Consider the following 288358-nt stretch of genomic DNA (forward strand, 5'->3'; position numbering starts at 1 on the left):
GAAGGGAAAAAGAGAGAGGGTAAGGCAAATGCGGACACAGATAATTTAAGATGGGAAGTAACTAAATAGTCAAAGAAGAATGTGTAAATCCTCCAATCTGGCCCATCGAAAGATGGTATATTATTTTTCTTGGCGATATTCAAGTTTGTTGAGTAGCAATTAGCATTGTGGTCCTACATTTTGTTTTTCACGAATACACAGTTTTACCTTTAAAACTTGTATTTTAAGGTAAGGGCTCATTGTAATCCAAGCTTGCTCCTAACCTCAACGTACAGCTCAGGGTAGCCTGGAACTCTTCCTGATGCTCTTGCTCTACCCTCTCCGAGCAGGAATTTCAGGCACGCACCACCATATCTATTTTCATGTGGGACTGGAGCCTGCTTCTGGGACTCAGTGCATGACTGGTAATCTCTGCACCAACTTTCTATTTTTTCTGCCCCTTCTGTTTTATCCAGATAACATATTTTATAGGTGAAGGTCACAGTGTTCCCCAGCTGAAACTACCACATCTCTGGGTCAGTACTCAGTGAGAGAAAGAGCATTGAGCCCTATTATGAATTGAATTTGTTAATGAGAAATGCAAACATGGCAGACAATAATGTCACCTTTGTTCAAGAATTTTGACCCATTTCTCTTAAGTAACAACTCAGGTTCTAGAAACTTTTAAGTCTGGAATTATTTTACACTTTGGTGAATAGGCCAAACGATTACATTTTTTTTGTGTGTGTGCACGTTTTGGGAAACACATTACCATGCATGGAAATAACAAAGGCTAATAATCAAGGAAACTAATAAATATAATTGCTTAATGGTACTTCCTAGTCTGGTTTGCACTTCAGCATTCTGGTTAGTCACTTAAAACAGTTTCTTGACAAGACCACTTGTTAAGATTGGCCCACATACTATGGTTGTGATTAGGAGATCCTACTTAGGATAGAAAATGCAAGCATGGCAGAGATCAAATAATGAACACTCTTGGAGAGAAAAATATTCTGGCAATTGTAATACCAAAGCAGCCTAGAAACCATGTTCCATATTCATTTTCAACAAAATAGCATCAATAGCAACAATAACACCTAGAAAGGTTGAAGTTTTCCCACTCGCGTTGCTCTCAGCTTCTTTTGTTTAAACACTGGGAGAGCATTTTCAAAGCTGAAATGCAACTTTCATGAAAAGAAGTACGCTGGATCCTCTCTACAAGTCAAAAGCCTTTCAGATGAAGATGAATGGCTAGAAGCCATTAGAAAAAAATTACCGCAAACTTATGTGTGCCTAAGCCCTCCTACTTTGCATTTTGATTCATATTTAAAATATTGATTCCATCAAATGGAGGAACAGTTAGTGTCAGCTAGAAGATGATGGAGAAAATGAAGTCAAAGGGGAACAATGTAAACAGTGAATTTATTTATTTACCCTTAGGTGAGGGGGCCATATTTCACTGATATGGAACAGTTACTCAATTCATTTTATTAATTTAATCTTCCTAAAGTACTACTTCACACTCTGATGCAATTTCAGAGCAAACACATCAGTGTGTACTTGTTGAATTCATGGCTAACGATCCATGAATTTATAATCCAGAATGATTCATAATTGAGTGAACCACCTTATTTTACTCCCCTTTTACAGGAAAGGTTCACAATGAAAGACCAGAATGTTCGGAAAGAAATGTGAAAGTCTGCAAAGTTGAACCACAGTAAACGGTCATAATGTCTAGTGGAAATGAAATATTTGATGTCCATATTTAGGCTCTCACTCATTCATTATGTGGCCATGTAAGGAGTGTCAAATGTTGATGGGAATTTCAATTTGACCTGGCAAAAATGAAGTAAGCAACATACAGTATTTCATCCATTCTGTCCACTTTCACCATGAAAGATTGGCTCCTTAGTACTCTTTGTTCAATCCAATGTCACAGTCTTAAAAACAAATTTCTAAAGCACTTAAGAGGTTCTTCCAACAGCTGTATTTAGTAACAAATGACAGATATCTATTAATGCAAGTGTGTCTTATATAAAATATTTTAATGTGGATTTCTGGCGATAGGATATTCTTATTAATATCAGGTATAAATTGACACATCACAGGAGTTCTTTCAGATGAAAGATCCATTTAGTCTCATCTTCAAATTATGGATTGATACAATATTCTGCACCATAATGGCTCCAAAAGCATTGTTAGTATGATGTATTATTCATGTTTTCAGGTACCATTGTTTCACTTCACAGAAGAGTGCCTCCCCACTCTGAGTGGATCAGAAAATGAGCTGAAGACAATGGCACAACTATAGTCTTACTAGGTCACCAAGGTCATCAAGGCACCGTGTTCATACAGTACTGGACAATACACTCAAATTTGAGGAAGTGAAATCTTTCGGTTCTAAACCAGCTTCTCCCTGATGATAGCTCCGTTTGTTACTGCTTTATGAGTTGAAATATTCAATCCAGATAAGATTAAACACTGGCTAAACGTGGGTCATTTTTCTCACTAGGGATAAAACAAACCACACTTTGAAGATGGAGAATCAAAACTTAGGGTTAGATCTTAAATGTCCCTGAAATAGTCATCTATTGAAGACTTGGTTCCAAGTTTGTCAGTACTGAGAGTCACAGGTCACTGGAGGCAAGAGTTTCACTGGGGAGGGTGGGATCTCTGCACCCTTGAGTGCTTTTTTCTGCTTGCTGATCCCTGGGCATGGAGCTTGCAGCTCTATCTCCTATGTGCTTCCCCATGGCATATTGCTTCACCTCAGCCCAGAATCCACACACTGGAGCTTCTGAAACGATGAGGCCAGCTCAACCTGTGCCCTGTCCTACTTAGCTTTAACTGCAAAGCTGACACAGCCTAAAGTCACTGAGAAGGGAGTCTCATTTGAGAGACTTCCTTGATCAGATATGGGCATGTTTCAGGGAGATTGCCTTGTTTATTGATACAAGATCCAGCCCACTGTGGAGGACACCATGCCTGCACTGTATAAGGAAGCTTGATCTTCATATAACTTGATCTTCTTACGGGACTCCTACCAGTGGAAACAGGGGCTGTCTCTGACTCCTTTACTGGCTTTTGGGACCCTTCTACTACTCATACTGGGTTATCTTACCCAGCCTTAATACCAGGTGAGGTGTTTAGTCTTACTACAACCTGATATGCCATGTTTTGTCAATATCCATGGGAGGACTGCCCTTTCTGAATAGAAACAGTGGAGGAGTGGATTTGAGGGCAGTGGGGAGGTGAGGGGGCAAGGGATTAGAAGGAGAGGAGGGAGGGGAAACTGAGGTTGGGATGTAAAATAAATAAATAAATAAATAAATAAATAAATAAATAAAAGCCATACATGATCCCTAGAGCAGGTGAGTGAGCCACTGAGCAGCATTCCTCCATGGTTTCTGCTTTAGGTTCCCGCCTTAACTAATCTCAGTGACAAACTGACCTGGAAGTACAAGAGAAATAAACCCTGTCCTCACCTAAGTAGTTTTTAGTTGGGATGCTGTAGTATAGCACCAGAAAGGAAACCAGGTCATTTTCATATAAGCTGCTTATCTTGGGTGTTTGTCATAGTAACCAAAAGCTGAGTAACACACTAATTGCTGTGAAACTTGCTTCCTGGACTTTACTAAGCATCTAAAATTATGGTTGAAATTCGGATTCTGATTATACAAATCTGTGGGACCTGGGACTCTGCATTCCTTAACAAACTCCCTCCCCCCTCCCCACCCCAGGAGTGCCGCATTGGCTGCTGGTAGAGAGAGTTCAGGTACAAAGGACCACCCAATCCATGTCTTACTGTCTTACTGCATACTAACCACTTTATAAGACAGTCATAGTGAGAGAATTAAATAACAAAAAAATCATGTAAAGGGCTGTTTCGGTTTTTTTATTGCTGCATAACAAGCTACTTCATCTTCTGGCGGCCACTTTTGGAGATTAACTACCCTGTTTATTACCTCGTACTTAAGACCCAATAAATGTTTGTTTAAAACAGATCCTCGAGTGAGTGCTATTCACTGACTGAAGCCAATAATAGATCATTATCAAGGCCTCACAGGACTGTAGATTCAATTACTAGAAAGTTCTTCTGACTTTAACTGATAGTTGCTATCTCCTAATATGTTACATGGCTTCTTGTAAGAAGGCAGCAAACATGGGTTCAATCCTTTCTAGATGACAGCGTTGCTTGCACTGTATGACATGTGGTTATTTTGTTTGACTTTTTAAATTTAATTTCATTTTTTTTGAGCCAATTATCTTGCTTGGTTCAAGAATCAGAAAGCACTGCTACAAATGCTGGGATTGTTCCTCCCTACCTACGACTGTGAGCAGCTGAGTATCTGCTAGGAAACCCAGCCTCAGGCTGTCTCACCACTGCTAGGGGCACTTGGCTGTCTTCTGCCTACATCTTATTCCCAGCAATCTAACTCCACTCTGGTCCTAGTTTCTTCCTATATTTTCATTGTGTGCTTCCCTAAGCAAACATAAAAAATCCTTTTCTGCACAAACTGCCGCCCATTCAACTCCTACTGTCGCAGACCTTGCTTGCTGTTGTTTGTCCTAGTGATGAGCACTGAACCAGGGCTCCACTCACACTAAGTAAGCATAAGTAATTCACATCTCATCAATCTTATTCTTTTGCAGCTAAAGTTCTGAGGAAACTTTCAATGTAAGTAAACAGGGCCTGCCCTTCCTTAACATGGTACATGGTGCTCACTGGACAAACTCTTTGCTTCTCTCTTTGGTTTAACCTCTGCCTTTGCTATAACAACTTCCTGAATGATGACATTTCAACCTTTTAGTTACCTCTTCTGCCAAAAAACCAATCCTGGATATTCTAAGGATGTTTTACCCAATGTAAACAATTACCCCAGCACATATTTCTAGTACAACAAAGGGGAAGCATTCTCCTTGCTTGGATCAAGAATGGGATGCTGAAGTCAACCTGCTCTTGCTGTTACATCATAGGCTGATTGGTTCTGAACTGCACAGAGGACGTTTGCATCCTGTGTTTTTGTAATTGATTGATTTTAGCACAAGATCATAATCATACCTCTCAATGCCCATTATATCCACCTTGTTACTGCCGGCTCATTGTCCTCTCCACATCTACAGCAGTCATCAGTGTGTAATCACTGAAAATTTAATTCCATTACTGGACAAAGCCCTAAAATATACTCTGTGTATTTAATGTCATCTAGTTAACTACAGCATTATGAGTTAATTATCATTCTGAGAAGGTAAGTCATTTGCCAGGGTCATGTTGCTAGCAAGTGGTAGAGGGTCTTGTTCCTTCTCACCTCATCTTTCCTTCTCCTTTCCTGACCTCCCCCTTTCACCTTCTTCTTCCCTCCCTCTCATCGTCATCCCAGCACCCTCAGCCTATTCCCTCTCCCTTCTCTGCCCTCTCCCTCCTCCTCTCACTCTTCCTCCTTTATTTCCTCTTGCCTCAGTCTTGATGATACTTGCCACAGAATAAGATGTCATTCCCGAGTATCTGTCCCCTGCAGATAAAACAAGTGTCCTCATTTTGGGAGTTGCTAACATTATAGACTGTACGCCGAGGGCTGTGGTTGTAAATGGATTCCTACTGAGACTGGCCACTAGTTGTCATTCTTCAGTTATCAGCATTTAAAAGTCAATATGTTCCCAGGCATAGGTCAACTCATGCCTGTTAGCATAGCCCCTACAAGGCTGAGGCAGGAGGTTTGTCCTGAGGTAAAGGCCAGCCTGAGCAACTTAGTGAGTAAGAGGCCATACATCGTGAGATGCTATCTCAATGGAAAAAAGAATTTCCTAGGAGTATTCTGATACTCTCTTCTGTATCACCCACACGAATATCACCCACTGTTGACAGATGTTAAAACAATAATATAACAACAAAATCCAAGCCATTTCATGGATTGATTTTCCCTCCTGAGTCACACAAAGAAATAGAATTTGACTGACAAGACTTGCTGTGATAACTATTCTATCCCACGGGCCATATAAAATGTTCTGCTTTACAAGATACCCAAATTGCCATAGAAAACGGTCTGCCTTACAAGATGTTCAACTTGCCAATACCAGAAGGAGAGTCCCATGCTTTCCCCCACCCCACACCAGAAAGGAAAACATCTCATTCAGATGTCTCTTTTAGAATCTTATTTTAAAATGTATTTGGGGACATTAGGGCAGTATTCTCTCATTTCTGCCTCCCTAGATCTTCTCCCTAGATCCTCCATCATTCCCTATAGATTACACTAGTAGGACATAAATTACAAGTCCATGTGAGCTTTAGTCCAGTGTGGTTCAAGGAGCCTCATACCATCTGCATCCCACTCCTCTGGGCTTCCTACTTTCATCCTTCCACCTCAAAATAGAAAGATCAATTGTCAGTGGGACAGAAGATGTCCTGGCCTTTGCAAGTTGGCTCCCTTGTTGCCCTAGGTAGAGTGACTCATCCACTTATCTCTTACTCATTAGCTTCTTATTCAATCCTTTCACTGAAAGCTTCCTTGAAAAAGTTGCTTTTACATATTTGATATTAAGGCTTGGTGTTCTGGACATTACTCTGACACTCTGAATTATCCTTTCTTCAAGTTCCGTTTCCTCCTTCCTTCATTCCTTCCTTTTGTTTCTCACAAGCCATTCTTTTTAGCCTCATCACTTTATTTACTGTCTTCTAAGAATGTAAGGAATGGGAACGTTTCAATCCTTGAAGTATTTCTGACATTGCAATTTTATCTATTATTATGGAACCTTTTGAATCAAGTCCAGTGAATTTAAATTTTTACTAGGTTCTACGTAGGTGTGTGGTTTTTAAAAATTCCCCCTTAGGATTTGGGGAAAGTAACGTAAACTGGTAGAGAGTGAACAGCAAGATGAGTTCTTACAAGTCGTGCTCCCTTTTTCTGATTTCAACATTTGTGTCAAGGCAATACACACGCAGAGTCGAAACATATAATACTCTTTGATCCAGTTGTGCAGAGCCCAAAGGATATAAATTTGAAGCAGTCTAGGACAGTAGAAACACTAAAGTGTTTTTCTTTAAATAATGCAAATCTGCTCCAATTTTAGCATTTCACCAGAGACTGCTGGTAGACTCAGCAGTGTATGTCTGGTGCTACCGTACTAGAGCAGTCGTCCCTTTAATTCCATTGTCTGACATTTCATACTCTTGCCTGTGCATTGTCGGTGTTTGTTGTATTATTTTAACACCCTAATGTCCACTATTACACCTTGGTCTACACAGTTCTGGTTATTTCAAACATCACTCTCCTCCCACCGTATCTACTGCCTGTGGTAATAGAAACTGAAAACACCCTCATCTCCATACGCCATTCCCTCTCCTCTGTCTACCTCTGGGCCATCAAATACCATTATGCGTTTGTATGATGGCTCCTGCTTAAATTGGTATTTGAATAACCACTTTAAGGATAAAAAAATCTCAGACAGCCACTACTCTGGCTAACTAACAGGATTTTGTTTCCAGACTAATTTAAACCACAATGAGGATGTGAGAATATATAGTTTATCAAGTTAGTTTAATAATCTATGAAGAATTGTGGGAAAGAGGATGAAAACTCCTCAGAAAACTCAATACAGGATTGTAAAAAGTACTAGCCAATTTTTTTTTTTGCTTATGAGAGAGGAGGGGGGAGAGAATGAAATTAATATTAAATATTAAAAGGAAGCAGTTGCTCCTATGGACCACTAATACATTAGTCAATTAACTGAGGTATCTATCAACAGGTAAAGAAAATATGGACGTACCTTAGACATAATGATAATATAATCATAATAATATAATATAATTATAATAATATAATGATACTATCTTTTGTGACAAAGTAGATGAAACTGGGGGACTTAGTGTTAAATGTAATAAGCCATACATAAAAAGATACATCTTGCATTTTCCCCATGTGGAACCTAAAAACGTTGATTTCATAGAAGTAGAATGTAGACTTGTGGTTGAAAGAGACTAGGAAGATATAGAAAGAGTAATGTAGAGAACAGGTGGGTAGGAGCTAACTTAAAAGTTACAGACAGAATAAATTCTAACATTCGACATCTTAGCAAGATGTCTACAGTTTATAAGAAACTTCGTTATATGTTTTAACAAAGAACTACAAAAAAGATACTCAAAAGTTTAAAACACAGACATGAGCAATGTCTAAGAGATGGAAATGCCATTCATCCTGGCTTCATCATTATTCACTGCATACATGTATCAAATTATATTTCAGTACCCCATTCATATGTACAATTCAAATTTCTAAATATGACACATATGCTAAGTATGAAAACAAAGCTACTAAATTACAATTAAAGACAGAGGTAGATGGCTCAGCAACACTTTTGTCTGTAAATCTGATGAAGAACCCAAGTTCCCTCTAACTGCATCTCCTTCCAGCTGTGCAGACCACATACACTCGGGATGCTTCTTTGAAAAATCTAGAATGAGAATCTCTGAACTTGAATAGTTACCTTATGGGTTTAGAATAAGAATTAAAAAAACATTAGATCTATAAGATGAATATTCACATAATTTTGAGGAAGGGTTCCACACATTACTATCAGGATATGGCAGAGAAATCATCAAGAAATAGTAATAAAAGAATCCTCAGCCATAGCACTCAAAATAACTGAATCAGGCAATATGCTAACTACAGAATCACCACTCAGTATGTGCTTGCTAAAGTTAGCTGTTATTGCTCCTTAGATCATTCCTCGGGCTTATTCAAATATCCACCCTAACACTGAACTTGAGCTTGCATTCAAATCTTTATCCCAGGTCTATGTGTGATTAATAACTGTCATAATTACACCATTAGAAAATGTTATGCTTTGGTGATGCACCGGAATGGGCACAGAGCCTTTTGCATGGCAAGTAAGCCCTCTACCTGGCATGCACATTGTTAGCCTAGAGATAAACAACTTCTTAAGCAGAACACTCATGTTAGAAATGGTGCTTTCTGGCAGGCGCCGAGTGATTCAGGAGGACATTTATACACATTGCATATAGCAGATGTTTGAAAGACTATTTTTTCCAAGCGAATGTAGGATTATCTCCTAAAATCACATCCTTGACTAACTAAACAAGCAGAATTTTATGATTGTCTCAGTACCTTTGAGCCTCCAGCACTGACCGCAGCCAGAAAAAGCTACAAGCAAGTAGCATATCCTTGAAGTTCTTGATTTTCAACTAAATCTCTTGGCTGAGGAGTGGAGTAACTGCCACCATGAAAGATAAAAAGAACATACACAATTGAGTTTCATAGCACTAAACAATAAAAACCCCAGTTACTGCTATAACGTAACTGTGAGACGTTAAATGTCATCAGGAGAGTGCTTCGAGAAGTTACAGGTGTCGCACAAACCTAAGGAATCACTTGTCCTGTGTGTTTCTTGCCTCATGGTGGGTCATATGACTCCCATTTATGCATTTATAGAACAAGGGTGGGAAGGGGGAACAGGCATATTGAAGTCTTTAATTTTATTATCCTCTGATGATAGTTTCTTCATTTCCAGCATTTTCCCCCTAAAACAAAATTATTTTCCTTTATGGTTGATATTTCTTGGTGAAAATATACACATTTGATAAATGCCAGTTTCTTATGTAATATAATACTGTCAATGCAGAATTCTTACTTGGCTATATACTTACACACAGGTCGGCAATCTATATGTTCAGAGTGCCAGATACTAAATATTTTAGGGTTGGCAAGCCAAGATATAGTGTACTCGACAGTTCAAACAACTCTTGTCATGAACATTAATAGCCATTTTTATACTCTGTATTTAAATATGTAAAACCATTCTTGGCACGCAAACTTTATACAAACAGGTGGTGAGCCAGATTTGGCTGCTCCTTGGTGACCCCTGCTCTAGAGTATTGACCATCAAAAAAAGATAAGATTATAGAATTCTGGATGTTCATCAAAATGTGAATTCTACCCGTTTCTGTTGTAATGAAGTGATTCCGTGTGTGACAAGGAAGAGGACACAGTTTTAAAGTCACCTATACATCAACCACCCTCAGGCTTCATGTGCCACACTGAGAGTCTCTCAACTGATATCAACCCCCCAAATTCTATTCTTTTGTCTTTCAATTGAAAATACTCATTTCCATTTTTGAGTCAAACTAATGCCATGAACTTAACTAGGGCTTTATGCCTTCTATTGATACTGACACCATATATTAATAAATATCTTCATTTTGTACAAAATATAGGTTTAGTAAAGGAGAAAATATTTAACTTAGCATGAAACTAATATATTTTATGGAATAACATAAACATGTATTTATGTATTTTCTAAATCAGAAGTTTCATTCTCCTACAAAAAACACATTTAACTCAAAACTAAACACACACACACACACACACACACACACACACACACACACATATATATATATATATATATATATATATATATATATATATTCTTTCAGGCATACTAATTTGTCATTGAGCCCTAGTGAAGTGGTGGTTTGTCATTTTTTCTGAGTTATCTGTCCATCTGAACACTCCTGTATTTGAAGAATTTCTCATCTTGAGACACCTATGTCCTCTGTGGTAGAAATAGACAAACTTGCTTCTGATTGGCAGCTGTATGTTGGCTCTGTGATTTCATTGAAAGAAAGAGGCCACACATTCTGAGTTCCCCTTTTCATGGAGGTGAGAACAGAGAGGAGGGGATATTAAGGGAAGGGCCACTGGTTCATTCTGGCCGTGAACACTGATGCCAGCAGCAATAAGGGATATGGTCCAGGGGATAGAGATACAGCTCATTAAAACACTAGCTGAGCATATGAGAATCTGAGTTTCATCCATAGAACCTACTTGCATGTTTATAATTCTAGATCTAGAGAGGTAAGACAACAGAATTTCTGAGGCTTCCTTGGCCATCCAGGCAAGCAAAATCATGAAGTTCTGCATAAAAATGAGAGATGCTGCCCCAAATACAGTTTAGAGCAACCAAGGAAGCCACCCAAAATTGACCTCTAGTCTTTACACACCTGTACACAACTCTATCTATCTATCTATCTATCTATCTATCTATCTATCTATCTATCTATCTCTATCTACACACACAAATGCATACATACATATATACATATATACATATACATATACATATACATACATACATATATATATATATATATATATATATACATATATATACATTGAGAGAGAGAGAGGGAGAGAGAGACCATACTAAGTGTCTTTTCTCTAACTAATCATTTTGTGGCTGGGTGATGCTACTGTCTTTGCTGTCTCCAAACCTAATATTGTACCTTATTGTTTTGGAAAGAATTATAACTCCAAAAATGGATTCTGTGGGGATGGAGAGATGGTTCAGCAGGTAAGAGCATTGACTGCCCTTCCAGAGGACCCAGATTTGATCCCAGCACCTGCATGACAGCTCAGAACTGTCTGTAACTCCAGTTCCAGGGGAATCTGACACCTTCACATAGATATACATGCAGAAGAGACACCAATGCACATAAAATAAGAATAAATCTTAAAAATATAAAATAAATATAAAACATGGATTCTGTAATTCCAAACCAAATTGCCCATTAATGACCTTGCTTGAAAGTAGGATCTTTTCATCACACATCATCTTTTTTAATTTATTTATTTATTTTTGGTTTTTTGAGACAGAGTTTCTCTGTGTAATTTTGGAGCCTATCCTGGCACTCGCTCGGGAAACCAGGCTGGCCTCGAACTCACAGAGATCCACCTGCCTCTGTCTCTCAAGTGCTGGGATTAGAAGCATGAGCCACCAATGCCCGGCTTCATCCCACATCATCTTAAGGCAAGAATTCAGGATAAGTGATGATGGAGATTATGCTCCTGGGAAAAACCAGAGTATGGAGGGGAAATAAGACAGTGGCAGATTTGGAAGACACCAAGGATTTGATCAGCCTAGTGATGAAGTGGGTCCTGGGATTTCAGGTACACCTCATTTGTACCCACTGGAACAGGGTATTCACACTCCTAGTCTAAAGATGATCCGTGAGTGACACTCTACTAAATTGTCCTTACAACATTCTGGGCACTCTGAGTATGATGGGCAAACAGTAAGAGCAATCTTTGAGCAGACATATGAAGAAAGTGTCAGGTAGGAACCTTCAGAAAAACTCCCCGAGGAGTGGTGAGTGTGAGGGACACAAATGCAGCTAAGGAGATGTTGAGGGATCTGGATGAGGCATGAATTGTTTCTAGCACATTTGTACATAAACTTTCCTCCCATCAAAACCCGTTATTGAGATCAATAACTGACACACCTCTGAGGAGAAGAAAGTCATCTGTCTTTTTTAAACCTTAAAGTAATAGTTCAAAGTCATTCATCTTTGAACACATAGATGAATTCTTAAAATACTTCTGGAAAGCCCAATTTTTATAAAGTAAGTCATGTTTTAAATGCATTAATAGGAACCCAGTAATGAATGAAAAACTTGTGAAATACTTATTAGAGTGAAGATGCTATAAATAGTTAAACATATCAGTTTTGTCAATACATATCTCTAGTTTTTCTGTTACCGTCAACAAATCTGTTCCAAGTGTTTCTCAGTTAATGAAATGCTGTTGTTGGGACTCAGTAAACAATCCTAGATATGTTTCCTGGGTTGAAAGTTTCATGGGCCAGAGTCTATAGGATCTTTGGTTAAGTCACTTAATATCTCTGAGCCTTTACCCTTACTGTGACATATGCCAACCTCTATTTTTAAATCCTTTGTTTTTGGTGGTAACACCTTGCTCACTGATATTTTCAATATGCTTATTAGTTGTCTAGTCTGTTTTATTCGTAAGAATGGACAAGTTGTGTCGAGCAAGATATAATTCATTTGATGCTTTTTGTGAATGAAATTGGCCATGCAACTCTAACAGTATTAAGAAACACCGAGAATATAACATATGTAAGAAGTCACACAGGAATAACAAGTACTTGTAGAGGGATGGTGGTAGATTTCATCCTCTTAAAGACACAGGTAGGTTCTAGAATACTCTGAATCCACACACCTAATGGCTGACTGGCACCCATGTGCACAAATCAAGTCCTGTGCAGAGAGCTTGCCTGCTATAACAGAGATGAGCAGAATGTCTGGCTTGGTTAACAAATTTCACAGTGTAATTCAAGTAGTTGGCATTCTGAGAAGTAGGTCTGTGGGTGATGAATCCGGTTAATGTGAACTTTGTTTTTTAAGCCCCCCCTTTCAGGGCAAAAAGCCAAGTTTGTGATTCATCAGGGAAATAACCTGAACCCATGTCCACTCCCAGGAGAACCCAGATTGTGGATTAGCAAGGAACCAGCATCACTTTCTATCAAACATCTATTATGTTTCCAATATATTAAGCTCTGTAATCTTCTGTTGCTTAAGTCTCTTTAGCTAAAGCCACATGAGATTCACAGTGCTCAAAACTTCCAGTCAGATCTATAAAAACAATCACCTACTCTGACCACAAGTTTGAATTTAGGTAGGCGTTTTATGGACTAGCGATCTCCAAAGTAGAGCCAGAGGAATGTTCATATGTATTCTCTTGTTCACTGCTATCTGAAACGTGCCTATGGTAATTTAACTCTTAGTTTGAATGTATTCTTACTGGAGAGGAATGGCAGGAATGGCAACAGTTCTCCACTGACAAGTTCAGCCAAACATCACAGAAACAACTTGACTTTAAGTTTAGTTAATACATGATGCTGACAATTCATTGTTCTCACACCTCAGAAAGATTATATACTGTCTTCTCTGGGAGAGTTTAAAAAAATATTCATTATTTCTAGTGTTGCTCTCCTTTAGGCTTTTTGACCACCATGACATCATGAGAACCTTGTCTTGGTTTATCCATGCATGAATAGACAGGCTTTGTCATTTTAGAAAAGACATTTATTTTCTTTGTCATTTCTGGGGTTACAGAAATAGGAAAAGGAGGAGAGAAGGATAGAGGCAATGAAGGGAATAAGAAAAAGGTGAATGCATCTCAAATAAAGTACAGGCATATTTTAAAATTCTATCATGGGCTATGAGTGCTCAGTTCAAGCCTCTAGGCCAAGTACTAGGGAAATAAAGATAAAGTGGATACTAGTATCCAGCCACTAGAACAGATATCACATATTTGTGAACAGCTTAACACAACGTAAAGGATGATGAGGTTCCCCAATAAGGCAACAAATAGTGATTGAGACAACAGAACAGGGAAATGACCTCCAATAAGTCTGAGCCCTTAAGCCAGATAGGTGGCATGAATGTACTCATGCAAGGATGGTCCTGGAGATGGCCCTTTGTGGACACTTGAGACGGGAGTTTCTTCTCAGTTTCTCCTCTAAACCCTCTGCAAAATTCATCATGAAAATTCTCTGGATACCTATCTCCTATTGTTCAGCTCATTTCCTGCCTAATCTGGTTTTTCCCTCATTATTCCTTTCCATGATCCTTCAGAGAAAACCAGTGATACTTTTGCACTTATACAAACTTCACAGTGACTCTTGAATTCTAAGATATTGTTCTTCAAGAATACGACTTGCTCTCTTCTCCTTTTTCTAACATGACATCCCTCCAGGCTAATGCATTAGCATACTTGCACAGTGTGCATTTTTGCTGTCTTCATTATTATGGATTTCCATTTCTATCAATTCTCAAAGACTTACCCTTCCAAAGCCATAATCAAGACCTAGGCCTACACTATTATAACCCAAGAGCTGTGGAATCATCTTGGGAAACCTCTAAACAATATTTTTGGTCTAGTACAAACCCACTTTTAACCAAGACTCACACCTGAAGATACTTTAAGAAAAGACTCATATAGTCCATACCAAATTTTATTAATATGAAAGCCCTATTTCACTCATGTTGAATGAAAGCACAAAAGAGGATTTATACCGTGTATCATAGTCATAGTCTCCATTCTTCATGGTCTACATCTCTTCTTACTGACTACTGCATGGCTCCTTTCTTTGTAGACAAGAAATGATGCACTAAAATTTTTGGTAGTAAGTGATAGAAACTATGAAATCTTCATTTTGTAACAGAGTGGTAATTAGGAGAATAAATTGGGAGGTAAACATGGGGAGGGAAGAGGTAAGACAGTATTACTAATATCTTTATCTCCTAGAGTAGGTTATCAGTAATCACTGAAAACCATGAAATGACAGCTCAAATATATTGTTTGAAGATTTAAAGTCTTTCACAAGGCCAAAAAATCTAGTGAAAATAGGAAATAAAGCATATAGGTTGACAAATTGGAAATTTTCCATCTTGTCTATTCTGTATTATATATTCAGATTTGAAAAATGAGATACAGTAATGAGTTGTTTAATTTACCATTTGGAGACAATCCTTCTAAGAACTGCATAGAAATTCAGCAAGAGCAATTTCTTTTGCTGGAGAGAAAAAGGGGCACCAAGGAATACAATAGCCATCTGTGTTTTCATTATAAGCCCTCTGTCCCTGTCTGTCTGTCTGTCTGTCTGTCTGTCTGTCTGTCTGTCTATCTATCTATCTATCTATCTATCTATCTATCTATCTATCTATCTTATCTAATCTATCATCTATGTCCCTGTGAGTATTCATGAAAATTCAACAGTGATTTCTTTCTTTCTTTCTTTCTTTCTTTCTTTCTTTCTTTCTTTCTTTCTTTCTTTCTTGCCTTCTTTCTTTGTTTTTTGAGACAGAGTTTCTCTGTGTAACTCTTGTAGACCAGGCTGGCCTCAAACTCACAGAGATCTGTCTGCCTCTGCCTCCCAAGTGCTGGGATTAAAGGTGTGTGCCACCACCACCCAGCTTCAACACCAATTTTTTAAATTAGTAGATTTTATACTTTCTTTGGTAGAAGAATCCTATCTTAAAAAGCATATTTTTAAATTTTCACTAGAATGAAATGCATTTTAATGTTACATATAGATGTTAACTGACATAGGCCAGCTCAGACAGAGAGGTTCAAGTAGCAAATTGTGGAGAGTTAGCTTCAGGGGGAGAGTATATTTATGACATTTTTTCGGTGTAAATTAGATCATTTGAAAATATTTAGTGTCTAAATGACAGTACATGATTTGAGAATCAGTGTCCTAAATAGTCCCAGCAAGCTCCATCACAGCCCAAAATAGTCTCCACTCTGCTTCCACATCCCCATGGGTGGCAGACTGTTCCCTCCCTGTTTTCCCTCTTTGCTTTGCTCTCTATGGGCTTTGCTGACCTTGTGGGCAGCCCTTTCTCTCTTGTTTGTTTGTTCTCTTTTTTATCAAAGTTCAAGTCGTCTTTTTCTTAACACCCACACCACAGTGTCCCCGTATATTTTAAATTATGCGTCCAACTGAGTCAACAGTTTGCAAGTCCTTGCTTTTAATTCCAGAAGTAGCTCAGTGTACCATTTTCATATTTGTTACTAAAAGAATGAGCAAAAGAAGTAAAAAAAAAAAAGATTAGCAAAGATGTAAGTGGAGAAAGGCAAAAGCAGAGCCACATCTGAGAAGTTTTACATAAATAGATCTCCTGTCATTTCCCCCATTGTGTCCTTGATCCTTGATGGAACAGAGCCATCAGAACTCCTCAGAGTCCAGTTCAGTTCCAGGGCATGGTAAATTCGACAGAGACACTGAACCACACATGGGGTGACAAACTATCTCTCTGACCTGGATGCTCCTTTCTCACAGTGGGTAGCAATGGAAAAACTCAAATGTGAAGAATTCTGAAGATTATCTAAGCAAATCATTACCAGAAGTAGAGAGGCTAAGCAGACCTTTGGCAGGCATCTAAAAATAAAATAGGGTACTGGGAACATGTGTTTTATAACACACTGCAAAGTTCACACAACCTGAACACAGGGACTTTAGGGACACTACAGTGCATGCAGGCTCATGAGGACTCTGAAAGAATAGCCCCATTGGGAGACCTGCTAAGTCTTAGTATTAGAGAAGCAACATGGAAAACCATTATATCCCCAACTGATGGAACCACACACCTAAATCTGGGTACTAGATATGTAGAGGAGTGTCATAACTTTTTCCTTTCAGCTCTACAATGTCTCTGGGTAGTCTACATGATATCCATTTTCCTTCGATTTAATGTATGGCTATGGATTAACTTCGAGATGTTCAAAAGATGATGAGATTGCATTTTTGAGAACATGTCCCCACTGTATTTAACAGTGTGATTGTTTAACAAGCATACTTCTTTCCCAATAGCCTCTAAGCCCCCAAAGGTCAGGCACCATGGATATGTATGGTTATCACTCATCCACAGTGTCTAGCACAGGCCCTGGTACACCTAGGCTACACAGTGCATGTATAACATATAATCTATTGCTCTAGGATCTGGGATGAACAAACCACAATGAAATCAAGTGCAAGCAAAAAAAATGATGTAATCAAAGGGTTCAGTAAACACCAGATGTATGAGGCTGCTGCTGGCATATGGCACACAGTTTTACAGTAAACATTTTTTATAGGTAAAAGGTAGGTACTCTAAAATAATCATAGGATGCATAGTAAATACATAAGTCAGTAGCACGACTGTTGATCATCATTACCAAGCATTCCTTATGGTTTATAGATGCATGTGCTATTCTTGTGTCTAACTGGCAGTGCAATATGTTTCTTTGCACCAGCTTTCAGGTGACTGATATGGTGTGCTATGGTATTACAATGGCTTTAACATCATTAAGTGATAAAGCTACTCAGCCCCATTATTATGTTATAAGAGCATCACTGTGCATGTGATCACAGTCACACACTGGAGTAACTCAAGTGAAGAGTCACCTTTCTAAAGGATGATCCCTGACATGTACTATGGACTTTTCACCTGACTGTACAAGTCAGAGTACTGTCCTTAGAGGAAAGGTAATTTAGTAGAGCTCTGAAGCAAAGAGTTAAGTGTCCTAGGTCAATGAAAGACTGTAATCAGGGTGGGAGCATATATCAGGCAGAAGGAAAGGATCCCTGGGGGGTTTATGTAGGTAGAGAGGGACACTTTCAAATTCAGGGTGATATCTGGGAGGAATCAGGGCAGTAAAGTGGGGTCCAGTGAGCATGTTTTTCATTAACTCACCTGAGCTAAAAACTAAGCCAAGGTTTTAGGCTAATTTGCCAAAATATCATTATTTACATGTGGCATATTTACTAAAATGAATGAATGGAGTTAGCTCTCTGAATGAGTTAGTTCTCTAATTGAGTTGGTTCTCTGTGTCCAGAAGTTCAAAAGAAGTAACAAATTGATCTAATGAGATGTGTTTTACATAAGTTCTGTTCTGTCCATTTAGCACTAGACAAACACTCTGTCTGGTGTATGTGTTGGGGGCATTCCTCATAGCAGCTCTTTGGTTATTCTAACCACTTTTGATAAACCATCCCATGAAATGGTAAACCATGATTGCATTTTTCATGTAAATGAAAAACCTACCATTCAATAGCTACACTAACTATGCTTCATCACCTAATTTGACAAATCAAGGAGTTAGAGCCATGTGTAGTAGCTCACTCATATAATCCCAGCACTTGGAAGGCTGAGACAGGAGAATCCCAAGTTGAAAACTAATCAGATAAGGAGACCTTTTCTCAAATTAATAATAATGATGATGATGATAATCACACCACCTTGCCTTGAAAACACAGTATTCATAATACTGGTTTATGTGTCATTTTCAGATTTGGAATTTTGGATTATAATTTTCACTTTCAAAGTACAGGAACTTATAGGTGGAGAGTGTTTGCCACACAAACATGAGGACCTGAGTTCAATGTTTTCCTTGACCAGAACCCATGTAAAAAGTCAGGCAAAGTGTGTGATTATAATCTCAGGTCTGGGATGACAGGCAGGAGGATTGTGGGGTCACTAGCTAGTAACCTCAAAGCCAGGGAGAGAACCTGTCTCAGAAAAACATGGTGGAAAGCTCCTGAGGGATGATTCCCAAGGTTGATATCTTGTCTCTAAACACACACACTCAAATACACACACACACACACACACACACACACACACACACACACACACACACACACATACAGGCATAGGCACAAGCACATCCAGACACACGAACGCACGCACACTAATGCACAGAAACACATACACATAACAAGGGGATCCAATGTGACAGGCTGCTGGAGGTTCTTTATCTGAGACTCTGAAATCCTCCTTAGGGAAGTTAGAGCTAGGAAACATACAACCTAGAGGTCAGATTCCTTAATGTTTAAGGATCTGGGATTCTAATCTCTGTGCTACTTTTTATGGTTGGTTTAGAGAATATGCTTCATCCCTTTGTTTCTTCACAGGAAATTCTCATTATTATTGACTGATTTTAAGACAAAGTGAAGTTCTGTCCATAAATGTCCTAACCCAAAGATTGACTCTCCGAATCCCACTGTGACCTTAGGGCTAGCTCTTCATAGTAAATCACTGTAGCATGAGTTATTCCTCCCTGTCTGACCTGTCAATCTCATTATCAAAAGGAGGTGTTACCAGTGTGGATACGATAATTAGTCAGAAACCGACATCCATGTTGTTTCTAGTCAATTCTCTGAATAAAAACTCATACAGGCAAAAAAGAATCCTATTTCTTTTGGAATGTGGATGCTTGTGCCTTAGACATTTTATCAGACACCAGTGGGTTCTCAAGCCAAGTGCAAGTAAGCTGGGTCTAATCTGCTATGAGAATGTTTGAACAAAGCTTGGTGCTCCTCACAGATCACCACCTTTATTTTTTTCCACACCAGAATGCCTCTAGAACAAGGTGTTTATTGTCATGGGAATTTACTCACTAGACATTATTAAGTAGGGGGCCATCGCAAGACAATTGTTTTTCTGGAACAGGGAAACTGAGGATTCTCTTTTTAGCTGCCCCTAGACATTTCTTTTCATTGTGACCTTGGATTATTTAGCTATTATATACTGGAACATTTTATGCAAAGTGAGAAAAATGCCTCTTTTATGAGCAGGCTGTAAATTCCTAACTAACGCTTCAAGCACACACCTCTTCCCTTCATCTGAGAAAATTAAAGTCAATGAAAATATTTCATTATTAATAATCTAATTCCCTTTGGATCTTTGATTAATACCATTTTGATATGAGATTTCCAAAATTGGGTCATATTCTGTATAAATTTTTGAAGGCAGAAGCTATATACAAATAGATAAATTTGAGTTAAAACCAATTCTCTTTTCGGAAGATCTAAAATGGATGTAATACCTCTTGTATTAAAGATGAAGTAGCCGATTGCCATGTAGCCTATCTTTAGAACCACTTCTGCGTGGTGACTTTAAGCACTTTATTTTCATTAGTGGCGAGATAACTGTTTTCACAGTTTTTAAATTTTCAATAATGTGCAACACCAGGCAATCGTTTTGAAAATTTTATTATTCTTATTTTTATGTGTTTATGTGTGAGCCTGAGTTGATGTCTGTGTATCATGGCGGCCAGAAAAGATCAGAGTCCCTGAAACTGGAGTTACAGATGGTTATGAGCTGCCATGTGGGTGTTGGGAATCGAGCCCATGTCATCTGTAAGAGCATCTAGTGTTCTCAGCTATTTTGTCTGCAACCTGCAACAAATTATTGATTTTTCCCCCCAGTGTAAACAAAAATTACTTTGAAGTGTCTCTGCATGCATTGTCAAAACAGAGCACTTAGGAAATACTTTTGGGGTTTGGGAGGGTCTTGGTGAAGATTTTCATTCCTGAAACACTGATGTATATCAGGAAGTATTTCTTTTCCTACTCTCTTCCTCATTGGGCTCTGATCAAGCTTGATGTGAACAAGTCCATTCAGGAAATCTTACTGGATGTTCCCTTTTTGTGGGGTCCTAGTTGGTGCATTTAAACTTGCAGTCCATCTTTCTACCAAAGAAAAATATATAACTAACCTCTAATTCAGGCTGTGAAGGAAGGCTTTGAAAGCCTCAGAAAGCCTCAGAGTTCTACCACTGAACTCTGAGCTACCCTTCCCCTCCTGTGTTTCCCAGTTAACATGCGCACAGCTGTTCATGGCATGTAATCAACTGATTGTTACACAAGCATTTTCTAAAGCTATGACAATCTCAGATTTATGAGGTCAAGAAGTGCAGACTTAATCCATTCAATAGCTGCAATTTATCGTCTGATTATAATTGTATACACAAACAGACGAATGATTTAGATGACACAGTGTAAAGATGAAATCCGTTTATTTTAAAAGGGTTTCTAACCTTTAAAATATGTTGCCATGAACACCTTTCAATGTCCGCTTTTAACAACACAATTATTATTGTCTTATTGATCAGGGTTTTATTAGGGATTTGACACTTATATTTCATGCTAATCGAAAAAGGTGTAATTTTTCTGCACAATTTTAACAAGAATATGACTGTAATTAATTAGATCACTATTATGTTTTCAGTATCTTGAAAGAAGTGCTTAATTTATCACACATCTTCCACACATATGGGAACCTCTTTTAAAAAGACAAGGTGCATGATCCTACAGATGACAGGATATGACATGGGAACTATATTTATAGGTTCTGCCGCCATGCTGACCTGGCTTCACAGTGACAGCTCTCCTGGAATGAGAATGTACATTAGCAACTTAGCAAGTCTGGGTGGCACCCAACATGACCATCCTCTGGTCTAATAATGGTAATTAGTGGTCATTTCCTAATGCCTCCATAGATCAAGGAAACAACCTGCCGACAGGGCCAAAGTGGTTGGATTACATGGTAATATATATTTCACACTCCCAAGCCCCCTGGTTGCAAGTTTAACCAATGACTAACTGTTGTATTAATTTGCCTTGTCATCAATGACAGTTTTACTTAATACATTAGTAAATATAAACTTGATATGTGCTATAAAACCCATGTATGCACATACATGCATGTATCATATTTGCATTGGTTTTAAAAATAGTATGGATGATTATTTTTTGAGATAGGCTGGCCTCAAAGAAAGGGACTTCCTGTATAGCAAAGGATGATCTCCTCCTGCCACTGCTTCCTGAGTGCCAGGATTGGGTCAACACACCACATTTTATGTGTCACTGGGGATTGAACCCCAGGTGTCATGCACACAAGGTGCTCTCTGTGCCAGCAGACCTAGAGCACCAGATCTCTCTCTGTTTTGTCCAAAACTACTGGGGCTCTATTACTCAAGAAAATCAGACCTTTGCCCGCAGTGATGTTACTTGTTCCAATCAGAATTGTTCAGCTAATTTATATGAGATGCTAATAAAGTCTACTTTTGTCTTGTTCAATTTTTATATATTATTCAATAACAAACTTATTAAATCACATAAATCTCCACTGCACTTTCCATATTGCTTGCATATGTGAATTAAATTTCATTATATACTGCTATTCTATACCCATATCATTATGTAGTCTCTATTATATTAATCCATAAATTATAATTAATACATTGAAATTGACACATTTAGTATTCAGATACCTGGCTTCGTATTTTCTAAAAAAATTCTTACCTACCATAAAGTTTTATGTATTATGTCCGCATCCCAACTTTTCAATGGGACACTGGTTGATAATTGCAGTCTGTTAGAAAGTGTGGACTTAAGAAGTTAAATGAAGGAATTAAATATTTAAAAGAACTTACAAACATAAAATTCTATGCTGAACATTCTGTAGGATGGCTGGAAAGTGTATCATATATTACAAGATGGTGCATGAAGTAAAATCAATAGTTGAATTGGTACTGTGTTCTTCTGTAATTAAACAGTCAAGCCCACTTGCTTTTTTGTGTTATACTGTTTCAAATAGCACAACGCCAGCTGAAAGATACAAGCTAAGAGATTTTCTTCCTTCTTTGAAAGAATTCAATCAATATTATCATAATCAATATACCTTTATCTGCAATATAATGTCAGGAAGAAAACATTGCAGAAAAAGATGAGCCTTTCCTGGTCATTCATATAGAAGAGACAATGCTAACCTGTCCTCCCCCCGGGACACCAGAACCTTTAGGTTTCCACAGCACCCAAAGTGTTGCTCCAGTGTTAGGCATTAGTCATTGGAAATTTCTTTATTTCTTTATAGACAGAGTCTCTTGATGTAGCCCTGGCTGGCCTGGAACTTGCCGTATTGACCAGTCTGGCCTTTACTCAAAGAGATATACCTGCCTCTGCCTCCCAAGTGCTGGGATTAAAGGTGTGCCACCACTACCTAGCTTTTCACTATGAATTACTTGAGATTTTGGACATTCAAAAATCTTTTTCTTCTTGGACATTCAAAAACTTTTTCTTCTCATTTTGTCACTGTCTTTCTAGTTTTAAGCCTCTGTGCAAGTGAGCTTTAAAAATACTAGAAAAAGCTGAGCAGTAGTAACGCATGACTTTGATCCTATGACTCCAGAGGCAGAGGCAGGTAGATCTCTGTGAGTTCGAGACCAGCCTGGTCTACAGAGTGAGTTCCAGGACAGGCTCCAAAAGCTACACAGAGAAACCCTGTCTCCAAAAACCAAAAAGTAAAATTAGGAAAACACTCCTGGACTACAGGCTGTGTGAAATGTTGGCTGCTTCATTCACTTATGCAGTCAATGGTATTTTCTGACCATTAGACTAGCAGATATCAGATCATGTGCATATCAGATATTTACATTATGATTCATAACAGCAGCAAAATTACAGTTATGAAGTAGCAACAAAAATACTTTTGTGGTTGGGAGCAGGGGTCACCACACATGAAGAACTGTATTAAAGAGTTGCAGCACCAGGAAGGCCTAGCGCAGTTGAGAATCACTGTGCTAGGCCATTCTAAACATTTTCAACATATTCCTATTCTCGAATCTGTTGTAATTGGAGGAGGAGACATTAGCAGAGAAATACAGAACTGTGAAAGGTGGAGGCGTCATGATGGAACAGAACAGAAAGACCAGCCTGGAGAGCCACAGAGTGGCCATGCTGAAATTTATAGTCTGTGTATGGCTCATTGAGGAGATTCCACTGAGGTCAGGATGGAACTATTTGGTAACTGGGAGGATAGTGGTCCATGCCAAGGAAGAGCTGGTGCATGGAAAATGTGGACTCTTTTCTGGTGGGTATGAGGGTCATGTGCTGAGGTTTTAGACAAGGCAGGGAGGAAGAGGAGATGCGAAGACAGTGAGAGTAGGACAGTGAGACCACAATGGAAGAGCCCTGTCTTCCTACTCCGATTCGGAGGTGAGCTGTTGCAGTGGGCCATGCAGAAGACTTGAGCTCATCTAGCTGAGATTTAGGAGGATCAATTTGAGAGGATGCTGTCTGGGTGCAAGCTGTCAGGATATCTACAGGGAAATGATGGCAGCAGTCTAGAGGAGGAGAGAGTGCTCAAAACGGTATACCTGCATCAGCATTGACACACAACCTGGACTTAATATAGCAGGGTTCTTAATTGTTTACACATGCTGAAATGCTTTTCTTCTATAAAACTATTTTCATTTAAAGTAACTCTATTTTCATATTAGGATCTAATGGTGAAGAACAACTACCTTAAAAATCCCAATTCACTCAAAAAACTCAGTTCTCCCCCCATCAGATTCAAAGTAATCGTGCTCATATTATTCTTGCTTTATTATCTGAAAAGAACATCGCTGTGATTTAAATATTATTTACTGATTGTTTCCTTATTATATCTTATCCTTCATGCTCTTTGGAGAACTGAGATTATTTCAATAGATCTACAAGTAACCGTTTGTTTTTATGAATTTTGTCCCCTCCTTCACCAGACATTTCAAGTACATGCTAGGACTTGATTACTATACTTAAAAGATGGAGGGTAATATGCCTAGGTTGTAAATGAAACCACTTCCCTTTCTTTAGCATTTTATCCTGGTCCACCCAGGAAGGTTCCTTGGGTACCCTCTTGGTAGCAGGAGTCCTTTCAATCTCATACAAAGCATTTCTTGGGAATTCATATCTTGAAATAAATTATAACAGAAACCAATTTCTTCCCTTATTACCTCATACTGGAATCAAACACATTTATCACTCCATCATACAAAGGAAGAAGGCTCAGTATCAAGCCTGAGCCATGAGTATAGCTGCCAACTCCGTGGCAAGGCAGCTTAGGCATATGTCAGAGTTTCAGACCCCTCTCTATAACAGATAACCTTCCAACCAGATACAAAGCATAGCCTGAGAGTTCATGTCTTGAAGCAAATAGTGGCAGATAATAGAGCATTTTATAGTATCATGAAAACTCTTCCAATAAAGATTATAAAGGGAAAATGAAGAAGAAACACAATAGTATACATACACACATTCATGAAAGTAAGAAAGTAGGGACAGAAGGAAAAAAGAGAGAGAAAGAAAAAGACATGAAGCTAAAAAGAAAAAGAAAATAGTCCCCTTCCCTTTGTGGGAGCCTCCTGCATAATGGCAGCTAACCATTTTAATCATTGCCAATTTCTTCAATTCTCACCCAGGCTGATGGTGTCATCACCTACGATGAACTATGAAGCACAACTAGACTAAAATCAAACTGACTACCAGAGCGTCTACAGTTGAATTTCAGTGCTCTTTTCTTCCCACTGCTGTCGCTGTTTCTTGTAATAGCTTATGAAATAATTCTGTACAATTTTTGTCAGTCCCAAAACATTATTTCTAAAATGATACTAAGCTGTTTTTCAACACTTGACCATGTGGTAATGAAAACTGATTCTACCTAACATCTATCTAGGTAAGGTACAAAAAGTAAAACAATAAAAAGGGGATAAATGGAATTACATTGAAAATACAGTTTCCAGGTCCAGAGAGATGGCTCAGCAGGGAAGGATCCTTACTGCCTACTAGGAAAACCTGAGTTTTACTCCTAAAATGTCCGTGGTGGAAAGAGAGAAGCAGGTCCTCCATATGTGTTCTGTGGCTATGAGCAGCTACGTGCACCCCTCCCCAATAAATAAGTGCTGTTCAAAACCATGTTGAAGTGCAGTTTCTATGCATTTGAAAGACACTTTAATGGAAAATTAATTTATTTCCTTATCAAAAAACTAATGCTATTCTTTATAGAAGCAGAAAAACAAAGCAACAAATTCATATGGAAACACGAAGTACCTGAAATAGTTAAAACAACCCTGAACAAAATTAGAAAAGTTGAAGTCATAAAACACTCAATTTCATGACATGCTACAGAGTCCTAGTAACCAGACACCTGGCGTTGGCATAAAAGCAGCAAATGGACCAGGAGAAGAAGTGAGATCCCCCAAAAATGCCCAAACAGGTGCAGCCAGCTGATTTGCCACAGCATCAAGTACATACATGCAAAGAAGGACAGCTGCATTGCTAACCAGCTTGGGACAACTGACAGCCATGTGACTGTGGTACCAGGAAGATCAGACGGGCATGTGGAAGAGATAAAGAATTAACTGCAATTTCTCCCACCTTGAAAAATGGATGGAAGACTTAGATAAACATAAGACTGTAAATGCCAAGATTAATGGAGAAAAACAGACAGAAAATACGTCAAGACATTGGAGTCCACATTGGTCTTTTAGAGAGGACTGCAAATGCACAGTAAAACAAAAATGAAAAACTGGGATTATATTGAATTAAAAGTAGTATGCAAAGCACAGGAACCAGGCAATAGAGTAAGTTAGTGAAAATCTGCAGAATGGGAGAAAATATATGCCTCTCACTCACCTGACAGGGAGTCAATGTTTAGAATCTAGAAGGAATTTTCAAAATTCACTAACAAGACTATTCCAAATGAAAAAATGGATAAAAGACATAAAAGATAGTAAAGAGAAGAAATTAAAATGATAAACAAATTTATGCAAAAAAATTCTCAGTTAACCATTAGCAAAATTATTCATGTTAGGCTACCTAGTACCCCAAACACAAACAATTGCTATTGAGACTAGGGAAATGAGAACACTCTGAAGTGTTGATGGAAACAAATTAGTTCAGCCACTTAGAAGTACAGGATAGAGAATCCCCCCCAAAACAGATTTGCTGTGTGACTCAGCTATCTACCTCAATGTGTATGTTCAATGGAAATGTTCGATACTGTAGGGTTCACATATAACATCCAGCAATGGTCAATAGATACTAATAAAAAACTGTCATGTACACCGGAATATTATTTTGCAATAAAAAAGAATAGCCTAGTAATTTTAGTAAAAGAGATGGATCTGGAGATGAAAATACTAAGTAGAATAAGACACAAAAAATATACAACATTTTCTCTATTATATGCATATCTTCCACAAAGAGCTATCTATAGGCAACTGAAGAAAGGTGGAAGTCAGAAAGATGGTCTTTCCTGGGAAGACCATACCAATTGGTTACCCAGTACCAAATAGTCGGCCCTGAAAACATACATACAAGTTATATTACACAGACTGAACAGGATATATTTAGGAATATATGTGTATATGTATATATTCATGCAGTAAGAATTAGTAAAATTAAACGTCATGACTTTGAAGGAGAGTGGTGAGAGCTTGGAGGGAGAAAAGAAAATGGAAAAATGTAATTGAATTAAAATCTCAAAAAAAAAATTAAAAACCCAGTGGAATCTCAATAAAAAGCCTTAAACTCATTTTATTTGTATTGAAAGGGTGGTCCCAAGTTTATGCAACAGTCAAAATATCCAATAAAATATTGAAAACAAAGTTCTAGGTTGGGCCTGACTCTACTTCAAGTATTATTGTGAAGCTATATCAGTGAATGGGCTAATGGGATAGCGCAGCCCAGAAGCCAACCATGTACCTAATGTCAGCTCTATTTACTCTGAGCAGCACAGGCACATGACTGGACAAAGGACAGACTTTTTAACAGGTAGTACTGAGCAAATGGATACCCATGTGAAACAAATACAAACAAATCATAGATTTAAATGTGGATATATTACATGGCAATTGGTCATCTTAAGTTTGGTGGTAACTCCAGATACACTAATAAATAAATAGATAGATGATAGATAGATAGACAAATAGATAATTTAAAATAACTGAAAATGTGGCCCATGAAGGAAAATTTGATAAGGCGAATCTCATTAAAATATGAAATCTGGCCAGTCATAGTACTGCATGACTTTAATTCCAGCATTCAGGAGGCAGAGGCAGGTGGATACAGCCAAAGGTAAACAATAAAACCCTGTCTTTAAAACCCAAAATACAAAGAAAGAAAAAAAGAAAGAAAGAAAGAAAGAAAGGAAGGAAGGAAGGATGGAAGGAAGATGTGCTTTGCCAAAGACTGTTAGGAGAATAAAAGGAAAAACATCGTTCTTCAAGAAATCTTAGCTTCAGTCCTCTAAATAGCCATTCCTTGTCCACCTTTCTGTTGGAACTACCACCCTGTGACTAGTGAATAAAAACCTTTAGAACCTATTAACCTAGCAGCTCACTGGCTTTTACCAACCCCAAATCTAAGCATGTCATCAGACAGCATCTTAGACCTATAGAAAAACTTCTCTCACTTATATAACATTATCATTATCATTATTATTATTAAAACAACCTCTTTGATGCACCTGCCAATGTACTTTAAACTTGATTTATGAATTTTTTCTTTCTTCTGTAAATCTATAAAAATTCATAAAACTGCTTGCAGATTGGACCATGGAATTTGGGTAATAATAAATTTATGTTCTTGGACCATGGCCACTAAATTTGGCACTGGAATAAACTACCTTTTATTATCTTTAAAAATAAATAGGATGAAAAATTTAAAAATTCAAACAAAAATGGGCATTGGATCTGGAGGCACTTCACCAGAAATACAGACAGCTAATAAACACGAGCAAAGGTGTTCACCACTATGTACTGTTACAGAACTATAAGTGCAATGTCAAACCTATGAGAATAGCTAAAACCCCAAACAGTCAACACCAAAAGCTGGCAAGGACATAGGAATACACCCTTGCAAATGTGTTGCCATACAAAGTAGTTTTACATTCTTAACACCCCCTTGCTTTATGATCTAGCAAACACATTCTTTGGTACTTACCTTAATGTGATAGAAACATCCATGTGCAGCCCTGTCAAGTATGCTGACGATTTTTTTTTTGGAATTGAAAATAAATTAATGTGTACTAATAGTTGAAAGCATGAACTATGGCACATAGATATATACAATGGGATATTGTTCAGCAATAAAGGAAACGTGTGTGTAGAGGTCAGTTAAATGTGTAATTTTGAGCTAAAGGAAGCAATGTGAAAGACCACAGGCTCACTCCAACTATATAATATTCTTTAAAAGGTGTAACTACTGAAGCAGTAAAATTAATCAGTGGTGTCCAGGAGTTCTGGAAACAGGAGGAGGGTATGAAAAGGTAGAACACGGGTATGCTTAGGGCAGTGAAACTATTCTGCATGATGCCATACTTGGAGATACACTTCAATACAATTTTATCATATCTCTAAGACGAAGAGCAGTGATCCTCATGCAAACTACAGATTTTAGTTAATAATAATATGTCAATATTGGCTACATTGCTACAACCTGAAAATATGTGGAAATTTCCAGTATATCTGATAAAGTTTTCCTAAAACAGTCTTAAAAACATGGCCCATTAGTTAAAAGAGCTTTAGAATATGAGTAAAGGCCACAGATTAGAAACATGGGGTATATATTTGATAGCATATGTATTTGACAAAAAATAGCATCTGCATATATAAAGAACTCCTGAAGCTATCAAAAGATAAACTCCTTGATAAACACTGAGCAAACGATTTTCAGTTTCCTCACAAGAGAAAACAGAATAATGGCCACAGACCCAATACAAATATTCACAAGCTAATACTTCATACTAACTGAAAAGTCTAACAAATCATTTTTGTGCAAATTGCTGGTGGGAATGTCGAGTGACAAATTTCATTGCTTGGCTGCTCACTGCTACTTTTTTTAGCCAGTGACCAATTCCCATAGTTTGCAATGAAACATACATGCACAGTTATGCGACTCTTGATTGGATCATTGTTAGTAACAGAGTTGAAACCGAGCCTCAGATTAGTGAGTAGATCAACATGCTGCTGTATACCCACACAACCTGACACCTCCTGAGGATACAAGATAAACTATTATACATACAAAATATAGAAATCATGCCCTTAAGCCCAAAGAAATGAGAATCTAAAGAATACATATGTGATCTGCTTGGGTTTCAGTCATTCAGTATGACTGAAACCCAACAGAATTAAAGGTTTAAGAGAAACTGCTTACAAAGAAGCATGAGGAAAATTTTCTCTATCTACTATTTTGCTTTCCAAATTTCAAAACTGATATTTGAAACCTCAATTTTGTTGTGTTAATCATAACTCAACAGAAATGCCCAGCCGTGGATTCCAATGTTCCTTTTTATAAAATCTGGGCAGACTCTGTTAAAACAAAACAAAACAAAACAATAAGCTACTTTGAGTTAGAGATGGAATATTTTATTCACAATCCTATTACTTTTTAGAGAGTTTTAAACTGAGATTTACTCTGAATATTCCCAAAGAAAACCATGATCTATTTCAAGTATCAGGTGAAGAGCTGTATAAACCAAAAGTGTTTAGCTGATCTTGTTGCATCCCAAACTAGACAGAAAGATAAGCTTCTGTAACTAATATTGTCATACTCTTACTAATATCATCATCTCAGAAATTTAAACTCATACACACTTCATTGAGAGATCCATTTTCTCCAATAAGAAACACTGAAATTTAAAGTTTGACTTTGTTCTCATCCAAATTATTTTTATGTTTAACAAATTAAATATAATTACATCATTTCACCCTTCCCTCTCCTCTCTCAAACTTCTCTCATATGCCCCCATTCTCTCTCAAATTCATAGAATCTTAAAATGTATGTCACATACATACATATTTGCACATAAAATTATAAATACAATCTTCTGAGTCCATTTGATGGTGCTTGTATGCTGACCACTTGGTATAGGATAACCAACATTTGAGCATTTCCCTGAGAAAGTCTAATTCTCCCTCTTTAGTCTTTAGTTGCTATAGTTATTTATATAGGACTGGGGGCCCTTGAGACTTCCCCCTACTATGTTAGCATGACCTTGGGGTTGTCACTGTTTGGGTCTTATTTAGACAGCCGTGTTGTTGATATTATCATGGCTTAAAGATTCCATACATTTCTGTAAATATTTGTTTCTGTTGGAGTTCTGCATAGTGAGTCTCTGGCTCTTCTAATAATTAATAAATTTGAGAGTTATCTACTCTTTCAGAAATCAGCAGCCTAATGGAAATTTACTGATCATTCTAATGATGGCTAACCATAAAAACCTAAAAAACTCTGGGTGGTGGTGGCCCATGCCTTTAATCCCAGCACTTGGGAAGCAGAGGCAGGTGGATCTCTGAGAGTTAGAGATCAGCCTGGTCTACAAGAGCTAGCTCCAAAACTACACAGAGAAACCCTGTCCAGAAAAACCAAAAAACAAACCAAACCAAACCAAATAAAAAAACACAAAGAAAAAGCAAAGCAAAGTAAACCATTAAAAAAAAAGCAAAAGCAATTTCTCAGGTGAAAAACTAGTATGAGAACTAAGATAGTGAATGAAATAATCTATACTCTTTCTCAAGACCCTGGCATAATTATCTTATAACGAAAACAAAAAGATAAAAGATTCAGTTGAAATTAAAACTGTGTTGTGACTAAGGCACAAATTTAATACCAAATCCAACAACATATGTCAGTCAAATGTTCAGTGAACACCATAAGGTAAAAGGTATTTAAACAAACAAACAAGTCTTGTTTGAGTTTGTGCCTAGTGGATACTTACTGTGCAGGTATCAACAGCAAAATAATTGCTTTAATATCTGTGCTGCTTCTCTGGTCCCATCAGCAAAGGGTTTCAGATGCCCTCTTGCATCATCTCTTGCCTATTCTCATTCAGGCCTCAAACTCAATTTCCCTTGGATGAGAATCTTTCCCAGCGGCTCCCCCTCCACTTTCTATTAATTTGCTCCCTAGTCACATGCTCTCACAAGAACTTGTAACTCTTAATTGAACTTCTCATAAATGTAATTGTATAACCAGAATTGTTATGATTCCTTTACTGTGTCCCTGTTATTCACTCTATCCATCATAGGACAGGGTTATGTTTGTTCAGCCTGTTAGTGTAACTACAGTCTCTGTCACTACATCATTGCTAGATATGTTCATGAGAAGGAGGGAGGGAGGGAGGGAGGGAGGGAGGGAGGATAGATGCAAGTCCTCCACAGAATCCTGTATTAGTAACATATTGGACATCAAAAGTAGAGAAAAAATCACACTTTAAAAATAAAAATATTCCCATAGTATTAATACTCTAACTTTGAATAGGCATCTGTGTTACTGATAATGGTGCTGTTAAAGCTGCACTGAGAAACATCGAACAATGATTTCAAAGCTGAGACTTCACAATTTATATTCACCATTGAGATCTTTGCACATTTGGCAAAGATTCTCTGTTAGGTGTTACTACACTTGTATATCAAGAACATTTTCTTCAAGTCTCTCTCTGTCTAACTGGGAGAATACGGTAGAAAAATAGAGATGACTTTCCTAGTTCCACACAATGTCAGGTTGACAGATTCTGCTTACCTGGATGACCTGAACAAATGAATCCATCTTCCACTTGATGAACAAGTGAATGGATCTTCTACCACAACAATTGGTGCTTTGGAAGATCAACTCTTGATACAGAATCTCCCATCTGCTTTACTGCAGACTTCAGGATGTCTGTCATGACCATGTCACTTTATCAGAAGTTGTAAATTAGAGGGATTCCCAGCCCATCTCTTCAGTTTGGCTACTAGATGTGCTCAACTTAAATGAAGTTTGAGTGGTCAATAGAAGAGTTTTCTGAATAATTTACATTCTTCTCAAACTATCAAAGTCTCTAACACACACACACACACACACACACACACACACACACACACACACACACACACACACACCAAAGAGAGAAGTTTTATTCCATAATTGCTTTAGACTACCTGCAAAGAACTGATATGGGGAAGTTTGGGTGTGAACATGATCCACATGTGAGAGCTCTAACATTTACTACCATTGTTCAGATTAACTCTCCTCTTCTTAGTTACACATTCATCCATTTATAACTGATTCTTCAAAGGTGGCAAGAATCCTAGGCCATGGACTGATGCTCGGGGCACAGAAATGAGGATATTATCTCATGAGATCTCTAAAACCTCTGTTGTCATGGAAATTTCTATGGTATTGAAAGGCCCTTAAAGAGACAGAGACCATATTCCTCTATACACTCAGAAGAACAAAGGAAGAGAAAAAGCAGGACAAAATCCCACCCCTTTCCCTATTAAGTCCAAGTTTAAGTGCTTCATATCCCTTAACCCAAGAATTCCTGTAGGGCCTGAAGTACCATATCCTGGAGAGAGCCTCTCCATCAGGGTAAAGCCAGCTCTCAGACTGCTGAACTGTCTATGCCCCCGCCCCCCACCCAATTAGGAGTCCTGTTTCAGCATCATAGCAATGGTTTGCAATTTAATACTGCATCTAATAAAAGATCTGCTCTGTTGGGTCTAAGGCATTTGAGACAAGAGCTGCTTTCAGCTGTCACTCTTGGTCTCTTTACTATCAGACAGATGGTTAGGATCAAAGGTAACCTCAAGAACAAGCCTGTTGGATGACATAGGACAACAGGCTTAGGCAAGTTTATAATCATTTGTCCTGTCATTCTATGTTCAGCTAAAAGACTCAATGCTAGCAGATCATTGCATTTTATGGCACCTTCAAGAAGTACTTTCTGATAAGAATGTATTCCACATACAGCCTCTCCTGGATCAATGCTTCCACTATTATGGATAGGAACTATAAATTTGGAGCTACACAAGTTCCCTTCTCAACAGTATCAGAGAGTTAAAGAGCCCTAGGTGTAGATGGTTTAAACATAACTTGAACATGCATCTCTCTTATGCTTGACCATAGAACATCTCAGAATTGTGTCCACTAAAGCAAGCTTAGTATGGTAACACTGTATGGGGCTGGGGGTAGGGGGCGCAGGCCAGCAGGCAGATTGAGGCTAGCCAGGACTATATAGGAAAACCTTGTCTCAAACACATCACAAACAGTATCTTTTATATTTGTAACAGTTTTTTTTGTTTTTTGTTTTTTGTTTTTGTTTTTTGTTTTTTGTTTGGTTTTTCCAGACAGGGTTTCTCTATATAGCTTTGTAGTCTGTCCTGGAACTAGCTCTTGTAAACCAGGCTGGTCTCTAATTCACAGAGATCTGCCTGTCTCTGCCTCCCAAGTACTGGGATTAAAGGCATGAGCCACCACCGCTGAGCTTGTAACAGGTTTTATGTGCTATTTTTTTATGCTGCAAGTACTGTTTTATTTGAGTTCAAGTCCATAATTTCACATGTTATAAAGTCACTGAGTGGAATCCACAGCTCATGTGGAAGTGACATCCAGTGTGAAAAATCTGAGTTTACATATTTTAGTTCAGTTGATATTTTTCATTATTATTTGAAAAAAAACCATGAAGTATACTTAAGAGTTCAAGGCAAATACTTCAAGTATCCTAAATCACATTTATGGAGCACTTGACCTATAGATAGCTTTCGGTTTCATCTGATTTTTATAACCTCAACATATTTTATGTAGTAATATGTGGTTTTGGCTAAAGTAAAATGACTTTTGTACAAATGTGAAATTAATACAGTCAAAAGATAGTCAACCAATCCATTAATGAGCGAGTCAGTAAAACATTAACACAGATTCAAAGGACATTTTCCAGAACAAACATGGATGGCACTGTGAATGTTGATATTATTTGGGGTCATCTTATCTACAAAACAGAAAGCAATTTGTATCTCTTGACTGACAAATGACATTATAAACAACTCATGAACAAGACCCTGAAACCTAACTTCTATCTCTCTTTAGAGATAATCAGTCAGCTCAATAATAGGGCATTAAAGCTGCATATATCTGTGGGATCTAATAATCCAGACTAGGAAGATCTGCTAAACAATGCTGCATACTGCATTGGAAAGGAACCTCAGATCTTTCCTGTTCATCTCTAAGTCATTAACAATTTTTCATAATACGGCCTCAGTCCAATACATTCTGTATTTTGAAGATGCCTATAAGAGTTCTGTCATTTCCAGGTTTTCTTGGAACACCTCACTTCGAAATTCTGCCTTCCCCAAACACACTCATGCCTGTTTCTAAAAAGTCTTCTGCAATTAGGTCAGCTAAGCCTATACTTTTAGACCTCGTGTTAGTTAGAGAGAAAAAATGTTAATTACTTAATGTAAAAATAAACCAGGAGAACATGTTTTTCTCACTGATTGCCTGACTGTTTGCTGGTACTTACAGCTGAGGGGGAAATTAAATTATCATCACTGATTGGAAGTTCAGTGCTTGTTTTTATTTGGGGAGCAGTCTAGAAACGGAGATGCTATTAGATAGAGAGGAAAATGTGATCTCCATGCCTGAGTGCTCTGTACCTACCCCAGGGAAGCAATGACTTCTAGACTCAAAATTCTTAGCATAAAATGGTGTGGATCTGGTTTTGCATGGAAAGGCAAAAGAGGGATTGACTTTATAATATGATATCTGACTTAAAAAAATCTATTCTAGAAAATAAATAGGAACTACAGAAATCCTTAAACAATACAAAATGTACCTGTCATACCATTTGACATTAACATAGCCCGTTTTTTCATTTCTCTCATGCAATTTGTTTTGTCTTCTTTCTCTGTACAACACCCTCTTTTTTATATTAGATATTTATTATCTAAATAACAGTAAATATTATAAGCTTAAATTTTATTCATTTTTTATGTAAAAACCTTTCTATATTAGATAGTTTAAAGATACATTATAAGTAGAAGTGTCAATATTGTAAATAAAATATAACATATTTAGTTTTTACAGATGTGATCTTTTATAAATGTAATTTAACAAACACTGCCAAAATCTGATTATGAATGACATAATTGTATTATATGACCCCACTGTATTTTAAACCCTTGTAATATTATTTTGAAATGTATTTTTCCGTTGTTTTCTGTCAAATTTCAAAAAACTAAGGCCATTTTGATATTTTAAGTATTTGGTTATTTATACAGGTGTTACTAGGAGAAAACAATCCTATATTAATTAAATTTCAAAAAAAATTGTTAAAATATTTAAGGTAAATCTTTGGCTTTATCCTCTCACATGAGAGCTTTTGTAGTCAAACATTCACACAAAAAAATAAAGACTTAAGTTTATTGGATAATTTGGAAAAGCTGTTGCATCATGTTCTGAGGATACTATTTTAGTGCCCTTAGATTTTTCTGCAGAGGTTATTAAGTGGTATGCTGCTTGCAGTAAAACACTGATTAAAGCAGAAATTATGCAATATCTGACAGTGGATGAAGACACACAAAAAGATCTCAGATGGAAATGACAATATTTGATGCGGAGACTCCTGATGGAGAGAATGGTGAAAGAGTAAAGGAAATAACTTGGGATTGACAAACATTGTTTTTCTCATTTTATTCATCCATCCCTTTTTCATACTGATTTTCACTCGCCCAACCTCATTCAATACTCAAAGCAGCTCTGAAATTTTTCCTTCCTTTGAAAATCAGACAGACCTCTTCAGTGACAGCATTTACAAATCAGGTTTCACATTTCAGTACAGCAAACACGAGATTCATCTAAGCAGCTCACACTGACTCTCCATTGTGGTATTGGAGGGGTTGCATTTTATTCTAAATGGACCAGACATAAGTCAATTCCATCTCCATTTTTACTGGTTTAAAATACCAGCATAATTTATTTTAATCAATGTAGCCTTCAGCAATTTCAACTATCTTAAGGGGAAGGGATGTAACTCCCTGGAGAATAAGGAAACCGGGTAGTGTGAATCACCTACATTTCTCATTTACCCATGCTAATTAAGACCAAGCGTTTGAAAGTTACCATCTGAAGGAAAATTAAGCCAATTAACCCACTGATGAAGATAATTTTCAATATTCTATCAGGAGGCAAAACTCTTCACCAGCCCTTCCTATCCCTACTGTGGCGATGATTTTCTCACTGTCTCTTAGCACTGAGAACATAAACGAACGGCATGCTAGTTCGGTGGGTTCTAATTGCAACTTTTATTTAAATTCTGATTTTCTGCCCCACAGTTCAGTTTCTGATTGGCTGGACCTGATTGAGACCTGATTAGATTTTATTTGTAGTTCCTAGAGACTTCTCTATTCAGGCATTCAGGTGGGGGAGGAAATCCTTCAACTACTATAACCTGACTTTTCTAGTAAAGCATAGGTGCTACTTAGGAGAGAAATTAATTTGGTAGTGTTAACTACCAAATAATTCTAGCTCAGGTTTAGTTTACTCATGAAGCTCTCTTCAGAGCTAAAGGTGTGTTCTGTCTTTTGTCTTTTAATATTGTTTTTTTTCTCTCTTTCTCCCTCTCTCCTTTCCTCCCTCCCTCCCTCCCCCCTCCCTCCCTTCCTTCCTTCCTTCCTTCCTTTCTTCCTTTCATTCTTTCCTCCTTCCTTTTCTGGTGCCTGGAGACAGCTCATATTTCTGGCATTAAAAAAAAGACACACCATGTAGGCCCTACTCCCCTTTTCTATGATAAACTGTTCAAATTATTTGACCCGTTTCTTTGGAAGTTCTTTCCTAACAATGGGGAAAAGGACATCAAGACAACTAAAGGAGATAAATACACTCAGTTAAAAAAGTTAAAACCTGGAGCCATTTTAGACATGAGAATTGTAATTATTACTTAGGTAAATATTTTAATACTGTTCATAATTCAGACAACAGTAAACTGGCTTACACAGAATAAATTAAAATTAAACAATTATCTCACAACTAGTCCTGATCAAGCTCTTATCTTAATCCACACAAGGCTTTTGAATTTGCACACCCCCAAGGACTTGCCTGTTCCCGACCCGGTGCTCTAGGGGGAAATAGTAGAACCCTTCCTGATGTGGGGAATCCACTTCCTCTCTGTATCCAAGTTTCTCCCACACTTCCAGTATCCTATTTCTAAAATCTCACCATCCCATATTGTCCTCAATACAAAGACCCCTCATAATCCCTGAGTCTTCTTAGAGGCAGAGCATCATTATGCCTACTTTTAAACAGCACAAATCTGATTTTTATTTAATACTTTTATATGATTTCTATTTTTGTCCTTTTTTTTTAATAAAGAAGACAATCCAACTGTAATATTTCTACCTCAGAGATATCTGAAGAGCCCTTAGGAAAACTTTTTTCCAAATCACAAATTGTCATACATCAATGAAAATAACTCCATATTCAGCTGTACTTACTATTAATGATAATTTATGAAAATAGGGTTTCGTTTTGTATTGATTCTTGGAAAATATACCCTAGGGACCATTGCTGTCTCCCATTTAGTCAGAGCAGGTACATCGTGGCTCTACGCATCACCCCTACATTTCTAGAAACAAATTATTCTGTCTGGAAACATGCAGAAATCCTTTCTCTTCTTCTTTGAATGTACAAGAAGGCATGGCTCTCCCAGCTGCAGTTCAGTGAGCTCCAGGGGACTCCAGTGGGGACAACTGGAGTGTACAGCCACTCCTACCTGACCCTATTGGCCTGCTAATGGTTACTGGGGACTGGAGCCATTTTCCTCAGTGGCATAGCTACTGGTAAGTGACCCAAACTGCAGTGAACAGCCCTTACCCCTGTTTTGTAAGTAACACTAATTCAGCTTGGAACACACACACACACACACACACACACACACACACACACACACAAACACACACACACAAACACACACACACGTGTAAGCAGGAAGAAGACAAGCTGGAAAGTAAAAAGCCCTCAAAAGGAGGAGGAGGGAACTACTAATGGGGATGGATCTGATCACAATACATTACATACAGGCATAAAATTATCAAAGGAAAACATGCTATACATATGTATGTACTTGTCAAAACCCCCAAATAATTTAAAATTTCAGAATATTAAGCAAAAAGTAAAAGAGACCAAGGGAGGAGAGGCAACACAGTTAAAACTTGCAAGTACCAGCTCACTACAGGTTTTTAAGTTACTTCAAACTCCCAAGGACTTAAACTTCACCACTGCAGATACCCACAGCATGGTCTGAAGAAGCTGAGCATGCTCCCTGCTGTTTCCTGGAAACATGCTGTGTCTTTGTATTCTGTTACTGGCCAGTCACTGAGAGGCTGGAACTCTCTCTCACCTTGGGAAAGGAGGTTCGCTGAAGGAAAGGGACACAGTTGCAAGCCCTCTGCAGCCAGTATCACTGACAGCTGGAGGAGGGTGGATGCATGGGCTCTGAAAGAGGGCTGGGGTAGAATATGACTGAATCCAACAGAGCGTATGTTTATGTATAAGCAGTTAAAGAAAACATTAGCGGACCACTGCTCCTCCACAATACATTTCCTACTTTAGAGAACAGTTAGTGTTACCCACTGCAAGGTTTCCAAGTATGTGTCCTACCTCCTTTTTTAAAAATGCAAGAGAAGTAGGCACTGTTTAAACGAAAAATTTTTTTTTTAATCTGTTTAGCTGGGAGTAACATCTCCAGCAGCCACCAGAAGCTGGGCACAATGGCACCAAGAGGAAATCCCCCTGTATGGATTCTGGTGTCCTGGAGTCAGATAGCACCTATGTGCGCGCAAATACACATCACACATGCAAACACACCACAACCTAAGTAAATAAATAAAGACAAGTAAACTATGAATTAAAAACAGTTCCTGGATATTATATCAAAGGGAATCCGCTAGAAATGTAGCCTCACACTGACATTATCCTAAAGCAAAGACCAACTGAGGGCCCTTAACACATGGCTGTTCTGGCCTTAAGTAAATGGATAAAGTCCATTTTAAGTGATTCGTTTGTCATCATTTCCTGGGTTGGCAACAGTCTTAGTGGACCGTCCAGGATTAGCAACAGGTGAATCTGGGCAAAGAGATGAAGTCTGCTTCAGACCAGATCTTTCTGATCATGGGTCTTCCGCCACACTGTCGCTAGGCTTCCTTCTAAGTGGCTACCTGAACCGTATAGGAGCAGGATTTTAAAGCTGAGTCTTGGGCTTAGCAGAAATGTAGCCTCACCTGATTGTGAGGCTTGTGATATGAGCGGAAGAGGGCTAGGTTAGGATCTCTGGTGGGTCCTTTTTCTATTTGTGCACTAGCTAGCGAGTCTCATTACTAAATTTACAGTCCTTGAACAGTGGCTTATTTCACTATGGGTTCCCAAAGTCAGTGAATAAAACTATCCAGTATCTCATAATGACAGCGATACACAATGGAAACTTCAATGGGAAGACCTGAAAATATTCAGCACTGAGCGTGGTGGCTCTTGCCTATAGTCCTAGTCACTCAGTAAGTTGAGTAGGGAGAAATTACTTGATTTCATCAGTCCAGTCATAGCCTGGATAATATAGAGAGGCATCCACTCCATCACCAACATATATTTCCAAAAGCCTAAAATACTTAATATTAGGCCTGGGCTTTGTCATGGAAAATTCCTATAAACATTGTTAAATCCACAGGCATTATTTCTGGTGATATCCAGTTCATCAAATAGTTTCAAGTGAAGATGGATGGAGTGTTGGGGATTACATGGCAGTTAGATGATCAGAAATACTGTTTTCAAAAGCAAAAATTCTGAGCAAGTTCTATGCAATGTATACAGAACAATCACTTCCTATTACATTTAGATTGATTGAACAACAACAACAAAAAAGGGAGAACGCAATGTAAAATACTGTAACTTCCATCACACAACCAGAGCAACTCGCTGCTGAGATACAGTATTTACAGTTAGAAAGGAGTCCAGATTTGTCCCAATTAACCTTGTAACTAGATGTACCGCCGTGCTTATTAATGACAGTAATGAGATGCAGACTAGACAATGCATTAAACATCATTGGCATATAAATTAAATTCACATACAGTTTAAAAAGGAATAGATACCTTTATGTACTGGACACGAAGGGAAATGATTAAGAAGCTATTTCATAAGAAAAAGCTAATTAGAAAGAAAATTCAATACTTTCTCTAGTGTTCATCTCCATCAATGTTGGAAACAAGTTTGACCACGAACTGAGAAATTGTTCCCATTGAAATTACTGTGCAAGGTATGAAATTAATTTTATGATTGTCCCAATGGAAGCTACAGGAGCCACAAATACTTATATGCCCATTATCATTTCTCTCTATATTGGCCTACATTTTAATTTGCTTAGGTTTCTATCTAAAGCTTATGAATAATTTAAAATACATCTTCCTGTGTCTCTACAGCAAAATAGAGATAGATAGAAGAGCTAGATAGTCACTTGCTGTACACAGAATCCAAACTCGACAGGAAAAAAAGTGAAATGCATGCTGGGAGATGGTTTCTAAAGGTCATTTGTAAGGCCATGTAATTAAAGGGCTCTGTACCCAACATTCAACAACACAGCTTTCTTGGTGGTTTTGATAATTAGCCAGAAGAACTGCAGGCTCCATAAAGGTGTTCTAAGATTCCTCTTCAGACATTTGTGCCTGGAATTAGAAGGCACATCTAACTAGAATATGCTTTGCCTCCTTTTAGACCTAAGGAGAAGCTGGGATTTGATGAGGTTACTGACCTCTCCCAACAGTTTTTAGGAAATATTGCCATTGTGAAAGGCAGTAAGAAAAGCGGGTCTTCCTGGTTGTCACTGGCACATCACTCTTACTTTTCTTCCCCAGATCTCATGAAAAATCCTGATCTACTTTGGAACAATAGCAGCCACAGAGAAGGAGGGGAATGCCTGCCACCCACCGATGTAACAAACATTAAGTACAATTGTGTCAGAGGCACCATCAGAAATCAATCAAAGACACTTGGCTTTTGTGAGTTTTAATTTTTTTTTTAATTCACAGCAACTCAGAGAACCAAGGAGGAAAACGCAAGCTTCTAAACAAAAACGAAATTAGTAACAGCAGACCCATTGCCAAGGGCAACATGCATTTGACAGAAGACACGATGATGACAGATGAGTCCCAATCCCAGTCTACATTTTTGTCTACAAAATGAATTCATAATATCTTAAATATTACCAGCCACGCTGTGCTCACCTTTGTTCTACGGAGTAGAAGGGGGCTGTTAGCAGAAGTCAACAGGGTGTAATTTCCTCCACTCCTCCCCCTGGCGGACCCCCCTCCCCCGAATCTTCCAGATGACAGTAATTGTTATAGCTTCTCTCCCAATCTCCAGTTCTCTTCATCTCTCCTCTAGATTCAGGATTTTTTCCTGCTTCTGTGACAAAGTTTCAGGTTTCTGGTTCTGCCTCTGGGACCATGTGTTTTTCACTAATTTGAAAATAACTCTTCACGGAGGACACGTGTGTGTGTGTGTGTGTGTGTGTGTGTGTGTGTGTGTGTGTGTGTGTGTGTGTGTGTATGCATGCGCATGCGTGCCAGGACATATAAGTTGAGGCCAGAGGACAATTTGTGGGACTTGGTCATCTCTTCTCTCCATTTGAGTCCTGGGAATCAAACTTGGGTCTTAATGTTAAGTGACTTTACCCACGGAGCCAGTATGCTGCTCTCAAATTTCACACACCACACACACACACACACACACACACACACACACACACACCTTTTCATAGACTTTACTGTTGATGATTTTGTTTTTTAGCATGAAACATTAACAGAGCTTCTCTAGTGAAGCTTGTTCCCTTTATAACTGAGAACCCTGAAATGCAGAAAAGTGACACGGTGGTACTAAGTCTCATTAAGTATCTGTCGTCACAAACTTTTCTTAGCTGTATTTTGCTGTCTAGCTTTGACTCTTAAAAAATTCATGGAGAAATCAAGCATTATTCTCACTAACTTATACATAAGGAAGTACAGGTACAGAGGATGGCCACACAGCCAGTGACAGCCTTTCCAACTGTCCCCCAACACCTTCCCACAGTGGTACTCTGAGTGGTGGTTGGTGGTGCCAGTTGTCTATAAAAGGTAAAACTTCCATTTTTATATTCTCCATCAATATTTCTTTCATTCTTTAGTATTTGTCCCAAACTCAAATAAACAAGTTGGACAGAGGTAATCATCTCATTGTATTTATAACCTCTAGAAGGTGGTAAGGAACAGGCCAAAGGTTGCTCACTACTCAAGTCATTGAAGATACTGAAAGGAGCTTTGATAATATATTTTTATGTTTGCTGAAATCAGTGCCTCACTTGAGACTTTGCAAAATGTCTAAAGATTTTCAGGGGTCCTTCCATAAAACAAAATTATCTAAGCCCAAGGTGAGGCAGAAACCAGAAAGTATTCTAGTGTTCAGTTTACAGAGCTTACTACAAAAGACTGGATTTGCCTTCTCCTCCTGTTTCTTTGCCTGATAAGCCTCAGAAAAATTTTCATAAAGAACCAGCTAGAAAACAATATGGAGCTTTCACCTCCACTCTGTTTAGACAGACAGTGAAGGTGACAAAAGGGACAATGAACAGAGGCAACTGGAGACTAGTAACGCAGCACTATTTGTTATTGAATCATCTGCCTCTAATTTTAGAAAGCTATGAACCTTCCTTCCCTATTGTCCATGTTTTAATTAATGCCTATTATTTCCCCCAAATAGTACCCTCTTTTGAGATGCTATTTATAACACAATTTCTGAAAATATACAGAATATGCAGGGCAAGCAGAAGCCCCACCAAACGTTCCTTGAGACATATTTGGGGCTCTTTTGTCTTGGGACTGTCTTGTCTAGGACAAATTGTGGCTTGCCTTCTTGAGGGAATTCTGCCTTTCCCTTCACCTTTACATAATTTCCATAGATTTGATTTTGCATTTCCATTCCTTTGCACCTATTTTCTGCTTCTGTGCTTAAGTTTGGCTTCTACAGGAGAGGCTGACAAAAAGGTGCTCCTGCTGGGTGCTGATTTCCTTCTCTTTCCTTGGCTACATTGTGCAAGTCCACATACTATTTCATAACCAAGAGTGGTTATCAGAAAGCTGTGTTCATAGAGAAGTCCACATAGGAATATTCACACAGGTCAAAGTGCTACTAAAATGCCCATGGAAGCAGCAGAGCGCTCCATTAGATGATCAGATACAGACTAAATAGGGCTGTCTCCTGAAGGAGGCTGCTGGTGTCTATTTGTGGATCTGCCTAATTTTAGACCCGGGAGGTTTTCCACACTATCTCAATTTGTTTGTGGTTTTGATTTCTTGACTTGCAGTTCTTAAGTTAGGGGGAAAAAGTTTTAAAAGTCTGATTTGGGCCTAGACAGGATGATACTTGCCTGTGAGCCCAGCACTAGGAGGCTGAGGCAGGATAGCCAGGTCTTCTAAGATCAGCTTGCGTGAGATAAATAGACCTTGTATCCAAAAACATAAATCAAGACTGATTCTATTAATAATTTCAGGGTCTTCTATGAAAATTAACTGTAAAACTGATGATGTCCTCACTCTCAAAGTGAGCTTCTTGGGATGCTTATTTGATTATAGTGACATCATCTTGCAGCTGCTGAAGCCCAGAATGTTTTCTTTCCACAATCACTGGGTTCTAGCAGAACTAGGTGCTGTGTTAAGAACACCTTGACTCGGTGTAGTCCCTCCATTTCCAAACTTCATCCAGGATGCTGCTGACTGCCTTGGTTCTAGTTGTATGTACTAGCTGCTCAGGCAAATAAGGAGAGGCAAACCTACCCGCTTGTACCATCCAATCTCTGATCCACCATAGCAGGTGCAGCCCTTTGATATCAAAGCACTGCCATACTAAAGGGCTGTGTGTGCACCTTCATCTGTGCTACTGACACCCTCATGGGAAGCCAGAAAGCATAACTCCATGTACCTCATCATTTGGCAAGCACCTCACAGTATGCATTGTCATATGAACAAAGCAACTACTTAGTAAACTGACAACTCTTCAGATATTAAAATATTCTTGTGACTTCATCATCACACAGACACACACTTTCTCTCAAATTTAAAGAAAATGTAAGCATTTAGGTATTTCACTCTTCTGTTTGTTTTTCTTTTAATCCTCTTAATGATCAAATATTTTGTCATGCACTAGAAAATAGTATACATATAATTACAGGAAGACTGTCAGTGTGATGTGTTTACAAAGGGATGGATGGACAGTGGTGGGTTGCCGACTTGACTTTTTTAATACATTACACGTAAAGTCTGTCGGATGCCTTTGGTGAGACAAGTCCATCATGGTAATATGTTTTTACATATTCAATTCATGAAGTTTAACAGCTTCTTTTAATTTCACCAGTGCTGAATTAGTCCTTTAAAAGCTTCCCCTCATTAACGCGAGAGGAAATTGAGAGGAAGAATGAACAGAATGGTTGTAAGATCATTAAAAATTATTCAAAACTGGGAGGAAGCATCCCTCTTGCTTCTAAACACTCAAAGGCATCTTTGTTATGGATTTCATATGCACATTTCCCATCATTGCAAAACACAAGGAAAAAAATCCACCCCTCTTTGCAGACTGCCATCTTCAGTTAGTATAAGAGCCAAAAAACCTGAGATGTTCAGAAATAAACAAGAAAAAGAATAGCTGTTGATTCTGCCCCTGTGAATAGACATGTTGAATATTTTTAATTAAGTAATGCTACTGTGGGTAGGGGGAAGTTCTAGAGGGTAACACTCAGCATTAGGTGTCTTCACTTCTCCATTTTATTTACTAAGGCAGGTCAGAGGTTTCTAATTTGGGTAGTTTTGCCGTCTTGTTTCAGGGATGCTGAGTCTGCTCTCTGGCACTCGGATTAAAAATTGGCTGTCAGGACCACCCACTTTTCACATGGGGTATTGGGAGTGGGAACACTGGTCCTCATGCTTGTGGGGCAAGCACTTTATCCACTGAACCATCTTCCCAGGTCCTCACTTTCATGTTTTTATGGATCAACAATTGCATGTACTAACAGAGAATGATGCTAAACATTTATTTCAATTGAGGAAGGAGGAGTAGATTAAGGCAAGCCATGGCTAAAAATTTCAGGCAAGCCTGGGTTTAAAAGAATACAAACCCCAAAATATATTTTAATTAAAAAATTCTGCCTTGACAAAGCATAATAAAATGCTTGCAGCAAAGGATCTGTTTATCCATACTAGGCTAGTGCTTCTTGCACCCCAGTCCTACCCAGGCCCAACCCCACCTAGATATCCAAAACCAAATATGATAGGGCAGTTCAGGTGGTATGAGCTTTGACAGCCTACTGTTTCTCTATCTGTTTGCTTCTGGGACTCTCTTCCCCCTTCTCAAGTAAACTGATTATTTAGATCTCCCAGGAGTCATGCTCAAATGTTCCCTGGAAAATCAAGCAGATGTTTGCTTTTCATATTCCCAGTATTGACTGTGGTTACATTGAAAATGTCCTAGGAGATAATCGGTCTATGAGAACGATGAAGGAGCAGGCAAGAGCGATGGTCCAGGTATCAGGACCAATATGTCATCTTGGATTCTGCAGCTGCAGAATTAACCGACTACATGATTCACCAGAACCATGAATTCTGAATGTGGAGACAGCTGTAGAGTAGGTTTTTAAAAAGGGTCTTATGTAGGGTCCATGAATATTAGTAGCCTGGGGCTACTGGAGAGGTGGACAGCCTAGAGAAATAAAGACTTGGGGTTACAAACCCCCAAAATATCAGGTTAAAGTTTAGAGGAACATAATGAAACCAGCTTTAAATGTATTTGTCTCATTTTTGTTTGTTTTTTAAGTTACAAAAGCAAGGAAGGATGATGAAACTGGGTATACATTAAAAAATATTGGTCATTATCCATACATTAATTTGTTCCTAACTTGATCTGTGATGCCAAAGATTTTTAGGATATAAACCACCCCTCATTTTGTATAGGAGAAAAAAATATCCAGTACTCAGATGTTACAAATAAGGCCCTATGGTTATCAGGGCATGGTAGTGTAACCAGAATACATAGGTACATATTTTCTGATAATCACTTACATAATTATATATTTCCTTTAGTTCTTTCCCCATGGCAAAACCATGATGCTTTGAGATCCTCTTTCTTTTATAAAATTTAATTTGAATATAATTACATCATTACCCCCAACTCTTCCCCCCATCACTTCCTATTCATCCCCCAATCAAATTCATAGCCTCATTTTATTCAATTATTGTTACATGTATCTGTCAATAAATACATCAAGGAAACCCACTGAGTACACTTAGTGTTACATACATACATATACATTTCAGGGATGACCACTTGGTATTGGAAAATATTTTGGTCGGTTTGTTCCTGGGCAAGATGAATTCTCTCTTTCTCAGAAGTTATTAATTGGCTGTAGCTCTTCATCTAGGGGTGGGGCCCCATGATATTTCCCCCCATTCATCATCAGACATCAACTCATGTTGTCATTGTTCAGATCTTGTTTAAGCAGTTATGTTTGGAGGAATTTCAAAAAAAATGTGGTACATACACACAACAAAATGCTTTTTGGCTGTAGAAACCTCTTTCTTACCTGTCTGTGTGGTAAAAGTTATATGTGTTGAGTTTTCAAATTTTATCATGGTTCATGAAACTCATCCCTACAACAATCAAGACATCATTGTCAAATTGTTGTGCTTTTACAAAAGACTATCAACTTGTTAAAACAAAACATCCCTTAGCAAATGTCACAAAAGAGTGATTGGGATCAATGATGGTGCCTTAACAGAATGCAAACTCAAGCGAATGACTGCTTATAACTGATGTTCAACTTTTATACAAAAATCTATCAAATTTCCTTTGCTGTCTACCTGTACCATTTATTCTTTGGTTCTTTCCCTCTTCTGTCAGATTAGCTTTGTATTTAATCTCTTTATAGAATTCCATTTAGGTTCTGCTTTAAGCCAAGTTCTCAGGGTTTCATGGTGCCTTTGTGCCTTATGGTTTGGTGCTGTGCTAGAGTTACAATAAGTACCTTGAACTTACCAGTACCTGCCTTCAAGCAGTGCATTCTGTATAATGAAAAACCCATCATATAATGAAAAATCCATCATCTATGATATATTGTGCCTCCTTCACTAACTGTAGTTACATAAACATACATTAGAGCACTCTTGATGAATGGCTGCTATTTTTACTTTCAACAGCTAATTACCTATTAAGAAATGTTTCAAATGAAGAAACTCAAGAATTTCACTTGTTCTATATATTTAGCATCTTGAGGATCTTGAAGAGTTCCTCCATTGACAAAAATATTCTTTCACAATTTATCTAAAAATTACAGTATCTTTATTTTGTAAAGAACATTTTGGGTGCATGTAAAATTCCATTAATTATACCTTCATCTATCAAAATTTTAATGGTATTTTGCATTGTCTTCTACTTAGTATTGGGTTTTTTTTTAGTCTTCTGTTAGTGGTGATTGTTATCTTTGTTCTCCTGTATGTGTGTATGTATCTAGATATAAGTATATGCTAAACCTATAAGGAAAACTTAGGTTGTATTGTTATGATATTTTGAAATGTGAACACACTGTGGAATGACTGAACTAGCCACCACATGCACCACACATAGTTAGTGATTTTCATCCTGAGTAAACTTATCCATATTACTGTTGATACTTGCAATATGGTACTATGTGTTAGGAATAAGTGCATGGGGGACCTTGGCTAATTCCATGGCAGGCGAAGGTGACTGAGGCAGGAGACAAACATGCCAGGCAGACAGAGCTTAAATGAGAAGTTTTATTAAAAAGTGGAGGGAAGGGGAAAGGAAAGAGAATGGAGGTAAAGACATAGAGAGAGAGAGAGTGAGAGAGAGGAGGAGGAGAAGAGAAAGAGAAAGAGAAAGAGAAGAGAAGAGGAGAGGAGAGGAGAGGAGAGGAGAGGAGAGGAGAAGAGAAGAGAAGAGAAGAGAAGAGAAGAGAAGAGAAGAGAAGAGAAGAGAAGAGAAGAGAAGAGAAGAGAAGAGAAGAGGGAGACAGGAAAAGTCCTGACTGCCCCAGGGGAACAGCAGAAAAGAGAACTTAAATGGGCAGGACAGGGGGTGTTCTCTCTTTTAAAGGGGTCCTTTGCACCTGAGTGCAGACTACGCCATCATGGAACTCTGGGCTGACCAGGGTACTGCCTGAGTGCATTCTGCCAGGTGACAGGGGCAGGCCAGCATAATGCCTGAATTCTTACACCATATATTCTGTATTTAAAACACCCTTTTTTCTGGCATCCTTTAAGACTTTTCTCTTCATCCTTTTAAGGTCTTCCAAGTTTTAATTACAATGTATCTTGGGATGATTTGGTGTTTATTGATCCTGTCATTTCTGAAAAATGTGAAGCTGTTATTTCTTCATATATTCCTTCTGTTTCCTGACTCACCCCCTTTCTCAGGACCTCAAGTGCATTGTTCTATTGCTAGAGTTGTCCTATAAGTCTCCAAACTACACATTCCTCTGAGCATCTCCAATTACTTGCCATTCAATGTACATAGTTTCTATCATTTGCCCACCTCCAGTTTGTTGATGTTTCATCCATAGTGGCTAATCTGCTATATAGCTCAGCCAGTGGAGTCAATATTATGGCTACTGTACTTTCATCTCTAGAAATTACATTTGGTTTTATCTGTATAAGGTCCCTTTGTTTCTTTATTACCTTCATGTTTTCCTTTAAATCATTTATCATATCCACAGTAGCTATCTCCTAGTCTTTTTTATCACTGCCATTCTAGGTCTTTTACTATTAAATATTATTTCATCTAGTCATGGTGTACATCTTCTGGCTCTTCCTCCTACACTACATAAATGTAACTATTCACACTTGGATACTGAGATTTTAAAATGCTGCTTAAGAAAGCCATGACATTCCTGTTGGTTGGAACTAGGATGTCCCATACTCTGAAAGTTCTGGGGATTCTTTTACCTACAGCAACATAGAAGTTATTATTTAATTGAAATGTGTTCTTTTTGATCTTGTAAATTCTTTTTTTTTTTTTTTTTTTTTTTTTTTCGAGACAGGGTTTCTCTGTGTAGTTTTGGAGCCTATCCTGGCACTCGCTCTGGAAACCAGGCTGCCTTGAACTCACAGAGATCCACCTGCCTCTGCCTCCCCAGTTCTGGGATTAAAGGCATGCGCCACCAACACCAGGCTTTATCTTGTCAATTCTTGTCCTCATGTGAACAGCTTAACATCATGTTAAATGTGGAAAGCAAACCTTTGTACATCTCAGAATGTACTGCAGCTGCTTCTGCCACACTAACATCCAGGTTCTGATCCCTCCACCCTGAGAATACTCTGGTCTTTGCTTGACTTTCACCTCCTATCATTTCAGCCTAGAAAGGGCCCAGTATAGAAACCGAAAGTCAGTAGGCTATGCTTCTTTGCTGTCCTCACTTTAAGGATCTGGCTTGAGCTGAAATTCATCTGGTTATCTGTTTAACTTCTTTCTCTTGGTTTTCATATTTGGTTGATTATAACAGAATGACAAGTTGGCACCAACACTCCATCATGCTCAGATGTAGAAGAAAGTAATATTTATTTACTATGGTAGCTGCAAGCCAAGTCAAACTATATACAAGCCTTACTATGGTTCTCATTCTTATGCTTGAATCCCAAGAAGATTAATTATATCGTCAGTGTAGCTCTTTCCCATCTGGTCTTATGTGTCTACCGGGTACCTCAGAATCTTGACACGATCAAAAGTGCCATATGGAAGGATATCTACATGAGTCCAGGTCAATATAAGGTCCACTAATGTCTTATGGGTTAAATTTGATGTATAATATTCTCAGTCTCAAGGTCATGGATAATGAGTTATTTTGCCATTGCATGACCTGAAATATCAACTAATCTCCCCAAATGTAAGCAAATATTATGATAATATATTAGGAAAATAAAAAATGTATAATTTCCATGATGATGTCATGCTAAATTAGTTTAATCTAACAGCAGTAAATAGGTTTAATTATTCTAATATTAAAGATAGGAACAAAAATCTATTCACAACTCATTTTAATGATTCCATAGCATCAGTGTTTTAGAAGAAAAACAGTTGAGACCATCTCAAAAATGAAACTTGTATTTTGAAATCTATAAGCTACTTGTCAAGAACTGAAAAATCTTATATATATCCTAAAAGTGAAACTCGATAAAAATCATAATATCTATTCTGTGTGAAGAAGAATCTTTTATCAAAAAATATATAAAAATCTGCCTCTAAAATACCGAGCACACAAATCCATTCTGTAAACAAATATATGATCAGGAGATAAAAATAAGAACATGTAGTATCATTGGATTCTTATGCATTTGGAGTTATCAAACATTTTATGTAAAGAACTTTATGGTGACTATTTTAGGATTTGGGGCTCTTGGCTTTGTCGCAGGTGTTCAATTTTGCCATTGTGGTGCAAAAAGAGTCACATAAAATAGGAAAATGCATGAGTGTAACCACAGTCCAATAGAAATTTATTTATACCAGAGATTGTGAGCTGCATTTGGCTAACATTTTAAGATAACCAGGTATCCTAACACTTCTGGAAAATTATATGGCCAGCTCTGACCCACTAATGTACCCAAACCTACACACACACCTGCTGTTCACCTGTGTCTTCAAAGTTAGATCCTGAATTTCTTTCGCTAGTTTCAATGTTAATATATTTTTTGTGTTTATTTCCATCTTTGCATTTGGCCTTCATTTGTGGTTTTGGGAAAAATTTTGAATTTTCCATCTCATTACTGCCTTAGACTGCTTGAGGCCAGACAATGCAAATGCTTTTTGACTCTATGTCCCAAATACAGAGGGCATCAACACAGATTATGGTGGAATGTTATGGAGCAATATAAATTCTTAAAGATATCATTTGTATTTTATAGATCATGATGAAAGATAATGTTACCCACGTCATCTATTTTGCCCACAATTCCCTCAACCATCAAAATGAAGTAAGAAGTGATCAATAACTATTCATTGGGAACCACCTGACTGATTAGGGAATGTGTCCATAAAAATTTAACTTTAATATATAGAAATACATAATTTCAATTGTGTGTGACTGCACACATGTGTGGAAGTCAGAGGTCAAGCCTGGGGGGTTCCTTAGGAGCCTATCCATCTTATTTTCTTTGAGACAGGGTCTCCCACTTGGACATCAAACTCACTAACCCAACTAGGGTGACTGGCCAGTGAGCCCAAGTGTCTTCTTGTCTCTGTCTCATCAGAGCTGGGATTACCAGCACACATCACCATGTTCTGCTAGGGACTGAACTCATGTGGCCTGTACTTTACAGATTGAACTCTCTCAGCACTATTTTTCAAAACCTTTAAACATTTTTGATAGCTTTCGGAAAAAGATGGCAATATGTATGTCCATCTTCACAAAACATTGCAGCATCTTCACTGGGTTCTTGTGGGATGTTAATTAAAAGAACATATACAGGGGGCCGAAAACTGTGATATTTTACTCGTTCAAATGTTAAACCAAGGCCGGGCGTTGGTGGCGCATGTCTTTAATCCCAGCACTAGGGAGGCAGAGGCAGGTGGATCTCTGTGAGTTCGAGTCCAGCCTGGTCTCCAGAGCGAGTGCCAGGATAGGCTCCAAAGCTACACAGAGAAACCCTGTCTCCAAAAACAAAAAAAAAAAAACAAACAAAAAAAAACAAATGTTAAACCACTGGCGCTCATATGTCAAACACTGGGGAAATCTTAACCAAGCCAATCAATTTATAAAGGCAAGTACAAAATTGCAAATGGTGGTTTAGTAAGAAATATATCTTATTCCTTAAATACAGCTCTGTTGCTGTAGGATAAATAGCAACTGAAACTCACCTAAAAAGATTCAACCAAGAGCCACAAATTAACCATTGGAAGAAATTTTTTGTGTGTGAATCTACCCAAGGCTCTGCAGAACACACAATGGATAATGCTGACAGGCAATACCATAATACATGGTCGTTTTAGCAGTGTTATACTCTTCTGTCTGGAAAATAGGGATGCCTAATTATCTGTTAGATAATAATATGTTCATACTCAAGAAACTTAACTAGGAAGAACCAGACAGAAAGTTCCTCAGCAAAGGTTTATAAAAAATAAACTTTAGTATAAAGAAGGACCTTATAAATATTTGCTCATGCCTTTTTCCCCAAAAAAAGCAAAATAAAATATTTAATAATCTCTTTCATATGGCATAATTTTACTCATTTTTTGCCCTAGGCAAAAAGAGATTTTTGTCAATAAACTTGCTTTGAGCTTTTTCAAAAAGGAAACCTAAGCTAAAAAGGTATAATTCTTTTTAGTAAGAAAATGATCCTGAAACTAAATCATAACCACATTTTCAATGTTTTTGAATTGAAAGAAAAAGAAAATAAGTAGGAAAAATAATTCCAGGAGAAAAGCTGAGAAGAAAATTATGGAAAACCAGAATTAGGAATTAGCAATGAAATTTTTTTTCTTGAAAAATATAAACTTGGGCCAGCTACATAGCTTAGTTGGTAAGGGTATTAGCTTGCTAAGCCTGTTGACCTGAGTTGGATTCTACATGGTAGAAGGGAGAGTCAACTGTCTCAAGCCATGCTCTGATGCCCATAACCCCACCGTGAAAATGTGAGACTACACACATATACACAATTAAATAAGTAAATGCAATCAAATATTTTAAAGAGAAAATAAGCTGATTAGTAGTTACATTTCATGTTTCTTTTTGTTAGTTGGAGAAAATAATAGGCAACAAATCAATCACAGAATTATTCTATTCAAATTCCTAAGGACAGTATCTTACCTGAAGAGCATTAGAGACTGACAAATGTAAGAATCAGGCAAGCGCCAAAGATGAAGTTCGCATTCTGCATTCCCGACCTTTCTTAGCATTGCTCAGTTTGCAGTTATTGGGTGGCACTGACAGTGAATTGTTGGGTTTCACTCCAACTCTTTTGTCTTGGATAATGTCCCCAAGGCTACCCAGAAAAACATTTGTCTATTTGGACTCCAGTGTGTGATGAAAGATAAACCTTTGTCCATGACAAGAGAGTAAATAAATATATAATTGTCATCACCAACAAGAAAGGAATATCACATCAAGGATGAAGGAAGCAAAAAGAGTGAAAGAGAAAAACTGTAAGGAGATAGAATAGCTTACAATAGCAGGGGTTCACATTTTTGATAATTACAAATTATCTTTTGAGATTCTAAATGACAACTAAATGTCCTGCACATTCCTTTCAACATAATGTTGACTAATGTCTTCCAAATAACAGTGATAGTGACTCATGTACCAAATTTTTGATTTGCCATATTGCTGTGCAATGTCTAACATTATATATTTATTTGATTGACTTACTTTTTCTTGTTTTTTATAAGTATTTTATTAATTCTTTGAGAATTCCATGCAATGCATTTTAATCATTTTCATCCCCAGTTCTTTCCCCTGTTTGACGGAAGGCTAAACTGGGGATCAAACCCAGGGCTTCCCGAATGCTGAGCAAGTACCTCGACACTAACTCCAAATCTAATTAAGTATATTTTCAAAGAAAAATTTGTCTATCAAATTTTCTATCTTTACCAAATACTACCTGTCGCCATTATAGCTTTGATTTACGCACAGCCAACTCACATATAACCTGAGTTTTGCTTTTTTGTTGTTACTTATCCCTTACTTCCAGCCTTATCTTATACTTGAGAAAATTTCTATCAGAAAAATGTAGACAATTTGCCAATGAGGATGCATCTTGAATTTAAATGTGCTGTATGGTGCCATTGCCCCCTAAAACCTGAAATTAACTTTGAGGGTATTGTGGGAAATGAGTGGATAGACTTGCCAACCAGCAAAAGGAGAAAAGAGATAGGGAAGGAGTTTTGGATGATTGCTTAATCCAAGCAAAAACAGTTCAGTGTCTATTTCCATTGTAAATTTCCCAAGACTAAAAAATGCAAGGTTCATATAGTTTCCTTCAGATGCTTCCAGCTTTGGAACAGACTGAGGCTAAGAGTCGTGTTTTCAAAGGATTGCTGAACAATGAATTAAGGTCATCTTCTCATTCGCTTGTATCTATTTCTTCGGTATATTAACAGTGTACATAAGGGGCTGCATGCCATAAAGCAATATCAACAGCATTTTATCACAGGCTCGTAATTTTGGAATTAGGGAATTTTGGCTCCAAAGCCTTAAGGCTGACAGATAGCTGTAGTAATTCCAAAAAGAATCTAAATTTATGTGTGTCTGAGCAGAACATCCAGCATTTACATTTTTCCACGACACACTCCCTATGTGGAGGATGAAGTGAAAAGTAAAATTTTAAGGGATAAGCATAAAATGTACAAGACATCTTTAGGATACCCAAAATTATGAAGAGCAACTTCCGGTCATATAAAACCCATTTTATGAAGTATTCTTTCAATATGGAAAGAGACTCCTTCAGAAAACTCCTCCAGCTACTTAAACTGATCACACACACACACACACACACACACACACACACACACACACACACACACACACACAGAGAGAGAGAGAGAGAGAGAGAGAGAGAGAGAGAGAGAGAGAGAGAGAGTTAAGGAACACAAAGATGCGTGTTGTGGAAAGGAACTCAGTAATAGGCATTTGCTGCATTTGACTGAACTGTTAAGAAAGATTACACTACTTTAGAATTTTACATGATGATTTGTCAAAGAAACCAGATTTTCTAAATCAAAAAACAGCTAGAAATACATGTTAAGATAGGATCTACAAAATGATTTTGAATCCATTTAGGATGAAAAGACTAATTTACTTTAGCTAAAAACTCATAGAAAACATTATTCACTCCCAGAAGAGATCAGTAGAGATGATTCTAAGATGAAGTAAACAGGGGAAATAGCATGTTCTTTTTACATGGCAAACATATCCAAATCACCTGCTTCTAAATCCTGTCATGTTCCTCCCATGATTCATTCTCTTGTATAAGTACTGTACACAACAGATGGACTTCCAGAAATGTTGTTTTAGACAACAGTCACCTTGTCTACTGTTATTTAATATTATTTTTGGAAATTCTGGATAATCCAAAAAAGAAAAGGATATCACTGTTACAAAGAAGATAAAATCATAAATATTTGCAAGGAGCTCAGGAAAGCTAAGAAAATTGGACTTAATAAACATTCAAGATTATTACTCATAATAAAAATGGGCAAGTAAAAGATTAGATTACAGTATTACACTTTGTCTAATATATCAGTATGTTATAACAAATTATTCTGTTGTAAATACTATCAGATGAACTCTCCTTTCCCCAGTGTTGAAGACAAAAATTAGAACCATGATTCTCAAAGGTAATTTGATCATACATATTAAATATTTATATTTTGGATGCAATAATTTTACTTTTATCATTTTTTCTAAGAAAACTGGATAACGTAAAAGTGAAATAAGACAGATACTTTCACATGCACACATACACATACATGCACAGACACACACCCAATGTTCATTAAAAAGTATATATAATATACATATATTATACATATATGTGATATATATATATATATATATACATATATATATATATATATATGATCCAACATTGAAAAAAGAACCAATGCACACATTAAACCCTTACCTCCAAGGCTCAGATTGTTATGCAAGAGGAGGGGTAGAAAGACTGGAAGAGCCAAAAGTGATAGATCATTTCTAGGAAAAGATGTTCTTCAGACACACCAAGCAAGGTGCACATATGAACTCACAGAGATTGTAACAACATGCACAAGGCCTATTACAAAGAAGAAGATGAAATCATAAATATTTGCTAGGAGCAAGTTCAAGCCAGCCAAAATCCCAGCATGGGTGCAGGGAGGAGAAATCCTTAGTTGAGGATCTATTGGCATTTAGTGACTTCTGGAAAAGGGGGAGTCAGTACTAATAACATGACCTAGTAGGTTGACCACACTCCAGGGCATGTCCCACTACCAAGAGTAGTTGGGCAAAACAAAACAGACTTATTGAGAAAAAAATTAAAAACCTCCAAGTTGGGTGGTTAGGGAAGTGGGGTGGGGAAAGTAGGTTTGGAAAGAGTGGGAAGGTAAGTAAAATTAAACTACGGTTTATGAAACATTGCAAAAATTAATGAAAATATTATTTAAAAAGAATAAGACATTATTCTAAGGATACATTAGATAGTTTCTGATGTGATAGTAAGCTGCAGTGGGAGTCTAAAACTTAATATGTGGCAATCTTCATATCTTGATTCTGAAGTACTGATACCATAGGGCTGGGAGATAGCTCAGTGAGTAAAACTTGCCACCTAAGTGGTAAGACAAAAGTTTGGATTCCCAGAATCCACATAAAGCTGGATATAGTAAGGCCCATCTCCACTCCCAGTGTTCCTATGGCAATATGGGGGCCAGAGCCCAGAGAATCCCTGGAAGCCTGTGGGTCAGAATTCTAGCATAGGCAGTGGTGACAGAGTCTGTTTTAAACAAGGTAGAAGGTAAGGACTGGTCCATGAGGTTGTCCTCTGACCTCCATTAAGCTCCTGATTTAGGAAGTTGACCTTTCCCCTCAAAGTCAAATGAAATCAAGAATAGAAAGTGACCAGCAGCCTTCTTTTCACGTTCTCTCTTCAGTCCTCCCCAGCAGTGACTTCTTCTTGACTTTCTTTTTTTTCCTTTTTTTGTTTGTTTTTTTTATTGATTTTGTTTTTTGTTTCTTCAAGAAAGGGTTTCTTTATGTAACAGCCCTAGCTGTCCTAGAACTCACTCTGTAGACCAGGCTGGTCTCAAACTCACAGAGATCCACCTTCCTTTGCCTCCCAAGTGCAGGGATTAAAGACATGTGCCACCACTGCCTGGCTCTTCCCGTCTTTCTAATCTTCCCCACTCTAGCACCTTAAGATTATAGAAGAGGGTGTCTAGTTCTCTTGTTACTTGTGAAGAAGGAAAAAATAGCAGTTTTGGACCTGCCAGTGGTATGAATTAAGCTTCAATATGACTGGGCTTGGTTTTATGAAATGTTGTGCTATAATTACTCCTGTGTTAATATTATGAAGCCAGACTTCTTATTTCCTGAAACTCAAAAAAAGACCATATACTTAGTTGTACATCTTAACATGAATGTTTATAGATATTTTCCAGCTGAAATATCAAATGTTAATACATTTGAGCTTTGCTTTATTCACCAGCCTGTCCCTAAAACAATGCCTGAACCTTGCCAGGTACATGGTAGGTACTTATTAAATATTTGATAAATGCATAAATATGTGAATTATTTCTTTGAAGGCCTGTGGGCTCCTGAAATAGTAATGGACATTTTAATAAGACTGGCAGTCATTAAAGAATGGGGTTTCTGCAGTGCTCTGCAATTGTGGTCATTACTCACTGCATACTTGTAAGACATTGTAAAAGAATCCTTTATGCTGACCCAGCCCTTTATAATATACATGTCTTTTAATAAACTACGATCATCCACTGGAAATACCCTTCTAGTCATACCAGAGAAGACATTAATTGGCCTCATTTATGAACATCTACTAGATGCTAATTATTGTAGCTGTGTTCTATATGCATAATTACACTCAACCAACAGTGTTAGAAGCCTTGGATGAACACATATTCTTACAAGCTAGGTGCGTGCTTAAGTCTGCAGTTAGAATTATTCATGAATTTGAAGGAGACATGGACTCAGAAGATGATATGATACCCCAGGTTTTCAGAGAAGTGGTTTCTAAGTCAAGAATTAGATGCACTTCCTTATTTCTAAATTTAAGCCCTACCTAAACAGGTGCCTTATGGTGAGTCAAGGAGGAGGGCAGCTTCCATGTAGGTGGTTGGTTTCTGCTCTCTTCTCCAGTTTGTTTCTGGAAGAGGGGGTTGTGATTGCCAGTCTTCATTGTCAACCCAAGCAGACATAGGTGGCAGGCCTCTAGCTGTGTGAGGATATCTCCAGAAAGTTTTGGCTGAAGAGAGAAGATGTATCCTGCATGCGGGTGATAAAATCCAAATTTCTGGGGTGCCAGACTGAATAAAAAGGAAAAAGTGATCTGAGTACCAGCATTCATTTGTCTCTACATCATGACTGAGGATCTAAGGTGACCAGCCACCTCATGCTCCTGTGGTCATGCATTCACCACCATCATGGACTGTATCCTTCAAACTGTGAGCCAAAGCAATCCCTTCCTTAAGTTATTTTTCTTAGGTATTTTGTCAGGCAGTGAGAAAAGTAATGGATATATTATGCATTTCTGCCTTTAGAAAGGGAACACACCTTCCACGGGTGCCTCTATGTTCCCACCTGTAGCTCTACTTACACTGTTCAGAGGGTATACAAGCCACCTGTTGGTGGGCATATAAGCAAGAGCTGACAATTTTCATAAGGGGCTGTAAAACAGTCCCATTCACTGCAATCAACCAACTGCAATCAAACACCATGCAAAGCATTATACCTGCACTAGCTCATATTAATATCCCAATTTTATGTGGGAAAAAAGAAGCTTTTGGTATTTTATGAACCTTCCCAAAGGCAAAAATATTCCAGGTTGAATTTTGTGATATGAATTAAGAATCGGCACACCAGTTGTGGGGAACCCAGAAAACGTATGCCAATGATGAGGGAACATAAATACGAATATAAAATATTTCATGTGACAGGCTGTAAGATGGCATTTTACTGAAGAATGTGTTGCAGAAATATCCGGGTATCTAACTTTTTATCCGACTTATCTCAATTAACATATGCTCAATTTCTACTTTGAGTTCAGCTAGAAAGTGACGGGAATTGCCTTTCATAGACTAATTTGCCATTTGGTAGCCCACAGCTTACAAAAATAGGTTTCCAATGGGAATTAACATTGTCTGGCTCTAGGTTATTATTTTCTCACTATCCCTAGCTAACCATACTTCCACCATGCTAATTCTTCACTTGCATTACATTTGTTAATGCTGAATATCACATTTCTTTGGTATGGCTATATTATCATAGTAAAAGTAATAGCAAACACAAAGTCAAAATAATCATAATTTTGTCTTATTTCATTTGTTAACAACTGAAAAAGGAACAGCTTTGTGGGGTCATTTTCAAAGCTGGTGGTGGAGATTGAATTCCTGCACAGGTTAGACTGATACCAAAGCCTAATTTAACTCTGACTTTACCTTAAATATTATTCAGAATGGCTCTGACAGTTGGGAACAAAAACTTTGTCTCCCAAGGCAGTCATGGCCTCTTATGAGCTTTATAAGTGAGTAGTCTCCAATGGGGTTTCACGACTTCATGGTTGGTTGATAGAACACCCTCCCTTGAAAAAAGCCTCAGGTATGGTATGTTGTGCAGGAGCTTGGGAGCAATATAAACCTAGCTTCTGTCTAAGTTCTATGTGACTTTGGCCAAGTTACATAATTTTTTTTAAATGTCAAGTGCATGATGATAAATAGCACCTACCCTCTAGTGGGTAGGCTAGTAAAGTTTGATTGACATAAATTATCAGGAAGGGATACTTTTTACCAATCTACCCAACTAGAGCCATCATGAATCACTGCAACTAATATAGACACTCTACAGTGGTGCTTCTACATTTTAAATAAACTGAATTTGCCTATGACAAAAATTGATTTCCTGTTGATCTAGGCCTAGCAAGATGGGTTACATGCATCCCTTTGAATCACTGGGAAGAGATAAGTGGAAAATTGAGAGTAGATTGGTGATGCACATATACACATCTAGGTTCTTCTAACACCTAGAACATGCCTAGAACGAACTAATTAATCTTGTCAAGACTATTAAATTTATATATCAAGTAGTAAAATGATGTTCTTATTTTATATAACATTTATCAAAATCTTGCTATAGACATTTGTCTTGATTCATATATATTGTGACATTTTTTGATGAATTTGCCTTAGACATGATTTTAATTCAAATATCCTATAGCGATTTTTGAAATCCAATATGAATGGTATTTACATAACTTTAACGCTTGGTCGCCAGTCTAGCTAACTACAAGCAGAATTTGAAACCATTATGACTCTTTCTTCTTTGTTTATTATCTTCTTCTGGCTTTCCAGAAGAATCTGCTATTCTTCTCAAAGACTGGACCACAGTTATCCCAGGATATGAGATGATCTGCATTTCATTTGTCAAAGCAAGTCACAAGACCATCTGTGATTCAAAGGATGGCAAATAGATTACATGGTGTGTATGAAAAGGAAAGAGGACTTTGGGTAGACATCTTTGAATACTGTATCACAGAGGGAAAAACAACCACAGTGGAGCTAAATAGCTGGATGGGAACAGGTGGCAGAGATATGAGTCTCTTTTGAAAGAATAATCTTTTGTGTTTTGTATTCTACTCAAATAATCATTTTTTCTTTAAACTATGACAGCTCTCACTCCACCTTCTTCAGTGACAACAAAAATTTGAGGTTATGAAAGTTCAAATACCACTTTTATATCAGACAGGATCATTTACAACTACTGTTAACACAGCTCAAAGATAAGAGTTCCTGTATAGTTGATGTTTTCTTTGTCTTTTCCATCAGGTTTAAGGTCACTTGGTCCAACTCAAGATACCATGATAATATGCAAGGCAGGAATGTGAACATATGGTTGTGGTAGGGATAGCTATTTCCTACAGTCCCACTGTTTCTCATGATGTCACACCATTATATATCTTATCCATGTTTCAAGAACAGAACTGTTGCATGGACTTCTGTTAACTAAAAAATGATACTTTAAAGTGAGCATACCTCCCAGATACTTTCTTTTAGTAAAAAAAAGCTGTACTGTCTTTTAAATTAGTGAATTTACAGTGTTTGCTACATTTAAAAAAGAAAACCCAAATATACACTAAAAATAATATTTACATAGAGTTTAACTCTGATACGAGACTCCACATTCAATAAATTATTTACTTAGATATTATGTGTGCAAATTAGTTTTTTATAATTTCTAATAGAAATAAAGTTCTTGCAATCTCAAAACATTGACTAAAATCTTTTAAAATATGAGTGGGGAAAACTTCATATAAAGGCCAGATGACAAATACCTTAGGCTCTGGGACTGTCATGATGGGACATCAACTAACAGGCAGAATTATGAAGAAACACATCCATAGGAGTTATGTACTTGACAACTTTATCCTAACACAGTTTTGATGCTATTTTGAAGTTCTCCCTATGACCTGATTGTCACATTTTGCCCTTAGATACTCAGAATCTCTGAATTCAAACTCAGCAGCATTTTTCCCAAGTATGGTATCATCATAATAGCTGGAAATGAAAATGATTCCAAAAATAACTTCAAGTTAATTGTGCAGGTGAGAAAATACACCCACCCACACATCAACTAACTAGTGCCAAATTGTCTGAGCAAAAAAAAAATAATCTGGAAAGAGAGCAACGAAGCTCTAAATTGAAAAGAAAAAAGCATGTCATAATATATTTATAGTAATGTTTACTATTAACAGTCTCCTTTCAAATGCTCTATAGGACAGCAGCACTGACAAAAATTCTACCAGAAAATTATTTCCTATAGTATATAGAGAACAAAATCATTTGCACACCCTTCCATCCAACAGATTATCACTTTCTTCTTCCATATATGGCATCTGGTGTTCATGACTCAACTTTGTCTTGTGTCACCTTCTACACAGTGACAATAACTGCTTAAATCTTTTTAAGAGTTGCAAAGTAAGGTTTTTAAAAAAGAACTCTTGGTTGATCTCAGGAGACCAACTTCTGGCCAAGAGTCAGATAAAATCTCTCCTGTCTCCTCTCCTTGCCATGTCCCCCTACTTGTTTCCAGAAAATCTATAATATGTAATGATTTAGAATTAATATCTCAATTCCCCAGATCTTTTAATGAATTCACTTACACTTGGGGATGTACGCAGGCATCTGTTCATGAATAGTGGAATGATGACCAAGTCCTGATGGGGAAGGCACACTGCCATCTTTCTCTGAAATACATCCCAGCTGAGAAATCAATTGCCTCATGACTGGGTTTTCTTGTATATCGTTTTTTTCCCCATTTAATATAAAAGTCTTGTGGATTATTCCTTCTAAGCCACCTACCTTTATACTGCTGTATCTGGTACATGACAAAGGAAATGACCTATCAGATGAAACTCACCTGTGTGTCCCTTCATACATGTACACTTGAAGTTTTTTATGAAAATTTAGAATTTGACTTAATAGTTAGCTATCACTGTTCCAAATTTCAGAAATCACTTTTTAATTGCATGTTGCATAAACAATAGCTCCTAAGCTTCTATCTGCCAAAAAAACATGAAATGAATCATGTTCTATGTCTAGTTAGAAGAGCTGGCAACATAGAGTCCTATACATTCATTCATTCATTCATTCACTCATTCATTTGTTCTTTACTTATGAAATAGTCTGTGTTAAACATTAAATACATTTCATTTTGAGTGTTTAAAAATTTATGGAGTCTTCACAAATATCAGGTAGTTAAGACAAAATGTGCCTTTTGTCTACAGCTGTTCATATACATACCCCTATGGAGTAATAATTGTCACTATCTTGACTCTGCTTTTAAACTCTGCTTTTAAACAAACTCAGGCAGTATTGTTGACTTGGAGATGGACACCGGGTAGGAACATTGACATGCAGAGGAGCTTCTGCCACTATTTGTCTGGCTTTGGGTTGAAATTGTTGACCTGATGGCAGAAGGCTGAGCATTCATTAGTGTTTTTCAGACTGTTCCATGCCTTCTTGCCAACAATTTTGTGCCATCCAATCCCTGCACAGAGGTGCAATCAGCTATTGTGGCAGCCCACTGAGTGTTCTGAACTTAGAGTCATGACCTGAGTGTGTGTGTGGGGGGGGTGCCTTTTAAAAAGCTTTCTTCATTTGTCTTGGGTGTTGACCTGTGTTTTCAAACCTCAGTACAGAGAACATTAATATTCTTCTTCAAGCAGTTTTTGACAGTCACTCATGTTCATTTCTGTGGCAACTAACTAGGACAAGTTAAGTGAGGAAAAGTTTACTTTAGCTCACAGTTTCAGAGAGTTCTTTGACTACCATGGCAGAGCAGTATTAATGGCTGTGGGAACAGGCAGCTCAGGAAGCAGAGAGAACCAGAGCCTGGCTATATATGTACCACCAAGCTCCACACTTTCTTCTTCTTCTTCTTCTCTCTCTCTCTCTCTCTCTCTCTCTCTCTCTCTCTCTCTCTCTCTCTCTCTCTCTTTCTTTCTTCTTTCCAGATAAGCCCAACTCCCAAAGATTCTACAACTTCACAAACAAAACCACGATCTGTGAACAACCACTTTAAAACCTAAGTTTGTGGGAAACATTCCAGACACAAACCAAAACAGGCACCATCCACAGGATTTAAAAGAAAATAGAACATGTACTCTATCATAATATAAATGAAGAGGAAAATCACTTCAAAGCAGTAAGTTATAAGCATTAAGAAACAGGAGACACATAGATACTGCCATCCCTCAACTAGGGTAACTAGGTAACTAGGAAAAGATTCTTTGACATCCCTCAACAAGTATGTCATGTATGTCATGCTATTACTCACAGTTTCTACTATTGACAGACCACTGTTGCAAAACCCTATTGAATTCATCATAGGTTGTCCTAGACAACATGCTAGAAGAGGTAACCTGTGAGCCTCCCTCTTTCACTCCATAGGGCCTAGCAGAGTGTTACACACAATCTGGCATTTAAAGAATGAATGAATGAGTGAATGAATGAATGAATGAATGAATGGGATAAGTTCAACCTTTTAATAAGTTTAGACATTTTGGCCAGCATCCCAGAAATCCACCCACAGCTGCGATAAGTAAATGCTCATAGATTAATGACTGTGTCGAGCTTAGACTTTTGTCTGTAGTTATCAGCATATCTCTAATGATAATGAGCAATTATTAACATTAGCCACCACCTCTCGCATGGCAGGCCTTTTGCTTGGTCATAGGAACATTTCCTGAGTTAATCTTCACTAGGAATTAACAATATGAGTTTCAGTAGCCTTATTTTAAAGATATCCAGTCTCAATGCAGTAACTTGTCCTAAGGGGGCAACCTTACTGGAATCTGGGTACTCACACTCCACCCCCCAGTTCTTTCTGTTACACAATCTGCCTTAGGTAGGATTTCGATCGGTGGGACAAAACACCATGACCAAAAGCAACTTGGGGAGGAGAGAGGTTTTGTTCATCTCGGATTTTATACATTCACCATCATTCCATTCAACAAATCAATGAAGGAACCTGGAGGCAGAGCTGATACAGAGGCCATGGAGCCGATGTAGAGGCCAGGGAGGAGTGCAGCTTACTGGCTTGCTTCTAACAGCTTGCTCAACCTGCTTTCTTATAAAACCCAGGACCACCTGTCCAGGGGTGGCACCACCCTCCATTTGATAAGACTTCTCCCTTCAATCACTGATTAAAAAAATGTACCACCGACTTGCTATCAAGCCTATCAAGCGGGAAGTTGATTACCCAACATACCACTTGCCAATTCAAATGCACAGACAGAGCCTTTCCTAGAAAAAGTGAATGCACTCCAGCTTGGAGATGTCTACCATTTTGGGTAGCTCCTTCTCCTGATGCATAGATGGCATCTGCCCATACATTAGCCACTAGCTACATGCAGCTATTATAATAAATTGAAATGAAATAAAACTTAGCTTGTTACTTACATTAACAACATCTCAGAAGTACTCAGGGACCATATGTACCTAATGACCTCCTAAGACAGAAAACGCAAATACAGGACTTTGCCACCATTATGGGAAACCCCATTGGACAGCCTTTGCCAAGAACAACACAATTTTCATTTTCTAGCACTTGGAGAACCTGCATTTCTACCACCTTTACATAGCATAAGGGGAATAAACTGTCACCAGCTTGCTCTTTATTTGGGCAGGAAAGGCTTCCCATTTAGCCTGTTGCCTAAAATGTGCTCTGTTGTTTATCACAGCCAGCTGTTAGTCCCCAGCATCAAAAGCACCAGGGCTTCTATTTGCCTGGAAATGGATTTTCAATAATTTGTGTCTTGAGCCCCCTTCTTCACTGTTTACTTCCAGAGATGTAGTGTGAGTGTGGGGTTTGGTTTTATGTACAGAGGGAAGCGAAATTCTCTGACCTTCTCAGAGATCAGAACCAAAACATCTTCACTTGAAGGGCTGGCCTCGAGTCATCAGACTAACCCATATAACCTCTTAGATCCCAGAGTGATGCACACCCAGGGGTAATACATTGCAAGAAATATACAGGATGGCAATCAGGCTTTGATACCGTCCTATCATCTGGTTTTCTTTTTCCTTCTGTTTTTAACCAAAGATTTTAAAAGGAGCATTGGCTAGATCATTTCCATTTCCCATTAAGAAGAAGAAATTCCTATGTGTTTTATTAAAAATTTTCATCACGCATATTATACTCCAATTTCTATTTTTCACTGAAAAGGATTGATTAAATCAGCAGGTAGCAACTGAATCGTGTTTAAGACTCAGTGTGACTGGAGTAGATTATTTTTTCTAATTTTTTTTTTAATATCCCGAGAAAGGCTGACAGCTCCTGTATTTAGTGGTACTCAAAGTGACACTGTAACCAATGGTTTTGTTGGTCATTTCACTCTCACTAAGGACACGTAGAGTAAAATAAAAAAATCAAATTATTTTTGCTTAATAAAAATTAACAGGTAGCCTTGCTGTAAGAGAAACAAATTGTCAGGGGCTATGACCCCGAGTGTGAGGCATATGTGGCTGCTATAGTGTTGGGTACATTTTATAGGCTCGGTGTAACTTGCAGCAAAGTTAAAATAATAGCACTTTAGTAGTAATAATGCCTTACCTATCTGGAGTGCTTTTCATCTACCGTTAGCCTGAGGCGTTTTACATACTATATATAGATGCTGTTTCAACTTCTCCTCAATCCCAGCTAGCTTTGGGGTGGAACCAATCTCCTCTCTCGGCCAGCAACATTACACAACAGTTTTCAGGAAGGAAAATGAAGAATAATTTCTCCTGTTGAAACTCCAGGAGGAATTTCTGAGTGGGAGGAATGTAATTTCTAAGTTAGAATTGGCATTGACACCAGGACTTAACACCCCAAATCATACCGAAAGTGGGTGTGGACACCTCAAAGAACATGAGGGGTCACAATCGTGGTTTGAGCTCCAAAATGGCTAATTATAGCATTTATGAAAAATGAAAGCTATTTCCCAATATGACTTCTGCCTTTTACCTTTTCAGCTTAAGAGGCTCATATTCCCACCCCACCCCTCTTTTTTTTCATTTTTAAGAAAACTATTTACAAAATATATACCTATACTCTCAACCACATAGATGGTCAGCAAATGGAAGAAATGTGTACTCTGTTCTTCTAGATATGGATGGCCTGAAATACACACACACACACACACACACACACACACACACACAGAGAGAGAGAGAGAGAGAGAGAGAGAGAGAGAGAGAGAGAGAGAGAGAGACAGAGAGACAGAGAGACAGAGAGACAGAGAGACAGAGAGAGAGAATTATTTATTCTTTAAAATTAATTATTTTTTACTAGGCCATTTGAATGTGGGTGACAGTTATGTGGCTTGATCCATTCAGGGAGAGGCCCTGGCAAAGGGACCAGGACTTACCCTGGGTGCATGAACTGGCTTTTTGGAGCTGATTCCCTTGCTCAGCCTTGCTTTGGGGGTGGGGGTAGTGGCTTGGTCCTCCTCAACTTGGTATGGCACTTTGTTGACTCCCCAAGAGAGTCTTATTCCTTCTGAGGAATGGATGGGGAGGAAGTGGGATGGGGAAAGGTGGGGGGGCAGTTGGGAGAAGTGGAGGAAGGCAGAACTGGGGTTTGTATGTAAAATGGAAAAAATTTAGATAAACAAATAAATAAATAGAAAACTATGGAAAGTGTAAAGAAAGTCTCATTAACAATAATGCTTGTGATCCCTCACTGCCACCCTTCTATAGAAGTTATTTATAAGGAGAATTTACCTAGAAGAGCAAAACCATGGAGAAAGAGGGAAGGGGTGGTGTCACACCAGCAAAGGTTCAATAGAGCAATTGTTATTTACTCAAAAGAATAAACCAAGTGGGGATAAAAGCTCCCATCTTTCCTTACCAGAAAAAACTAGAAATGCCTGCAAAGGAAGGGAATCCATGCTCTACACATTACAAATCAGTAGCTGGGCTTATGTGTATCTGAATAACCAATAGGGAAAATTTAAAAACTGGTCCAACTACAAATTAGAGAGAAAGATGGAATAAAACCTAACAGTTATGAATCTCAGCATTTCAACCCACCTTTGACCTGTGAAGTCATCTTTATAACACAAACCCTCAGCTTATCAAGCATTCATTCTAAGTAAATTAGTATGTATCAACTCACTCATATTACAGAACAGCCATCCCCCTGAAAAGACGCTAATAAAAATGCTTAAAGGGTCATCAAAGTAGAGCCATGAACCACTAAGGTTTTGTTGGTTCGTTCTACCTGATTATTCCAGTGTTCTTTAATTTAGTGTTTTTTTTTTATGTTAGTGTATAGTAACAACCTTCCTGTTGTTGACAGAAATATCTTGATATTGCCACATATGTTGAGGTGAACATCAGTTAAGAACATTGATATAACCTAAGGGCACTAATGGGGTCATCTTCTATGAGTTAGGAAAAGGATTTGTGTTTGTGTAAAATTATGAGCAGGCATCTAAAAAACCAACCAACCAACCAACCAACCAACCAACCAACCAACCAACCAACCAACCAACCCAAACTCCCTAAGATTATGAGATAATAGACCATGTGTGGTAGTATATATCTCTAATTCCAGGACTCAGGAGGCTGAGGCAGGAGGATTATAGAGACCCATCCCTGGTTGGTGGCAGAGGTGGAGATGGTGAGAGAAAAGAGGCAGGGGGGGGCAGACAGAGATTGAGGAGATATTGGTATGAAAGGAAAAAGGAAACATCCAAACTAATATTCAAATTTCTAATTTGCTGTTTACTATTTAAGGTTTCCGGGCATGTATAAAATAAGAGTCCATAAACCCATAGACACCTATTGTTATCACCAAGAATGACTTATTCATGTGTAACTTTTAAAAGAAAATTCCTAAGTGCCCTAACATTTTATCCATGAATATTCACTGTAACATTTTAAATAGAGGACACAATGGAGACTTGGGTCCATTTAGAGGATTTTTGTTTTGGAGATATTTTGGAATTTGCCTTACCTGTGGCTATTGTCTGGATTTCTGTGACAAACAATGTCCCTGCTGAATCTTACTTCCTGCACTTAGGCATGTTCATCCCAAGGACAATGCTTTCTGAACATTTCCTCAGGCTACACTCCATCTCAGAGCCTTTTCCATAAAATGTCTTGTCAGACTCAGCAAATGAAAATATAGGCTGGGCCAGCAAGATGGTTCCAGAGGTAAAAACATTAACTGTGCAAACCTGCTGGGTTTGATTCTTGGGGCCCATGTAAAAGGATAGATGCAGATCCAAGCATCTGTAACCCCAGTACTCCATCCCAAGACGGGAGGCAGAGATAGGGGAACTGGCCAGAAGCTAACTGCTGGCCACCCAGCCTGGATCAAGCTGTGTAACAAAACAAACAATAGGACAGATTCATCTTCAACAGGGTAGAAGGTAAAAATTGACTCCAAAAAGTTATCAACTAACTTCAAAGCTTGTGCAGTGGCGTGTATATGCCCTCATGTATAGGTAGGTGTGGGTACATGCGCACGTCATCAGTATCATCATAAATATAAAATGTCTGGTTAAAGTTGGATTTTAGACAAAGAATGAATTTCTTCATGGAATTACATCCTTAGCAATAGTTAAGGCATACATATCCTGAACAATACAGTATTCATTTAACAAAAATATCCTGCATATTATTTTGCATTTGCATATAAAATGAGCCATCACTCCAGGATGTGGTTATACATCCAAATTCAACCAACCCTGGATCAGCAATGTTAGAAAAAGCTCTGAATTTGTACTGAACACAGACAGACTATTATTACTTGTTTTTAGCCTCTAAAAAGTACAGTATAAGAACTATTCCCACAGTACACAGATCTTACCAGGTAAAAGTAAACTAATCATGATTTAAAGCATACGGAAGGATGGACCAGAGTTTTCTGCAAATATGACATTATTTCAATAAGGGACTTTATTGCATCTGTACATTTTGGCACCAAATGGGGACCTGAAACCAGTCTTTGGGGATAACAAGATATAGCCAATAGATTTTTTCAATTTCCTTTTGCTTCTCATTGAATCTACTTCTATATATAATTATCTCTAAATTTGTCTGAAATAATATTAATTTCATGAAGAAAATCTTTGTCTGTTTCATTTCTTGTTTGTGTTGATGCACTTTAAGATAGTGTCTTCAAAATGGGATTTCTAAAATAATATAAATGTATGTGTGTTTCTGTGAGATACAGTTGACTTGTCTCTCAATGATGTCATTCAGTTGTCTTATTACATATTGCTTTATTTCCAGTGCATTGCAAATTTAAAGTTATAACTGGATTTTGTTTACATTATATTTTTAATTTTAAGAAATGAGAAACTCTTCAGAAAACTGACAAAATAGCACAATCAAAGAAAGCATAAGCTATTGTGGGAATAGAAACATGAACATACAGGAAGTACTATTATTTCAAAGCTAAAACAGTGTGGTTTACACAATGTCCAATAAATATTTCTTAGCAGATACTAGATATTTCCAAAATATATGTTTTTCACTTTCTTCTTACACATACACTTATGGAAGAAAATAATATGGTCCAAATTTTCAATCCATAAGTTAAAATATTCTGTACACATAACAGTAAATATACATTTTTTTTTGGTTTTTCGAGACAGGGTTTCTCTGTGTAGCTTTGGAGCCTACCCTGGCACTCACTCTGGAGACCAGGCTAGCCTTGAACTCTCAGAGTTCTGGGGCCAGCCTACTGAGTGCTGGGATTAAAGGCATGTACCACCAATGCCTGGAATAAATATACATTTTTAATAATTTAAATTTAGATTCCCTATCAAGATAGTAACCATCTCAAAAAAGTGTGAAGTTTTAGCATTCAATTCATGTTTTCATTTGTACCATTAACCCCATATTACTTCTGTGTGTATATGTCACATGCAAAAATTGTAATAGAATGGAATTTGATATTCTACATCTTGCAAAGCAATATTGTTTTGTACTACAATTAAAATATATCTTGGAGAGAAATTTGTTCAGACAGGATGTAGGTCATATAGTTAAACCTTGTGTCAAAACAAACAAACAAACAAACAAACAAACAAACCCAATGTTCTAAACTTCATTCCTGTATTTCAGATTATTAAACATAATACTTTATCTACCAGAACTTATTTCTCTTCACTACATGAAGTGGGAGTCCAAGACTGCTATTACTTTCAATGACTGCACAGTTGTGAAGATTTTTTTCCTTTCTGATATAATTTTTAGGTATTTTGAATCTAATGGAAATAAAGAGTACCTTACTTTTTCCTTCCTCTACATGAAAAATCTCGGAAAGAATTTCTGCATTCCTAATTGACATTTTATTTAATTCAGATATCCAATTTGAGGTGACTTATTTATATGATATATTTTGCTGTCTAAGCATGGAGTGCCTCTGCTGCCTTGTGGTCTAGTTTTATATACTTCAACAAGATTCAATAAAATATTATGCAATTATTAGAATGATATTTGCAAAGATTTGAAATGACATTGAAAAAAATTAAAACCCTAAAAGCAAAGAAATAAATGTGCATGGACAGCAGGATGCCAATTAAATTTCAGGGCACAGACAAAGATTGACAGGAAATAGTCTAAAACATTAACAATGTGTCATGTTTGCAAAGAAAGTTTGTGAACAATCTTCATGTCCATCTTAAGCGTCTGTCATTTTCAAATTTTTTAAGGTGGGTTGTACTCAAATTGCAGCTCCACTTGGAGAAAGTATATGTAATCTCTTCTATTTTGCCTCACCCAATAGAATAATAAAGCAGAAATCCTAGAATCAATAGTGAAATATAAGTGGCACCTATTGCTGTGTGCCAGAGTCCTATTTTGTCACAGAGGGACCTATAAAAAAAAAAAAAAACAACAACAACAAAAAACTTCCATGACAAGGTGTCTGATGGCTTCAGTCAAATTGCATAGCACTCTTATATATGTAGAATGATTCTTCGCTTGTAAAAGCAGATTTCTAAAATAAACATGTTAGTTCAGTTTTCCAACACAAGCATTATGCTGGGGTTCATGGGAAGTAATGGCAATTAGCATGTGAGGCATTTAGGATTTCGTTTCACATATAATAAATATTTCATGTGGAGACTTTGAAAGTATTTTTGCCCTGAAATTGTCAACCAGTCAAGAATGAGCTGGAGACAATGCCTGGTTAACTCGAAGAAAATCTCTGAGAATTCTCTAGAAAGTATTTTGATGAAGCCCAAATTGTCAATTGAAAATTGTTACCCCTGTTTAACTTCAGCAACGTGTTCTTTGTTGGCTCATCCTCCAATACATCTTCTTTTGAAGTATGAAGATGAAAGATCGAAACATTAGGTACTCAATAAATACAGGTTAAAATTTTATACTCTAAAAATGTCTTCCCCAGTCAGCACTTTTCTTCAATGTCTTTTTCTGGAAATTTTATGACGACAAGGTGACAGATTGTTTTTTAAATATCTGTAAACTGGGTTTCAAATGAAGCTAAGGTAGAGATAAAACCCAGAGGTTTGTATCTGAGCTGACCCCAGACGGTTTGTAATGGGAAGAATTGAAGAGACTTAAATAACGAGATAGCTGAGCATCCAGGAGTCGCCTATGTCAGGCACATATTCTTATATACCTCCTGGAGATGAGAGGCTCACTCTGTGGTGAGAAAATTGTACCCTCTGTTAACAATGAGAGGACAGAAAATGAATCAGTCAGAACTCTCTTGAGCCTGAAGTGTTTTAAAGGAGCCAACGACTTGGGACTATTCAGATAACTACAGCATTGTGCCAGTCTCCAGTCTTGCAGATATGGTCCCTTTGTCCCTGTGCAGATTGAGAGGACAGTGCCTCTATGCTGTGAACGCAAGGCTTCTGCAGCTTGTCCCACCACACAACAGTCCTGCTTCAGGCTGTGAAGTCGCTCAATGTCAAGTAATACAAGAGTCTGGGGCAGGAGTGACACAAGGATATGACATGAAAACTTGTGACAAGGACAAAACTGATTAATGAATACATACCATCATCATAAGGTGTTGTGAAGCAGATAGTTGACAACCAAAACTGCCATTATATCTTATAAAAGAAAGGTAACATGACTGTTTTAAGTAGACCTTAATAAGGACCTAATAAGGAGGTGGGAAAGCATCAGAAAATCAAAAGAGGTGAAATATTAAATTATGCAGTGAATGGACAAAAAAGGTGTGTGTGTGTGTGTGTGTGTGTGTGTGTGTGTGTGTGTGTGTGTGTGTGTGTGTGTGTGTGTGTGTGTGTGTGTGTGTGTGTGTGTGTGTGTGTGTGTGTGTGTGTGTGTGTGTGTGTGTGTGTGTGTGTGTGTGTGTGTGGGTCCTTTCCCTTCTGTAAGATGGTGTATCTACGTTTTACACTCTTCTTCTCAACTGATCCTCATTCATTGCATGTACCAATAGAAAAAAAAAAAAGATGGTGGGAGGACCCAAAAGAGTAAGACAATGTTGACCTCTTTGAGTTTTCCTGTACTGATGGGGAATGTCCTTCTGTGTATGTTTATCTTATTGGTTTATAAATAAAGCACTGTTGGTCAATAGGGGAGCAAATTAGGCAGGACTAGTAGTCGAGGAGATTTCTGGGAAATATAGAAAAGAGAAGTCTGGTGATCCGGACAGGAAATTAGATAGCAGGCAGATTCAGAATTTAAGCAAGGACAAGCAGGGAGTGGTTCTCTTTCTCTTCCTCTTCCTTTTGCTCTCTTCTCTACAGAGCTGCCTTGTGATCCAGGGAAGGGGACACCAGTAGAAGGTATCCTCGATAAGGTAAGTCTTACAAAATATATGGATTTATGATAATTAAGACTGAGCAAGAATATAAGAAATCCTAGTCAATTGGCCAGCAGCACTGTAAACTAATATAAGACTCTGTGTGTTATTTTGGGCACCCACATGGCGGCACAGCTCCAGCGGATGGAGTAAAGACTTCTTACACTGTTCACCACATATGAATCAAGAAAAGTGATGGAGAAGCTAGAAACTTGTAAATACTCAAGAGTAGAGCTAAATGAGACCCAATGAAGTCTGTGTTCCCTAGCCAGAGGACACACAAAATGGAAATTTCATCACACACACACACACACACACACACACACACACACACACACACACTATGGTCCCAATTCAAGCCATGAGAGCAAAAGACTTCTACCCTCCCCGGGTTGGGATAAAACACAACAATATACTGCAGTGATACAGTTCAGGAAAGGAGTCAGGGTTTTCATCTCTGCTAGGTAACAGCCAGGTGCATTGCTACCCTGTGAGATCAGCAGAGGCCATGGCTACAGCAGTGACAATACCTACTTTATCTAGAGGAGCATCAGTAGAAGTCTAGTAGGGAATTGAGAATTTTACTTTACCCAGAGGCAAGCATCTCCCCCAGCCTTGATTGTCAGTAAATGTTGGAGGGAGCACCTTGCACTTGTACCCTCTTCTGGTAGCAATAAGGAGTACATTACTCTGCCACATGCTGGTCTGGCATCAGAAGAAAATAACTGGGCTTATAATATGTTTCAATAAGATACTATTTACACCAAGGGAAAGAGAGCTCCCATCTTGATTCAGGGGACTAGCAATAGATACAAGCAGAAAGACAGCTAGAATCTAAAGAGATTTTAAAGCTGCCTTCATACAATTGCTTTAGCAAACAATTATGTGTGCAACTACAATATTTAAAAAAAATAAAAATGCTTTATCAGAGTAATAGGGTAAGAAAAACCAAATAGAGGAATTTGAGCTGAAAAGTACAATAACTGAAATGCAAAGCTCACACAAAGCTCCAGAACAAGAAGGAGAGGGGTCACAGGAAGGTCAGGATTCTTGACAGGAAGTTAAGAGAACCTGACCAATAGGGAAACAGAGTGAAACAAAGGAGTCAGAGTGTTAAGAACATGTTGCAACATAATCAGATGTCTCATATGTATGATATCAGAATCACAAAAGTAGGAAAGAAAATGAGGCTGAAAGGATCCAAAGAAACAATAATTCAACTACCCAATTCAGCCGAAAGTAGCAACATACACACTCTAGAAGCATGAAAGTGTTTCAAAAGAGAAGTCCAAAGAAATATATACATACACACACATGGATATATACACAATTACATAAACACCAACACAATATGCAAATAAATGCACAGGCTCACACATACACACACATATATATGCATATACACACATACATACACACAGATACACCATATACATACACATACATACATATATACATACATTGTGGGCACATCCAGAAATGGCCAATTCAACCTTCCAGAAATTAAGTACAAAGAAAAGCTTGAAAATAGCAAGTTTAATATCAGCACTATTGAGAGACAACACATATGAGGCAATGTTTTTAAAAGTTGAAAGAACTGTTGACTTCCATATTCAGTGTGATTTCTGCTAGAAATGATTATGACATTAAGACATTCACAGATGAAGGAAAACAAACTCCTGCTTTCTGCAGGAGACCTGCTGTAAAATGGTTGACTGAGGGAAGGCTTTTAAATAGAAGCGATCTTAGGTTACAAGGAATGAAGGAGGGATAACAGAATAAATAAGTTATGACAAGGCCTGTTCACCACAACTGTTTCTGAATTATGTTTGTCAGTTGAAAAAAAATGTATCAGTGCTTAAGATGGTTCTAACCATAGGGAGAGAAGTACTAAAAAAACGAGGTTAAAAGCAGGCTTGAAAGGGAAGGCTCAACAGCTAGATTTTGTTAAAGCCATGCACATAAAATACAGTAACTAAAGCTATTTCTAGGATATGCAAAAATATATGTTAATATACATAGTTCAGTTTGTAAGAATTATTCTTATTGTTACTTGGTTTTGTTTTATCAATGACCCTCTAAGAGGGATAAGAAAGAAAAGCCATAGGATGAATGAATATTTGCAAAACACATATCCAACAATGAAATTATTCTTGAAAATGAGCACCTAAAACTCAGTGTCAGGAAAATAGAAGGGCTGGAGGACTGGGTCATAAATTAAGAGCATACTGCTCTTGCAGAGGAGCTGAGATTAACCATCAATGAGACAGCTCACACTCACCTATATCTCCAGCTCTAGGGGATCCAGTGTCTCCACCATCCATAGGTACCCATACAAGCACATCCGTAGACCCTCCTCACACATACCTAACGAAAAGTAGTAAACTAAGTAAAAGTCAGGCTATTTCATTTACCCAAAGATTAAAGGATAAAATGACATAATTATATCAATTGATACAGAAGAAAGAACCTGACAAGCCTAAGCCCATGAATAGCTGAGTTCTCAGCAAAGTAGAATAGAGGGAAACTTCTTCCACTTGCTAAAGGTGCACAACCATGAAGCTACCACAAAACAAAATATGAGAAACTGGACTCACGTCCCTGAAATTAGGAGTAAGACAAAGATATCCTCATCTCTCACTATTCGTATTCAACAACACATGCAAAATCCTAGATATTGGAATAAGGCAAGAAAAGAATAAAAGGGTTGTAGGTTGAAAATGAAGACAAAGGCTATTTTAGTGAATCATGACACAGTTACTTATGCAGAAATCCCAAATTGCCCTTAATAACAATAAACATTTTTAGAAAATTTAATGGATGACTTTTGTTCTTGCCACATTCCAAAACTTTCTTCTTCATTTTCTGATTTTAAAGGTAATGTAGAGCTAGGTGTGGTGGCTCATGTCTGTAATCCTGGCACTTGGGAAGTTGAAGCAAGAGGATGCTTTGAGTTTAGATCAGCAGAGGCTACATGATGGTTTGCAGACCAGCATGGGTTACAGAGTGGGACTCTGTCTTAGAAAGAAAGAAGCCAGAATTAATGAGAACTTCCCTTATTAACAGACAATATGATCTTCTGCTTAGAAAAATCACAAATGTTCTATCCAAATACTTCTTGAATTAGTAAATTAAGATAGCAGGCTATGGAATACCAGTTTACTATGTGAAAAAAATCAATTGCTTTCTAACTGCACATAATACTTTCCCAATAATTAGATGCATAAAGTAGATAAACAATGCAATATTTGAGATAGGGTCTACTACAATAGTCCAAGCTAGCTTTGGACTCACTATGTAGCAGAAGATGACACTGAATTTCTGACTCTCCCACATTCACTTCTAGATAGAGTGCTGGGATTACTGCATGCACCATCACTCTGCTTTTTTGCAGCTGATGCTAGTAAGTAGTAGTACCACACACTCAGGCTTAAATCTAAAAAGATATTAAAATGCTCTGGGCATCTAAACCACAACGAAAGAAAACAAAGATCTAAATCATAGAAAGATACTCTGTTTGTGGATTAAAAGACTTAACATTACCTCTCTGAATAATTGATTTATAGGTTCAACATAATCCCATTAGCAATTTATCAAGAGACTGTGTAGATGTTGATAGTGGTATTGAAATTGCTCCAGCCAAGCAAACCATGTAGGCTGGCAATGCAGTACTGAAGAAGAAAGTTGGATGACTCAGCCCTTCAATGTCAGGGCTCAGCACAGGGCTACAATGATCTAGCAGCATGGCATTGGTGAGAGAAGAGACACAAGGAGCAATAGTGCATTACAAAGAGCTCACTGAGATAGTCAAACAAAGATAGTCAACTTCTAGATGATAAACACACAAAAGGGATTCAGTGAAATGGGGGAATATCCCAGCAAATGCTGCTGGAAGACGGATACCTGTCTGTGTGCACACAAATAAAGTGTGATGTGGGCCCTAACTTCACAAATCAACCCAAATGCATGATACACCTAAGTATAAAATGTAAGTCTATGAACCTCAAGAAAGAAACATTAGCCAAGCCAGTGCAGCCATGTGTTTGACTAGAACACCAAAAGCACAGCCAATGGGGAAAACTTGAAGAATAAATCTTACTATTATTAAAATTATAAGTGACTATTCTGAAAAATATCCTTAAAGAACATAAATTTCAGATTTGGGAAATATTTGCAGAAAATATATCTGGTAGGATGTTTGGATCCAATATATGTATATATTGTATACATCCTTAAAACTAACAATAAGGTATCATTCCAATCTTAAAACAGGCAAAGTCATCAAACTTATACCTCTATCAAAAATATACACAAAAAAACAAAAACATGGAAAGATAGCAAGCATTTTTATATTAAAGAAATGTAAGTTAAGCAGTAAGATATATTGCACATATACTTATAATAGCTAACATCAAAAGAAAAAGAAAGAAAGAAAAATAAAAGTACAAAAATGTGGTCATAGTTTTGCCACTTAGGATGGGGAACCACAGGGGCTCCACTTCACTCCCCAGGGGAAAGCAGAATGGCACTACCACTCTGAAAAACAGTTTGGCAATTTCTTGCAAAATTGAAAACAATCTTAGCATTTGATCTAGCAATTCTGTTTAAAGGTGTTTATCTGACTGACTTTAAAAGTGATGTACACACAAGAGTTTGCATATAATTTTTATGATAGATTTATTTATAATAGTTGGAACAAGGAAACTGCCAAGATGCTCTCCAGTAGGTGATCAGGTTAATGAATGGCAGTGTATCCACCCTACAGGATATCATTAGGTGACAGAATGACATGAGTTATCTGGTCCAAAGTAAAAGACATAGAAGACATCTAAACTGTTGTTAAGTAAATGAAGCCATTGGGAAAAGGCTACACACTAGATGATTCCAATTTTATCACACTTTGGGAAAAAAGTAAAATTACTCAAAAGATCAGAGTTGGTCAGGTTTGTGGGAAAAAGCAGGGAGGGTAGAAAAGATGGAGAGCAAGAAGTTTTTAGGCTGGTAAAACCACTTGGCAAGATTCTATAGTGGTGGAAATAGGATGCGCTTGTTCAAAACGTGTCAAATGTAGCTACACAAAGAATAAACCTTATTATATACAAATTTAAAAATCTTAAGGGATCAGAAAATCTAAAATCATGCAGAATCTGACAAAGCAGTTTGGGGCACATTTCCCACATACAAAATTTCCCCGGTGAAGGAGGCGGTATCAAGAAAGTGTGGGAAGGCATGGATAGCCAGGCAGAAGGCCAGAGATAATCGACACTTAAAGTTTCACCTCATGGTAATGGATCTGCCCAACGTATACATCTACAATACAAGTCCTACACTCAAGGCTCAGAGAACATCACAGAATACAGGGCAGAAAGATTGTGGAGCCAGAGGACCAGGGTGGAATGTCTGCTGCAAGATACTGTTGTCTAAAGACAGCAAAGATGCACCTAGGAAATCTCAAAAGAATGATTGCCAGGAGTGATGTTCCTCTGAAGAAGGCTGATAGTCAGCGTGTCCTTACCAGGTGACTAAAGTGAAGATCAACATGTGTGTGCAATATGTATTTCATGTGTGTGTACATGCTCAAATGTTTGTGTCCAGTTGGGTACACATGTGTGTCCACAGGCTTGTGGTGGTTCATCTTGGGTGTCTTCTTCATTTTTCTCTTTGATATTTGAGACAATGTCTCTCCCTGGCTTATAACTCACCAATTAGGCTAGGCTAGCTGGCCGGTGAACCTCCAGCGATCCTACTTGTCGTCCTCCCTTCATCTCTAGAATTAGTACACGTGGCTTTTTGAATGAGTGCTGGTACTCATGCCCGTGTGATGAACACTATACCAACTGACCTATTGCCCCAGTTCCACAACAACATTTTGGCTATAGGGACCCTGGAAAGAACACACTAGAAATGTGTGTTCTTTACTCCTATGGTTTTCTTTCCAAATGCCATAACACTAGACTAATCATGAGGAAAGCACCAGTTCAGCTATAATTGATATTTTATTTTTAAATGTTTAGCATCATCATATTGATTACTTTTGCACTGTTGTGGCCTTTAAATACCTGACAGAAACAGTGTGAAATGGAAAGGGAGCTGAAAGAAGGCTAGACCAGAAGTAGGGCTGGTGCACCTACAAAAGCCACCCCTACTGTCTACTTCTAGCAACAAGACCTCACCTCCTACTAAACGCTCAAAACATGAGCTCCTTGCAGGATACTTTAGTTTCAAATTACAATAGCCATCAAACAAACAAAAATGAAAGACTAAAAAAAGGGTTATCCAAGAGAATCCTAAGACATAGATGCATAGTATATCTTGAAACAGAAAAAAAAGTCCTCCCACAAACTAAGGAAAACTAAATGAAATATGGACTTAAATTACTCACAGTTTATAATGTGATCTTATTAGTTGGAACAAATGCTACACTACTGAAAGATGCTAATGACAGGAAACCAGGTATGTAATATAGAGGACCACTTCCTTTGATAAAAGGATAAATAAGGAAACTTCTGTAAAATAATGACAAGTGTGCTCTGCAAAGATTTAATGGTAGACATAAAGCAAACAAATGCAGGAATTATGCACAGAGCAGAAAACATAGGCTATATGCTCTGACATAAAAATGGCTGAAATAAATATTAGGTCAGAGAAATGAGAACATCCACAGGTAAGGCCACAAGAAGATTAAAAGCATGTAGAATTTTTTTGACAAGTACCCAAGCTAAGCAGGAAATGTCCTTGACATCTCATTTCATTTTATATTAATTTTTGTCAAATAAGAAAATATCAACAAATATATGGTCGAAGGTCAGTTTTCACACACACACACACACACACACACACACACACACACACACACACACAGAGGTAAGGACAGAGAGACAGAGACAGAAGTACAGAGAGATAGACAGGGAAGACAAGAGAGAAACACAGATGTGGGGAGAGCGAGGTGCAGAGGGAGGCACTCATTATATGCACTTAAGTGTGGGTACACTCACTTGTGTGCCCACATGCAGAGATAAGAAATGGACCCTCGTGGTCTCCCTCTGCTGCTCTCTGCCTTATTGCCTCGAGGCAGCCTGGCTAGCTGGCCATGAGGCTCTCAGGATCCTTCTGTCTCTGCCGCAGAAATGCTGGGGGTACAGGCATGTGTAGCTATGCACAGTTTTTACATGATTTTTTAGGATTTGAACTAATTCCTCATGCTTTGAGTGCAGGTCCTCTTATACATTGAGCCATGCTCTCAGCTCTATAATGCTTTATTTTAATACTATGTACTATTCATAACATAGGAATGTTTTAACCTTCATATCTTCATAATTTAAATTTTATAAAAGCTATACAACATGAAAACCATATTATAGGCAATCGAACAGGAATGGGTCACACTTATAAATACACACACACACACACACACACACACACACACACACACACACACACACAATAATGGTCTACTATTGTGCTTATAAAAATTCAACAGAGATTTCTTTACAAAACCCTATAAATCCCCCTTAAATAGATAAATATTGGAGAGGGCAGGTGGGAAAGGCTAGGTCTATATAGGTTAACTAAATGCTTATAGTTTGAAAAGAACACATAATGACCTGAGTATGTGCCATATAATTTGTGTCCTAAAGCAGGAGTAAGGAACCAGCAACAGTGCCATTGCATAGCCAGCTGGGCCATTTGTCTTAGCCTTGTGCCATTACCACATGCCCTCCTTCACCTTCTCAATTGTTCTTTTGAATTTACTCTAGTACTTTCCTCATCCAGTCCCCTTCATCACCATTATCGTCTATCATATCATCTCCACTTTGTATATATTGCTACATCAGATCTACCAAGAGCACAGTGTCCATCCCAGAGATGCCTGGGCTCCACCTCTGATCTTGTAGAACCACTATCAATGGGATTGGACTGTGGGGACGGCATCTTAATGGGTTTCTTGGGTTGCTACTTCTCCCACTATACTCTCAGTACCACAGCTAAATCCCACAAATATTACCTGCTACTCTGGTAGCTACTGGAGAAATGAGACAGTTGAAACAGATTGTGACCTGAATATGCAAAACTCTCTGGGTCAGAGTCAGCAAGTATACAGGGCCAGAGTCAGGCAGCTTTGCTTACAACTTGTGTGTACAAACACATTCAGTGACCTGGAGAAATTACATGTATGTGTATACAAAAGAGTGTGTATTTCCACTCATGCACACCTATGTGTGCATTTTCATCTGTCCAAGTCCATGTGCCATGTAGGTGATATTCTTCCCTTTTCCAATTCCCCACTTTAAACAGATGAGCTGTCTCCTCTTTCTTATGAAATAATCTCTCTTAACTGTATGTTGTGCTTCTCAAGGAAAATATTTGAAAAAGCATTGGTGTGACTCTGTTGTGAACCTCTTAAACTGGTCTGACATACCTACATATTCCTCAAGGTCAAAGAAAGGCATCCTGAGGGCTCAATAAGGGTGGGAAGGTATGTCCTGCTCCCCTTTGTGTGATCTCTAATGTAAGGCTGATTCTTGTTGAGAAATTGGGCCCTTTGGGTGTCATCTATTAGATTAATTATTTTATAATGTTTGATCTTGGACTTGATCTATTAGGTCAGTTGATTTCTAATTTTTCTATGGTTTATGCAAAGTAATCTACATTTGTGCCCACCCTCTAAGAATCAATTCAAATGATTTTTTTTCCCTAGTGAAGAGTCTCTGGCTTCTTTAATCACATTTAAAGTATTGTTTCCCTTTGCCACCATGTTTTACAAGCATCCCACATCAAATTGTGAAGATAGTTTGCATATTGATACTGCCTTTAGAGAATGGCCAAAGGGTAAACATTCATTTGAGGAAGCCCAGGCATATGAGGTACATCAAATGATTGCATAAATCAAATTCCAGAACAGGATTCAGTCCGCTGCTCCAGCGAATTCTATACTATCTCAGTGCATCTTTGTAAAGTGTTATCCGTTTTTAAATTTGTCTTCTATTTTTGGCTTTATTTGCTGGCTTTTCTGATCTTCATTTTTGGTGAAAATGTTAAAGGAATGATGTTGCCTGCTGCCGAGATCATGTTGAAAAAGGCACTATATTGAGGTGCAGTTTGAAACGTGACAGCATATGTAAATGTGTTGGTGATGCTAAAAATACGTGGATAAATGATACATGGCATCCGCAGAGTATGCACAACTCTGTATTTATATAGTACCTACATGTAGACAGTAGGAGTCTATTTATGCATTTGCCAAGAAAGGGAGAAGTGTCTACATATGTCTCGTAAATCTGGATCCGGGCTCATGCCCAATGCAGATGCTGCAGAGAGGCGAGTGGGGAAAGGGGCTTGCTGCTCTGGGAGCAGGCTGTCTGTCAGATCATTTCCCCGAATAGGATTCTGGAAACATGAACAAAAAACGATAGCCTACAGACAACAAAAAAATGTATCTAAAAAAGCTGGGGAAAAAGTCCTTTCTAGAGTGCCTCGGCAGCATGTGTAACTTCTTAGAATTTTTGGAAGACGAATTCTAGCAATGCCATGCAGTATCTTTTATTTAGTCAGCGTATTAAAAGAGCTCCAATTCTCTCTGCACCTAGGTGGTCCCTGTTCTACTTAGACATTGCATATAACCAGGATAATGGCTCATGAGGAGACTACTGTAGTTTTTAGATAAAGAGCCAACTGTGCTTAATGGTTGTGTCCTTACAGTCACGAATTGCAGCATTAGAACCCCAGCTACATGATTGACACCAGCTTAGGTATTTCTCCTTTGAGTGAAATAGGGCTTACTTCTTCATTCAGAGTTAAATTAGATATATAATGTTTTGCTATCCTCATTCTAAAATATGAATGTATAATTCTAAAGCAGCTTAGCAGTCAAAAAGTCCTCCAAAAATCTGAATGTTTTGCATTCATATTATGAAGTTTGATCATGCCTCACTCTAAGGAGCGTTAGAGTGTTGCATCTTATTCAATGATTAAGCATTTATCTTATGGCATTCACAAAACTAAATCAAATTGCATTTCTAGCCTCAAACTCTTCCTCCAGATTTATTTTTAAATTTCAAATTAGTGTCAGAGATGTGTTAAGTGAATATTTGCTGGCAGCAGTATCTGGATAGGATAGAGGACATTTAGCTTTAGCTAGAGGATGACTTTGAATCTCTATCATCTATCATTGTTTTCTTTTTTTTCTTTTTTGTAATAGAAACAAGACTTACTTGCATAGTAAGTAGCTCCAATTGAAAAGAACGAACACGCCCCACCAGTTAACCAGCACTGGAAACAATACTAACTGCACCACGGCAGAATCCGTGTGCTGAATTCAGGAAACTTGGCTCATGAGAGCCTTAACTCTAGAGTCCAATCCGTACAAAGGATAAGAATAGACTCAGATAATGTGGGAAACTACTTTTTGCTCTGTTCTTTCTATTAAATCTCTGGCTTTCCTTCATTCTCCTTCCATCTCCTTCCATCTTCCTAATCCCTTTGTTTATGACTTAGACACTGACAGAGACACTGAAGGAAGATGGTGACTAAAACAAACCTCCAAACTTTGAACAGCAAACACACAACTAAAAATCCATTGTCTTTACTAATTCAACTTACTTCAAAGAGAGGGAGGATCTTCATAGTAAAAACATTCCAAATGACATTCTAAAGTGGGATCCCTGTAGCTCAAATTTACCACTAGCCCAAACTTGTGCAATCACCTCTATTCCTCAGGGTCTAGAAACCTTATAAAGAGAGATCAATATATGCTCTTCTAATCCATTCCAAGTTCTTAATGCTATATAATCACACTCTTTCTCTGAAATAATTTTTTTCTAAATGATACCAACAATATAGTTATAAAGTAAAGCACATCAACATCTCTGTGTCAGAAATAATATTAAAAGAATAATTTCCATATTTTCTGTTAGTGAATGACTTCACTAACTAATGATCTTCAAGATGGTTACCCAACTTACCAAACATGGAAAAGGGCTCACTATAGTTTTAAATAATAGTAATAGAATTTTAATAAGGTTGCATTTTTATTAGGTGCATTTAACTAGTCCTTCTGATCTCTCATATTATAATCAGCAGTTAAGCAGCTTTCCCGTGCAGCTGTTGTAACCACCTCATTTAACATTAGGTATATCTTTTAGCTTAATTAAAGCATTCCTCTCTTTCAGTAAGAGTGGATTGTTTTCAGTTCACCCATTATGTGTAATTGTTTTCTTTGATCCATTCAAAAACGTGCCTATTTTTCATGGCTAATTAAATCAACACTTGACCACTGCATTTACTGCTTAACTCAGTTTTATTTCTATTCTTGCACGCCGGGCTTCTGCACATCCTACATCTTGCTCATAATATTAAGTTACTCACCGCCTACATCGGCTTGTCCTTGTAAGTAGAGGCAATGTGTATATATCAGGAATTCCAGCAGAGGGCACTCAAGCAAGAATAATCATTTCTGTAAGAGGAGAAATTGATGATGATGTTTCCTGATATTTTTTTTTCTTCTTCTTCAAATCAAATTAACATCAGAGTGTGTGTGCGTGAGTGTATATGTGTGTTGGGGGCTGGGGCGGGTGGGACAAATCTATCCTTGGCCAGCCAACTCATTTCTCACTCAACCTCTCTCTCAGCTGAAGAAGAGCCACTGTGTGCACAAGATAAGAGACGGGATATTTTCAAAACACTCCTAGTATTAAAACCAAAGCCATGAATTCTGTTTCAACAACTGACATTTTTATCACTGTCTACTTTGGCTTCTTTTGCATTTTATGGATTTTTAAGGATAAGTCCCTATCATTCAGAAAAGTACTCAAACTTCTGAAGAATGCTCCTTCTTGCCAAGACATTGCCAAACATGTTTTAATGAAAAGGTAATAATATAAACAAAAGCAAGTCGGCATGAAATTTTACAGGAAAAAAAATAGAAGATGCATTCTCTCTCTGCTAGAGAGACTGGAGATGGAGTTTCCTGTCCCTGCATACATACACAACCACAACAGGTTCAAGACTCACTCCTGCTATTTCCAGCCAGTGAGCACTTGCTGACTGCTCAGATGTTCCCTGTCAAAGAGGCCTAGCCAGTGACCAGAAGTATTGACTAGGGCTCATCAGACCAGGACCAGGGGCGTCCAGTTCCCCTCATTCTGGCACTTACAGCTCTTAAATGTTAAAAGCTCTCCAGGAGGAAAGAACCCAGCTCACAGTTTTTGCCAATTGTCATAGTGTAAATTCTTCACACCACAATAGACAGCAAACATGAAGTCCCTGAAGTTGATGTAGGGTAGATTACACTGCTAGCCTGCTCTACAGTAGACACAAATAGTTTCAAGGGCAATGGAAGAATAAAACACGGGAAGTTTTGAGTATTTATTTCTGCTATGGTGAACTTTATCTAAATATAAGTTAGTGAAACTCAATGTTTGGTGATAGCTGGTTTTAATAAATAGTTTGTGAAATTGCTGTGAGCCTTCCGGAGCTCATAAGAGCTGCGCACCCTGCCCCATCACTGCTAACAAAAGATCCTCTAAAACCCACACCTCGAGAAGCAGTGAACCACCTGACCACCAGCTGGGAAGAGTGAGAAGCACAACTAGGTTTTCATTTAGCAAGCTTGACTTTTTTAAACAAAGAAAAACTGTGTTACATTTGTGGACTGTTTTTTCACTTTCAAAATTAATTTTCCTTCTATTAGATGGATTTTAAATATTTAATCATTTATGGTAATCCACGTGGTGTTTTTCTTATCATCTGTACAGCTTAAGTTTATGAAAATAGATGCAACTCTCAAATTTAAATCATGGTATTTCAGAAAACAAAACATAATAATAGAATTTCAAAAGGAGATATAACATTTATTCTGGAAAAAATTTCACTTGGAATTACCAGGCATTATCTTGAAGTAAATAATAAATGAAAAATATTAGTTACTTCTAGCTAGATATCACAGCTATCCTAGAAGCTTCATATTTTAGTCATGTTTAAAATGAATACATTTTAAAAACATGTTAAGAACATATTAACACTACCACCCTGCATTGTGATTTTTTCGTTAACATAATCAGAGAATCTGAAACTGAATTTTAAAAGATTTTGAGCCCTGAAATGCTTCAAACACTGAACGCTTGCCTAGCATGTAGTATACCCAGCACCGATAACTAAATAAGTAAATAAATCAGCAAAAATGTAAGTGGGATTTTACTATGTAATTCAAGGTTGTTTCACACCCGCATGCATGTACATAAAATCATTCATAGCACACCACAAAGTCATCTTGCTTCCTGTGAGTACATAGCTCTCACTCCTAATAGCACAGCTGCCCTTTGAGGAATATTGATTAACTACACCACCCCAGCATTAATTTCCATTCTCTACAGACAAGAGAATGTTTGTTCTACTTCAAAAATCAGATGTTTTATTCCAGGAATTTGGGAAAATTACTGAATCTCTGCTAATCCACAGTTTCCGATGAATTATAATAAAGAATAAAAGTAGCGATTACAGTCATTGGCTGGGATAAAGAAAGTGTTCAGAAACACTCAGTCTAATTACTGCTCTGGCTAGAGTTATGATTATTAATAAACTTAGCTGTGTGGTTTCCCAGACCACAGCAAATTAGAAGCACTAAATTAGAAGGAGACAGAGACTCTGTGGAATGAATATCCTTACTGTAGAAGGAAATACAGCTAACTGCTTATTCAGAACACAACAGAATCACAAATAGGTATTTCAAAAGTAAGAGCAAGGCTGGGGATATGACTCAGTGCCTGGGGGGTTGTCTGAATTTGGTCACCAGAACCCACATTAAGAAAAGCCAGGCATGGTGGCATGGGCTTGTCACCCCAACACTGAGAATGTAGATCTTGGGGGTTCATTGGCCCACCAGATTAGAGTACTGGAGATTCAGACCAGCTAGAGACAATGTTTGAAACAGACAAGGCAATGGCTTTCCTGAAGAGGAAAGACACTGGAGGTTGAACTTTGACCTACACACAAGCACACACATAGGCTTGGGGACACTCTGGAGGACCAAAGCAAGGAGCAGGGAGCAGAGTCTCTCAGCTGACCAAGCAAGTGTCCTTAAGCAGTTGGGATTTACTATCAAGATTTAGGGTTATCAGGGAAATTTGAAGTGTTTCCAGTTTCCTGCTTATTTATTTAGGAAGGCTAGTACATTATTTTTATGAAGATGCTTAATTGTATTCAAGTTTGTGAACATATAGAGTCTAATGATTTTGTTTCACAGTCATGAAAATTAGAAAAAGATACACTAATAAATACACATTTTAGCGGTAGTTATTGTTAAATTTAGGGTTAGGTGATATTTTTATGAATATTTTCTAATTCTGTAATTAAAGAGAACAACTTGATTTCTGTAGAAATTTTGATTCGAAATCAGACCTGCACTGGGGATGGGGATTGAGCTCAGCAGCAGTCTGTGCTCTTATCATGTGTGAAGGCTTGCATGAAGTCATCAGCCAACAACAGTACCAATAATGACTTCAATCATGCAATCAAAGTGCCATGGTTAGGCTTTCGATCGAGTGTTAGTAATTCATATATATGTATCATTGGGGCACTATTCTTCTGGTCAGCACTGATTTAAAATTTTCTTTTTAATGATCAGGACACATTGATCTCTCTTGGTCAGTCTTGATCTGCTAAGTACTTTTCTGGTGATTTTTCCTTTGACTACGTGAGGTTTGTAGATCAAACATAGTAAGAAGGCCTGGGCTACATAACTCAAAAGGTGGTTAAATGAACAAATAAAATCAAGTGATAAATGGGATTCAGCACCACTGTCATTAAATATTGCCCAGTGTTTAATGCTGTTAGGTACTTGGTTCAGTACTGAAGCTGACCATGTTTAGTTTTAGATTTTTAAATGTATTCTGAATAGGAGATATTCTGAAGAATAAATCCTACTTAGTGAGTGAAGACTTTGTGTGTGTGTGTGTGTGTGTGTGTGTGTGTGTGTTAGCTTTTGTGAGGCTCCATCTCATTCAGGAACATTTTAAACAGTGACAGATGGTATTGACTCTATTGATTAATTTGGAAGATGCTAAGGTGTCCTTCTTCAGTGAACTGCAGTTTTGATCACACCTCTTCTCCCCTCATACAGATTTTTTTGTTCTGAGACAGGGTTTCTCCCTTGCTGTCCTGGAACTTGCTCTGTAGAGAAGGCTAGCTCACAGTTCAGAGATCCCTCTGTTTCTGCCTCCCAAGTGTTGGGATTATAGGTGTGTTCCACCAAAGTTCAATGGTAGAGTGCTTGCCTAACATGCCGGAGGCCTTGAACTCAATCTCCATGAGGTAAATCCCTCCATTGTGGAAACAGGCTATTACTCATCCGATGTTTTCTTTTCTGCTGTTTCTGTCTTTTTTTTTTAAGATAGTTTTAGATCAACCATAGGAACTTTTTTTCTTTTGTTTTGATTTCTGGAAGATATTCAGAGCCTCAGACTCCAAGTTTAAAATGGATTTTTTTTTGTTATCGTTTTTTCTTTTCGTTACCAAAGTTTCAATTTCCTCTCTAGTTATTTATTTTTAAAAACATCACCCTAACTCTAAATTCTGGAAGTAATGTCAAGTATGCCTCTGAGTATTTAGCTTTGCTCCTGATCTGTATTGTTTTTTATTTGACTACACATATTTCACCAGGTTTTTGCATCATTAATATCAATATCTTACATCCATATTGGAAAAGGGATCTTTCCCCATAGTGTGCTTACGGATAAGACCAGAGGAAACTAGAATGGTACAGCTTGTGCACTGGTTATCAAGGACCATGGTTGCCTTAGTCAATTTTCTGTCCCCATAAAAGAATACCACAGATTGAGTAACTCATAAAGAAAAATCTATTTCCTACAGTTCTGAAGCCTGGAAAGTCTAAGGTCAGTGTGGTTCATCTCCTGAGGACCTCCTTACTGTTGTATAAAATGGTAGAGGGTAAACCTAGCCAGATGGAGTGGAGGAGTAATGTGTGAGCTCCTGTCTCTTTCCCTCTTCCTACAAAACCAATAATCTTATGGAGGCCTCATGCCCCTGAACTCATCTAACTCTAATTACCTCCCAGTGGTCCCACATCTAAAGCCCATCATCACCTGAAATTGGGGATAAAGTGTCCAATACATAATCCTTACCAGTCAGACTTCTAACCAGTTCTCCAGTGTCAGTATGTGGAGATCTTTCCTTTTGACCTGCTCAGTGGAGCCAAGATAGACAGAAACCTGAGGACTCCCACTGTGAACAGACAATTGATTCTGATTGTGGATGTTTTCCATAGCTTTGCTCTGACATATCTGAAACGCTGGTACAATTAGCTTTGAAATTCCTGTTTTGGGTGTGGAAATGATGGTGTAAGTAAGCTTCATGTGAGGTTGACCTCTCCTACATATCTCTTAGCTCATTGTGTTATGATGGTATTTTTTTCTATTTAAGGTTCTACTTAAATGCATATTAAGAAACAATTATGAATCTTACACTGTCATGCTACTCTTTCCAATAGAAGAAAAGGGGGGACTCTAGAAACATTCTAACATCAAATCCTAAAGTCAAACTTTTAAAATATTGTGTATGTTGAATATAAACTGGCCCAAACACAACGGTGTAGAATTTCAATAGAATACCTAGAAAAATTAAAGAATAAAATGGTATTTTTTAAGTTAAATGTATGTCTTTGGTATACAACATCCTGGAGGTAAAAAAAAAAGAAGAAGAAAGAAAGAAAGAAAGAAAGAAAGAAAGAAAGAAAGAAAGAAAGCTGAGAGAACTGTCTTTAAAGGAGTGACTTCAGGCATTTTAATCACTTAGCTCTTTGACACAGAAGAGATACTTTTCCTTAAGTGCCTGGGGTGTCTGTTTTTTCAAATTTGGACCAACACTTATACTCATAATTCAGCATCCAGTAGGAAGTGGAAATTTCTCTACTTCTTAGCAACATCTCCATAGGCCTCCTAATAAATGGGTGATGCCTAAGAATCAAACCCAACAACCATGTTCATAAAAATAATGTGTTTTGAATTGACGTTTGTTCTCAATACCTCTTCCTTTAAGTGTCTGTTGGGGTGCATAGGCAATAGGAGGATACATTTGCTAAGGCAATTACCCATTATTGTGCAGCAGCCTGGCTAGTCCCCTGAGAAAACTCATGCATAATTTGTTTGTGCATAATATGCTGTCTGCAGTACTGTATCTACCCCTGTCTTAGGAGGAAACTCTTGGGACTTATTGTCCATACTGTTTCTTCTACATTAAGTGACCTTTTCTTCCACCCCTAATTGCCATATGGACCAATCCAACAGCCTTATAAGATCAAATGCCTTAAGCATCACTTACAGAAAGTGTTATTTCTTTCTTCCAACAATGCCTCACTTATTGATTTCTATCATTAAATAGATGAAAAAATACTTAAGACCACATTTTATTCTGCTAGGTTGTAACCATCATGGGATGAATGACTTAATGGGTTACCGACTTCCTCACACTTTGCCTGCCAAGTACTCCACACTTTCTGAAAACTCTTCTGTCACGCCACTCCTCTGACTCTCTTGTTGATGAAGGAGAAAAAAATGATCCAGCAACCAGTATCACCTAGCAAGCCACAGCATTTCAGGGAACAGGTATGTGGAGAGCATGGGGCCTGTTCAGGAGTCAGGGGGAAGAGATTCTTCCTTAATCTCTCCACATAGCTTACATGATGGGACCTCACTGAATTCTGTTCCAATCTGCTCACAATTCTCTTGTGACACCATCTTTCCTCAAGAAAAGACCAACACCCTTAAAACAGCAAGGAAGATTCTGCATGCCCCTTGCTACCTTGCTGTCTTAGTTTTGGTTTCTATTGCTGTGATAAAACACCATGACTAAAAGGCAATTTGTGGAGGAAAGGGTTTATTTGGCTTACACTTCCATATTGCTGATCATCATAGAAGGAACTCAAACAGGGCAGTGAATCTGGAGGCAGAAGCTCATGTAGAGGCCTTAGAGGGGTGCTACTTACTGGCTTGCTCAGACTTCTTTCTTGTAGAAACCAGGACCATCCAGGGATGCTACCACCCACAGTGGGCTGGGTCTTCCCACATCAATCACTAATTAAGAAAATGCCCTACCGTTGAAACTTAGAAAGGCATTTTCTCAATTGAGGTTCCCTCCTTTCAGATAATTCTAGTGTCAATTTGAGTGTCAATTTGACATAAGTCTTGCTCATCTCACTTATTAATTTGTATACACTCTCCTGTAGATGTATTGCCTTCTGCTGCATTATGGCCATTCCATGGTTCCCCAGAATGCTCCACTGGTGACTTAGAGTACAGGGAATGTTTATGCCTCTTTCCCCTGGTTCATGGGAAACCTAATCTGGACTTTAGACCTTTGGACTCTAGACCTTAGGCTAGAGAGAAACCCTGAGGGTAGAACCTTTATAATGGACCAGGGCTCTTACAAGGATATGAGAAAGCTCCATTCACCCACCCCACCCTCCCTCTCTGAAACTGAAGACTTCCATCGTAAATTGTTTACTTCCCCCAAATCTAATCCTTCTAGTGCCCAGAATTCAGGCATCCACAAGTTCTCCACAACTGTGACAGATAATTACCTTTTGCTTAAGCCATTCAGTCTGTGGTGGCTTTTGAGAGTAGCTCAAATGAACCAAATCAGGATCTTGGCTCTAGACATTCCCTCTTCATCCAGACACCTGTGTAGGCAGCTCTCTAACCTCTTGAAGTCATTTGGCAAGTGAGGCGCCCTCTGACATCATGTTCCTATTCCAGTTATTCATGCCCCCAAAACCATCTGCTCCAGTGATTTTTACCTTCAGCACTTCTAATGTTTTCCCTATTTGTAAAACAAACTACCTCCTCCACAAGCAAATTCTAAATAATTACTATGACTTGAATTGAACTTCTTCTGAGTACATTTAGTAAAACAAAATTCAAGGTCATTTCTTTCCATCTTTTAACCACCTCCCCTGTTTTATCACAATGCTTTGCATACAGTGCACATACCATCTGCCTTGAGTGAATGGATAGGACTCAGCTTAAATGAAATCCAACTTTCTGTGCTATTTCTTCCACAGTGAAGGATTTTGCACTGCCTCTGTTTATAGTCACTGAATTTCACTGAAGATGTATTTACTTGTCTGTGTTATCGTACTGTTACTTGCTATTAATTTCCTGTATATTGTAGGTTAGTGTTTGTGTATCTTATTTTAGAATGTTATAATCTTCTGAATGAACTAGTTTATGAGTGGGTGGCAATGTCTATTTCTCTTCTGCTAAGATATGTAATCAATATATCACCAGCATGCAATCACCATGATTTATGTAATGGTTAATCATTAATTTCACTGCAAGGTTTGCTTGTGCATTCATATAAGGAATCAACAATTCAAAGCTAAAGTATAAGCTATACCACTCCTGGGTATATACCCCAAAGACTATATCCTACTCTAGAGACAGTTGCACCATGTTCATTGCTGTTCTATTCACAATGACAGTAATGGAATCAACCTGGATGTTCATAAACATATGAATGGATAAAGAAAATGAAGTGTAAATACACACTGAGATACTATTTATCCATAATGAAAAAGGAAGTTAAGAAATTTGCGGTCAAATGGAATAAACTGGAAAAATTTGTTCAGAGTGAGGTTTTCTCATATGCAGATCCTATGTTTAAATCCCGTGTTTTATGTGCTTAACTCAGAGCACATGTGGAAGGCAGGAAACTAGAAGATGGACCTTTGAGAGACACATTAAGGGAGGGGAAAGTAGATTACAGGAAAAATGGAAGAAGGGATCCTGAAGCCTGGGGGTGGAAAGGTTTATGTAGGGAGAGGCACAGGAATTAGAAATAAAAGGCTAAAACAAAGGAAGGGGTTATGAAAAGCCATTTGGGAATCTACTATCTCACAATGCAATTGGGAAAACAATTGGAAGAATAGTAGAATATATATGTCATGAAAGAAGAAAGATACTTCTGGTTAGATGATTAACCAGGGATGGGGTCAGGGGTTACAGGGAGGAGGAGATTCTGGGTGGGTCAAACGAAACTGTGAAAATATGGGAAAAAATCTGATGGAAACCCACTAGTTGGTAAGATAGTTTCAAATTACTACTTTAAATAGCATTACCCTGCATAATTGAATAAAGTTGCTCCAAGACTATAAGAATTATTAGAAGAAAATCCCAGTACAATTCGTGTGATACCTTCCTATTAGTTATTGATCAGAGCGGCCATAGAGATCTCCAAAATATCTCGGGCTATTGCTACTGCCCTTGGTTACCATCCATAAGTGCATGGTAAGATCTTATTGCTGAAGATATCGCACACTTTGGCTTCGGGACATAGAGAAACCAATAGAAAACCCACTAGGGAACTTCCTGTTGGCCAAATTTCATAGCGCAGGAGGGTGCTATGCAAGCTTCTGGGAGAGAGATACACCAATGGTCTCACCCAGTACAGGACTCTGTATGCTGTAATAATGACTTTCAGGCAGGATGTGCCCACAGATGCAACAGTGGTTCAATTGCTATGGAGGTAACTAAAGACTGTCTGATTAAATTTGGGGCCCGCTCCACAGGAGGGAATTTCATGCTTGGTACTATAACTCTCATTTAAAGTCCATGGCCGGGATGGTGATAAGCCTTAAGGAAGAATGTATTATTGTTATTTTGCTAAATGATTATGCTATAAGGGTGCCCTCTAAATATTTATGCTGATATCCTTAGACTTGGGCTGCTTGTAACCTTGGTCATAGAGCTTTCTTTTTCAGGGGGCAGCAGTCAACAAAGATATACAACACTGATCAAAATGCTGAGGGAAAAAAAGTGACTGAAAATGTAGCCCCAAATGGTCCATCTATGTCAAACCTTGTGCTTCAAGGCTCAAGGAACATCCTGTAAAAGGAGGCCAAATGTATATAAAGGTTCAGAAGATAGGGCAAGATAGGCAGTGCCATGGAACACTGCTTTCTAGATATAGCATGGCTGGGGCACTCATGTACTAACAATGTCTGTTGTTGCCTTCCTAAGACCTGCACAAGATCTGGACAGCCAAAATTACAGCTTACATGGAGCAGATCACCTCCAGATCCCACCCCTGATTGAGGAGATATTGGCAGTTGATTGCTGTGGGGTGAGGAATAATCACTCTTTAGGAGGAAATGCTGTCATTTGTAGGGTTCCCATGTTTCAAGAGAAGGGCCCACCCCATGCACATATGGTCGGCACTAACTGGACTTAGTGGGTTATAAAATGAAAATCAGACATTATGAGGGTGACATGTTAAGATGGATATTAGGAAAGTTGGGCTGGGTTGGACTGGATGTATATATGATCATATTTCTTTTATATATGTATGAAAATATCAAGAATAAAAATTAAAACATTTAAAAAGAATACAATAGAGTCTTTAACACCTGAAGCAAAAACAACAACCAAAAAGTCCAACACAGACATAGTAAAAGTGGTTAAAAGATCTAAACATGCATCTCACTACAAGATACAGGAACATGTCAAATAAGCAAATAAAATTCTAATTAAAATAATTGTCACATTGATTTGAAAAATCCAAAGTCACAGGCAATACCAATTGTTGATGAGGATATGAAACAAGAATAGTGTTGCTTCATGGCTGAAGGAATGCAAAGGGTGGTGATGGTGATTTGGCAGTTTTTCTTTCCTTAAACAAGTCAAAATGAAGTCTTACCCCATGACCTACCATTTGGGCCTCTTGGTATTTATGGAACTGATGAAATTTCACATCCCCATAGAAACATATTAACTATTGCACAGTTCTTCAACAAAACCAAGCTCTTCTGCAAAGAATACTCAGATGGAAGCAATCCACATATAAAATACTATTGAATGTTGGGAAATGATGAGCTGGCAAAGCCAGGGGCTGAATCAGGGATGCCAGTCTGAAAAGGCAGTATATTAAAGAGTCCATCACATGATGTTCTAGAACAGGCAAAATGATCAAGATGGTGAATTGGCCAGTGATCAATGATCATGAGGAGTGTTGAAGAGGATGGGGAGAGTCCAGTAAAGCACAAAGGATTTTTTTATCTCTTTGATAGTGTGATTAGCCTGTGTTACTGGGAAGTGCTGGAACCTTAGCACAAAGACCCCACAACCTCCCCAGTTGCTTTTTCACTTAGGTCTTAAATCGAGCAATTCTGTTGTACAACCTTCTCTATGACTACAGACTCAAAACAACAGAGCCAACCAAATATGGACTCAATCTTCTGAAAGATGAGCTCCGGCGGCTAGAACGTGTAAGCCTAAACACCAATCTACACTTTATAAAAATGTATCCTACAGATATGGGTTATCAATCCATAAATGACATTACAGACATTGCAATTGAATAATTAATTAAAAGATGAGCACATTGGAGCCAAATTTGCGATAGTGGAGTGGGGGGTCCAAATAATTAAGGGGAGAAAAAAGTTATTATCCACAAGGTAATAGATTAGAGATGGAGAAACGTCTATATGAGTTTAAATCTAATATAATATAGATTTATATATGCTCTAATCTGTATTAGGCACACACACTTCTTTGTTTTGTTTTTTGAGATCTAGAACTAGTGATACTCCAATACCAACAGGCAATGAGCACAGATAGCACCATACTACAGTCTGATCTGATTCTCTAGTAGGAGGGACCAGAGGTCCTCAGAGAAATTATACATACATAATATACATATATGTCCTAAATATCATATGACAATAATGAATTCATATGTGTGTGATCATCCTTACTAAAATCCATCAGCCCAAGTGCTCATCAGAAAAACATCAGTTATTGGAAACTGTATAACATAGCCAATCAGTGTTCCTTAAAATTGTTAGGGTCATCCAAAGCAAATGGAAGCTGAGAAAAATTCACAGTCAAAAGGACCTAGTATGGTGTTTGGGGTGGGATAATAGAACAGAAAAGGGACCAGGTCCAAACACACAAGAGAGTCTGAGTGCAGTACTAACCTCAATTAGTGAAAATGGACAGTATTAACCTTGCTCTTATGAGTTGTGACAAGTATGCCACACTCATATGAGATGTGAGGCAGGGGCGGAAGTTCTGTGTGGAAGGAATATCTAGGAACTCTTACTATCATCTCAATATTTTTTTTCTGTAAATCTAACACAATCCTAAAATAAAAAGCTTATTTTTAAAAAGTAATGAGGAATTGGCTTCGAGTACAAAACTGTCTTCCTTAAATGAGTAGCATCTTCAGCTCTATCTTGCTTGGCACTTGCAACTCTTTAGAGAGTTTTATACCTACTAGTAACTTCCACCCTCTACTCCAAAATGCCAAATAGCTTGGACTGTAATATAGGAACCAGCCACCTTTTTGTGTATGTGTTCACGTGTGCATATTGATGTGTGTATAGCGTGCTCACCCATGGATGTGTATATGTAGGCTAGAGACCAACGTGGGTGTCTCCCTCAATGCCTTTCCACCTTGTTTTTTAAATTAGTATATTATATTGACAAATAATATACTACTATTTGTCTCTGCATGTGATAGGGTCATGTGTGTGACTGTAGATGGTTGCTACTGTGTGTGGAACTCAGAGGACAACATTTTGGATTCAGTTCTCTCCTCCCATCCTGGGTTCTAGGAATCAAACATGGGTCTTCAAGCTTGAGTTACAAGGGCTTTTACCCCCTAAGCCAGTGTTTCTGAACCCATGGGGCTTAAACCCTTTGGGGTCTAAGGACCTTTTCACAGGGGCCATGTAAGAACATCAGAAAACACAGATGTTTACATTATGATTCATAACAGTAGCAAAATTAGAGTTATGAAGTAACAACGAAAATAATTTTATGGTTGTGGGTCTCCACAACACAAGGAACTGTACTAAATGGTCACAGCATCAGAAAGGTTGAGAGCTACTGCTCTAAGCCATCTCCCTGACCTCACCTTTTTTTTTGACATAATGTTCTTCTCACTGAGCCTTAAGCTCACTGATTCAGCTATACTAGACAGCCATTAAACCCCAGGGATCCTACTGTCTTTGCTTCCCCCAGAGCACTGCCCCCATGGTTTTTAAGGTTTTTTTTTTTTAATATGGGTTTTCTATGTGGAGTCAAAGTTGGGTATTTATGCTTACATGGAAAGTACTTTATCAATTGATCCATTTCCTCAGCCCTGGAACTAATCACCTCTTCAGCCACATTATACAAACACAGTAAATGGAATGGGTTGGAAAATCTGAAGATGAACCAGACAAAGGACGTGATTATACTTAATGTTAAAAGTGCCAGCCATTCATAGTAGCTTCAGACCTTGCTTTCTGGTCTTCAGGTACTGGGCAGATAGTCATGCCTAACGATGATTGCTCTGAAAATGAAAGGTATGTGTATCATAAAGTCTTTATTACAGGCTTCTGCCAAGTATATAAAAGACACTTGGGATCTTCTTAGAAAACATGACTTTTGGTTAGCCGTTCATTAACGTATTTCATGAAATAGAAGTGGCATTTGGTTCCCCAGAAGGTAATCAGACACTAAGAAAACTCCTTTGGAAGTAGGATGTTATGAAGCTAGCTTCACTGTGTGTTCCATCAATACATCACAACTCAAAATTGTCATCAGTTATTCATGAACTCTCAGCCAGATAAGCAGTTATGCTAAGGCATAGGTACTTTCAAAGATTTTCCTTATTAATAAGCAGTGTCAGACAAGACAGTGGGTGTGTACTGCAGCCAATAAAGACTGAAGTTTGAAGTGAGTCACCCTAGTTCCTTATTATAGAAATCATGTGATCTCCCTTAAAGAAAAAAGACTATATTCTGTCATCACTATTAATTTCTGCCTCAAACATATTGACCTAAAGCATTCAATGGTAATAGCATTTTGCATCCAGAAATGTCATAAGCAGAATAAAACATTTCTTATTAAAGCTTGTATTTCAAACTGTGCTTTGTGCTTACTACAAAAGTGCTAATTTGGGGGCTGGGGAAATGGCTCAGTCAGTAAAGTGTTTGCCATACAAGTATGAAGACCCTAGTTTGATTCTCCCTTAGCCCATATATAAAAGTCACAAGTACCTGTGATTCCAGCAGCTTGTGAAGGTAAAGATAAGAACTCTCCATGTTCAGGAGAAACTCTCAAAAACTTAAGGTGAAGAGTCACTGAGGAAGACACTTAGTGTTTACCTGTGGCTTTCACACACACACACACACACACACACACACACACACACACACACACAAACACATCCATAAGTATGTGTACTTATACACAAATACACACCCACATTGATAGGCACACATATACACACACATATCCATAGGTATAGGTACCTGTACACACACCCATACACATATACACACAGAGAGGAAAAATGGTTATTTTTCTAGTAAGAATCCAACAAGAGATGTTCAGAAGGATTGAAATGCATACCTATAGATGCATACCTGTTCTATTTTTATTTTTTATTTTTTGAAACAGGGTCCTATGTAGCCCAGATCAGCCTGGAATTCATTAGCCAGCTCAGGGTACCTTAGAACTTTTGACTTTTCTGCCTCTAACTCCTGAGTTCTGAGATTACAGGCATACAACACAACATACAATCACATCCAGAGAGTCTCTATCTGTGGATATTTTCTCTGCCAATCAAAATTACTCAAAAAAGAATTGCATCTGTATTGATGATGTAGACATTTTTTCTTGCCATTATTCCCTAAACATCATGACAGACTGTATCACATATCACTTATAGTTAGTTTAGGTTCTGTAATTAACAGTATAATGATGGTTTAAAGGATGCAGGAGGAGATTCAAAGGTTAGAGGCAAACACCATATCATAGTTGTGTAAAGGACTTAAGCAGCGTCCATGGATTTGGGTACCCTCAGTGGTCCTAAACCAACCCCAATGAACATACTGAGGAACAACTCTGTAATCCTTTGGTTCTTTCTCTGATTGTCAAGGTCTCTTTTCAATAAACCCTTATGTTACTGATGAAGTATAAGCATTCTTACTTTTATTCAATGTTAATGAATCAGTACTTTAAAAGCCTTTTCATATTTGATACCCATCATGTGATAGACCATATGTCAAGAAGGAAACTGTTGCTCCAGGAGGCTGTTATGAAAGATGCTCTTTCTGCTCTATCACTCTGACTTCATTGTTGGCTTGTGTCTTCACAAGCCAAAATCATTGCCATGTCCTCTGCCACACATGTACATTCTTGAGAGAGCAGTCAGAAGGAAAGGGGCTTTCTTCTCATGAAGCTTTGTCTATAGGAAGGGCAAAACTCTTGTGTTCTAGACTTGTATGTTATCATTCAGAAGACCAACACATGCCCACTCCTAAGCCCATCACAGGTCAAGGAGATGGAGGTCATCTGATGATGAATTGCTTTGACACCCAAGATTTATCCTCTTCTCTAGGAGGAGATCTACCCTAAGATGAAAAAAATCGGGGTGCTAATTGGGGGGAATGTTGTAGAATACTATTTTAACTAGGCAAAGATGTGTTACATCTGTTTATGCTGCAGAATATTACTTTAACTGTGTAAATGTGTGTTACTTTTGTTTATGCTGCCTTTGTTTAATGATGTAATGATGTGTGTTTAACTTTGTAAAGATGTGTTGCATTTGTTTCACCTTGCTTGCCTAAGGCACCTGAATGGTCTAATAAAGAGCTAAATGGCCAATAGCTAGGGAGTAGAGGGATGGATAGACAAGGCTGGCAAGTAGAGAGAATAAATAGGAGGAGAAACCTAGGCTTGAGAGGAAGAACAAGAGAGGAAGGAGAGAAGAGAGGAGAGAATGAGGGAGACGCCAAGGGCAAGAAGCCAGTTAGGCAGTAGCCAGACAGCAGACATGAGAAGCAGTGAAAGTAAGATATATAGAAGGAAAGAAAAAGTAAAAAGCCCAGAGGCAAAAGGTAGATAAAGAGAAACAGGTTGATTTAAGTTAAAGAGCTAGCCAGTAATGAGCTTAAGCTAGGCCAAGCATTCCAAACTAATAAGTCTCAATGATTTGGGAGCTGGTTGGTGGCCCAAAAGAAAAAGCCTGGTACAAAGTAATGATGGTAATATTGACTGGCTGTAAGCAGAAAAAATATTTTAAAAATTACAAGCAAACCCAAGTCAAATAAACCAAAAATTCATCAACAAAACAAAACAAACAAACAAACAAGAATAATGTCTTCAGAACAGCCCTTGATACATGAGGCAGGAGCACCAGGGGCTTTATATGCAAATCATTCTGGCTCTCTTAGTTCCTGTGGATTAATGAAGGAGCCAGAGCTGTGATTTCCATACCTCTTCCTGCTTTTTCAACAGCATTAAGAAATTATATTCTAGAGCATCAGAAGCATAGTATGGTGGCAATGCTTTAAATAAGAAAATAATGATAATAATTTACTGTGACATTTCTTTGCCTGAAACGCAAAACCGTATTAGAGCCAGGCCTCCTTCTGATATGGTTGTCATCAGTATCATTTACATGTCACAAAGTTCATCAACTCATTCAAGATCATAACGTTTGGGTCTCCAGGCCACATTCTTAGCATTTAGCATAGTCTGTACTCAGGCTAGGATTTATCTCAGTGCAAACACACCCAGGCAAAATTGGGACTCTGGGACATACAGAGAGGAGATCGTGCACAGACTCCCGAGAGCATTCACATAGTGCCATCACACAAGATGTGCTAATCCCCCAGGAGAAGAGATACAGTGTTTGGAAAATGCCAGATTCTCTGAATGAGATTAAGGGCTCAGCCTAAGTCAACTTGTTCAGTCCAGCAACTGAGGCATCCGTGGGCTACTTTTGTTAGGTCTGGTGGTAGCAATCCTCTCCAAATCCAAGTTCATGTGTGCTATTCAGAGGCCAGGGCTTCCTAAACACAGCAGTTTCAGGCTGCTACTGAACATATTTTCTACAACCGCTTAGCTTAGCTAGTGCATCCCAAAGCTTGCACTTGACCCTGGATCTTCTGACTCTTCTGGTCAACCATTCTGTTTCGACTGCATGAGGAGAAACTTTGTAGACTGTGAGGAGAAAGGCTGGGTGTGTAGTTAAGTGGTAGAGAGCATGAGCATGTACAAGGCTTCAGTACAATGATTCAGTCCCCTGTACCCCAACCCTCCAGTGAAAGAGTATATGGCTATCAGAAGTTTATAGTGATGACAAGTGAGGGCTAAGCAATTTTCATATTTTGCCCCAAATCACAAGCAAGTTTTGAGAGGGAGTTACAGAGCTATGAGTCTATTACAAACTTCCAAAGATTAAATTGGAATTTTGCCCCATTAAAGCATTGCTTTGTAAAATTAATTTGATAATAAATATATTTAACATGAACTTCAAACTTGGATTAATATGTAATAAAATATGTGGCAATAATTTTTACACATTGAGAAAGATACAATCAAATGTGTTAGACAAAATTATTTTTCCTTTAGTCACAATTTGCAGTATCTATACATTAATATATTTCATAAAATCAGAGAAATGATATAAAAGTCAATTTTATACCAAATTAAAGATTAATTTAAAGATAGTGATCTGTGGGAAAAATTCACCAGAAATTATAAAGTGAACAGAAAATAAATATTACTTTTTATTTAATTTCTATAAAATTTTTTGAGGGAGCATGATCAATGAATTCAATTAAGGGAATTATATTTTTAAGATTCACCAACAAAGAGCATCACCATTATTTGTTTGCATATACATCTTTATCCCAGGAAAAATCCAGGCATCTTCAAACATCAGTAATGGCATAAGATTATGACAAGTGGTGCAAAATCACTCTTTAAAAAATGACTACAAAATGTCTGTCATCATCATTCCAAAAAATATAACAAAGTTCATGCATTCAAAATGTTGAACACTTCTTTATTCATATGCTTCGCTTGCTGCTTGTCCTTAGGGAAAATGAACTGCTGAATCTGAACCATCAAACAGCATACACAGGAGGGAAAACAAGTGGCATGCAGGGTGTTTGCTTTCCAGATCACTCTAAGGTTGCAAGCTTTGACCGGAGAGGAGAAAGATCTCTGCTTAGGGCCTTACATCCTAGAGCAACAGAGCAATCAATTCTACATCCTGTATCTAAAAGTGCAAGGAAGGAAAGTCCCCACTTAGACACTATTTCTGAATCAAGCTAATTTTCTGCACTAGAAGGATAATCTTTGATTCATTGGTTGGGGTCCTGATCTTTCTGTCTCTCTCCGTTTCTGTCTGTCTGTCTGTCTGTCTCCCACTCCTATGCATTTTGCTTCATTCTTTTAAAAAACATTGCATATGAAAAATGAGGGTTTAATAGTATAGGCATGTAGAAAATCAAATGTTAATTAATAAATTACTTTTAGGCATTAACAGCCCAGCCACCACACTCCTGAATTTACTTATATTTTACAAGGCTTGGTGATGAGCAATAGTTATCTTAGGTGCTGAGGAGATGGCTCAGTAAGTAAAGTGCTTGCCATGCAGGATGAGGACCTGAGCATAGATTCCCAGCACCCACATAACTACCAGAAGTGGGAGTCTGCCACCCTCAATGTAGGGGGGATGGAGAAAGGAGGATCCTGGGAGTTTCCTGGAGAGCCAGTCTAACCAGGGGTTGAGCTCTCTGGTTTAGGAAGAGACCCTGTCTAGGAAAAACAAGGAAGAGAGAGCTAGAGGAAGACACCCATCACTGACTTCTCATGTAACACAGACACTCACATGTGCACGTGAGTGTACACACACACACACACACACACACACACACACACACACACACACACTTTGAAAGAAAAAGTTGTTCTTCAGCCGGAGATGTCCTTACCAATCAAAGGAAAGACAAACTGTTAGTTTCCTGACGCTTGACTTTCTCTGCCTCCCACAAGTTTCTCCCACCACCCTCCCAGATTGACAGGTAGGTATTTGAGTGGGAACTTTGTATAAGAAGGAACTTGCAAGGAAGTACATTCTTGTATAACTTCAGAGCAAACCACCATCACATCCTGTGACACTTATCTTACAACTCCCAGCATGAGGAATACTTGTCAAACATTTAACTTCCCAAGAAATTATCCAAGCGGTAAAATACCTCCAAACTAGCCCTTGCTCTCAGAAAACTCAGGATTCTCTCACGTCTTTACTTTTGTACATCTGGATGTGATGCTCTTAGCTTATTCAGAGACATTGCTTACAATTTTCAGGCTAAAGTCACAATATATGTTACTAAACCGAGCTGCAAGATCAGAGGCCATCCGAGCTCAAGGATATATCTGGGTGCTAGCTAGTATGTTATACAGGGATTCTTTTAAATGGAGACTTTGAGTAGAAATCTCTTACAATTTGAGATTTCCTATATGAAGAGTTTTTGGGTTTGCTGGGGATGCCGATCCCTAATGAAGCTCAAGTCAGTTATTATATCAGAATTCCTAGACCAATACCTTCTAGTTTGTGGTTTCTTTCTTACTTTCAAGATAGATACAGCTATAACAGGTTAGTGGCAACAAATCAGAGACAAAAATGTATGCTTTAAATCCATCATGTGAAGAATTGCAAAACAGACATTCTATTTTTGAGAAATGAATCTCTTTGCCCTTTGCCAATACCATAAAAAATTGGTTTCTTACCAACACAGTGTCTGTACCTTCTGTACTTAGTGATTATGGTGCACACTCCAAATATAGTTTTAAAATTATCTAGGTAACAATGGGCTCAAGTTTGAGGTACCTATGGTGTAGCAGCCCCACTCCCAGCTACAGCAAAAGCCAGTCCCTCTGTGGTTGAACAAAGGGACTGTGTGTTCTTTCAAGTGCTACTCTGGTTATCCAGCCTCCAATTAGTTAATTCTAAATAAATTCTTTCTCTGAGAGAAGTGTTATCTATGCTATTAAAATATTTCCTTAGCATTTTATTTTAAATATGTTAAAATTATGATCATGTACCATGAAAATGAAGAACATACTTTGAGGATTTTCGAATATATTTTCATAAGCTTACCACAACCCTAAACAAAAGCTAGATAGTTGAGAGAGCCAGGAACAAGCCCCAGTTGGTGCATCGCTACTCACAGCCCACTGTGAGGGATGCAAGAGAGTCACTAAGCATCCACGCTTTATTGGCTGGACCTAGAGAGTCTATCCACAGAAGGATATACCAACTATGATCAAAGACACTCTCACTAAAACTCTGCTGGGTGTTTCCTTATTTGGACAGCATCTTTTATATCATTCTAAGATAAAGGGACTGACAAGTGTTTACCCAATGGTTCATCTGCAGATGGGTCATCAAAAGAGATTTCAGGTTATCCTCTCGTTACATCACATTACATTGGCTGTGATTTGCAAAAACTGAGTAACAAAACAAATAACATAAGGAAAGATACGATTAAGAGCTAGAGAAATAACAGAAATCACTTGCGACCAAAATTTCAGAAGAAACAATTCTAGCGTTAAAAGAGGCGTTGCTCTTTCTTAGTCAAGAGTAAGTGGGGCAAGTGCCAGTAGGACTTTGAGAAAAGGGAATAGCTAAGAATCCATACTCATAGGATCTTGGCAGTCTGGTTAAAGAGGAGCTACCACAACTGTTAGTGTAGAAACTGTTTTAATAACCCTGTTACATAGCTTATGCTTCCTTTAACAGACTGAATCCTTTTACTTTTGTTGTAGTTTTTAAAACTATCTTTGTATAGATGATGTTGAGACACATGATGTTTTCATGCAAGTATATGTCATATGTTGAATATATTCTCCTCTTCCCTTCATTTTTAGACTTTAAAATAAATGTATTGATTAGGACACAGGGAATAAGTAAAGACAGTAGAGTAATGTTTAAGATATAAACATCATGAAGATCCAACTATTTAACTTTGGAGTACACTAGCTCTGAGAAACTTAACCGACTCTAATGTTCTTCATTCATGGAAAATATATAAGATTCAGCTTATGTGGCTTTTGTGGATGTTAAAAACAACAACACACAGATCCTGACAGGCAAGTTTCAAATCATGAAGTTATAATAATTACTACAACTTTGAACATGGGGCAGAATTTAGGTGGATATCAGAAAGGGAAACACTGCCTTGTCAGCCTCAAGGACACATTTGTTTTAAATCTCAAGTATTGAAATATGGTCTTGAGCTGTCCCCCCATACACATGTATCTACTTACAGGTTACATACATGCATTTCTATCAAAGTAAAATCTTCCTAGCTTTCTATTTTCAAGGGACAGTGCCACTGTTAATAATGGTAGACAAATTTCATTTTTAAAAGCACCTCTATTATAATTCTGATTTTTAGTCTGATACATGTCAAATTTAGTCAAATTATTGTTTTGATGCCTTCTAATGACACTGACAAAGAACTCATTTCCCTAAATAGCAGATGGATGCTTGTACAATTATGTAATCTGTCATTACAATTCTCCTATAGCATCTCTGTAAGCCACTGGAAGTGAGGGGGAAAATACCTAAGTTATGTAATCTGTAAATCATCTTAGGCAGCCACACATGACTTTCAATATGTCAAACTATTCTAGAAAGAGTTGAACAGGTGAGGGTGAGTTGATGGTGAATTCCATGAGCCACATCTACTTTGCCTGATAAGTGATGATCCAACCAGTGAAGACAATGAGAAAGGAATAGGGTATTGACACACAAAATAATCATTCACATCCAATTTCTCTCCATGTGTGCAGAGTTTGTAATGATCTCTTCCCATGCTCCTCTGAGTTAGCATATCCATGAATTCACCTTGGGGACCATTACTTGGAAAACTGAAGAAGGTACAGGGTGTTAAACAAGGCTGAATATGACCAAAGGGAGCACTGAGGATTTCTGCCTTTCAGGGAAATTTGTAAAAATGGAGGACAAAGATGAGCAGATTAATTAGACGAAATCACTGGTATTTAGACTTGGAGTTCTAAATAAAAGTTTGAAATGAGTAAAATAAAGGTGCAGATTGTTTTGCCCTCCTAGTCACCTTACACAAGGATTGTTTTCTTGTGTAGCATGTAACAATTCCAGACATGTGGAATTGCCTACAGCACTGTCCAGTACAGAAATTTATACAAGTTTCCATTTATGAATCTCTTTTGAAGTTATATTCAATTTTGCAAATCTTAGTGACAAGGACAGGTTATAAGCAATGAGTCATTTAGTAATTTTTGTTCATAGAGTGCACTTACACAAACTAAGACATTATCAATTGTAGCTAGATTTTTCTTGTCTGCCTTGTCCTGCCACTGCTTTTCAGCACCAAATAAACACATGGATGCTATAGGGTTATAAAGCTGTAGGGTGATGGATAGAGCTTCTTATTGGCTAGCACTGTCTTAATCATTAACCCATTTCTATAAATCTATGTATTTCCACATGGTTTTGGCTTACCGGAGAATGCCCAGACCTGCCTGTTACTCCTTTGTTGTCTACATGGCATCCTCTGCGGCCTCTCCCTGCCTATGTTTCCCAGAATTCTCCTCATCTCCTAGTTCCACCTGTCTTCCTGCCTCTGTTGGCCAAACAGTGTTTTATTAATCAACCAATAAGAAAAACATGTATACAGAAGGTTATTCCACTTAATTACTAGTAGTATAATCATACAGGTATTTTTTGTAGAAAAGCATGATTGTAAATTTTATGATTCCAGTGCTTAATGTGTGCTTCTTTTTACCTTTTGACTGGAAGAAAACCATTTCTAGCAATCCTCAGTCTCTCTGGTGGGATTGTGTCACTTGCCTACCTATTCTGTAAAAAGGATGAGTATTAGACAGTCCAGTATCTAAACTGGGAAACTGGCTGTGTGAATGAAGAAAGAGGCAAACAGAATGGCAATTAGACAATATCTAAAACAAGAGTTCAAGGAATGGTAGCCATAGAAACAAGGAAAAAAAAAGCATCCTATGGAGATAGAATCTAGAGGAGTCTGTGACAATCAAGGGCATAGAGTGATGATGGTGGACAAATGAAACAGACACAAATTCTTAGGGATGTTTGGCCAAATAAGTTAATAATGTCAACAAAAGCAGAACAGGAAGGCCCAGTTATAGTCAAGGATTTTAGTTCACAAAGTCATATCAACTGAGAAATGTTAACAGCTCGCCAAGTGCCAGGCACTGAGCCAGGCGCCTCCTGTGTCATGTAATTCTCACACTTCTCCTAGGTTTTGGGACACTGGCCATCCACAAGGAAAACTGACAGGACTGCAGGTTGCATTAGGGAAAGGGAGGGGGGCCTCTGAGCCACTCAGGAGGGGTTTAACTTAAGAGTGACCTCTTCACCATAGGTACCAGGAGGAACAGGGACTTTGAACACAAGCAGATAAATTCAGTAAATCAGTCTGAGTGAGAGTTTAGGAATTTTCATGAAAAAGAAAATAATTACAAATTTGCAATGGCATTTTGGTCATATAGCACCTCATTCTTGAACATTTGGTTTTGTCTTTTAAATGGTTTGTAGTTACAGAAATTCACCCTATAAAGCCTACTGGGTTGACTTGCTGTGCCCAGTACTTTGAGGTATTGGAGTGTGTGTGTGTGTGTGTGTGTGTGTGTGTGTGTGTGTGTGTGTGTGTGTGTGTGTGTGTGTGTGTGTGTGTACTGTGTATGCTCAGGTGCATTTGGAGGCTAGATGTCAATGATGGATGCCTTCCTCTATCTCTTCCCACCTTCTTTTTTCTTTTTTTTTGTGACACAGTTGTACTGAATCTGGAGCTCACAGATTCTGGAAGAATATCTGGCCAGAGAGCCTCAGGGATCTTCCCATCTCAGCTGACTCAAGCTAGGATCACAGACCTGTGCCACCACAGGCAGCTTTTCACATGAGAACTGGAGATCTGAACCCATGTCTTTCAGGGTTATCATGTACTTTACCAACTGAACCATCTCACCTGTGTCACTTTGTTTGATTTTTATAGCAAAAGAAAAAGCAATGCTGCATAAAAATTCACACTTATCTAAACAATGGAGGTTTGGGATATCTAGATTATTCATAGGACTTATTACTGCTAAATTCATAAATGCTAAACTCCCCTTTGTCTTTCCCACATACTAGCTCAATTGTGAACTTACGGTACCAAATCTCATGGGATACCTCTAAATTCCACTCTAATGCCATTTTGTTCTGTTAACTTTGATCATCCCCTGGTACTTGATAAATTCTGCATCGTGCCATTATCTGCATATGACAGTCTCGGTGAACAGAAATGGGGATTTATCTCTCTAATGTTTCAATAATGGTAGAAAGGGCAAGAGTGCACATTAGCTGACAATTTTGGGAAACAAATACAAACACACTTCAGTCTATCATTTAAATAAACAAGCCGCTTAGGAAAGTTTAAGTAGGCAAATTATCAATTTCCACATGTTAAATGTGCTTCACCAGCAAGATCTCTGTGTGCAGTCAGTGTTCTTTCATTTCCATCCACAGTGTCTTGGGTTTTCTACCTTATCTTTTCTGAAGTACAGTGAGGTGTCAGAGTGATGTGGAATGCTTAAGCCTAAAATAGATAGAATAAATTGGATTTGCGAGAGTGGTAAAATCTATGGTCTCGTATCGGGGACCCCAAGTCTTGTCCTGATAAGACAGAGACAGGAAACACACATCCCTCCCTGGGATGCCACCATGTGATAAGCTGCACACAAGCTCTGGCTGTCCACCAGTTTCAATTGAGCCACATAGGAGGGTTGTCAAGAAATCTCACATTAGAGAAAAAATAGATTGTACAGAAGAACAGAAATAAACAACACTACAGAAACTCTTCTGGTCTATGGAGTGAAATACACTGGGTACACTTAAATAATCTGCAGAGTGCATGCTTTCCACTGGTCAACATTGTCTAAGAAGAAAGAGCTTGGAGCTGGGAATCTTAATTTTTTCCTTTCACATCATCACAATACACTTATGCCATTATTACCAGAAAGAAAGCAAAATTAATAGAAATTTCTAAAATTTCAACTCACACTCATTAAAAAGTAATTATGTTCTGTTTTCACTTTTCAGTGTATGAATTATGTATGATAAATGGTACCTACTTCATTTTCATTTACTTCGGTCCTTCGTATGCTATATGACAAATATCTTTTTGTGGCTTCTGCATATGAACTTCACAGAGCTATATTAGATTCTCTGGAGTGTTTCAGACAACCTGAGTAAACCATATCATTGAATTAATTATTTAGTATAAATTTTTACCACTTTTCATTTATTAAAAACTCCACACTCTTCCTCCTGGTGACCACCTTCATTACCTTCAAACAAACACTGCTACTTTAGTTAGCAGATTTTCAAAGTACATAATTATAATGTGTAACACTTGAAATACAACGTTGACTGATATGAAAACATTGTAAATAAAGGAATAATCAAAATAAAAATAAATTCTGTGATAGCACAAAACAACAAATATGTCTTTCCTTCCTTATTTTCTGTCAATTTTTCTTACCCATAAAAGACCCCAGGAATAGCAAATGCTATATTAAATAGTTGTATTTGTAAAGATAAATATAGATACACGATGAAGACAGCTTGTCTATGTCATTTAATGTTAATAGTTAATTTCACTTTTCATATACATCAGACTCCTGATGTGTTCTCAAAGTTTCATAACTAATTATAGAAAGAAATCTGTGGGTTATGAAAGCTTTAGCTCACTGCGATTTTGATATATGACTTTTAAAGTAAAAAATACATCTATACATTAATATCATTAAGTGCTTCTTCCCCATTCCAGAAGGTTCTTTTGATGCTTCTATTATTTCTGATTTAGGCTGTTGATCAATTAATATTAATTACAGCATTTATTTGCTGATTTATATTATTCATTCTGTTGCCCAAGACAAGTCAATATTCCTTCTTTAAAATGGAATCAGGTTTTCCAGCTGTTTTGTTTTACATAGACACATAAATCCTGAATTTTTAACCCTTAAATATCTAAAATCTACCTTCCACATGTAAATTTATCTCAGATTCCCACAGTGCTACTGGGAGAATTTGTATGTTCTTGTTTCGTTGTGCACATGGTAATTTCTGGCTGCTATCAAACACTGTCATTCTATACCATTGAGAAGTTTCACTCTTGTTCCTCCACTATGAGGATGCTATACTTCTGATCAGCTACTCTGTGCCTTGTGTGAGTGCTGGGTATCATACTTCCTGTTCTGCACTAGAAGTCTCCCCTGGACTCTGGTGTTCCTTACATGTATGTACTAATTTCTGCTCGGCAGAAGATCTGAACGCTTGCTTTCAATTCAGCTTCCTGCCTGTCTAGTATTCTGGCATGTGAATTTTTTCTGTTTTGACTTTTCTGAGTTCCACACTGTCTTGTCACCTGCGGGAGACTGCCAGGCTCTCAGATTTTTCTAGCCGGGAAGATCTCTTGATATAGCAAACTTGAGACAGGTCTCAACATGATTTACTTCTGGCCACAGCCAGACTCTTCTGGTTACCGGATAATTCTTCTTGTTGCCTTGGTGGTTAAGTGGCTTATGATGGGATTTTAATAGTGCCTTGTCCAGTCATCACCAGAGAGGCTTCCTCCAAATAGGAGAGACCCACCGTCAGACATTATGTGGAGAGTCTCCCCTAGAGTTCAGGGAACCCCACAGAAGATGGTGGGGGTTGAAGGAGTCAGAAGGCATGGGGGACAGCTGGAGAACACAGCCCACTGAATCAACTCAGCAGGGCTCATAGGTGCTCACAGAGACTGAGGTAGCAAGCACAGGGCCTACAAGGGTCTGTACTAGGTCGTATATATATATATATATATATATATATATATATATATTATGGCTGTTAGCATGGTGTTTTTGTGGGATTCCTAACAGTAAGAATGGGTATGTCTCTGACTCTTTAGCCTACTCTTGGGACTCTTTTCCTTCTATTAGGTTGAGTAGTCCAGCCTCATATGAGGGCATTTGTCTTGTCTTATTGTACCTTGTTTTGTCATATTTGGTTGTTTTCTCCTGGAGACCTGCTCCTTTATGAAGAGAAACTGAGGGGTTATGGATCTGGTGGAGAGGGGAGGTGGGGGAGAACTAGAAGGAGTGGAGGGAGAAGAAACAGGTCAGGATGGGTTGCAAGAGAGAAGAACCTATCTTCAATTAAAAGGGGGAGAGGTGAAGATAGGATCATAAATCAGGTTCTTTGTATTTAATTATATGTAGAAAGCAAAATTCCCTTATAAAATAATTACTAGATGTGAATATTTGTTTATCATTGCCATCATCAAATATGTAAATATGTACAGTTGTCCCATGGAATCTGCAGGAGATTAATACTAGGACTGCCCCAGAAAACTGAACAAACCTCTCAAATCAGCAAATACTCAAAGCCCTTGTCTAACGCTATGAGGTATAGTATCTCCACATAGCCCATACATATACCCTCTGGTGATTTACTGCAGCTTGTTTAATTTAAATCCTATATGAATAATTGTTACACTTTATTGCTTCTGGAATAGTGAAGAGGAAATGTTTATGCATGCTTAATAAAGGTGTCCTAAATACACACACACACACACACACACACACACACACACACACACACACACACTTCTTACCTGATCTTGTTGTTACCTGATCTTGTTGTTACCTGATCTATATCCAAGATATAGAATATATTATGTAGAAGGTAAATAGACAGGCAGTCAGTCACATGATCTCTAGAAAGCTGAAAGCAACTTTCAAGCAGGATTCCCTGGCCATAGTATACCAGAAATGGTCATGACATTAGACAGTCTTTGACTTACAACTTCTTGACTGTCCAGCTTCATAATAGTGGGAAAACAATATACATCCCATTGAAACTGCATTTGAGGTTTCAAATTCTCATGTTTTCATGCCTAGCACATTTAGCATGATCATTCTTGAGATTCTATATGTCAGCCCAGACATTAGAGGATGCTACTCAAATTCTACAGCCTACTGCACCACAATGATGTTTTTAGATGTGATTTTCATTTTGTAAACCTTACTCTCTCAAAGTAAAAAACAAACAACCCTATCTGTATATTCTCCCTGTAAAAATAAGTTATTGGAGATAAAGCTCTAGAAGATTGCCCAGTGTGAAGGCAGTAAGCCAATCTGGCAGTCTGAGGTAGAACTTCTGCAAGAGGTTATTATCCTGGCCATCTAAAGGGATAAGGAACAAACCAGTGATGCTGTGAAATTGTTATCATTGCTTAAAATCACTTCCATCACAAAGAGCGAGGTTGCTGATGATAAGGAAAAGCAACTAGTGATACGGGGGTCCAGACGCAGATACCTGCATTGCCTACTGACATAGGATGTACCAGACTTTTTAGCATACAAGGAGAACCTACATCTATGCAAATGCTCACTACAATGCCTCAATAGGTATTATGGTTGTTATAAAGCAAATACCAAGGTTGATGCTATAAATACTGATATCAACTGTACAGGGAGAATCCTTTAGGAAGGAACATGGCAGGTTAATTGTGGATGTGAAAGGTTTGTCACACCAAGTAGCTGGTGTCAAGGAAACGAGCTTATTCTGGAAGAATATACCACAGTGCACATAGGTTGCTTCATCAACATGCTCTATAGTGTCTGGTCAGAAGGCAAGTTCACAAACAGAAAGGAAGAGAAAATCGCATAAAAACAAATTGCAAATTGAGGTACCTGCTAGGTTTTCGTCAGCATTACCCCCAAGTTTATAAATGCTGCTTACAGAGGTACAAAACAATACTTTTGTCAGTGTGCTATTAGCCACACACGTTTTATTCTTCTGTGAGGGGGCAGTATGGTAGAGTGGAATGTGAGGGCATGGCAGAATTTCAAGGATGAAAATTGCGAAAGAAGGAACTACCTCAAAATTTCTCTCGATATAAGGGGATAGCATCACTATTCTGATAAAATATTTTAATATATTTTTCTCTCTTGCAGCATCAATTAGTTAGAGCCTCTATCGAGTTGATTATTTTCTCTTTTGAAATGTAAATGAACACTTGAAAGTTGAGCCTTATTCAATCTTCCAGCAATAACTTTTATCAGCTAATCAGATCCACACCTAGTTGATACGCTCAGCTCATAGTGGTGAGTGATTGGAATGGAAAAGGAAATCTGTGGTGCCAGTTGGAATACTAAAGCACATCTCAGCATAGAGGTACCACATTGAACAGGTGTGCTCTTCATCATATAGGAACATCCTTACACAACTGGATGTCCAGTACCCCAGGCTTCATCTTCAACACTGTACAGGACATCCCATCCCCTATCAATAGGGACCACATTCTCAACCCCTCAGTGGGTATCTCACATGTTAGATACTACTAAACCCTGTGTTTTTCAGTTTGTACTCTAATGGTTACTGTGAATTTGGCAGATATACAAGCAGCCAGGTGACAAACTTTTGGGCATGCCTGTCAGGGAGTTTTCTAGATAGAGATAAAGTGAGTGTGAGTGGCAGCATTTCATCCAGGACACCTTGCCTACCCATACATTATCTGTTACTAACCCTCATCACAAGGTTCAAGGTCTTGTGAGATGTGTGGGGCTGGATTACACTTCTTTCAGGAAGCGTTGTTCTTTGCTATGTATGTTCTATCCCTGAGAAATGATGAGAATCAAAATTGAAAGGACTGAGATTCTCAGAACCAGTTGGAGAATTGAGATGCATTTTGTAGACCACTAGTTCTAGTGCTGTGCTAATGGGCACTGGTAGTCAATAAGCCCATAGAAATGCAAATTTGGGGAAGGATGAGATGGGCTGCATTGCTTCGGGTGCCTCTGTTGTTAAGCCGTGCTTGTATAGTGGCACAAGTGTGGGGAAGACTCCAACATATCCCAGATTCTATCAGAGTAAGTGCCCCATACAAGCAATAACCCTCTAGGCTTCAGGCAACCATAAGCTATGTGAACAGAGACCTTTGAGGCTGCTGATATGACATCCCTAGGCAGAGCATTGCAGGACTATAGAGAATTGTGTTTGACTATATTTCAACATGCATGACTTACTCCGTTGATCAAGGTTCCATCCAGCAAGTGGAATCAACAGAAGGTATATATTTAAAGGGATTGGTTACAGCGACATGCATTGTTGGGAACTGATTAGCTTTGGACATACAAAGCTTCAGTGGGAATCAGTGTCATGGGTATCTCTACAGAAGTGTATGTTCTTTATCCTGGAACTAAATACACCACAATCCAGGAAATGGATAAGCTGGAAGGGGTGACAGTGCTGGACAGTTGCACAGGTGAGGTGAGCCAACAGATGAAGAACAACGCTTAAGAATTCCAGGTGGGGCTTCCTCAACCTCCCTATATAAAAAGCAAGACAGACATTCCGGGACATGTGTCTTTCAGAGCTGCCCCACAATTATCTTGCATAGCTCTATTTATTTATTTATTTATTTATTTATTTATTTATTTATTTACTGTAAATGTGTAATGGATGTGTGGGAAGCATAGTCACTCTTTTGCAAATTTCTTCTTCTTTTTTTTCTTCCGAGACAGGGTTTCTCTGTGGCTTTGGAGGCTGTCCTAGAACTAGCTCTTGTAGACCAGGCTGGTCTTGAACTCACAGAGATCAGCCTGCCTCTGCCTCCCCAGTACTGGGATTAAAGGCATGCACCACCACTGCCCGGCTTTTTGCAAATTTCTTTATGCACCACAGTTTTGTAGTGTACAACCTGTTCTATTGCATGGGGCAGCCTTAAGACATCACTGGCCCATGGCTCCCAAGTTGGGAAAGGTCAGCGGAAAGAAGGTCCATGGCAATGTAATGAAGAGACTAGCCTGGCAAAGCTACATCCAGTCACAGCAGTCTCTAACTGGGAGAAATATGTTGGCAATGTAGACCTTTCCCCTTTCAGTTGCATAAGCTCACCATCCCTAACACCACTGTGAGAATCATAGTCCTAGTTTTTATTAGTGTAACATGGGACATTCATTTTATCTCTCAAAATGACAAAACAGCTCTCACTAGCATTTTTCCTAACTTCAAACTAGATTTGGGAGAAAAAGGCCAGTTTTTTTCCCTTTTATGTCCTATACAGCTTAGTGGAAATTTATAATTCAAGATAAAGAATCATACACTTTGTTGTTTATCTCAGAAGGAAAGAAATTCTGCTTTAAACCTAATTTTAGGAAGGGACAATTTCTCCGTTAGTCACCTCTATTGTATAGCATCCCTATATCCAATTGTTGTGGGTTTTTTTAAATCTTTGCCTATTAAGTGCTCTCATGTCAATAAGTATCATCTTCCCTTGTAATCTGTACAACATCCAGAACTGTGTATTCTCTCAGTACTGTGGCATTACCTATATAGGTCCTGTGTGGCTTCAGCTTTATTAAATTAATAATTTAGGAACATAGCGATATTCTTTTCCAATTAGTCTTGAAGCTCTTCAAAGAATTATTTTATCTCTGATAACATCAAATAAAACTGCTTACACTTTTTTTTATTTGCTTTATAGTTCTTTAAAGGACACAAAGACATCATTTGTGAATAGCTGATCAAATGTTAGAATTTCCTTTTGGATCCGAAAGTCCTGTTAAACTGAGATTGCATTTGAAGTTCAATATATTTAAATATCCTGCTTTGTGGCTGACCCATGAGAGGTGGTCGAGAGAAAAGACTGATCAAGATAACATGTCCCTTTTTTTCCCTTTCTTCACTTCTTGGGGTTAAAAAAAAAAAGAGGTACTTTTCACTGATGTCAGTAGAAGATCAAGAAGTCTCTGAGAAAGATTTTGGTTATCTGTCTTGTGTAGCTAAGAAGATCTGGAGTTATAAATGCAAAGACAGTCAAGGATATGAGAAAGGACCTGACAGAAGGTGACAAGCAAACAAGAGATGTGACCCCCAAACACCTGCAGTTCCAGATGGTAACAGTAGGGTAAACTGTTCAGACAGGTCATGCTGCTTAAATAGCATGTTGCTTTAAGCATCTTCATACCTGTCAATAATAGCTATTAGTTTACATAATTAAGTTATCACTGAAAATTTAGCAAAAGACACTGCAGAGTAACAATCTTGTAAATCAATATATCCTTATTAATAAATAATTGCAAAGTGATTTGGAACACCAACTCACAAAAGCACATTTTGAAGAGTGAACAATGTCCTGTACTGTGCAATCCTAATTACCCAACTCTTTCAAAAAAATGCTTAGATTTTATATTTTCAAAAGTCTTCATGCATCCTAGATTTATGCAGAACAACATACATTATTAAGTCTCTATAATTGGTGTTAACTGAACAACTGATTCCTTATTTCTATGGATGACAGGAAAAATATTTTTCAGATTCAAGTTGTCAGTTTCTTTCATCTAAAAAGAACCCTTTGAGATCAGTGCTATTCTGCATTGCTTGACCTTTTACCCCTGCATAGCCCAGGAAGGTCACCTGTCATTGGAGAGCTTCATTTCTGGAGCACTTCCTGCTAGTTTCTAGGATATTCTCTCAATGTCAGAAACCCTTAATTAACTCTGTTTATGTCCTCTAGTTGCATCTGAAAATGATACCTCTTATTGAGATCCTTCTAGCTTGCTTTTTTGTTTGCTGTAACAAAACACCAACCAAAGGGAACTTGAGAATGAGAGGATTTATTTGATTCCACACTTCCAAATAACGGTGAATCTCTGAGGGAACTCAAGCTAGGAACCAAAAGAGAGACCTTGGAGGAATTCTGCTTAGTTGCTTGTTCTTTCTGCTAGCACTCAACTAGCTTTCTTACATATCCCTAGGTGGCTACCTAGGGACTATGGCACACAGAGTGAGCTTCGACATCTTATGTCAATTAGTTTAAGATAAACACCTCATGGAAATGTACATAGTCCAGCCAGATAGAGTAATTCCTCAGTTGAGAATCCCTCTTCCCAGATGATCTAGGTTGTTTTGAATACCCCAGGTGTCCTGTCCTTTTGATGCTTTGACCTCATTTTTTTATGTAATGCTTTTATCTGTCACTGATACTTCAATAACAGGTGGCATGCAGAGAGTTCCTGTAGGTTTTATTGAATTAGGGTATGGCTCAGTGGTAGGGTATACATTTAGCATGTATAAGACCCTAGTTTTAATACCTACCAACTCTCTCACACACACACACACATCGAGAGAGACAGAGAGAGACAGAGACAGAGACAGAGACAGACAGAGACACAGAGACAGAGACACAGAGACAGAGACAGAGACACACAGAGAGAGAGAAAGAGGGGAGATAGATAGACAAATAGATAGATAGATAGATAGATAGATAGATAGATAGATAGATAGATAGATAGATAGACAAAAAGCTGAAAGAAAGGATTGCTTTATAACCCTTGAAATCCATCAAAGTACTTCTAAGAAATGAGTAAAGACTATCTAGAGGTCTTATTATCCTAATACTGCCAGGATTAAACATAAGATAATAAACCAAGTCCTTTTTAAATGACCATCCGATATTTAAACCATACTGACACATCTTTTCTTGAATTCCATTCTTACTCCGCTACTTCTTTCTCAGAATTTATTGAGATGAGTAACTTAAATGCCACTTTTAAGCAAAATTTTATTCTTATTTAGTGTATAATTTATGATTAAATTGGGATCACAACTCTTTGGTACTTATTATAAGAAGGGCTCACTTTCAAAAATACTGATTCTTTTATAAACTCAAGGCAGGATTGGAATCTCAAAGCTGAGGAACCCTTTGCTTAAGGTTTCATTTAATTACAGAAATATATTCTTCAATTGATCTTGCTGGAGTAAATGGCACATGGCTTATACCTCTAATTACAGGATGAGCCCAAACGTAGGAAGAAGATATTTTTATTGGAAAACACAACAGACAACAGATGAGCTATAACTTGACTCCAGCTCTTAACCTGGCATCATTTCGTCTCACTATGGGTAAGTAAAATATTAATGGAGTCATAGACCCTCTGAAGAAAGAATAAAGAGACTGGAGATAGGTTAGATCTATAGTTTGGAGTACCACAAGGTCGACAGGAGGCATGTTTCCTATATAAAGGGAATTGATGAAACCTCTGGAAAAACATCACAAAATTTGGCCCTGTGAGCACAGATGCCGTGGGTAATATGATGCTAGAAGGTTTTCTATATCCACCAAATCACTGAGCTTTGGGGGCATTTAGTTGACATTCAAGGGAGTAAATTTCTGCCACAGTAGCCAGGTCATAGAGCATGGACTGAACCCCAACACTAAGAGAAGAAGCAAGAGGGACTTAGCATATGAAATACTAGAGCCAAGTTTGATAGGACTGAAACATGACATCATCAATTTACCTCACTAGAACAAGTTCAATATGTTTCAAATGGATACAACATGGTTCAAACTAGATAGCATCAAAATGTTCAGTATACAGATTTAAAAAAAAATTGACATCTGCCAAATGAAGAAAATGTGTCACTTTTTTTTCAGATATTTTTATTTGAATTAGAAACAAGATTATTTTACATGACAATCCCAGTTCCCTTCTCCCTCCCGTCCTCCCCTACCACACCCCCCCAACTAAAAACCTACCTATCATATATCCTTTCTTCTCCCCCTGGATGGTGAGGCCTTCCATAGGGTGTCATCAGAGTCTATCTATCCTTTGGGATAGGGCCTAGTCTTGACTCAGGGAGTATCCTTCTATGTGGAATGGGCTCCCAAAGTCCACACCTATACTAGGGATAAGTACTGAACTACTACAGGAGGTCCCGTAGATTTCCGAGGTTTCCTCACTGAAACCCATGGGTCTGGATCAGTGCCATGCTGGTTTCCCAGCTATCAGTCTGGGGAGCAAGAGTTCCCCGATGTTCAGGTCAGCTGTTTCTGTGGGTTTCACCAGCCTGGTCTGGACCCCTTTGCTCTTCACTCCTCCTTCTCCGCATCTGGATTCCAGTTCAGTTCAGTGATTAGTTGTGGGTGTCTGCTTCTACTTCCACCAGCAGCTGGATGAGGGCTATCGGATGGCATGTAAGTCAGTCATCAATCTCATTATCAGGGAAGGGCATTTGAGGTAACTCTCCTCTGTTGCTTAGATTGTTAGCTGGTGTCATCTTTGTAAATCTCCAGACATTTCCCTAGTGCCTGATTTCTCTGTAAAGCTAAAATGTCTCCCTCTATTATGGTATCTCCATTCTTGTTATCTTATATTCTTCCTCTGACTCAAACTTTCTGCTCCCTCATGTCTTCTGCATACCTCCTCTTCTCCCATTCTCATTCTCCTAGCTCCCTCCCCCCTCTTCCTGTGTTCCCAATTTGCTCAGGGGATCTTGACCCTTTCTTTCCCCTTCTCCAGGGTACCTTTAAGAAAGGAAATGAATAACATTAATAAAAGCAGTTGATTGTAGACTGGGATGTTAGAATCCTTAGATAATGACTTTAAACTATCAGTAAAATAAAGAAGATAAAGATTGTGATAATAAATGACATTGGAAAACCACCAAAAAAAAATAAGAGTTGGAATTATACCAAAGGCTAGAGGGAAATTCTAGAACAACAACAAAAATGATGCCAGCTGTTCTTAATGATAGATAGAGTACACCAGAAAGAAAGGTTTGGATACAAAGAGGCAAATAAGTATGTTATTTAATCTGAAGAATAAAGGGAAGTGAAAAACAATGGGACCTCTATGAAAATATTAAGTACTCTAACATGTACATAATTGGAATAGCAAATAAAGAGCTGATACAACAAAAAACAAGCAAATAAAAAACAAAACAAACAGTATTTGAAGAAATAAAAACATATGAAAAATTACCCTAAACACTGCATAATAAAGCTCCTAAAAACAACAATTAAAAATACACAAAGAACAAAGAAAAGAGGAGGAAGATAGAGTCAAGATCTAGAAAGGGAAAAGTATAAGAGAGTGGTGAAGAGAACAGCAAAAAATGAAAAAGAAGAAAGACTGCAAAAGAATAGAAAACAAGAAAAAGAAACATACCTGACAATCAAGAATTAAATATATAAACAAGGCCTGATGCCACAAGTCTATAAACCAACCTCCCCAAGGGGCTAAAGCTGGAGGCCAGTCTGGACTAAGAGAGGACAGGTGTCCCGCCAGCTTGGTGTTTAGTGAGACTGTCTCAAAAAGTAAAGGAAGGCTGAGGAGAGAACTCGATGACCTAATACTTTTCTAGTGTCCATGGGGTCCCAAATTCAGTTCCAAGGACTACAAAAAAAGAAAGGAAAAACAATCAATATCCAGAATAAACATCCTTCATAAAGGAGAGCAAACTAAAGACATCTTTAGACAAATGAGATCTAAGGGAATTTCTCTTAGACCTCAAGAAATTCTGAAGAAAAGTCTTTGGGGTAGAGAAAAATGGCATCAGATGAAAACTGCCACCTAGGGAAGGAAGGATGACAACCATACATTATGACAATACAAACATTTTGTAAAACTTTTTCTTTGAGTTTCTCTATGAGAAAAAATCAGCTAGATATGCACATCCCTTATGGGGTTATGACATTTACAAGTGTGAAGCATACCACAATGGTATACACTACAGAGAAGGCATGAAGGAAGAAGGCAGGTATGGACTGACTCCATGTGCTTACGCATGACTTAAAGTGCAGCAACACGTTCCCTAAGGGAGCACGGGAAGGAAAGAATGCATGTTATAAGCCCCAGGGAAACCATGCATCTTCAGGCAAGTGTCAAATGCAGTTACTTTTATAACATTATAACATAATTTATAACATTATAATATTTCTCATCAACAATGATTGAAGTTAATGAAAATAACTATATAAAATAGTTTGGTCAAGGTAAGCATCTTTGTTTAATGGTCTGGAATGGAAGAAAGATAAAACACGGCAATTTATAGCCTGAGTGTTGTTGTTCCACTTCTGATAAGCTAAGTGTGCTCTAAACCCTTGCTTCATACCCTTGCTGGTCTTTGATTTGTGGTATTAACTCTCTCTGTCCCCTAAGAGTCTATGTAGCAAATAGGGAGTTCTATTCATTCATGAGTCATTTCCTTTTCTCCTTGACACTTTGGATGACTGTTTAGCCACTCCATGTGGATTCTTGTACCAAGGACACAAAAGACCAAAGATAATTGTTAAATTTCATTGTTTGGTGAGATGTCTTAGGTGTTTGAGTAGCTATTGACTATTTTTAAATTATACTAAATGCTAGCAATTATAATCTGTAGTAGAAAGTACACTTTCAAAGAATACCAGTCTATAACATCGTGTTTGTGGTTGTACAAATCCAACCCTCAAATCCTTTAAAGAGCTTTGTATAAGTCAGGGTACTTTGGAGGAACAGAAATGATAGAATGAATACACATGCATATATATTCATAGGTATATGATTTAATAGAGTGGCTTATAGGTTGTGATATGAATAATCCAACAATGACTATCTCTTAAAGGAAAAGCAAAAAAAAAAAAATAGGTACTTTTCTTTACCTATGAGAATGGGAGGCTCATCTAGTCTTCAGAGTATGTTGGAATCTTGAAGGGGTACTTTCTAATACCAGCGAGGGAATGCCTCAACAGTGGGGTGAATGAACTTTGTAATGAGAGAAAGCAAAAGAGCAAAAGTAGTTCTTCTTCCATGTCCTTTTATGAGGGCTGCCATTAGAAGGTTTGGCCCAGATTTACAGTGGGTCTTCTGAACTTAAATGACCTGAATTTAGAATGGATCTTCCCACCTTAAATGGTCCAATCAAGGAAACTCATCATGGGCATGCCCAGCTGCTTAGGGCTCAGTTGACTTCAGATATAGTAAAATTGACAACCAAGATTAGCCATCACAGGCTCCATTCTGCAAATTATAGTCCTCAAATTTAATAATGTAAGTTGGTGACACAGTGATTGATATTCTTGTGTTACATATGCAGTTTTGTTGCTTTACTAGCAATACTAAATGATAACTGTGGAGTGTTCTTAGGCGGTCAAAAAGTTGAAGGTGATTTTGTTGTTGTTTTGTTCGTTAAAATGCCACTTTTTATGCATTCAATGTGTTACAGATTAGATGGAAAGGAATACTGGCAGACCTGAGCCAAAGAATACCCCAAAGTCACCCTGCACAACAAACCACACACAGAGAGATTTGTTGGGAGGGGGAACAAACAGGATGGTGGCTGCCTCTGATTGGGTGAGAAGCAACAGAGAACTGAGCGGAAGACAGGGTTTATATAGCTTTTCTTGGGGAGTCAGGTGGGATTTTTAAGTTCCTGAGCTTGGGCTTCTTACCTTGTATTTTGAGGCCAGGGTTCAGCTGTTAGAATGTTCTGTGGGTGGAACCTGGCAGTTGGAAGTCCTCAGGGGAGAGGTTTATATCCAATCCTATTCTAACTGGAACAGGAGCTTGAAATCACCATAAATACTTTGCTCATGGCAAAATCTGCCTTCTGATGGACAGCTTAAAGATTCTATTTCTGGATCAGATTTCTGAAGCTAAACAAAAGGAACTCTTGAGTGTAAACAAGGGAACTATTGCAAGAGAATGCTCACGTTATCTTGATACAGGTAAATCAGCAAACAAACAAATAAATGTGTTTGTTTGCCTTGGATTCTGATGAGAACTCAGGTCCCTGTGACATCTGAGGCTGACCTGTCACTTTGAGGCTTCAGATTTGGTTATGTTTCCCAGTCTGTCCTGATTGCTTCAAACAACTTGTTTTCTTTTATTCTCAGCCATGGACCTGTCATAGGCTCTGCTCATTCATTCTGAGATCAAGCATAACTCAAAAGATTAAAATCCTAGTGCAAATCAGACTCCATTACCCAGGCAGAGAATTCTGTGGTCCATGAACATGTGAACAGACAATGTCAGTGTTGGCATCTGTAGGGAACATTCACTATGATTTACATGAAGAATAAGAGAAACAGGAACAAAGACCCGATACCTATGCTTACCATATGATTGCTGAGATGGAGAGAAAAGTGAATTCAATGCTTAGCTACAAATACTAGGTACCCATAGGATTCCAAGTGAGTTGTCATCATGAAAAATAGTGCCATTCTCAATGACAAAAGTCAAGTTGAAGGAAAAGCCAAAATTCAAGGGTAGTGATGATGCAGAAAAAAAATTATAAAACAAGACAAAAATCCCAATGGTCAGGACCAATGGGATTAGTCAACACTAGTTATTTACAGTTTATAAAACATATCTCCCCAAATAACTCCCATTCAAAGATTCCAAAGTTTGAAAAGTATACTACTAGGTCATAATTAATAATATAAGTTGCAACGGTAAACAAGTAGAGAACACAAGTCAAGAACAGTCAAACACCAATTATAGACTAAAGAGGAACCAAAAGAGTCACCTATAGTCTGCAAAGCAAGGGCTGTGGGCACAATTTTGAAATATGGGCTTCTTCTGAGATGGCAAGCCAGAAGATGATTTGGAAATAAGTATAAAATAAATAAATATAGCCAGAAGTTCCTACAGAGGCTCCACAACAGACCTAGGAGCACTGGAAGTGAGTATAGTAACCATAAACACAATCCCAGCCTTTATAGTGGTTTTACAATTGACCTGAAGCATAACTTTTAAGTTAGGGTTAATTAAAAGAACAGAACTGATAGAATAAATAAATATATATGCCTCACAATGGAAAAAGAAAAAATCCAGTAGTTTTTCAGTCCACAAGACTGGATGTCTCAGCAGTCCCAGTCTGGTGTTAAGTCCCAGGGAATTCCTGGAAAGCTGCTGGTCTTCAGTCTAAGTTAGAATCTCAGAGAATTAGGCTCCAATATCAGCAAAAGAATGCATCAATATCAGGATAATTGAACTTTCCTGTGAAAGTGAGAGCAACCAGGCAAAATAACAAAAACATTCTTCCACATACTTATATATAGCTGCAACCAGAATGCGTGGCCCAGATTTAGGATGGGCCCTCCTCCTACCTCAAATGATCCAGTCAAGAAATCTCCCTCAGGTGTGCCCAGCAGCTTGGGTTTTAACTGTTTGTAAAAGTTGTCATGTTGACAATCAAAATTAACCACCACATTGCCCACATGGGTTCCCATGATTCCTTGCCTTTCAGAGAATGTACAACCTTTGGACCTACTGGAGACCCAAATCCACTTTGAAAATTAAAACAAAGATAATTTAAATTGAAGAATACTGTTAACAATATCATCTGATATGACTATAGTCCATTACTTCTGTTCTCATCCTCTATTGCCTCTGTGTGAATTTCTCACCCAATGTACTAATCTTGTTTGGTGCTTTAAAGTCTTGTCTCTATGATTATTATTAACTAAAAGTATCTCTGGTCCCAATAACATGACATATATGGATGGTTTGCTTTTCTCAAGGACAAGGGTTTAAACTATTGAAAAATCAACTGGTATAGAAGAAATAATACCACATATTTTACAACTTGGGGGATTAAGGAAAATTTGGTACAGTATTTTTTTATTGATTTAACAATCATTAGTTTGTGAATGACCTGGTCATGTATTAACAAGAGCCAGAAAATACATCAAAGAAGGTGATACTGTAGGGACTCATAGCATTGTTGAGAAGACAGGGCAGGTTCTCAGAAAGACTAAAATGGAGACCAATCACATGAAGAATTCTAAGAGAATCAGACAAAGGAAAAATCACTTTTAGATGTAAAGATATCAAAATTCCTTCAGGGAGCAGTGAGATAACACTGTGAAAAATATATTTAGGAATGTAAATGATAAAACAACAGCCACACAATTGAGTTGGAGTAGATTTTGGGCTTTCTAAAGAATATGGATCTTGGGTAGAAAGCCATGCAGAGAAATCCTACCATTCAAGGCCTTCTCTAGTTGTCTAAGTGGTCTAAAATCTATCTTACTCATAAAGGAGGGAACCAAAGGTGGCATTTGTGTGAAAATTGGATGATCAAGACAGTTTTAAATATAATAAGACAAAGAGCAGAGGGATAAAGAAATAAAGTTTGGGTGGTGGGAGAAATGACTACTACACAATTGGATAACGTCTGTGTCAGACAAACACATCAGAAGGGGCCAACTGCTTTGAAATACAAACCAAATACTGCCACAATAAAAAAAAGTCATCTTTCAGGAAGGGTGAATTATTTATCATGTATACTCAAGGGCTACACATTTAGGTTTTTATCTTTCATTAAAAATGGTGTTGTCCTTACCTAAGAATGTAATGACTAATGCTCTTTGGAATGCCACTCCAAATCCTCTTTAGAATATCTGTAAATGATAAAATCAAAAATTCAGTGTTTTCTTAATGCTTATAAAATGTTAGGGAGAAAAATGATTTTCAAAACAGCAGCCAGAGAATGAACATCTGGGGAATTCAGCTTTGGAGGTACTCTCTTTTAAACCAAATAGTTTGTGTATATGTTTTCAGTATGTTCTTTCAGCCCCTCTTAATATTAATACTAAGTAATGAATGGTGGGCAGGAAGAGAAGGGGTTGGGAGCCACTCTGTGCATTTGAAAAGAATTCATTGTTCTTAGCCTGCTTGGTAGAGTGTCATTTTAAATAAGTGTTAGCCTGGAGGAGGTTTTATTGTTTTAAACCACAAGCTTTATATTACCTTTAAAAAAAAAAAAACAAAAACAAAAACACAACTCTCAGCCGCAAGTTGGATGCTTCTGGCAGCCATACAAATCTAGCACCACCCAGGGAGGGAGCGTGTTTGCCTCTGTGCTCACTTCTGCCAGGGTAGAGGAATGCTGGACACCCAGAGACAAGGGAGGCTGCAGCACACCACACCCCAGTCTGCACTCCTCCTTCAGCAACACACAGGTAAGTACTGGGGGAGTGCTGAACTGAGGAGAGCCTGCATAGCCAGCAAGCACTGAAAGTCAAGGGCTCTGCTCTGAAGGTGAGGAGCAAAAGGCTTCCTAGATACCTTCGGGACTCTAGCTAGCTTAGGTAGGAAGACTCTTACTCCAGTCAACACATTCCTGAAAGGGTCCTATTGTGTTTGATTGTTCTCTGTGTCTTTGTGTGGTACTTTTTAGCACACCTTTCTATGTGACATGAAAAGGAACTAAACAGTAACCAAATGCTTATTTATTTGTGACACATCTGAGTCTGGTTAGGAATCTGTTATTCACTTATATCCAAGAGTTCTAGGATCTTACAGCAGGCTTTGCTGCAGAGCTCGGAAGTACTGTATAACACAGAGTTCAGTTCTCGGTGTCAGGATTTTAAATAACCCAAGCGGACCAAAGCGAAGGCCTATTAGATGATGCTCCCAACACAGCAGACAGGAAATTTTTTCATAATATGTCAAGAGTCGCCAAACATAAAACTGTGCTCACAATTTGTGGTCTCAATGTATTTCTTATACCACACATTCTGTTTCCCCCCCTTCAGATGTCAGAAACTGAGTTGGAAAAGATAAAAGGAAGAACAGCCGAGCATTTTGAAAATGACAAAAATAACATTCCTTGGTTAAAAGAAGGTAAGTCACCATCTTCTGGATTTGCTTCTACTGCTGTAAAAATGCTGCGTTTTGCTTACAATGACAAGCTGGCTCAGGAGGGGCAAGCATGTCCCTGGAGTTCAAATGAGACCAGCATTCTGCCTTTCTGTTATTATACACATGTGGCCTGAGCTGCAGTCTGAGAATATTCAGTATTGAAACTGTTCTGTTGTCTTTGGGTTGCAGCAAACAGATTCCACAGTTCAAAAGACCATTGTCTCTGGAGCAATGGTTCTCAATCTGTGGGTTGAGACCCCTTGGGTTTGCATATCAGATGTTTACATTATTATTCATAATAGTAACAAAATTACAGTTATGAAGTAGTGGTGAAATAATTCTACGGTGTGTGTGTGGGGGGGTGGTTCACCATCATGAGGGACTATATTAAAGGGTCGAAGCATTCGGAACATTGAGAACCACTGTTTGTGAGGGGTTGGAGGGGTTGGAGGGGCTGGACATGTATCTTAGCTCCAAGAAGACAGTGTAATTTGAGGATGCAATAATCACCACAAAAAGAAAGGTGTGCTGTCGGCAAGAATGCCTACAAATAGAATCACCATTCACTGCAGTTAAAGAAGCCACTGTCCCCAGAGGAGGGTGCTGCGACCACAGGCCCAGCATGCGTAAGAGCACTGCTTGAAATACACACACAAATCAATATGTTCTCCTTTGAGGAGTACAAATTAGTGCCGCTTCTGAAAATACATCCAGGCTTGTGATTAGTTACTAGAAGGATTGTCTTTACAGCTTTTTTGTTTTTCTGGACATCTTCATGCCTCTTATAGGAACCCAATTTGATATTTTACCTAAATAGGAATATGCGTCTTTCTCATAATGCCATTAAGCCGTTCTGTTAACAAAAAACAGCGTTTGTGTTGTAAGGTCACAGAAGAGTCTAAGGACTAAGTTGAGAAGGTGATACAAGCTCCAGGCAATACTGATGGCATTAACCACACTGACGTGTTTATTGGCATTTATTGGCGATGATGCTGAGTCATCCTGAGACCCTGTGAAGCAGTGATCGTCAATAATTCACCAATGAGAAAACTGAGCCCTAAAGAGTCTAAGGAACTTGCCTAAACTTGCAAGATCAGGAAGTGTGAGAGCTGGGACTGGATCCCAGGTTATCGAATTTGACAGTACATGGGCTCAACCATCACGTCACCAGGCTAAGGGGAAATGATGGTTCAGTCCCCTCTAAGTATGGAATGAATGTGTGCTCTAAAGAATGCTTGTCTACTGTATTTAAAGCAATGCCAACACACACCATCCTCGTGCACTTTATCCTTAATCCCACACTACCTCCACCCTCATTCAACTAAAATATTTTTGAAAGCATTCAACTAAAAATTATTGATTTCTTTTATCTAATTGGTCAATAATCAAGGCACAGTAAGGGCTCCTCTCCTTACAATACTCCTTAAGAGGGCAGGGAGAAGACTTGGTGAAGTGCTTGTCATACAAGCAAGAGAACCAGAGTTTGGATTTCTGATATCTACTTCAGAAGGCATGGTGACGAATGCTAGCAATCTCAGTGCTGAGGAACCTGAAAGAGGAGGATCCCGGAGGATTGGTTGTCATAGCCAGGTTAGCAGAACCAGTGAGCTCCAGGTTTCATGAGAGACCCTATCTCAAAATTAAGGCACAGAGTAATAGAAGATGACACCCAACATCAACTTTTGGCTGCTTCTCTCTCTCTCTCTCTCTCTCTCTCTCTCTCTCTCTCTCTCTCTCTCTCTCTCTCTCTGTGTGTGTGTGTGTGTGTGTGTGTGCGCGTGTGTGTGTGTTTCCCTCTCTCTCTCTCCCCCTCTGTCCCTCTCTCACCTGTTCTTCCATCTTATCTCCCCCTCTCTCCCTCTCCCCCTCCCTCCCTCTCTCTCACACACACACCCCAGAGATTGTATTTCAGGCTCAGTCATATGAAGTATTTTTGAATTCATTTACTAAAAAAGTTTCAGGGCCCAAAAATTCTCTGATATATTTTACCCAAAAAATATTTTATATGCAATCTTTCTAAAACAAGGTAAGGCGGAAAATATGAACTTGGGTCAAAGACCACCCCCCAGGTTTTTCTTGTGAATGTCAAGTCTATTAGCTGAAGCTGCCTTTTGCTACTGTATTACATGAAGCTCATATTATTTAGTTTGATTTTAATTGTTCCACATTGTAGACTAAGGTAGAAATAATGATGGAACCAATACACCAATCATTTCCAAAGAATTCTCTTTAAAAAACTATGTCCATTAAGTACAACTTAGGCATTGAATTCTTGTAATCTATAAGATCTAATTTCCCAGGTGACCTGTTTTTATCCCATTTGGACACTTCATTTAAGCTATACTCAAATTATGTTTACAATATTTCATAAAAGGAAATGGAGCCAGATGCTAGATGACAACATCTTAATTGGGAATTATCAGGATGAGTTAGTTTCGAACATAAATGTCTTTCATTTTTGCTGCTAAGAAAAAGTGTATGGGTTGGCAAAAAAGAAGGTGGAGGGGGGACTAATGGGCTCAGCAGAAAGAATACAGCATCTGAAAGCAGTCACCCATGACTTTAAATCTCAGCTCAGCTGCTTCTCACCTCTGTGGCCATGGCTTGCTGCTCAACCATCACAGGCCTTATTTCCTTCATTGGTGTTAGACTGTGTGCTTCACATGAAGGATGAGGGTTTATTTTTTCTGTTTCTTAAAAACATGGCTGAAAAACAGTATTTCTGAGATCTTGGTTTACTCTTGGAAATGTCTGTATTCATAAATGCGCACATGTTTTAGCAGGTTATCTGTGCTCTTATATTTATTTCCTAATACAACCTACTCTGCAATAGAGTTGTGCCCATCTTACAGACTGGGGTTGAAAAGGATCTGGGTCATACTCAAACTTGCAGACTAATGAATTACAAACAGAATCTCAGACACTTGTCTCTGAGCTGTAAATTCTCTTATTATTATTATTTATTATTATTATTGTTGTTGTTGTTGTTATGGTACTTTATCATAATAACTTCCCCAACTCTGTGCAATCAAAATCTATCCCTCCCCCACTGCCCTGCCTTAAAGATAATGAAAAAAATCCTTCAAGTTGCTCAGGAAAGACTTTTTTCCTTGAATGAACAATATAAACACTTTCCCCAAAGCACTGCCTCTGTTTACCCACTGTAGACCTCTTGGTAAATTCTCCCCATTGCATATTCAGGGATGAGGTAGGTACTCACTGGGGTGGTCAACAAAGTGTACCCAGAGAGTGCATGACCTCAGTTGATCATGCAACCAGGACTAGACTCACAATCACCACCTTCTACACACTGGTACTTTTCTACATTTTCATCTTCAGACAGGTCTACATTAAATGCAGTCTAAGGCAGCATCTGATAAGCATGCAATAATGGGAGAGAAGGTATGAGGATGCAGAAGCCAGTAAAAAGAAACACACTCCTTCCAAGAAGCTGATGTTTCCATCATCTTGATTTTGATGGAAAGGTCAACAGCTCTTGCATGACACTCCTTAAGTAGGTCATTGGCCTGGTAGCTTCCAGGGTGATGTCAAAGAGCAGAGGAAAGCCACACCCAGGGTTATACAGGATAAACAGTGCTTTAGCAACAGCATTTAAAATACACTAATTTTAATATGAACTGAATTTTACTTCCTTCTTTCTCAAACCACCTAGAAGTCTACCAATGCCAGCCATGCCATCTACAAATGCTAGGCTTCCCAAAGTTCAAACTGAGGTAGCTGTATATCTATGAGTTTAAATCTATGAACCTATCCATCTATCATCTATCTACCTATCCATCTAGCTGTCTGCCTATCAATCATCTATCTACATACAGATCTTCTATCAACTATCTATATCTAGGTGCCTGTTGATCTAACTATATATCCAGCTACTCACATACATACTCTACTAACAAATGTCTATCTATTTATCATCTTCTATCACTCATATTTTCTATAATCTATATATCCACTTATATACTTACCTACCTATCTATGCATATAGCTGTATTTTACACTTGCATATATACTCTACTATCTATCTATCTATCTATCTATCTATCTATCTATCTATCTATCTATCATTTATCTATCTCTATCCATCCATCCAACTACTACCTATCTGAATATGGATCTATGTACCATCTATCATCTCTCTGATTTTTTGATCCTAATAGAAGCAATTTGGGATACAGGTGGAGCCATAGAAAATGACCCAACGCATAGGACATCATCCTTTGAAATGAGACTTCTAGGTACCATACTCTGGGAATCCTTGTTCTGAAATAATGAGAGGATGGGGTGATATTATGAAATAAGCAACAGAAAAGGTCAGCTGCTTCCCAAAATGTACAGACTCAGGGAGATTGCAAAGACTGGTCACCATGTGAGGAAAACAAGGGACTCCTGGTGGCCACACCACCAGAGCAGCCAGAATGGAGTACTTTGGTGCATGATAGCTCATTATTTGTTTATACATTGACCAAAATGAAAGGGAGATTAGCTGAGTTCCACCTTGGTTTCAAATAGACAGACATTGACTCCATGTTGCCCTAGAGATCTGAGAGTAAGAAACAGTATATTGAAATATGGGCTCAAAATGGAGTAGGAGAAAAAGAGGAGAAGGGAAAAGGGCAAAGGGTGGATCCTTTCAGCAGCCCAAAGCAAGGAAAGCAAGATCTGGATAAAACTCATAACAAGGACAGAGAGAAAATAGGCCCCAATGTGAAAAACTATATGGAGGAGAAATTGATATAACATAGAAATTGGGGTGGAAATTACAGGTAGAATAGGTTGATGTGCAATACCCCATTAAGTCAGGGAGCATTCTGGGTAAGCATTTCAGTGCTTGTACCTTATACCATTTGATACAGATGAGAAACATTCAGATAAAGAGATGGGAGCCCTGAAATTGTGGCCATTTACAGTTTAAAATCACAGCACTGCCAGTGTTTGAATTGCAAGCAATTTCTTAGAGCATCTCCTGGTTCTTGGGAGACACTGGGAATCTGGATTTTGATGGGAAATCTCCTGATTGCTAAAGATTAAGTAATAATAGCCACAGCAACAATAATAACAACAGTTACATACCATGTGTGACAAACAAAACCAGGTTCCGCCGTCCATTTCAATAGGTTGCCAATTTGTGGCTTCTGTTCTTGGAGTTTGTATCTCTAAATATCTTCTGATATAATTTCCTAAAAACTGGTTTTCTGTAAGCATGGCTTCATAGGCACAGTTATCCACTTTTCACCTCTCTAAGCATTGCTGTTCATATAGATGTGCATATTAATTTATTTGAGTAAGTCACGGTAGAAGTCAGGATGTGAATTAAAGAGAACAGAATTACTACATAGTCGTTAAAGAGGACAGTTACCAGACATTGTGTTAGTAGAGTATTCGCTTTACATCTGTCACAAGCAGAGGGAGGAGAACCCAATGCAGCCCTTATCTTCTTAGCAGTGACTTGGACTCTTGAACACACAGGTTATCATTCAGCCAAAAGTAGAGACTGACAATCTATACTACTCAAAAATAGCATAGAGCATGCCAACTCCACATTTCCCAAATCCTCTTTTTGTAAGCAATGCAAAGGAAGCTTCAAATGCTTCAACTCTGTGTTTATTTGCAAATGACAGTGGGAAAGTCAAAGACTTCCATATATTGGCATTCCTAAGTTCACTGGACTTCCCTTTCATGGAAGGCAATTTGCTCATTTGTTCAATTTCAAGTCATAAATATTAAAATGCTTCCAAAATATCAACTTTATTCAATTTAGTTACCATTTGATGGGGGCTCCATTTGCACTTATACAAATACGCTAGGTGAAGAAACACACAAAAACAAAGTTTCTGCTCTTGAGAAACTTGGTGTCTAGGTGCTCTATTATAAGCCCAAAATATTAATGTATGCTAATTTTGTCAGTCATATAATTCCCATTTCAAAAGTGTGTGTTTTTTTAATATCTATATTAAAAATTAAGCCACACTATTGTCTGTTTTAAATTGTTAGTTTATGTGAATAGCCTATCTTGAGATAATTTTTATCTTTAAACATAGGATAGAATCATTAGCTATTATATGTTATCCAATAAGCTAACTATAGCTAAAGAGAAGTTAATAAATAGCATGCTGTTTTGGTTTTAAGTATAGCTGACAGGAGAAGTTATACATAAAAACATGTCCTTGGAAATCATATAAATACATAAAATAAGGATTTTCTTAGTCTTCATACATTTTATTTTATGATACAGAATACCAAAGAACACACAATGCATAGAGTGAAGAAATTTCGTTTCTGAGGATTCTAGCTTCCAAGGCTGCGGAGGCCATGGTCAAAATTCCCATAGTTGCTCAGGACTTTCTTGCTATGTCTTCTCACCTTGACACAAGTTTGGGGGTGACATATTCAAAGCTCAGCAGATGATATGAAGACAATTTCACATAGGTAATTGCTCAGAACATTAGACACGTGCGCATTTCATCTAGCGAAAGATGATAACAGGAAAAGGTTATATCAATGGAGGTGGGGAAGACAGAGTGGAATGAAGACATGAGGAATCTGGGCTGAGAACTGGCTGATGCCTCTATGCAAGGCACTGGGGGAAAAGGGAGTCCAATGCTGACCTCTGCTTTGTGATGACATCATAGACGCTTAGTGGAGAAGAATGAGAGAAAAAAATGACCAGAGGAGGGAGAATGGATGAGGTGGGTGGAACAACTCAAGCATAAATTGAGTAAACATCCCAAGTGAACTCTCTTTGGAGCATGAGGATATTAAGTCACATAGCCAAGAAAAAGACCCCTTCAGATTTCACTCACAGATGAAAGATGTGGAGGCTGTTCTTATAGAAGCAATGGAAATTAAGTAAAAACATTTATGAAAAGAAATCTCAAGCTTGATGGGGCCAGGGCAGTTTAAGTATGTCATGCTTAAATAGTAGAGGGAATGAGTAGTTAAAATATTTGCAGACCACAGTGCTCTATGAGTATAGGCAGGGAGCTCACAACATGGACCCTCTCCTAGGCATTGCATCATCTTCACCTTGGGAATGCCTGCTAATGATAGGGTTCATAATACAATAGAACATATCCCCTTGTGTTGTATTTTTCCAAGAGTATAAAGAGCTACCTACCAAGGGTTGGCAGGTTACTTTTCAAGAACCAAGCAAATTTAAAAGAGATCTCATCATTTATTTGAAAGAATACTAAAGACATAGACTGTAGTTACATTAATGAGAATGGAATTGATTGAAGGCATGAGAGTGGCTCATAGTCCCACAGGAAAGCTGAGCTCTATGTCCAACAGGAACTAATCTGACTCTGATGAGCTTAAGAGTGTGACAGTATATCCAGGGTATCACTCCTAGAGTAGGTGGTCTCTATGTAAATCTGTCTTCTCTGTCTTCTCCTTTAGAATCCAAGTCCTCTAAAATGAAGTCAACTTTTCAGCCAGAAGTCCCTGCTCTGGTTAGTAAAACTTGACAGACACGCTCAGGTAATGAGTTCAGAGAGGAAACAGGTTGTGGCATCCACAAAAAGGATAGAAGAATTGGTGCTTCCTCCAATCAAAAACACCCTAAGCCTGTCTTGTGGTGACTGGATTCCCAGCATCTCTCTCCATGAGGAGAGAGATTTTTCTTAAGAACATGACATGCTTGTGATAAACCACTAAACATTTCAGAAAAGAAGACTACTTACTTTAAATGAGTTGGCCTTCTACTAAAATTCCAATATCAGTTTATTTTATATTTAGATAGTTCAGGAAAAGATGAGGTCTTCTGTGTTTTCAGAAATCAACAAATTAAATTCCAGAGCCACATCCACAGCCAATGGTTGAAATCTTGTTCCCATTAATCCTATAAAGGAGTAAGTTCATTTCATATAAAATGATGACATTGATCCCAATGGATGGCTGAGAAGATGCCATGTCAGCCTCGAGACTCTGACCAGATGAATTAATCAGTGTGAAGTCCCATAAGTTGTTCAGCCACAGATTTAAAGACTCTCTTTCAACGAGGATAGGGTAGTACATCAAATCCAGAATGATCTTAGTTCATCATTATTAATTGCAGTTTTATGAACTAGGAGTGAAACAATCCATACAGACTGGGAGCCAATCCATTTTATCTCATCAGGAAGAAGAAAGTGATAGACAACCACAACCAGAGAAATTTCTACCTTCTAACAGAGACTGCCTGTACACCACTCATTTTTGTGTATGTCACAACAGTCATTGATGTGATGTACCTAATCAACATTGCTAGAAAGAGCAATCTTACTGGCAGAGGAAAAAGTCCCCTAAATTCTATGCCTCAGGATAAGGACATTCCATTTCTGGTAAATTCTACAAAGATACTTTACATTTATACTATTATGGCCCATTTCTTTCAGCTTCTGAGCCACATTTAGAGGGAATACTTCCTAATAAAATTCACCTGCATGAAGTGTTCACCAGACCATTAGTTTAAAAAAAAAGAGATAAGAGGAGGAATATGAATAGACAGAATGAAGACATCACTCAGTAGGTGGCATCAACCATTTTAGACATTATTTAAACCTGCCAGGAAATAAATGTACAGCAGAGACAGAAAGCAAGGACAATGACAGTAGTTTTGCCAGTGTGTGACTTCCAGAAAGTAGAAGGGACAACTCACAGAAGTGAAGTATTACATTAGACACCAGGTGCTAGTTCTCCTTTGATGTTTCCCTGTGGCAGCATAGCTTCTGAAAGGCCAGGCAGCACTGTAGAAGGTGAAGGTTATATTTCATAAATTCTAGTCTCCAATTATAGACAACATGATCTGCACTGTAGCTCCTCATGATCTCATGTTCTTCCCAACTCAAACCAAGAGTTGACAGATAGACACCACGATACTTGGGTACAGATTTTCCTGGGTAGAAACTTTAGTAGTAATGATAGGAAACCAAATTCCTCTCAGAGATACAAAAAGGTACATTTAAATATATCATTTCTAAATTTCATAAAATGAATACCATCTACAGAGATGGGGAGATGATTTAGTTGTTAAAGGGCCTGCCTAACTGTAGGTGTGTAGGCTTGATTCAGATCCCTAGAACCCACATAAAAAACCAGTCACAGTAGTGGATGTCAGCACTCCTAGAACTGCAGGATGGGAGGCAGAGACTGGGGTTCTCTGGAAACTCAGGGGCCAACTAAATCATTCTCCATGGTAAAGGTCCAGAACAGTAGGGGATCTCAAAGAAAGATGCCTAAAGATTGATGCTTCTGACCTCCCCATACACACATGCAAATGCTCCCTGACATGTGAAGGTGTACACATAAAATAACTAACATACTAAATAAATGATAATACATAAGATCTCTACAAACAAACTCCTCTAGACAGTGATGACAATAGCACATTCTGTATTCACACCACATATTAATAAAAGTAAAAGACAGCATCCTTCCCATGTATCTTAAAGCTATTTTCTCAGTTCACTGTGTGCGTGTCTAGATAGATAGAACAACTTATTCTACTGTAGAAGCAGAGTTTAGTTTATAAAATATATGAAATTACATAAATCAAATCAGCAAATGTTTTCATCACAGAATTATCCCAGGAAGACACAACAGTTCAGATGCTCAAGGAACTTAGAATTTAACTAGGGAAACAAACACTGGCAGCATGTCCCAGTCACCAGAACTCAGCAAAGCACAGGTTCATTAGCTGCACTTGAAATACAGTAGCATGTATGAAGCTAATTTGGAAGAATCTTCTTCAGGGTGTAATCTTAATCTCACTTACTAAGCCACAGGAGTACACCCAGTCCTTTAGACAGGCACAGGTTTCCCTAGGAAAACTAAAAAAGGGAAATGACTTTGTTTTATTTATTAATGGAATTAGCAGGTTTAGATGAAAGGAGTTATAATAAGGTGTCATTTAAAACCATACCAATAACTTGAAAACCATTGAAAGTTCTTTATGTCCCATAAAAGAACTTACAATATTCATTATCAGCTAGCCTTAATAAAAATAACAACTACTAGTTATCTCTAAAGTGATAAAAATATAATAAAAGAGGTAAGTGTATAGGTAATAAAGAGTTAGCTCACATTCCTAAATAAAAGCATATTATTTGATGATTAAAGAAATAAAGAAGAAATAGCACTGAGGATGCTGTGTTTTTCCTTCAATAACACATTTTGGAGACATGGTGTATTTAAAGGACTGAATACGTTAGAGCTACCAAAGTCAGCATTCCCTTAATGTTCTAAGATCACAGGCCAGCCTTTGTAAATTAAAGAGCCCGCTGCCTCTGGGTTCTAAGCCAAGGTGTCAAGTACAAGTTCTGTGACATAATTGATTCTATGATAGAAGTTTTACTTCAGAAAGTCACTCTGGTCATCATCACACTAGCACACAATTATAAGAAATCACTAATTCTCATGATTGTAGAGGCTGAATTGTACCAATTAAGAACCAAGTTTAATCTTCAAAAACACACAATAGGAAAAGCTTCATGGTGGAAGACTGGAGGGCATATGGTCACATGGATTGAATTAAATATTTTATCATTCTCTTCACATTCTAGTGGTATGTTTATTTAATATCTTCTCTGTAAGAAAACATAGTCATTTTATGGGATGAGTACATACATATATCATATAATGTGCCTATAATTTATGCCAATATGGTTTTCATGAAGAGGTGGTGTGTAGGAAAGTTCTCTCCTACCTCAGTGGATTTAGGTGAAAGAGAGCTGTTATGATATTAATAATTACTCAAAGGCATGGATGTATTTTGTTTATCTCTCTATTGGAGCTACCTGACCATGCTGAGACCTAAGTAAGAGCTCAAAACTAGTATAGATAAAGGAAAGAATAATCCAATAAAGTCAACGAAATTATGAGAGTCCAAAAAGAAAAGACTATAGCTAGAAATGAGCAATATGGGGTATTAAGCTGGCATGAAAGCCTCAAGGAGAGTGTTAATAGCTAATGTTCTAAACTGGTGGATTGTGATGGCTGAGAGTACAGATGCAACAAAAGTCTGAGGTGTGTAGTCTGCCTAGAGGACACTAGTGGTGTTTGACTTGGTAAATGTAACCCAAGAGTTGAAACAGATCTTGACTGTGTTGTGACATCCTTTCAGGGTCAGGCAGGATATAGACACAAACTGAATGTTAAAAGAAGACACCATCTATGCCTGAGCTTAGAGTCATGAAGGCATAAAGGCCCTACAGAGAGGAAAATCTATTCTGTGCTTTAGAAACATGTGAAATTTGACAATCTTTATGTAAATGAGTTAGAAGAGATTGGAAATGAGACTGCTCAGAAGCTCATGGAATCCATAGATGAGGAGGAATGATTTCCCAGTTGTAATATTGGCTGTGAGAGCAGCAGAGGCCAAGAGCTGACTCTGATGAGATTGCCAGGCCCAACACTGTGATCGTGAACTAGAGAATAATTAATGAAAGCCAGATGCATTTTTAAGATTCTATTCTGGATTTAGTTGAAATTTCTAACATGTATCTGTGTGTGTGTGTCTCATATAAATCATGTGTATTTAATTCAGGAAAATTATAAAATGAAAAATCACTGCAACTCCTATCACCCATAACCATTTATATCTTTTCCTCAAAATGCAGAACAATTCCATGCATCTTATATATGCGTTAAATTGTGTAAGTTGTATACATGCATGCAAGGATGTCATTTTATAAATATGACTAAGCAATGTATTGATAACATAATATCCTAACTCAATGAATTAGCATGAATAAATTCCTCTGTCAACAATCACAGAATTATACCAGTATTTATTTCAGCAGCTGTATGCCCAGAATTCCATTTAGTAACAAAATTACATAACCAAAGTCGCTCATTTATTTTGGATCTTCACATTATTTAATTTTTTTGTTCTTAATCTCAAACAATATGTTACTAAATGCTTGGATTATTGTTATAGGTGGACTTACTCAAACCCTGTGTAAGTTCCTGCAGGTACAGCTCACATTCTTTTGTACATCTCTGCCCCAGGATAGTTGCCTGAAAGTTTATGCAGAAAAATCTCATCATACCTTTTCTTATTAATAAGGAACATAAAGTCACGGGAGTTTGAATAGCTTGGTCCAAAGTCATATAAATAATGGACAATGGATTCAAGCCACTTACCCACATCTTCCACAGAGCATTCCCCTTCGAGAAACATCTGCTGTGAAATAGAGTTGAAGTAGAGTAACCAGGAACCCTCTCTGCACTCATTTAAATAACTAAGATTAAAGGCTGGAAAGTTTGCGGAAGGCACTGAGGACGATCAATCTTTAAGCCATTCCTCCATTCAGCTGGTTTTTCTGAACTCCAATTTCTATCACTGGCAAAGTGATCTGCATGGGAAAGAGACCTTAGTTATGGAATTAGTCAGAGTTAGAAACTACCTTGCCTGCTGATGTCAGTGACTGAGAGGTATGAAGTGCTCAGCAGCTGTTTTGCCATACTGTTCCATTCAAGGCTGAAATAAAACCCGGACTTCAGATCCCATAATGCCCATAATTAAGACATAAATGAATTGTATGGATTAACCATTTTAATATCATCCCCCTTGATACTGGCAAAGCAAACAAAACATGGAGGGGAGTAGGGACATAGAATCTGATTCTTCTTGCTTATCTTTATATGGGGAAAAACCCTTGAAAATCAAACATAATATCAAATGGTAGAGGAAAAAATAACTTCAGTGGCAGAATTAACTGTGACCAGATCAAGAAATAGCAATATAGTTTACCTGGTTAATAAACAGATAAAAAAAATCTGCAAACCTAAGGATATTTGGGTGACAAATCTAACATTAATTTTCAAATGCCCTAATCTGATAACAGCATCTCTACAGCTATAAAATGATAGTGCATACACTCTCGGCCTCTCATCATTAGCACATACAGTCCCATCATCAACCATAGAAGAGACACTTTTTCTTTCTATATTTAAAAAATTTTAAAAGTAAATAACAGGAATTTGAAAAGAACCAAACATATCACACTGTTAAAGCTTTAAATCAGACACAAACATCTCTCAACCACATTAAACCCAGTGCAACCATTTCACATTTCAATTCTGAATTAGATTCAATTATACAGTAGTGGCCCAAAGCCCAAGCATCATTTTGTTAAATTTTCTTTTGGTGCTATGGATGGACCCTAGGGCCTCTGGGCAAGAGCTTTCCCACTGAGCTATATTTCTAGTAGCCATTATGATAATAATTCCTTTTCATCAAGCCATTTGTTTTAAATAGTCAAATTAGACTTTGCAAAATGCCTTGTAATTTTGGTGTGCACCTCACAAAAGGAAAGCAAGTGGCAAAATGTTTAAAGAAATGTTTGACTCATAGGAGAAGAAATTAAGTCTAATGTTTTCCACAGTCTTGAAATAGAAATTTAACATACCCCAAAGACTGCTGGTTATACATGTGAATACATATACACATAAAATATGTGCACAAGGTACCAAGACATGTACAATCATTGCACCCATTACTCACCAGCAGAAACTACAGGGGCTCTATGACTTTATCATCAGTAATAAGACAGATTAAATGAACCTGGTGGGGTATGGAAAGTGTATTTTAATCAGAGCTCTCTGGTAGCCTAAATATCTAAATTCCTAGTTTCCATAAACATGTCAGCTTCCCTGATCTTCACAACTTTACCAGCATCTCCTACCTTGCGTAATTAACTGGGTAGATTCTTTGCACTTTGCTTATATGAGGACTCATTTGTAATAAGGAAAAATGCACAAATTTTTTCAATTATTAAAATTGCCCAATATCAAGTTTGACAGGCAAAGGGCAGTGCTTGTTTTCTTTTTAAAACATAAACAGGTTTGAGGAGAAATAACTTCCAACAATTTTAGAAGAAGCTTTTGAAAGAGTCAAGGACCCAGAGCCATCACTCACAGGCACTGGTCCAGTCTGTATATACTGGTGGGTAATGCATCCCCTCACTGGGAAGAAAGCAGATGAGGGAAACCAAGCCCCATGGGATTTTTATCAGCTACAAGGAACTGCTGCCTCCGAGGGCAATGAGAAGCTTTCAGTGCATTCTATAAAGAGAGGCTACTGCATAGGTCCCTTTGCCTTTTAAAAAGCCACTCTGGCTTCTGCATGGGTGGGAGTATGGGAAAAGTAGATCAGTGGGGAGCAGACGAGAGAGCCAGCAGCAGTTAGAGTTAGAAGAATGGCCATGTGAATCAGGAGGAGAGAAATTCTGAGGACTAGTGATATTTGAAATGTCAGAACACTTGAGTAAGTTCATCACAGAGAGGAAGCAGTGACACGGATAGTTGTCCACATTATTGCAGAAGTGATCAGTCTCTGCCAACTTGAACCATAGGGAGAAAGGCAGGGGCAATCTAACTGAAGTGAATGAGATTCTTCTTAATGGTTTATTTAAAAAAGTATGTAAGTCAATGTTAAAGAGTTCTACATGAGTAGCTTGGAAATTGGGATGTGTTTCTTGAATTTTGATTGTTTAACATTAGATATATCTCGTTTCTAGTGGGCTCTGGGAATGGTAGTTAGCACCTGAAAGAATATATTTAGAAGTTGTCTCACTTTCTTAATCATGTGATGATTTAGAGAAGGAAACTGACACAAGGTTAAAACCCCACAGCATCTCATGCTCCAAACTACAATGTATTTGAGGGCTTCTGGAAAAGGCAACCTAGAGTTACTTACAGATATGCATAAAACACTCACCCATTCGCCTTATTACAATGTGAACAAAATATTCAGACACACACAACTTTTATCCTTTTTTTTTTTAACAATACCAATGGCAATCCTTTGAATGAACTAGAAGATGAAATGGTCAAAATCCTGATGGAATCCTCAACAAGGAGATGTACTTTAGACAACCAATGGTTCTTGAAGAAGCAATGATTGTTGAGTCAGTTGGTAAGGTTCTACACATAGTTTAGTATTGTTCTTTCCAGAAAGATTAAGGAATACAATGAACAGGTATGGGAAGCAAAGGGGAACAGGAGTGTGTATTCTTTCGTATTCTTTCTTCCTTTCTTTGTGTAGGTACGTGTGTGTGTGTGTGTGTGTGTGTGTGTGTGTGTGTGCGCGCGCGCACACACACACACACGTGCATACAAGTGCACATGCATACATGTGACTGTAGGTGTGTAGGCCAGAGGGTCTGACTTTTACAGGAGTACTAAAGATTTGAACTTAGGTCCTCTTCTTGCATGCCAAGCCCTTCAAGTACTGAGCTGTCTCTCAGGCATGCAAGGGTATGTGTTTATTCATTCAGACATAAAGTACAACATCTTTCCCTAAGATATTAAGAATGATGTAGGTTCTAGCTATTCTGAATAACACTTACTCAATCTCAGTAAGTATCCTTATGGTATGATTGAGCATCCTTTGGGTATATGCCCAAGATTGGTATAGTTGGGTCTTGAGGTAGATTGATTCCTAATTTTCTGAGAGACCTTGGAGCGGTGGAGCTTGGTCCTGCCTCAACTTAATACACCATACCTTGTTGACTCCCTTGAAGGTCTGTCCATTTCTGAATGAAGGAATAATGGATGGGTGGGTAAGGGGTAGATGGGAGGCTGGGGGCAGGGTAGATGGGAGGTAGGAGGAGGGAATTGGAAGAGAGGAAGGAGGGGAAACTGTGGTTGGTATGTAAAATCAATGAAAAAATTAGTAAAAAAGAACAAAAAGATCTAAACTATCACAGCTCACAATATAAGAACTGGGAAATATTTCCTCTGCAGTGTTTATGGCATTGGGAATAAGAGTGAAGAAGAGCTGAGTCTGTGGAATTACACATATCCAGTATTTGAGATCTGGTGATATTATTGATTGGATATTGATCTCGACCATATCACCAAAAAGCACTGCGCCACAGCTTCCAAAGGCAGAAACAAAACTCATAATGATGACTTCAATAAGACACAGTCAGGCGTCTCCCCAAGGTCCATGCTTACATTCATCTTAAATAATCCCAGGTGCTCAGCAATCCACCCCAAGTCAGTCATCTTTTTATAGACTGTGTGAATTCTGATCAGTGTGGTCCATCTATGGTGTGATGACTTCTGGTGATATTTGGGGAGAATGAGACATGACACACTGTCTGCCGCATGTTCCAGTAAGGATTTTAGTTTCATTTCCCATGATGGGAAGGTGTTATTTGGTTTTTCATTTGTGGTTTAGAGAGAATCTTTAAAAGAGTCCCAGCTCGTGGATACTGCCAAGGATTCACGCAATGCTTGAAACTGGAAAAACAAATTCATCATTTCATCATTGTGAGAAGACTGAGTGAAAAGGTCACACACCGAACCTAAAGTTTCATAGGAAAAAAAGGAAAAACATTCTTAAAAGTATTTTTTTTGAGCCGGGCAGTGGTGGTGCATGCCTTTAATCCCAGAAGAGGCAGAGGCAAGCAAATCTCTGTGAGTTCAAAGCTAGACTTGTCTATAGAGAGTTCCAGAACAGACAGGGAAGTTACACAGAGAAACCCTATCTAGAAAAACAACATGAAACTATTGTTGAGCCACTTTATTGCTTAATATTAATTAGTTGGCAATAAATTATTAACTACATTTAAGCTAGTTTGAACTGGGACATTCTGTTATTTGAAAGCTGCCTGCCCCAGCTATCATGCAGATGGGTAGTTAGGCATGGAGAGTTACCAGCTCTACCACAATTTATAACTTTTTCTCGTTTTTTTTTTTTGGTGGGGGTGCTGGGGGTGGGCACCTCTCTTCTCCCATCAAGGACTGTGTGGTTTCTTAATCTGTATCCATATCTTCCAACACACTCATAGCAGCATTTGTCAGCAGTGAATACTGATAACCTTTGTGAAATGAAAGTGAACAGAAAACCGCCTGCCCTTTCACCATAGTGTAAGTCTGTCCCAGGCACACAGGTGGGGAGATTGCATCAGGAAAAGGAGAGAAGAAAACTGCATTAGCAAAATTGATGTGATCGTCATTCAAGGAAAATATGTATTCCCATAAACTGATTTCTGAATGGCAGGACAGAATTGTTTGGAGTAACTGACATTCCTGAAGAGTTGAGAGAATTGAAGACAAAATGAGAGGATGGAACATGTTGAGAATATCTTCCCAAACACACACTGAATCCTAAATAAAAATAGACAAGCATTCAAAGCTCTTCCAACTATTTCCCTGGATGCAACCTTAATCTTAAGTTAATATTCTCAAGTAATGGCACGGGTTTGCATTTGTGAAGTCCTTTCATTGGCTAACTCTGTCCTTGTTCCTGTTCTGAGACTCTCTTTGGATTTCTGTATGTGACATGAGACTATACAAAGTGATGAAACAACAAAAGAAAAATGGCACCATTAATTTTACCACTTGGTAAACATGGCCAGGTGCAGAAGGTACATTTTCTTTCTTTTTGGTAAAATTTACTTAGCCACTACCTTACATTCCCTTATGATTGCAGATATGAATCTAAGTTTTATAAATATTATTGCTTTTTTGAGAAATAGAGTGTTGTGTTAGAAAGAGAAAATTACACAGAAACTCTTACTTGGGAGCAAATACCAAACTAACTTCATCTTATAGCATTGCATCATGGGTGTTAGAGTTTTATGAATTCTAACTAAAGTTAAGAACTTCCTTTAGTCAGAAATACAGGCAGGAAGACACTGGTGCAGTAAAATCAGTACCATGTGCAATTTTATCACCAATAGGAATGGAAGATACTTTCTGATCAATTTATATAACTTTTCTTGTTACTATAAGATATTGCTCCTTATCATCTCAAGTGATTTATTTACCTTTTGTAGTATACATACTCTGTGTATGTATACCAGCTCATTAGTAAGAATTTATTAATAATTTGCTAGTATGTACATATTTTTGCATATGATCATGGAAATAATACTGATGCAATTTTTTGGTTTATGATACAATACATTTACTGTATTTTTTATGTATATTTATGGCATGCCTATGAATGCAAGTTCACAGGTGGGTGGAGATGTGTGAATATGTATGTATTCAGTGTATGTGTGTGTGTGTGTGTGTGTGTGTGTGTGTGTACATGTGTATACACAAATATAGAGACCCAAAGTTGACATTGGGAGTCTGCTTCAATGGCTCCATGATTCTCCATCTTATTCACCGAGGCAGCTTCTCTCAACTGAACTAAGATCTTGCTAGTATGGCAAATCTAGCTAGGCAGCTTGCTCCAGGGAACGCCTTACTCTGTATTCCTAGAATTATAAATGGACCTCGTACTGATGCTGCTTGGTGGAGACACTGAGCCATCTCCTAGACCATACTTTATTCTTTTAAGAAGATACTTTTTGATGAGTCACACAGATTTCCATGGTACAAAAGCTGTTAAGGACATCTGAACTAAAGGAAATTAATGATCTATAAAGCTATTTACTGTGTATGAGACAAACTTATTCCCATGTTATTCTGTTTTGTCTGAAAGCACAAGACACAAAGTGTTGCAGTTGTATGGCTTGCACAGAGGATGTACTCCTTTCAAAAAATAAAACATTGTCATTTTAGTAATTAGCTGCAAGCATAGTTCTTTTATTAGGTCATTTTGAATCATAAATACTCCAAGCTTCTTAAAAAGAGTGATTACATTGGATTTCTACCAAAGTGACTCTAACTTCAGAGGAACAAAGAAGAAAAACCTTGACGACTATATTTAAAGTATAAATTCCATTGTGTAAAGGTGGAAGAGATTTCTTTGAAGCCATATATATGACTGACAAATCTGAATGAATTCTCAGAAATAAAGCATGGACACTGTGAACATTACACAAAATTGATGTAAGAGCTGAAGGATGAGAGAACAGGAAATATTGGATACATTTTTCATATATTTTTCCAGGAAACCAAATACATGGTAACTGAACTACACCAGAACAGGTTATATTTTACTCAAAATTCAGTAAGCATCCACTGCAGAGAAAGCAAATGCATTTTGTCTTGAGCTGTTTCTAATCTATTGCCAAAGAGCCTAAGAAGCATGGGGTGAAGAGAGTGCAGGATGGGCTAAGGGCAAGTGTGTCCTAGGTAGAAGAGGGAGGAAGCACAGCACATCAGCAAATGATTTGCCCTGCCAGGATACTTACACCAACAGCACAGTGCTAAGGAGATGGTCCCTGAGACTCTAACAGTAGAGAGTAAGTTAAGTTGAAGAAATAGGAAAAGTATAGGATGAAATTAAAAGTACAAGACTACAGCTGTTAATGTTGCATGCATCCAGGGAAGCCACTTAGGAGTTCTTTGAGGAATTAGCAAGGCAATACAATGGTTAGAGCAACAGTAACAGTGCTTGAGTACTCATAACTAGCCTAGTCTTGTCTTGAGAATTTATGTGTAACAATTCATTGAGCTGTTTAAAACAATTCAGAGTGGTTGCTATTATCTCCAGCCCAAGAATTGAAGACAGAGCTGGTGACAATACACTTGCCCCCATATCAATATGGGATATCTGGGGAGCTGGTTTTCAGCCATAGATGCCACAACTCCAGAGCTTTTTATGTAAGCCATCAAAACATATGAAAATACTCTGTGATGATAAAAGTTGCTTCAAGACTATTCTTTTTCTTTGAAAGACTCAAGTAATGGAGAATCGTATTGATTTCAGTTTAACCCATGTAACATTGGCAGTGAAACTTCAAAAAGGAATGGATTAGTTGTAGGAATCCCATCGACTCCTAGTGTTTGTTATTCTTCAAAGACAGAGTTTGTTCTCTGTGTTGGCTTTTGCTTTTGTTTTCAGGAAGGTTAATGCAGTTTTGATAGAAACAAGAACCAAATGCAAACCTTTGCAGTAAAGAATATGGATTGGGGAAATTTTTACTCTCTAAGATTTTAGGGTGGGATTATGGGGATGAATTACAGGGATTAACAGATTCAAATATCCTGGCCTTATCAAAATTACAATGGGTGTTTCTTCAGAGTTCATGAAGTCTCTCTAATAAGATAAATACTGCCCAAGAGACAAACATGACCCCTTCCTTTCATAGAAATTTGGAATGAGATAACTGTTAGCAAAGATCAGTAACTTTCTGTCTTTCTTTCACTCTCTCTGTCGCTGTCTCTCTCTGTGTTTATGTCACTCACTCTCTCTCTCTGTGTCTCTCTCTCTGTCTCTCTTTCTCTGTCTCTCTGTCTCTGTCTCTCTGTCTCTGTCTCTCTCTGTCTCTATCTCTCTCTCTCTCTCTCTCTCTCTCTCACACACACACACACACACACACACACACACACACACACACACACACACAAAGTCTAACTGAGCTTCAAAACCAAGTTTCTTTTAGGAGTTTGAAAAGCAAATAGCTAGTGTCTCTGCCATGCTAAAGTGTGGAATAAGACTCTCTTATCTGGTGGTGGTGAGAATAGAGATTGGACATAGAAGTAAGGTAGATAATTGTGAGACATTAGCAACAGAATGTATACTTGATGTTGATTTTTTGACATTTTAAAAATTACTTAAAAATACATAGCCTCCATGCAGATTTCACAGCTGTTAACATTTGCCCACAGCTGCCTTAACTTTTTTCTTTTTGAGAAAACAAGAATCTCATATCCTTTTTCACTTTTAAGCTCCAGAATATCAAGATTCTAACTGGGCATTCTCTGAAATAAAGACCGAGAGATATCAACTTTTATGGGAATAGTTACAACAAGCCCAAATCCAATTAGAATCCCACTGCTGTATCCATGCCCCAGGTAGAAGAGTGACAAATGAAACCCATCCTGAAGATGGACCAACAGAATTTGGGAGACACCAGGACATGTGTGATTCCAAGGCAGCTCTGTCCTGTTCTGGAACTGACAAAGGAAGGGCAAGTGTTACTCCCTGTAAGAGTCATATTCCTCAGGGTTCTTCCCATGTATGTTTTGGCATATAAGAAAAATGACAATGTCCAGCATTCCAGGCTCTAGCCATCCAGCCATTATGAGCTCTTTCTGCTACACACAGTGCATCAAAAACATGGGAAAAGCTGAGGATGTGGCTCAGTCAAACTTCCAGAACCCATGTAAAAAGTCACATGTGGTAGAACATGTCTGTAATTGCAGTGCTGGGGAGGCAGAGGCAGCAGATCCTTGGAGTTCACTGGCCAGCCATTTTAGCCAAATGGTAAGTCTAGCCAAAATGATGAGTTATAGATTCAATGAGAGACTTTCCATCAAAATAAAGTAGATATCAATAGATGTTGATCTCTGGAAGCCACAATCACATGGACATATGGGCATCCATGTACACAATTTCACACATGCATACATACATTACAGATACCACAGACACAGTAATGAACACACACACACACACACACACACACACACACACACACACACACACACACACACAGCCAAAAAATATACACACAACCCAAGTCAAGTAGTAGTTGCTGGATGCTTTTACCAGCCCCCTACACATGAATTCCATGCCTTCTTCCCTTATAATGAAGGGATTCAGAGGCATCTCTTCCTTTACCACATCACCACATAACACTAATAGGGAACTCAAAATAATGCATTCTGTGGTTTTCTAGTCACTCTCAAGACATTTGGTGGAGATAGCCTAGGTTCCCACGCACTAGCCTGGAAGCCTGAACAAGTGAAGTGCAGCAACTGCTCCTTTGGTTTGGTGCTCTGTTCTTTTTACCCAAATAGCAAGTCCAGTGAAAAACTGATGGGTGTAAGACTCATCTTTTTTTTTCCTCTTTCCTGTTTCATGTTGGGGGGAAGAATGGCATCAGTCATTCATTCTGTAAGCACTCAATACTTCCCATCCTCTAGACATTGTTCTGGGCTTACCCTGGAAATAATTAAGATAATATCAGTGATACTTGTAGTCTAGTAGGAAGCAGCAAACACTTAAAAAATGAGTAAGTAGACAGTATGTCTTGTGATGGTAAGTAAGTACCAAGGAGAAAAAGAAGGAAAAGATAAATAGGAGGAACAGGGAAGCCACTCTGACTGGGTTTGATTGCCAGCATAGTAAATAGCAAGTATTGTATAAAGTCTTGGGCCAGTGCTCAGCACATTTAAGGCCAATGAAACTGGATAAGCAGGCAGAGTTCTAAATACAGGTTAGCCCAGAGTCTGAAAGAAGGATGTTCAGACAATGATAAAACTACAATTTTAATTCAGAAAGAATGGGAAGGTATATGTATAACAAAATGATTTTAAACATTAAGTCTTGAGAGACAAGATATGTGAGCATCTGAGAATTTTTATGAGAGAGAAAAAAAGAGATTCTGTGTAGAATCTGATGTTGTGACTTGTAGGTGTCCAGGTTCAATCATGCACAGTGCTATGGGACATTAAAGTACAGTTATGAAGTGACCTTATTATAATCATTGCAATGTTGTTCACTTAAGGACTGCATGGGCTTGATCCAAAATAGAGTCAGGGTTAAAGTAGCATTTTAAACAAGGCACCCTGGTAACTGACATCTGTAAGCATTTTGGAGTATAATAGCCATCAATGGAATTATGTGAGGAGATTCTCAAACTGTGTCTGAACCAAGAAACAATAAACATGGGGAAAAGTTGAGAAGCAATGTTGCTGAAGATGTCTGAGGATAGGAGTCTATAGCAGCATTTAGATTTCTACATAATTTGCAGTATTGAAGCAATTTGGATTTTCTGTTTGAATTCTTACCCAGCACTTGGCATATCTTTGAGCTCATTCTATCATCTCAATCCATAAAAGGATCTTTAAAGCAAAGCAGGTCAGGGATTCAAAGAACTAAATGGCCTGTCTAAGAAAACTGAGCTACTCAATGATGAAGGCAGGATTCAAGCCAGTGTGGTTTAATCCACAAGCCCATGGTCATAACTATTAGACTGAGGAAGGTCAAATAATGAAATATGAGGAAGAATGGATAAGATCAAAAAGGCCCTTAAATGCCTTCCTTTATGACAAGGAGTTTGAATGTGATGGAGTTGCCTTAATAAAATTTATGGAAATAAATTTATGGAAATGATCAGATGTGGTTTTTAGCATAATCTTTCTGGTGGGAGGAATACAGGCAAGAAGTGATATATGGAGTTCAGATAATAGCAAAGATAATGCCTTAGCTCAGCTTTTCTAAAAAAGAGGGCTTGAGACAAGGGTGAGCCTGTTAAGGTCTAGTTTGAGAGGTGTATTCCTTAAGGTAGTATGTTTATTACTTTTCTCATTTCTATTAGTAAATAGGATCAAAAATTAAAGGAAGACATTTATTTTGGCTCATGGTTTCAGAAAGATTTCAGTCCATCACAGCTGGGAAGGCACAGTGGTGTGGAGCAGCTATGTCCATAGGAGTGTGAGGTGTGAGCCAGTCACAGAGGACAAAGCAGAAAAGCAGGTCAGAACCAAAGTAAATGCAGGCTTCAAAAGCCCACCTCCAGGCACCTACTTTTGTGAGCTAAATCCTATTTACTAAAGATTCTTCAGCCATGATAAAATGTTCCATAAGCTGAGGACCAGGTATTCAAAATATGAGGCCGTGAAACATTTCACATTCAAACCATAACATTCAGCCTCTAGCCTCCAAAGACTTATAGTCACCTCATAATTCCACCTCCAATTAGTCTAGCATTAAAATCCCCAAAGTCTCTACAGACACTCCAAGAAAATGTAGCCATAGGCTCTTGTAATTTCAAAACTCATGCTACACAGCTCCAAATAGGACAATATATATACATATTGTATATATGTATATATATATATTGTATATTATTACATATATAATAATATAAGCATCTCCACTGAAAAGGAGAGGGATGGGAACATAGCAAGTGAATATTATACCAATTTAGGGCAAACATTAGTTCCACAAGATGTATGCCCTGTGTCTGAGCTATCAGATAGCATGGTATGTGGTACAGTGGGTTTGCTAACCTGTTCTCCCAGGCTTGACCTTTGCAATATGGGTAGCCTCTCTCCTACCAGCTCCACATGGTACCTAAAGATTTCCCAGTAGATGACCCACTTTCTGGAATCTTCAATATTCTGGAGTCTTCACTGCCACTTAGAATCTACTTGCAGATCTTCATCATATATTCCTGCAAAGAATTTGACTTCACAACACATTATGTAGCTCATGGGGTTTTCTCTGAGGATTTGTGCAAAGCCCCCATGCCTCTGTGACTCTTGAATTCAGATATATAAAAAATCACAATCTCAGGAACAATGCCATGATCTGCGTCCAGTTCAAGAAGTAGCTGCCCCTCCCCCTTTTCATGGCTTCAGCAGCCACTGCACTCCAAGGTGGCTAAATCCATATACAATGCTTCTCTGTGTAGCCTTTTCTAGCAGGATAATCTGGAGGCTGTTTTCAGGTACTTTATTCTGGAACTCTTCAAATTAAAGCATTTCAAGTAAATTTTCATTGTCATTACTTGGAACCTTTGATAGGAGGTAGTCTCCCTCCCAAAGAATATTGCAGTTAATCCCAAGACAAGTGAGTGGTTTCATTTCAATGGCACTAATTCATTAATTATTTTTTTTAGTTTGAGAGTTGGATATATATAAGGTATTGGAATCAAATCCACTTCCTGTTCACTCCTAATTCCTCCTCTATCCTCCTTGACCAATTTTCCCTCCTAGTTTAGTGTACTTTTTTAACCCACTGAGTTTGCTTAGTGTTTGCTTAGTGTTGCCTACACACACACACACACACACACACACACACACACACACACACACACACTTATTTACTGGAGCCTAGCCTCTTGGTGGATGCATCCATGAAGGAAACTTACTCTCCTTCTCCCAGTATCCATCAATGGTCAATGGCTCATCAGCTAGCATTGAGACTTCATGATCCTCTCCCACATCCACGGTGGGATTTTTTGGCTGCCTCGATAGTATGTAAATCTTATGAATATAATCATGGCCACTGTGAATTCATGTATACCACAGTCTTGTCATTTTCAATGAATGCTATTTCACTGAAGACAACCACTGCCTGCATCTATCTATCTGGCTATTACAACTTTCTAACCTCCTCCAGTCTGTAATGATCTCTGAGCTATGGGAGGGAAGGGAGTATGATACATATATACTATTTAGAGTTAAAATGCCACAGTCTCTTATTTCTGCACATTTTTCTAGTTTGGGTTATCTGCATTAATTGCCATCTGTTGTTTTAAAAAACCCTTCTTTGATGAGGGTTGAGAGATATGTTAACTTATGGGCATAAAGAATAAAGATAAAAACTTGGAAGCAGCATAATACTATATAGATTTAGAAGAAGAATAGTATTGGGCTCTCTTCCAGGGCTTATGATCTATCCAACCATGGATTTATAGCTCAATTAATGTTACCAGGCATGAGTGTCATCCTTTGGAATGGGCTTTAAACCCAAGTAGAAAGTGGCTGGTTACTGCAATAACATTTGTGCCACTAATGCACCAGTAGGAATATCTTGACAAGACAGTCATTATTATAGCTTTCAGGGACCACTGCTAGGTAAGAATGTTGATAGTTTTCTCCCCAGGATGCATGAACAGAAACTTCCAGCATTATGAAAGCTAGACAGTAGGCATGATATTTTTAGCTCAGTGTCAGATTGATTTTTCCATGCCCTACAACTTAAGCAAATGTCTTCAGTGATAGGGTCTTCCTACCAAATTCTGAGTGTAACCAAGAGCAATGGCAATTCGTGAACTCATTTATTTAACAACTGCCATGATTTTAGCAAAACTCCTTTTGTTCATTATAAAACTGGCTAGAAGCATAGAGCCAAAACCTTTCCACACCCTGAGTGTTTTGCTGGCTTGAGCTTTTCTTTACCCAATAAATTATTGCATCACTTTGAAATCTAGATTCATTTATTTTTTTTTAGAAATTTCTAAAAATATAGTCATATTAGCCATTTTCTTTCAGAGTCTTTTGTTTTTATCTGAAACCTCATGAACATTGTCATTGCCATTTGTGGTTTTTTTTTTTTAATTGTCACTCTTGTCCTCTGAACTTACTACCAGAATCAACCATTCAATGCTGCTTACATGTAGTAGGGCTTCCTTAGTCTGTATCTCCAAACTCCTACACATTCTTTCCACCAACTGATTCTGAAATACCACATGGTCAGATTTATCACAGCAATGATCCTAAGATTTAGCACTAATTTTCAGTATTAGTTACTTATTTCTCATTGATACTCTTGACAGAAGAAATTTAAGGGAAGAAAGGTGTGCTTTGACTCACGATTTCTGAAAGACTGCAGTTCAACATCTGAGAGAAGGCAAGGCAGCATGTGTGGTTCTGTCTTTAGCCATATAAATGTTGGTCAGCAACTGTTTACATGCTGTGGATAGACAGATCCAGCAATGAGTATAACCTTCAAAGGCATAGGAAATGAGTGACCTACTTCTGCCAGCCAGGCTCCACCTCCTAAAGGTTCCATTACTTTCACAACAGTGCCACAATGTGGAACTAAATATCCAAACCATAACAGATGTTTAAAGTAAAGAAATAAAATAAATATTATCAGGCTGAACAATAGCCAGAGTTATCCTAATCGAGTTGCTACAAACAGTAAATGTAAACACATAAATGAAAGTATCTTTATAGTTGTGGCTGCTATTTTGATGTGGGGAGATTATCCAAAATTTTGTAGGGGCCCTATACTGAATCAAAAGAATGAGGTATCAACTGGGCACACCTGTCTCTGAGCTGTTTAGAAAGGCAAGAAGGAGGATAACTTAAGTCCAAGAGTTCAAAACAAGCCCCAACAACATAGAGAGACACATATCTCTGAAGTAGAGAATGAGACAAGTGGAGAAGAAGAAAGGGAGAGATAATATTTAAAGGGGTTCATGCCACCTACAAAAGAGGAGGTGGTGCAGTCACCGAGACACAGACTAGAGTGAAACCATCACCGTCAGAGCGTTGGCAGCTGCCAGTAGCGGAATAGGCAAGAAGTTCTAGAGCTCCAGAAGTGATTTAGATTTGATGACATCATTATTTTATTCTAAGATACCCAGCTTCAAGAGTTGAAATCCTCCTGTTTTAATCCACTAAGGCAGTGGTTTATTGCAGCCACCTTAAAAGGCAAACATAATGCCGGAAGAAAGAAAATATGCACACAGAGTGACATCTACTTGTTGGCCAGAATTATACAAAAGAGAAAATGGAATGTGACTCAGCACACACACAGCAGGTGGAATTCTTCAGGCAATGGTACTCCTTATTGAAATATGCAAGGGGACACTATGCCCCATTGTACAAAATGAGAATAAAGAAATGTGGGTCTTATCTGAATGGTGATATAATTCAATCCCTAGCAGCTACTAGGAAGACCTGTTTTGACACCCCAGATCACAGGCTACTTAAGGAAAACAGGATTTGCCAAAGGCTCCCCACAAACTCAAGCCTTTGACTTTGATTCTAGCTGATGGGCTCTCACCAAGAGGGCAAGCAAATGGTGATGGCAGAAAGATATTTTCATCAAGAACTAAGTTTAGGAAACAGAATGAGCACAGAAAGCTAATATGTGACACGGGGACTAGAGATGGAATGATTCAGGCCTCAACAGTGAAGTCCAGAGAACTCACTGCCTAGAATGATGTACAAGACCACAATTTATCAAGTGGGCATCAGATTTGTTTTGGAACATGCTTAGGAAATGCCCAGATAACATCAACCTAAAGGTAAAATTCTGGCCATTTATTATCCATCAGTTCTACCCAGGCTTATCCACAGGATAAACTCATACATATATCCCCCAAACCAGATATGTAAGACTGCTCAAACCAGCATGATTTACCATAGACATATTGAGCACCAATTATATGTCTTTTCAATAGAATGGACAAGTTGTAGCACAGTTCTGCAATGGAAAATCATAAAGCAATACAAATAATGAACTACAGGTACACCAAAAATGTGGGTCCTGAACAAATGAATTAAGGCATGAAAGTGCATAACCCTGTAGGGAGAGGAAAGGAAAATAAAATTAGTGTAATTAATGATACACATGAGGCAGAGGTGATGACTCGGGGGAGCATGGAGGGGCTTCTAGGATTCTGAAAAGTTCTGTATGTTGATGGATGGTGGTTGTACAGAGGCACACATATGTAAAAGGTGGTCATCCTAGAGCCAACCTTGTGGCTCATCTGGTAAAGTTACCCACTGCCGAAGCTGAGGATCTGAGTTCAATATCCAGGATCATATGATAGAAGTAGAGAAGCAACTCCTGAAATTTGGGCTCTAACTTACACACACATACACACACAAATAAATAAATAAGTAAATAAATAAATAAATGAAACTTTCAAGCTATATGCTCAAGAGTCCAGGAGTGATTATGCATGCACTATACCTCAATAAAAAGTTAATTTAAAACTTAAAGGGAATACTAGGCTCTTGTCTGTAGATTCAGAATGATATACCTATGGATAGGTCTACCCAGACCTGCCCGAGCCTTTCATCCCCCGCTCTGAGCACTCGGCAGCAATCAGTGAGCCTTTCTGTACTAAGTGTGCATAGGACTGTGATGCTCAACAAATCTCATGTTTCTTTAAGTGGATCAGTCCCCACTTCTTAGGTGAACCACAGACCTCAGTGAACATTACTCCCCACAGCTCAAGGGCTAGTGGACTCTCCCATACCTGGCCATCCTTTCATTAGCAGAAGCAAGCCATAAAGCCAGGCTGCAGCATTGCGGTGTGACACAGCACTACCGCTTGCATTAGGCCAATTTTCCACTTATGACAGCAGTAATAGCACTAAAAGCCAATAAAAGCAGTCTGTTCGTTCAAAGATCAGCTTTTATGGCTTATTCTAAATATTATCAAGTGAATCAAGAGCCGTCATTAGTGTCTAAAAAGCCTTCGTACCTTGTAAGCAAACAGTGGGATTTTGACAAATAATCATTAGTGCACCCTTGTGAAGCCGTTGCTGGGGAAAAAAGAAGTCAAATAATAGATATTGCTGTTTACAAAAGTCATTAAAGACATGTTGGCGAGTTTCAGAATAAACAAGATGAATTTCATATGTAAAATGATACAGGATCGATTTCAATAATTCCAGCAGTTTGGGGAATTTTATTTCCAGGAAGCTGAAGGTTTTGGCTGTTGTGTGGGTTCTAAGCTTTCTCAGTCCACTGGAACAAGTAAGGAAGGTCCAATAAACTGATGAGAGCTCAGCCAGTATTGGGAATGACTCATTGAAAGGAAATGTCAATAACTGATTCTATTAGTTTCCCATGTGGTTTTTCAGGCAATGCATACTAAAATGACTTGTTTTAAAGGGGGTTCTGGAGAAACAAAAATAAATATACTAAAACCTTGTTGATGTGAGAGTCTTTCCTTGAAGACAGTTATATGGACTATAATTAATTAGGCAAAATTATAAGCTATCAAACCAAGAGGTTGGCCATTGTTTTTCTGGAATTGGCCAGACAGTAAATATTTTCAGCCGTGCAGAGCCTCTGTCTGTCCTCTGTCACAACTTTTCAGCTCTGCCTTACAATACGAGAACACAGTTAATGTAACAAGTATGCCTGTGCTTGGGCAAAATTTGATTTAGAAAAACAATGCAGTAAGCTGTACTTGGCCCATGAGCCTCAGCTTTCCAACATCTGCACTAGATTATTATAGGATTCATGGGGCCAGAACTCTATCAACTTTATTTCCCATGGCATCCTCAGACAGATGTCTAGCACAGAGCACAGAACAGATTATTCAGTAAATATTGACTCAACAAATAGTAGATGAATTATAATCCTTAATATCCCATATAATTCAGTGATCAGGCATATCTAGGCATGACCCTAAGAAAATAATCAGAGGTGTGTACAAATGGTTTGCTGTGTGAACTTGTCACACTGTTTATTTATAATAGGAAGATAATATAACTAACATGACTATCTCAGGACTGGGAAGTGTGTAAGGAAAATATGACATGTAATATTAGAAAAATGATATTTAATACCTTAGATGTTTTCAAATAAATTATGTGAAAAATTATATTAAAACCAGTAATGTTTATTAAATAAGTATCCACTGAACATTCATCATATAGCAAACATAAATCCAGACATTAAAATGGTGTTTAAAATAGAGAGGATCAAAACCAACAAAGAAAATCCATTCCATATACCATTTTACTATGTTACTATTTAATTAAACATAGGTCACATATATTTTTGTGTTAAGTTTAAAATTTTCATTAAAATGTTTTTTCAAGTTCATTGTAGAGACTGCAATGATGTTTTGGTGATCTGGGGATTGTGCTACTCTTGTAGAGGACTAGGGTTCAATTCCCAGTAACCACAAATGCCTATTACTTTAGAACCAGTGAATCTGGAACTCCTGTCTGGACTCCCACCAGCCCATACACAAAAACACAGAAGGAAATTAAAAATAAATATTTATTTTTAAAAGGTTCAACGAGGAAGGGAGGGACTCATGAGGCTCCACTCTTCTTTGAGGAACTATTGGTAGCTGGTAGTTGCTGGGGTATGATGGTAACTTTCTTTAATGGTGTAGACACTGGTTAAGTTACTCACACTCTAGCAAATAACTTCACACCCACGTTTATGCAAGCAGTGGTAATTAAATCAGTGGACCACAAAATATATGAAAGTTGGAGGGAGCTTTGGGGAGAAAAGAAGGGGTCCACTGGGAGGGACAGGGGCATAAGGAAGGATTATGGGGGTGGATGTCATCAAAATACATTATATACATGTATGAAACTGTCAAAGAAAAAGGCTTTTTTAAGGAAATGAAAATAGCTGAACATGGCAGACCAAGGATGACGGTTATTACTATCAAACTGGAAGAATCTAGCAACATCTAGGAGACAATCCTCTGGGTATGTTTGTGTGAGAGTTTCTTCTCTGAGGTAACTGAAACGATAGCTCTCACCATGGGTGGAACCATTACATGGGGTGGAGTCTGGATTGAACAGGGAGGAGAGTGAGTGGGCAGCAGAAATTCCCCTTTCTCTGCTTGCTTCGAATGGAGTCAATTTGTGACAAGATGCCGAATACACCTGCCACCATACCTCTCATGCATGGTGGAATGTACCCTTACATGATGAGCCAAAATAAATCTCCCTTTCCTTAAATAACGTCCATTGTAAACAAACAAAAAGGGATAATTTTGCTTACTTCATTTTGATTTGATTTGTCACTCCCCTTATTGTTGTGTCAAAAAAGCCCTCAAAGTGACAGGGTTTATTTTAGTCACAATTTAAGAAGGGGTCTAGTTCACAACTGCATTGAAGGCATGGTGACAGGATCCTACCGTGGCTGGTCACAATACACCCACAGTGAGGAAGGAACTACAGAGCTGGCAGGCGATAGGGCCAGACTACAAAATCTCAATACCTGCCCCAGTGACTCACTTCCCCCAGCAAGGCCCGGAAGCACCACAGCCTTCCAAAAATGTTCCACCAGTTAGAGTCAATTGTTCACCTATGTGAGCCATGGGGATGCTCATTGATGTTCATAGTCAAACACAACTCAGCAAGACTACCATCAACTTATTACCAGTTCGATGTCAAGAAGCTATTGTCCAGTGACTCACCAGGAAAGACAAGTTTTAAGACACTGTCAGCAAAACAGGGGGAAAGTTCTCAGTTCAAATGAAATTTACCATTGAACTCCACATATAGCATTCTGATTTGACAGTTGTTAAGCACTTAGCGAAAAGCCCTTTGTTTCATCTTTTTGATAACCCGATGGCAATAAGTATTTGTCTTACTGCCCATGAATAAGTGAGAGATGGGGACCAGTTACTAGTTCAAGGTCCCAAAGCCAAGCAGAACCCAGGCCAGAGATTAAACTGAGGTGATGTAGTCTCAAAACCCATATTTCTTAAACATCAAGTTTTATCTGGAAACCTAGTTTAAAACAGATAAAAGTTTATTAACAGAAACTTTTTGATAAGTTAACATTTTACTATTAATATGAGGTGGGTGAGAACACTGATGAGGTTTTTGTGCTCAAACAAGGACAGTGTGACAGTTGTAGATCACAGCTTCAGGCTGACATTATCCCAAAGACTGACATTAGTTTTCTCACCTTCTCACATAAAAATGGTATCATATTATCCCTTTTCATAGAACATGCACTACCAAATTGTAGGGAAGCCCTCAATAGAACTAATGTAGAGTTTATAGAAAGAATATTCAAATGTTTGGAGAACTGGAAGTTATACCATTTGCAATAACTAATAACATTCCTTAGCGGGTATTCAATTTGGAGGCTTTTACTAAGTTCATTTGGTTTTACATTGATTATTTAGAAGAAAGTACTTTTCAAATGTATCTTATGATCCCCAGTTGATGAACAATGTCATTAAAAATTATATATCAGGTCTCATCTCTGTCAGCTGCTCACTCCACATTTCAAAGGAGTTAAGTTTATTTGGTTGAGAATGACGACTCCAATCTTATCTCATTTTTATGAGTAGTTTTTTTATGAGTAGTAATTTTCTGCAGTCAAAGCAGGAAATATCACTTTCAGAGTTGCCTAGCTGAACTCCTACAATTGTTTAAAAAAACCTCAACCTCTCTCTCTCTCTCTCTCTCTCTCTCTCTCTCTCTCTCTCTTTTTCTCTCTGTCTCCCTCCCTTCCTCCCACTCTCGCCTCTCCCCCTCTCTCTTTGCCTCTCTACTAAAAAATCATACACACACACACACAAATAAATAAATAAATAAATAGATAAATAAATAAATAAATAAAAGAGTTCCCCAGTTTGCTAGAGGTATTTTTAGTTACACGTGCATAAAGGTTTACACATTCCTAACAGGTGGTTTTCACTCTGCTTTATAACATCAGTTTTTGAATGGCCACAAAGTTTCAACCCAAAAGGCAAATTCTAAACAACACTGTGTACTCAACTACTAAAGAAGTCTGAAAAGGCTACTCTTTTAAAAGTCGTGATTGATTAGTAATGCCTGCAGCTGGCATAGCCTCTGAGGAGTGGCAGCACACGTCGGCCAAGCACATCTGTGCCTTGGCTTTTTCTCCTCTGAAGCAATCAAAACACCATTATAAGCCAAAAATAAGAACCACGCTTCTCCTTTTTGAGATGGCCTCATAACTCAGACTTTTCACCAGGATTGACCTTTTCCCAATTAGGGGATATTACTGCATTATCTGGATTTTACTGGTTTAGGAAGGATTTTTCTGGACCATCTCCCAGGTGATGGCAGTGATCCCAACGTACTCCAGGAGAGAGGCAATTCTGTGATCTCATCCTGGAGCCTTTAAGACTTTCTTTTGGATTAAGGGTCTTAGCATCTCATTTTTAAGGAAAAAGAAGAGGTGATAAGTACTATATAAACATGTATTTTCTTAAGAGTATCTTCCGAGAATTGGTTTGAGTCAAGTCAGTTTTAATGAACTAGCTAGGCTTAGTGCACTTGTTATTCAACCTCTGGGGACAAACATTCCCATCTGTGTGAAATCCTGGGCATGTCTTTCCCACCTCACTGATCACAGGGTAGATCTTAGTTGTGGCAGTCGCCTCAGGACTGTGATCATATTCTCTGTATAGCCTGTCTAAGTCAAGTCATTGCCTGAACTACTTTAGCAACAAGTAGGCCGGACGGTGTGATTAATTCCTGGGGGTCAAGTGATGGATGGAGGGGACTGTTTGCACTGGACTGTGGCCACCACAGTGCTAATCACAGATCACACAGCAGCTGAACGATTCTTTAGATAAATTTTGCAGAATATTAATGACTCCCTGTCTCATTTTCTTCCCTTTTGTTGATTTTCTCTGATCTTGTCTAAAAACAGATTTGTAACTCACTAACACAGGAAATATCATCACTGCTTTTCAGTGGGGGGAGAGTTTTACCTGAGCTTTTATGCCAGTGGAGCTAGAGGTACAGTCTTGCTATGGTCAAATTTCAAAATTTACTTGTTCTTTGTTACAAAGTTAAATATACACTCACTATATAATCCAGAAATTCCAGTACAGACAAGTGTCCACATAAAGACATGTGAGCCATGTCCGGGCCAGCTTTATTCATGTTAACTAAAGCCAGAAAACCCCTTCCTCCTGAGTAGAATGGATAAAAATTGTGATTTATTAAAAATAGACTATGCCTCAGTGGGATAAAGAAAGAAACTCAGTAACATGGGCAAAGCTTAAATAAGAGAGTTCCATGGTTAGGAATGCTTGCTGCCTTTACAGAGGACCCAGGTTCCCAGGCCCACACTGGGTGACTTACAACCACCTGTAACTCCAGCTGCAGGGGACCCAACACCTGCTTCTGCCAACACATCAGCAAAATTATTGTTTTCAAAAGGATTTCTTTCCAGAGATACTCCACAGGGGCTCACATGAGAGGAATCACCATCTCATGACAGCGAGCCTGCCTCCTGAATGATGTCAGTTAGCTGAAGAGGATATTCCACCCTTCCTCTTTGCCACAAATAATAACCTGTAGTCTGTCTGGTTCCCACTAAGTCCCTTGCTTGTCTGCCCAGGCTCAAGTCATATTTAGTTGGCAACCCCTCAGCTGTCCCAGTGATGAGTAGCCAGGATCCACTGGAAGTGAATTACTCCCAGGTTTCCACAAATGACCTATGACATTATTTCAATAGTAAAGTTTTTCTTTTTTTTTTTAACATACTAGTAAAAAAAATTCCCTTGAAGTCACTCACTCATGAGTGGCTATAGAAATATCACAGTAAAGTTCTGACATTTTAGCTCACCTTCTGCCAGCACAGACAGGAAGGGATGGAATGACTAGGTTTGTAGGAAAGATTCAGTTAATGACTTTGGCCAAGACTTAGTAAGACAGCCGCTGCTCAGCGAGTGAATTCACCACAAACTAAATCCCGAAACAGATTGTGCAGGGCTGGCCTGTGTTTTTCTTTCTGTCCATTTTCTCTAATTTAATATTAGAGAAATTCAGGGAACAAGGTTACATATTCTTGACATAATTGTTTGGAAACGGTTCTTGTTTATTTTTAATGCCACGGGATATTTAATGACAGTCTTGAATTTGCCAGCGTTTGGAAGGGCCCCTTTCTAAAATAACTGGTCATTGAGATTTCACCAAGGTTCTGGTCTACCTACTCTATTCTATTTGCATAAATATTTTAAATTGAAAAACACTCTAAAATTTCTCATTTATTTACCTAATTCTGTAATTTGCATTATTAGGTTCTCAGTTCTATTGATACTTTTCATTCCTTCTTCCCTAAGGAAAAACAAACTCGTGGATTTATTATCATTGTACTTTTATCTGATTCTTTAATTTCTATTTTAACCTAATTCACTTTACTACTGCTTTCTTAGGACAATTTTTAAAGCAATTTTGTTGTTGTATACTCGTTTCAGAATACTTAAGAGAAATTTTACTTAAGAGAGATAACTTTTCAGTTTTCTTTGGATTCGTGTCTTATGTCTATATATTTATTACTGCTATCACTTTTGTTTTCTGACTATTACATAATCTTGTTTGATTTCTCCCAAGTCTTTCTTCTCTTTCTCCTTCCTGTTAGTTCAAGGATCTGGCACTTTAAGGTGCAGCTTCCTTAACTAGACATGGCACCCTAGGAAAAATCAGGCTACCCACTGCCCCCTATACACATACCCTAGCCTGTCTTTTAGAACAAAGAAATGGCAGGTCCCTGCTACCCTGCTTTGACTGGTTAGAGCACTCTGAGCTGGACCTAGGTGCAAGGCAAGCAAGCCCAGCCTGTCCATCCCACAAGTGTAAGATAAGTTTTGGTCTTCCCTAATGTCTACCTCCACCTCATGTCTCTTGTAATGTAGGCTAATTCATATGGTGTGAGACTTCCTGCCACCCCAGTGGGAACCTACAAAAGTCAGGAACCACCTTTGTTTGAAGGATTTAAAGGATTGGCCCTTCCAGTTACCTCCCCCTTACCCAATGCTGTACATGGCAGTTATCTTTCCTAATGAAACTCCTCTTTGGACCTGAAGGCCTGTGTTCTCCATTCAGGGTCCATCTCCTAATAGGTCCATATTCTCCATTCAGGGTCCGCCTACTAATAAAGCTGTTCAGAAGGGCTTTCTCGAATCTGCTCTTATCCATGAACCTAAGGCTCTTTCTTGCATGGTGGATCAAACCCAGAGACTCATGCCTGCTAGGGGAGCAAGCATTCTCCCACTGCACACACCTCAGCTCCCCCTTCTGTCTTACTAGAAACTTGAAAAATAATAGTTAAGGCTTTCATTGAAAAAGGCTTTATTCTTTAATTGTCATTATTCATTTATATTCTAATCACTATAATAAAACATGGTCTGTGATTTTGAACTTTTAAAATTTTCTGCTGTTTTATTTTGACCTATTATGTGATAAATGAATATTATCTTTTATGAATGATGATAAATAAAAATTCTAAAGGGCTTTAAAAGCATGTATATTTTTATATAATTCAATCTTATAAATTATATCTTCTAATATTTCTTTTATTTATATCTAAACACATTTTTAAAACTTGGTCACTTTAGATTGGTCAATTTCTTTTTCTATTTAACCTTCATAATGTATGAGGACCTGAATATAAGTTCTGGATTGAAAGCAAGTACTATATAGTTTTGCTTCATTATTAGTCATTAGCTATATATAAAAGTGATATGTAGCAGAAGAAAAAGTCCTTCTAAATGTTATAATTTTCCTGATACCACTTAGTAATAATGTCTTAATTATTTTTTTTAATGAAAGAAAAATATCTCTGACACAAACCACCATGTGTAAAGTGGTTCCTTCACTGGGCTACTTTTCTAATGGGGCAATCAGTAAAGGTTGAAGACAAGCATTTGTAATCAGATGTATCCCCAGTGGGATACTGAAACGGAGTGGCTTGAAACAGAAAGTGATTGCCATTCTGCCTTCATCCAAACTTGGGATGCAGCACCAAGAACAAAGCTTCCTGTAAAGTGTGGATCTCTGTGGGCATACCAGTCTGAGCAGTGACAATGGAGGATGTGATGGGGCATGCTGGAGGAATGTGGGTCATCTCTGTGCCTTTCACTTTCACTGCAAACCTACTATGATCTAAAAACAAGACAGAAAAGGGCCAAAATGAGGAAGACATAGATATGTACAAGGAGTGTGAAAGGGGAGGAAGTTTGAGCCTGGGCTTAATCTCTTCAGTTCACTCTTCCTATGGTGTTTAACGCCTCCTGAGGACAGCTAGACTCTTACCACGGTCCTATTTCATGCAACAGACCCTGTTTCCTAAACCTACACAGCTGTCACATGGTAGGGAATCTTGACTTAGACTGTGTGCAGTCCTACTGCCCTGAAATGTCACACTTGCAATTTTTAAACATTTAATTTAGTTGGTTGGAGACAGGGTTTCAGTCTGTAGCTGAGCCTGGCCTTGAACTCATGGCAATTTCTTAATCTCTAGAGAGCTGGGATTATAAGTGTGAGTCCCATACCTAGCAGAGGCTATGGGGGCAGGGGCATAATCTTTCCACAATACTATAAAATCTGGCTTGTGGAACCTTTATGCCTAGACTATGCTTATTTAGAAATAATTTCACCATAGATAGCAAGAGCTCTGCCCCTCTCTTCTGTCCCTGCTTTTCCATCTGGTAGGAAAAAGCCTCCTCCATTGACAAAAAAAAAGAGAGAAATTATTCAATAACATACCTCTCTATATATTTTTCCTAGGTTCATTTTTCCTATACCTAGTTTAACTTTGAGAGTAGATATACTATATCTACTTTCCTAATCTGTCTGCTTATTATTTTCTTTGATCTTAGGATATTAGGCTAGTTCTAAGAAATAAAAAATATTTGAATTCTTACTTTGAAAGTAAACTGAGTATTTTCTATTCTCATCACATATACATAAATTATTAATAGCAAAAAATAAAATTGCTTAGTAAACCTCAAAAAAAAAGAAATAGTGTGTGTCTGGTGGGGCATTAGATATAAAACCATTGTGTAAATTATCAGAGAAAATGTATTAAAAGGAAAGCTTGGCATTCTCAGCCTTTTCCCTTTCAGATAGTGAACAGCATTATTTTTTCTTAAGGCTTTTGACTTGATGACCAAGATAAGAGATCCAACTAAATTCATTGGCATATCATTGCTCAGAATGGAAATGGAACTGGTCACACATTTTCTGGATGGAGGGTCAAGTCAGACTCCTTCATGTCCTTGTTCTGGCTGGAACTTGCCACGGCAATAAGGTTGATGTGGACCTTGTAGTGGCCTCCTTGCCTCAGCTACCTGAGTGTACCATCATGCCCAGCTCTAATAATCACTCTGGAGAGTGAGTATAGGAACCTAAGAGAGGTGAGTATGGAGGATCCATGCTCATATATCCAACCAGGAGGATTCCTCAGGCAATCCAGCTTTTTCTCATCCCACTGCCAAGCCTTGCCTCTGGTGAGCATGGAACCTCAAATCAATCCTCTCCTTCTGCTGTAATCATTTTTACCATCCACTAATTTGCATCTAAACTAATTCATCTATTGTACAGGGTTGTTTTGACTATCCTGGGTCTTTTGTTTCTCCATATAAAGTTGAGAATTGTTCTTTCAAGGTCAGTGAAGAATTGTGTTGTGATTTTGATGGGGATTGCATTGAATCTGTAGATTGCTTTTGGCAAGATTGCCATTTTTACTATGTTGATCCTGCCTATCCAAGAGCATGGGAGATCTTTCCATTTTCTGGTATCTTCTTTAATTTCTTTCTTTAGTGACTCAAAATTCTTACGGTACAGGTCTTTCACTTTTTTGGTTAGTGTTACTCCAAGGTATTTTATGTTGTTTGTGGCAACTGTAAAGGGTGATGCTTCTCTGATTTCTTTCTCCACCAAAGTGTCATCCGTATATAGTAGGGCTACAGATTTTTTTTTTTGAGTTAATCTTGTATCCTGCCACTTTGCTGAAGGTGTTTATCAGCTGTAGGAGTTCCCTGGTAGAGTTTTTCTTTTTCTTTTTCTTTTTCTTTCTTTCTTTCTTTTTTTTTTAAGATTTTATTTATTATGTATACAGTCATCGGCCTGCATGCCAGCAGAGGGCACCAGATCTCACTCAAGGTGGTTGTAAGCCACCATGTGGTTGCTGGAAATTGAACTCAGGACCTCTGGAAGAACAGTCAGTGCTCTTAACCACTGAGCCATCTCTCCGGCAAGAGGTAAATTTTTAAATTAAAAGCTGTCTCTCATGGTACATAGGAAAGCAAAGCAATCCCATTTACCATAAAATGCTCACCTTAAATAACAATCATAGTTTAGTCAAATGTAACTAAACTGAAGAAGTTATAAATTTGAAATCAGATCTGAATAATAATATAAAAATGCATAGATAAAATGTTTTTACTGCAAAGGAAGCAATGTTTATAAGTGCTTTCTAATTAAATGACACTTTTTAAATCTACTAACTTGAAGACCAAGATAAACAATCAAAGTAAGTTAAGAGGCAATTGTTCAGTAGACTTTGGGCTCAAAAGAAGCCAGAGAGACTTTACATCCTGTGTGGGCACAGCTGTGTTTGCCTCTTTATATTTGCACACACACACACACACACACACACACACACACACACACACGAGTATGTTTGTGTGTATACACATGCTGTACACAAGTTGCTTGCATGTGTATGAATATGTATAGGTCGGAGATTACCATCAAGTGTCTTTCTCTGTTGCTGTCTGCCATATTTGTTGAGATAGGATTTCTCACAGGACCTGCAGTTCACTGTTTCTGCTCTACTGGATGGACCACATAAGCCCCTGTGGGCCATGCCTGTCTTTGACCCCCCAGTGCAGGGATTACAGACACATGCTGCCATGTCCAGATTTTACATGGGTGCTGAGGATCTGAACTGTGGCTCTCATGCAGGTACAGCAAGCACCTTACTCACTGGACTATCCTCCAGTGACTCTCTGACTGTCCTACTCTTCCCAGAATTCTCCAGGTCTGGCTCTCTTGTGTCCAATCTCTACCTGCCCAGTTATCAGCCAATAAGCTTTTATTTAACAATGAGCATAATCCACAGCATGGAAGTGTAAGCCAAATCAACCCTTTCCTCCCCAACTTTCTTTTTGGTCATGGTGTTTCATTGTAGCAACAGGAACCTTAGCTAAATAGCATTGTTTATCCCCACAGAAGCTCTTTTTTCGTCTTACCTCCTCAGTACATCAATTCAGGGTGGAGGGGGTTCTAGTGAGAGCGTTGGATTGCAGAATAGAGCTTTAATTAACCAATAAAGGCTCTCTATCAGAAGTGTATATTCTTTCTTTCATCACTGGATTCGATATTGTAAGAATAGGTTGATAAGAAGCAGGGAAACACCAAGGTCTCATCTCATCCATATGCTCCTATTTTGTTTTCCGTTTTCCACTGCAAGGCCCTAATCAAAATCCAAGCAAGTGCTTATAAAATACTCTTGGATTACTGGAACCATGAGGCAAAATAGAGGCCTTTCCTTTAGAAATTACACAGTATCAAGTATTCTGCCATAGTAACAGCAAATTACTAAGGTATTTGCTTTCCCTGAATCAAATAATAGATAACAGGAAACCACCACCTCTCCCCCAGTGCCCACTTGCAAGACTCCAGGAAGGACTGTTTCTGAACATCTCTCTTTTCAAAAATTCAACCCTAAGTTCTAACAGATCGGGGAAGTTCACCCATGAACTATATTCATCAAATTGCTTTATGACCCCATGAAAAAAGCCACTCAAAAGTGAAAAAAGGAATTTAGGCAATGGGGATTCCATCAGGAGCTTCTGGTTGGCAGACTCTGTTGCAGAGACGGGGGGGTGCCCATATCAGCTGGACTGGTTCACATCCACAGCAAGTCCAGGGTTTGCAATCTACTTAGGAAGAGCCTGTAGTCAGCAACTGATACTCAGATGTCTGCCAGAAGCAGAAGCCTGTTTAAGACATGTTTAAACTAGGAACAGAAGTTAAAACTTATTTATTGAAACCCTCCAAGCCTGGAGGCACACCAATCCTGAGCCTGTGCATACCCCTAGACACTCCCCTTACGCTGCCCTATAAGATCTCTATGCAGACTCTTCCAGCTGTCTTTTCTAGCCATCCGCCATGGTGGGTAGATGAAAGACCCAAGCTAACATGGGGTTAGCTCTTTAAACTATATAATAAAGCCTCGTGCAGTTTGCATCAAAAAAAAAAAAAAAGCTACTCAATTTACTTTACTCACCATCTTCCAATCCAGGCTGAGTGGACAATTTCAGTATGGCTCCTACAGGGAGTAAGTGTGCTGGCTATATGGATTAGAGCACATTGCTGTGTTGCTTACTCTGGAAATTAGCAAATTGATAATCTGTATTTAGATATCCATCCAATGACCATGTTGGCAAGATTAAGCAAATGCACACTCTCATAGGTGAAATTGAAGTCTCACAAAATGGAAATCTATCAAAATAAAGTCCACAAGTAGACAGCTGACTCCAAAAAGGTGAGTCAGTGATCAAGATAATTGACAGATGTTTAAGTGATGGTCATTGCCATTATTTCTTAGACAATCTATATTTCTAAAACAAGGAGGGAAATGCAACTTTTATACTACATTTGAATTACTTACATATTAATTATTTACAACTAGAGCTCTTTGCAAGAATATTCTAAATGATGTTGGATGATAAGAAACAGGATGATAAGAAACAAGGAATGTCATTCTAGTGTCCAAGCTGTCAGCCTAAGGGGAACCCTGGGTTGTGGCATAGCAATGGGGACCCAAAAGTAGGGTATTTCGCTAAATTGAAAAGGAAGAGATGAAGTTTTAGAGAGGTCACAGAGAATGGAATTTATATCACATAAAACTGGAGTGAGAACCACATAGAGAAATATTTGGGGACAATGATGGACTTTCTGAGTCCTTTGCTGAACACTCTCCTCATAGGTAGGCTGAAGCCCCAGAAGTCCAGAGCCTCAGACCTTCAGGAAAAGAGAAACTGTCATAGAATTTTAGGCCAAATATTTCCCAGAGATTGTTCAGGGCTGAGACTGTTATGAATTCCCTCCAGCCATGTTGAAGTATCAAACACATTCAGGAATGACCCCAGAAGGGCACACCTTTAAAATAAGGGCTACAATAGCCTAAAACAGACATTACATATCTACTTTTTAAAAGCCTTAGAATAATACATAATAATTCTGACCACAATTCATCATCACTTAGAATTATGCCTTAGAAGAATTAAAAACAGGAATACACAAAGGACAAAATCTCTAGCATTCAGTAATGAGAAACTCACAATACCACCAAAAAAAAAAAAAAAAAACCACCCCAAACCAAACCAAACCAACCAAACAAACAAAAAAAGCCAGGCAGTGGTGGTACATGCCTTTAATCCCAGTACTCCAGAGGCAGAGGCAGGCAGATCTCCCAAAGCTACAGAGAAACCTGTCTCAAAAAAACAAAAAAAATTCACAATACTAAGTACACAATTAAAAAAATTACTAAATACCAACTTGTAGGGAGCCGGTTCCTGCATTCTCCATTACAATAATGGTGCCTAAAGACACCAAGATGTAAATTACTTCACAGGCGCTGGGTAATTTCCATTCCTTTGATCTCTGCCTATCCCGTGGCTCATTTGGCCTGAGGAGCTGAAGCCATTCATAGGGTAACAAGTCCCAGGCGGCTGCTTGCCAGCCTTTTTAAGGGATGGGTTTCTTAGTTCAGAGTCTCCGCTCTGGTAAGCTTATGCTCTCTCTAACTCTCAAGATGCATAAAAGCTTGTCTGCAGAAGGATCCGAATGTCCTGCGTGTATTTCTTGCCGGCCGAGAAAATACAGCGGGCGCGGGACACCAACTGAACAGCAAAAGCTGAACTATAGCCATAGAATGCATTTGTGTAGACAGCAGAACCACATAAAATACATATGAGAGAATTTTCAGTCATATCAAAATGATTATTATCTCTGTGTATACTAAACATATAATGGAGAAAGGAGATCACAAATATGGAATTCAAAATGGATAGAAAGTGACTATAAAACACAGCACTTAAAATGAAAATATCTTTGCATTAATAGCAAGTTAGACAGACATCGATAGTAAAAATTCTAGTGAAAGCATATGAAGCAATTCATGAGAACAAAAAAAGAAGCAGGGGAGAACCTTACCCAATGTGTAAGACTAATGTAAGTGTGAATGGAGTTGCAGAAATAGATGAAGGAGAAGGCAGAAAAACAATTTTATATGAAAAATTTTTGCGAATGAATAATAATTTTTAAGTTCTTTCGAATCTAATGAAAACTCTAAACTTACAGATATGGGAACCTCAAGCCCAAAGAGGGAAACTGAATGCATGCATAGACCCAATTGGGTTCTACTATGACTGTTGTTCATACTGAGTCTTGTTAATAGCCCCAGAGGACTTCAGACTCTTGATCCTCCTGCCTCACCCTTCCCAGTGGTGGTATTACAGGCAAGTGATGTCATGAATGGTACTGAGTAGTTATTTCTAACTGAGCTGTGTATGTCTATAAATGCACTATAAGTGATTTCATATACCCATAACTTTCAGATTGTGTTTATAGATGCTTAGCTATTTATTTCTTCAGTGCTGTGAATTGAGGGTCTTGTTCATGTTAGGTTGGTATCTAATTCAGCTACAATGCTGGCCTCACAGTCTTTGGGCAGTAAAAATGGCTCACACGAAGTAACCCAAAGCCATTCCACATGACAGACACTGTTATGGAACTGGTCTTATTCCATGTCTATGGAAAGAACTCAGCTAAGCATCCAACTGCATCTGTAAGCTGTTGTTCACTGAACTCACTGACTGGTATGGTTTTTACTGAAGCTTCTTCCTTAGAGTCTGAATCTGCAAAGTATTCCATTTTCCTCTCTCCTGTGTTCCTAGGAATCTCAGAGTGTTTTTTCTATGCTAATATTACCAATACAATTACTCATTCCCATCTTTTCTTCATATACCTTTTATTATTTCATCTGCATTTGATGCTCTGCTGAAAGCAGAAATTGCTGAAAAAATGGAACAAGGGAAAGAATAGTACATTGAAACTGGAGACAGCCACGAGTACGTGACTATCACATTAGTCTGAAAACAAAAGCATGAGGAGAGGTCATGGCACTACAGATGCTGGGTTCAGAGAGAGTAACTATATGAAGAAGGTAGTCTGTTATTCAAGACCACTTTTATTTACCTAAATTAGACATTAAACTCCTCAGTGTACCAGAAAGTATCTTAAGGACTTTTACTGTCGCATCTCTTTTTATTAGTTAATTTTTGCAGTGCTGGGAATTGAAGCCAAGGTCTTCTACATCTAAGGCAATTGCTTTACCACTGAGCTTCACCCCAACCTTCATGTAATATCTCATTAACCTCCACATTCACTGGAATCGGCATTCTCTCCCTGCATTACAGAGGAAGGAATACAAACCTTTGAGGACACAGATGTCTTCTAATACCCCTAAGGGCCAAGCCCTTGTTTGTGTAACTCCAGCACCTAGACTTTCAACATATATTCATCTAATCCTCTCTGTGTGTTCTGAAGTATCTGAATCTAAATAATGGAAGTCATGGGGTGATGATGAGATCATTACAAAACAGAGAAAGAGGGAGGGAGGAAGGAGGGAGGGAGGGAAAGAGAGAGTGTGAACAAGGAAATGTACACCACTAATTTTCAACAAGAATATAAATAATGAAACATGAGAGATGCAATCAAAAGCACCCAGGGAAGTTGCCTAGGACATGTTGAATGGCAGGACAGGCAATTATGATGATACTTTGCAAGAAGATGCACCTGAGCGTCTAGTCCCAACAACAGGTAGTAGCAGATTTCTTTGTTGTACTATACTGGCTTAACTGGGTCCATTACAGATGCCAACTTCCTAGATTTATATATAAAGGTCAATTTGCAGAGGAATGTCACCTTATTCCCATTATATATCTATGAATATAGCAGATGTTTCCATTTACTTAGCTTTCAATCCATGAACAATGTATAAATGTCCATTCACATACATAGTCTTTAATTTCTCTTTTCAACATCTTGTGTGTTTTGTACACAGGTTTTATTCATACTTTATCAAATCTATTCAGAAGTATTTCATATTTTCTATGACTTGTTGATATGCCCCTTTTATCTGCCAGTCTCTTCCCTGGTACTCAGAAGGATTCTGAGAAAGTTAAAGGATAATACACCAACTCTCCCTGATGATGTCATGGTATATGTTGTGAAGTTACATTCAGGGGTAGGGGATGTGTGACCTTACCTTTTCATGAAGTCCATGCTCTAAGTCTGTTTATCATTGTTACACCCTGTTTTTTCAATCATCCTGACTATATATTCTTTATACACTGCTCTTGTACTCTTCCTCTCCTTTGCTTAGATCATAATTTGCTCCTAAAACCATGAATTTTATCAAATTATTACTAAGTGTATTAAAATAATTTCAGGTAGTATTATATATTGATTTGATTATAGGAAAGGAGAGAAGGAGTTATAAGTTACAAAACATTTATAAGTTCTCCATGGAGCTAATATTTTTTCATGAAATGTCCAGAATCCCATGTAACAGTTATGTACAAATTAAAGTATATCTCACATAATGGAAGCTTCCTTTAATTAGTGTACTTTGATTGTTCCCAATTCCCAAGATTTAGAGGATCAAAAAACTTGTAGGACAGATCTCCTGGTAGACTGCTGAATCAAAGGACCAATGTGTTTATTCCACATCTTCTTACTGAGAAGCAAATGTCAAACACATTCTAGGATTGTCCATGGCCCCTTTCTATGTGTGCTTGTAGTGCATTTAACTTCTCAAATATTTCTTCATAAAAGGTGTTTGGTTAAAAATACATTCCAAGAGCCCAATCTACCTTTTATCCTGTAACTTATTAGCAGCTTAATCTTTTTTATATTTTCGGTGGGGGTGGGGCATGAGAGGATAATGTAGCTCAATTTCCTTGATAACCAAATTGCCGTTGGAGTTTTTGAACCCATTTCTCATTTCATTAATTGAATTTCATACCTCCTGTTCAATCATAACTTTCACCCATATGCCTATTGAAAAACTTGTATACCACCTACTTAAAATTATTATATGAAATGATCAAAATGTTCATCCATTTACTGTACAATTAACACATCATTGTCTATCCATAGTAAGAACATAAAGAAGCCATTCAGGCAAGAATTCAGGTGGGGAAAGGAGTATTACACAAAACAAGCTCCCATTCTGTTATGTAAAAATAAGGGATGCCATATGTGTAAAAGCCATGCCTTGAGGAATGTATACAAAACCAATGAGAGAGTTGAACTACCCTGGAGAGACAATAGAATATCTCTGAAGAGTGTTTGTATGCAGCACATCTTTCCATTGGAGAATACTCAAAAAAACCTGTTTCCTTTTCCTACCCAGTGATAAGGTTCAATAATAATCATCTTGCATATTCTTGATTTCAAAGATGGAAGCTGTCTTTTAATTTTGCCATTTTAAAATAAATCTTGAGTGCCTATGCTATCTTACTGTTGTAGAAACTAGATATGAATTTATTGCTCCAAAGTCTTTCTAAGTGAAAACTAATTTCCAAAAAATTCAGTGTATGGAAAGCACATTTGTATCTAAAATGGATTATGTTATTTAGCTCCTGCTCACATCTGTTTGTAATAATGGATAACTTGTACAAAACAAAATAATAATTGAGTATAATTACACCGATCAAATAAAAATAAGAATTTTAGAATGTTTGGAGTTGAAAGGTTTTTTAAAAGATTATTTTAAGTAGTCTCTAAGTATGCCTTTAATTTATCCATTAATTCCAAGAGAATTTAAACATAGACTTTCTAGCTGCTAAAAGAACCACACAATTGACACTAATGTTTTATCACTACTAGTTTGAATACCTTTTTAGCGATTTAAATTGGTTTTGTTGTGTACAATTACTCAGAGATGTTAATGTTTTGCAAACAGTAATACAAATGTGAATATGACCACTAAATGACTGTTATTTGAGTCAAGCTACACATATTTGTTACTGATATTTGTTTATCGCTGAATTTATTCCCACTTTTTATTCTGATGACCTCTTACCATAGTAAGTCAATGACCAAAATAGATCAGATTCAGGACTTTGTTGTTTGTAAACATGACTGACATATTTTAATACATTTAAATATTTCTATTTCTTGGAATCGATTGCTTAAACATATGTTTATTTGATATAAAAAAGTTCCAAGACCATAGGTGATTCAGCAGATAGTCTTTGTGGGTAGAAGGTTATCTTATATTTCAAGTTCAAGATCTGAATGAAAAGCCCTGAATGTATCCAGATAAGTCATCCAAGGCTGTGGGTGTTACAATACTCATGTCACACCACCCGTCACCCCATTCAGTCCCTTCTCCAGGCTTCCCCACACCACTCTTGCACTTGACACTCCCTACGAATGTAATGGTCTTCCCTGCCTACATGGCTCACTCTGTAAATTTATCGTCTTGGTACAGACTGGCACTGTCATCCTCTAAAACATCACTTCTCACCTCAGTACTGTGTAATTTTTCCTTCTTAGCACTTATTCTAAATACTTTTCATTTTTTAATATGGTTTCTTCATGCTTTTATTTGTTTTGTTATACTACTACATCCAGTGAACATACAAAAGCTCCTGGCACCTAGTAGGGTTCAATAATTATTTTTAATTTTTATTTAACAAACAAAAGGCAGCATAGCCCTGTAGAGCAAAATCAGTTGGAGCCAAAGAGCTTCCCTTAGAGCTGGAACACATGTTCTGTGCTTACCACAGTAATCTCATTCCTTTTACTTGACCAACTTTATTAACTTAATGATGTTTGCTTGAGCACCTTTAGGTTTGACACTGCACAATCAAGTTTCTAACCTACCAGCCTCTCAAACTTCAATGAACCACTTAGAGCAATTGTCTATTGACAGTGATTTTGACAACAGCTTGTATTTCCCAGGGAGATCCCTCCCCTTAACATCCAACCATCAAACAATAATTTATAGTTATCACTATATTATATTTTACCAGTGATGGCTGTGGGACATGGTTATGTCTTCCAATTCCCTGATGGAAAACAAGAACACATAATATGTAGTGTAAGCCTAGGCAGGTATGCACTTCTCACTTACACACTGAGCAATGTGTATTCTCTACTGAGATCACACATGGAAAACCCCCTGCATTATGTTCAATTCACCAACTAATATGATTGTACTAATTATTTATTACTTTAATGACAATTCTCAGTTACATATGGGCCAAAGTCAAAATGTAACCACAGGGCTAATAGGGTATTTGTTTTTGTTGCTTTTCAATAGCTATGACAAAGCACCATGACGAAGGCAACTTAGAAAAGAAAGTATCTAATTTGGGGCTCATAGTTCCAAAAGGTTAGAGTCTATAACCATCATAGAGGAAGCATAGCAGCAGGCAGGCAAGCATGGCACAGAAACAGTATTTGAGAACTTACATCTTGATTCACAAGTATGAGGCAAAGGAAGTTAACTGGGAATGGTGTGGGCTTTTAGAAACCTCAAAGCCCTCTTGCAGAGACATAATCTCTCCCCAAACCATATTTCCTAATCCTTCTCAAACGGTTCCACCAATTGGGGACGAAGCATTCCAATATATGAGCTTAAGGAAGACATTCTTACTCAAATTACCACAGCCATAGAAGACAATTAATAATAGATAATGCCCTTCACCTCCTTATCTTTGAAACCTTATCCTAATCCATCCTTCATGTAAGTGAAATTCCAGTGGAGACATTACAAAAGGTGGTTTCTACCCACATCTTTAGAGACAAAGCTACAAATGCTGTTAGCTAAAGGACTAAAATTCAGCAACCTGTATCTGATAGATATTGCCTGCACATCAATGGGAAATGACAATATTTATTTGCTTCTTGCTTGCATATCTGTGGGATAGGTAACTACATTTTGGCTAATACGGGCCATGTACAATAGGAATTTGAACAGTTCTGTATGTTTGTTGCCTTTAGATATCCATCTGTTGGACCAATATCTACTTAGATATGCTTCTTTTGGTGCAAGAGGCAGAAACAAATGTTCTTGTCTCTGTCTTTGCCAAGCCAAGCCATTAATTCCTCCTTTAAAAAAATGAATGTACATACCCTGCCAGAGCAAGAATATGCATTATAGTACTATTTACAGAGAGAAAAATTAGAGTGATAAATCAAATTTAACCTACTGGGTAAAAAGAAAGGGACCTTCTCTACCTATAACCATAGACCTTGCAATGCCTTGTCCAATGCAATCCTTACTGCTGGGGCATAGATGAACAACTCTCATAGACCATGAAAGCTGAAGACCAGAGTCAGTCTCTTCACCTTGTAGACCTTAAGTTCCCAGAACTCAGATGTCAGAAATAAAACTACAAAGCACACTGGCGTCTGAAAATGCACAGACAGTCATAACCACAGAACATGAGGAGTCACTTTGTCTCCAGTGATGTGGGGAGAAACCACCTTTCTGCAATTTGTCTAATGGAATAACAATTAACTACTGGCTTGTTGTGGAGAAAGACTCCACTGGGCATTGCAAGTTTGGCTTAATGAATACAATTTCACAGTGCACAGCATACACTCAGAGTCCCCCTGGACAGGCATTTCAATGATGATTTCACAGGATATTACTTTTAATCAAATCACACTTCATGCCATTGTTTCATAGCCCATCTTTGGGTACATAGATTAAGTTTTATTGGGGACTACTTTTTTTTTCTCAGCAGAATGCCCTGTCTCCTTTTGATGGAACCTTATTATTTGAAAATCTTCCCATTAAACCTGACTTTCCCTGAAAAGAGCTGTGAGCTCAGGAAGAAATGCATATGTTTGTGTCTATAAATCCAAAGGGAACACAATATTTTCTTGGTCCCAAATTGTAAGATGCTTCCAGGACAAACAAAGAAATCGCCAGTGGAAAGTCTGGATATTAGTGTTTGAAGTGTTGTGGGGAAGTTGGAATTTTTTGTGGAATAAAAACATACAGTAATTTGAAATTAAACACGTTCTCTCAGCAGATCCTTGCCAAGCTGGCTTCTCGGGAGCTATTTTCCTACCCAAATAGTTTAATGGTTTTTCTTTTAAGTATTAGTTAAAAATATTTACTTACAATCTCAAAGAAATGTCCTGGAGTTCATTAAAATTTGGTTTGCAAAGAATTCTGAGTTTTTAAAAACATGATTCATTATAAAGAAAAATAAATTAGGAAAAATGTTAATCACAACAAAGCTAAAGACACAGGTATGGCTTCTTTTTAATTATCTAAAAAGCCATTAATGACAGTGATGGTAGAATTAATTTACCAACTATCTACAGAGAGTAGAATGATTTTCTACATACAGATTTAATGCTTTTAGCTGTATATGATTAAGAGAACCAATGGCTCCAAGTCAAGTAGTTGGAAGACCAATCTCCAAATCATTCAACAAAATGTTTATTCGATGGGAAAAAAGGCAAGGACCAAACCAAAAAGAAAAGAAATAACCTAGATGATACCACTAAATATAAGAGTAGACATAAAATTATACAACCTGACCTTTTGTTTAAAAACAGTAAGTTCATAAACATCCCAGAATCAGAACATCTCTCTAGATTTTAAAGCAAAATTACAGCATCAGCTAGACGTGTGGATCTAATTATGTGCTCTATAGTATAGGCCACTTGGTGTACTGTTCATTTTTTTTGCCAGAAAGCCCCCCTGCCCCCTCAAGAATTTTTTTTATTAGTGTTAGCAAATAAAGGAATTTTAGTACTTTGTTTTATGACCACTGGCATTGGTGACTACAATTTGGAATAACTACCGTATCTTAGCAACTCTAATCTTAGCAAAATAAATACAGCAAAGAGCAAACAGGCTTCCTGCCATATTAGTATCTCATCAACATCCAAAAACAGAAAGGGGGAGGAGAGAGTTAATGGAGGATGACTTCCACCGATTGGCAGCACTCCCCTGCCCAAGCATAGTGCAATTCTTTCCATGTCCACAGCAGGGGCACCTGTGATATTCTGAGAAAAGGGAGTTCACTTAGAACTACTGGGCAAGTATGAAAGAAGGAGAAAAAAAGAGGATTGAAATAAGGAAGAAGTGGGGAGGGCATAGAAATTAAATTCTATCTTCTGTTCTGTACAGTAACAGTAACAGCAATGGCAACATCTGTCTGTTGTCTCTTCAGTTGCTTCTAAACCAATGCCCATGAATGCATGGGTTCCATCTCACACATTGCCTCCTTCCCATCTCTATATTATAACTACAACGAAGAAAGCACTTCTGGTAGATGCAACAAGTTCTTCCAATTTTGGTTCTTGAAAGTCATAGAAAATAGTAAAGACACAAAGGCTCTTTAACTACACCGTGCTACTAGATAAACTCCTTGATGATGTATCTCAGATATGGAAATGACCCCTTGTTCACCATGATCCAAACACACACACACACTCTCTCTCTCTCTCTCTCTCTCTCTCTCTCTCTCTCTCTCTCTCTCTCTGTCTGTCTGTCTGTCTCTCTCTCAGTATGAGATCAGCCACAGGTTGTGCAACATGAAGGACTTTGTATTTAGAAGAACTTGATTAAGAACTTTCACCTCATCATTTCCCAGCTCCACAAAATCTAGTATCTCTAGGTGTGTGACCTCCTTCAGATCAAAAGCAATTACGTGGAAAAGGTGAAGTGATCATGTCACTTGGAATGATGTCGGTAAAGCCACCTGGAACATTTCCTGCCCCGTCAATCATTTCCAGTCTCCAGGTCCTTTCCCTGGAGTCAAATGGGTCACCCTCAGCAAATGTCCTGTGGACGCCACCACACTCCATACTGCCTTGGTGTTTGCCTTGCCACTTTACCATGTTTTAGTGGTGCAGAGCCTAGCACATGCAAGCACTCTACCACTGAGCAACACTCCCAGCCCCTGTCCTAGTTCAACTCCAAGACTTACTGCTATTCCCCAGTATGTTGAGCCACTGAGTTCTTTCGTTCTCAGCTGTTGAAAATCTTACACACTATCAGTTTCTAATTACTAACGGAACACTTTGTTTATGCCCCTCCATTATCTTTTGGTTGAATGATTGGCTGTAATATTCCTAACAGTGACTTGTCATTCTAATCCCCTACTTTCCTGCCACCAGCATGCTTCTGCTTCATTTGACTAAGTATTTTCCTTCTTTGAATTCTCCCTGAATTGCAGACTTACAAGTACCAAGTGCTCAGATGCACCTATTTCTCAAGCTGTATTTCCTAAAATTTCTTTCACTTGGAGTCTTACACTCTGGCCAAATTAACGTGTTCTTCATGATCCTCCCAAGGTATTATGTCAGTACTTGATAATATGTTTTTACACTGGAGTATCGTGTGATATCTTTATTATAGTGGCGCACAATCATTTACTTGCTTGTGTGTCTCTTTGTCTCTTCCATCAGACTCTAAGCTGAGAACTCTAAGTCAAAACTTACAGCTTAGTATACCCTGCTTGTGCATAAATTTAATAGGCCCTTACATATTAGCCCATTTCCTTTACCATTTACCTTCCCAGCTTTTAAATAATAAAAGCATGGACTGCATTGACTTGTGTAGGCTCTTATTTTCATATTAGGCGCAAGTTCGATGCAGCACAAACACAGTCAGAACAAAGCCAATGATGACTGGGGGGAGGGAACCAGCTGATTCCAGTAAGTGGTCATAAATTCTGAGTTTTAAAGGAAATATACTGTCATATATTATTTCCTAATCCAACTGAATTATAGCTTGGGTTTGTGATGCAAAGTTGATAGGAAGCCCAGGGTAAAAGATTCTGTGCTTTCTAGACAACTTGTAGCAACTGTCTAGATATAGACAATGATATAGGGCATATATAGCATATAATAAAGAACACATATGAAGTATCCAAGAGTATATTTCAATGTCTTGAGTATAACTTTTATAGTGGGCTTAGAAAGAACACTTCGCTATTTCTATGCAGGAGATGCAATTTCACTGGCCACGCTCTGTTCCCATCATTGTAAGAAATGCTTGCCTGGGGAAAGGTGGCCTCTACCTTACTGATAAGTGTCAAGTTCTTACTCTGTGCATGCTGAAATACGCATCAAAATGGAAATGAAGCATGTCTGAAAAAGGTAAGGGTGGTGGATGTCAGAAGGATGGAGAGAAAATTAATCCGACCGCAACAAGGATTGACCTCCTCCTATAGTCAAGTTTTCAGAGAGGTACAATGCCATGGTTTTATAGATTGGCTCACTAGTTTGAACACAAAATATTCAGTTTTATGTTAATTAAAAAAACCAATGCATACATTTTTAGTAGTAAGTATGCTCCGTAGGTTGTTATGTAAACCTAGATTGTTATTAATTATAGTATTAAGCCATATACATGACATGGGGCATCTTTACACTAAGAACTTACTTGTTATTAAGAAAAAGTTCAAATTTAATGGTGCATTAGTACATTTATTTCATGCCCTTCCCCTTCACAATGTGTTGTTCTAAAAAATATAGCAGAGTGAATAATAAATGGAATACCAAGTACCGCACAGCCTAGCCTACCATCCTGAACTGCCTCTGCTTTGCTGTACAAGGAACAGTATGACCTTTATCCTTTCTACTTCAAGAATTTCCTTAAAGGGAGAAAAGTATCAAAAAACGTGAGAACAATGATGACCTTTTCTAAGACTCTTGAAGCCCTCAATAGTTTAAATAGCTGCTGCGTTCCCCCCCACCCCTGCCCCAGAACATCTTCACATACTCCTATTTTTTTTTTTAAATAGTGTATAGTGAACCTTGATATCTCTGGGGGGAGGGAAGAGCTCTCTGTCTATCTACACATAATGTATTTAACAATGCATGTTATTGTTACATAAATAGAGGCTGTTGTCAATTTCAGTTCCCTGTAATATCAAAAGAACAAAGCAGGCAGGAAGAGCAAGGGGATGATCTAATGGGCCTATGCTAATAACGAAGCCCGTGTCCTAAAGCGTGCTTGGCAGCCTTCTCCTGCAGAGCTTGTTTTACACACCATCAATAGACAAAGTAGTGCAAACACTCTGGCTGGTGACAGGAAGAACACATTTTAAACTGTCAACCTTTATGCTGTCCTTTGGAAGAATAGCAATTACATAACTCGAGGAACCTTATTTTGCATTTGATATATATATATATATATATATATATATATATATATATATATAGCAGTTTGCAAAGTGTTATGCAAGACTCCATCTTCTAAATTCTTTGCAGAAATTTGGTACTTATTTTTAACTGTCATCTTTTTTTCCCTCTTATTACCCATTCGAGTGGTAAGGTTGGCATCAATATTAAATAACTCAGAATTTAAACTGTTTTCTATTTGAATTATTAACAAATTCATTTATAGAGAACATTGGTATTCCTTAATTACACTCAAAGTCCAGTTGTGAATTTTCTCAGGACTCTGTGCCTTTCCATCTATCAGCATTAAAACACTAAAAGACTTAACTAATGTTCAAATATTCTATTAAAGTTTTAAGCTGTTTTGTCTTAAAAGATGAGGGAAGAAAATGCTGGCCAAAATAATTTTATACAACCAAAATTTTGTTGGGTCTCCTCCCTCCCCCGGACTCCATCTTCTCTGGAAATAAGTTTGGAAGAAAAAAGAAAGAAAGAAAAAATCTCTTTAAAAATGCAGACTCGACGCCAAGAGAAATACATTGCTAGTACCCTAAATAGTTAATGTATTTTCTAAATGAATGATTTAAAATAGCTATTAAAGGAGAGGAAATGAGCTTAGGTTTCTAGTAATGACTTCTCCTCTTCAGAACGAAATCTGTAAATCCCTGATTGCAATGCCAAATCCCCGAAGGACCAGCAGTGCTGGGACCGAGGCTCACTGGCTTTGTGTTTAATAGCTCCAGATAAGTAGCATGATTTTTATATATGTAATTTGGGAGAATATTCAGAATTTATAGTCCTGGAGACAATTTATGAATGAATTTCCTTTTGAAAGTACATTATTTTAAAAATCAACTATTCTACCCAAATTGTAAGCAGAGCACATAGGAATGTGAGAGACCTGGGTATATATGCAGGGACATATGTGTATGTGTTCATATATGCATACACACACATGCACAAAATATAAGGACCATTTTATCCACAAGAGCATAATGATTCAGCCTTTGATTGTTAATAAAAATGCATTCCTAACCATCAAATTCGAGTCTATTATTCTAAGTTAATTGCATTTGCCCTAAAGAGACTCAGAGCTGGCTGTCAGCCTGTTTATGTCAGTTCTGTTTCACTCATCAGTCAATCTTGTCTCCTCTCCCTTTTTTACATCCCATATATTGATCAGATAGGTTTGTTAGCATATTTTTCTGGCTTTCACAGCACTGAAAAAGGTGATCATCTTCATGTTATCAAATGTGTCCTGTTACCTCATTCGTTTGCATGGACGTTAATTACTATTTCAGTAGCAAACAGAATGCCCTTTTGACAGGCCCATGGGACTGTCATTAACTATAATAAATGGAACTCATGCAAGGAAGCACAGAGAAAGAACTAACCATGAACAACAAGTCTACACTGCAGTGGTTGAGAGCATATGGGCTTGCCAGACTAGAAGCCCAAATATCCATCATGATAAACATTAGTTCCTGACTGTGGTGCATTCCAGAAGAAAAGGGATGCATCCTGTTCAAATTGGTCCTCAGGAGAGAATGGATCATTCCTTCTTGGTGGTGAAGGGGATTAAAAAAGCAAATGCATACTCTGTTTCCATTCAAGTTGGTGAAAACTGCTGGAGACACAAGAGCACAGGGGTTGGGTGAGAAAGTAGTTAGGGTGATGAGTCTGAGAACTGGAAATGTTCCTCGCGTGAGTCAGGGTACAGGATGAGAGATAAAAGGCATCACAGGGTGAGGGGATAATTACCTGATCAGAAGCAGAGCAGTTAAAAGGTGACCCTTACCTCCTCGGTTGCTCAGTCTAAGAAATCATAAACAATTATCACAGTGCTTTCTCCTGGGATGGGTGATGCAGAACCTCCTTGCGTCCAGCAAGATACGAAGCATTCTTAGCACCGACAGTTCAGTGTTCAATGTCTGTGATTTTTTATGGAAATTCCTATACAACCGTGTCTTTCAACATGGCTTTAGGACAGTGATTTCCAACTGGGGGTGAGTTCACACACATACACATGTACACACACACCCCACACAACCAACATACCATACTATACTATACTGTACAATACCATACTATGCTATACTATACCATACCATACTATACCATACCATCCCAATCATACCATACCATACCACACCATACCATACCATACCATACGATACCACACCATACCTGGGGACACTAGAAGAAGTATTGTTGGCATTTAGTGGGTAGAGAGAGGCTATAGAAACCATTATTCAACCCATGACAAAATAACTAGAGCCCCAAATGCTGACAGTGGCCACATTAAGAAAACCTGCCTTAGTAGGTGGCTGAAATATACCTAGAGCTATACTGAAACAGCAGTACAGTGAGCAGAATTTAAGCAACTTCAAGAGACAGAGAGCATCCACATAGCACATTTTCTTGCCTGTTAAAGAACACAATTCATTATCTACATCCCTGGGACTATTGAGCCAAATGTAGCCCTAATTTTGAAGGGAACAAAGGAAAATGAAGCTCGTGGCTGGATAGGAGATATTTCAAAGATCTCCGAGACAAAGCAGCTGAAAATCCTCAATGAAAAGACTCAGCAAGAAAAATTATGTCAGAGCCCCTAATCCTCAAGAGACCTTAACAAGACCTTCGTGAGTGAAACACTGGTGCCAGAAAAAGACAAAGGAAGACATAGAGAAGGATTATGGGTAAGAAACAAGAGAAAGCTAAAACAGATTCCATGCAAAAAAATAAACAAAAAACAAAAGACAAAACAAACAAACAAGCCTTGTCACAATAACTGTTACATCTTCATGCTCTTGGGAAATTAATATTTAGGGTAGGACTGGGGCAATATTTTTCCAATCTGTTATTTTGATGGTTGTTTTTTTTTTTTCCTACCTGACTAGACACTCTACCAGCCATCCCTTTCCTGGCACAGATGGCCAAGACATTTGCTATGTCAAATACTCCATATTTCCACAGCCAGCCACCCACCAGACAAAAATTAGATTACCAATGCTTGTGTAAACTTTCCAAGCCCTGACACAATAAGATTCCAGGAAATGTACATGCACGGCTAAAAGCAGCATTATACATAATGCACTGTAATTCCAACAGACAAGTTGCTATCCTCGATAGATATACACAGTTCCCATGCCAAACACATGAACGTCAATACATTTTTCTCGAGTTAAAATGGAAACCATTTAACAGATATAATGGGCACAATGAATTTCATTTTGCATTACTAATGCAGCAGGGAAGGAGGCAAGTTTTGGCAAGGATTGCAATGAGGCCAAGAAAAACAGGAAACAACTCAGAAGCTAGCATGCTTTTCTGAGCTTCTGCCTCAAAGCCTGGTCATGTGGCACTGAGATCTCAAATTCCCCCACAAAACAACTGTCCACAAGTAAGGGGGAAACATTCACAAATGGACAGAATTGAAAATGCACTTCTGCAAATCAATCAATGACATTACTATAGGGCTGTTTCCAGCATTGCTGGAGAATTATCCCAACCACATTGACCTTAGAGATCAATTAGAGGCCAATATATTGGCATATTGTCTAAAAGAAGGGAGGGAGGGAGGTGTGCTGAGAAGCCAGGTCCCACCATCCACTTTTCCATTGGAAACCATGTCCCCGAAGACTCTTTTCCCTTGGTATTATAAACATGTCAATCACAGAATGCATTACTGAACAGGAAATAGCCTCAACCCTCTCCACCAGCAAAGATGGCATTTCCAGTCACTCCACACTGAGTAACAGTGTTGGTTGGTATCATATAATAGGTTTAGATGCTGAATTCCAGCTCTGAATGTACACTCTTTTGAAGTCTAGAATGCACAAATTATTGGAATCAGAAGACCTTGTTTCTAAAGCCATCTCTATTACATATGAACTCCATGAGAAAGAGAAAATCATCAGTAACAGTTATTCTTTCTATTAAATGAGTACAATATTCCCAGCACAAATAGATTTTAGGAAAGTTTAAATGTAAAGAGTCTATTCATAAGAACCACTTATGTTCAAGGAATAGTGAGAGCAGGATTGAACTTCCACTCTTAGTTCAAATACTTCCTTCTGTCATTTCTTTACTCTGAATTTATGCAGGTTATTTAACAGCAGTGAATCTCACCTTCCAAATCTTGAAATGGGATGACACCCATTACAACACATTTAGGATTGTAGTGAAGAGAAAAAAGGCTTAAATGTACTGTCCTACACCCTGCTGCACTATAGCCTGCTTCATGCCTTCCATCATAATTACAAGGAGCCACAAACTTTTTTAGTGTTTGGCACCAAAGTAATTCATAAAAACCTTTTGAAACTTAAGTGCATAGATAGATACATTTAGGCAAAACCTCTGGAGAAGCATGAAACCTTACATCCCACTACCCAAATCCCAGGAACTGACATCATCAGTGCTTGGTTAAAGTGTCACCTGTGGTACTTCATCTAAGTTGACATCATGATGACCAAAGTCACATCACAAGCTAGAAACAACATGTCAGCCATTGGGTTCTTAGTTGTAAAAAAAACAATAGACACCTGCTCCAAAAGAAGAAATCTCTTTGACTATGAAAGGTCATAATGAGTTAGTGAGCTATTAACTTGGATCATTTACCCAATGAGAAGTCAGCTTACATGAGAACTAGTCAGTGCTTTCAAATCATTTCTCAAAGATCCAAAGTCTTGTCACCTGACAGCCTATGCTATTGAAATTTTGCAACACTGCTTAATACATTAATTGTTACATCCAGTAGTGAGCCCTGGCATGGGACAATAATTCTTACTTAGACCTTGTTTCTCTCACTCTGTTCCAAATAAACTTTCAAAATGAAGGGCTTCTGAAACTACCATGTTTCAGCCAGATGAAAAATAAACCAGATTGGGACTCTAGTCAGCAGTAGAAAGAGAAACAAATTAAGTACTTATAATTGAAGCTTGAGGAACGAAAGAATTCACACTTCCTTCCAGCCATTATTTCAGACAGTCTGGTGTCAGAATGAAAATCCAACCCGTGCATCTGTTTATATTGCCAAAGATTTTCACAGTAAGAAGGGCTAGGAAACACATATTTTTAATTAGCGTCCAAATTCCAAAGAACAACCAAAAAATAGGAAGTCAAAAATATATGTTCTCCTGATTTTTATTGTCCAATGTCTAAACAAAGACAAAATATCCATGGAGCTTACTACTTCTCTTTGACAAATACAAGTGAATGAACAGGAAAAAAGTAATTCTGTTTCTTTGGCCACAGATTTGGTGCCCCTCCCCATTTTCCTACTTGCTTCTAGCTTGTCACTTTCCCAGGATGATATAAGATAGGAAAAGCCACTTAAGGAAGGCTTCATTCATAGGGAATGCTCACCAAGATGGCTTCCTTACAAAGCCTTGAAAGCTGAATCCCAGTGGCTATCTTGAGTAACCAACTTTTTTCAAACATTTGTACCAACTCTTCCTATCCTGGGTCTCTAAAGAAAGAGAAGTCCTCCTTAAATCCAAATCGATGGCTAGAGCACAGTAACTCAAACTTATCATGCCCCTGTTGTTATACCTCACCAGGAAAAGCAGAGGTGTTTTCTGATATGATGATGATAACTAATTTTCTCGCAGAAAGAAAAAAGTGGGAAAAAAGTAATATTCTTATGCAAGAGTAAATTGTTCTCATTGACTCATTTATTTACTGGAAATACACTTAGAGATGATTGGCTATTTCCTAGGTATTGAACTTGTAAGCATTTCAGCGAGTTGAAGGAAACATCAGCATATCTGCCATGAATCAAGCTTACATGTCTCTGATAAGGGGAAGCCCTGGGCAGTGTAAGAGTGCTGGGTCTACTGGAGATTTGAGTCTTCATCTTCTGAGATAGTCAGCCTTCACACCTTTCATTGACTAAGGGTGGAATTAGGACCGAAATTTAGATGCTTTACATTTATAGAACCCTTTAGTGGAAAATGGAATGACCAGAATCCTATACATGAATCTCAAGCTCTCTGTCATGCTTCTGCTGAGAAAATAAGAAAATTTGTGATGGAGGTTTGAATATTAAATGCCATCAGTAGGCCAATGTGTTTGAACACTTAGACCCCAGCTGACTGTGCTCTTTGCAAGGTTGTGGTTCTGCTTGAAGAGGGGTCTCATTGGAAGTAGTGATTCACCAGGGATGAGCCTTGAGGTTTTACAAAACAGTCCCATTTTATGTTCACACTCTCTGCCTCCTGACTGTAAATGCAGTGTGACCCACTGCCTTTCATTCTTGCTGCCAAGCCTCCTACCATGCATGATGTATTATGTCCCATTGAACTGTAAGCCAAAAGTAACCCTTCATCCATAAAGTGGCTTCTTGTCAGGTGTTCGATTATAGCAACAAGCATTAAGGAACCATCACAGACATACATCCTCAACACTGACGATGAAGACAGAAACTCCACAACTGTTGGACTAAGGTTGGACAGATCTTTGAGGACAGAGATCAAGCTGACATACAACGTATACACACAGTATCCTGTATGAGGGAAAGGAAGCAGTGATGAAGCATGCCCAGGTTTATATCTTGCCCTCTCTAAACTAATGTCTAGAGGAGCTGGGCAATAATGCACTATCAAACTCATGTGACTACTCTCCAGATTTGGCCAAAGATAGCTACAAGACAGGTTTAAGTTTCCTGAGAGGACATGCTTAGCAGGGATTCAACATGGGCAGGCACCTGTGCTCTCTTCTCTCCTCTGAGGGGAACAGAATAAAGTCAACAGACAGATCAACCCGGGCCACGTTTCAGCTGATTTAGTTCTCTCCATGCATTCTGATCTAAGATTCAGCTTCTAATTTTGAGCCATGTTTGCAGTTTGTTTCTGGCATACCTTCACAAAACTAAACACTTCTCCTTTGGATATTTTAGGAGTTGTAAAGCAAAAGCTAAATAATTAAATTTACAGAATTCAATAAGCATAAAACATACGGGGAGAAAATGGAATAAGGGAAACTAATGAAGATTAAATCTCTTATGCAATTTTGTCCGTTTCCATGGGAAATCACCTATATTCACCCTGTTTTGATAAAGGGGTAAATTTTAGAACCAGACCCAGAAAAGATTCTGTAATTGTTCTGCAAGGAACCATTAAATACAAAACAACAGACAGTCACTCAATTGTTTGTCCCCATTGTTTCAGGATTATAAAGTACTATTGTAAGCCCTCCTACGGATTTTAATGAGTTCATCCATTTTTCCTGACCAAAGGGCACATCCTGGTAAGGGAAGAACTCTACCTATAGCCATGTCTAACAAAAAGGCTGCAATAGCACAAGCATACAAATGGTCACCAATGTACATGGTATGGAGTATATTTTTGCTAGAGTGTATTTTTTACCTTTGAGCTTCTTCCAACCTATATGTATAGATATTTTCAACAACAAAAGATCGTCTCACTCATTTTTTCAATAAATAGACACAAAGTCTAATACACATGAGACACTAGGCTCAATTCAGTGGGAGTAATCATCCTCAGTGTCTGTCTTCTACAGATGACAGAGGATGAAGTATAAATGAACACTTATCACAGCAGACGGTTCCATAAGTAAGGAAGCATTAGAGCAGGGCACCACAGCCTGAGCAGAAGTGTCACTAGAAAGAATGAGAAAGAATGGTTAGCAGAGAGAGACTGATTTTTAATTCGGTACCAACATTACATGTGAGAGAGTGTGGACATGAAGATGGCTAGGCCACAGCACTCATCAATATAGCTCTGTGTGTACACACTCTGGTGCATTGTGTTAGGGACAGTAAATGGTTCTAGAAGAAAAGAGATACATATATAGGAATACTTGAAGGACATATTAGTGAGGGGAAACCAGGTTTCACAGGAGTAAGTATAGCATGGTCTCATTTACAACAAGCAATGAGAGATATGTGCTTTCATGGATGCATATAGAAGGTGTGGGAAAGCATGACCCAAACTAATACCAAAGCCATGTTTCAGACAGACAGCTCTGAAGAAGAGGGGGAAGTGGAGGTATTGCTGTTTGACATACACACAACAATGCACCTGTCTGTTGCCTTCTTGACAAAAATACATTTTGCATTAACACAAGTTATGTATTAAGGCAACAGACAAGAGACTGGCATGGGAAGGAGTGTGGGCTTCTTAAAATTAAAATCTTACTGTTTTTGTCAATGTAGCAGGTAACTAATGTATTAAGCTGTTCATTGGAATGAACAGATTGCAAATGGCATTACTGTAGTGTGGAGCATGTGGGTGGAGCTCTTTCTGAAGACTAGTCCAATAGATGAATATAATTAAGAAATACATACACAAATTCATGTATGAATGGTTAAGGGTTAAGGGAAGATTAGAGCTGCGTTTAAATACAGGGAGTTTAGCTCATAGAGCATATGTCTTTAGAGGCACTTTCTTGGAAAGCGTCTAAAAGACAATACTTAAGCATGGAGATGACAAGAACAGATCTAATTCCAGTTACGGCTTGGCAGTCATTGTCGTGGAGGAGACTGTTGATGAGAGGGTAAAGACAAATGATCACTGGGGGGAGGGGGAATCAGAAAGGCAAATAGCAAGCAGAGCTAAAGGCAAGGCTGTGGGAAAGTATGTCTCCTAAGAGTTGAGGACAATGCATTGCTCATTCAGTCATCACCAATTTTCCAAAAACCCTATGCTAAATACTTCATGGGTTTGAGGACAGAATTGTTTCTTTTTTAAAAAATGCAGGGGGTGGGGACAAATGGCTGGTATGGCAAATTCTCTTACAGGGACCTGATATCTTCTGGAGTGTTTATATTTACTGAACAACCATTGACTTTGCAAGTAATACACAACTGTTAAAATGATACTTTTTTCTTTGTATGGACTGAGATAGTTAATATCATCAAGGTGGCAAGATCCAGAATCACTGAAGAGATGAAACTCTGGGCATTCTTGTGAGGGATTTGTCTACATTAGCCATGCTTTGAGGAACTCTTGTGGTTGAATTAATTAAAGTGACATGACTCACTGTAACTTTGAATGGCATGATGTCATAGGTTGGTGTCCTGGAGTGAATAAAAATGAAAAGCCAGCTAAGCACTAACATTCATGGCTCCCTGCTTCTTGACTGTGGATACAATGTGACCCATAGATTCAAGAGCCTGCTGCCTCAACTTTTCCACGATAATGGATTGTGCCTGAGAACTGTGAACCAAAATAAACCCTTTCTCCCTCATTTTGTCCAGTATCTTATCATATCAGCAGAAAAATTATTATATATAAAGAAAGGAGGCTCAGTGAGACAAATCATTTAGGAAGGTCAAGCATCATATTTGGGTGTCAACATGACCTCCATAAATTTGCCAGAGAAGTATCTAGAAGGGGAGAAAGACCTTCCAAATTTATAGACAAGGACAGAAGGGTCACACACTGGCCATGTCCTAGAAGATGAAAACTGGTAAACAAAAATAAAAAGAAGAAAAGGAAAAAAGGAAAAGAAATTCACTGATTTGGGTGATCAGAGGCATGTAATCATTGACTGATTTCTTCAACATTTGTTAAATATCTGTCATGGATTAGTTTCAAAGTTTTGAAAGATCCGGTTTGTTTGGGTGGGAAGGAAGGCCAGTTGTGAAGACTTAGAGACCAAGCGCATGCTGACATAGTATGCTCCAAGGACTCCTCTGAAGATGTCACAGAAGAAGTGTTAGCCAATAATGGCCTTTAGACTGTGACTCTAGAGAGAAGAGGGAGTCAAGAGAGTGATCGCAAGTTTGGGTGGGTAAATAATGGACAATGAAAACATCTCATAGTAGATCAAAGCACTGGTGAGGAAACCCTGGGTGAAGGTTCACTTTTAAGGAGGACACTCTGCTCTTCTGAAAGGAATGGAAGGAAGGGCAAAGAAATTCAACTCTTTTCATCAGTGACATGACAGGAAGCTATAACCATGAGACTTTGGCACAGGGGACAATAGCTCCCAACCCCAACTCTGCCTCACAGGCGCCCCACATTTCTAAAATGTGATGTCTGGTTTGCATAACCTGACCAAACAGAGCAGCAAACCTGCAGGTTTCCTCAGGATGAAGATCCTGAGGCATACTGTAAGATAGAGAATCACAAGGTTTGAGGCCCTTATCCCTGTGGTTCTCAACCTGTGGGTCACAACCCCTTGGGCGTGGGGGGGGGTCAAACAACCCTTTCACAGGGGTCATCTAAGACCATTTGAAATCATGGATGTTTACAGTATGGTTCATAACAGTAGCAAAATTACAGTTACGACTTCAACAAAATAATTTTATGGTTGGGGATCACCACAACTGAGTAACTGTATTAATGGGTTTTTAGCATTATGAAGGTTGAGAAACACTGCCTTATCTGACCCTTCTAGAAACCATTGGACAAAGCTAAAGATAGATACTAATCTCCTTTTGTACTCACTCATAAGTGGATATTAGGTCTGAAGTAAAAGACAACCAGTTTACAATCCACAGCCACGGAGAGGCTAGATAACAAGCATGACCCAAATGGGGAGACATAGATTTCCCTGGGAAGGGAAAATAGATGAGATCTCCTGGTAAAGTGGGCTGGGTTTGTGTGTTTGGGGTGGGGGGAGATGGAACATGAGGTATTTGGTTGGGCAGGTTGGGAGCTGGATGCAGGGGGAGAGTAATGAAAAAGGTGTCTTGATAGGGGGACCATTTTTGGGTTAGGAAGCAACCCGGTACCAGGGAAACTCCCAGGAATCAACAAGGATTACTCCAGTTAAGACTCCTATCAATAGTAGTGAGGTTGCCTAAACTGGCCATCCCCTGTAATCAAATTGGTGACTACTTTAATTGTCATCAGAGATCTTTCATCCAGTAACTGATGGAAGCAAATGCAGATACCCACTGCCAAGCACTGGACCAAGCTCTGGGAGTCCTATTGAAGAGAGGGAGGAAGGATGCATGAGCCAGGAGTGTCAAGGTCATGATGGAGAACCCACAGAGACAGCTGACTTGAGATCAGGGACTCTGGACCAACAGCTAGGGAGCTGACTTGGGATTGACCCAGGCCCTTTACATGGGTGTGACAGTTGTGTAGCTTGGTCTGTTTGTGGGGCTCCTATCAGTGGGATCAGGACCTGTCCCTGGTACTTGAGCTAGCTTTTAGGAATCTATTCCCCATGCTAGGTTGCCTCACAACAGCCTTTGCAAGGAGGTGGGAGCCCGGTTCTGCCTCTGCTCTATGTGCCATGCTTTGTTGACACCTGGAGAGGCCTACCCCTTTCTGATTTTCTAGTTGAATACTGGACCCCAAAAAGGAGTGGATGGGTGAGGGGGAGGTGAAGGGGAAGTGGTAGTGGGGAGGGGTGGGAGGAGAGGAGAGAGGGGAAACTTCAGTCAGGATATAAAATAAATGAATACATTTAATTTTTAAAAAGATCGTAAACGTTCATGGTCAATGGGTAATTGTTGGATGCCTCTAAAAGGAATCTATCAATCCATGTGTGCGGGGCGTGGGGCTGTGCTCTTACATGTGAGTGTGACTGCATGTTTGCTCCAAGATGAGTGTGGAGGTCAGGACTCAGGGGGACCTCTGACTCTCATCCTTACTTTCTACTTTGTGTGATAGGGGTCTCCCGTTATTTCCTGCTGTGTATAGGACTAGCTGGTCCACATCTTCTAGGAATCCTGACTATTGCCCATCTCACAGTAGGTTTGGACCTGAGTTATGTGGGTCCTGGGAATTCAAACTCGGGGCTGCATACTTGCATGGCAAGTGTTTTTTGAAATAAATTTTAACATTTTCTTATTTTTTGAGATTATAATAGAATTAAAATATTTCTCCCTTTTCTTTCCTCCCTTCAAACCCACCCATAAACTCCCTTCCTACCCTCCTTCATGGCCTCTTTTTTTCACTAATTGTTCCTGCATGCACATATGTTTATATATCCCTAAATACAGCCTGTTCAGTTGGTGTGTTACATGTATATATGTTTTCAGGACTTACCATGTGTTTCCTTTTCCTACACCTGTGTAAGAGGACTTTATGCATGCCTAGTGGAGGCCAGAAGAGGACATCAGAGCTCCTATAACTAGAATTACAGATTATGTTGAGTTGCCAGGTAAACTCAAGGCATCTGGATCCATACTAGGTGCTTGAAAGCACTAAGCCATCGTTCTAGACCCTAAAACAATTTACGCCAAAGGATAAATGACACAAGGATGTGGGAAATTTCCAATTCAATAACAGGAGAGGTCATGAGATAGACTGGCAATCTTCAAGAGTTTTTGTGACAGTGTCTCATATAGTCCATAGAGGCCCCAACTTCATTATGTAGTCAAGTATGACCTTAAACTTCTGACCCCTGTGTTTTTACCTTACAAGTTCCACAATTACAGGTGTGTTCAGTTTATGCAATGCTCAAGGTTTTGCTCGTGCTGGGCAAGAGCTCCACCCACTGAGCAAATCCCCAACCCCAAGACAACAGGTCTTGATGCCTTGATATTATTTTCCTCTCCTCCCTTGTGGAAAGTCTCAATATCAAAGCTTTTGGCTTAGCTCCTCAGCAAGGTTCCCAGTCTCGTGAGTAGTGGTGTGAATACAGCAACAAGCAACATGGAGGGGGGGTAATCATGACATCAGGGGTACAGATGAGACACTGGCTGCGATTTTATACCTTATAATAACAGTCATAATAATAGCTATGTTGTACATCCAACGCCCTTTAAAAGCATTAACATTTCACACTGTGCACATCCGCCCAGAGCAGATCAATATTTACTCTTCCAAGTATGTCAAGTATACAATTGGGGCACCTCGGGGTGAAAACGTCACCCTGCCAGTGTCACTGTGATAGCCTTAGAACTTGGAAATCACATCTCCCAATTCATTATGTCACAATAATAAAGTGACCCTTGCCTGTCAAACACATTCATTAGGAGTGAGGCAGGAGCTGGGTGGAAGGAGCAGACAATACTGCTCTGGGGAGTTAAAGCACTAAAAAGCCATCAGGAAAACATGACTGCTGTAGACACGGCGTAAGTCCTGGAAGGAAAATGTCACATGTGCACACATAAACACACATACACATGGGTATATGGGCACATTCGTGCCACGCATAAGAACTTATTTTTGTGACTTTTGACTCAAGTTATTTCATTGCCACTAACTCTCTCCCTTCCTGCCATATTACTGTGTACTTCACTGACAAAGTGAAGTGATTTAGCCACAAATTTGGCAAGTTCCCTGCACAGGATTAGGTTAGGAGCACCCAAGCCAGACCAGAGAGCAACTCGGTCCATGAAGATGGAACCTTCCAAGACAACTCACAAGCCTTTCACACACAGCAGAGTTTGCCCCTGCTGATGCACATTTTGAAGATCATAGCAATAAAACTGTGATGGACTACACCTGCAATGCAGTTTAGGTGTGAGTTCCCTCCCAGCCTTGACTCTGGCTGGTTTCCAGAGCTCTAGGAATGGGGCTATACTCAGAGAGAGAAGCAGGGAGGGAGAATCTCAATTGGTGCTGACAGTCCGAAAAAAGCTTTGGGGGACTTAGCTGCCTGACTAATTAGGTTCTCTAGGGGTTAAGTCAGAGAACCAGCAGCCCACATCTTAGGGGATCATGTACCCTCCCTGTAACTACCTTTTCTTGCCCTGCTCATGGTATGCTGGCACTGTTTCCTTCAATAAAACCTCTTTTCCTTTGCCAGTTGGGGCCTTTCAGATAATATTATGTCACCCACATGACACATGTATTAAAATGCCCTGGTGCATTTAAGGACACTTGAAGTTGGTAGCAATAGGTCTGCAAATAATGTCTGCAAATGTGGAGTGATGGTGAGACCCCATACACTAAGGCTGCTGTGTTTAGGGCCGTGAGGTTCACAAGAGGGTCAATAGAGTGGAAGGGAAGTAGGTTTGGATCTTTGGATTCAAATTCAAGTTTACAGTTTTTAGTAAAGAGCTAGGAAGAGGAAGGTTCAAGAGCAGAGCAGAGACATTTCATTCATATTTGTCCATGGTGTTGCATTGAAGCATGGACCCCCAACCTGTCAGAGGGATAATAGAAGGGCTAAAGTCTTGCATAGACAAATCACAATTTTGAAAATGAAACACTTGAATCCTTGGCTAGGAAATCATGACTTGCTCTTAACAGAACCCACACTCTTTTACTTTGGCTAAATGAAACTGGGCATCAAAAAATAAAGAATAAGTCCACAGCTTCTGTCTACCAACTCCAAGAGCAACCACTGATATTTCAGACATCCAATTGGCTAAGATTGTAGTAAGTATATAATATACCTGGTTCTTCTACTATCCTTCTAATGAGAACCATACTGTATTACTTATGGCCAACAGGATGGGTTTGGCATCAGTTTACACATAACAGATTTTTGTGAAAAGTATTTTTATTGCTGTGCTAGTAGGGCAAGAATCTCATATATTAGCCTATAGAATGAAAAGAATGACACTGAGTTTTGTTGAACTATGTCTAGTTTCTTAAAAGAAGTGAAATAGTCTTTGTCCAACATAGTCCATAACATCCATGAATGTAAGACAAAGTCCAGCCTAGTGAGCAGATTTTGTGTCTGACAACACCCTAGCCTCTTCATTTTTAAGTCTATCTTGAGTAAAGGTCACCAACTCCAAGAGGGCCAACTTCTTAACCATTAAAAAGTAGATAACAATGATAGAATTTACCACAGCCTATTTCCTGTAGTATAAAATACACCATATAAGTATTAAATATTTCAATATAGCTCTATAATGAATACCCAATATACATCCTTGATTAATTCATAATTAAATATAGTCCAAATAAACATGTAATCAGCCTGAGTGATTGACAGCAGCTGTGATAAATAATGACTCCTGAATTTTACTAATCTACTTTTTTAAAAAAGCTATGTTTAACCTCTAAAAACCCTATGTAATTGGTAGCTCTAGGTGACTCCCAATTCCCAGTGACTTGGAGACTTGGGCTTTTGTTTCTTGTGGCAATGGCATCTCTAGAGTCCTCAGTTTTTTTCCGCACTATCTGCCTTCAGGTGGCCATCAAATACAGAAGAAAATGTAAGGAACTATGTGGCATTGTGTAAGACCCAGGGTGGAATGATATATATCATGTCTTCCACATGCCTTGGGCCACAGGAACTTACCTGTCTCGGTACAGTGCAGGAAAGCTGGGACCTGTGGTTTAGGTATGTGGCCAGAGGGGGAAATGGTCTCAGCTAGACAGCCAGCCTCTGCCACTGAATTCAATCTCTGTGAGCAAAAACATAACCGAGTTATGAGCACTTCCTCTCTATATACTTGAGACACCGAGTATACCCATGTACTCACTAGGCATCTTTCTGTATATGCATTGCTCTTGACACTGTTCGACCACAAGATTCTTAACCCACTCCTTGGAAGAATTCCCCCTCACCCAGGCATTTAATAATGTTGATAATTACAATAAAAGTCACCTTAAAGCATTTGTGAGGAGTCTTCCTTCTACTGTAGCTTATTTGGGTCTTCTACTGGGGACCCCACAACCTCCGTTCTGGCATTTATTATCCAGAGTTCCTGGTCTCTTGTCACTTGATTCTGTTACTGAATAGAAGCTATTTGAATACTGACTTGTTCTATATCTACATTCCTCCTTACAAAGAACAATGTAGGTTAAGGAGCCTTAAACATTTCACTGGGTTTCAGTAACGAGAGATTGAAAACATTTTTTTTCATTCATATTATCCAAAAGGCAAAAAAGAACAGAGAACTTTCAACAATTGTGACAGGGGTCCTTCCCATAACTTTTGTGCTATATTTAAAAACCCATCTAGGCTAAAGAGATGGCTCAGCAGTTAAGAGCATTTGCTGCTGTTACAAAGGACCATGGTTCAATTCCCAGCACCTATATTGTGGCTCACAACCATCTGTAACTCCAGTTCCAAAGGAATTTGGGGCTGTCTTCTGGCTTCCAAGGGTACTGTACACATGCGATGCACAGACATATATGAAAGTAAAAGACATAAATACATAAAATGAAAATAAGTAAATCACAAAGATTAAATAAATAAAATAAAGAAAAACATCTAAAACTTTTAGTAGCTCAGAATTAACCAGGGGACATTCAATTCCTATGAGTATTAGTAAAGAATACTTATGATGAAGAGGATACTTTTTAAATTAATCTTGGATTTTCTTGCTCAAGATTTTCCACTTAAAATGAAACACAAAATAGAATAATGTCATTTTTTTCTCCAGCTCTAGGCACTATTACATTGTTTGTCTTTGTTGATATTACTCTTAACCCTTAGTTAAGAGTAATAAACACCACAGTTAACCTCTTTCTCAGTTCTAAATATTGAAAATATTTAGTACAGGTTATTCATGGCTGACACAAGATAGTTTAAGGGTAACAGGTAATAGGTCTATTCAAATATGAAATTATTAAAGTTTCTAACTTGTATAGTATTAACCACATTTACCCCTTAACCATTGTTGTTAACATATTTCTTGGCAACTTAGATTTCTGTTCTGTCTGTGGCCTTAGGCCAGTCATCCTCAGTTCTGAGTTTTGTGCACATTATGGAAGGCTGTCGAACACTGATTGTAGCTAGCACCACACACTGGAAGAGTGCTGATGGTCACCATTGCCACCCCTTACATCTGTTCTTTTCCCCATTCATCCCATTCTGTCTTCTAGCCTTGCACTCTACTGGAATCGTTCCAGCAGAAGCCATCAATGCTGCATGCACTCAAGGGCTTATTTTCCCTCCCAAGAGACACCCAGTTCCTTGGGTAAGAAGAGGCAAGAAACAATGATGACAAAAGAAAAGAGCCAGCCTGGTGTAACATCAGTCTGTGAAGGATAAAAATAGTATCCAGAAAAGCCTGTGATTGGCTTACAGGACAATTTGGAAATAAGGACAGTTAAGTAAAATGCTGATGTCCACTCTACTTCAGCCATGCCCCAGGGTAGATTTCCTAAGACCCTGCTTTATTACTGCCTAAAGCCTATATTTAGGCTTCTAAATAGAAAGCAAAGAACTTGGATATAGTTAAGACTGTAAATATTTCCTGAAGTAGTGGGCTGACACTTGGCAGCTGTCTTTCTTCAAGCTTGTTTGTAGGTGGGGCACTGAAACTATTGGATGAGAACAACTATTACTGTCATAGAAGGGGAGGGAGATAGAGAGGGGGAGAAAGAGAGAGAGACAGAGGGGAGAAGGAGGGAGAGAGTGCTTTGTGTAAGCTGGGGGTGAAGGTACATTAGTAAGTGCTACAGGGCATTGTGGAGGTCCCAGGACAGCTACTTAGGAGTTTGTCCCCTCCTTGACACACTGCACACTCCAATCTAGCTGGATGGCACCTCCAAGCCAATTCTCCTCCCTCAGCCACCCACCTCTCAATAGGAATTCTGGAATTATAAATGTATCCTGCCACTACATCCAGCTTTTTATGGATGCCAGCTATCAAATGTAGGCCATCAGACTCAAATAAATACCTGGCATTTATACCCAACAGGCCATCTCCCTAGCCCACAATGGTTCATTAAGAAGGGAGCCCTGACGCATGTCTATCATATTTTCCAATATGGAGAGGAACTGAAGAGTGGGGTGGTAGGCTTCTCTTCCTCCATATTCCTTTTAATCTTATGAACATCACAGCCAAAGACACATTGCAGGATAGTGAGGCACCAAAGCTTTGATACCAAGATTTTCAAGTTCTGGGAGCCCAGCACTCTTCCCACTAGCAACACTTGTCTAAATGAAGTTCATTAAAATTTATTTCAACAATACCAGTGTCTATTTTAAAAGAAAGAATAGAACTTGTAAGGAAAAGAAATCTAAAGTGCTTGTGTTGTTAGCACCAAAATATATTTTCACTCCATCACTTCACCTTCTTAGTTCAAGATACATTAAGCCTCCTTATATCCAGAGGAAAATCATGTTTTCTTTTTCAGATATTGTACAGAAAGCTTAGAATGAGGGCCTGTGATATGACTCAGTAGGGGAAAGGCTCTTGCTGATCTAGCCTTGTGATGAGGTAAAACCCAGAACCCAGAATAAAGGAGGAAGAAGAGAAGTAACTCCACAATGTTGTCCTCTGACCTCCACATGAACAAAGAGCATGGGTTTGTACATACATAATACATACATACATACATACATACATACATACATACATACATACATACATACACATACACACACTAAAGTTCAAAATACAAACAAAAGAGGCATGTTTCTGTCACTTGCTCTGTATGTGTGTGTTACATATATGTATATGTGCATATATATGCCATTGTATATATGGGGGTTGCAGAAGTAGATGTGGAGTATTTTCCTCCAACCACTCTCCACCGGGTATAGTTGTGTGGAGTATCCATCTGTACATCTCTCTGTGTGTGCACATGTGTGCAAGAGCATGTGCCCATGTGTGCACCTATGGAGACCAGAGTTCAACTTCAGGCTATTTTCTTTAGTGTGCTGTGTGAGGACCTCTTTGTTGAATAAGGCCATTTTGACTAAGGGAGTTGGCCATGAGCTCCTGGGATCTTGCTGTCTCTGTCCCCTGGGGTTACAGATGTTCACAGCCAGGAGCAGTTTTCTACTGCTGCCAAGGAACCATATTAGGGTGGCAATCCAAGCTGCCCCATTTCCCCCATCTTATTGTCAAAGTCAGGGTCTCTTTCTGATCTAGAACTTCCTGTTTCTGCTAGATTGGCCCACCAGGGTGACTCCCACTGGGACCTGTGCATCTCTGCCCATCCCTCAACACCCAGACCCTGGGGTTCGAGACACACATCCATCCATGGCTGGCCTATACGCAGGTTCTTGGGATCTGATCAGAGGTCTTCATACTTTTGCAGCAAGCACTTTACCCAGAGAGCCACCCCTCAGCCCTGGCTACTTCACTTTCACAGAGAATAGGATTTTGCAGCAGACAGAAAGCACCAAAACAGTACACACCAACTTGAATAATAAAAATTTGCAAAGGAACAAAAGCCTGGGAGGTAGCTAGCTATCTGATTCACAGTGTTTGGGAGATAAAGAACCCTGTACGAAGATGGGTGTGAGTAACAATGCATTGTTAACTGAGTCCTGGCATCCCTATTCTAATGACACCTCAAGCAGCAGAACTGTGAAAATGAGTACCTTATACTGCTTTCAAGGTGGGAGGGAGACAGATAATTATAATTCTTACACACCGACGAGAATTCAAGAGAATCTGGGGAAAAGTTTATTGAAAAACATATTAACATATCAGTATTATAAATTACTTTCTCTTATTAAACAAAAAAGAAATAGGATTCTCTTTTGTAGGCTAGCTTATCATTGTACAAAAAAAGGTGCATGTTTTTTTTTAAAGACACCTGCTTTGAAAATCCTTTTCTTACATTAAAAAATGCCTATCATGTGTTTATTCTGTAACTTTCCCAGCATCCAGAAATATCAAAGTCTACTTTCCAAACAGCTTCACCCTCCATTGTCTTAGTGAACCCATCGGCATTATCTGTCACCTAGTGAAAATCCCTGTGGAAATCTGATATTTCGTCAAAACACGAATCTGTTTCCCCATCCTTACAAAAGTAAAAGAAGCTATAATGCCATGTTTTCATTCCATGCATTTCAGCCATCTCCTTTCTTTTTTGGATGGTTAAGTGCAGGGATGAGGGGCAATAATTATAGCGATGTTATCAAGAGTGTGGTTTTAATAGGGAATGAAACTGGAAGCCGCATTATTTCTAGGTGAGACTAGAAATGGTCAGAACACAAAGGGTGAACATGGCTGCTGTTTAAGTCCAGTGGTCTCAGAGGGTGGATTTCTGTGTGTTGAGGAAGTGTTCTAACTGACCCCATTACTGCCTCTGGCACTCGGGGTGGCTAAAGGGCAGCTGCAGAGTGAGACACTTAGTGAGTAACGCGGAAATTATAGTGTTGTGTTAAATGCATCTTTGCGGCAGTTTTCTTGTCTTCAGATAACACAGTCTTAAAGTGCTTCTACGAAATAATATAGGGGTTACATGTTTCTCCCCCCCTTTCTCTCACCAGTGGTACCTTTTAAAACATCTTGTGTGCTGTGTATGGCACATGGGTAGGTGTCTGACACATGTCTGTGTTTCTGTGAGTACAGGTACACAAGGGATATGGTACATGAGAAGAAGTCAGACCATGAAAGTCAGTTCTCCCTACACGTTTTGGTTTAGGCAGAGTCTCTTTGTTTTCTACAGCATATGCCAGGAAATGGGGTCCAGACTCAGCCTTCTGGAATGCATCCGCCCCTACCTTAGGTCTCCCTATATGAGTATAAGGATTACAGATGCAAGCTACCACATCCATCTTTACATGGGTTCTGGGAATTTAAATTCAAGTCCTCACACTGGCATGGCAAGAGCATCTCCCACTAAGCCATCTCCCCAGCCATTAGCAATACCCTGAACAGAAAATGGAGCCCACTTCTATCAGGATTGACTGAAGAGGTGAAAGATGAGATGAGATGAGAGAGATGGCAACGTCAGCTGAGCAAGCCACCATCTTCACCACCACCTCGATGCTGGGTCTATGTGTCCTCTGTGGCAGTGTGTGCACAATCAAGATTGTAATTTTGTTTACATATTTGTTTGGTCTTTCCCACAATGTTCACTATGATAAAGAATAGGGAACTTTAATATACAGGAGGAAATATATGAATACTACATTAGGTCTTGAAGAACAAGAGTCTGATTGGTCCATGTCAGTGTGATGTCTAAATGCTGCTACATGTTAACGAGACTCACCTGTCAATCACCTGGGACAAACAACAGTACATTGCTTATAAGTAGAACTTTATGACAGCTTACCCAACTTTTAAAGATAGAACAAAATTGTACTCTCTCCATCGACCATGATTGTTAAGTAAGAGTCACCTAGTGTATTCATAGCTCTTTGCAACAAACTACAGAAATGGTTCCCTAAGGCACGGTCTTCATTTCTTTTTGTTTGTATCACCAAGGAACAACTTAAAACACAGGGTTGGCTAGATTCAAGGTTAAGGAATCCATTTGTTTAGTGACAAGGAAGTTTGGGTGGCCTAGGAAATCCTGCAGTATCATTCCTTTGGAGGTTCTGTTACTGTTCTCAGCCCTTTGAGCATCTGCAAATGCATTTGGCATTGAGTTAAAGTGAAATTAATCCACATTGAGCAGTTGCAAAGAATGGCTGGATAGAAGCGTCACCCTCCCAAGAAGCACACAGGCACCAGCAAAACCACATGTATTGGTTACTTAACCTGACTTAAAATGGTTCATTTCCACTTAACTCATTTCAGAAAATTTAAAGTAGTGACAAGCTCAACAGTGAAGTCAAGTCCACTAGTTCAGCCTCTACAGCAAAAGCTAACTTCAGAAGCAGAATACCTAGATTTCCAAAGAGTCTCCAGTTGCCAAGGGTTTTATCTAAACTTTCACTTCTCCTGCAATAGATTTGCAGAGGAATCTGCAGCCAAAACTTCTTGGAGTGAGGGAGACAGAACAAGTGAAGCCTGTAAGGTACCAGTAGAAGTCTAAAGCAAAGGGGTGCAGGGTAATAATGCTGGTAACATCACCCGTTATTATTTTCAAAGCAGGCCAGAGCCTGTGTTCTCACCACCAGGTTCTGGAAGTTTTAGCCCTACTCCTTTATTCCCTTATATGCCAGCCTGATTGAGAGTCTTAGGGGGAAGTCAGGTGAGTCATCTTCCCAGCTGATGGGTTGCAGCCAAGCAGCTATCATCTACTTTTGAAGTACCTTGTATGCAACATTAAAAAAATAGCCTTATAGAGATAGCTAGATATAACCATATGCATCATAGTCCCAAGGATTGGGATAACAGCCAAACCTGCTTAACTGTCATCATATAAGATCTATTTTACTGTCCTTCTTACCCTTTCATTTGAACTGGTCTCATTGGGGAATTCATATCAGATATTAGTCATGAAGGAGAATTATATTGGTTGACAAAAATCAGGTTAGAGGTGGCATGAAACACCTGTCTGTGAGGAGTGTGACCTGTGGATGTGTTGGCCAGTTTTAAATAGGCCAAGGTGTCCCTAAAGTCACAGCCATCCATCTTTGTTATTGCCCATACATATCCTAGCAGGTAAGAGGAAGAATAGTGGTCTCCAAATACCAAAATTCAAATTGTTACTGCACTAGTTTAGGAATCAGCAATGAATAAAGTTTGGTAGCCTACTCCACATGATGCATTTTCCTCACTAGGGAAATGGAGTCCATAATAACTTCCTCATTATGTTATTGTGAAGATTCAATGAGAACTCACTTAACGTGCTTAGCCAGAGCCCCTCATAGTGTGAAGTGTGAGCTAGCTATCATTATTTTTATTATTATAACAGATTCTAAAGAGTTGAATGAATGGAAAGTTAGGTGGGTGTGGAGGAGAAGAAAGAAACTAGCATTTAGAGTTCATTGCATATCTAAAATACTACAATTCTGTTCAATTTCCAAAGAATTTCATGGCTAAACACTTTACAACTGAAAGTGTTTTATTAGCGGTGCCAGCTATTACTGTGCCTGTTTGGGGGACAATATAATACAGGAGATGGGACTAGAGGCCTGAGCACTGGGACTCAAAGCTCCAGTTCTTGTAACTCCTTCAGGTAACCTGATATATCCACTGACAGTCAACCTTTATGTTGAACAGGCTACCAAGCTCAGATGCAAGAGTGCATGGGGCAGGAGATGACACCCTAACTGCCTGCAAGTATGAGGGCCTGAGTTGTATCTCCAGCATCCAGGTAAAAAGCAGAGACTGGCAATGCCAGTCTAACCCCACTGCTGACTTGCAGAGACAGGCAAATCCCTAGGAGCTTATTAGTCACCAGTGTCACAAAAGCAATGAGGTCCAGGTTTTGTGAGAGACCTTGTCTCAAGAAGAAGAAGGAGGAGGAGAAGGAGGAGGAGGAAGGGGAGGAGGCGGAGAGAAGAAGAAGAAGAAGAAGAAGAAGAAGAAGAAGAAGAAGAAGAAGAAGAAGAAGAAGAAGAAGAAGAAGAAGAAGAAGAAGAAGAAGGAAGATATCAAACATCATCAAACCTTTTCCATCCTTGATATATGCATGCACATAAACCCATTCAGGCATGTGTATACACCTAGATGATCTTGTACATACAACACACACACACACACACACACACACACACACACACACACACACACACACACTAAAAGAAATAAAATAGCACACCATGGTTCCCTTTCCCTTCCCTTGTCAGGGGAACCAAATGCCAGGGAGGAACAGGAAGGAGAATTAATTGTCTTCTTTTAACATGAATGTATTTTATTTTTAAGTGTTTGTGTATGCACGTGTGACCATGTGAGTGCAGGGCCCATAGAGGCCAAAAGAGGGTGCCAGGTCACCTCTGGAACTGGAGTTACAGCTAGTATGACCTTCTTGATGTGAACAAGAGTGCTGGGAATTGAACTGGGGTCCTGTGCAAGAGCAGTGTGCCCTCTTAGCCACAGAATCATCTATCCAGCCTTGGAATTACCTACCTATATTTCACACAAGGAAGGCCACAGAGGGGTTTCAATCACCATGTGAACCAGAAATATATTGTAGTCTGTAGGGGAAGCTGTAGCCACACCTACTTAGGGGCTGGCTACAGGTGTGCCTGACCACGCTTTCGAGGGCGTGGTCAGGGTGACGTAGTGTGATGCGTTTTCTCTTTCAGTTTCTTTTTTGGGCTTGCGTACAGACCGCTGCCACGCCGGCTGGCTAGGTCGATCTGTAAGTAAGGCTTTTCCCTATTAAATACCCTTATATTTCTACCTGACTCTGTACTGGTAATTTCCCACTATAGTAGTCACCCTGCATTCCCAACATGTGATAGAATTTTTAATCACAGTTGCAATAGACAAGTATTTGTTAAATAAAAAGTATGCCATACCCACTGAATCCTTTTGGTTTTTATTTTTTTTGAAGCAGGGAATCACTCTGTAACCTTATTTGACCTGATACTTACTATGTACCCAAGGCTGGCCTTGAACTTGAAGTGAGCCAAAAGCCTCTACCTCCCAAGTACTGAAGTTATAGGTGTGCACTCCATACCTGGTCCAAACAAGTCCTTTAGAGACCATCAGGACTTTAGTAAGCTAAACAAGAGGTCCTTGTAGTCAGGGAGAATGTAATGGAAATTGGCATATCAGACAAGGCAAGTGTGTCTGCATGTGCTGTGCTGTTGGGATAGGCTGCAGATAGATCACACAATAATTATGAAAACAGCGTGTAATTCTATATGATTACTATGCTGGCTGCTTCCTCACTCTGATGGCTTTGACATCTTCTGTGACCCTAAAATGGTCTTCTCATCAAAGTCACGCTTCCAGAGTCTTCTCTCAAATGCTTTCATATTCTCTTCTTTAATTCTTTTTGAAAACATTTTTTTTTCCGGAATCAGTAAAGCATAGATATAAGCAGTATTCATCTGGTGTGTGTATGGTCTAATCAAAGAAACCCTCCAAAGAGTAAGCCATTCAGGGCTTGTGCAGTGACCACTCAATTTGGCCGTCTCACTTTCTCATCTACACCATCGAAGAAGCACTCCTTTGGAAGAACCCTACCTGGAAGTGTTTCCAAGCACGTATTCAGCAAGCATTTCTAAATATTACCGTTTCAAAAGTTATTTCCATTGTATGTCATTTTGCAACACAATATTCAGTGAAAGAATATTTTCTGAGGTTTATTGAAAACATTTCACATTGAAATGACTATTAAGAAAATTTGAAAACTTGGGGCCTGGAAAATTGCTCAGCAATTAAGAGCTCCGGCTGCTTTGGCAGATGTCCAGGGTTCCATCCTCAGCACCCACACTGTGGCTCAAAAACTTATACAACTCCAGTTCCAGGGGATCTGTCACCCTCCTCTGGCCTCCGTGGGCAGCAGGCATGCACATGGTATACATACATACATGCAAGCAAAACATTCATACACATAAAATAAAGCATATTTTAAAAGAGAAAAATTGGAAACTTTGGAAAATGGAAAACTAAAAGCATATTAAATATGCCCAGCAGCATTTGAATAATGCAGAAAACATGTTTGTGGGTAAAGAGCTCTTTCAGCTTATAGTTTTTAGGCTACATCTACAATGAAGAATAAAAATTAATTCAAAGTTATGTTTATATATTACACCCAAACACCATTCTAGTGCCAGCCCTCTGTATACTTCCAGGTTCCTGAGCTGAGCCTAATCATGGTGAAAATTGTGTTTTGAGATTTGCCTTAGACTCTTTAACTTCAGTTTGTACCAACTGGTGGTTCACTTCTTGTCACAGCTGCTTCATTTTTTTTAATTTTATTTTTCAGATTATAACTACAAAAACTTTAAATCTCTTTCCTCAATCCATATATATATATATATATATATATATATATATATATATGTATATATCTTTCTCTGCTCTCCTTCAAATTTATGCCCTGTTTTTCACTAATTGTTATTACATCCATATATGTAATATATATAGATATATATTCCTAAATACTACCTGTTCAGTCTGTAAAATGTTACCTGTATGTATGTTTTCAAATGTGACTGTTTGGCAATGGACAACCAATTGGTGTGGTGTTCCCTGGGGAAAGACACCTTTTCCTGCTCCCAGGTCTCTTAGGTTGCTTGTACTTCTTTGTGTAGGATTGAAGCCTCATGGGCTTTTCTCCTTCTACTATGGCATGTTCACTCATGTCCTTGCTCAGTTCATATTTGGGCCATCATGTGGGTGAAACATCATGGATATAGTTTCTGATGTTTCTAAGAGACATAACTTCCTAGATTTTCTATCAATGAAAATAAGGATTTGAATAATCTTTTCAAGAAACTTGTTTATGGGGCTGGAGGCATGGCTCAGTCATTATAATTGCTTGTTGCTCTTGCAGAGGATCTGAATTCTGTTCCCAGCACTCATGTCTTGGGCTTAGAGCCACCTGTAACTCCAGTTCCAGGGGATCTGATGCCCTCTACTGGCCTCCACAGGCACTTGCACAAAGGTGTGCATACACACAGAGAGACACAAACATAAATAAAAGTAAAATAAATATACTTTTAAAATTAAACATGCTTATCATGGTAGAAAATTTTCTTCTGGTAACATAGGGTGAAATTTATTATACTTACAGAAAATATAAGTTGATCAAGGATAAAACTAATAGGATGTCATCTTCTTCCAAAAATTCCAATACCCTACCTCCTTGCTTTCTGGGTATTGCCTAAGAATGATTTGAGGGCAGTTAATTCTTACATGATCTAGTTTGTTTTATTGGCTGTTTGCTTTAAATTTTTTTAATTTATTTTATAAGGATGTATAGGATTATAGTTATTATTTTACTAAACTTTATACAGCAGGGTGTACATTTTAAAGATATTACTCAAAGGCAAATACTCCAGGGTCATCTTTGAACAAAGCTGATGTTCAGATACCTGTGATTACTTAAGATCACTCCCTCCCTCAGATAGGATCTGCAAGCTGTGACCTCCCTGTCTGGCATCACCCTTAACACGTCAGCTTTAATTCCTTGTCCTTTGCCTTAACCAACAGAAAATTTTTATTTTTAATATTTGGTCTCTATGTTACTTCTACTATCTTCTGCAGTGATGGTCCTATTTGTTTTATTTGTTGTGGTTTGTTTTACTGATTCTAAAGCAGATTTTAATTCTGTAATTAGAATGTTTACCTCTTTGTACCTTCCTTATTTCAAGAATGGCCCTCTGGATCTATCTTCTTCACTTTAAATCTCCGTTGTTTCATGGTTAACTAATCATCTTTTCGCTATAAACTTCTTCCTTGTAGCCTAGTATATAATTCTGAGAAAGTTCCCTCTTTCAGCTACAACAGTCCCCAAGGTGATTCCCAGAGCAAAAGCTACAGATTTCTCTTGGACATATCAAGAAGTGACATCTCTTTCAAAAGGAAGATAGCCACCCAGCTGTCTGATTGAGCCAAACTCTTGCACCTGACAGAGCAAACAAAAAACAGGTGTTTTGTCTTACCCTCACTAGAGTCAGAACAAATGCCAGACTGGTAGCCGTCTTCGGTTCCAGTGGAAGGATATTTTGTATGAATCTTTACCTGGTGTGTCTATCCCATATTTTATGTGTGTGGGCATTTTTCCCCATGTTCTCACAAGTGTTTTCGAAATAAAAACAGGAGAAACTATATCAAAGACTCCTAGACAATATCTTCAGCTTGGAAGCTTTGACTGCAATGAGTATGTGGGCTATGGAAATAATTTTCCAGAAACCTGCCATTATTAATAAATAGAACAAATAGACATTCTACTTCAAAGTAGACCCCCTAAACCTGAAAAGGCCCAAGCATTTTATAAAATTGTCCTGTTATTTTTAGGACCTGAAATTCTAGACTAACTTTGTGGTGGCTTATTTTAACACTCTAAAATCTATGCAGAAGAGTTCACCTCGACATGCTTGAATGCTGAATATTTTATGCTTGGACAAAGAGCAGACTGTAGGTCTTTCACCAAGCACACTCAACGCACTTGAGTATGGGTTACCAAAAAATGCTGAAGATTTTTTTCTATTTATTGTTATAGCTCAAATCCTTGTGTCTCTTGTAGGCTTTAAGTGACATAAATATGCATTTCCATCTGCACATCCTTGTCAGGAATAGTTCTACTGGGAGGTGTTATGCCACCCAAGTTCTTCCAGAATAGAGCCTGTTAATCCTGTTACCACTATAGAAACTCGGAGGAAAAGTCTACCCAGGCCACTACTGCAGCTGCTGTGGCTGTCTATGTTCCAGCAACCACACCCTGGGCACCCAAAGGAAGCACAAGAAAATTCCTTAGGTAGGAGAGGATATACAGTGTTGACCTTGGTCTTTTACTTAGGGCAACACTCTCCAAATGTCTTACTGGAAATCTTGTAAATCTTTAGTGGAAAAACAGCAGGGGATGGGATGGATACTAAGCCTAAGTAATACCTATGTATTCAGACACACACACACACACACACACACACACACACACACACACACACGGGGTGTGGGGGGGAGACAGAGACAGAGACAGAGACAGAGACAGAGACAGAGAGGGAGAGAGGAAGAAAAAGTCTATGGACACAGACATCACCATATTAACTTGAATGTACCATAAAGTATGCAAAAATTACTATATAAAATAAATATACTTATAGGAAGTGATTCTCTATCTTCATTAGATGGGCTTGTGCCTCCCTGTAGGCACACTTTTTAACACCTTGGAGACTATTCAGATAAATTTCTACCAGGAAGGTCATTAAGAATATAAGTCTTAAACTTTCCGTTGGGTCTTTCCATAGATTCAGTAGCTCACCTGGGTGCAGAGCAGGCACAGAAGCCATGGCTGAGCACATGGTTTGCTTCTCTGTTTCCTATCCTTTTATCTTTTGCCGGTGTGGCTTGAGACTTCTGGTTTCTCAGTGGCCACTGTGATATCTACTTTATGCTTATATAAGTAGATAGAAGATGATTCCATAAAGACCTGGAAATCTATAAGAAGCCATCCAAGCCCACAATGGATATGTCTATCGCCTCCCAAGAACCAGGTTTTCATTTAAAGAGCCCAATTAGCATCCATCCAATAAATACTTAAAACAAAAATTTATTGATCTATAAATACCTAATGAGTATTTTTAAATGCCCAATCCCATGTAACTTGATAGTATTCTAAATTACCTAGGATCTAGTTGTAGAAGGAAAATTCCACAGAAAGGCAGTAGGCATGAAAAAAATCCTTCCTACCCTTGTAGCAGTGCAAGACTGTTTATTCAGCTGCTGGAAATTGCACACTCAAATCCAAGTTCCCTTCAAATTGATAAAAATAAATTATTGTAATGGTAAAAATCTAGAATTGGCTACAAAACAAGAGAGAAATTCTTCTCTTTTATTCTTGGTATGAGTCAAAATGGACCAAATTTTTCTGAAAAGCAAATTATATCAGTCTTTTCCTATAGCCTAAAACTACAGAAACTAACAAATATGAGATGAGACTCACACACATAACGTTTATTTCAAGATTACTTATAACAGCAAAAATAAAAGTAACTCACATTTTATTGGATGGAGAATTAATAGTTCCTGGTATGCCACACTAGAAACAGTATTCATTCTTTGTTTCCCCATTCTTTGGGTACTCTTTGTATCCTAGGTGCTTTTTCTAGGCTATAGTAATTAATTTACAGCAGAGTCTCAGAAAGATAACATCTTAAGTGTGGAAAGACATGTATCCTATAAGCAAGTAAGCAGATAAGCAGATGCAGAAAATTAAACACTGACACAATAAAAATTGCTGGTGGTAAGGTCTACTTCATTACTTCCTACAAGAGCCTTTCAGCCTTGGCACTATTGACACCTAAAGTCAGTCTGTAGCTTGGGGTGGGAAATAAAGGGAGCTCTTATGCACAGTGCAATGTTTGACAGCCTCCCTGACTTTTAACCACGTAATGTTAGTGAGACTCATCTTGGTCATGACCATCAAAGTGTACATTTCCAGAAGACTGTTGGGCGGGGAGGGGTTGCAGGATCTGTTTTCGATTGGACAAAATGGAAGGTCTCTTTGAGCAGGTGACAGTTGAGCAAAGATTTGAGGAATGTTTTAGTAATCTTTAGGGTACAGGAAATGGATGTAGGACAGTGCTATCTTGAATACCATATTCAATAATGTCACAATACAAGTCCATTGAATGTTGGCTGAGACAGGGAGTATAACACATTGGTTAGGAGCCTCGGCTTGAAGCCTGCCTTTCTTGTTAAAACCCTGATTACATCACTGACTAGTGGTAACTTAGATAAGTTCTCTATAGCAGTGTATCAGTGTAATCAAGGGGAAGCTGGGTATGCTATTAGTAGTACCTTCTGCAGGGCTGCTGGGAGCATGAGTTGAGGCAAGATTCTGAGGAGAATAAGTGTTTATTTATAGGCGTATGTTAATTTAAGTCAGAAAATATAATGCTAACTGGCTCTTCAAATATACATTAGTATGTTAGTACTATAATTATAATCTAATTAACAAATAATAATCTTTACCAGATAAAATATAGCAGGAATTCTAATATGTAAATATTTGAAAATATAATATATATTTAAAAACTAATTGATGTATATGTAAACACCCGCACACACGCACGCGTACACACACACACACACACACACACACACACACACACACACACATATATATATATATATATATATATATATATATCCATAAGATATTTCTACCTTAGGTAGACAAACAGCAGCAACAGATATAAAATGGTAACCATCAGAGAGCATTTTAACATTTTTTGTGTCTTCCTATATTCCTTACTTTTACATACCAATACAAATTTTGCTTTGAGTTAAAAATCAAAATCAAAATATATGTTAGGCCAAAGAACTATATGGACACCAACAAGAATCAGTATGGATTCTAAGAGTGGAAGACAAAGACAAGAGGGTTGAGTTCAGAAGACCTCTCCTAGGGATGAGTCCACTGTCGCCTGAAAGTTGAGAGACACACTTTGCTTTTGTCGCTCAGCTTTTCAGTCAGCTGAAAAGCAGGTAACACTTGCTTTCTGCCAGACACTGTGCTGGGACACTCAACATGAAAGGAGTAGGCATCCCTCAGGAATCACCACAGAAAGGGAAGAGGAAACATCCATGATCATCACAGCACCAGAAACACAGAAAAAACTGCAATGAGGATTTCAGCTCCATCTTCTGAGAGTTTCCATTGGGACAAGACAGCAGGTGTAGGCAGCTTCCCAAACTAGACTCGAGTTTGCAAAAGCCAATCGTTAGTTATCCAGCTTGCCTTAAACATGCATCTATGGTGTGTCCTAATCACATACCAGTAGATCAGCTACCCTGAAGAGTCAATCTGCAAAACAGTCTAACTTCCCATTGGCACATCTGGGGACTACAGTATGGAAAGCAAGGCTGGATGACTACAGGGACTGGGAACATAGGTACATGTGGTAGCTCTGCCATTCACTAGCTGTGTACCTAAGAGGATCCACCAGTACCTTCACCTGCCTGCACATGCAGTGACAGCCCTCTACCAGACTGCTGTGGGCTGGACATATGGTAGCATACCCGAGAAACCTTAACCCACAATCAGGTACTTGGGTTAATATGCTGACCCAGCTTTAACAGAGTAGAGGGTGTTTACGGGAGAACTTGATCATTTAACATTTATATTAAACACTAATAGTGAAAAACCCAACTGCATATGATACACTGCTCATGCTTGAGTTTATAGCCTGATTGGCTTGATTCATTGTTTTTCAGAGCCTTAAACTCATTAGCCATCCAGTACACAGAACTATAAAAGCTACTCACTATTTTTTTTCCTTGGGTAACATCATCTTTATTTCCTGAGACACTTCTTTAAAACATTAAACTGAAGGTAAGTGCATAAAAATGAAATGGGGACTCATAATTGCAAACTGTTCTCATGTCGGAAGAAGATTCAAATGCCTCTTAGGTCTGCACTGCTCCTTGTTACTGGCTCAGAACCTGGCTATAAAAGTACATCATGTAGCCAAGGTCTGCCTGCCGGGCAATGTGTGGCAGCAAACAGAAAAAGGAGGGAATGGCCTATGGCAGTTAGGTGCAGGGAGAGGGGATAAAGAAGTCACGGGCAACAGCAAAACCAAATGACAGAGTTCCCAAACTGGAAGTTAACAATTGTTGGGAGAGCCTAGGAAAGGACCATTGCAACCTTCTCCGCTCATCTCTCTGTCTCAACTGTTAATCCTTTTCACCTTGAACAGTCACTGCTATTATTTCTGGGGAAATAATACAATTCTGGTTTTTTCCCCTCACATTTTCAACAAGATTCACTAAGGCTGATTGAAAGGACTTAAAATGTCATCTTGTCAGGGCCCTTGATAAACATTTCATCTTATGTTCTCTGGGGCTGAGGCACTGAGGAAGACAAACCAAAGCAACAATATATAAAAGCACTGCTTTTACTGCAAAGTCTTTAAAGGCTGTGAGAAAATTACAGAGGAAAAAAAAAAAACAGGCAGCTACACATGTCTCACTGATTCTGCCCCCACGTTAGATTGACTGGATCCAAGGCTTTGCCTTATCCACTCTAGCAGTCAACAAGCCATGGAATAATTGCTTGCTCTCATTCATCTCAAACAGGTGAAGATTCTTGTCCCTCAGTCCCACAATCAAAAACAAAAATGTTTTTTTTTTTTCTGGAAAATGTGACCTCTCTGAATGTCCACCAGCTTTTGTTAATGTAGGGGAATGAAATACGATATCTTCATTTTGCTTTGTTTTCTCTAAAATTATTCAGTTTTCCAGTGTTAATAAAAAGAAAATGAGAATGTCATGAGTGTTGCCACACACCTGTAATCCCATCTGCTAGGAAGGCTGAGGCTAACTGATTCCAAATTTGAGTCCAGGATAAGCTACACAGAGAGACCCTGCCTCAAGTTTTTGGGTACCCAAAGAAAATGTAATATATATATATATATATATATATATATATATATATTCAGAATCTAATAATTTTTACCAGGTTTGATCTTGTTCTGGTGCTTCTTATATTTTATTTATCATATATTTTACTGACCAAAATGTGGGAAATATAGGCTACCAATGGCTCCAAATTCCAACTTTAGTGTAGACATTATAAAATTCCTCAGATGCATGAGACATTATAAAATTCCTCAGATGTATATGTTATGTAGCTCTATATTGGTTGGTTGGTGGGTGGGTTGGAGACAGGGTTGTGTGTGTGTTCTTTAACACATGCTCTTCTTGTATTACCTCCTAAGTGCTGGGGTTATAAGGCATGCACCACAGTGCCCAGCTAAATTAACTTTTCCTCTACAGGGTCACTTGGATGAACTACTTTCCCTAACCACAATCATTTGTGAACGGTTTGGTGGCTTATACCTTGAAATGTCACTCGTCTACCTTGATCTGATTTCACCCACAGATAATTACACTACTAAATTCTAAGTGGTAGTTCAAGTCCAAGGGAAAATATAATTCAGTTACAGCTTAAAAAATGGTCCTTGCATTTGAAATGCACAGTCTAAGTGTTTTGATCTAGAAATAAAATTAAAATCAGTCTACCTTAAAGGCTTCTCTTAAAATTCTCAGATAGGCTTCAGGAGTTGGCCACTCACCTGAAAATGTTCATAAGGTGCTGCCTGCTTCAAAAGGCAACTTGGTCACAGAATGGGGAAGTCGACCGAGATTAAGCGAACTCAAAATTACTCGGGTAACAGCGAGCCGTTAGCTCTTCTGTGTGCCTTGCTTTTGTATTGTTGTTGTTTTAATCAGTATTGTGATCAGAAGCAGTGTTTAAAACATTATTTTGATAATAGCATGTAAACTTTCTTCAGCCAAACATGGTGATTCACACCTGCAATCTCAATATCTGGCTAGCAGAGGCAGAAGGATTGTCACCTCAGTTCCACTCGGAACTCATAGTGAGCCCTGTGCAAAAAAATCAAAGACTATAACTGTAGCTAAAAGGTAGAACATTTGCTTAGTGTTTGCAAGGCCCTGTGTTAGACCCCCCACAGGCAAAACAAACAATCATTATTTAAAGAGAATCAAGCAGATTGGAAGGTACAAGTAGTGGTGGGAATGAAAAGGTTGGCATGTGCTTGAGAGTTATTTTGAAAAAGGGATAAGAATGTCTAAGTCACCAACTGAAGGATGGGGCCCGACAAATGGTTTCAAGTCTAAATAACTGGGAAAATGGCCATATACGGGAAAGAAATCCAGCCATGGATTCTCTGGGGACAGTTTGAGCTTCCCACTTCAGTGAAATGAATGGCTTAGAAAAATGGGACAACAAGTAAAATACCTGAAAGTCCAGTAGCAATCGTGAGAGTGTGTTTTGCGGTGACCACAGGCCTTTAAAGAACTGATACACTGCTGTTTTTCTCTGAATTCTCCAGCTATGAACACACTCCTGGGATAGAATTTACCCTCAGCAAATGCAGCCTGGCTGGGAATTGGCTGACAGTATAGATTTAAAGGCAGGCTCTACAAAATCAACACCTAAGTTATGAGAGTGGACAAATGTTACCTTAGAAAGAAGGAAGAGTGAGGGAAGGGGGGATGATGGGGGGAAAGGGAGGGAGGCAGGAAGGGAGAAACAAAGAAAGGGAGGGAGAAAAGGAGGAAGGGGAAAGGGAGGAAGACAGGAAAGAGGGAGGGAGGGAGCAAGGGAAAGAGGGGATCAAGTCTTAAGAAATTAATATATTAGCAGATCTGGAAGTAAAAAAAATGAATAAATGAGACAAGGATGGTAAGTCAGAGAAATAAATAGACAAAACAAAAAAGAAGAGGAAGAGAGAAAAGACAGGGAGGGATGAGAAGGAAACAGGAAAGATAAAAGGGAACAAATGTGAGCAAGATAGAGTGACGCTGTGGGCAGGAAGAGATGTTACTCATATTTCTAACAATTGTATTATAGACTTCGAGAATATACGGACACAAAAATTACCAAGTCACATTTAGTGAGCAAAAATGGAAACCATTAAAATGTTTCCTTAATAACTTAAAGTAAATAAATGAATAGCTGCTGTCACATTGATTCATCTATTGCATGTGGGTGCTCAATAAATGTTAATTGAATTAAATTAATAACATTTGCTCAGCAGTAATAAAAAATTAATTAACTGTCTGTCTTACTGTTGCTAGTTTATGCCCACTGGTTCTTGCAATTACTTCTAACCCAAACAGGGATTTTTTTATTACAGTGACTTTCAAGATACACTTTAATTTTTTTTCTAAGAACTATAGAGAAGCTCCTAATTTTTGTCCCAATTTTTGGTTCATATTTTTGAAGTGAAAAAATTTATTTTCTCTGAGTTAATGTCAAGAACTATGTATAACATCCCAAATATAGTTTCATGGGTTCCTTATTTAATTTTAAAATACCATCCCGTGAGAGGATATGATGCCACTTTTCCCTGTGTTCCTCCTTTTAGCCCATGTGCTTTTTAATACTTTGGAGACAATGTCAAATAACACTGTAAAGGAAGGAATCTGGGGGAATTATTGTTAGCATTCCAGCTATAAAAAAATGGAAGCTGTCAGTAACATTTACCCAAAAAAAAAAAAAAATGTGACTCACTTCGATGTCAAAATTCTGGGTTGAACAGACTGGGCTCTGAATCGTGTGCGTGTCAGATGATTTTTTAATGAGCATCAGATAGTTCCCACTGAGGGATTAAAAAAATAAAAATATAAACAGAGATATAGAGTTAAAATAACTTTATGAATGGCAGTTTAAATTCTCTATAAAATCCTCCCTGTACAAACCTGGTGTGCTCCAAATGGTTGCTTAACGTAGCAAACCACTTACATTCAAAATGCTATACTTAAAAAATGCTGTACTTAAAAAAGTTGTCACAAAATTAAAAAGAGAAGCATATACCACTTGGCTGTAAACTGTACTCTCTGCATGTTTTTACATTCCAGTAACCTCTATCCAACTCTTTTTTGTTGTTGTTGTTGTTACCGAATTACTTTGTGCAAAAGCGATTCAAAATTGCATGCAGTCTGACTGTGCGTGATAATTTGAACCAATTGTTAATGAATTCTGTTAAGCAAAGAGCTTCTGTAATCTCTATAGTCATTATAGTTTGCTCTCAGCTCCTTCCTGAGCTACCTTTGAATGGACAACACACAGTAGCTATAGCTGAACAGGCTGTTCCCCAAGTGTGCAAGAAATCGGTCGTACTTCACCATGCAGAGAAAGGAGGTCTGTCAAATGGACTTATTTACAAGATTGGCTTTAGGATATTAGCGCATCTTAAGTCTTAGGGCATATAGTGCATTGCTGATATGTGATGTAGCTCAGCCACTAAAAGACAGCTACCTGAGACAGAAGGAAAAGGATCCATTAGGGACATATATAATATTTATGAAAAATGACGGTATGAACAAAGATTTTGAAGTCCCGAGAGCAGTGGTTCTCAATCTCCTTAATGCGGAGACCTTTTAATACAGTTCCTCATGTTGTAGTGCTTCCCAGCCATAAAATTATTTCATTGCTACTTCATAAGTGTAATATGCTAAAGTTGTTCTCATTCATCTACTAATTTCAATTCTAACTCTAATAATTCACCTATTAATACTAACATCTAATTTTCCTGTGCCATAAAAGAAGCCAATGGCAGTGTCTATCTCCTAGACTCTTTCAGCTGGCATGCTAGCACGATAAGGAATATAAACAACAATGTAAAGCTTGATGACGGACACATAAAGCAGGCACTAGTAAACATGCATTTGTGCTCAAAGCAGTGGTTTTCAGCCTGGGCAATATTGTCCCAGGAAAGAAATCTGGCAAGGCAAACAGTAAGTTTTTTATTTACCATAGCTTGGGGAAACAAGGTGCAACTGGTATCTCCTAAGTAGAAGATGAGGAGAACACTCCTTTGTACATCCATTGTATTGCTCAAAATCTGTACACTGCTACACAATCGAAGGCAGTATTTGAATGTCCATCTTCGTGGGAAACTGGCTGATTACTGGATGCCCTCACTCCCAGTTTAAAAAAAAAAAAAAAGACTCTCATTTTCACCATGACCACCACCATCATCATTGTGTTATTAACATGGCAAGTACCTCATGAGTTAGAGGAAGCCTAGAGTTTGCCAATGTATGCTGCCAATTCTATTTCTACATTCAGTATTCAATACTACATTAATTGCTGTCAACAATAGATGTTTTTCCCAAACCCCTACTTCTACCAATCTTTTTTAGAGTGGATTAAACCACCACCAAGAGATTTAAAGCCAGCAGCATATGGGAAAGGGAATAAAAATTAAACATTGTCAAAAACCAAGGCTGTTTGGAAAATCGGAAGGAAACAAAAATGGCCCAAGATGACTGTGTGTGGCAGACTGTTTGGTTTGCTTCCAGTTCAAGTCTTCAGAGAGAGACCATTTCATGATGAGTTTTGAGAGGCCCTGACTGACAAGTCTGGGGGTTGTTCTTGTTCTTCTTTTCTTCTCCCTGCAAAGCAGAACTCCTTAGAATTCCCAGGCTTGTCTACACATTGAGATCACTTGAGAAGTTTCAGTGAAGTCTCCAAAGGAAGGTGATTCAATGGTCTGCTGGGGACAATGGTACCTGAGCCTTTGAACAGTTCAAACACTTTAGCTTTCCCAGTGGACTGGACTATGTAGGAACTTCAGGGAACCATACTCCTCACAGGTAGGGGCAAGCAGAAGTTGCTTTCCTGGAAAAGAAAAGGCAGTTTTGAAACAGGCCATAACTATGGATTTAGGAAGAGTAGATTTCCTACACGGAACTGAATGTGCTCCTCAAATCATGTCAGCCTCTTTCTTGTCGCCCATCACGCACTGCTGAGTCAACCCAAACTTGGACTCACTGTAGGAATGTGATTGCTAGAACACATTTTCCATTTCTCAATAGTGCCAGCAGAAGACGTCCCTATGGCCAACCCGGTGGTGTGTTTAAGACTGTATCCCCATGTTTCTTCTTTTTCCATCTCAGGACTTTGCTTACAAGTGTACTATGTTATATATTAAGTTGCCCTTCGGCTTCATCCTCTCTCTGACACAGCATGGTAGAATTTTATTTCTCTACACATTTCCGTTTGTTAAAGTGTGGGTTGCTTGTGATAGGCACACTGAATCCCAATGTTCAGTCCAGTGTTGGCTCCATAACACATGCTTTTATGATATAGAATGAGGCCTTCTCCACTTCCCTTTTGCCTCTTCAAACTGGAGTCTTGGCCAGGACATTGCCAGGAGCTCCCCAAACATCTCCTACTTATCCCAATTAATTTCACACAATAAGTTATATTCCTCAGAAGACAGCCCCGAAGCCACAGAGGCCATCACCTGAGTAGGTACCTATAAAATACCATTCCTTTGATCAAAACATCCCATATATGAAAGGGGGTGTGTGTTTCAGAGCGTTCTCTGACAGCAGAGGAAGATCCAGCTTGTAGACTGATCATTTACACATGGCTTGTTTTTCTCCTAAATAGAAGCAAAGTGAGGTTTGTAGAAAAAAAAGCAAGAAAAAAATGAATAGTGATTTTATTGAGACCATCAAAAAGTATCAGAATCACCTGGCTTCTCATGACCATGATACACGGTGATGCTGATACAACACAGTGATATCTTGTTGATCCATATAAATGAATTCTTTGGTTTTCCCCTCTCACAATCCTGAAAGCTGATAGTAGAAAGATGTGTTACAAATTAATATGGAATTTACAATGTATATAAAAGTTTGTGATTTCACTTTTCAATTCTATCTGAAAATAATCTTGCTCGATAATGTTTTATTCCATTTCATAGGACTTTATTCTTTCAAAGTGTAAAATGTGAATTTTCCTGCAAATGTCCTTTCTTAGATCACAGTGAGTTTGTGTATATGTGTTTTCTTTTTTTTTTCATCTAGATACACAGCTCACAAATGAAAAGCATGCAGAAGAGAAACCTATTAATGCTATCATTATAAATTCAGTATCCGAATTCAATATCACAGATGGACCATCCCAGGAAAGCCCCAATGAGAAAAACCTGTCAGGATCGAGCACTTCACTCTCCTCCCTCGAAGAATGCCAAACGAAATTTCCCTACCTCCAAACTAATACTTCAGTTCATCGGAGAGATGCTGATGGTATGTTTCTCAGAATACAACCCATCTCTAAATAAAGCTCCCAACCCCAGTCCTTGTAAAATCACTACATATGCTGTTAGAAACAGAAAAAAGTCTTTATGAATATTAAACAGGATGACTTTGATTTGAAAACCCTACTGAATGACATGTGTCAAGGTCACTTTGTAGCGAGGAGGTGCTTGGCAGAGTGTTTGATCCCAGAGCTGGGAATCGGAGGCTATGTTTTAAATAGCTCGGACCAGAGCAGTATGCTCGGATGGGGCTGGAAAACCAGTAAAATCAAATAAAAATTTCTTTTCTCAGAAATGAGACCACTCTGCCTGTGGCTCTAAGCATATGGGACAAGGGGAAAACAGAGTGGAAAAGTAATAAAATTCTAGAACCAATAGACATGCAGGAATGGGGAGATGGCTCCTTTGGTAATGTGCTTGCTATATAAGAATGAGGACCCCAGTTCAATTCCCAGAACCCTCATAAAGAAGCGTGTAGGGGTAGTATTATCTTGCACTGGGGAGGTGGAAGCAGCCAGATCTTTGGGCCTTTCCTGTCAGCCAGCCTAACCTACTTGGTGAACTCTGGGCCAGTGAGACACATCTTCTCAAAAGACAGGTAGTCAGCACTGGAGGTATGATTCTCAAGGTTGATCTCTGGCTTCCCAGCCCAAACACAAATAAAAAATACCATATAAAATATCAATGCATTTACATCAACCATCTCTGGGCAAGGGTTGGCTCTCCTGGTATTCTGATCAAGTGCAGCCATAGGCCAGCACACCCCCATATACTCTGTACAACAAAGCCAATTTCAGATTGATTTGGTACTACCCAATCAGCTCAGTCAAGTTAAAGCTCATGGATCTTCCACCATGATAAATAAAGTTTAGCTCAGAGTAACTTTGCAATCACCTCTCCAGGGATAATGAGCTGCTCAAGAGTTCTGTAGTATTCCAATTCTGTACCTATGGTTCCACTGAAATAACCCCTGAGCTTTTCAGAAGTGTGGTTTCTTATCTGCACCTCGTATTTCATCATTGAAAATAAGAAAAATGGTCAAAGCTTGCATAAAAACCCATTCATCATCCCATTAATTTAACTACTGCTTCTGGAGTGTATTAATTGGATAAAACAGGACAGGTTTGGGGTTTGCCTTTTCTGTCTTAACCTCCCAACCTCAGTCTCTTAGTTCTGTACCAGGGTTAGCAACAACCCAAGGGCCAGTGTGGGGTCTGAATGAAGTATGTGTACAAAGCACCTACTGCAAAAGCTGGCACACAGAATTTCAACTTTAGCTTTTCATATGATTGCAGTTTATTTTTTTTTTGAGAGGAAAGAGAGAGACTTCTACCATGTGTTGTAAATGTGCTGTCTTATGCAAATGTTGATATGGATACCCAAAAGCAGAGACTAGAGACTTGGTTGGTTAAGACTGCCAGAAAAGAATGTGAATAATGAAGCTGGAAGTAAACAAGTGGGAACAGTGAGGACTGTGGAAACCTGAAGATTACCTCAGCTAAAGGTCATTAAAACTTCGCTTCTGAGAGAATGACTGCATAGATCAAGTATCTTTTGCTCCCAATCACAAGGATGTAAAGCTAGATCTCCTGAACACAGGTGAAGAAAGACACATAGTGGTGGGTTTCTAATCCCAGCACTGAGGAGGCAGAGGTAGGGGTACCCCTGAGGAGGCAGAGGTAGGGGTACCTCTGAGGAGGCAGAGGTAGGGGTACCCCTGAGGAGGCAGAGGTAGGGGTACCCCTGGACTCACCTTCAGCCAATCAAGGCCACTTGATAAGCTCCAAGTCAATTTGAGACCTTGTCTCAAGAGAGGTGGACAAAGTTCCTAAGGATAACAACTAAAGTACTTCTGGAGCCTACAGAGAATAGGAGAGAGAGAGAGATAGAGACAGAGACAGAGAGACAGAGAAAGAGAGGGAGAGAAAGTGTCATTTTTTTTACCCAACTCAAACCAGAGGGAACAATAGGTTAAGAGTTGCTTGATTTTTTTTTTTTTAATTTGAAACAGGGTCTCTCTATGTAGCCTTGGCTGTCCTAGAACTCACATTGTAGACCAGGCTGGCTTTGAACTCTCAGAAATCTACCTGCCTCTGCCTCTCAGGTGCTGGGATTAAAGGCATGTGCCACTCTACCCAATTGAGTTGCCAGAGCCTGAAGTGATCTAAAAATATGTAGAGAATAAGGATGTCACATGAAACTTCTAAATATTTTAATATTGATAATGACTTCTATTTACTCTCTGACACACGAGGCATCTCGATGTGTCTTTGGGTCATCTTTGATCTGTCAACTAGGGCTGCCACTAGAGTTTAACTTTGATTGAGACAAAGGGAAGGCATGAAAACAAGCAGGGAGTGGGGTTCTCGAAAAGCATCTGAAGGCAGAGTGTTTCTGTGGGTTTTATGGGGAGGTGGAGACGAGGCTCATTGTATGCACCAGGGAAATGACCCCAGAATTAGGAAGCGTCTTTATACACAGCCACAGACATAGCGTCCCCCACAGAGCATGTCCCTCTGTCCAGTTGGGAACCCGGAGAGAAGCGTGAGATCAACTGTCTCCTGTTCTCAGGGAAAGGGGGAAATGACCACTCTGTTCAAATGGCGACTGATACTTCAGAGCCTCCTGGTAGGAAAAAAAAAAAAAAGAAAGATTTCTCCTGTTCAAATGTGCAAAGGGGGGTCAGGAGGATGTGTAGATAAAGCTGCTCATTCTAAGAGGTGACTAAGACCAGGAGGATGTAGAAAACTCAGGTTTTCAGCAGAGGATGGAGGTCATAAGCCACCCTTCCTTGCTCTCTTTTTGGAAAAATAAATCTCCCCAGTGAGGTTAGAGCTTCCGGTAGCTGGGTAAAAGAGGAAGTAAAAGACTCATACTAAGAATCACACATCATAATTTAAAAAATGAAAAACACTCATCCTAAACAGCAGTGAAATCAGCAGTTAAGTCAGCCCCACTCCTCACTTTAGAGAATTTTTATAATAGTTTAAGGGTGCAGAAATTGAGAAGTAGGGTCATGTTCATACTGAGACGAATACAGAAATGTCTGTTAGGAACACAGGGACAACAGAAAGGGAAAAGAGAAGATTGTGTCCATGTTCGTGCAGTTTGTGGTTAATTTATTTTGAAAAGTATAAATGAGTTCTGGAGAATGGATGCCTAATTACTAATATCTACATATATCACCTCCTCTTAAAACAGGTTGGAAAAGGCTCACATAGGCAGATTTTGTAAAAATGTGTTGCATCCATTAGCAGAGTTCACAGGGTGTGCTCTGATGGGAATTTAAAAGGATCTTTCCTGAACCTCACAGTCTCTACTCCAGCAGTTTGTCAGTAGCTATGGCTCATCATGTGCGGTCTCTTACCAGAAGGAAATGGAAAACACACCCTGGGTACCCTGCATGCACCTGCTCCCCTGTCCATAATCTTCTGCTTGCAAAAGCATCATGTAGAAAAGAAAGCCAGGGGCACACATCACCTTGGATAGCAGGCTCCTTGGAAAGTAACCTTGTAAATATGCCTAATTGATGTATAATTTTGAATTTCAGACATCTAATCCAGGTGGAAGGAGAAAAATCATAAATACAAGATACCTGCAAAGAATAGTCTTAATTACACCATGGGCTACTGAATAAAATGATTACATTTTCTACACTGTAAATTTCGTACAATTAAATGTAGTGGTGTCACCTTATAAAGTGTTTCAATTTTATAATTATTTCAGTTCATTTGCTCAGAAAAAAACATAAGCACAAATTTACCAAGTATCACCCAAATCTAGTCATTCTACTTCTAAAGGAGTGACGTGGATGTTAGTTGTGCTTGTCTGAGCTTAAATAGATCTTGACATATTTAAGGAGCTGTTAAAATTGATAACATCAGGGATGATAGCCCTGCTAGAGAAAGGCATTCAGTCACACTTTATTTATTCGCATTCTAAGTTACAGACATGTATTTATAAAGGGCTTAATGCTGGGAGGAGGGATTTCAGTTTTTATGCTTCTGGACCCAGAACCTTCAGTAGTCAGTTGCTGCTGCTGTGTTGCATGTCTGTCAGTGGCAGCACACAGCTACACTGAGGCACTGGGCTGAGGCCAGGACCATCTGGTCTATTTCTCATCCTACTATGTTCTAGTGGAGTAATGGGTGAGGAAAAATGCTGTTTCTCTGGGTCACTTCTATAAAAACTACACTTGTGATGCTTTGCTTGATGACCAACAAGGAAGCAAGAGGCTATTTCTGAAGTTAAAAAATGTCCTAGGAGCCACAACTGGCAACCAGGGATGCCCCCCCCTGCCCCGCGCCCTCTATTTTTCTCATGTGGGGAAATCGTGCAATGAGTCAGAAAGCTGGGAGGGCCATGTCAAGGAATGAGGCTGACCCCAGGTACACAAGTGGAGCGTCTTGGCTTTGTTATCATTTCCACTATAATTAAACATGAGCCTTTCTAATGAGACACATTCTCCCTCTTAATTAGCCAATCCCCAGCAGAATGTTTAGCACCTCGAAGCTGCCTTAATTCTTCTGTGTTATTAAAGTATCATCACTTAGCACATTCCAGCTTGAAAGTACCTTAGGGGTATAGAAAAGACTTGAGACAACCCTCAGAGGGATTTTCCAAGGCTCCTTGCTCATAGCTAAATACAGCTGTGGCAGCTTGGCCTGCAGGTCTTGGATCATTTCCTACTGCCTTTATTCCAGGTTTAGGAGGGAGGATGGGCATTCTGACAGCAGTGATTAGAGGCAATGCCAGGGTACCAGGTGGTTCAACAGAGAGGATTTCCTGTGCAAGGAACTTGTTGCAAAGGTGCTAAGAGAGTTGAAAAGGCCAGTGCAGCAAACAGTGGGGTAACCCAGAAATCCACACCATGAAAAGGCTCTGTCTGCCCCTGATTCTCCAGACTAGCACACTACTGCACTGAACTCATAGACCCCTAGCAGCGCTAGACAGTGACTGCTTTATTCAGAGCCATGGTGAGAAGGGCAAGAGAGAAAGAGAGAGAGGAGGAGGAACAGCCAACACCCAAGACAATGTGCAACATGCAGAGCTGGGGAAAGGCAGAAGAAAGACTCTGGCTTCAGTTCCTTCTCCTCCAGCTCCTAGGCTCCTTTGGATGCTCCCATTGGCTGAAGCTAGCCAGTAGCCATGGAAATAACTTGGCTTCCTACATTGTCAGCCTTGTGACTCAGAAAAGGATAGGGTCTTTTAAATGCTCACACCTGGTGAAAAGCAAGCAGAAGCATGGAAGTGCATGGTTAGCTCTAGTTCAATCTTTGGAGTCCCTTGTTCACATAATAACCAACTCACTTGCTAGGGGCTCCTGAATCATAGCACTTTGAATTCTCTGAGCTCTGGGGCCAATCTATAAACAGGGGTGATAGAAGTATTCAATGCAGGGTCTTCTTGAGGGCTGCCTGAGACTCATGTGAAGCACAGACAGCTGTGGATTGGCTTGAGGTTGAGACGTGGACACATGGAACAGGGGGATTCAAAGTACAGACTTCAGACGTAGAAAGAAACAGGCTCCCACCACCATTCAGCAGGACATGGGCCCTTGGTTTTAACTTAGACTCATTCACAGATTGATCCAGTGAGAAATGGCAAACTAAGTTCACCCTGTGGGCAGCATGGTGAAGGAAACAGTGAGGGAGGGTGGTGTTGTGCATGTTTGAGAAAGTGTCACGTGGCAGGAAGATGTGTCAAGCAAAGAATCTAAGGGTTGGGCATGAGTTGGGTGAAGCTTCCACCCAGGATGAGAAGGAAGAGAGCACAGCACACGCAAAGGTTGTGAGGTGGGTCCATTTCAAACACTGGGATTCAACCACTGTGGTGATAGCACAGTGAGTAAGGAGCAAGACAAGGCCAGCAGTGAGAGAGGGTGGCAGGAGGGCTTGTAAGAGCTTCTTGCTGTGTCAAGGGATAGGGCTTGAAGGGAGAATAAGTTCTTTCCATTCGGGAATTCAAGTGTCACAGGGGCTCACAGATTTGAAATCAGCGCATGTGGTGGCAAGCCATCTTCAAAGGGAGGTTATGGCTGTGTACCTGAAGATAGCTGATGAGGGTACAACCAGGCTGGTGGGGTTGTAGACAGTTGAGGAAGCTTGCAGTGCAATCAAAACTGACCGGTAACTATATCGAGATAGGAGAAGCACAATGACCAATGATATGCCAGGTTTCTAGTGACTTCATCAGGGTACTGCCATTCACAAGCACAAATTGGGAAGGGACAGGTGTACAGCATGGAGAAGAAGAAGTGCACAAAGTAAGAACTGGCCTTAGAAAGGACATAGACAAAACAATAGCCCACAGACTGAGAAAAGATATTCACCAACCCCACATCTGACAGAGGGCTGATCTCCAAAAAATACAAAGAACTCAAGAATCTATTATCCAAAACACCAAACAATCCAATTTAAAAATGGGGTACACAATCAGAAGTTAGCTGGTGGCGCTATGCTTTAAGGCTCTGGGAGTGCTTTACGGACAAGCACACAACAATGATGCACAGAGCATAGCAACCACCCTGGGAGGCCCTATGGGCCATAACAACCAGTTGACCAATCAACACAGGGCAAGCCCTCCAAGCCTGGAGGCACACCAATCCTGAGCCTGTGTGTACCCCTAGACACTCCCCTTACGCTACCCTATAAGATCTCTATGCTTCAAACTGTCTTTGCTAGCCATCCGCCATGGCAGGTGGGTGAAAGACCCAAGCTAACATGGGGTTAGCTCGTTAAACAACAATAAAGCCTCATGCAGTTTGCATCAAAAAAAAAATGGGGTACAGAACTAAATAGAGAATTCTCAATAGAGGAATCTAAAATGGCTGAAAGACACATAAGAAAGTGTCCAACATCCTTAGCCATCAGGGAAATGCAAATCAAAACAACTCTGAGATATCATCTTACTCCAGTCAGAATGGTCAAAATCAAAAATACCAATGACAGTTTATGCTAGAGAGGATGCAGAGAAAGAGGAACACTCCTCCACTGCTGGTGGGAGTGCCAACTTGTACAGCCACTTTGGAAATAAGTATGGCGACTCCTCAAGAAAATGGGAATGAGTCTACCACAAGATCCAGCAATTCCATTCCTAGGCATATACCCAAAAGAAGCACATTCATATAACAAGGACATCTGTTCAACCATGTTCATAGCAGCATTATTTGTAATAGCCAGAAACTGGAAGCAGCCTAAATGCCCCTCAACCGAAGAATGGATAGAGAAAATGTGGTACATTTACACAATGGAATACTACTCAGCAGAAAAAACAATGGAATCTTGAAATTTGCAGGAAAATGGATGGAACTCAAGAAACCATTCTGAGTGAGGTAACCCAATCACAAAAAGACAAACATGATATGTACTCACTCATATGTGGACCTGCTTTATGATACATAGTTGTGACCATGCTTTATCAGAGCTGTTTTTAATGATGTTGCTCAGAATGGTTTCCTTCCAGATGATGATTGAGAAGCTAATTTTAAAAAAAATGGTGCCAGGTACCACAAGAGTAACAGAACTGTTCTGTTTTCTGGGATTTTGTTTTTTACTTTTTTTGTTTTTTTTTTTTTAATGGAGTGTGCTGGATGTCTCTACAATTTTGTTCAAATCACTGCAGAACCTGGAAAAGCTGTTGCTGCTATTGATGCATAACATACTGCTATTATTGATATATATATATATATATATATATATATATATATATATCCTTAGGAAGCAGTATATTTGGAAGACCCAGCTTAAGAGCATTGGCGGCTGGATACATGGTGTGCTCTTACCCACTGGCCAAGAGGAAGGCATTCATCATGAGCTGTGGCTCTGGATATCATGTTTATTAAATACTACAGCCCAGGAAGCTACAAGGAAAGAAAAATATACTCAATCTGGAGAACGGGAAGTCCTGGACTCTTCAAACAGTTGTAAAATTTCTTCTGAACTGCTTACATTACTTTTGTGCAAACAAAATGGCCATATGCAAAAGAGTTCAGCCTGCTGCTGTAGTATTCTTTAATATGCCTTTCAGGAAAGCACAGTGCACACTTGAAAGTTAAGAAAAATCTGTTTGCAATTCATTAATGTTACCGTGCTTTTCTTCAGCAAGAGGTTCTGCCTTTTATAACCAAATAAATGGGACAGACTTAAAAACAGGGGTGTGATGGGAGGGCAGTGTTCTATTCTCAAGTGTAAAATAGAAGATGGAAGGAAACAAATGCCAATTCAGCCAAAGGAGTAAGCCCAAACTCGTTGGGTAAATAAAATCTAGGGTGTACACCAGAAACAGAGGCCTCCAGAGTTTGCCAGCTGGAGGTGACACTAGCAAATCAAAAGGTCATATGACCTCCTGAAATTACAAAGCCATTCTACAAGCAGGCCTTTCATACTCTAGTAAGAATCTCCAACTTTAAACATTACAGTCACCTTGTTGCCTGCTTTCGACTCAATCCAAACCAGACTTTCAGCTTCATGTATAAAAGGCAGGACTCAATGGGATCAATTTCGTAGGATCACAGCCTTTTGAGGCCCCAGTCTGAAGAACTGTGTCTAGAATTTACTTGGAGTATTTTCTACTGAGAATAGTTTCTCCGCCAGGAGCTGATAAAGGTAGAGTTGGCATGGGTAAAATCAAATGAGGTTATGTGCTACACATCCTTGACCACTGGCACACTCTCTCCAGAAAGGCCGAGGCAGAATGGAGTCCACGAACTATTATGAACTTACTCTGAATTTTTGTGGGTAGCTTGTGGTGACTTATGAGAGGTGAGTGAGTTGGCCATATGCTAGAAGCTGGCATTAAGTGAATAAAATTACAGCCAGCCTGGCAGAGAGATGAGTGAGGCTGCCTGCTGCAGAGGTATCAGAGAGCAGGCCACCTGTGCCATGAATGCTGAGGCATGACAGTTAAACTCATTGTAAAAGTTGTGTGTGTGTGTGTGTGTGTGTGTGTGTGTGTGTGTGTGTGTGTGTGTTAACCACCACCTTTCTGAGAAGAGAGAAAGGGGGAAATGGGAAGAACAGGAGGGTAGAAGAATGCCTTGTACCTACACTCAGATTTCACTTTGGAACACTGAACAGTGCAAACCTGCATTTTTTGAAATATTTGCTCCTTTCTTTAAGAGCCTGTTTCTAAGTTTGCCTTTCCTTTGGAGAGTACCCAATCTGTGAACAATGAAAGAACAAGACCGTGCTTGGGAAGTGAATCAGTTTGTAAGGGTCTAACCAAGTGAGCATGAGGACCCGAGTTTGGATTCCCAGCACCCCATCAAAAGAAAACAGGTTGAGGAGCATGTGACTGCATTCAAGGCCCATTCTCCTGCCTCAGCTTTTCTAGTGCTAAGAGAAGTCTATTATGTATGCCTGAATGTCATAGGCTATAGTGAGAAAACCACAAAATTACTAACATGCTTATTGAAACAATGGTTTCTTATAAAACCAAATTTTAAGGACTGGTAAATCCATCTGGAGGAGAAATTTCTCCCAACTCATGCTGGAATTGTAACATTGAACCATCAACAACTTTCAGATTACTTATTAATTGGATTATATAAATTATTACCTTGTCTTTTTACCAAAAAAGCCCTACATTTTTGAGACATCTAAAACACGCACACACAAAATATAAATTTAACAAGAGAATTGCAACATCATTCTAACTAACTCCCTTTATGGAGCAGAAATATATAATAATCTATAACCCATCGCAGCTGTTTGGCTAGAATTACCAATTACCTTTGGTACCCCAGAGATGCTTTCCAGATTCTTTAACAAGTCCTCACAGTAAATTTTTAAACCAATTTTCTTAAAGGCAACTGATAAGATTTAAAACCTCTTAGGCAAGAGATGACGAGGCTCTCTACTTAAACAACTCGAATATGAAATCAAGGCTTTCCATGACTACAAGAAGATGGAGACGGGAACTAAAATAAAACACAACGCAAAGAGCTGTGACTATTTTAAACAGCATTTCAATAAAGTTTGGAACTATGCTTTCCCCTCATGTTTGGATATGGTTGTGGTGGATTTATGGGAGACCATGTCAAATGTATCTGGAAGCATGGTGACAAGCATTGGGACATCTGTGGTCTCTCCTTGTCCCCGGCTCTAATGACTTCTGAGCCAATGCATTTGGGAAAGGCCTGTTGTCATTCAGAGAGTTGCAGAGACAAGTAGCTCATCCAGAGCCTTCCCAGCACCTCACAGGCAAACTCAATCAAGAGGTTCAGGACAAAATGACAGCACGGTTTAAGTAACTTGATTAGGCAGAATCAATAGGGAATGCTCAGGAAGTTAACAACATGATTACTTAAACAGTGAGTGGTGGGCCGGGGGCGGAGCTGGGCAGACGAGCTATGCACACCACCTCTTCTGGCTGGGGAGGGTGAAGAACTTACTGTACAAGCATAAGGACCTGATTCAGATTCTTGGGCCTGAACAAAAAAGTCAGACATGGTGTCACACCTGATCCTAGACCTGGCAAAGTTCGAGGATACGTTGATCCCAGGGGCTCACTAGCTCACCAACATAGCAATCTCCAGGTTCGGGGAGAGAGGCCAGCTCAGAAAATAATGTGGAGAAACAATTGAGGAAGACGTCCCAGTGTCAAACTCTGGCTTCCACAACAGTCTACACAGGCAAGCACACACACACACACACACACACACACACACACACACGCTAACATGGTGACTTTATAGTTACAATGCACACATCTCCATATCTATCTATATTTGAGTGACACTCCTTTATGTGTTAACACTAATTTTCCATCTTTATTATGGTTTTTGTCCCATGTCACAGTAAATGTATGGTGTGCACAAGCATGCAGGCATGTATGCACGTACATGTTCCTGTAGGCAGGTGCTGGGATGGAACTCATATCCTCATGCTTATTCAGTAGCCACTTTACCAACTGGGCGTCCCCTCCAGCTTTCCCATCATGCATCTTATTATTTTAATTGACCATACAATGGGTTGCAATCTGATTATCTAGTAGGTATATGTAACATGAAGTTGGAATGATCAGATGAGGGCAGTTAGCAATGCCGTCCCCTCAAATGCTACTAACAATTTTTTAAAAATGATTCACGTGTACTGCCCTTCTCTTTCTTTAAACAGAGGAGTGTGCCTCCCTGATCCTCACCTGTCTCTTTTGCCAGTTCTGGGACTGCCTCCTCATGCTCCCGGACACATGTGAAACGGTATGCATCAACCTGTGCTGCCCCTCCCACAGGTACTACTCCGCCTCGGATGAGAACCATCCACGCAATGATTGCAACTTGACCTGTGACATGGACTGCAGCCTCTTTGAATCCTGCCATGAGACCAGTGAGTGCCTGGAGCTGGCCATGGAGATATCAGAAATCTGTTACCGCTAGGGCAAGGAGAGAGAAGCACGTGGGTGGTCGGTCCTTTTGGCCACAGCGGGGAATTCTATTACAATGCATCTGAGCTAAGAGTTCCATGTGCCCAAATGCAAGGACCATACATGTTTCTTGGATGCTCTAGGCCATTTTATGCTGCACCTGTCTGGGAAAGCTACTACTGTCAACTCTGTGGTCTTGTTCCAAATTTCACAACCGCATGGCTTGCTGCAAAATATGATTCTTGATCACACACATGATGAACAAATTGCAAATACCTGTTAAATGCCATAGGTACAAGATGTTTCTTGACTGTTAAATAGCATGCTAAACCACACTACGCTCTTGACTCGGGAGCCTGTATTGTGGCTCCAACTTCATTCATGAATTCAGGACAAATTATGCTTTCTTGTAGGCTCAACACACATTAGTTATCTTTCTGATGGACTCATGCATAAACATTATACATTATTGGTTATTATTAATAATGCATTGTATAACATCATTTTATAATTAAAAATTTATTTATACAGTCTCTTAAAATTCACTTATATGTACAGTTTAGGTAGGAAAGGGAATTAAATGAATCAGAAACCATGTTCCTATAATTAAAGCAGATGTCTTTGAAAACTCTCCAATGAATCTTGAACCTGGTAGACTTCAGGAGAGCCCTATAATTCTAGGCAATATCATTATATGTCTGTGGCTGCATCCTAAGAGGTCATGCATATTCTTAATTGGTTACATAAAGATGCTTCTTTACTACAATAAGCAAAAATGGGAGCCATGTGCATGTTTCGGGAATATGATCTATGTTAATCACATCTTCGCTTTCCTCACTTCTGTTTGTCAGGTGCAATAAGCAACAGGATATTAAAAGGAAATCAGTTCATTTTACTAAACTATCCCACGTACCGGCACCTAAAATAAATACACCTGCAGGGCCTTTCACAGCTCGCATTTCCCCATGCAGCAGGCATGCTCTGGCCACCACAATTCTAAAACCAAAATTTAATTTTTTTTTTCTGCTAGCAAAGTAACCGATGGCTACATTGAAAACTTCTTTTGCCCTTACACAGTTGCAAAAGGCATGATGCATGCTACAAAGTTACTTTCAAATGGAATAAACCAAAGCACACACCTGGCAGGAAAGTTACAGCTAGGTGGAAGAAACTTGGCAATCTCTTCACTTTGTAGGTGTGGAAGAGTGAGGAAACGCTTTGTTCATAGGCATGCATGCATGCCTTCTCATGGATGGAACACAGTGTGTTTCATATGAACTTACAAAGCACAACATAGCAGCAAACAAGTGAGTGGACAAATGAAAGTGGGTGGGGTTGAGAAGCGCTTGTGTGGGCGGAAGGAAGAAGCCCTTCAACAGTCCCCAAAACAATGGTTTGGTTTTTACATTGTTTTACTCTCCTCCTTTGGGCAATTTTAGACAAAAGCTATATTTGTTTGCATAGTAAACTAGCATTATTTTTTTCTAATCTGTATAACATTTTCAAACATTGGACAGAATTAGTCTTTAAAAACTACTGCTGAGCTGCCTCAAGATTGTACTTAACCCCTCTTATCTTGCTCCTGAAAGTAGGGTATGTATCCATGGTTAATGCTGGTTTTCCTTTTCTATGGCTATTACGTCATCCATGGACCACAAAGCATGAGAGTATGCCATCCTCAGCCCCAAACATTTCTTTGTATCTATCTTTCAAAGCTCAAAGTCACAACACTGGATGTTTTGCATATAATTCACAGATCATTAAAAAATAACGTGGAGGGCCATGGTGGTACCACCTAAATTTCAGCAACTGGGAAATCAAATCCAGGGTATCGGCAATTCAGTGCCTCATTAGATACATAGCAAGTTGGAGACCAATCTGGGGTACACGTGATGTGTCATTAAAATTATAAAAACACAAAGCAAGCCTCAAGAATGGGTGGGTCCAAGATGGGTGAGTTCATGACAGCGTCAGGATCCTAGCTCAGGGGCTAACTTCCTTACTCCATAATTATTCACTTGTTAACATCACAAACATTTAAACACTGTCACCTGATAACAACTAGTAACAACTTTGAACCCCTGACCTCTTATGCTGCCAACACCCACCTCCCTGGTTCCTCTCCAAGCATCCAGTCATGGCTCATATCCTAGTCACTAAGGAAGAATCCATAGACATCTTTAGACCCCACCTCAACTGTACTTTATGTACCTGGTCTCGTTGCTCAACCTGTCATATTCATGTTCCATGTTTTGTCACTGGCCCCTTATTCTTTCTCAACTACATGCCCTCAATTTATGAAAAGATTGTGCTCTTCAAATATGAATTCAACGCTTGTTGTTTAGAGACATAAAAGTCAGCAGTTCTTGTTTGACAGTGTTGTCAGAACCCTCTAAAATCCCCCATGGCCTTGCTTTCCACAGTTTGTTAATTTGTTTCTCACTCTGAGAATTCACCATGCTCTACCAGAAAGGGGCAGTTACATAAAGTGTGAAATTTCTTTTCTTTACAGCCAATAATAAAATATCATCCTTTTTGCAAACATGAATGGTGATTTCAATTGAATTCCTACACAATAAAACATGTGCAGCTGGGACAACACAGTTGCAGCAGTAAGCCAGAACAAAGCCAAACACGCTTATTGATTAAAGGAAAACATCAGGATCTGAGAAGGCCCTGGTATTCTACCCCAATAAAGAAGGCCTGTAATTACAAATTGAGATAATGCTGTACTTCAAGGTAGGCCTTCTTAGGGAATGGGGCATTCTACTTCAAGGAATCGTATTAGAATCAAAGAGATTAGCGAATATACAGTCTTTGTGGAGAATGGAGAAAAGAGATACCCCTGCCTAGGCCTGTAACCATATAGTTACATTGTCTTTACTTTGCTCTGTGGATTTTTATAAAACCATTCTCTGCTAAAAAGCCACCAAAATATGGAAAGCAATGAAGAAAAGAAGTTACATTTAACTTGCTGATGAAATCGTCCCACTACATGAGCTGAGAGGCCTACAAAATTAATTGTGATGCTGGACAATCAAAGTTAATAGAGTGAAAGGCACTTCAGGTTTTTTTCCAAGATGATCAAAAAATATATCCAGGCAGGGAAACTTTACCAATGGGAAGCCTCAAGGAGATTATTCAGAATTGATTTCAAGGATAAACACAACAGGTAGAAAGTGTTTGAAGAAGCGATTTCATCACTCAGAGTCTGGTAATGTCCCCCTCTACAGAGGGAAGGAGAGAACATTGTGTCCTGTGATAGCTTTTCTAACTATGATGCATAAGTAAGGCAATAGACTCATTAGCAAAAGAAAGGTTTATTGGGCTCATAGTTTTGCAGGTTCTGGTCAACAGTTGGGTAATTTTGTTGCTATGAGGTTCAGGGTCCTTTGCAGCAGCACATGCCTGGGCCTGTGCGGAAACAGGGCCTGAAAGTAGACCCAAAGAAGGACTGAGTTCCACAATGTCTTTCAAGAGCATGCCTCCAATGACTGGGAGGAATTTCACTTCCTAAACACAGCCACAATAGGGACCAAGAGTTTCACGCTTGGGCCTCTAGGAAGGCACTCAAGTCCCCAGGAACAGCACTTAATTAAGGGAATCATTAGTGTCACCACTCAACTGTCTAGTTTCCTCATACTGTGCAAACTGATGGCTTCTAAAAAAATGTGCATACTTGGCTTAAGGATTTGTTGGGTACTTTGTGAAGAGCAAATATGAGCAATGGCCTGGCATTTGCCACTGAGAGCTTCAAATGAACTATAGAAAAGATAAAAGGAATTGAGAAATGGGGGCTATCATGGAATCAAATTTGTACTGATCACTGTTCTAGAAAGAAGTTCACACAGCCCCCTACCTTACAAGGAAGGAGCAGAAGAGGTGAAGACCAGTAAGGAAAGGGACAAAGCAGGGTACAGCCTGTGTTACTAGGATGTAAGTGCCACCTTTGGTCTACCATGAATGAGCGTTAACAACTAAGTGTGATTTGCCCCCCTTTTCCCACGGGGCAATGCTCGGAAGCATAACTTATTGTCAAACAATAGAGAGGAAGTTTCTGAGACCAGGTAGCTAAGGGGTAGGAGCCAGGCACACTGTTGAAGAGCCAATGACAACTCGTGTTGTGCTGCACTGGGGAATGTTTCCCCTGGGCTCAGGTGTTTAAATACTCTGCCCTAGTGAGGGACATGTTTTTTTGGAGGGAGGAGGGATTGTGAAACCATTAGGAAGGGAGCAGGGGAGGGTAGACTTTGGAAGGTTCTAGACTGAGCCTACTTCTCTGCATCCTGGCAGGTGCCATAAAAAAAGGAGCTGCAGCATACCCCCTTCACAGAGGATTGAACCCAGCACCAATCCTTCTCCAGCACCACAGACTGAAATACCATGAGTCAAAAAATGTACTTCTCTTCTTATTTGTTTTAGGCACATATCCTGTAGACCAACTAGTAAAGCAACTAATGCAGGCCCCTCAAAATGAAGAAATATCTAAACACCAGGGGTCTAGTTTAGGAGACCCTGCTCAGGAAGCTGCTGGTCATCTCAATTAATAATCCTCACCTAAAACACTTAAAATCAGAGTTGCAAGATAAAACATGGAATACTTTGCTAACTTTGATTTCAGAACAAATATCTTCATATGAATATGTCCAAACTACTGCATGTGACCTATTTATACTACAAAAAATGATTACTAAATCTAGAGCAATGGTTCAAATGCCCTTCACTCTAGGTCTAGACTTGTTTCCAGCTCTTTCCAGAAGAAAAGGGACTGATCATCTCTTTTGTGACATCCCAGGCCATTTACTGAGTCATATTTTATAATATTTTATAATCTGTGCAATTACAAATGATCATGGGACTCTGGCTTAAAGAAATTCTGTGTTTTATTTCCTGCCCCAAAAGAGCCACTATCCTAGAGGTCAAGCTATGTTTTTATTTTTTGTTCCTCATCTCAATCATCACTTAGAAGGATCTCAGACTAGGGCTTTCTTTATTCAACAATAGGGAGCTAGTATAGACTGGAACTTAAGAGTCCTCTAAAAGGCCATATGTTAGAGTCATTGTCCTCAGCTTGATACTCTTGAAGGTAATAAAGTCTAAGAGGTGGCACATAGTTGGAGGTCTGTGAGTCATTAGGGATATGTCATCAAAAGAGAAAATGGGGAAGGGTGTCCAGGAGACAGCTCAGTAATAAAGTGTTTGGTGGAAGGCATGATGACCTGGTTTGATCTCAAGAACACATTTTTAAAGCAAGTTGGTTATGGTGGGCACATACCTGTTAGCCCAGTGCTATGGAGGCAGAGACAGACAGATCCCTTGAGCTCCCTGACCATGCAGTCTGACCTACTCAGTGAAATTCAATCAATGAAAGACCTAACCTTGCAGACAAATGAGTAACATCTCAGGCTGTGTTCTTCATTTTATGTGCATACCAACACCGTGTGTACATGTGTGTCAGCTAACACACACACACACACACACACACACACACACACACACACACACAGTAGCTGGACTCTTGTATGTTTTCCTTTCTAAGGTGAGGGTTTGCTCTGTCACAGGCTACACCTATGAATATCCTATCTGTCTGTGCACAGTTTCTAACAAAGTAGGCTCAATCAACCATGGACTGGGGCCTTCAAGACTGTGAACCAATCAATGTACTGAGTATTTCATGCAAAGCTTACAAATGCAAAGCTGGAGACCTCAAGTCCTAAGGTCTAACACTAGCTTTTTGTGTCAGACTTGAACCAGAAAGCCCAAATTTGAGAGCAGCTCATATGGCCAGAAGGGGATATTCTCCCCACCTGCTACTTACTTTCCCTATATTTCTGTGAAGAGGATTGAATGGGAGGGTGAGATGGAGACACTACCTGGTCATGGGTTCAGTTCCAACCACTGACATCCAAGTTTCATAATGTATTTCTTGTGTAACAGTAGTCTTTGCTACTTTATTAGTATTCATTTTGTGTATGCAAATGTTGCAATATTGAAAATACTGAAGTGTTTTCTCAATCCTATCAAATCCTTTGACCAGCTCCTGTGAAATACTTTCTAATCTTAAAAATCTTCAATGCTTTTAGGAAGACTTAACAGAAATTCAGCAACTTCCCATAAAGCAATTGTCACAATTTGTACACAAACCTATTCTTTTCAAAGCCTGTGATTATAATTACTCACACTAGAAGATGAACATGATTTAAAAAAAAAGATGAAACTGAGTCAAAGTTTGCATATTTGCTTTGTAAGCAATCAGATAATTATAATTACTCTAGTCAAAGAAAAAAAAACACTCCTTGACAATAAATGTCTTAGAAGTTGTTATGTTATGCAAAGATTAGACCTTGGATCATCTTCAAAATGCTTTTCTGATATGTACCCAATAAGTAATAAATGCAAAGTCAATGTATTCCAATTTAATACTGATGCCATAGCTTTGCTTCATTCCTCTAGGGTTATAAAGACTTACCTTTTAGTGTTCCATTTTCACAAAGCAAATTTGAACTCTTGCTACAAGAGAATCCATTGTGCACACTAAGTCCAGGCCAGTCCCTCATCAGCATTCTACTGCAGGGTTCTAGGACCATGAATGGATTTTAATCAGTCAACAACACTATGGTCAACGAAATGCATTCTGATACTTAGACCTTTTATCTCCAAAGCTGTGCAGAATCCAAGGTCATGGTGACCTCTTTTATGGCTTATTGTTCCTCAAATGTACTTAGAGTGAATTTACAAAGCCACAACTTATTTTGTGGATACAAAGCTTTCATTAGGTTCAGCCCTCCCTCCAGCCCCTTTGTGTCTTCTTTCAGCACTTTCTGCCAATGGATCCTCATTTAACAGCAAGTTCCCGTAAATTCTTTTCAAAAATAAAATAAGGATATTGAGTAAGATTCAGTAGCTAAGCTACTCATCGTTTGTCACTGAGGCTCTTCAGAAATACACTTTAATGTTTCAAATGACTGCATAGCTTTGCAATGTAAGGCATCACTTCCTGCAACTGTTAAGAAGGCAAGAAGCCTGGACAATGCCAGGGTCACCTGGTCCCATCATGGTCCTATGATTTCCCATGTGGACATGAGAAAAATACCCCTGGCTCATAAGGTGAGTTTGTGGAACTGCCCACTGGAAGACGATCTGGAAATTGGGTTCCAGTGTTCTCAGAGTCCTTAACAGATCCATACACCCTGCGAAGTTATCACTTAACACATTTCTTTGATAACCTTCATTTAAACAATAAAACATAGCAATCTATTGCTCTGAGAACTCTAATTCAATTTCAAGTTGCACACAAAACAGAACAAACAAACAAAAGCAGGCATGGGAGAGAGTTCTTGAAATCTCAGAGCTTCGGAGGCCTGGAAAGGTGGATCCCTGGGGTTTACCAGCCTGGCAGCCTCGGTGAATTAGAGAGTTCCGGATCAGTGAGCTAGCCTAACTGGTGGATGGCATCTTAGGAAAGCATGTACCTGCACCTTTATGAATACAAATGTACAAACATGAGCAAGTACATACACTACTACAAATTCATGCAGGCGTATGCATGTGCACACATACATACACACACACACGGACAGAGACAGAGAGAGCAAGAACAAGGACAATTATGCGACCCTTTAAAGAAATCTACTACCCACTTCTACGTAACATGTTGTAGACGGTGGTCATGTGCTAAGTTTACAACTTACTGGAGAGCAATGAAACACCACTAATGAATGGCAGGGAGAAAGTAAAATGCTGAGAAGGAAGGTGGGCTATACAGAGGTGTGCAGGGCATCAAAACAATGGGAATTAGAGACAGAAAGGAGCCATTACTGTACAGCACTGGAAGCTGAAAGCTTGAAATAGGAAGCTGACAGGGAAAACAGGAGGGAAGAGATGGATGGGAAAGAAATTAGAAAAGGACCATTAGTCCTTTCTCAAAGTTCTTATTTTAAGACTCAAATATTCCCCACTGTCTATCACATATATGAATCATGAAGGCATTATTTTCATTAGGGGAGAAACGGATTGGGGAGGGTGGGGGGGCTCTATTCCAAGTGGAAAGCCAAGGTATATTTTTAGCTACATTAAGCCAGCCTTCTGCTGCTCTGAGCACTGATGTAATTCCAACATAAAACATAATCTATAATATTCCAGGGGAACAAATCCAATTCTTGGTCATATAAATTTTCATATAAGTCCATCACAATTCATTCCCAAAACATCTCATTCTCTTTGAAAGCTGGAGCTGCAGCTAGTGATCAGACAGAGGACTTGAAAATTACTCTGGAATTTCCAGAGATGCTAAATCTAACCTGCCTACAGTACAGGACCAATCCCCCACACTTTAAATCAGAGGTAAAGCATTTTACGTTATAAAAGATATATTCCTCAAAGTTTATCATGGTGTATTAAAGTCACATGTGAGTTATTACTTACCAAATCCAGAGCTGATGTCTCCCCTTGATTGCCCTAGGTAGGCAAGGATAAGTATCTTCCAACCAACATATTTTTTTTTTAGCTTTTCATCTGCCTCTTGCTATTTACAATAGAGTGAAAAATAATAGCCAAGGAGTGACTTTCCTGGGGTGGACCAAGTGCAAATCCCACCTGACTGTGCTCTTAAATTGTATTCCAGGCGCCTAGAAAGTTTTGCTGCACGAAGTAGGGGGAAATGACTTCTCCAAAGGGAAGATTATCCCAGAGGGATAATCAGTGGCTGTTCAGCTAAGAAACTTTAGCATTTACCCCAGCTCAGAATCCTCTGTGTATATTATTGTTGGGGCCTAACAGTTTACATCTTTCCACCCTTGCTGAGGCTTTCTGCATGACAGACAGCTACTTTACTATCAGGATGCCCGTGAAACTGCAAATGCAAGCAGAACATCTGTTAACAAGTAGTACAATGCAGAAACATCCCTGTTGACTTTTCTGGTTTTATCCAACGCAAACACAGTCATTGTTAGTAATGCCAATCCTTCTAAGAACTAGAGGAACTAGGAGAATGGGGTTATCCTTAGAAAGTTGCCTTCCCCGCAGATGAAACAGATGACTACCAAAGCCTCTAGATTCAAAGAGCACCCTCTAAGTTCACAGTTCCAAATACCACCCCCTTTCCAGTTTCTGGTATTATTTCGCTGTTGGTAAACTCCTGATCTAGAATATTTTGTTATTCTGTGAGAATGTTCTAATGTAAGGTTTCCAGTTAACTATGAAAAGGACGGTAAGAAGATTATGGTCTATACACATATATGTCTTCAAATCCTGATACCTCACCACCATTTACTGAGGAAGAAAACAGAACGGTGAGAAAACTTTCTTCAGGTTCCTCAGTTACAAAATGTGGTTACTTGGATCCTACCCCACTGGGTCACTGACAAGAATAAGCAGAAAATTAAACAAGGTCCACTTGACTTATACATCTCTTGGAAGCTTCTCCTTGGAAACACAGGACATCTAAGAAATTTGTTTCCTAGCTATTCCTCAACGCAGGAATATCAACCCCCAACCCCCCTAACCATTAGAAACAATTGCTTCTCTAAAAAACATTCCATGATGAAAATTGAAGAGAAAATTATTAGGACTTGATTCTTGAGAAAGGATTAATGCATACATGGTCATAAAAAAGTTTAAAAAGCCATCATGTTAATAAATCTTTGGGCTCTTGGAGCATGCAATGTTTAGGGTGAATTGCTTAAGTATAATGACAGGGTCTCTCAGCCCCAGGTGCAGATGGTGAAGCAATAGCAGGTAAGGAGGGACACACTATGAGACACACTCTAATCCCCTGACAAGAATGGGGCAAGACTAGAGAACCATCACTTTAAATGTCCTCTGAGGCATCTAAGTATAAGGTGGAAGTTGACTTAGAGGTACATTCTGAATCTGCCATGCTTGGAAATACTATTTATTTGTTTGTTTAGATGGTTGGTTCTCTCATCATAAGACGGGAGTTTCCAGAAAGCAATAGAGAGTGACAACCCAAAATTGACTCCCTGTTGTCATATGTGGGCTTAGCAACATTCAGATACTCTACACAAGGTTTACAAATGTCTTCCTAGAGGCTCATGGGAAACATCAATAACAGAGACTCAGAGACAATAGGACTCCATTGGGTGTTGGAAATAAAGTACAACGGTTACACCCACAGGGTTAAGCACCTGTATGAAGGTTTCCAGGTGAACAGTGTTCTGGACTTTCTTAATGTTCATGGGTAAAGCATGTGCCTTGATTTAAGTTTAAATGGCTTCCCCTTTTTGAGGCAAAATCCAATTAAGACTTTCCTGAGGATTTTGGTATATATTTTCATATACATGTATACATATGGTCCAAGTTAAGAAAACCATACATTAAATCTTCTGGTTTCATCCCAACATTTAGAACTTGAGAGACTATGCTTAAGAAGCAAGGCCACAAATTTCCTTAATTTTGCAATCTGACAAAGCCATGTTAACAAGTCAAAAGGAATCAGGAAAAAGAGGCTCCCTAAAGCTTAAGCTTCACTAGCTTTAAGGTGAAGTCACTCCTTTTGAGGGATATAATAAAATAAGTTTCCCTGGAAACAGTTGATGGTATTCTCCATGCCAAAGCACAAGCAATTTTGCACCTAATCCAAAAGGCCCCAGCAGAAGATTTGCATATGCTAATTTTCCTTGGAGGAGACAGTTCTATCTTATGGAAGAAAGGCAGAAGCAAGCCTGGTGCATCATATCTTAAGACAGTGAACTATCCTTTCTAGTCACTTAGACAAAATACCCTGACAGAAGCAACTCAGGGGAGAAAGGGCTATTCTACTCACAATGTCAGGTTACAATCCCTACCAGCAAACGACTGAGGAGCTGCTTACAGCACATCCATGATCAGGAATGGACAGAAGCAAATGCAAGCATGACAGCCCCCAGCTCTGGCTTATTCCAGGGCCCAGGATATGAAACACCATCACCCACAGCAGGGTGGGTTTTCCCACATGGTCCCTCACAGCTATCTTGCGGGCCGCCTTCTTATAGACAATTTTCCAAGGGAGTCAGGATTCTGTTAAATTGACAACGCTATCTAACCATCCTATCTAACGATCTGAGAGGTACCTTATGCTAGGCTCCACTTCTGATTTCTCTTGGGACCTTAACCTAAAGGTGACACCAGGTGCAGTTACTCTGGTAAGGCTTACAACTAAAGTATTTAGTGGGAGCTTGACTTCAGGATTCAGCTTTGTGTATGCTTCTGTTTTAGTTTCTTGCATCTTATATGATTATCTAATTAACCCTTAGGAATTAAGTGCTACAAGTATAAAGAACCAAAGACAACCTAAAGAGAGGTAAATGCCTCTCTTTAAAAGTGCATTCATATGTAAACTAATCTGTAAGGGGAAACTTACACACAATCACCCTAGATAGAGCTTAAGAGTAACTCTTTAAGCAACAGTGGTTTTAGATTTCCTAATGTATTGGGCAGCACAGTTACTCCAAACAGACTCATTGTGAGGACACATTCTGAGGTCAAAGGAAACAGTAAAGGCTCTGAGAAGTCCTGTAATGGGAAGAGGGAAAAAAAAAAACAACTCTCACTCTTGTGTTAACTCAGCATTTCCCAAACATATGCTAACCAAAGAACATTGTCTATTAATCTGGGCAAACATATTTGAAACACTGGTTTCGGCATTTATTTAACATTTCTGAAGCATCAGAGCTGATGCACTTTACTTGATATTATAAATTCTTTTAGACAGTTACACAAGACAGTTTTCAGAGAAAACCAAATGACCCAAACCCCATCTTTCCCACCACACTGCTTCCAATAAGAAACTGCACCAGCATGGCGCACCCATCTGCTTCAGCTCACAGGAGTAAGGACTGGGAATCTTTTCAACATGACATCCAAAAGAAGACTGTGAATCTGCCATGGGGAAGGAGTGACATGCTCCCTCTTATCTCTTCATCCCATGGTGTGCGACTCTCTCATTCCTCTGTCTCGCCCTTCCTCTTCATATGTATTTGTGCTCTCGTTATTTTTGCTCTTAGCTGCTCTCAGTGTGGGAACTGAGAAAGTGCTTGCTTATTTGTTGAATTCCCTCCTGGCGGTGGGATGTAGCTCCAGATCTGGGGAGAGGCCATAGCATTAGGCTGCGTATGAGACGTGGAACAGCCAACCTGACACTATTTTTTTGAGTGAAATTGCGAGCACCCCTGGGATGAAAACACTGGCTTTCCAACAAAGCTGTGCCCCGAAGTAAAAAATAATAATAATAAATGAAATAAAAAGGCTTCCAACTTAGATATTAACAAATGCATTAAGTCAAAGGTTATATTTCATAAGTCAGCGATTTTTCTGTCTAAAACAGAGACTTTTTTTCCAATGCAGAGAAGCGTTTGCCTCCTCCCTTACCTGGGGGGCGGGTATTAGGATTATCTTTATGTTCCAGGATAAATTATTGCACAGGAGTCATGGAGAGAAGTGGCACTAACATCTCTGGGAACTGCAGGATATTTTGTTCTTTGTGGCTCCTGAAAACTGAGAATTGTATCATAATGCATATTATTAATCATTTCTTCACTCAGGTTCCAATTTCTAAGCCTCAGTTTCCTTCGCTGGAACATAGAGTACATTCAAACTTCAATTTTATTGAAGAGGAAAGCCAGGTGTTGTAGGTCACACCTCTAATCCCAATGTTTGCAAGTTGAGGCTGGAGGATGGCCAGTTCACATTACATGGTGATTTCTAGGACAGCCTTCATTACATAACAAGATCCTGTCTCACGAGAGGGTAGAGGCGGGAGGGAGAGGCAGAGAGAACAGAGAAAACACATTCAGAGGATGGTTTTTGTTATTGTTTTTATAAATATATCTCAATATGTAACTTAGGCTGGACTCAACCTCAAGATTCTCCTGCCTTATGTGCCTCCATTCTCTCATGCTGGGGTTATAGGCACGTACCATCCAACCCTCGACAGATGGCGATTACTTCAATCTATAGGTCAGTGGACAATTCAAGTGCCCACTTCTCTCTAAACTCTCAAGGTAGGGGAACCTTTTAAATTGCTTAAATTTCAGTTTTGATCAGCATTTCCTTTGGCATCATGAATAATGGGTGATGAAAACGTGATCTGTTCAGTCATTTGTCCTTAGGAGCTGTGGGCCATGAGCATGACAAGGAACCAAGTGAGCCACCAAGAGAAAGGAGATGAAGAGTTGACCATTAACAGTTCATTCGTAATGAGTATGCTTATAGGTAGGAGCTGAGCCACCGTTGCCCTAAATTAGCCAGAGATTTACCTCAGAGAGAAGACTCTGTAGTCCCATTACTAGGAATTCCTAGATTTATATTTGAATAACATTGAACTAAATTGGGTTAAAGTCATATTTGAGCAGGTTGTGAGGGGAGGTTTACTATAAATTATCCTATGAAATTACAGAGATTGAGGTGAAATTTCCAAAATGCAGTCTTCACTGGGGAAAACGGACTGACCAGCGATTGCTGAGAGTCTGCTCCAATCTATATATTTTTTTTAAAGTCAAAACTCAAAGGCGAGCTCTCCTCATTCCAACTGTACCCCGAACGCTCTCCCCCATAAAATGTAGTTTAAAGGCCAGCTGCAGTGTGGAGCCTTTTCTCGGAGCCCACGGTTTCAAACAAACGACTGGGCAGAAGCCAGAATCTATATGGGCTCACGAAGACTGTAAAACATTTGGTGCCTAGTGGGAAACGACGCCTGTGAGCTCCGCCAGACGTCTTCAGCTTTCTTGCACCTGTGCCAAGTGTTTCGCAGCTCCCCCACCCCTTTCCTTTGGAAGGTGGGGGCGGGTGGGGGAGTAAAGCAAGCGTTCTGAGGGCATATGCCACAGGGACAGAAAACCCACTCCTACCATCAAACACTGCTTTTCCGTTCAGCCCTTTCTGTAGGGAAAATGAAGACCCTGGCCAAGCTTGAGACTGGAATGGTGGTATCTGAGCCTCCTTGGCTGTCCTAACATCAGTCCATGGCTTCTCACCATCTTGCCCTCTCCATTACCTAGCTCCCCACACTCCAATGGAAAACCCCCCTTCCAATAGACTCACCCTCATCCATCACTCACCTCAAACTGCTAATTACACCAAAAAAAAAAAAAATAACGTGCACGTTGACACAATTTGTAACATGCAAATATATATATAAATCTGTGGAAGAAAGTATATGTTTCTTAAAGGACGAACACCCAAAATGTTTTCGGATGAAAGTGTGAAATTGTCTAAACATAGATGACACGATACAGATCATGTGAAAGTCAATTTGAAACTACCCTGGAACCCTGCAAGGCTGTTTTCGAAAGAAGCGGAGTTTAGGAAAGGGTGGTCCATCTTTCGCTCTGCATGGCAGGTTATCATAAACTATCCAGTGGTCCCACAGTGGTGTGTTTTTTCTTGTGGAATTTATCACTCAATTTGACAATCCTATGAGATGAGGAATCTTATTTCTCCAATTCACAGATAAGGAAATTGGGAGTTAAAATTTTAAATATAGCCCAGTCATAGGCTTCTCTGGCTTGCTTTCTCTGAGCTCTCAAACACTGTTAGGTCAACCATGCTGATCACCAAAAGATGCCCCCTTTTCTCTTAAAGCAGAAAACTCACAAGAGACTCTCTCTTTAAAATGCACACTAGTATTAAAATGTAAATGTCCTCTCATTGCAAAATATCCTCTTTCACTAGTGACTACCTTATCAGGAGTGAGAACATTTGATCCTTTCCTACCAGCATGCTTCAATCAATGCAAAGGTCACATGCAGAGCTGGACCACTGCCCTTGGCAATGGAGCAAGAATACAACAGGAGCAGGTGGCAATGCATTGCCAATAGTAGTCCCTTTAAAATGTAAACCAAGGTCTGGAAGATGTCTCAGTCCATACAGTGCTTGCCACACAAGCGTAGAGACTTGAGTTTGATCCTCAGATAGAAAAAAAACAAAAAACAAAAAACAAAAAACAAAAAACAAAAAACAAAAAAACAAAAAGCAAAAAACATGGCAGAGTATTTTTAATCCCAGTGTTGGAAAGGCAGACCCAGGCAGATCCCTGGGGCTCAGTGACCACCAGCATAACATACATGACAAGCTCTAGGTTAGTGAGAGATTCTACATCAAAAACAAAATGGAAGATGCCTGGAAAATGACACCCAAGCTTATCTTTATCTCTCCACATACAAATTTATGCACGTGTATGCATGCTACACACACACACACACACACACACACACAGAGGCACACACGCACTCAGAGGTTGGAAGATCCTGTCACTTCAGTGCTTGCTACTTTCAATGGTCACCCTTTATGTGTGTGGGAAATTGAAAGCTCCTATCAATCTCTACAAGGTCAGGAACATCTGACCTTCACACAGGTGTCAGCCTTGGCAGGCACTCATAGTCAGTCTCCTCACAGAAGGTCTTTCCTGTATCAGGCCACCTGCTTTTCAAATCTTGCCTATGGCTAGCCCCAAGTCAGGTCTCAAAAAAAGTCAGGTCGTCCCTTCCTCTAAATCCTTCATTTGAACTTGGAGCCTATGCTCCAGTTCTAGTCTGTGTGTAATGCTTCTCTTTACCCTCTCACCTGGAACTGAGTCTGTAATTCTCTGGCACCAGCAGGGACATAAAATCTGCTGTGGACCACTGTATAACTCCCAAAGGAGACTAGTTACTGGACTCCATTTGTTATGGATTTTGTTTGGGGTCAAAAAAAAAAAAAAGATGAGTAGGGACAATACAACATGTATATGTCAGTCGTCTATCATTGTTCAGCAAGGCACAGTACTTCTGATGGTTCAGCCATGCCACGAACTTACCTCTACTAGACCAAACACTATATATTTACATAGAGATATGATATTTATGTCTAGTGGTTATATACATATTTATTAATTAACTACATAGTAAATGTTCTTATTCTGTAACCAGGCTGGCTTGTAGATCATTCTGTTCCCACGCTGACCTCTAACTCATGATCCAATCCTCCTCCCTCAACTTGCCTAGTTCCTAATCCTGTACACATATTTATAGTACGCAGGCCTTTGAAGAGAGAAATTCAAGATCTGCTACCTAGTTTCAACAGTTTTCTTATCATTTTTATTATTAGAGAAACTTCTATTGGCCTAAGAACTTATTGTGTGCTAGGCATTGGCCTGAGCAATTGATAGACAATGTTCAGTTCAGTCTTCATAAAGACTTCCTTAAAAGATAACTCCATCTTCTGCATGAGGAATAGAATTTAGACCTATCACAACTAACATATCTAAGGTTCCTTAGATACAGTATCCAAACATAAGTTTTTTAAAAATCAAGTGAGTTTCAGGTTTTTATGCCAACACTTGAAAACACAAAAGAAACTCCCTCTTCTTTACCCATGCCCTTTCTCTCTCTCTCTTCCCTCCCTCCCTCCTTCCCTCCCTCCCTCCCTCCCTTCTTCCTTCCCTCCTCCCTCCCTCCCTCTCCCCCTCCCACACATACACTACAATGCAAGTAGAACAACAAACTTTTGCTCAGTGAGAACACCAGAGGCATGAAGCTATTGGGACACTGAAACTATCTATTGGACAACTTGCCTTTATTCTCGGGAAGAGAATCTTTATTAGGAGTCAAGGTTGCCCTCAAAAGACTTGGAAACAAAACAAGCCTGTCACTATTTGAGTTCAAGAAAGAGCCATGGACCCCACTCAGAGATACTAGTAATGGGATGTTCTGACACCCAGTAGACAAGTAACTAAATTGCATGTTTTCTTCCCAATCTGTCACAGCTTCAATCGTTCTAAGTAAAGACCTGCCTAGAAGTAAAGTGTTGTCTAGAAGTAAAGTGTTGTTCTAGGATATAAAGATCCTAGTTTTACAAAACCAACTCTATCATAAAGGAAGTCACTGGCTTCTAGCAAATGAGGAGGCCGCTGTAAAAAAATATTGAATTGCACTGGAGTATACCAAATGTGGTGCTTAGGTGACTGGGCAGGTGAAGGGAGACAGGGTTGAAGCAACATATACCTGAACAGATCGTCCCCTTCTACTGCTATCACTCAGTTGCTGCCTTGGATACCCTAGTCCCCATACAACTTAAATTCCAGCTAAATGCATTCGACAAACAGGACAAAGATAATCCCTGAGCAATGCACTATAGTGATACGTTTGCCTACAAACTTCGCTTCAATAATAGGGCTAGCCCTAATCCAATAAAAGAGGAGGAGGGAGAGGAAGGAAGGAAGGAAGGAAGGAAGGAAGGAAGGAAGGAAGGAAGGAAAGAAGGAAGGACAGACCTTTGAGAGAAGATGTTAAGAGTTTCAGAAGAATTCTGAGATCCTTCCAGTTTTGACTTCTGACTTCCCAGAGTCCTTTATCCTCTAGAGTCCCAATTTCAAGTCTTTAATTAGCCTGTCTTCCTCAGAAGGGATATGCATCTGTGATGAAAGTGTTGTTTTCATTGTAAAGTTCTTACTGTTGCTCCATAAGCAACTCAGAAATAATCAGTTTTCTCCATGAGGCATCTACCGTTTCTCATGACCTAAAGAGGGCAAGACCCTAAGTGCCTGCTCAGTGGGTCACATGATGTTGGAAATGCAGGTATTCAACGCCTTCCTCCCAGAGCCCAGCCCCAGCTGTAACACATTAGTTGCTTCTCAATTTCGTGCATTTTCCTGGGTTGCAGAAACTCCTCCACTAACAGACAGAGGTGCATTAGTGGGAGATTTATGCTAATATCTCCAGATGGAAATCGTAAGGCCCACTATATTCTCATTCGGTCCGAGAGATGTAGTCAGGGTCCATCCTTAACATAATTTCCAGGAAGGAGTCTGTGGCTTAGGAAATGCTGATTGGCTGGCATTTACAGATTCCAGGAAGAAGGCTATCTTAAGTGTATCAGAGCCTAGAGCAGAAAATTCTCTTAATGCCCCCTCCTCCCTCCACAAATCCCTAGCATAAGAGAAGAGCAGAAAATACCCACTGGCTAGAGAATTGCTGGCATTAAAGAAGAGCCCCGAACATTTTGAAGAGCCCTTAGAAGACAATAGGACAGCCCTCCTGGAGGGAAGGGGGTGCTCATATCCCAGCAACTGCTCTGAGGACAGCCCTGCCAGCATGTGCAATGGCCAACTGGTTCATCTTGCTAACTATAACGCTCGGCATATGGAGAGGGAGTGTTTATAGATATATACATACACCATACATTTTCACAGCAAGTACATATAGAGACCGTCCAACTGTATATTTTGCAGACATACAAATACGCACATATATTGTCCATATGTTCAAACAATTTTAAAACTCTCTTATGAACAAATAAAGCTCTCCTTGCATGAAAAGTTGCTAGAGGATGCCACTATGGACACTTCAGAGCACGTGTCTTCAGGATGGACAGAAGTGGGCACAATTCCAGTCCTTCTCCAGCTTTGTGACCTTGTCTTGGGATGGGAATAACTAGGATCTACACTATACCATCATGTGTGTAAAAGCACTTAGCGCACCATCTAGTCCAAGCACTACACTATACCATCATGTGTATAAAAGCACTTAGCGCACCATCTATCTAGTCTAAGGAGAATTTTCGTTAACAGTCAGAAGTACTGATGTCAGGCACCATTAAGAAACCATTCACAAGGCCTGATGGTAGGCTGTTACACAGGGTCCACTTAGAACCTCCCCACACCTCTAGGCCCTCCTTGTGACTTGCTGCGCCCCCGGAATGAGCTACCATTGTGATTTCTTTATGTTGGATCTTAAAAGTTAGGAAAGGAAAATTCTTGTTTTGCTTTCTGGTTTCTAGGCCACAGATAGTTTCATGCAAGGTAATCACTGGATACTGACTTTACAATGGTGAATGGGTGGTACAACCCATATTAATCCTTATGCAGGGTAAAGCAGGGGATCTTCTCTAGTTGGGGTGGTGGTAGGAAAAATAAATCATCACAGGAAAAGACAACATCTTGAAAAAAATTGCCCAGATAAAGTAAACAATCATAAAAAGGCATGTTCTCTTCAAATAGTTTGTTCCCAGTTGATATATACATCACTCAGTAATCTCTCAGGACAATAAGACTATGTGGGTGCATGATCACCTTAGTCCTGCATAATGTCCTTATATAAGCTTGCTCCTGGATGCATCAGCTAATGTTTTCAGCCTCATTATTATGGTACAGATTCAAGTCCTTGAGAAAAATCATGTGAAGATTTCTTCTGTCTGTGATACTTGTAAGTCCCAGTCTCTGTAGACTTATTCATTTAACTGGAGAAAATTCTAGATGTAAGCCTTTATCAGCTCTTTCCATAATAGGATATTTAGGGATTTTTCTATACTCTTATTGTATAAGTTTATACAATATTTAAATGGTTATGTGTGAAACAAGTACACTGGGCATTTACAGATCTGGGGACATAACTGTGTTAGTTCAGAAATTGAATGGCAGCTGTATTACAGTAATTTTACCATGACAAGTGATCAAAGTACTGTATCTGGAAGGAGTAAAGAATTCTTAGACTTAAAGTTGCTTGACTGGAAAGATCTAATATGTAACTTTTTACTGAATTGCCTTTGGATTGCTTCCTGGACCATCCCTTTCAGAAGAATGAAAGCAAGAAGGAAAACTCAAGTGTTATATTAGAAAAGTACTGTTTTGATCTATGTTAGGTCAAGATATTGATGAAAAGTTGGCAAGATGACACTTTCAAACACAGCAAATCATTTGCACTGGGTCTACGTTACCTACACAAGCTGTTTCTGCCTTTTTGATTTCTCTGGTGACTTTGGTGAAAACTAAGACATGCAAAGCTTTGCCATGAAAGATTTCTAGAGTTGTTTCTGAGCAACAGCCTCTGGCACATATATCCTGGTTAGTGTCAATAGAATTAGAGAAAGCACAGTTTCCAGCATTGCCTACCCAGGATGTCTAGTCCTAAGTTCCACCAGAAAACATTTTTTAATTAAAAAATTAAAGACCACAATACAATATGAAGAAGATAATGAATACATGTTTATATCCCATTTGTAATTTTGCTGGTATTTTACATAGTCTTCTGAATTCAATTTGTTGTTGAAAGTATGACTTTCTAGTACATTTGAGCCTTGGAACAGGGACAGAAATAATCTTCAGATGAAGCGCATTCTTGAATAGCAAACAACAAAAAGTGAAACCTAATTACTATGTCCAAAGGTGTCTTAGTGGCTTGATGTAGTGAATAATGATGAATTGTCAGGAAGCCCCAACTTCAAATGAGGTTCCTCCATAAGAGGACCCAGGGCCCAACATTTTTTTCATCAGAATGTGATAAGTATTCCTTGCATATAACATGCCTCCCATAAACTCACACTAGACCTTTACCATCTTATCAGAAATTTATTATCTAGTCATCTGCTATTGTTAAAGGTGACTGCAGAAAGAGAGAAAGAGTCTCAAGAGTAGACTTGAACTCAGCTCATGCATACTCCCTTTCCATAGCTGGATGGCAGGAGTCATCTTTCCTGATCAATGCTTGCCTTGGTCTTATAAGAGAAGTTCTCAATCATATACTGTCTGCCTTTCACATGGCTCAACCAATTCTTGAGACTTGAGGAAAGCTTCAGGAATAGGGCCTGGTGAGAACAAGCCCGTCAGTGTTAAATATTTCCTTGGCAACTGCTCAGTCCAAGAATGGCCAATCAGACTGACACAAACAGGTTTAAAAGAAGGACATGTGTTATGGTAGAGACAAAGATACTCTCCTTTTCATTTGGCATGTGCAAGGAGGTGAGATGTCTTGGTTGCTATTGGTAGACAATTCATGGCCATGATTAAATTAGTGTTACTTCTACATTCATATTGTTGGCAGAAAAGATGATGAACCACAAAGCCCCCAATATAAACTACTGTGTCCATCAAAAGCTAAAACTGCTCATCTCTTGACTTCTATTAATTGAGATAACAAATCTCTTCATTGCTAAGGCCAGTTGAATACCAGCATTTATGATAAAAAAGAAAAACTACTGTATTAAGTGTTCATATTGATTTTAAGATGTATTTCAATTTGAAAACACTAAAATATATGGAGGGAGGTAGAGAGAAGTACTTATGAGAATTTGGGAAATAATCTATAATAAAAACGTGTTAGAATTGGCTTGGTTTATGATTTTGAAATTAGATTGTTCATTGAGGATTTATGGTCTATAATTAGAAGTCATCCAAGTTCATTGGCTGCTACTCCAAAGAAAGCAACCTGAAAACTCTTAGGTCATGCTGATAATAATTGAGTAGATAATTGAAGGGACAGAAGGTTATCTTTTTCTGGATATTCCCTTGCATTTGTAGACACAAGAATATAATAAAACTACACTCTGTACAAAAATGCTCACTACTAAGAAAAATCCGAAACAAAAATTCTTCTTATATACCATCATTTTTTTCTTATACTCAGGGGTCACGTCCCTAAATCTAAAGTTAATAAATATCTCAACCAATTCTCAAATTTTCTATCACTATAGTATTATCTGTCTTAGCGCCACTTCTTTGTGCATTGTGTGCATTTCTTTTGGCTCAACACTAGGTCTGAGTTTCAGCCACAACTTCTTCATAATGTTACTAACCCTTCTAATACCTAGCCACTGACACCCGTGAATGAAGATATGGACACGTGATTATATCTTTATTTAGATTTCTTCAAAAGATGAAGTGCTACATTCAGTTCCTGCCCTAAACCATTTCTACTCTTACTATGCTTCATTGTAAAAAATTATCAGTTACAGAAGTGCTTTGTCTAACGACAAATAAAAAATCAATACAATCCAACAAAATATCATATTTAGCCTATAAATGGCACTTACTCATTGCCTCAGAGGCACGTGGGAGATTGCATAATATTGAATACTTACTTGATTAAGAAACTCCCCAGATCATCATAGGGAGAATTCAGTTTGGGAGTTAGTGACAGGGATAGTTCTGCATGGGAACCTTTTGTTGTGTGTCTGTTGACCAGCCATTCTTTTTTTTTCAAGGTTAATTTATTTTTACACATGTTTTGTCTGCATGTATGTATGTGTATCATATGCATGCATAGTAGACATAAAGACCAGAAGAGGGTACTAGATACCCTAGAAGTGGCACTATGGATAGTTGTGAGTACTTACGTGGGTGCTGGAAACCAAAGCTAGGTCCATAGCAAGAGCAGCATGGACTCTTAACCTCTGAGCCATCATTTCAGCTCCTGACCAACCATTCTTACTTCTAGCCATCTAATACTTCTTAGATACAGAAATATAGAATCTGATAACTGAACATTATAATACATTAAGGTTGTTTTCCTACAACTTCAATGCCTCAAACTATTGCTTATCCTGTAAAGTAAGGAAATTCTGCCTTAAGAAGAGAGTGTGGGTACTTATAATACTGCTTTTACTATCTTCAAAGAGAAAGACAGATAGTCTCTAACTTATACGATTATTGACATTATGCCAAGTATTTAGATATGTTTTTTCTTTGGGCATTGTTTGTACATGATTAATGTATACAACTGTCAATTCAGAGGATAAAAACCTTCTTAAATCATCCAGTTGATCATATATAAATTACTCTACATATTAAAGTAGTGGTAGAAGATACTATATAGCCTAAGAAGTGACTCAGAATTACTGAAATATACTAGTGTTGTTAGTTGAAATGGATTTCTTTTCCATAGTTGTGAGAGACACTGAACATTTTTATATCATTTTTAAAGACATTTTAAATGGAGTTTGAAAATTCACTACTAATAGTAGGCATTCACTATATGTCTTAAATAAATTAAAAAGAATTGATTATTATAATTCTACCTGTAGATTTTATAACAAATGGAACATGGAATATTTATGGGCTACCACATAAATAGTTGAAAAATAATAGATTATGCTATCATTCATTAAACTTATAACACACAAAGGTAATGAATGTGGTGTGATAATGCCTATATCGGGATAGATATACACAACTTATATTTTTTCAAGAAGGAAGATGCAGGGGACTTTCTGTAAGTAAGTATGTAGGCAATAATTTTCACAATCTCTTAGGCCTTCCATGGCACTGGGTCTACTGTTGTGGATGGTTTCAATGTACTAGGTAGGAAAACACCACTCCCATATGAAGTAAATCAAACTACACATAGAATTTTCTAAAATGTGTTAGGCTACAAGACAGAAAAACACAATGGGGTACAAAATTGAAATTTAATCTAAAGTGGTGTTTATTAAAGACAAGTATAAATGTGTAACTAGAAAAATTTGCTCCCATCATTTTATTGCCCTCTTTGCTTGTGTGGTCATTGTTTGAGATGGTTCTCTGTTTGTAGTCTAGAGTTATCTGGAACTGCTGTGTTAGCTCAGGCTGGCCTTGAACTCATGATCTGCCTTCTTCAACCTTGATGATGCTGGGCATTAAAAGAAAACTGCTTTCATCATCTTTTGGACATTAAGAACTCAGAGTCAGCTCAGCATGGCAAATGTGTGCAGCTGAAACAGTGATTTTCACAGGCTACCTATTGCTCATGATAAACCACGAGAGACAGCCCTGTTCACAAAGTTTCCAAAAAATATAATCATCATTTTACATAGAATATTCTGGAAGGTAGGCACACTTCCTCCTCACTCTTCATTCTTTGTATGAGCTATCTTTTATGTGTATTCTAACCTGCAACCAAAAGCCATCTCTAATCCCAGTAAAGACCTGACATCTTCTGAGCCACTTTTTTTGTGATGAAGCATAATATCTCTTTAAATGATAGAAAAATAAACTCAGCACTTAAAGAAAACTAGTACAATGAACTTTTTACCCCTTTAAATAACACCAGAAAGCTGGCAGTAGTCATTTCTTAATGGCCTGGAATTTCCATAGAATTAAAAATGAAGCTTTGTTTTCTCTTTCTCATGTATGCAGGTGGGACCATAAACTCTTTCTAGCATGACGCAGTGAACACTCCATGGCCAACATGAGACCATCACTTAGAAAATAAAATAAAGACCACTAATGAAACAACGTAACAACTTAGGGGGAAAATCTGTTTTGGTTCCAATTACTAACTGGCCTTTGGAGGAATTTAAAAATATTTTACCTGGCCTGTGGTTACCTATGGAATAAAAAAGGGAAAGGTTTCTTTTTTTTAATGAAACTTAATTGAACAAGCTTAATAGAAAGTTCTTGGTAATAGGAACCGTATTTTGAACGGATCAGACCAGCTGCCTAGATGAAATAACTTCGGATGAGCAAACACTTGGTAGATCGCAACTGTTTGTGGTGGAGACGAGGCTTGCTTCACAAACCATGGCTGAGACCAAGGCAGGGCTCCCTCTACATGCTCCAAATATAAAACCCTGAACATTGAAGCTTTTGTGACTGGATTCTGTATCTCTGTTTGTCTAACACACAAAGTTCCATTTTCGAAGCTATGGCAAGCAGGAGGGTCTCACTCATTCTGGTTATCTGCTGATTCCTGATAATGCCTGTGTCCCTGAGAAAGAAATGCTTAAGAGAACAACGCTTAGATTCCAACAGACAGTGATGTCCTTTAAAAGTACATAAATGTCCTTTATGGTCTTTAATACAGATAACTCATCCGTGAGTAAATCTGGGAGTTGGACTCTTAAAAGACTGCGTGTTTCAAACCACACCAATGTCCACTTTCAATGTTTCTTTTTTTTTTTTTCAAAATTATTTCAGCCAAGTCTATACTCAGATTTTCCATTTTCTGCAGTGTGCTCATTTTGAAAATGTATTTTCATTTATAGCATTATATATAAAACCTATAAATGATCCGAACAGTATGCATTTGGTACATCTGTAGGTATTTTTTTTACTTACATTCACAGTATCTTCCAGGAGGGAGAAATGGCAATGAAGTTAGCTCACGCTCTACACATAACTCAGGTGCTCTCAAATTCTCTAGGCATCAGTCATAAAAAAAAAATATAGGTAATCCATCATGGGCAGCTTGAGATACAAATTCCTCACAAAATTTTGACATCCGGAGGTTGTCTAGACAAAATAGAAATCTTAATTTGTGAGAAAAAGAGTACAGAGCAAAACTAATGTGAAAAAAAATGATTAAGAAATATAAAATAGTATGTTTTCAGGACAGTGGGAAAGCAGTCAGTTATTTCTGGAACTTTCATTGCATAAAAATATCACAGAGCCAAATTCTGCCCTCCGATGATTTTTCTTATGGTTGCTTGAGTCCATATGTTTCTAGAAGCTCAATTTGTTTCCTTGCATTTCAAGATCTAATCGTGCAGCCATTACATAGGCAGAATCTCCATGAAATTAAATTTTGTGTGTGTGTGAAACATTTATCAGAGTACTTCTTGAAGCAAAATGTGATCAAAGACTGTGGAGAACTGGGGTTAGTGGGAAATAAATTGCAGATCCCCAAAACATGGCTGTATTTCCTAGGTTTTTCTCACGAGGACTCCTCCATTTAGAACGTGCCAGGAATATCCCAGAGAATTTTTATTTATTTCTGTCTGTAATAATAATAATAATAATAATAATAATAATAATAATGGTGCCCTTCATAATTTCCTTTTTGGGAAAAATGTGATTTAAGTCAATAAAACAAAAATTTCTACATGAAGATCCATAAAATTTAGAAAAATAAAAAGGGAAATCAGACAGCCAGGGACTCTGCTAAAAACTGTTATTCTGAAAGTCTGGTTGCCAGTTTAATACCATATGGTCATTAATTGTGCAGGATAGAGTAAAATATTATGTGCTTTTCTGTGTAATTAATGAATCTTAAATTCCAGAATTTCAAAGAGAAAGAAAATGATTATGCCAGAGTTCAGATACGCAGAAACATCTCTGAGATGTCACAAATCTTTGAAAGTTTCTGGACACGTCTTATTTCCTGTAAAGCTCAATTCATCTTTGAATCAAAAGTACCTGTTTCCTTTTTCAGATAATAAGTGAAAAAAAAAAGAAAAGAAAAGAAAAAGACTCCCCTACATCTGCACAAAATATGTCTATCCTCATTAGATCCATTTTCTCAATTAAATTCAAGTTTCTCTGTCCAAAAGGCATAAATCTGGATATTGATTTAACTATAAAATCATGAAACTCCCGGTAGTCTTCTAAAACCATTTTACTTGGATGAGCATATAAGCTTTTAAAATATCAAGTTATTCCAGTATTTAATACACATAACTGCTTCCAGAGGGCTAAAGGCAGTAAGACACAGCTGCCCGTTCCATTGGAAGAATTGCAACTACATTGCTAGCTAGTATCTTACTACTTTCTCTCTTTCTTCCCAAGCGCTTACTTCTATTTTATTCAGCATGAGTTTGATACCTTCTGAACATGAACTATATCACCAGCAGCCAAAATCAATAACCTATCTAATCAAGGCCCTATAAACTAACAACAGACCCTTGGTGCTCTGTTCCTATAAAATGCAGTTCATTTTAAATCCTTCCTTCCAAAATGGTCTAACTTTAAATTTATTATACTCTCCTGACAAGGTTAGAGCATTGTCTACCGAAAGTTCTAGAAGACTGTTTGGGGGAGCAAATCAATTACCTCTCGCAAAGGAAGGACCTCTCTGGGCTTGCCTTGCAATCTTTTTTATTTAGCTTCAATTTTCTTTTGAAAGCAAGGAATCTCTGCTGTGAAGCTTTCATGCGGCAACCAGCTACTTCCCTTCAAATAAAAATCATGAGTAAATATTTCATAGACATGTCTCTCGTGTGAATTGCACAATATGAAAAGGAGATGTTAAAGAAATATTTCTCTAAATCATACCAAATGAGAAATACAAACATTTTCCTAAGATCTGTGATGTTTTGAAGTGGAAGTCATAAATTCTCCTTGCATAAAACATGTTTTTATTTTTATTTTTTGATAGCCAGAAAACTGTGGCTGAATAGCCTTCACTCAATGACTTCATAGTGGATTTGATACTGAGGTTTATTTTAAGCTTTTTCAAATGATATTTTCCATCTTCAAACTGAGAAGGATTTTATGCCTTGAAAGATTATTCATAGGTATCAATGTAAGCAAAGGCAAACTTTATCCAAAATTGCTCTTTTTTTTCCTTCTCTACCAGATTTCTGACATTAAACACATGTGTGCAAAACCACTTACCATGAAAGGGGGTGTACTTGTGTATTTTACTTGTGATATAGGTCTTTCTACCCAAATAAATATAGATCTACTTCAAGAGAGTAGAACCTTATTTCTACTATGTTTCTGTGATTAGCATAAACACTAACAAACACACAGCTGTGGAACTGTATGGAGATGAACAAACCCAGAAAACAGCTGGACATAGTGAGTCAAATACCCACAAACATGTGGGCGTGAACTGTATCGTTTCTTGGTGAACTGCAACCCCAAGATCCCTTAAGAGCAGTATAAGAAAATAAGTTTGCTATAAACATAACAAACAGGATGTGTACTAAGAAACTGGTGGGCAAGCAGAAATGAACCCATCTATTCAGAACCCTCACAGATGCCTAGTGTTAGAAAAGGAGGGCCATAAATGAGTATTGATAGGCAAACATTAGTGCTGAGGTTGGCTCCCGATGCTGAGTCTAACAGCATTCTTATCTACATTCATTGATCTCAGGAGCTTGGGTTCTTTTAGGATCTACTGATGGCCCCATATTTCAAAGAGCTAATCTCTCGCACAGTCTTCCTTACTGACTCCACATCCACTCTCAGGAGCAGTGTCAAGGCTAGCTTTCATTGAAACCTTACCCTGATCACAGCTAGAAGCATTTGCCTCTTCCTAGGAGAATACACTCTGTGGATTGGTTAACTCTAGAAGGAGCCCCCTGTTCCTGGCCAGGGCTCCTTAGGTTATGAGTTGTTTTGCCAAATGAAGTGAATGAAAGGCAAATCTTCCTTGTCACCTCGGCTTCCCACAACTCTCCTAGCACCAACCATGCCCAGTAGCAAGCACAGTTAGCCCAGTAGCTGTTAGAGATTCTCTGACTGGTTTAAGTTCACTCATCTGCATCATAACTGAGCCTGTTTCTTTATTTTTCTCCAACATAATATTTTTATTAATTAATTTGGGAATTTCATACAGTGTACCTCAGTCACTCTGGCTCTCTGTTCCTCCCATGTGTGCCTTTAAACTGCTAAAGTATCCTAATTCATGCTCTACTCAAGATCCCCAAAGAGGCCTCCATCCAAAATGCTTATATTCTTCCCAGAGTGCATCTTGAATAACAGAAAACACTTCATCCTTTTTCCTTAAAATTGCTTCTGTGGAGGAGGCACTATTGCCATGATAAAAGCTATTCAAGATTTAAAACTATTGTCTGTTTCATATCTAGTTGGAGTTCTAAATCAATACTTTAGCAGCTACCATTATAATTTGCTGGTGTGATCCTTCAAATTCAGTGATGAGGATGACATCAGCATCAACAGAGGTGACTATAAGCTTCTTCCAGAGTGCAGCATATCTCTGGAGGCATCACCAGTGCAGCCCATAGTCATGAAAGATTTAGCAGCTGGAGTGCCATAATACTATCAGAGTTGGTCATCATTGGGGTCTGTGAATTTCATTTGTTCCCCTAGCACTCATTATGTTGACAAGAAAGCTGATGCATTCAGTTGGCCAAAGTCTTGAGATGCAGATCTTTCCATAGATGAAAAGTAGAAACTTCTGCAGGAAATCTGAAAGATACACTCACTCTGGGCATATGGTCTCTGTCTCTTTGGCATCTTCTCAAATGCATCTCCCTGGAATACTACATGCTGGGGTTCACTGTGCCCTTAGCTGTGAAAACCCCAAATCTGCTGCTTTAGGGAAACACTGCATCTCAGCATGGTCATATTTTTATTATGGTTTTCTTTATTTACTTTTCGTCAGAAAGATGCCTACTATGAACCCTTATAATCCTGCTCGATATTTAAATGCAAAAACCACTGACTGTATATACTCTACAAATGGGTACACTATTTTATAGCAAATAACAAATCATTTGTTTCTCTACCAACCTTGTTACTTAACATTAGCTGAGTATAGTTTATAAATAAATAAAACTGCACTTCCTAATAGGTATCTACTAGCTATTTTTAGGTTTTTGCTTAAAATAAAAATAAATAGAAATAAATTAGAAATAAAAAAGGGTCTCAAGATGAGACATGAGACTAAGAGAATACATTAACCTGTTTATTATATCACAGAGAGTGAGTGAGAGAGAAATAGAAGAGAGCAAGAGACAAGGCAGAGAGAGAGGCAGGGAGAGAAGAGAAGTGAAGAGAAGAGAGTGAAGAGAGCATAAGTGGGTAAGGGTCTGTCTTTTAAAGGGGTCCTCTACAACTGCGTGCAGACTTTGCTACCATGGAACTCTGGGCTGACCAGGGTACTGCCTGAGTGGATTCTGCCAGGTAACAGGGGCAGGCCAACATAATGCCTGAACCTTTCAGCTATAGCTGACTATTGAACACATAAAATATAGCTAGTTCAAATTCAGAAATACTGGAAGCAAAATATGCACCTGATTTCAAAAACTAATTATGATAAAGATTTATACTGATTACATGTAAACATGATATTTTAGATATACGAATTAAACAAAATATACTGTTGAAACTAATTTTGCCTCTTAATTTTTACTGCAGCCAATAGACAGTTTTATATTGCACATATAACTCATTGCAGGCTGATGTTATATTGAACAGCACAAGAAGACAAAAACAGATCAAAAACCAACCAGAGAGGATCATGGCTAGAATACTTACAAAATCTTCTAGCTATGCCAACTTCCAAGAGTCTTTCTCCTAAAGCATAAGAGAGGGAAACCTATTGAGATGGTTCATGTACAACTCTAGACTTCATTGATTCAGAATCTACTAAATGGTCACTCTGGTTCAGTGTGGTGGTGACAGAACCTAGAAATGGGAGTCCATTCTATCTCGCCAGGAGTTCAGAGAGCTCAAATCACTCCTATTGTCCTTAAAATAATGCTTAATGACTGCAAAATGTCCTGGTTTAGGTGGTGAATGGCTCCTATCTAAATAACAATAGACTTGGGCCCTGGCGGGTTTACTCGCACCCTGAAAGCTAGGTAGTACCTGTAGCTATGGAGAGTCTTTAGGATTAAGGGAAGTAATTGCTATTTGCCCTTTATACATGATAATAGAAGTCTTCTGCCATTGTCCCCACCTTTGATTGATTACTTAAAATGGCATATATGTAAACTGAGGCGCATTCAGGATGGACTGAATTGCCCTTCTGACTGCTACTCTGTCTCTGACTTTAACTCTTTTAGCTAGCCTTTTCCTCATCTACACACTCCCACTCAGGAGCAGACCTGGGCCTAATTGGCTGGTCCTGACTGCAGCCCCACAAACACCAGTCTGTGACATGATGGCTAATCTTGTCAATGTAGTAGGAACTTCGTCCAACGGGGGTATTTTTCTCTGAGCGGGTCTGACATTGCCATAAAGGACTAACTGAAGGGTAAACAACCCTCTCTCAGAGATGCAGAATCTTCCAGTCAGGTAGCCCAGGCATAAAGTGGTCCAGGAAAAGGCAAGGCTTTGAAGGGACCAGCTCCCCATTTTGGCAGCCATAACAGCCTAACACATGCTTGCCTGACCTTGCCTTGGTCACTAGGAGGTCAGATGCCTGCCTTGTGGCAAGGAACCAATCAGAAGTTAGCTGGTGGTGCTATGCTTTATGGCTCTGGGTGTGATTTATGGACAAGTACACAGCAATGATGTGCAGAGCATAGCAACCACCCTGGGAGGGCCTATGGGCTATAACAACCATTTGATCAATCAACACAGGGCAAGTCCTCCAAGCCTGGAGGCACACCAATCCTGAGGCTGTGCATACCCCTAGACACTCCCCTTACTGTTATTGTTTTGTTTAAAAAGAAGAAAAGAGAAATATTGAGACAGACATATTGACTATAAATTTATTATAATGCAGAATGGGGAGACTAAGAAGAGGAACAGGGGTAAATGGCTGACCGCCATGGCCGGTCGCCATAGAGAGACAGAGTGGGGAAACAGAGACGGGAGAGCACAGAGAGAGAGAGAGAGAGAGAGAGAGAGAGAGAGAGATTGAGAGAGAGAGAGAGAGAGAAGGGAGAGGAGAGAGAGAGAGAGTAAAGGGGGAGAGAGAGAGAGAGAGAGAGAGAGAGAGAGAGAGAGAGAGAGAGAGAGAGAGAGAGAGAGAGAGAGAGAGAGAGAGAGAGAGAGAGAGAGAGAGAGACGGGGGAGAGAGAGAAAAAAAAGAGTAAAGGGGCAGGAGCCTATCTTTTAAAGGGGTCCTCTGCACCTGCGTGCAGACTTCTTTCCCATGGAACCTTGGGCTGACCAGGGTATTGCCTGAGTGGATTCCACCAGGTAACAGGGGCAGGCCAGCATAATGCCTGAACATTTCACTTACACTGCTCTATAAGATCTTTGCCCCATGGTTTCTCAGAGTCTTTTCCCAGCCATCTGCCATGGTAGATGGATGAAAGGCCCTAAGCTAATATGGGGTTAGCTCATTAAACAACTGCAATAAAACCTCTTGCTGTTTGCACCAAGCTTTCGACTCTGCCTGGTGATTGGGGTTGTCGTGGTCCTGGGCTGACATCTGGGGGCTTCATCTGTCACCTTTCACTTGTTGCTGGCAAGTGAGTTTATCAATGATGCTTCTGCGACTGTCACCACACTCCATTGTCATCAGACTCCAGCTGCTTCAGCCTTCCAACATGACTGAAGCAACCACCTAGTAATCTTCAAGGTCTTCAGCACCAGGTTGGACTGCTGAGTTTAGCTAGCTGTTTGGACTGAGCCACTACCAGGTTCTCAGGCTCTTGAGCAAGCAGAAGGCCACCGGTAGACTACCCAGGCCCTATAATGTGAGGTAATCTAATAATGTTGCAAGATAACATTATACCAGTTCTGTTCCTTTAGAGAAATTGGCCTGACACAGTACTTAGGCAATCACGATTCTAAAAGAAAATAGCTAGATCCAAATCTGACTTAGCATTGAGGAGGTATTTGTGCTTAAAGCAGGTTATACACCTTGAGAACATGACATGCTACATTTAGGAAGCATGTCTATAACATTATCTCTGGGGAAAGTGGTAATTGAAGTAAATATTTTCCAAATATAGACATGGAAACATCATCACTTCCTTCATGGCGGAGGAATTTCCAACCCTGATCTATCATTCTGACTTTTCCCCCATAAAGTTTCTGGAAACAGCTTCCTACATGTCTTCCTACATCCCTGTATTCTCTCCCAGCTCTTATAACAAAATGTCATAAACTGGGTGTCTAAGACACAACAGGAACTTATTTTTTATATTTTTGTAGGCCCTGCCGAAAGGGACTCTTGAAAGGAAGCTAAACAAGGAGACCAACAATAACATGATACACATACCTTGCTTTATTCCACACACTCGTCTGCAACCCTTTAATATAGTTCCTTAGGTTGTGTTGACCCCATCCACACAATATTTCCCTTGCTACTCCATAACTGTAATTTTACTACTGTTATAAATTGCAATGTAAATATCTGTGTTTTCTGTTGGTCTTGGGCAACCCTCATGAAAGTGTCATTTGACTACCAAAGGTTTAGAGACACACTGGTTGAGAACCACTGGCTTAGTGGTCTTGTTTCACTTTCCAGCAGAACAGAGAAAGGCCTCTTCAGAACCAGCTTGCCTTCAAATGAACCAGTCAGAAGTGGCCCCAAGATTCTTAAGTAATTGATGTTACTAAGTCTCTTAAAGCCTCAGAAAGGGAGACAAAGCCACACTTCTGGCAAACTTGATGACTTCTGAATGAGAACAGCTCCCCTCTCTCCCAGCAGTGTGCTAGGAGTTCTCCACATATCACCTCACCTGGGGCTAAGTGTCACTACCTTTATCATGGAGCTGGGGACAAAGAAGCTGGGAAAAATGGGGCAACTGGCTGAAGATGAGAGGTGGCCAGACACAGAGCTGTCTTTTGAGCTTCTTTCTTCCTGTGTCAGAATCTCAGATGTTTGATACTTATCGCCCCTCCTGTGACAGTGTGAGTATTAGCAATATTTAAAAAAGGAGCTTTTGTGAACATTTAGAAACAGCACAGACACTGCAGAGTAGATTCACCAGTGTCTCCATTAATCAATTTATTCAAGAAAATCAGTTTGGCAGGCCCTTGCCCTGAAATCTTCCCTAAAAATAGAGTTCACGAGTTGATGGAAACAAAGCTAATACTTGGGGAACACTCACAGCTTTGCTATGAGATCTATTCACACATACACCTAGTACTTTGTACCTTAGAAGCTATGAGCCAGAAAAATCTTGAAGCAGTGTTCATGATTTTGTTCAGCACAACTCCAACTTCAACTGGGGAATGTCCATAAAAGTTAAGAAGTTACTGCTTCTCAGTCACTGCTCTTGCTTCCTTTTGCACCTACTGTCCTCACCCCAGATGCCACCCCTGGGCCAACTTCCTCACATCAACTTTTCATTATTCTTTCCCTCTTTACACACGGTCACTAAATTGCATTCTCAGAATCTACGAGATTTAAGTTCAAAGTGCAACCTGGTATCCAAAATCTTGCAAAACAATGCTTAGGTGTAGTTCTTAAGACATTACAGCACCAAGGAAGGGAGAAAGAAGGCAGATGCCTGGAGCAAATCTATATACAGACAGAATTGAGCTCGTGATCATCTAGAGTATTTAAAAATTAAGATCCGTTTTGTAATCCCAAGAGCAATCATTGAGATAAGGAGAAAATATGTAAAGACTAAAAGAAAGGTAACCTGAATTTTATAGCAAAAATACAAAAGAGAGCAATGAAGAGACAAGAACAAAGACAACATGAGTTAAGCAATAACTAGCCAAACATAAGAAGTGCATCCTGCTGTGTCAAAAGCTACAAGAACCAAGAAGGAAACATCTAGTCATAAAACAGTCAGGGTGATCAGATGGTGTAGCAATTTAGAGCACTGGCTCCTCTTCCACAGGTCTCAGGTTCAATGCCCAGAAGCTACATGGTGGCTTGCAAAGTTCTGAAACATCTGTTCCAGGGGATCTGATGCCCTCTTCTAACTTCCCTGAGCACCAGGCACACATACATATGTTGTGAACAGACACACATGCTTGCAGACAAAATATGAAGTAAAATAAGTAAATCTAAAAGATAAGGCTGGATTATAAAACCAGATATAGTTAAATGCTATCTGTGGAAATGTTTCAGATTCAAAGATATGAATTAGTCACAAAGATGGAAGTAGCTAAAACCATGTGAAATATAATTTAATAAAGAATCGGACAAGATGTATAAATACCAAACAAAATAAACTTGAAATCTTTTAAATATTAAAATCATTTTGAGAGACAAAAGAAGATATTTCATAATGACAAAATAAGTAGGCTAGTTCTCCAGAGTTGAACCACACTATCAACCAATGCTATCAGTAAGGCATGTCTTAAATCACCCAAATACAGCCCAGTATGTGTTCATTCCAAATGCAAATGGGACAATCTCCATATTCATCCTGACACTAGACCATGTCACACAGTTTAAAAAAGTTAAATGAAATAAGCATATGCAAGCCATGCACTCTGATCAAAATTGAATTAAACCGAAACACTACAGAATAAAATTGCTCAGTTCAGAAATACATAGAAACTAAACAATATACTTATAAATAACTCATACTTGAAGAAAAATTATGTGCAGAGTAAAATGATGATACAACATACAAGCATGTATGGTTTTCAGATAAAATCATCCTTGGAGGGAAAATGTTTGAAATGACAAGGTGAAAAGTCTTATGTTAAGATCGAGGAATAGAAGAACACAGAGAGTCCAAGGCAAATGAGAAAGCTGATACTGTGGAGCTGCCTGAGTGTGGCAATTGCATCCATGAACATCCTACACAGAATGTCTCTTGGATGATGTAAGAATGAAGAATGTCCTTCAAGACATGGGGAGACTTTGCCTGTACAGCCACGTAAGGAAAACAGATAAAAACTACCTGCAAAGAATCAGAACTGTCATCTACAGACGGGATGAGGCAACATATGATAACTCTTAAGGACAACAAGCCAGAATAAACAGAGACTGGAAGTTACAGGATTGAAGACCCCTAGAAAAAAAAAGAAAAATTTATTCCTAAACACAAGAACACCGAAGACCCAAAAACTAAATTAAAACTGCCTTTCATAATAACATCAGAAACGTGAAATATTGAGGAGTAAGTTTAATCCACCCTAGATATATTCACTTAAATGTATAAATCCTGCTGAGAAAAAAAATCCAAATAAATATAAAGATATATCATACTCGTAGATTGTAGTATTGTAGAACTGGTAAGTTGGTGACTATCTCAAAAGTTTTAAAACTACACAATCTGATTTTACCCTACCCTGGGCACAAGCACTCTGATGGCATATAAGTCTCTGAAGTGAGGAAGGCTCACATGAATCTCCACCTTAATGCTCTCTGGCATGAAAAAAGGCATTTTACCACTCAGATCTTTCTTACCTCTACCCATGATACACAGTTAATCAAGTGTCTCTTTGCAAGACCATCATTAGAGTTAAAGAGAAGAGGACATGGCCAGCAAGTAGGTAAAAGTACTTGTCACCAAGCTTGATGACCTGAGTTCAGTCTCTGGATTTACATGGTAAAAAGAGAGAATCCACTCCCCTAAGTTGTCCTTTAACATTATACACTCATGCCATGACATATGCTCATTCTCTCTCTCCTCTCTCTTCTATCTCTTGTCTCTCTCTTTGTATGTCCCTCTGTCTCTCTCTTATACATACATACACACACACACACACACACACACACACACACACACACACACACAGTAAAGTAACAAAGAAAAGAGGACATGCAAAGGTTGACCACCCTTCCCCCAATGTCAGGCCAAGAGTGCAGGATGGGGGGGGGATAACAATTTCTCAAGTTGCCAAGTTACTTCCAAGGTTTTCTAAAAGAATTTCTGCTCCACCAATTTTGGTTCAGTTACTACCTATAGTGATTTCCTATTCTATATAGGTTCATTCTCTTTGCCTAAAGGTCTCCATCTCTCTGTTTCAGCTAAGGAGTGCATTTCTTTGTGTGTATTTTGATTCACATCCCCACCCATCTGAGGCCAGGTAGATATCAATTCACAGAATTCTGCTCTCATTAGCTAAGACTGAGCTTCCAAACCCTTCTTCTCTGTCTTTCCAGGAACCAGATTGGTCAGTGATTTCACAGCTAGTTGCTGTCTCTTCATCTACATTAAATCCTCAAGGTTTTATCTTTCCATCAGGCAACATTCCATGACCATGAGAAAAAAAAATTAATGAAAATGTTTCAGAAAATGGAAAGGTCCCAAGTATATTTAAAATATTTGTAAAATGTTTGTTAGATCTTTGGCCACTAGCCATTGAAACATACCTTTACTACTTTGTCTTCTAGAAGTATAAATGGCTCAGCAGGAAGGAGGCATGGTAGAGAAACTATAGAGACCTGAGAAGGAAAGGATAGCCTCACCTCAGAGTCCAAGGGAAGCCTTTCACCAACTGAAAAACAAAGTTCCATCATAACTAACAACATTCGTAATAAAGTCTGTGCAGGTAAAGCTGCTATTCTTTTTTATAGAGACACATTTTATTGTGACTGGCCCATGAGAAACCCACACGCACAAGCTTCCTTCTCAGTGCCTCTTTTTATACCAGTCCTCATGTTTAAGCCTATATTAAAATATCTTTACTTTCCCCCAACTCTGCTCCATAAATTAGCTAGTCTTAAAATTCCTCTCTGCTGCACAACATGGACTGGCCTGAGTCAAGGTCCCTAAAAATCAAGGGAAACTCCTCAAGTTGCTGATGACATCTAGAAGCTGTGCTGGACACCAAAACACTGACAGGAAGGCTCAATAAAGTAAGTTGAAGTGTGTCAAATATGTTAGTGGTAAGGGAATGTGTATGCTTGTTCTTGAACACCCAACTTATCATGAAACACTCAGTAGAGCTTCCGTGAATGAGGCAATGGACAAGTGCCGTCTTCCCATAAGTGACAACTTAGCAATTCTCCAATCCTTAAAATAGAAGACTACACTCAAAAATTTCTTCTTCTTTTAGCTCCTATAATTCTTCCCAATGAAAACATCAGACATTTTCCAAGAGTTTAGACATCCAAATTTCAACCCAAAGACCTGTCTTTATCAAAGGAAATAACTGTTCTTGCTAAGGTTTTATTCTTCAATTGACTTCTAAATTGCCCCCTTCTTTTTTTTCATTCATTACAATAGATAACAGCCTACATCATTCCCCTTTTGTCACTTTGGATGGGAATCTTCATTCTTTTGCTTCATTCTTCAGTATTGTCTCTATTAAATACCAGTTATTGAAAATTTCAATGAAAAGCCCATGGTTGTCCCAGTTGAATGAAAAATATTGGCCCTTTTCTTGGCTTTGCAGTATCACAGTGTGCATGACTAACCTTGGATGTGAGTCTCTCAAAGATACTTGGACTCAAAATACCTGATTTCAAAGATTCATTAAGAGAATGGAAAAGTCAGGGCTAAAGAGATGGCTCAGTGGTTAAGAGTGCATACGATTCTTGCAAGAGAACCCAAGTTCAGTTCCCAGCACCCACATCAGGCAACTAACGACCCATAACTCCAGCTCCAAGGAACTTGACACCATCTTGTGGATACTGTGGGCACCTGCATTCACGTGCACATACCCACATACATATATACATAATTATATACATAATTAAAATCAAAATTTAAAACTAAAGAAGTCAATGAGTGAATCTACTCATAAGAAAAGACTTCAGTAGTTTGGGATTCGGTTCAGAATTCTTAGTGTGACAATTCATTTCTTCCAGGGATCTAAATGGGTAGTCCTAGCAGGAAAAAAAAAAAACTGTTCTACCCCATGACTTTCAATAGGATCCCAGGTTAGCTGATTTTGCCTTTTACTTTATTCATCACATAGGGTAGGGGCTTGTCTGACTGTAACTTACATATTTTGCCTAGGAGAAAGTAACTGGGGACTGAGGTTTTGTTTTGAGTGTTGGCTCCTGATACTTAAAATGTTGACCAAATTGTCCCTACTCTACAGTCAAAATCAAAGTTTCCTATAAAATTGGAGTAAGAGTAGGTAGCAACAGCTATAAAACTCTTGATTGCTGCTCCAATGTAAATGCTTATTAAATACTTACCAAATATTTCCAAAAGGTGCACATTTAATATTTGGGAGTTCAACACCTCAGGTTTATTATTCGCCACATTGTGTCTTTCTTGACAAGCTCTCCCTTTCCATCTATCCTCAGCAAGAACTGGATTTTTAAGACAGATGAGGTTTTTGTCCAGAATAGAGAAAGAGGATAATTTACAAAGATACCAAATCTGAAAAGATATTTCTTGACCATCTTCTATGTTATTATATCAGACTATGAGAGGAAGGGAGAGAAAGAAAGCTTCATTACTGCCAAAGTCAATTTGACTCTTGCAAACCTAATTAAACATGTCTGAGGCCCTAAGATATATCATCCCCAGATAGCACCACACTGTGAAGTTCTACATCTTATTAAAGGTTTGCATTAATGCTTCCTCAACATAAATTGTAGACCCAGACAGGTACTATTTGAGAAGGCTCACAATAGGAATGACCTAAATTAGGGTGACAGAGGCAAAAGACGGATTGCTGATGCCTGTCTTTACAAGAAGAAGGATGAGGATTCCATCTGCCATTATGGCCCAGTTCTAATGTGCTAACATTAACTCCTGACAAAGCTCTCTTCTATGGTCCTTAGGCTTCCCTGCAGTTCTACATGAGAATAGGGGTTTTCAGTCTGTGAAGAAATAAACCCAACCCCAGGGTCATGGTGGCAATGCTGAAAGTCCCTTCCAGACCCCTGAAATGCCATATTTTACTAATGAATAACATGAGGTCTGGATTTGTGAAACATCTGAGGTCATAAGCTATTATGTGTACTGTATATAATATACAGTGTTTTGGGAGAAAAGAAAGCTAATATAAATAAGTTATTGATCAGAATTGATTTAACCATAAAAGATACAGATACATGAACTTTAAAAAATTGATGTGGAACTTTATTGGTTTGTTTTATTAGTCCATGTCATCCATACTTAGCATGACTACCCTAAAACACCCCTGTGGTTCATGCCAGCTTCAACACTTCCTTCCCTGAGAGCTAGATTTTAAATTCCCTCTTGGGATGCTCCTTCTACATGGGATCAGAGGGAAAGTCAAAGTCAACAGGGCCAAAACAATTCTCACTAAGATTGCTCACGATAATCAGGAATCAAGAAATTTAGCAGATTAGCCTTCTCACAACAAGCTCTGCTTTGAGAATTCCTCTGAGCTTCTCCTGTTTCCTCCATGGCCAGCTAAAAGCCAAAACTCTTTGTGAAGACTGATGTCCAAAGCCATCCACTTCTGGTTCCTTGTGTTCCAGCCTGGCGTTCTTGTCATGAGTGCACGCTGGCATGTTTTAAGAAATGTTGAACATCATGAATGTTCAGTCTCTAGCTCTGCCCCATTCAGGTTCTGTCCCTCAGTGATGAGAAAGACATCGGAATGCAGAAATAAAAAGGCCAGTGTCTGGAACCAAACTTGAATATGTCTCTAACTGATCTTCCCCTGTCTTGGCTTACACTTTACGAAAAAGGAAAACAATAGGCTACCTTTAAATAAATACTGTGAAATTAAATACATGAATGCACGCAGCATAAAGAATCATGCCCCCCCAAATTGTTACAGTACTGCTGTTTTTATAGAAATGATTGAATTTACAAGCTAACAACACCTGACTGTGTACAGCAATGATTTATATCCAGGAATCAATATATGTTTCTGATTTAAATGTATTTGAACTCTGCCTCTACAACTGTGCTAAAGTGGAAGGGCAGTTTCAAGAAGTATGGGGGTATTATGGAAGCTTCAGCCTTTAATACCTAGATAGAATATCATTAAAAACATAGCAAGGTGTATACAATTCTAAGACATTGTGCTAAGTGAAAGAAATCATACACAAACTAACAAATATTCCATGGTTTTGTTTATACAAGGCACCTAGAAGAGTTCACTTCAAAATGTATAACCAGCTTTCTTTATCTGTACCACATTAAATACCTGTGATTGAATACTCCGTAAGAAGACTAGGGGCTGGAGAGATGGCTATGAGACTAAAGTACTTGCTGTGCAAGCCTGACACCCTGAGTTCAGTTCTCATACATACATTCATAAGAGAGGAGAATCATACATATGTAATCCCAGGGCACCCCTCCTGGAAGATGAGAGAATCTCCATTAGCCCAAAGGAGACCTAGCCTGGCAATATAGCAGTGAGCAAGAGAGGCTCTGCCTTGAGCAAAATGGTAAACAAGGACTGATACTCAGGGTTGTCTTCTGACCTACACTCAGACACATAAGTGGACAGACAGACAGACACACACACACACATGCACACTTCTCACAGTTTTGAAAACTGATAGTCTAACAACAGAACAAGACTCTGGAAAGACCCCCATCCCCCCTTGATTATATCCCCACATGGTGAATGGCATCATAATGCAAAGGGGCATGAAAGAAAGAGAAGTCATGCAGGAACCCAATGAGGCTGGGGATGGAGCAGTGACCAGACTTGTGTTTCATATAGCAGTGTTCTCACAGACTTCCTCTGGAGTCTTCCTTGCCACAGGCGGTGCCCTTGATAGCATAATGACCTCCAACTAGACTCCACCTGTCAGTCCTGCCAATCCCTCAGAACATGCCACCAGGGAATAATACATTCAACCTATATCCAATCATAGCATCCTTGGACCAACTCTCAGTTCAGCAATAGGAAGTTCCAAAGACAGATGGTAGTGATGGTCACATAATAACTTGAAAGTATTTAATGCCACTGTACTGCAGGCTTAAAATGTCCAAATCATGTGTTTTATATTAGACATGTTGCTGCAATATAGAAATGTCTAATTATCATAAGGCTATGGAATATATTTAAATGTGGTATTCCCTAATCATAAGATGGTATTCAAGGTATGAAAAAAACCCCTTTAATTCTTCTCTTTATGTTCCTCAGATTATACACATATATTTCTATTAATTTATGACCCCACCTCACTTTTGACAGGTACAATGAGAAGTTAACCCACAAAAATATGCACCAGCGTTACCCACTGCAGTGAATGGGGGCAGTAAAAAACACCCTGAAACTTGCAGAGCCCCCTCAAATGGAAAATCCTGTGCATTAATGGGTAAACTCTGACTGACATTTCAAACTTGCTATAGACTTGACATTTGATTGATGCGGTGACAGCTTTCGCAAACCTTATACACTGTCAATGCAGCCATATTAAGAACAGTTCTTGACTTTGTAAAGTCATTTTTTAAGAGAAAAAAGGGGGGACTTGAGGGTGAAGATTAGAAAATATCCCATTGACATCCCAAGGGCACTTACATTGAAAGAATAATGTTCCTTACTTTGGGGCCATTTCCTTGGGAGAAAATAGAAATATATGTGTGAGTCACACATATATACATTCTATTGTCCCTAGAAGAAATACACCTTCTAGGGACAATGTGTTGGCTGTGTAAGTCCTTGAGATTCATTAAAGGGCCGATGGAATGCCGACTCTGCGTTCATTTACGCACTGTGTGAGACAGTTCTAGTGAAATTCAATTGTGACTATGAATGCTTCCGACCAGATACAATTTTAACATTTTCTGCCACTGGAGTGGGAAGACCAAATAGCTATTGCGAATTCACATTTCCCTTTTCCAATTGATTGTGGTGCTCCCCTTGGAATGCCCCATGTGACAACAGTTCTACCTTTCCAATTCATTTTCGTGGGAAGAAGCCGAAACATGAAGCGATACCTTCTCCTCAACCACTCACCGTGGTTCCCCTAAGGGTATTTTTGTGTGAAAGCAAGCCACTGGGTAACAGACTGATAGCTTTTTGTCTTCCAAAGCTCATTGACTAAGAAAATAATACACATAAAGGCAGCCTATTCTAACAATATCCCAAGGGGGAAACAGTCTATTGCCACCCACGTTTAGTGATGGTGATAGAGAGGGCTAGAGAATAAAACACCTTGGGGGCAACAAAGGATACCACACCAGTTCTGTATGTTTTGATGGGGAGGAAATCAAGAAAACTACCTAGTAAGGAAATTCAGGAGAAGGTACCCACTGTCAATTATGATTAGCTAGGAGTTAGAAAAGAGTCCACGGGTAATAGATTTTCATTGAATTTGTGCATTGCTTTACTAAATGAAAATATAAAAATGGAAAGGACACAGAATGGCATTTTGCTACTGAGAGAGCACAACCTGTCCAGATTCTTGGGGACAGTCAGTGCCCAGAACTATACACTTGAAATGCAGTCTTTAAATCCTCCCTTCCAATTGCTGGATGATACTTATTTCTTAATGCTGCAAAGCAAGCATTCAATTTCAATACATAAATAATTTTAAATCTGAAGTAAAAACATGTTTCTGTATGAGATCCCATAATTATATCTTACTTCATAAACATTCTCACTTGAACCTGCACAAATGCAATATAATTAGGAAAAAGTAAAAAGCAACATGGATTTTTATTTCTGTTTACCATTTTACAAACATGGTTAAGCTTTTCCTTTTAGTGCCATTACATCCAGCTGTAAAATATCCTTAGAACTATTTTTAATAATCTGATTTTATTCAAAATTGCTTCCTTCCTCTGTATACTTATTTTGTAAAAAAAAAAAAAACTTAGTGTTTAAAAATTGTGAATCTATTTTAGAAGAGAAATGTTAGACTCACATGCTCTAAGATGAAAATTCCAGTGCTCTGAGTTTAAAATAGCAACAATGGTAGGAAATAAAACTGATTACATGAAAAAAGAAATCATGCAGTTCAATAGATGGAAGGATTAAAAGCAACTTTTGCCCTTCATTTTTCTTATTTTAAATTTTCGTGTGGAAGAAATGTAAGGCTTAAGTGTAGCCAGTGCTCTCAACACTTACTTATTTTCCAAAGTACACCATCCAGACAGACATAGCAATAACAACTGGGCCCATTTCACAGCTGAGAATGACAAAGTTCTTAGAGACTGAAGCAGAGAAGGAGGTAAGCATGTAGCCTCTGAACTTGAAAAGAATTAATAACCATCAATGCTGTTATGATCAATACTGATTGCCAACTTGGCAGGATCTAGACTCACCTTGGAGACAAGGCTCTGGTCATGTGTGTGAAGGAGCTTCTGGATTGGGTTGAGTGGGTTTTCAAGACCTTCTTTAAGTATAGTTAGTACCGTTTTTGGTCCCAGGCTGAATAAAACAAGAGAAAGCAAGCTGAGCGTGTGTTCATAACTCTCTGCTTCCTGATTGTAGTTGTCATGAGACCAGCCACTGCACACTCCTGCTTTCATGTTTCTGAACCATGATGGACTAGACCCTCAAACTATGAACCAAAAAACCCTTCCTTTCTTTCCTAGACTTCTTTTGTCTGGTTATTTTGTTACATAATGGAGAAGATTAACCAATAATGGTTTCAGTGGGAATCCAGTTTGGACCTTAACTCGTGGTGACAGGTCTCTCTACCCTGGAGGATGCAATCATTTTTAGCATCAGCTTTGTGTAGAAGTACAAGACCAGATTTATGCAGCAGAGATTTCAGGTGAGTGGGGGTCTCAGAGAGAACTGCTGGCTAGCAACTCTGATTATTAGAGTCTGCTGTCCAGCCCCACAGGATCTCATCTTCCAGCTTCCAATGCCCACAGCACCAAGCTCTTTAATCGTTTAGCCTTGTACATAGTAGCTTCCTCCTATGTCTATTAGATTTTCCTGGGCTCAGTTTTCTTGTTTTGATATTGGGACTTCTTATCTCTGTTTGGCCATATCCCTCTGTTAAAGTCTCCCCACTGAAAGCCTTAAGATGGGCCTGTTTTCATGACTAAGCTCTGACATAGTGTGTTTACAACAAGCAGGAACCCTTCCTTGTATCCATGTTGCTGCTAATGTAATAGCACAGGATGTCACATTTTCAACTCTAACAGAGATTTAAACATTGGTTCACATGGTTCTGTGGCCTAAGAAGTTCCTCAGGAATGGCCTTTAGGGCACAGGAATAAGCCACTGGGTCCCTCCCCTGTCTCCCAAGCTGCCAGGTCAAATAGGCACACAGATCATTGTCTTGGAGATGTTTGTGGAATAACACCTCCTCTTTACTAAAAGTAAAAGACAGGGGTCCTGTACCCTGTTCATTCTCTGCATTAACCCTCTATACTGCCTGCAAGATTGAGTCAAGGGTACCAAGCAAAGGATCATATTTTCCTGGAATAGTACAAGAATGCTGCTAATCTATTACAAATTCAAGAACAAGGCATTTCAAGTAAGGTTTGGGGACAAAGCCAACTGCGGCCCAACGTTTTGAAGCTTCATCTTGTTCTCTATTTTGTAGACTTATGACGAATATCCTCCAGCCGAAGCTCTCAAGAGCTATATGCCCAAACTTGGATGAGAACTTGTTCTAGCGAAATAATATTCTGATGAGTTAAATGCAAATGAATGAGAAACATACGAACTGGATTTCCCTTGAAACTCACAGGGATTTAAAAGTTAATGGGGAAAGTGCTGGCAACACACATTTAGACATTTTATTGAAACCAAGCTGTTTGAATAAACATCATACACTCACTAACTCAAACCGAAAGAGGGTTCACCAGCCCTTAATTATAACAGCACTCCAAGTGACGGGGAAGCATGTCACATTCACGTTTCAGATGGAAAGCTTCACCTCACAACAGACTTGGGTTCCAGAAACTTCTGCAGTTGTATTATAAAAACCCACTGAGACATTAAAATAGGCAGTGACGTTCTCAGCTCGGGCTGGCAAGCACCATGAGACAACTGGAATTTAAAAACAAGAAAAAGAAGTGTCCAGAGTGTAATGATTAGGTTTTGAAAGGAAGTTAGAGTTGGACACATAATTTGGAAAGAACGTGGCTTTTTAAATGCAGTAACCATTAACAAATCACACAGGGAACCATGGTCAGGGCTCTACTTTCTCCCTTCTGAACTAGAGCTTGTAATTAAGAGCTGCTTATATGTGAGAGATGGGCAGACCTGGGATGGAACTACAATTTTTCCAATGTCTAATGTCTAATGTTTGTATTAAGAAAGTAGAAAGGGTAGAATTTCTATGACCAGGTGGGACCACAACTGATACCATGAAGTGAATTCCCAATGGCTTGGGCATTAACTACCCTGAAATTGTCCAGGGTCCTGCTTTAGTAAGGACACAATGTTAAGTAAGGACACAATGTATAGTAAGACACAATGTTAACCAGATGATAGTTGCTAAACCCAGCATTCAGTATCCAAACCTTAGCTAGCACCAGAAACCCAGGAAGGACAGAGGGGTCAGCATCCCTGGAGCAATGGCTCAGTGGTTAAAGGCACTTGTTGAAGTGGTAGAAGACCTGAGTTCAGTTCCCAATACCCACATGATGTTTCACAGTCATCTATAACTCCAGACTCAGAGGATCTAATGCCCTCTTCTGATCTCCATGGGTACCAGCCACACACATGGTACACTTACATATATTCAGGCAAAACATTAATCACATAGGAAAATAATTAAATCTTAAAAGTAAACACAGGCTATGGGATAAATATGATTGGAATACAGCTTATGAATGTATAAATCATCAAATAATTAATAAACTTTAAAACATAGATTGCTTAATACCTGATCAAGGATATTACAATTCAGTATATCTGGGGGGTGGAGTCAAACATTTTCCCTTCTAGCAAGCTTCACATATGACGTTTTTTCTTCCAATTCCCTTTGTTAAATACTGTATTTTTCCAACAGTTGCTTTTGTACCCTTCTTAATTACTTTTCTACAGCTGTGGCAAAACACCATGACCGAAGCAACTTATAAAAGAAGGCAAATTTAATTGGGGGCTTGCTTGCAGTTTCTCAGGGTCCATGACCATCATGTCAGGGAACATAATAGCAGACAGGCAGGCATGGTGTTGGAGCACTAGCTGAGAGCTTACATCTGATTCGAAGTACTAGGCAGGGAGAGGTGTGTGTGTGTGTGTGTGTGTGTGTGTGTGTGTGTGTGTGTTTGAGAGAGACAGAAAGAGGCAGAGAGAGAACTTTTAAAAAGCAAAGTCCATCCTCAGTGACACATAACCTCCAACAAAGCCACACCTCCTAATCCTTCTCATGCTGTTCCACAAACTAGGGACCATGTATTGAAACATAGGAACCTATGGCAGCCATTCTCATTCAAACCACCATAGTACCTTTGCAAAACTAACTGGAACCCATGTGTATATCTAGACATTCTTCTATTTCCTTCACAAGTGGGTGTGTGACCCCTGTGGACCCAGCACACTCTCTTGAATACTGAAGTTGTTTATGTCAGTCCTGAAGTTGGACAAGCTGATTCTTCTACCTTGATTCTTTTTTCAAAATTGTTTCTGGTAGAAAGAAAATTAAGAACTGGCTTCTGCTCTTTTATATCCTGAACCTATCCATGACAATGTTTAGAATGAACTCTTCTATAGCTACAAAAAGATAATTCTTATGACATTTCAATTGACATTATATTTAATCAAAATATCAATTAGGAAAAAATTAACATTTTCATTTTGGGATGGAAAGCTTTATTGACCTCGACTCTTCCATTCCCATACATGAACACAGGTTGTACTTTCATAGTTTATTTGATTTCTTTTGTTGATGTTTTATAATTTTTGGCACATAGGTGCTAAGTGTGCTTTGTCTGGTTTCTATCCAGGTATTTCATTATAGTCAACCTTTCATAGGTGGCAATTAAAAAGTTTTGAGTCAGGCATGGTGGCACACTCCTTTATTTCCAGTATCTGTGAGGCTGAGGCAGGTAGGTCTCTTTGAGTTCAAGGCTGGCCTGGTCTACATAGTAAGTTTCAGTACAGACAGAGCTACATAGTAAAACTCTGTCTCAAAATAATAATAAAATAAAATTTATGGTTTCTTAGGTTCCACTGATATCTAAAAGTGAATTTTCTTTGTGCTGATTACATATTTCATGGCTCTGATAGACTGAATTATTTCTGAGACTATCTGAATATTCCTTGGGGTTTTTGTACAGATTATCATAACATCAGGGAAGGAATTATTCTTTTGTTTCTTTCCTTTCAATATGAGGGCCTTTTATTCCTTTTGCCTGCTAGATATATTGGTTAGGACTTGTAGTTTGATTCTAAATGGGAATGAGGATGGGCACTTCTTTGCTTTAAACCTACAGGGAAAGCATCCTTTCAAAAATAGCACAGTAAGTGAGGTCTCTGTGGCTTTTTGTAGATTATGAAACTGAAGAATTCCATTCCTTCTAGGCTAAGAGTCCATCATAAATGAGTATTGAAATTTGCCAAATCCTTTTTCTACATTGGCTGATATTTTCATGGGGATTTTGTTTAGATAATCAATATGGTAGATTGCATAGATCCTTAAATATTAAAATAGGCTTACAAGCACAAATGAATCCCAGATAGCCATAGAATTCAGGTTTAACAAAATGTTTAGATTGTATTAGCTAATATTTTTTTGAGGATGTGTTTTTATCTTTATTCCTGAAAAATGTTTTGTCTTTTTTCTTTTGGTAGAGTTATTTTCTTTCTTGCAGTAGTAATTCTGATGTCACAAATATAGGAAAGGTATAGTTCCTATCTTTCCCTTTCCTAGAAATGATTGGGTATAAATTATATTAGTTATATTAAATGCCTTATACAATTAGGAAAGAATGTTGCACTCTTTTAATCCCAGCACTTGAGAGGCAGAGGCAGAGGCAGAGGCAGGTAGATTCTTTGAGTTCAAGACCAGCTTCATCTAGATAGTGAACTCCAGTCTTAAGCCATATAGTAAGACCCTGACTCAGAATGAGAGAGAGAGAGAGAGAGAGAGAGAGAGAGAGAGAGAGAGAGAGGACAGACAGAAGGGAGGAAGGAAGGGAGGGGGGAGGGAGGGAGGGAGGGAGGGAAGGTAAAAAATTGAGGAGGAGGGGGAGGAGGAGAAGAAGAGGAAGGAGAAGGAGGAGAAGGAAAAGAGAAGGGAGGGAGGGATGAAGAAAAGGAAGGAAGTCAGATACAGCAAGCTGTGAAATTATGAAATTATTTGGGTGTAAATATTGCTGTCTCAGAAAGTTTTAGCTGTGGGCTGTATTTCCTCAATTATAAAAGGCTGTTCAGGTTCTTGGTTTCATATTGTGCCAGATGTGACAGTTGGCAGTTTCTGCAGAGTTGCTGCATTGGGTGTGGCATCACCTTATCATTTACTGCCTACATGATAATCCTCATTCCTGCTATTAAGGTTGTGCCTTTTTCCTTTGTCTAGCTTGTTAAAGGGACATCAGTCACACTGGTATTTTCAAAGAATCAGCCTTTTAGTTTTGTTAATTGATGATATTTATATTTGAAATTTCACCGATTCCCTTCTACTCTTCTTTCTTCTTTGAGGTTAACTTCTAATCTTGGTTTTCCTGTTTCTCAAAGTAGAAGGAAAGATGCTTTAAGAGCATTCTCTCTTTGACCACACATTTGATGTTGATTGTCAACTGCTTGACAACATTGCTCAGATCAATTCTCCCTGACCTTGCTGGTTCTCTCCCATCCTTAGAGCAGGCTGCTAGCATCTCCAAGTGTACTCATGGCATTGTCTCTTTCTCGTTCCATTTGTAGGGGTTGCCTTTGTAGATTCTGAAGTTCTTTGGTTGGGGAACAGCATATGTCAGTGGAAGATTGGAGAGTGTCTTAAGTGGCCTGAAGACTTTTGAGATCAGGGCATCAGCACTGGGAGAGAAGAGAAAAGTGTGTGGGGAAGGGGATTACAGGAAGTGAGAGACCCAGGGAAATGAATTGTAAGTCCTCTACTGTAACCACCAATGAAAATAACTGAAAAAATTAAGCAAAAGGGAATATGGCTAGATTGTTTTTCTCAATGTATTTTACCAAGGACACTGTGATAAAGTTCAGGGTTGTTTAGAAAACAGCATGAACTTGAAATATATATATATATATATATATATATATATATATATATATTGAAATTCTAACAAAGACACTTGAGAATAGAGAAATGGCAGCATTACCAGGAATGTGTTTTATTAATCTAGGTCAAAAAGGCTTTTACAAAGGAAAGGACCTTGTATATACACAGCCATACTGGAGCCTCCTGAAGTGGTCTCAGTATAAATAGAAAGGAGAGGATTGTTTTTTTTCTTATATATAGCATTTCAGAATGTCCATTACAGATGTAGCATTAAAAGTTTAATGTAAAGGCCAATTTGCTGCCTGTCCCTGTGAATGGCCTTATTAATAAATAATACATATTGTTTAATTAGAAAAATTATGGTCACGACAAAAATGTAAAGCATCTTAATAAGATGTCCTTATGAAAGGTCACTGCCCTTTCTAAATGTTTTCTAATGACACTTCTACCTAGGAAAGCTGTTTTTAAATAACACACATAACATCAACACAATCACTGCAGCAGCTTCAGCATTTCTAAGGGTTGTGGTTCAGCTCTGGAGTGACACTGGAAGGCTCACAACTTGTTCCCTAATGTGCTGTCAGAGGTGGGGCTCTCAGGGACTGATGGGATCATGAAGGCACTGAACTAACCAATGGATTCATCAGCTGAAGGATTCATAATTTGAAGGAGTTAATGGGTGGTGGCTGAAATGACAGGAGGAGCCTGGTTGGTAAGAACAGGTTACTGGAGGCGGGCTTTTAAGGACTGTATGCACCCTGGACTTACTGTACCTTCCTTGGGCTATCAACCTTTTGTCACAATGGGAATCTAAACAATGTTATTTCCTCAGGAGTCTCATTATGGAAGAAGGAAAAAGCTGTGCCTGGCACCCACCAGAAGAAGAACTTGTCTCCCCAAAAGAGATTTCATTCAGTCCAGAAAACTGAATGGGCCAGGTTGTAGAAGAGCCAAGAGCCAAGATAACATAAGCTGAGTGGTGGGTGGGATCACACTCTTACTGCTTAGGTACACATATATCTTGCCCTCTTTTAAAACAAACCCCACAACAAGACCCTGAGGACAGACATAAGGGAGCCATTGGACCTCTTTTTTTGTTCCTCTTCCCAATGTGACACATTGTATAAATCTCCTTTCTCTGCTCTCACTATTACTTGTCTGTTTAATGGGCTTCATAGGGACAAGTGGCTGTGTCTACCTTGTTAGAGCTGCCACAAACCAAGCATAGCAACCCCAGTAACATGTCTCACCATCCCCCACCCTGTTTTCTTCTCCATCTCTGCCTCCCTTTCATAGTAGCATGAGCCACTCTGTCTGCTAAGTTCCCTGCCATTGTGTTTTACCTCCTACAGACCCAGAAGCCACAGAGACTAGTGGCTGTGAACTGAGACCTCTCACATGGGAAACCAAAAAATACATCTTCTACCTCTTAAGTTTTCAGGTTAAGTAATTTGTCATGAGAACAAAATACTTGCTTCAAGAGAAATCCGATGTCTCCAAAAATGTTTAATAGAGTCACAATGACAGATCACTATTGGTATACTTCAATGGTTTATAAGTAAGAAAAATAAAGTTAATTTCATGATAAAAACGGGAAACTATACCTCAATGACTTCAAGTGCTTGAGGATCTGTTGAGGTCATCAAAGGAATGCTAAGAGCATTTGAAAAGGACTGCCCTAATCTGATGAGCTAATGGTATTTGGTGACTACTAGGGGAGGGAGAGTCAGTTTTCTTTAGTGTTGTGGTCCTAGTAGGAAGACTACGTCCCAGTAGATAGCCCCAACATTTATGTTCATATGGACAGCACTAATTGAATCCAATGGCTTATAAAAAGAAAAGCTAGACATAAAGGCAAACAGATAAAGAGAGAACGTGGGGGATCCTGTGGGAATTAGAGGGGTAGAATAAGAATGGGGTGGATAATACATTGTGTGTGTGTGGGGGGGGTAGGTGAAATTCTCAAAGAATAAATTAAAATATTGTATCAAAAGGAATGAACAGATTTCAAGGAAATCAACAAGGTATGTTAGGCACTGCAAGACTAGGGACTAAGAGAACCTACTTTGTGATTTGAAAGGTGAAGATAACATCTGTATCAGCCAAGGAAACCACAGATGTGTTCATGGCATTCCATTTACCCACTGTAGTAACCGCTACTGGCCAAAAAGGTCAGCTTCTTGAGTCCCAGAATATGGTAGAGACAGAAAAATTGCAGAATAAAGTGACTGAAAGAATGGAGAAGGGATGTACACAACTAAAATATTTTTACCAGATGTTTTATAACTGAAATACTCCAGTCACCATTGCCCAGGCTTATATATACTAATGATAATTCTGTTCCTTAGGAAGGTAGTTCTAAACCAACAGTGGTGTCTAATGCCTATAATCCTAGCACTTGTGACTAAGAGGATAGCCTCAAGTCAAAGACAGCATGAGCTACAGAGTAAGTACCAGGCTAGCCTGAGCTACAAATCAGACCCATTCACATAACAAATTCAGGCCTTTGTCAGAATTCCAAGACCAGCTACTCATTGACAAGGAGAACTTTTATTCTCATTGAACACAGCACAGCAACTCTGCTTGTTGTCCATCGTCTTAACTTGGAGTTAGTTTCTTGAGCAAGCACTCAAGAAACAGGTCTACAGATCTAAAATCCCACTAGTACAACAGATTAGGGAAACTGAGAATAGCTAAATGCCTTAATGACTTAAGTGCTTGAAGCTTGGAGTGGTTCACTGGGAAGCAAACCAAGATCATTCTGAGTCCTTGTCTTTTTTTTATCGTCACTTGATCACAATCCCACTAATGAGATGAAGGGCTTCTTCTGTGAAACGAGGACTCAAGCATGCTTAAAGCAATTGAATTATGTTTCTTTTATACAGGTGCTTCACAAACTTACTACCTTTATGTCCCTTGGGTTTCAAGCAGGGACAAAGACCCACTGGCCTTATTCACTAGTGGAAATCTGGAAATTCACACAGCACTTGGTAAATGCTTATTATTGAACAAATAAGAATGTGACTGACATGCCACTAATAAGCCTTGCAACTGAAATCTTAACTATTGGTTATGTTCAGGGAGATCATTTACCTTTGAGATTTAAGTCTCATTGAGATAAAGTCAGTCTGTCCTGGGTTAGCAAATCATGACAAATTATTTATTTGGAACTCTTTAGGAAAGTGTTAGTCAACTTTCTATTACTATAACAAAATAACCAAGATAATTAGCTTAGACAAAGGTTGTTCTGGATCACAGTTTAGAAGATTGTATATAGTTCATGAATGATTGGCCCCTGTCTTGGGCCTGAAGTAAAATAATGCATCATTGTGGGAGTATGAGATAGAGGGAAAACAACTTATTTCATTTATAGTAAAGAAAAAAGAAGAAGAGAAGGCGCCAAAGTCTTTCCATTCTCTTTGAAGGTATGCCCCCAAGACTTACAGGCTCCTCACAAGTATCTACTTCAAGGCACTCCCATCTCTCAAAATCAACATCACAGCTCCAAACATTCAATACATGGGTCTAAACCATAAAGCTTACACTGTTACTCCAGAAACCTGCTGTTGTGGTGGTTGATTTTACATGGTAAATTGGCTGGATTAAGAGATGCCTAGAAGCCAGTAGAACATTATTTCTGGGTGAGCCTCTGAGGTTGTTTCTAGAATACCCCTCTTGCCTAACATTGGTGGGCACCATCCAATCTACAGAGGGCTTAAATGGGCAAAAATCATAAAGAAAGAGAATATGTTCCTTGTTTGGACTTGTGTAGTCATTTACCCCTCTCAGACACTGGTACTCCTTCTTCCCCAAACCTTCAAACACAAACTAAAACTCCATCATGCCCAGCAGTTCTCAAACCTCAGGCTCAGGACAGAATAATATCAGCAATATCAAAACAGCTTCAATTTTTCTGAATCACATCAACCAATACAGACTTTGGTACCCATAAATAGGGGTCATACTGAAAATGTAGGGGCATCATTAGGACTAATTAATGAGTAGAGGCTAGAAGGATTTTGAAAAGGAAACACTTCTGACATTGGCTGAAAAAGAAATTGAACCACACACTGGATAATGGGTATAGTTGGATATTTATTATGGGAAATTATTCACAAGAGAAGCTAGTAACACAGGTTAGCTTCTGTAGCCTTCCAAGACCCGACTGGATCCTGAAAGAAGAAACTGGTGAGCCCTGCCCACTCCCCCATCCCCACACAAAAGGCTATTATGATAATTTTAATCTTAGATATAAAAATGGTGATAAATAGGATGTGGGAATAACATGGGTGGTAAAGTTCATCCTGATGAGGTGTCTCATGAGGATGTAGAGTATGTCATTAATTTTGTCATTAATTTGCTATTGTAAGGACAGATCAATTATGTTTGTGGACAATTAAGCTTGTGCACATTGAGATTGGAAATTTCAAATCAAGGTGTCTAAGTGGAGGCTTCAGTGGATTGCACATAACAAAATGTAAAGAAAGACCAAAAGGTGTCTATTGGTTATGGTAATTGCTGTGAGAAATTACCATAACCAAAAACAAATTATAGGAGAAATGGGTTTGTTTTAGCTTATTGTTCCAGAGGAGGTGTAATTTATCGAGGCAGAAAAGGTGTGACAACAAGAGTGTGAGGCCAGCCTAATAGTCAGGAAGCAGAGGGGTCACATTTCACCCACACACAGGAAGCAGAAAGAAAGAACAGGAAGTGGATAGGTTATAAACCCTCAAAGACTACTTCCTAAAGTTCTGTAACCTTCCCAAAATATCATTGCCAGATAGGGGACCAAGAGTTTAAATACACAAGCCTATAGGAGACTTTTCTCATCCAAACCACAACAAGGTGTAATGAAAGATTTTCAGCAAAAAAAATAAGGGGAACATAAAAGTACGCACCAGTTCTTGTTCAATATTGGAAGAAAGGAGAAAGCTAAAGAGGAGCCAAAACAAAGGCTTTCAGCCAATTTGAGAAGGTCATGGGCATGGATCTGCCATCTCAATGGAAACCTTGTACTAATTATCAACCTAACAAGTAAATAACCCAACAACTCAAAGTCAGGATCTACAGTCCAAAATAATAATAGAATAACCCCAAAGGTATTTCACAGAACATTGGACATGCTCTTTCATTGCAAGCCCAGATTTCAAAGGTCTAGGGATAGAACACTTTTAAAGGCAAGGTCACTGGTGTCCAATATCACCCATAAAATACTGTATTCTTCAATGTTCCATGACCCTAACCCTCTCATGTGTGGCTCCCATATACTGTACCCCCAAAACAACTGACAGCATCACTATCAAAGGATGTTCCAGATAGCCACTGGGTCAAGATAAAGTGGACTACTATATCAGCTCCATAGTAGATAAGACAAAGGCTGTCAATAGGGCAACTACCCCAGTGGGTCCATCACTTTTCCAGTTGGCATTAGGGTGGAGTATTAAGCCAAAGAAAATTATCTTCAAGACTATAGGTTTAATCGTGCTATCCTTCCCACCATTATATTTTAGATACAAAAGTGTTTTGATTTCTTGGTTTTACACTTGGAGAAAAATGTATTTCCCATTTAATCTTATCTTGAGTCTTATCCCCAACCAATTTAAATAGAATTTGGATAAGACTTTGGACTTTAGGCTTTTGAGATAGCACAGGAAATGATTCTGCCATAGTGAAATTAAATGAGCGTCTTTTGTACACAAGAAAAACATGAAGTTTTCAGGGCTAGACGTAAAATGTAATGGACTGAATATTTATACCTATTCCAAATTCATAGGATATAATTTTAATTTCACATGTACATGTGACAGGGAAAAAAGTGAATCCTTTGAGAGGTAGTTGTGCTAAGGTGAGGTACCCTGATTTCATTGGGATTCCTACCCTTGTACGTCTGACAGAGGATTAATATCCAGAATACATAAAGAACTAAAAAAGGGAGGTGGGGTCAGAAGACAACCCATTCAAAAAGTACATCTGGGATTTGAACAGAGTTCTCAATAAAATAAAAATGACTAAGGAATACTTTAAAAAGTGTTCATTAGCATCAGCAATTAGAGAAATACAAATCAAAATAACTGTGAGAACTCATCTTACTAGAATCAGAATGGTAAAGATCAATGAAACAGGCTACAACAAATGCTGGAAGGGATAAGAAGAAAAGGGAACTCCCATTCATTTTTGGTGGGATTGCAAATTGGTCCAGCCACTCTAGACATCAATATGTATAATCCTCAAAAGGCTAAAAATAAATCTACCATATGGACCAGCTTGGCATATGCCCAAAGGATTCAACATCCTACTTCACAGATATTTGCTCAGCTGTGTTCATTATTACTCCATTCATAATAGCTAGGAAATGGAAACAAACTGAATGTCCTTCAACTGTCAAATTGATAATGAAAATGTATAGTATATCCCTACTATAGAATATTATTGAACTATAAGAGAAAATATGAAATTTGCTCATCAATGGACAGAACTAGAAAAGATCATACTGAATGAGGTAGCCCAGACACAGAAAGATAAACATTGCATGTTCTCTCTAACCTAAGGTTCTTAGCGCCAAATCTTTAGATATGAGCACATAACCTGGAATAACTGCAGAAACTGGGAAATTAAAAAGGGACCATACTGGGGAGGGGGACAAATATGGAGGGAAATAACAGGATATTAGTGACCTGAAGGGGAAAATGAAAAAGTTCTAATAAGGGAGTTGAGAGGGAGCTAAATATAGAAGGAGTGAAGAAGGTAAAATAAAAAGATGTTTGAAAAATTCATAAGGGAACATACTATTAACTATCTACCTAAAATACCCATAATATACCCAAGTTGACAGACAAATGGAGTAGTTTATCCAAAAGCCTTAGTTGGCCTATCCCTGCTATCAAATATTAAATAATGATTGAAAGAAATTAATTCATTCTATATGTACTACTTTTTATCTAAACAGCATCTGACAGGGTAATATAGAAAATGATTCAAGTTTATGTTTATATAATTTTATATCCATTGTACTATGGAAGAACATACATCAAATTGTACATCTAAGTGCTGCTGTTAAAATATAAGATTAGAAGCAAAGAAGGTGAATCTAGTTTTTCTTTAATCTGTGTCATTTTCCTATTATATATAACTCCTATAGAACTGAAATAATGAAGTGTACATGAGTGTCAAAAAGACACAATATTGCACCAGGTACAGTCAAATATTCTGTATCAATATATTTTTGTTCCTGTAGTGATATACCTGAGAACTTTATAAAGAAAGGGGGTCATTTATCCCCCTAGAGGACTAAGGGCATGGCTTGGTGTCTGCTCAGCTCTGGCTAGCACAGTCTTGGCTGCCATTCATTGTGGAATTTGGCATAATGCTGGGAGTACAGATAAGGAAGAGATCACATGAAAAAATAGGAAGCAAGAGAGAGGTGAAGGGGACAAACATTTTTAATGACCTCTCATGAGAATTGACCAGTGTCCCATGAGAAAAATGTCTATTCCTTCTGAGGGCATTTTGCACGCTCAACACCATGTTTCATGCTCACAGTACATCTGGAGTGGGAACGGCTACTGCATAGCTTGTGGTTTATATTCAGGTTGGTTCCAGTTGGGTTTTCCCTCACTGTCATTTGCTTTCCTTACATTATACATTATAAACATGAATGTATTTAGTTGTAAAGAATGCAAGATCTCTGCCGGGCGTTGGTGGCGCACGCCTTTAATTCCAGCACTTGGGAGGCAGAGGCAGGCAGATCTCTTCGAGTTCGAGACCAGCGTGGTCTACAAGAGCTATATATATGAGATATAAAAGTAAGTGTGGATCATCCCAAAAATATTTGTGAATTCCTTCCCACCCAGTGCCACCTCTTAAAGATTCCATAGCAAGTTACAATATTGGAGACCAAGGCCCCTCATTAACCTTAGGGGACAAATACCCAAGCCACAATAAGAGTAGCTACAACTAAGTAGCTAAGTTTTGATACTGATATCCATTTATCCATTTCATCCAAACAGTCTGTTTCTCATAAGTGCAAGATTGGGGACAGGGCAGAGCTTAGATGTGAAAAAGGTATTGATTTAAAATGTTTCTACCCCTAAAGATAGTGGCCTCTGTAGTGTCTGCCTCCAAGTCACCCTTTAAATGAGTGAGTACAAATATTAAACATTTAATTAAGCATTTAGCCTCTTGCTATGTGACAATGTTTTCCAAACTTCTTCACTGAGAACACATTTAATACAGCTTGCCTTTCAGGTAGGAGCTGTTATATTACACAGAATAGATAATTACTCCTCCAAATTTACATGCATACG

At 38.8% G+C, this 288358-nt stretch overlaps 1 protein-coding gene across 1 annotated transcript; it reads left to right on the forward strand.

Moving 5' to 3' along the window:
* The first annotated feature begins 126977 nt into the window (after nucleotides 1–126977).
* Mdfic2 (MyoD family inhibitor domain containing 2) lies at nucleotides 126978–231139 on the forward strand. The gene is made up of 3 exons (XM_035448610.1): nucleotides 126978–127065; nucleotides 219530–219751; nucleotides 230880–231139. The coding sequence occupies exons 1-3, from the start codon at nucleotides 126978–126980 to the stop codon at nucleotides 231137–231139; spliced, it is 570 nt and encodes a 189-aa protein (XP_035304501.1).
* Nucleotides 231140–288358: the final 57219 nt, after the last annotated feature.

This window comes from Cricetulus griseus, chromosome 8 (genome assembly GCF_003668045.3).
Source record: "Cricetulus griseus strain 17A/GY chromosome 8, alternate assembly CriGri-PICRH-1.0, whole genome shotgun sequence".
Lineage (NCBI taxonomy): Eukaryota > Metazoa > Chordata > Mammalia > Rodentia > Cricetidae > Cricetulus > Cricetulus griseus.

What these genes read in the sequence shown, in the direction of transcription:
- Mdfic2 (XM_035448610.1), top strand. Translation starts at nt 126,978, where the DNA reads ATGTCAGAAACTGAGTTGGAAAAGATAAAAGGAAGAACAGCCGAGCAT. An exon ending in CATTCCTTGGTTAAAAGAAG is followed by an intron (nt 127,066 to 219,529) that starts GTAAGTCACCAT and finishes TTTTTCATCTAG; the next exon opens with ATACACAGCTCACAAATGAA. An exon ending in TCATCGGAGAGATGCTGATG is followed by an intron (nt 219,752 to 230,879) that starts GTATGTTTCTCA and finishes TTCTTTAAACAG; the next exon opens with AGGAGTGTGCCTCCCTGATC.